This window comes from Jaculus jaculus, chromosome 2, assembly GCF_020740685.1.
Source record: "Jaculus jaculus isolate mJacJac1 chromosome 2, mJacJac1.mat.Y.cur, whole genome shotgun sequence".
NCBI classification, from domain to species: domain Eukaryota; kingdom Metazoa; phylum Chordata; class Mammalia; order Rodentia; family Dipodidae; genus Jaculus; species Jaculus jaculus.
The window spans coordinates 97,744,742-97,978,529 of record NC_059103.1 but is presented as its reverse complement, the minus strand read 5'-3'; the positions used below and the strand labels follow the sequence as shown (position 1 = coordinate 97,978,529).

At 38.7% G+C, this 233,788-nt stretch overlaps 3 protein-coding genes and 3 pseudogenes across 5 annotated transcripts; 2 read left to right on the top strand and 4 right to left on the bottom strand.

Moving 5' to 3' along the window:
• Positions 1-8,269: 8,269 nt before the first annotated feature.
• Positions 8,270-9,994, bottom strand: LOC123458719 (CYFIP-related Rac1 interactor B). The gene is made up of 2 exons (XM_045143569.1): positions 9,959-9,994; positions 8,270-9,919 (listed from the first exon to the last, which is right to left on the bottom strand). Exon 2 carries the CDS (start codon positions 9,907-9,909, stop codon positions 8,935-8,937), a length of 975 nt encoding a protein of 324 aa, XP_044999504.1. The 5' UTR covers positions 9,910-9,919; positions 9,959-9,994; the 3' UTR covers positions 8,270-8,934.
• Positions 9,995-25,061: 15,067 nt separating this feature from the next.
• Ints12 (integrator complex subunit 12) lies at positions 25,062-47,464 on the bottom strand. Of its 2 annotated transcripts, none has more exons than XM_045143648.1 (7): positions 47,318-47,464; positions 42,066-42,230; positions 39,698-39,850; positions 36,733-36,920; positions 34,352-34,511; positions 30,237-30,383; positions 25,062-25,733 (listed from the first exon to the last, which is right to left on the bottom strand). In XM_045143648.1, exons 2-7 carry the CDS (start codon positions 42,219-42,221, stop codon positions 25,149-25,151), a joined length of 1,389 nt encoding a protein of 462 aa, XP_044999583.1. In that variant the 5' UTR covers positions 42,222-42,230; positions 47,318-47,464; the 3' UTR covers positions 25,062-25,148. The 2 variants fall into 2 exon arrangements, with proteins under 2 accessions (XP_044999583.1, XP_044999584.1); XM_045143649.1 differs by lacking the exon at positions 47,318-47,464 and adding an exon at positions 46,858-47,262.
• Gstcd (glutathione S-transferase C-terminal domain containing) lies at positions 47,389-186,540 on the top strand. 2 transcript variants are annotated; one of them, XM_045143647.1, is made up of 12 exons: positions 47,389-47,514; positions 53,625-54,064; positions 55,310-55,777; positions 81,856-82,107; positions 84,165-84,258; positions 160,180-160,295; positions 160,394-160,438; positions 162,286-162,414; positions 171,224-171,357; positions 177,288-177,318; positions 181,086-181,155; positions 185,850-186,540. In XM_045143647.1, exons 2-12 carry the CDS (start codon positions 53,645-53,647, stop codon positions 185,984-185,986), a joined length of 1,896 nt encoding a protein of 631 aa, XP_044999582.1. In that variant the 5' UTR covers positions 47,389-47,514; positions 53,625-53,644; the 3' UTR covers positions 185,987-186,540. The 2 variants fall into 2 exon arrangements, with proteins under 2 accessions (XP_044999582.1, XP_004663052.1); XM_004662995.2 differs by lacking the exon at positions 47,389-47,514 and adding an exon at positions 47,532-47,781.
• On the top strand, positions 117,577-117,843 carry LOC123458553 (annotated as a pseudogene).
• On the bottom strand, positions 166,829-167,251 carry LOC123458552 (annotated as a pseudogene).
• Positions 186,541-194,300: 7,760 nt separating the features above from the next.
• LOC101600556 lies at positions 194,301-231,786 on the bottom strand (annotated as a pseudogene).
• Positions 231,787-233,788: the final 2,002 nt, after the last annotated feature.

Below are 233,788 nucleotides of genomic sequence, written 5' to 3'. Positions count from 1 at the left end.
TTTTTCTTTTTTTTTTTTTTTTTTCCGAGGTAGGGTCTCACTCTAGCCCAGGCTGACCTGGAACTCACTATGTTGTCTCAGGCTGGCCTTGAACTCATGGCAATCCTCCTACCTCTGCCCTCAAGTGCTGGGATTAAAGGTGTGGGCCACTAGGCCCAGTGGAGCCATTTTTTTTTTTAAGTTTTAAACTGAAAGGAAAAACCAGGAATAATAAATCACAGATATGCGATATTTAGTGAATGTGTACTACATGATATTGTTTTAAATGATTTATATGTAATTAATCCATTTATTTAATCCATCAGTAAGAGGAAATCATATTCCAAAGAGGGGAAGTAATTAAGCAATAGTAAAGTTGCCAGCAAGTGGTAGAGGTGGGACTCAAAGGTAGGCAGTTGTTTCCAGGGTCCCTGTTCCTCACAGTTACAATGAATTCCTCCTGGAGTGAACACATTTCTTATTTGAAAAACACTTATTTATGCAAATAACCAACACTGTGGAGATCATTCTTCTCTCCTACCCATACTTTGTAAATTTTATTTTTTTAGAATGGTCTTATATCCCTTCTCCCCCACCCCCATTCCAGTGAGGACCCTTCTCAATGGGGTTATTGGCATTCACTCATACACAGAATTAAATATTTAGAAAATTTTCAAAATTAAGGGCTTATAAGGACTTCCACGTTAGTCTGGAAATAAAGGAGTATCTAGGTTTATTATTTCTATATTTATTACTTGGCTGAACCACTTTCAAAGTATAATTATTTTAAAATCATCTGACATAGTTACATATGATACTTTAATGAGGAAATATTTTTGGATGATGAATGGGAATGTGTGATCCACATTCTGAGCCAAGACATAAATATTTTTAGTTGCCAATTTTTACTTAAGGAATTGAGGATAACATCGCTATATTACAATGTTCTAGGACACTGAACTAGAATTTGGGTAATCCTCAGAAAACTGTCCTTCAAAATTTCAGGATTATTTTAAGACAGTTTGTTGAAAGGGATGAGATAAGCTAGGAAAAGTAGATAGAAACAGAAGAGGAAAACTGAAAAAGTCAAGTATAACAGAGCTCAAAGAAGAGGAATGTTCTGTGAAGTATGTGGCATGTGGTCTACCTGCTGTTTACCCTGAACTCTTGGGGGGTTTAGCAGTGTTAAAACCAACCCAGTGCCTGAATTCACATTCTAGCGAAAAACAAAAGGACTAGTTATCTAATTAACACCTTGGTGAACATCACTAAGCAATATAGAATGTTTAGGACCATGTAACAGTATGACTTTTCATTGTGTTTGACTGTAGTTGTTCCCTCTTAAAATCAAAGTAAGGTAGCTACTCTTCCAAGGGCAGCTGACTCCACTACCCACCCCAACATGATTAACTAGAGAATTAATAAGATACATGAAATAAACACTTGCATTTATGGTTTCACTATTAAAATCGTTATTCTAAAATGGCTTTGCAAAGTTTACACCATTTTATATAAATTATTTCTTTTTAAACTGAAATACCAAATGACTTTTTTTTTTGAGGTAGGGTCTTGCCCTAGCCCAGGCTGACATGGAATGCATTATGTAGTCTCAGGCTGGCCTTGACTTCACAATGATCCTCCTACCTCTGCCTCCTGAGTGCTGGGATTAAAGGAATGTGCCACCATGCCCAACCTAAATGACTATTTTTTATATATGCAGTTTTTAATGCTTCTAATTACCCTTTGTACTCAAGTTTAAAAATAAAAGTAAATTTGTGTGTCTAAGGTAAAGAAGAAATAAGTCCATCATGCTACTTGAGGAGACTATGAACATACCCTAAGGTATATAATACTGAGGTGTGTGAGTATCTATGTAAAATACTATGCTTTAATACTGCTCACAAAAATGAATAATTACAGAAACAATGCATGTATACTTTTTCTGGCTGAACAGAGTGACTAGAGATACATAAGAAGCTTTGCCTACTGGTATGGTCATAGGATTGATGCTTCCTGCCTGGCCTTTGAAAAATCCATGCCACGAAACTTAAAGCTTTGGTTATCTCTGGACCAAGAACTGTAATGAAGCCACCTACGGCAACTTCCCCCCTATAGCACAGGACATATACTACTATAAATAAGATTTGTTTTAAAATAAAATCACACAATAGCATCTTTTTCTAAGTATTTTGCTTAAAAGCAAGTAAATTATAAGTGTGAGATCAGACATTATTTTATTGAACTTAAGAGAAATAAATTTCCAAGATTGTTAGATATATGTCTGTAACAAGTTTTGGAGATAAAACTAGTGATTGCATCAGTATAATTATTATATTTTAAAGTTAATATTAGTGAATGGAATAGGAACCTCTGGAGGAGGTTTATTTTTTTAAAAAATCAAGAATGAAAGTGGGGGCTGCAGAGATTGCTCAATGGTTAAGGCACTTGCCTGCAAAGCCTATGGACCCAGGTTTGGCTCCCAGTTCCCACGTAAAGCCAGGTAACTGATTGGTGCACCCATTCCCTCTCTATCTGCCTCTTTCCTCCCTTTCTTCCTTTCTTCCTTCCTTCCTTCTCTCTCAAATAAATAAATAAAATATTATTTAAAAGAATGGGAACTTTTATAGTTGTATTCCTGACGTATATATGCACATTTGATTTTATTGTTAAATGCATATGTTCTAAATTAATACTGTATGTAATAAAGTTTAGGAAGTAAAAAATATTAGCTTGGTAAATTTAGTAATGCAAAATAACCATGGGAGCAAAAATTATGAAAAGTCACAAAACCACTATTTGAATAATCCTGATATTTTATAAAAATATCTTGAGTTTGAAAGTTGAGTAGCACAGGAGAGATATGATGCTCACTTTTAATCTGAGCAATGAAGCAACGCATGACAGACTTTAACTGCTAGAGTATTTCATATCAGTCTGAAACATAATTTAGGCTTTCAGAGATAGCTCTTAAATGCCTGCCACTATTTGGGATGAATATAGTTTGAGTGATTTACAAAAATTACTGTTTATATTACTGAGACATGGAATTAAAAATTCTTCAATATTACCATAGCTCCTTGGATATTTGTTCATTGAAAAACCTCACAAAGTCATATGAGCAAAAAGAGAAAATCTATATCTTAAGATAGCAAAACCCCCATCTTATTTAAATTCTGTTTAAAGTAACTATGATTTCTTAATGTATTCAGTGCACTGCTAAACAATTAAATCATTTAGACCCCTCAAAAATCAAGGGAAATGGGACATAATTTTATATTATAGATAATGAGGAAGCAATTAAATTTCACTGACAAGAATGACATTGGACTTTTTCTCTAGAAATAGATCACTATTTAAAGAATGAAGCTCACAAAAGTTTGATTTTTAGTTGATTCTCTTTCTACATATATAGTACTATATGAAAAATACCACTAATTTTCTGTGATCTAAAAAATTTCTCCAGTAAAATCTGTCTTTACTCCAGGGCTGCTGAATGTCACACTGATGCTCTTTAGACCAGCTGCAGTTTTAACAATTGTATACTGTAGCTAAATAGACAAGGTTTGCTTATGTTGTTTAGAAAAATAACAAATACTTTAGAAAAGATTGGAATGAGGTGCTTCTGTCTAGAAATATAGGGGATATTTCTTAGTAAATTAAACTTATTTTACTTAAAAACACTATGTATGCAAATATATTTATCACATTCTCTGACTTGTATGATTTGTATAATTATTATATTAATAAATTTTTATTTTGGTAAAATGATGCATTTCCTATGCAATCAATAAATGGTCAGCAAAATTTGCTTATTTTTTCTTCTTTTATTTAAATTTGTGTGTGTGTGTGTGTGTGTGTGTGTGTGTGTGTGTGTGTGTGTGTATAAGGATAGAGAACAACCTCAGGTGTCATCCTCAAGAAGAGCATCCACCTCCTTTGAGAGAGTGTCTCTCATTGCTCTGGAGCTCACCAACTAGGCTAGACTATGTGGCTAGCAAGGCCCAAGGACTCTCCTGTTTCCACCTCTCCAGTGTTGGGGTTACAGGTATTGCACTACCATGCCCAGTATTTTTACATGAATATGAGTGATCAAACTCAGGTCCTCATGTTTGTGCAGCAAGCACTTTATCAACTGGGATGTCTCTCCTAACTACAATTTAAAAGTCTGTTACTAAAGGCAGTATTACCACCTTCTTTTTGTAAAAAAAAAATATTTTTTGTTTATTTTTATTTATTTATTTGAGAGTGTCAGACAGAGAGAGAAAGAGGAAGAAAGAGAGAGAGAGAGGGAGAGAGAATGGGCACTCCTGGGCCTCCAGCCACTGTAAACAAACTCCAGACACATGCACCACCTTGTGCATCTGGCTAATGTGGGTTCTGGGAAATCAAGCCTTGAGCCAGGGTCCTTCAGCTTCACAGGCAAGTGCTTTACCACTAAACCATCTCTCCAGCCCATTATCACCTTCTTTTTATTTATTTATTTATTTATTTATTTATTTATTTATTTATTTATTTGAGAGCGACAGACACAGAGAGAAAGACAGATAGAGGGAGAGAGAGAGAGAATGGGTGCACCAGGGCTTCCAGCCTCTGCAAACGAACTCCAGACACGTGCGCCCCCTTGTGCATCTAGCTAACGTGGGACATGGGGAACCAAGCCTCGAACCAGGGTCCTTAGGCTTCACAGGCAAGTGCTTAACCGCTAAGCCATCTCTCCAGCCTGCATTACCACCTTCTTGATCAGGATTAAAATCATATAACTTTTTTTTATCTTTTTGGTTTTTTGAGGTAAGGTCTCACTCTAGCCCAGGCTGACCTGGAATTCGCTGTGTATGCTCAGGGTGGCCTCAAACTCATGGTGATCCTCCTACCTTTGCCTCCCGAGTACTGCGATTAAAGGTGTGTGCCACCACACCCAGCTGTTCATCTAACTTTTAAATACAGAGGTGTCTCAATTTCTGTCAGACTTATATCCTGATACATTCACTATACACTGAAAATATTGCAAATTGAGGGCCGAAGAGATTTCTTAGTGGTTTGAAGCACTTGTTTGCAAAGCCTGAAGGCCTGAATTTGATTCCTTAGTACCCACATAAAGCCAGATGCACAAAGTGACACACATATCTGGAGTATGTTTACAGTGGCAGGAGGCCCTAGTGCACCCATTCTCTCCCTCCTTCTCTCTCTGTCTCTCTCTCAAATAAAGAAATATTTTTTAAAAGAGAACAAAATAGGATGATATTTATATAGATAGATAGATAGATGATAGATAGATAGATAGATAGATAGATAGATAGATAGATAGATAGATAGATAGATAGATATGAATAGATTAATGGGGGTCAAAATGTCCAAAGTGAGGTCAGAGGAAGACAGTGAGTAAAGGAAAGGTGGAGGGAGGGCTAATCAAAATCTAAGAGGGGGGCTGGAGAGATGGCTTAGCAATTAAGCGCTTGCCTGAGAAGCCTAAGGACCCCGGTTCAAGGCTCAATTCCCCAGGACCCACGTTAGCCAGATGCACAAGGGGGCGCATGCGTCTGGAGTTCGTTTGCAGTGGCTGGAGGCCCTGGCGTACCCATTCTCTCTCTCTCTCCCTATCTGCCTCTTTCTCTCTCTGTCTGTCACTCTCAAATAAATGAATAAAAATATTTAAAAAAAATCTAAGAGGGTATAAATAACTCATATGGAATCCTACTTGTTTTGACAATGGAACACTCAGGAGCCATAGATTGTTGCTAGAAAATATTCAGTGCCAGGGATGGGATATCTTCCAGTGAGTTGTTGGCCAGGGAGATCCCTGATGCCACCAAAACATTATAGGCCATTGCCAAGGCCCTTGGTTTCCCACCAGGAATAGATGGCAAGACTTTGCTGAAGACTCCACATACTTGGGCTACAAGGCCACTGATAAATCCTGCTGGAACTGAGCTGATAACCTCTTCCATGTAAACCAGCTGACAGAAAGCTGGAAGAAGCCATTCTGCATGCAATTCAATGGGAGAGAGAGAAATCACCAGTGAAGATACTCAACAGTGGACACTGCAAGCCTGATATTTGGCCAATCATACCAAATGAGCCAATGGGTGCAATAGTGGCACATCTGTCATGGTGGAAACCAACTGCCCTCTAATTGGACTGGAGGCCCACTCCATGGGAGGAAATACATCCCAGATAATGAAAACTTAACACAGGGCTAGTCATGAGCCCTAGGGGTGTAACATCTGCTGCTGTCTGGCTAAATGTATATACTATGCTTATCGAACTCACCAGTAAGCACTTCTCTTAATGTTCATACCCTTACATTAATGCTACTCTCACTTTGGATAGACAATCTCTTTTCAGATGGAAGTGACCTTGGGATGACTCAGAAGACATCATGGTCCTGGAAAGAAGTGACTGGAGTGCTCAGCACTGCAATATCTCTATGACACCTTCCAAGGCTTGGGGTCTAATGCAGAAGAGGTGGCAGAAAAAATGTAAGAGCCAAAGGAAGAGTAGGACACCTTACAACATGCTCCCCCCAGATACAAAATGGCCTGGATATCCATGACCTCACAGTGTCTGACACTACCTACACAAGACCATCATAAGAAGAGGAAAAGATCATGACATCAAAATAAAAGAGAGACTGATGAGATGGGGAGGGGATATGATGGAGAATGGAGTTTCAAAGGGGAAAGTGGGGGAAGGGAGGGTATTACCATGGGATATTTTTTATAATAATGGAAGTTGTTAATAAAAAGTTGAAAAAAATACCAAAAAACCAGAAAATATTCCAAGTTGAAAACATTGTTAACATACCCAACCTTTTTTAAATTAATTATTTACTTATTTTTTAAATTTAATAAATTAATTTATTTATTTTGGCTGTTTGAGGTAGAGTCTCACTCTAGCTCAGGCTGACCTAGAATTCACTATGTAGCCTCAGAGTGGCTTTGAACTATGGCAATCCTCCCACCTCTTTGCCTTCTGAGTGCTGGGATTAAAGGTATGCGCCACCATGCCCAGCTTTTCTTCTTTTTTTAAAAGTCACTGAAAATTATGGTTAATCTTACAGAGGGCAAAATATGAAAAACAGCCAAGAAATACTGACTAAAATGGGATTTGAATCTTCAATCCTAAAAGCTTACTTAAGCACCAGTTTATCTAATTCACTGAACCAAAGAGTATGGAGAGCTGTAGATTGTAATTAATTTAAATTTTATTTGTTATACATAACAAAATAAATAAGTATTGTCTCTACTTTCAGTACTACGTAGTTAAGTCCACTATGTGTCTTAGTGAGTCTAGTGATGTAGAAAACTAAGTCTAAGAGCTATTGGAGACAAACTCTAACATCAAATAAATGCCTCTATAAAATACCAAAATGAGGCTGGGTATGGTAGCACACACCTTTAATCCTAACACTTGGAAGGATCACCGTGAGTTTGAGGCCACCCTGAGACTACATAGTGAATTCCAGGTCAGCCTGGGCTAGTGTGAGACCCTACCTCGAGAAAACAAACAAAAAAAGAGTTTTACCTATTTCTAGATGTGTATGTACTCACACATATGTGCATATACTAAGTACACACATGTATCTGTACAAAAAGCTGTACATTTAATTTACTTCCTAAACCAGTTGAAGTGCCACAGAAGTGAAGGTAATTGATTTTTTTTTTCCCCAATGGTAGTACATTTTCTATGACGGGGTGTGGTAGTTTGAACAGATGGACCCCAGTGCATTTAATATTTTATTAGGTTGTAGTTTGGATCTACAGCTACCTGGCTGGAGGAAGTGTGGTGGTAGGTTGGAAATGCCAATCTAAAGATATACGAAGTGCCTAGTTCTGCCTGGAGTTCCTGAAGTGTGCTGTGTAGTGTGGCTTTTTGGCTTGGGACTTCTTTCTCTGCTTGGACCTGTGAAGGCAGTTCAGCTTCTTCTGCCATTATGGAACTTCCCCTCATCTATAAACTTTAATAAATCTCTTCATCCATAACTGTGCCTGGTTTGGAAGTTCATCTCAGCAAACTTGAAGCTGTCTACCACAGGGGGTAAAATTTTTTCACTTCAAGTGCTAATGTACAAACTGTACTGAGCACTATTGCATTGTCTGTGGTGGGCTGAGGCTATGCCATCACAGTGTTAAGATAGCTCATGTCAGGTTAAATTCAAAGTGGCTCTAAACTATAAATAAACAATAATGACTGTTTTCCTTTTAACATCTTCTTGACCTAAGAGGATTTAGAGTTTATGCCAAATAGATATTTTTTATGAACAGAAAGATTTTTTTTTTTTTTTTTTTTTTTTTTTTAGAAAAAGGAAAGCTGATTTTTTATTTTATCAACAGCCATTCTTTAAACATGAACATGCATACGTAATATTCTACGCACACATCACAGTTTTTAACGTTAGTTAATAAAGGTTAAACACACAACATACATCCTTACAAAAAAGTCAAAATGCAAACTTAAAACAAAAGTATTACTAATTAAAAAAAAGTTTGTGTTGGGTACCATTTGTACAACACAGTTAATTTAAACATTTTCATTTTGGCTGCACATGAAAAAAGCGGCAGTAGAAAATAAAGTCACTGAGGGTGTTTAAATAGCAGAAGAGGCAGTTGTGCCATGCAGGAGAAGCAATATTAAATATTAGTTTTCAAAAAAAATCCACATTTAAAAATATTTAGTTCAAGTCACAGAACTTTTCTCAGTAGAGACCCCAATGCGATGCATAATTAGCTGCCTTCGATGGCCTGTGGGAAAGGGCAACACCCCTTCAGAGAGTAACTGTACTGGTTTTGGCACAGAAAAGAAGTCTTAAGAACAAGAACATGATTAAAAAAGTGGGAAGTGGAACAGAGGAAAGAAAAGCAGGAATAATTGAGATAGGAGTTGCAATCACTAAAAAACTGTGCATTCTCAGTCATTGCAGAATACTGTCTGTCTGCAGCAGGGCTGACTCCGGAAGTGTCATTGCAGCATGGATTTAATTTGCTTGGAGGTAGTCTCATCGTTCAAATGTTTAGTCGTGTACCTGAGAGCGTTTAGAAGACCTTCTACACTATTAGGAGGTTGCTCCTTAAGAACTTTGATACAACCTTTCATATCAATTTTGGACGTTTTAGCAAATGCTCCCACTGGATGTACATGGTCATAGAGTATTATGACGCCAACCATTACTCTTAAACAGAATGACACTGTCTCTTCATTTGTAAATCTGCTTCTGTATTCCGGTGTTTCCAGCATGACTCTGCATACACTAGCCATGGTACTTAAACAATCTGTAGTATTTTCTATTGGTAAATTTTTATTCTCTGATACAAACTTGGTTGTAGCATCACTTAAGGTCTTGAGCATTGGGGTTGCCTCAGCATAAAACAAAGACATTCGATTTGCCAGTTCATTATTTACTTCATTCTCCCCTTCTGCTGGAACATTATTGATCCTCATACGACTCAATGTTCTTCTGTAGTAGCTGAAGTCATTCTGTATGGCAGGATTGGTCATCTTGAGTTCATCAAACCGCAGAGTGAAATGAAGAATTTCTGCAAACTGCTTGGCAAGAGCCTGCTCTCGCTCTAGATGCTGGGTGGGGGAGTACGGGGTGCTCGTCAAGGCTCCCAGAAGTCCTCTTAGTGCTGCTTCTAACCTCTGAGAAAATTCATAAAATTTCTTTAATTTCCCTACTAGTGGCACGACAGCACCCCATGCCTTCTCTTGCAACTTCTCATCTGCTGGATGCTGGATTGCCTCTCGGATTTCATGGCCAGCTCCTCTGTATGACTGCAAGTCCTCCAAGATGCCTTCTGCATCTTTTAATACTACATCCACCTGATTGTAAATCTCCTTCTCAGATTCTGTAGGCTGGGCATTTTCAAAATCAAGGAAAAAATTTGGCCCCTGCTCAAGGTCTGTGCATGTCAAAACTTTAAGAAGATTCCCCATGTTAAGGTACCTTCAGCCAGTGCTGGTGATTCTGATTTTGTCCTTCTATCCTCCCTCGAGCCTGCGGGCTCTCAGCCCCGCTCCTCCGCCCTCGTCCAGCCGCGGCGGCGGCGGTGGTGGCGGCGGCTCCTCGGCGGCGCTAGGGGGAGCCCCGGGCCCGGAGCGGGGGAGCGGCGGCGGCGGCCGGACCGGGAGCCCCTCCGCACCTGCCCCTGTGGCGGAGCCGCGACGAGCCAAGCGGCGGCAGCGGCGGCGGCGACGGCTCGGAGCGGGAACAGAAAGATTTTTATCTAAACAAAAACATCTGCAGGCAGAGTTAAGCATGTAAATAGATGCTTATTTAATCTATAAGTAATGGTATTATTTCAATCTTTGATTCTAAATTATTGTGAATAATTAGTACCTTTATTTAACACAACAGTTTTAAATAATCTTTCTGTAGAAAAAGATCAAGCTTTAATTTTTTTTTCAAGCTTAAAATTTTATCTTCACAAAGATACTTATCAATGTATTTTATTATAATGATGGCAGAAAAACCCAGGGAGAAAAGATAAGGACTTGAGATGATTGGTTCAAAGACTGAAAACTCTGTGGTATAATTAATGTTGATAAACAATTCTACAGAGTCTTGGGAGTATGGGAATTTGTTGGATTTGGTTTCTGGAAGAAATAAATTTTTATGTAAAATTGTAAATTGGATACTGTAAATTTTGCTGTAATAACAATTTTTTCTGATCTAGAAAGCTTCTTATGTTCTGTCAGAATATGTTTGCAAAATGATGGCCAACAGATTTGTTCACTTACAAGGCCATAAATCAGAACCTTCATATTTTTGATACTAACTTTTCTGTTGCTATAGTGAGCTACCTGAGACCAGGTAACTTAACAAAGGTTCTTTTGCTGACATTTTTGGAGGTGAAGTCCAAATAGCATGATACTGGCTCCAAGAGTACTTCACTGCATTACCTCTCTGAGCATAACATAGCTGGAGTTTACAGAGGAAACATGTCCTCATAACAGAGAGCCAGAGATCAATACAGGGTTCAGGGTTAGGCTTTTATAATACCCCACTCTTATGAGAAACAATCAGGGGACACATGAGGCAGACAAGGGCAGACCTCCCACTGCCTTTACATAGTCCAAGTTATTACATCAATATTGCCACACTGGGAACCGAACTTCCTACACATGAAGCCTTAGGAGGCAAACCACATGCATTTACATATGCATCTCCAAGATAAACTTCCTAATGTGTAGAACAATCATAAGAATTGATTGATAGATAAATCCTCCTTTTATACAAAATTAAGTAATTTTAATGTTATAATTCTATGACATTTTTAAGGCATAAAAATAACCTTTTGTTTCATGGTAAAGGAAGATGTGAGTAAGCATGTCATGAATTCCCATCTGCAAAGACACTTTGAAATAAAAAGTGTTCTCAGGAATTTTCAGGAATGTGACTAACACAGATGAGTCAAATGTGTACATATAATGTTATTTTTGATGTAGGGAAATAATTTGTAAAAAGTGCTATATTGTAAAGGCATGCATGTTCACAATCTACTAGAAGAAACAACTTCCTAAATAAATGAAATTGACACAATATGGAGATAAGGGAAATCAATTACCAAAAATTAATTTCTTTTGCTTGTGTGTATGAGTGCAATGTGGTGTTTGTAGTGTGTGTGGCATGCATGTATATGTGGCTGTGTGGCACTCTATTCTTTTATCTGCAGTGGGCTGTGTGAGTCTCTTACTAATATCAGAACTCTACACCTCTTTTTTTGGTGATTCTCAGCTCTCTGCTCTTGTATGGGATGTGTGGCTATTTATTTGGGTGAACAGAATATGAGGGAACAGTGGGATACCCTAAAATGACCAAACATCCAGATCATGGTTATAGCACAGGGGGAAGAAATCCAGGCCAGAGGCATAGAGAACATATACAACAAAATTATTGAAGAAAAATTTCCCAATCTCTCAAAAGAGAGGCCCATCAAGATACAAGAAGCTCACAGAACACCAAACAGACAGAACCAAATAAGAAACTCTCCAAAACACATCATAATTAAAACTCTAAACAATGACAACAAAGGAAGAGTGCTAAAAGCAGTGAGAGAAACAACTCATCATATACAAAGGCAATTCTATCAGAGTTACCTCACATTTTTCAATGGAAACCAAGAAAGTCAGAAAGAAATGTAATAGAACACTTCAAAGCCTAAAAAGCTAAGACTTTGAACCCAAAATATTGTATCTAGCAAAAGTATCCCTCACAATAGATGGAGAAAGGAAAACTTTCCATGGCCAAATCTAGCACTATGAGTATATATGATTATATGAACAGAGAATACGTCAGAAAATATTCCACACAGAAGGGTCAACCAACCAACCTCAAGAGCCTATAGAAGGATGAACACAATATCAAAAACTAGAGCATGCATGAAAAAGTTCAGAGCAATAAACCTTCCAGCATGGCAGGGATTAAATCAAACCTCACATTATAACTTTAAGTATTAATGAACTTACCAATAAAAAGACACAAGTTAGTAGGGTGGATTAAAAAAATAAACCCTTCAATATGCCTTCAAGAAACTCACCTCAACATTAAAGGTAGACACTTTGGGCTGGAGAGATGGCTTAGCAGTTAAGGCACATGCCTTCAGAGCCTAGTGAACCAAGTTCAATTCCCCAGTACCCACATAAAGCCAGATGCACAAAGTGGCAAGTGCTTCTGGAATTTGTTTTCAGTGGATGGAGGCCTGGCATGCCCATTCTCTCTCTCTTTCTCTCTCTCCTATTTCTCTATGGTCGTAAATTAATAAATAATTTTTTTAAAGGTAGATACTGGGCTGGAGAGATGGCTTAGCAGTTAAGTGCTTGCCTGTGAAGCTTAAGGACCCTGGCTCGAGGCTTGATTCCCCAGGACCCATGTAAGCCAGATGCACAGGGTGGCGCATGCATCTGGAGTTCGCTTGCAGTGGCTGGAGGCCCTGGCTCACCCATTCTCTCTCTCTCTTTCTGCCTCTTTCTCTCTGTGTCTGTTACTTTCAAATAAATAAGGAAAAATAAACAATTTTTTTTTAAAAAAAAAGAAAGAAAAAAAAGGTAGATACCTCCTCAGAGTAAAAGGATGGAAAATGATTTTCCAAACCAATGTAAATAAGAAACAAGTGGTATGGCTATACCAATATCTGACACAATACACATCAAACAAAAAGTAATTGAAAAGTACAAAGAAGGCCAGTTTTTACTCATCAATGAAAAGATCAAACAAGAGGACATGACAACCCCAAATCTATATGCACCAAACACAAGTGTACCACATTTTATAAAGCAAAACCTACTTGACATCAAGTCAGAAAAAAAATCCCAATACCATGATAGTAGAGGACCTCAATACCCCACTATCATCATTAGACAGATCATCTAAGCAGAAAATCAACAGGGAAGTAACAGAGCTCAACACCACCATAGATCAATTAGACCTAATAGACATCTACAAAACATTCCACCCCAATTCTACAGAACACACATTCTTCTGAGCAGCCCACAGAACTTTCTCCAAAATAGATTATATATTAGGGCCTAAAGCATGCCTCCACAAATTCAGTAAAATTGACATAACTTTCTATATCATATCAGATCACAATGCTTGAAAGCTAGAATTAATGACAGGAGAACCAACAGAAATTGTACCAGCTCCTGGAGACTGAAAAACATGCTACTAAACAATGAATGGTCATAGAAGGAATCAAAAAGTCAATTGTAAAATTTCTTGAACTGAATGACAATGATAATACAACTTAGAAAAATTTATAAGAAACATGAAGGCAGTTATAAGGGGAAACTTTATAGCACTAAATGCCTTCATAACAAAGACAGAGAGATCTCAAATAATCTAATCATCCACCTAAAAGCATTGGGAAAACAACAAAAATCCATCCATAAGAGGTCCAGATGGAAAGAAATAATTAAGATCAGAGCAGAAATTAATAAGTTGGAAACTAAGAAAATAATTAAGAAAATTGTTGAAACAAAGAGCTGGTTCTTTGAAAAAATAAACAAGATTGATAAACCTGTGGCCAAGTGAAAAACATACATAGTATATTTCATATTAACAAAATTAGATATGAAAATGGGGAGGTCACAATAGACATCAATGAAATTGAAAGAATCATGAGGGCATATTTCCACAACCTACAAAATTGGAGAACCTGGAGAAAAAGGACTAATTCCTAGACACATACCACCTATCAAACTAAACTCGAAGTAGGTTAATCTCCAGAACAAGCCCACTATATCCATCGTTTGAAAACAAACAAACAAAAAACCTTCCCAAAAGAAAAAATCCAGGCCCTAATGAATTCTCAGCTGAATTCTACCAAACATTCATTAAAGAATTGATTCCTCTTTTTCTCAAGATATTTCACCTATCAGAGAACAGGGAATCTCCTCAACTCCTTCTATGAAGCTAGCATCACCCTAATACTAAAACCAGACAGAGAAACGAAGAAAACTACACCCCTATATCCCTGATAAACTTGGTACAAAAATCCTCACAAATGAATTCAACAGCACATCAAAAGCATTATCCACCTTGATCATGCAGGCTTTATCCCAGGGAGGCAGAGATGGTTCAGCATACGGAAATCAATTAACATAATAACCACATAAGTAAACTGAAACACAAGAACCACATGATCATCTCAATACATGCAGAGAAGGCCTTTGACAAAATCCAACATCACTTTATGATTGAAACACTAGAAAGGACTAGGCATGGTTGGTTCATATCTCAACATAATAAAGGCTATATACAAATCACCTAAAGCCTAAATCATACTTAATGGGGAAAGACTCAAAGAGTTCCTACTAAGATCAGGAACAAGAAAGGGGTGTCCACTCTCACCACTTCTCTTCAACATACTATTGGAAATCCTAGTCCAAGTAATAAGGCAGGAGAAAGATAAAAAGGGATACAAATTAGAAAGAAAGAAGTCAAACTAGCCCTGTTTGCAGATGACATTATCCTATATATAAGTGACACAAAAGACTCTACCATAAAACTTCTAAAAGGGATAAATTCCTTCAGCAAAGATACAAAATCAATACACAAAAAAACCAGTAGCCTTCTGCCAGGTGTGGTGGTGCACACCTTTAATCCCAGCACTTGGGAAGCAGCGGTAGGAGGATTGCCTTGAGTTCAAGGCCACCCTGAGACTACATAGTGAATTCCAGGTCAGCCTGAGCTAGAATGAGATTATACTTCAAAAAAACAAAAAATAAAAATAAAAATAAAATAAAAAATAAAAATCAGTAGCCTTCTATAGGCAAAAGACAAATATACAGAGAAATGAATCACTGAGGCTGTCCCATTTTCAATAGCAACCAAAAAATGCCTTGGAATAGTGCTAACCAAGGATGTGAAAGACCTATATATTGAAAACATAAAAATCTCTCAAGAAAGAAATTGAGGAAGACAGGAAAAGATGGAAAGACCTTATATGTTCCTGGATTGGTACAATTAATATTTTGAAAATGGCAATCCTACCAAAAGCAATATACAGATTCAACACAACATCAATAAAATACCAGCATCATTCTTCATGAAGATAGGAAAAATAATCTCAAAATTTATATATAGGGCTGGAGAGATGGCTTAGCGGTTAAGCGCTTGCCTGTGAAGCCTAAGGACCCCGGTTCGAGGCTTGGTTCCCCAGGTCCCACGTTAGCCAGATGCACAAGGGGGCCCACGCGTCTGGAGTTCGTTTGCAGAGGCTGGAAGCCCTGGCGTGCCCATTCTCTCTCTCTCCCTCTATCTGTCTTTCTCTCTGTCTCTGTTGCTCTCAAATAAATAAGTAAATAATTTAAAAAAAAATTTATATATAATAGCCTAAGTCCTCAGATATATACACATATCCTCAGAAAGAGAAACACCTCTGAAGGTGCCATCATACCCTATCTAAAGCTATACTGCAAAGCCATAGTCACAAAAACAGCATGGCAATGGCACAGAACAGACATATAGACCAGTGGAACAGAATAGAAGAGCCAGCCCTTAATTCAAGTAACCACAGCTACTTGATCTGTGACAAAGGAGCCAACACTGTTCACAGGAGAGAGGACAGCATCTTCGATAAATGGTGCTGGTCAAATTGGATATCACATGTAGACAAATGAGACTAGACCCACTCCTCTCACCATGCACAAAAATAAACTCCAAATCAATTAGAGACCTTAACATAAGACCTGAAACTCTTAATGTGCCTGGAAGAAAAAATAAGGGGAATACTCCATGATGTAGGAATGGGGAAAGACGTCCTGAATAACACTCTAGTAGCCCAGGAAACTAAATAATCACTAAATCAGTAGGATCTCATGAAGCTTAAAAGCATCCCTACAGACAAACACCATAAACAGAGTAAACAGAGTACCCAGAGTTTGGGAGAAAATCTTCACCAGCTCTACCACTGACAGAAGCCTAATATCTAAAATCTACAAAGAGCCCCCCGCCCCCAAATACAATAAAAAAATCAAACAATCCACTGAAAAAATGGGGCAGAGAACTGAGTAGGGAATTCTCAATGGAAGAAATACAAATAGCTAATACTCACTTAAGAAAATGTACAACATCCTTATCCTTAGGACAATGCAAATTAAAACAACTATGCAATTCCATCTTACTCCAGTCAAAATGGCAATTGTTAAAAACAACAACAACAAAATATCAGCTAACAATATGTGTTGGCGAGGGTGTGGGGAAAGAGGAACCCACATTCACCGCTGGTGGGAGTGAAAACTTGTGCAACTACTGTGGAAATCAATATGCAGACTCCTGAAATACATGAAAACTTAGCTACCAACTGACACAGCTATTCTTCTATTAGGCATCTACTCTAAAGTCTCCATGTTTCACTGCAGAGATATTTACTAAACCATGTTCATAGCTGCTCAATTCACAGCAGCTTAGAATTGGAATCAACCCATCATTCAATGATTGAAAAATGAAGATGTGGGGGCTGGAGAGATGGGTTAACAATTAAGGCATTTGGCTGCAAAGCCAAAGGATCTTGGTTTGAATCTCCAGGACAGATGCACAAAGGGGCACATGCGTCTGGAGTTCATTTGCAGTGGCTGCAGACCCTGGAATGCCCATTCTCTCTCTCTCTCTCTCTCTCTCTCTCTCTCTCTCTCTCTCTCTCTCTCTCTCTCTTTCTCTTGCAATTAAATGGATAAATAAAAAATATTTTAAAAAGATAAAAGTGAAGATGTGGTATATATATATACACATACATACAGTGGAATTCTACACAGCACTAAGGAAACATGATCCAGTGAAATTTGTAGGAAAATGGATGACTTGAAACAGTTGATAGTAAATGAACTCACACAATCACAGAAAAACATCATATGTTCTCCCTCATCTGTGGTTCTTAACCTGGAATAATTTTGAGTTTCAGGCATACTTGACAGGTAACTCAAGGATCAGATAATAGGGATGGAAGTTTGTCAGGGACGGAAAACAGGAGGGAGGAATACACAAACCAGCTAAATCCAAAATGAATTTGTTCCATAGAAATCTTTCTCCTGAATAGCAGACTAAATGATGAAAACTTCAACAGGAGCAGACAGGGATTGTCAGGTAAGAAGAGTCCTGAAGAGGGTGGTGTGGTGGTTTGATTCAGGTGACCCCATGAACTTAGATTTTCTGAATGCTAGGTTTCCAGATAATAGAGATTTTGGAATTAAGTCCTCCTGGAGGGAGTGTATTTTTGGAGGCAGGCTTATAGGTATTATAGCCAGTTTCCCCTTGCCAGTGTTTGGCATAATCTCCTGCTGCTGTTTTATGCCTGATCTTGGCCAGGAGGTGATGTCCACCCTCTGCTCATGCCATCATTTTCCCTTGCCATAATGGAGCTCCCCCTCAAGGCTGTCAGCCAAAATAAACCCCCTTTTTTTCCCCCACAAGCTGACTTTTGTTGGTGACTTCTGCCAGCAATGTGAACCTGACTGCAAAAATAAGTTGGTACCAAGAGTGGAGTCACTGCTACTTGAAACCTGACTGTGTGGCCTCAGCCTTTTGGAGCTGATTTTCAAGAGGAATGTGGAAGGATTTGAAACCTTTGCCTAAGAGGTGCCTTGCAGTGCTGTAAGTATAGCTTGATGGACTATTCTGGTCAGAGTTGAAAGACCGTAATGCAGTAATAAGTAAGGACTGTGAGGTTTGGCTTATGAGGGTAAGAAAGATCTTTTCCTGGACTAGGCTAGAAGCAGTTTGTGTGAGAGGTTTGGTGTTATGCCTGTGTCCTGAGAATTTGTGCAGGGTTGCATAGCATAGAAATGGACTTGTTTGAGGAGAATAATATGGCACAGAAAAAAATGAAACTGCTACCTGTTCAGCTGCAATTAAGAGATTACAACCATTGAGATTGGCCCAATTGACCTGTACTGGAATGACAGAAAGAATGTAGTCTTTTGAAGGGGCCTGAATGCTGAAGGAGTGTCCTGTTCTTCAAAGTCTGTTTTATTCCCTCCTCCCTGGGATTAACAAATTGGCACCCTACTTGGTATTTTTGAGTATGAAAAAATGCAGGAAAGAGCGGGTCATTGAATTTGCAACACAGTCTTGTGTTTTGCAAATGGCCATGGGTAGTGCAAAGGAGGTTTACTGGGTTGCCTGCATGGAGACCTGATGGAGCCTTGAGGATGGACCATGGATTGCAGTGGAAACACAGTGGAAATACTGGGAGCATGAGATAGCTGCTCAGTAGAGCTGCTGGGCCTACTGCTGAAGAAACCACATGCTGCCAACACAGAATACATAGAGAATTAGACAGAATCAGGAAAGAAGCCAATCCTCAAATTGTCTTCCCATATGCTGCTGGAAAGCACTATATGAGCTATGCAAAAGCAACCAGCCTTACAAGATGGGCATGCCTGTTCAATAGTGGCACCCATCGATGGCTCTCTGACTGGCTGAGATCACTCATTTGAAAGGAACACTTAGCTGGAACTGGGAACCTAGTCAGAATCCTATGGAGACCACAATAATGAACTCTAAAAAGAAGCTCACACAAGTCTTTAGCCAAAAGAGAGGCTGCACCCACCTAAATCTCTCTTAATTATTAATGTATATTCCACTCAACCTATGCTGACCTGCAAAGCCTAATGATATATGTTTGACTCTCCAGGTACCACATAAGCACAAGGTAATGCAAGCGCACAGGTTGCCATGTGCACATTGTGTCTGAAATTCAATTGCAGTGGCTGGAGGCTCTGGTGCACCAATTCTCTCTCTCATAAAAAATAAAAATCAGCTGGGTGTAGTGGTGCATGCTTTTAATCCCAGAACTCAGAAGGCAGAGGTAGGAGGATTTCCATGAGCTCAAGGCCACCCTGAGACTACATAGTGAATTCCAGGTAAGCCTGGGCTAGCTGCAATAAACCTAGAAACCTCCTCCCACAAGACTAGCTGTCATAGTGCTGGAAGGGGCTACTACTGTTGGATGCCTAAAAGGATATGTTGTTCCCATCAAATTGTCTTCTAAATATTTGTTAATTCCCATAAATTAGGTTAGTGCAGATCACACCTTTGTGCAAAGAAGTTTCATTTGCAAATAGCAATGACTACTGGGGAGACTAAAATCTCATCAAGGATCTGACAATAAGTGGTGTTTGCATGTTCAGTGTGAAACAAGACAACTTTATCAAACCCTCCAAGGACTATTAGAGAAGACAGAGAGGTAAAAATGTTAGATCCAAGATAGGGAGGAAGAATTTTGGAAACTCTCTTCCAACTTCATGTTAGTTGCTTCATGTGAGGGCATTGAATGGAAAAGAGTGGGATCCTGTGACTTGGGATGGTGATATGTGGGAAAACCCTGAAGAATCTGGGGACATTGAAGTGTCAGATTCTGAAGAAGTTGTTTTGGATGAAAATATGACCTTCTCTCCCTTAGCAACAGTTGTAACCCACCTCCACCCCCTGAAGTATTACCCTTCCTACCCTTGCCTGAGGGAATTAATCCCTTTTTGTCTGAGGAATCAGCAGGAGGTGCTGGTGCTTCTCAGTGCCCACCCATCTTTGCCTGTAGGCCTATAACCAGATCAAAGACTAGACAGGCCCCAAACCATGAGATAGAAAGTGTGACACAAGAGGAGGTGAGGTATACCCCTAAAGAACTTCAGGACTTTTCTAACTTGTACAGGCAGAAGCATGGGGACTATGTGTGGGAATGGATTTTAAGGGTGTGGGATGATGGAGGAAGGAACATAAGATTAGATCAGGCTGAATTTACTGAAAGGGGTCCATTGAGCAGAGATTTTAGAAGTTTTGGCAAATGTTAGGCTGACAGTGGGTCCAATGGTTCCCTGAACTCACCCTGTGGTTATTTCCCCAGTCCCAGAATGCATAATAGGGATAGATATACTTAGGAGTTAGTCAAACCCCCACATTGGTTCCCTGACTTGTGAAGTGAGGGCCATTGAGGCTCCCACCACCAGGGAAAATAGGGAATCCAAAACAGTATCATATCCCTGGAGGAATTTTCAGAAATTGATGCCACTACAAAGGACTTGAAGGATGCAGGGGTGGTGGTACTGACCAAATCTCCCTTTAGCTCACCTATTTGGCCTTTTCAGAAGACAGATGGTTCCTGGAGAATGACAGTGGATTACTGGAAACTAAATCAGGAGCTGACTCCAATTGCAGCTGCTGTACCAGATATGGTTTCTTTACTTGAGCAGATTAACACATCTCCTAAAGCTATTGATCTTGCAAATGCTTTCTTTTCCATACCTGTCCATAAGGATCACCAGAATCAATTTGCCTTCAGTTGGCAAGGTCAGCAGTACACCTTTACTGTTTTACCTCAAGATTATATTAACTGTCCAGCCCTGTGTCATGACATACTTCACAGGGATCTTGATCCCCAGTCCCATCCACAAGGTGTCACAATGACTCATTATATCAATGACATTATATTTATTGAATCAAATGAGCAGGAGGTGGCAATCACTCTGGAGTTTCTGGTACAGCATATGTGCATCAGGGGATGGGAAATAAATCCATCCAAAATTCAAGGACCTTCCACCTCAGTGAAATTTCTAGTTCAGTGGTGTGGGGCATGCAGGGATATTCCTTCGAAGGTGAGGGATAAGTTGTTGCATTTGGCACCTCCTACCACTAAAAAGAAGCACAATGTTGTCTAGTGGGCCTATTTGGAGTTTGGAGACAGCACATTCCTCACTTGGGTGCCTTACTCCATCCATATACCGAGTGACTTGGAAAGCTACTAGTTTTCAGTGGGGCCCAGGACAAGTGAAAGCTCTTAAACAGGTCCAGGCTGCTGTGCAGGCTGCTCTACCACTTGGCCCATATGATCCAGCAGATCTGATGGTACTTGAGGTGTCAGTGGCAGATAGGGATGCTGTTTGGAGCCTTTGGCAGGCCACCATAGGTAAATCACAATGGAGGCCCTTGGATTTTGGAGCAAGACCCTGCCATCATGTGCAGACAATTATTCTACCTTTTGAGAGACAGCTCTTGGCCTGCTATTGGGCCTTACTGGAAACTGAACATTTGACAATGGGCCATCAAGTTACTATGCGACCTGAGCTGTCCATTTTCAGCTGGGTGTTATGTGACCTACCAGGCTATAAAGTTGGATGTGCACAGCAGCAGTTCCATCATCAAGAGGAAGTGGTATATATGTGATTGGGCTTGAGCAGACCCTGGAGGCACAAGTAAGTTACTTGAGGAAGTTGCCCAAATGCCTATGGTTTCTACTCCTGTAACAATGCCTTCTGTCCCCAAACATGCACCTATGGCATCATGGTGTGGGCTATGATCAGTTGATGGAGATGGAGAGGATGAGGGCATGGTTTACAAATGGTTCAGCATGTTATGTGGGCACCTCCAAGAAGTGGACAGTTGCAGCATTACAGCCCCTTTCTGGGGTAACTCTGAAGGACTGTGGTAAAGGGAAGTCTTCATAATTGGCAGAAATTTGGTCAATGCACATGGTTGTGCATTTTATTTACAACGAAAAAATGGCCAGATGTGTGTTTATACACTGATTCATGGGCTGTGACCAATGGTTTGGCTGGATAGTCTGGGACTTGGAGGGAGCACAAATAGAAAATTGGTGAGAAGGACATTTGGGAAGGTGTATGTAGACTGAATTCTCTGAATGGGCAAAGGATATAAAGATACTTGTGTCCCATGTTAATGCTCATCAGAAGGTGAGCTCATCAGAGGCTGACTAATAATCAAGTAGATAAGCTGACCTCTTCTGTGGATAGTTGTCAACCTCTTTCCTCAGCCATCCCTGTCATTACCCAATGGGCCCATGAACACAGTGGCCATGGTAGTGGAGTTGCAGGCTATGCATGGGCCCAACAACATGGACTTTCACTAATTAAGGCTGACCTGGCTATGGCTATTGCTGAGTGCCAAATTTGCAGCAGCAGAGACCAACTCTGAGCCCTTGGTATGGTAGTATTCCTTGGGGTGACCAGCCAGCAATCTGGTGGCAGGTTGACCACACTGGACCACTTCCATCATGGAAACAGCAGCATTTTGTCCTTACTGGAATAGACACTTATTCTGGGAATGAATTTGCCTTTCCTGCATGTAGTGCTTTTGCCAAAACTACTATCCCTGGGCTTATAGAATACATTATCCACCATCATGGTATTCCACACAGCATTGCTTCTGGTCAAGGAACTCACTTCACAGTCAAGGACAAGTAAAGTACAGCAGTGGGCTCATGATCATGGAATTCACTGGTCTTACCATGTGGCCCACCACTCTGAAGCAGTTGGCTTGATAGAACGGTGGAATGGGCTTTAAAAAAAAAAACAGCGATAGTGCCAACTAGGTGGCAGTTACTTGGAGGGCTGGGGGAGTGTCTTCTAGCAGGCTGTATATGCTCTGAATCAGCATCCTATATATGGTGCTGTTTCTCCTATACTCTGGATTCATAGGTCCAGGAATCAAGGGGTGGCAATGGGAATGGGCCCACTTACCATCACCCCAAGTGATCCATAAGCTAAATTTTTGCTTCCTGTTCCTGAAACTTTATGCTCTGCTGGCCTACAGGTCTTGGTACCAGAGGGGGGAGTGTTTTTGCCAGGAGGCACAAAGAACATTACATTGAACTGGAAGCTAATGGAACTGGCCACTTTGGGCTCCTGATACCCTCCAGTCAGCAGGCTAAGAAAGGAGTTACAGTGACAGCAGGGGTGATTGATTCAGACTACCAGGGGGAAATCAGACTGCTGCTCCACAACAAAGGTAAGGAAGAGTATGTCTAGAGTGTAGGAGATCCTTTAGGGCATCTCTTAGCGTTAGCATGCCCTGTTATCACAGTCAATGGACAACTGCAACAACCCAATTGAGGTACTATGATAAATGGCCCAGATCCTTCAGGAATGAAGGTTTGGGTCACCCCTCAAGTAAAGAACCAAGACCTGCTGAGGTGCTTGCTGAAGGTGGGGAAAATACAGAATGGGTAGAAGGCAGTTACAAATACCAGCTAAGGCCCTATGACAAGTTATAGAAACGAGGACTATGTTTCTGTCCTACATTGATGTGGTGTTTGTACATATCTACACCAATATTAAGATTATATCATTAGCTAACTTGAATTTATATTAGACCTATTATATTAGAGGCTAAGCATTGTGCAAGGAACCCTGCTTTGTGTTGGGGGGAAGATTTTGCATTTCCAGTTGTACATAGGTTATACCACGTTAGACAGAATTATGAGCTTGTTACTATTTTCATGTAGAAATTAAGTATGATATAAGGAGATATGGTTTGGTGTCAAGTTGAAAAGGGTGGACTTGTGATAGTTAAGGTGTTGTCAACTTGATCTGTTTAGTAATCCACAGAAATCCCTTTTGGGTGGGTCTCAGAGGTTGCTTCCAGGAAGGATTAAATGAAGACAGAAGTCCTTCCCCAAGAGCTGGGGGCCCCTCTCAGAGGAGGATTTTATATAAGGAAGCATTGGATGAAAAGAGCCATTTCCTACTTCCCACTTGGCTGCTAGAGCTGCTTGCTGCCTTCCAGCTGGACTGAAGACCAGCATCAACTGAAGACCCGTATGGATTGAAACCCACTGGCTCCTCAGGAAGCCTCCAGGCATTCAGTGCAGGATTGGGACTGCTGAGGTATCTGGCCATGCAAACTGAGCAGCTACTGGGTTCCTTGATTCTTGGGCCTGCAACTGCTAGTGCACTACTGTAAACTAATCCAATAAATTCCTTTTTAAATATAATTCCTTCTAGCAGCTCTGTTCTTCTAGGAACCTTGACTAATACACTTCATGATCACACAGCAGCTGTCATTACTTCCACAAGACCTACAAAATATTGAGCTCATCAACATTTTGACATGGATGATGGAAGCAAACAAAACAGACGTCGTCATGAAAACAAAAAAGGCTAGTTGGAAAGGATTTTATTGGACAGGAAGAGGTGAAGGGAGGGACAGAAGAAAGTTTTCGGAGAGGAATATGGTCAACTACATTATGTCTAGATATGAAAGTTGTTAATTCAGAAAAATAAAATTGATAAGTGGGTAAGCAAGCAAGAGTGCTGTTTTTGTGGTGAACCTGGTACCAGCACAAGGGTGAAGGAGATGGAAACAAAGAACAATCAATTCCTAACAAACCAGATATCCAGAGACACAGACGCTCCCAAGACCTCATCTCTGAAGCAGACCTAAAATCAGCTCAACATGGCTCAGGGAAATTTGTGGAAGAGGGGGTGGAAAGAATGTCAGAGTCACACGTTGGGTCATGATAAACAGAGACACTTCCTCCTACCCATAATGATGGCTAACCCCACAATTCATGATCCATATACCTCAACAAGGAGGGGCCAAGGGGAAGGGGAGGATAGGGAGGAGGCTAACAATGGTACCAATTTGACTGTATTCACTGAGTACAAAACTAATAAAAACAAAAAACAAGTTTAGTCTCAGAAAAAAAAAAAAGAAAAAGAAATTTGGAAGAAAAGAAAAAAACTTTATATTGAATCATCCCCTCCACTTGTAAGGTATTCAGCAGGTTCAACTCCTGGGACATTTTGCTAGATGAATCATTTCTTTAAATAGCATGTACAGACAGCAAGCAACAGAAAATTATCAAGATTTTTATTAAATTATAGTATGTTACAAGCTATGTCCTATAAGGAATGTTTTAATCTCTAGAGTAATAGCCTATAACTCACTTCTTGAGTTTCTTCTGGGCAGCTTTCTTCTTGACCATCTGCAATCGCTTCATAGCATTAAGCTGTGACTCTTGTGAAGTTGGACCTTTGAGAGATGCTGAGGGAGTGCTGCTGGATTCTGAAGTGGTTTTGCTGGTGGCACTTCCACTGGGCCCTGAGGTAGCACTATTTCCATTCCCACTCAGTTGGCTGCTATTTCCTGGAACCAAACTACTGGGACTTGGAAGACCTACTTTGCTGACATTGTCACAACTAACTGAGCGACTAAGGCCTGTTTTCCCCAGGGTTAGAGGTGGAAGTGGCTTCAGTGGTACAGTGGGAGAGGTGCTGGTACCGGAACCTATTTTGGAACTGATTCCACCTTTGGTTGATGTTGCCAGACTAGTCAAACCCACAGGCTTCTGGGTAGCTGATGAGGTAGTAGGTTTCCCACTATTATTTTGTGCTGTTGAACTCAATTTAGCTGTTGATGGACCAGCAGAGGAAGTTTTGGCTGCAAAAGCTGCCCACCCAGTTAGGCCACTAGTTACTGAAGAGGAAACATTGTTACTAGAAGAATTTCCTGAAATAACTGTGGATGTCTAAAAAAAAAAAAAAAAAGATAACCATTACATTAGAGCCAAGTATAATCAAATAATCAATACCTATATAATATAATTATGAGACTTCTTATACAGAAGTAATGACTTCACAAAGTTAAATACAATTAAATTAGATACAAGTGAAGCTGATCTGGAAGAAAAAAAATCACAACACATAGAACAAGGCTTATTTATCTGACATTAGTGAGTATGCTGTCCCACTTGCAAAGCAGAAAATTTTGATGCCACTTTTTTGTTTCAATTCCAAAAGAAATCAAATGACTTTTTTTTTGTATTTTAGACTCAGTTATAACCCATAGCAGAAAATCAGATTTAGTGCTGCAAGTTATTTTTAACCAAAAAGACAATGAACAGCTCAGAAAAACAACATTTCATTGTTTAGATTCTGTTCCAAAAGACTTATAGGATAATTTCAAAGTTGAACCTGCTCCTAACAACTTACACTGAAATTCAGAAGATGACTGAGAGAAAGATTCAATTAGTATTGGCTGTGTGAATGTGATCAAGGAAACGTCTGCACATAAATCCGAAATTCATTTTTTAAAAATAGACTGCTAACACATTTTGAACACCTACCACTATGCTCAGTTGTGCAAAGCTAGATACTTTAGTTTTACAATTTGCACATCCACTGAGGTTGTCACTAGAGATTCCTGTTTCCACACAGATTACCACCCAGCTCACAGGCTGCACAGTGGCATCTTAGGCAGGTCTCATTTTATTTCTTTCTAGATGATTCAGCTTCCCTGATCAACATCTGAACTTGGCATATAAAAAGTTCACAGTATGCCAATGTCACAAAATTCTGTTCTTAAAACACTTAAGAATAACAGTTTTCACTTTTACATGAAGTGAAAATGAGCTTTGTTCAAGTAACTTTTAACTGAATTTTTTACTGACATTCCACCTTCATACCAAGAAGATCTCACCAAAGTGTCCAAGTGCAAAGTCATGAAGTAACTTCCTACTTTATTACAGTAATATCATGCTTCAAATATATCCAGTTATATTTTAAAACCAGACTCTGAAAGTTGGTAAAACATTCCTATTTTTTATACATTTACCTTCAGTATTGTTTGCAAGTAAACATTTAAACCAATAGAAAAGTAATCAAGTTAAAAGTGCTATGAGACCACTGTCTTATAACGAGTCCAGATTTTCATTCACATGTTTTAAAATATGACATTAAAAATAATAGCAGCATATCATAATTATATGAGGCTCCCCTGATAAGGAAAACATAAAACACATCCCTACATTGTCCTACAAATAAGAAGGTAAGAAAGCAAAAGAACACAGGTGTGGCAAACCTTTAATTTCTGCTTTGAAAAGTTTATTTTTCCCTTTTCCTATTAAACATAAAACTGTTTATTATATGGCTAAATGTTCTTCAACATACCTCAACAAAGAAAATTCATTTGAAGTAGTAACTAAAAAGATCAACACTTATGAAGAATATAACAAAAAAGGCAAGTACTGGGCTGGAGAGATGGCGTAGCGGTTAAGCGCTTGCCTGTGAAGCTAAGGACCCCGGTTCGAGGCTTGGTTCCCCAGGTCCCACGTTAGCCAGATGCACAAGGGGGCACACGCATCTGGAGTTTGTTTGCAGAGGCTGGAAGCCCTGGCTCGCCCATTCTCTCTCTCTCCCTCTATCTGTCTTTCTCTCTGTGTCTGTCGCTCTCAAGTAAAATAAATAAAATTAAAAAAAAAAAAAAAAGGCAAGTACTAAGAGCTTAGCATTTTATCAGTGGCTGCCTGACATTGATTCTTAACAGAATGTACCACCATCTGTAAGGTGTTCAGCAGGTTCAACTCCTGGGACAATTTGTTAGATGAATCATTTCTTTAAATAGCATTTTAATGCAGCAAACAACAGAAAATGGTTCATGATACAATCAGGACACAGAAGTAAACCACCACAAACTGGAAGACCAAGTGAATTCATATTACAATGTAAAAAATAATTTTTTTAAATGTTAGATCTTTTTATTCCCCTGGACCATTTTCATTACTTGTGTGGCCATGTGTGTGTATATGTATGATATGTGTGGGGATGTGCACGTGCACACGGGTGTCAGAGAACAATCTAAGGGTGTTTCTCCTGCCCTTCTACCTTCCCCTTTAAGTCAACATCTCTCTCCTTGCTTTGTCACTACTGCTTGTGAGATTCTGTCATCTACTGGTTCTGCCTTCCATTGCTGAAGGCATGCTGGGATTACAGATGCATGCACCATTTTGCATCTTGCTGAACATTAAGGAGGATCAAACTTGGGTCAGTAGGCACCTCTTATCAATGAACCATCTCCCCCGCCCATAAACAAGTTAAGTATTTTTTAATGTTTTTTTAAGATTTATTTTAATTATTTATTAGAGATAGACAGAGGAAGAAAGACAGAGATAGAGAAAGAATGGGCATGCCAGGGCCTCTATCCACTGCAAACAAACTCCAGATGCACACACCACCATGTTCATCTGGCTTATGTGGGACCTGGAGAATTGAACCTGGGTCCTAAGGCTTCTCAGGCATGTGCCTTAACTGCTAAGCCATCTCTCCAGCCCACAAGTATTTTTAACTACAAAGACTTTTTTTGGCCATTATTCTAGTTAGATGGTCATTTATTTATTTATTTATTTTTTGTTGTTGTTTGTTTGTAGCCCAGGCTGACCTGGAATTCACTATGTAGTATTGGGCTGCCCTCCAATTCACAGCGATTCTCCTTCCTCTGCCTCCAGAGTGCTGGGATTAAAGACATATGCAACCACACCTGGCTCATTTGCTTTTTATATATAAGTGGAAACTAATTTTTCTAGTAAAAGTTTATTTATTTTAATCATGAAACAAAAACTTCTGTGATAAAAATTATAGCTAAGATCTTTACTTATTTGCCATAAAATGATTTCATACTGGATTTCCTAAAAATAAGCTTGGTGGTGCATGCCTTTAATTAATCCCAGCACTTGGGATGCAGAAGTAGGAATACTGCCATGAGTTTATGGTTATCCTAAAACTACATAGTAAATTCCAGGTCACCCTGGGCTAGATCAAGACGGTACCTCAAAATAAGTTTAAAAAAAGAAAAAAGCTTCAGTAACGAAAGGTTAATATAAACATCTGCCAAAAATGACTAAAAAATGACAGTAACTCTTTATTATTTTTACTAAGGTAGTAGTTCTTAATCCTATACCAATTCTCCAAATTTCATTATTTGTGTATCAACTCTTTTCCAGTAAATTTAAAATAAAAAAATGATCTGAAGCTGGGCATGGTGGCACATGCCTTTAATCCCAGCACTCGGGAGGCAGAGGTAGGAGAATCGCTGTGAATTCGAGGCCAGCCTGAGACTTCCTAGTGAATTCCAGGTCAGCCTGAACTAGAGTGAGATCCTACCTCAAAAAACCAAAAATAAATAAATAAATAAAGATCTGAAATTTAAATTACTAGTTTTTTTAGTCAAATACTTTTTTTTTTAAAACCATTATCATCATTCTTAAACTTGCTAATGCCCACAAGATTTTATAGACTTTCAAGATTCTGAGAATTTGGGCTAATATTTTTTTTTATACTTATAAATGGAATATACAATTTGGTGAAAGTATTTTGACATGCAATTAATTAGGAAAATATTTCACTATATAATAATACAATGTCAGGAGACTAATAATGTAGTATGATTTGAAAGATCCAATCTGGGGATAAAAGTGATATTCTCACTAGGTTGTGTGGTTCCTTCATATGAAAGGCAGGTACCATGATAATAAAGAAAAAAAAAGACAAAGCAGTACTTAATGGCCATTGGGATGGAAGAAAATATTAAGAGAACAATCAGTATAAGGAACAAAATTGTTCCCAATTCAAGCTGGGCATGGTGGCACACACCTTTAATCCCAGCACTTCAGAGGCAGAGGTAGGACTGCCTTGAGTTCAAAGCCAGCATGAGACTACACAGTGAGTTCTAGATCAGCCTGGGCTACAGAGAGACCCTACCTTGAAAAACCAAATTGTTCCCAACTTTTGACTGGAAATAAGTAACTATTACACAAGAATGAGAAGAAATGTCATCTTGAATTAATCATAGACAGTTCCTATGGCTGATAAAATGACAAACAGAAAATTGGGCTGGAGGAGATGGCTTAGCAGTTAAGGCATTTGCCTGCAAAGCCAAAGAACACTGGTTCAATACCCTAACACCCATGTAAGCCAGATACACAAGGAGGCCTATGCTGGAGTTCATTTGCAGTGGGTGGAGGCCCTGGTGTGTCCATTCTTCTCTTTTTCTACCTCTCAAATAAATAAAATATATTAAAAAAATTAAAGATTAATAATAAAAATTCTCCTTTCCTAACTTACTAATAGAAAGATAGCCTGCATTTCTAATATAGTAGTAATTCAGTAACGATTCTTATTACATTTTTTACCAAACAGCTACTGCCTAATCAACTAGCTACAGCTATTATTGTTGATAAAAATGGAAGGTACTATACCTTGACTTCTGTTCTTTTGAATGCTAGGAAAGTCGTCTCTTGTTTGAGTTTAGTTTCTGGTTTCTTAACTAACGGATCCTTGATAGCTGGAACTACTGAAACAACGGTAGGGGCTGGTTTCTGTGGTGGTTTTTGAGTTTTTTGAGCCTACAAAACAAAAAGTAAAAGTAGATTAAATCAGATATAAAAATCTTTGTTAAAATGACAGAAATATGTTAAAATTTTATCAGACTAATCACTGATGGAAACAGTTGATTTTTTTTTTAAGTACAAAGGTAGGAGATCACTATGAGCTCAAGGCAACCCTGAGACTACATAATGAAATCCCCCAAATTATACATATTGTTAATGATACTGAAAATATAAAATGCTGCAAAAATTTTTATCATATCAAAAATTTAACAGAGTCCAATAGTTTCTAAACAGTAATGACAATATTAAGTATTACAAATCATGAAGGTTATGACTAATATTTAACATGTTAACAAGATAAACTTGTCTTAAGAAAGTAAAAGTAAAAAATACAATAACAACAACAAAGAAAATCTAAGAGTTGGCAATGTAGGTCAGTGACATAGCACTGGCCTACCATGTATAAGGCCCTGGGATTTTATGCAGAACATTGGGGGTGGGAACCCCAAAGTATTTACATACAACTGTGGGTTACCAATCACGATGTAAATGTCATATAAATAGTTGTTACATTTTACTGCTATAGAAATAAGGACAAACCATATAAGTTCAGTACTGATGCAATCACACCCTTTCCCCAACCCTGAATATTTTAAATTCATTGTTGGTTGTATCCATTGATGTTGAATTTATGGACAAGGCAGGCCAATTGTTTGTGCAATCAATTAATCATATTCACCATAAAGTGTGTTTATTTCTTAAAGACTTAGGAGTTTTCTTCTTGGGGCTCATGTATAAGTTTTTGAGTTATTTAGAATGAGTTTAAACACAACTTTGACAAATAATAAACATTTTGAAGTTTTTCCATAGTGTACAACTACTGAACTAAATCCTTAGAGAAAATCCATAAATCCAAATTTTTGTTGTAAAAAATTTCATTCATTTTTCTTTCTAAGTAGTTTTATTTTGACCAATAATTGGCTCTTTATTTATTTTACAACTGAACGTGCTAATAATTCTTTTGTAAACTATTCATTTTTCTTTTCAGTGTTTTACTTATAAATCATCCTAGTTATATATGAATTAGGAAGCAGTAATTGAAAGTGCAGCTTTTACCATCAAACAGAATCAGGATTGAAATCCAGTTCATTAGTTCCTTAGCAATGTTATTTAAGGTAAAACATGCAAATATCTAAAAGTCTCATTCTTTTAATATGCAAAATGATAGCAGCACCACTGGTTTCAAATCTGGATTAGGATTGTGTAAGATTTTAGCTAACATGAGATCTTGTATATGTTGAGTGCTGAGTGGTAACAATAATAATTACTATTACTTAGCATAAACAAGGTTTGATTTCTAGTATTGCAAAAAACAACCTACAAAGATTAATTAACTGTAAAGAAAAAAAATGACTCAGTGGTTAAAGCACTTGTCTGCAAAGCCTAAGGACCTGGGTTCAATTCCCTTGTACCCACATAAAGCCAGATAGATGCATGCACAAGGTGGTACATGAGTCTGGAGTTCATCCTGTAGTGGCTAGAGGACCTGGTGTGCCCATCCTCCCTCTCTCTCAAAATAAACAAATTAACAGTCACTCAATGCAGAATGCATAAAATCTCTACACACAGCAATATACCAGTAAGCGAGCAATTAAAAAAAAACAATTCTACATATTTCTAAATGCTACCAAATAGGTGTACAATATTACCTCAGAGTACGAACCACTGCAGTAGTGTTAAGACTGGCTTACTTTGTGCTGAGGCAAAATTTTTCAGTGGATAGAGAGAAAATAACAGAACCAAAGAATGACAGTTGCTGCCATACACAACTGTAACAATCTTAACTAAGTCTTCCTATAGCAAAGTACACTGTAGAACCTCCCTCAAATTAAATCATACAAGAGTTTATTTTTGTGAGAACATGAAGCAATAACTAATGCATGTATGAGCAGCTCAGTAAAAGCAATGACTAAAATTGTATTCCCATTGCTTCCACATTCCCTTCCTTCATTAAACTTTCTTTTTATTTTATTTTAGGCTCTCTTAACATAATGACTTTTGGCTCCCCCCCATCTACTCTTGATGTAGTCTAGTAATATTCTAATAGCAATTACAGGTTTTCATTCAGTAGACTCTTGAACTAGATTGACTTCTGATTTCTCACCGTAATCTACATTTCATCCATATTACTTATCTTATAACAGTACAACATAATGTAGCATGTATTGACACTTGTTCTGATACTATACCAATGAATGAGACTGAGTTGAAAAATAAGCAATGAGCAGAGCAGGTTACAAGTACAAACTCATAAACAAAAAGGAGGTACAGAAGCATAGCATATGGAACACAATAAATTCATGCAACCAGGAAATGCTACACTAACAGTATGCCATGGCTGAGGTGTACAGATGTATGGTAAAGTGTTAGAAAAGACAGCTTCAAAGGTAGGTATGGGGCAAAAACAGAGACCTCATGTGTGCCTTGATGTAACCTGCACCTAATTATATGCAACATGACCTCATTATTATGTAATTGAGAACCATTGCAAATATTTAAGCACATAAAGTTGTAATAAGTATTTTCAATAAAAATTCTGAATATTGTAATTATCGCAAGCAAAGACGATTGAAGGGAAACAGAAAGACCTCTTATAGAGCTATTATGACAGATCTGTAGAACAGAGGAATAGGACTAAAATGAACAGATGTAAGACATATATGAAATAAAAATAATAAATTTAGCAAACAAAGATATATAGAATTAAATGCAAAAAACCATTTCCTAGCTCAGGTAATTATGGGAACACAACTGGAGAAGACAATTTTAAGGATACTTACTTTAAAAGACCAGTAGGAAATTCAGTCAGCTTAACCAGAAGGAGGTTTTAAAACTATTAACTAACTTTGATGTAACTAACTTAAAAAAATGGGAGGAAAAAAAAAACTTGAGGGAGAATAGTGATCACTTTAGCTATTAAGACCATGACAGTGAAGTAGTAATTTTGAAATTTTTGGAGCTATACTAAAGATAAGAGGATATTCACAAGTTATTTCTTTTGAAAATTATCAATTCTTAGTAGCTTGTCAATGATCCAGAATGTACTACATTGCCCACTTGTAATAAGCCTACTTGTGGTCTTGAAGGGCTAATTTAAATGAAAAATTAAATAAAATTATGCACAGATATTTCCTGTTACAAACAAAAGGTAAATATACTGATAAACTTACTACTTCTCACAGGAATCAAAACTTTTCCTATTTCTGTTTTATCTGATTAAAAACAAATGGATATCTTGAATTTTACTTTGAGCTGAAAAAGAATTTTGGCTATTAAAAAGATATATGTGGCCAAACTTGTATAGAAATTCACCAGATTAGCAAACACGAAAACTCTTCTACTAAGATTTTTTAATTTAAAAAGACAGACTGGGGAAAAGATAAATAAATCATTGACATGGATGGTAATTTCCTGATTTCCTTAAAAGGAAAATTATGAAATAAAAGTAATTTATCTACTTTTAAATTAGTAAGAGTTGGGAAATTATTGAATATGACCACTTAGTTAATGAACAATACATGAGGAGACAATGCATTAAAAGAAGGAAGTAAATACCCATTCAAGATAATGAGAAGCCTCTGCATATTTGCAAGGTTATTCAGCCAGGAACAGGCATTTTCTATATTTTCTTAGCAGACTCAACACAGACAGGCTTTGTATCTCACCACTTCCACTAGTGTTTTACAGCAGTCTACAATGTTGTAAATGCACTGTCATTTCTATTTTGTGGGTCTTCAATCCTGTTTAAACATGCTAAAGTAAGCTCAAAGGTGAGTATAGGAAAACACATACTTAATTCTTTCCACACAGAAACACAAATATATGTATACATATAAAATAAACTCAAAAATTTTTTTGGTATTTTAAATGTCCTTAAAAAGCATCCGAAATTGGTTACAACATAGAAACAGCATGATTCATACCATTCTTTTCATTTGTCTGGTACATCGCGCACAATACCACACCAGGCGAGGATCATTCACTTCCTTGTCTGTCACTTGGGGTTTATGGCATTCTTGGTGGTAGAGATTATGGCACTCCTGACATTCTACTAATTGATTACCAGATGCCACCGTCATTTGCCTAAAAAATATACATATAGCATTAATGATTATAGTTTCTTGACTATACAATAAACAGTTATTTCCTGATTGCTCTGTTAATACCTGGTATGTTAAAGAGAAAGATATCCAGAAAAAAAAAATCAGATTGCTAATAATCTGAAAAATAACATCAACACATGGCTTATACAGATCTTCAGTTCTTTTGAAGGTCATGCTCAGTAAAAAAAAAAAAAAAAAAAAAAATCAGGTGCCTAATTAAGTTTGGTTATACTTTCTAAGTCATTTCTCATTGTAATTTTTTTTCCCTAGAAGACCACAGACTGATCAGTCCTACAACAGTCACACAATATTTTCTTAGTATCTCTATTAAATTCCTTTCTGTTTGGTGTTATGTTTGGCATTCTGTAGTTATATCTTTTTAAATTTATTTTTACTTTTATTTATTTATTTATTTGACAGAGAAAGAGGAAGAAAGAGTAAGAGAATGGGTGCGCCAGGGCCTCCAGCTATTGCAAATGAACTCCAGATGTGTGTGCCCCCTTGCACATGTGGCTAATGTGGGTCCTGGGGAATTGAACCTGGGCCCTTCAGCTTTGCAGGCAAATGCCTTAACCACAGCCATCCCTCCAGCCCTGTAGTTATAACTTTATCATTAATGTGTAACCTCAGCTGGGCATGGGGGCTCACACTCAAGTCCGCATATGGGAGGCTGAGACAGAAGGAGCACCATGCATTGGGGCTGCATAGTGAGTTCCAGCCAGCCTAAACTATAGGATGAGATCTGATCTCATAAAACATAAAATTTACCTAGAGATGAGGACTGAACCTAATTATTGACAGCACTTAAGCCTACAACTATGATAGGTGTTTGATAACCATCTAATAACTGAATAGAACATACCAGCATGTGTACCAAAGTCTCAGTTCCAATCATGCAAAAGGAAATCACCATAAGCTTAGAGTAGTATACTGTTTCTTGATGAGTTACTAGTTCTCTCCTCACTCATACTTTATTGATTTATAACATGCCAATTTTCTAATAAAGGATCCTATTCTTAAGCCCATCAACTCATATTACACGAGGCTCACAAAGGCTTAGAGATATTTACTTGGTTCCAATATTACCCGAATCTAACATTTGTATTAAGAAAATAGCAACAAAGATGCTAATCACTTTTATTGTGTTAGGCAATGAAAATCATCAATCAAAAATTAGCTCTGGACATGGACACTCCAAAATCTAGTTAACTTCTGGAAAAAAAGTGTCTTCTAAACAGAATAATGCATTCCAGTTTACTACTCAGAATAACTGTATTCCTTTATTTCTACTATTCTTAGGAAAATATTTAGTAGTGTTTTTAGAAAATGACATAATTCCATGTTTTTTTTGTGCATGTTTGTGTATGTGGTGGCCAGAGGTGGTATAGTGTTTTTCTTGATTGTTTGCTACCTTATTCATGGAGGCAGACTCTCACTTGAGCCTCAAGTGCACTTACTAAGCTGCACACATAAGTTAGCATGCCTTGCCAATCCTGTCTCCACCTCCCAAGTACTGGGATTACAGATATACCACCACGTTAGTTAGCATGGCATTTATATGTGAGGCTGGGGGGTCTGAGCTCAGGTACTCACATTTGTGTGGCAATTGTTTTATCCACTGAGCCACTTCTTCAGCCTCTCACTTCATTTATTTTCACTTGTGAGGCAGGGTCTCATTTCATTCCAGGTTGATCTGGAACTCACTATGTAGCACAAACTGGCTTCACCACTCACAGTGCCCTACCTTGGCCTCCCTGGTGTGGGATTATAGGCATGAATTACTATGCCCAATTCTCTCTCTCTCTCTTTTTTTCCCCCCCCAGAGGAAGAACTTATTTTTGGTCTTTTTTTTTTTTTTTTTAAAAATATTATCCAACTCTCATTTATTTTATTTTTATTTTTTTGAGGCTATGTATCACTCTAGCCCAGGCTGACCTGGAACTTACCCTATAATCCCAGGCTGACATTGAACTCATGGTGATCCTCCTACCTCTGCCTCCCAAGTGCTGGGATTAAAGGTGTGTACCGTAGCACCTGGTTTCATGTTATTTTTTTAAGTCCTATAAACTATTCAGGAAAAAAAAAGCTATTTTTAATATGACAGAAAACTAGAAAATGTCTATTTGGGGGGGGGCAAGAAAGCATAAGTAGTAGGAGGGGATTATTTGTTCCTTTTAAAGAAATATAAGAATACAGCTTACCTACAAACAACACAAGCCAATCCCATCTCCATGGCAAAATCATCAGCACTTGTCTCTTCAAAACTGGAAAGGTCAGCCATAGCTAGATCCTTGCTGGTTTGGACAGTAATGGGAGAGGATCGTGTCTCAGGTTTCTCCAATCTTGGTTTCTTTGGAATATCAACTCCTTCAGTGACTTCTAATTTCAGCTGCAAAAAGGACCCAGTGAGGAATGATCATCGAAATAACACAGCAGAATAAACTATGCATTAATGAGCAGTAAGATAGACCATGTATAACTATCAAATCTATCTTACACAGATTTTCACATAGCCAGGGACAGAGATGAACCTTAATAGTCTATAGAAGAATTATAACTAATTTATAATCAGTATGCTAAAAGAAACTAGCAATATAGAAGTAATAAATCAGATGTTTAGTAAATATCTGTTTATCTTTGTATTTTCTGCCTATTAAAAATTAAATGTGGGCTGGAGAGATGGCATAGCAGTTAAGTGCTTGCCTGTGAAGCCTAAGGACCCCGGTTCGAGGCTCAATTCCCCAGGACCCACGTTAGCCAGATGCACAAGGGGGCGCACGCATCTGGAATTCGTCTGCAGTGGTTGGAAGCCCTGGCACGCCCATTCTCTCTCTCTCTCTGCCTCTTTCTCTGTCTGTCGCTCTCAAATAAATAAATAAAAATAAACCAAAAAAAATTAAATGTAGGGCTGGAGAGATGGCTTAGCGGTTAAGCGCTTGCCTGTGAAGCCTAAGGACCCTGGTTCGAGGCTCGGTTCCCCAGGTCCCACGTTAGCCAGATGCACAAGGGGGCGCACGCGTCTGGAGTTCGTTTGCAGAGGCTGGAAGCCCTGGTGCGCCCATTCTCTCTCTCTCCCTCTATCTGTCTTTCTCTCTGTGTCTGTTGCTCTCAAATAAATAAATAAAAAAATTAAAAAAAAAATTAAATGTAATGGATTTACTTACCTTGCCTCCCTCCTCTCAACACAATACATGTTTATACTTAAGAAACTGCATTCTAACATGGCTATTTTTTTTTTTTCAATTCTACAGCTACTACTGTTTAACTACAGTGAAAAAGTAGATAATGAGCTACCTTTCTATGTGTATTTAACATATTGCCATATTTGCTTCAAAAAGCTAATCCTAACTCTTCTAAGACAATGACATTATAGTTATGGTGGTAACCAACTGTTTTATGATTGGATCTGGAGCTCACTCCAAGGGACAAAATTCATGTTTAGTATTGAAAACCAGTACAAAAGTTTGTGTCTGGGAAGGTCAATAGCACTAGGAGGAAAGCCATTACTGTTCTTAGCTAAATGAAAATGCTAAGTCCATTAAATTGTCTTCTAAATATTTATGTTTATATCCATAGACTAATACTGTCCTAACTTTGGTCAGAGAAGTTTCTTTTTGCAGTTGGCACCAACTACTGGGAAAAGTGGTGACAATAAGGGACTGTTAAAAGCTCAACACTAAGTGGGATCCTGTATCACCCTCTCCAAGGTTCTGGGAACATTGCAGAAGAGAGGGCAGAAAGAATGTAAGAGCTGGAGGATGGAATACTGTCTCTGGACATAGCATGGCTGTTGCATTCATGAGCTCATGGTGGTCGTGGTTACCTGCACAAGACTGGCCCATCAACATTCTGCAAGGGATGGTGGAGGAGCTCATGAGACACCCTACTCCTCCTCAAGGAATTATTGGCAGTTAGTGGCTGCTGGGGCAAGGGAAGACATTTTCTTCAGTGTTGTAGCCACTGGTAAGCTGCCCATGCTTCAGTAAATACTTCCTCATACCCTGCACCCAGCCATGTTCACAAAAGCAATCCTAACTAAGTAGGACACACACACACACACCAACGTAGAAATGGGAATAATGGGGAATACAGAAAGGGAAAAGGGGCTCAGCAGCAGGGGGTAAACGGGAATCAGAAGAGGTAATGTACAGTAAATATGACCAAAATACTTATCAATAAATTAAAAAGACACACACACACACACACATACACACACACACACACACACTGCCATCATCATCATCAATAAGCCTATTGAATTAACAGCGTAGTAAGATATAAAGAAGTTGGAAATTTACAGGTTTCTGGCAAGAGTATAAACCAGCACAGCAATTTGGTTTTATATCTAGTAATGTTGAATACATAAATGTTTCTCATGTGTATTTACAAAAATTATAAACATGCTTACAGAAATACATAAAAATAGCTAAATGATGCTTCAATGTACTAACTAGTACATACTAGTAGAGTAACTGGTAAATTGGTTTATTTATAAACTGAATATTATAAGGTAACTAAAAAAATACCTAGGTCTACAGACTATATGCATCAACATAAATTATTTCAAAAGCATACTGTTGTGAGAACAAAGTCACTAAAGCACATATATATATACAGTATGATACCATTTGTGTAAATTTAAAAGGACAAAAATGAAATACAGAGTTGATGAATAGCCACTATGTAGTAAAAGCATACATAATGAGTAATAACCTTACCTTAAGGGCAAGAACTGTTTGAAACATATTTTTAGTGCACTTTTTTACTACTTGCTAAAATTTTAATTAATATTTACAAAAATTATCCAAAATATACACTCCAGGAATTATCAGTGGCCCTCTTAAGATGCTTGCCATCAGGTAACAGCGTTCATGCTTAGTCACCTTGATTTTTTTTCTTTCCTCTCTATTTTAGACTCCTCACCAACCACTCCACAAAGGGTTATGGAATTTTATATTACTATATCCCAAGGCTTAAATTTGTGGCCAGTAATCTCAAAGGCTAAAGAATTAGTTTCAAATTTTTCACAGTTTTTAGAAATTCAACATATATTTACTGACTGATCATTATGACTACTACTATATGAAAGTAGAGATAAAACATTTCTTTTTACCTATGGAATAACTGATTTATTTTCACATAAACTTAGCTAAAACAGAATCTTACTTTATCAGCAGGTCTCTTCTCAGCTTCCTTCTTTATCTTTTCAGTTGTGAGGACTTTGCCATTATTATTGCCAGAAGGAAGGCCAGCTGATGTTTTGGGTTCTTGTTTAATAGAAATAGATTTTACACTTGAAATTTTGGGTTGTTCCACATCCTAAAGAGTAAAATAGAAAGATAAGAAATCTTAATTATTCAGAGTAAGATCATGCAAAAACACTGAAAAGAGCAGAATAGATCAGTGATAAAGTAATTACCTAGCATGTACAAGACTCTAGGTTCAATCTCCAGTAGCCTAAATAATAAGTAAATAAATAAAATAAGGCTAACAATTTTGTTGAAAACTAAAATGTTATGTTATGACCAATGTAACATCCTTCCCTAATCTGGCTTTACTGAGAAATAACTGATACAAACCACAGACATTTACTAGGTTCTGGATGTGTATGCATCACTACAATACCACCACTGCAATGAAGAGTGAACATGTCCATCATCCTTCAACTTTTCTTCGTGGCTCTTGGTAGTTATGCTCCTGCAGGTATATATGCTAGAAAACGTTGGGTACTGAGCCTAGATTGTAGGTGTGCCTTGAGCTTCAGATTCTGATTGGAATGAGCTAGTCATATAGTTCCATCATCTTCTCAGTTTAGTATTTCAGCTCCAGGCCTGAGAGACTTGGAGTCTCAGGACTAGAACATTAGAAGAGTTTGAAAGAATGTCTTAGTAGGTATTAGAACCGTGATAAGCAATGCCATTCATGGATAGTCCATTATATATCAGATATGTTACTCCAGGTGGTTTAAAGACTTTAATTTCTAAAAACCTTGCAAAATAGTTCTTATTCACTTTATTTTGCCAACAAACTCACACAAGCTGGGCAAAATGAAGTTACTATGCATGTCAGTTGCCTTATTTTAAAATGAGAAAAATAACAATATTAATCTCAATGGATCATCATCATGATTTAAATTTATTAACTCATAGTTAATGTTCAAGATATGTTATCCAATATCAAGAGGTATACTGGAATTTCAAAAAGGTTTTTCTGGCTCCAAAACACACTTTATCATCACTAAAGCTGTCACTCAGTGCTTTGTTATTATTAAAAGTGGCATTACATGGTTCTGACTTCATCTATATCCCTCTTCCTTTAAATCATCCTATCCATAATTAATTTAGCTTCTTGAAAGATTAATCTTGTTTCTTACTTTTTGTCCTTAAAATATTAGAGAATAATTAGAAGTTGTAGTCTATTCAGCAGGTTAAAAAAATAAAAGAACTGGAAATTTGAGACTCAAAACTCATCAGTGCTGAGAATAAGTAACTATTGTGGGCTCTGCACTCAATGAGACATCTCTCATGTCCTTCAAGGCTCAGGAAGTCAGAAAGAATGCAGGAGCCAGAGGATGGGGAGTGTTTGGGAATGTTGTCTTCTAGATATGAAGTGACCAATGCATATATGACCTCACAGTAGCTGTCATTACCTATATGAGATTGGCACAATATCAGGCTCCATCAGCATCCCATTATGGATAATAGAGGAGGGTGAAAAAAACCCACACCCCCAAAACAAAAGAGGGATTAGTTCAAGAGAAGACAAGGTTCAATGTAAGTGTGATAGGAAAAGGAGAACAAGAGAAGGTAACAGTAAAAAATTATGGCCAAGATATATTTTATACATGTAAGAGACTGCTCAGTGGTTAAGGTGCTTGTCTGCAAAGCCTAATGTCATGGGCTTGATTCCCCAGTACCTATGTCAAGCCATATGCACAGTGGTGCGTGCATCTGGAGTTTGTTTGCAGTGGCTGGAGGCCCTGGTATGCCTATCCTGTCTGTAAATCTTCTATTTCTGCTTTCAAATAAATAAAAATATTGTCAGTAAAGAAAAAAAGAATTGGAAATTAAATTGCAAACTTCAGCCAGACATGGTGGCACATTCCCTTAATCCTAGCCCTTGGGAGGCGGAGGTAGGAGACTTCCATGAGCTTGAGGCCACCCTGAGACTACATAGTGAATTCTAGGTCAGCGTGAACAAGAGTTAAACAATATCTAGAAAAACCAAACAATAAAATAAAATGACAATCTCAATGTTCCCACAAGATAGAATAAAACTTTGTTTTTTTTAATCGCAAACTTCAACTAGAACAGTACACCTTTCAGACCAAACAAACTTTTATGGGTGGTTCTAAGAAAGCTTGAGTAAAGCAAAAAAATAAATAAATAAATACATAAATAAAAATAAAAAATATACTCTTTTGTTGTATTACAGGGAACGATTATTTTTACAGAGACTTGTGTGGTCAAATTTTAATACTCTAATACTACACATAATGTAAAACTCTTTCTAAGCTTTTTATTCATGTAGATACCTTCTGAGTTGGACGATAACTTGAATCAATGCCCCGAGCCAAAGACTCATCAAGCAGTGCTTTTAGCTTTTCTGCAGAATCTTTACTCTTTGAATGTAAGAAGCCTAGTGCCTTCAAAAAAATGGGATCAAGTTCTAAGTTCACAGCGGCAGCCATTGCAAACACCTAAAGGAAAAAAGATAAGAGGGAAGAATTAATTTACAGATAATGTATAATTATATATACCAAAGTTTTCTCTATTTCATTCTCTGTAATGGATCTACTTTGTGCAATGACACAAATTTAAAATATCTATGGACTGGAGAGATGGCTTAGTGATCAAGGTGCTTGCCTGTGAAGCCTAAGAACTTATATTCAAATCTCCAGGTCTCACATAGCCAGACACACAGTGACGCAGCATGCAATGTTACACATGCACACAAGGGGTTGCACAAGTCTGGAATTCATTTGCAGCAGGCTGAAGGTCGTGGCATGTCCATTCTCATCACACACACACACACACACACACACACACACATACACACACACACACACAGTCTAAAATGATAATGACTTATCTAGCCCTCCTCTCCTTGAGACCAGTGTTACCCTATCCACATCATCGTGATTTTTTTTTTTTTTTTGAGACATGGTCTTCCTATGTAGCTTAGGCTATTCTCCAAGTAATGATCATTTTGTCTCGTCAGTGCTGGATTTGCTGGTGTCTACCACCACACTCAATGGTAAAGCTTTAAATACATACAGAATCCTCCCAACTACAGTCCCTTTCTTTAGTTGTTTCTAGCAATACACAGTTTTTATCACAGAGGAACTTGACTATCTATGTTTAGGTCAAGTTTACTACATAACAAACCTTATTTCCAACATATGTTTCTTTTGCATGCATGTGGGTGGGGAGGGGCAAGGTCACAGGAGAATGGCTAAGGGGTGCATTGTCACCACTGAAGCTTTTATGATTCTTTTTTCAAAGTCTCCTTAGTCCTCTGCTCCAATTTTTAAAATCCCAGAAAACTCAGTAATAGCTTTATTACATCACATTTAAAGCTCATGTATTAACCTATTCTAAAAATGTCTCTGACCGATAAATCCATATCTACTCCACAGATTCTAGTGGGCTTATTATGGTCTCTGTACTAAGGAGTTCAAAAAATAGACAACTAACACTATATATCAAAGTTTATGCAAGTTTATTTTTAAGCATTAAAAAGCTATGATTTCAGTTAACACTGTTATCAGGTGGTTCTAGTCCTGATTGTCACATTTTCACATTCTTCTCCAGGCAAGGAATTATTAAAATAAAAATGTATTTTCTGTGTTCAATCTTTTGATCAATATACTGCAGCTTGAAATCCTTTTATTTCTGAGGTTGATGTCATAATAACACAATACACTTACATGGCTATATTTAAGGATCTAGCTGCAATTCCACAGTAATCTCTCATTCTTAGGGGCTTATAATGCCATTAAAACTTGCTGTAGGTTGAATTTTGGCATATGAAAGTACGGGCTGAAAATGTATTCCTTCTATCTCTACTCTCTGCCTCATACCTCACCAAGTTTGACAGGAGACACACACACACACACACACACACACACACACACACACACACTCATTCCTCTAGGATATTTTTCCATTCTCAAGAAGGTATCCCCTATCTATTTATTCAAAATCCTACTATCAGTTCTGTACTCTAGTAAAAGATACTCTGAATCACCTATGCAAAGGAGTCCAAAGACCAACTCTAGAATGAAAAATTAACCATATCTCCAACAGGTTTAGTAGTAAGAGTTTAACAAAATGCAGAAGTTGGCTCTATCACTGCTTTAAATTATGTAACACATATTTATAGAAAATAATAGATTTCTGAAGGTTTAAAATTTACTCATGAAGTTGCACATCATATATTAATAACTAGCAAAAAATGATTCATCAATACAATTTCCACTATTGATCTAATTTTATATACATTTGTTCATTTCTGCAGAGCAATCAATCCTTTTATTGGTTCATGATCAAAAACCAGAACCTAGACCAATCTTTATAATGCATCAATAAAAGCATGATTTTAAATTCCTATGCTAAAAAAATGTAAGCAAAGTATTGCTACATATTTCTGAAACTTCAAGTGAAATGTATATAGACAAAGTACCCTAGGTTACAGAAACTGACAATACTATTAAAATGGAGACCTTGAAGTGAGTTGTGGGCTAGTGAGAGACCCTACCTTGAAAGAACAAAAACAGGATTCTCAGAGTTAGGCTTGGGGATCTTCTTATTGCATTTAACCCCCCCCCCCAAGTATGTTTACTTTGGATGTCCAAACATTTTCTGGAAACATGATAGAAATGCAAACTCTTCCACTTCTAAACCTACAGAAAGAAAAACTTTAACTCTTTCTTAAACCATTCAGGAAATTCCCATTCATTCTATGGGTTGAGAACTACTGCCCTGGACAATTTGATGAACAGTTTTTCACCTTGCCTGTCTTCTAGTGATGCCTTTCTTCCAAGATTCCATTTTAAGTTTAACTTAGCTATCTTCCTAAAGGACCCTATGAACATGCACATAATGGAGCTACTGGGATTCTTATTTTCTCCCAACCAGTTTTAAATGTTTTATATATTTATTTATTTATTTATTTGAGAGCGACAGACACAGAAAGACAGATAGAGGAAGAGAGAGAGAATGGGCGCGCCAGGGCTTCCGGCCTCTGCAAACGAACTCCAGACGCGTGCGCCCCCTTGTGCATCTGGCTAACATGGGACCTGGGGAACCGAGCTTCGAACCGGGGTCCTTAGGCTTCACAGGCAAGCACTTAACTGCTAAGCCATCTCTCCAGTCCTAAATGTTATATTTTATCTCAGGCTACACTCCTTATTTCAAGTCTTCCAACATATCATACCCTTTCTTACAGCAGCATTTTAATGTTTATTTGAGTGAGTGAGTGAGTGAGTGAGAGAGAGAGAGAGAGAGAGAGAGAGAGAGAGGTGGGAGGGAGGGAGGGGAAGTGGCACAAAGAGATAAAGAGGGAGAGAAAATGGGTGTGCCAGGGCCTCTAGCCACTGCAAAAGAACTCTAGATACATGCGCTACCTTGTGCATGTAGCTTATGTGGTTACTGGGGAATTGAACCTAGGTCCTTAGGCTTCACAGGCAAGTTCCTTAACTGCTAAGTCATCTTTCCAGCCCACAGCACTGTTTTAATATAAAATGTGCCTTCCCCCTTCTTAGTCTTCCTGCAAATCTGTTTTCTCTGCACATCTCCTCCACAAAAAATTTTACCATCACATGGTCCTAAAGCATTCTGTGTTATTGGCAATATTTCCCACAATGATTATTCATATGTCTTTCTTTCTCACAGAAATGTAAAATTTCCTGATAGGCACTGAATTGGTTTTTTTTTATATTGCTATATCTCTAGGTCTACCAGAATTCCTGGAAAGCAATATGCATTAAGTAATGCTGACAAAGTAAGTGCAGGGTAGGTATTTTGACTTTCAAAAAACTTTCTCCTCCTTTGAGTTTTGTTGCATGCAACCTTTTCCATTTTCTTCTATCGCTATTCTTTCCTTAGTGCATCTCATTGCTTTGCTCACATCTGTCCTGAGCGACTTTAGTTCTGCTACCACCTTGTTCTTTTGTAATCCATTTTATGTTTTCAACTCTGATATCTAGGCAGACACTTTTTATTTCTTCCAACTATTTTAACCTCAAATGCACGTTTTTGCCTACTTCTTTGCTAGTCTGCAAAGTAATAAAATAATGACTACAGAATTAATAGATTAAGTGATTAGATCAAAATGCAATGTTTTTGCTGGGCATGGTGGCACACACCTTTCATCCCAGCACTGGCAGAGGAAGGAGGATCCCTGTTGAGTTCGAGGCCAGCCTGGAACTAGAGAGTGAATTCTAGGTCATCCTGGGCTAGAGTGAGACACTGCCCTGGGGGGTGGGGGGAGGAAAAAAAAAGCAGTGTTCTTTCTTTCTTTCTACACAATTATAATTAGTACCTAGGTCTCTTCACTAAAAGGGATAAAAAACATTTAACCTTCACTCTTCTCAATAAAAATATCAAAAATCAAAACAAAAAAAATTCACCCATTCCATGGCCAGGAACTTAAACAATGTTCTTATTTGCAATATTCTCTCCCTAATCTTTCAGACGTCTTCATTAATCCCACTAGAGTATAATCTCTATGAGAACAGAACTTTTTTGGTACACTGTTATTTCCTTAATGCTTGCAGTTTAAAAGGTCCTTATAAATATATATTGAATGCCTGAACTAGATTTTTGCTAAAATGTCTCTTTTCAGGGCTTCTGAGATCTCCCCAGTCTGATGGGCATTCCTGTATAAATATATGCTTTCAGGGCTGGAGAGATGGTTTAGTGGGTAAAGCACTCGCCTGCAAAGTCAAAGGATCCAGGTTTGATTCCCCAGGACCCACCTAAGCTTAGATGTACAAGGTGGAGCATGTGTCTAGAGTTCGTTTGCAATGGCTGGAGGCCCTGGCGCCCCTATTCTCTTTCTCACAAAGGTAAAAATAAATAATATTAAGTATATGCTTTCCTTTGGATTTCATTTTCCACCCTAGTCGCCAATCTCAAGTGTACAAGATATTAAAGAATACTAGTCATGCAGAATGCAACACTAGGGTCACCATCTCTTAACAGGTCTGAAAAACCTCCCCGTTTGTGTCTTTGCAACCTTTTGCATTCGTTTCCAATGAACACCCTTCTAAAGTTGCTGCCTTTTTCATCCTTCCAAAGTTCTAGGCCCTGGATGACAAATACCTTAGGGGACACGTCTGCAAACGCAGGTCAGGCGACAAAAACCCAGCTTCCAAAACAAATCAGGAGACAGAACAGTGACAGGAGACACTTATATTAAAAAGTGTGAGTCCTTTGATTAAAACAAAACACATCGACAGGATCGATTAGGGCAAAGTCCTGGGAAGGACGCTAGAAGATGAGCGGTGCCACAGGGTCTGTACAGGGAGGTCGCCGGGACCCTGTGTCGCAGGCCGTGGGCTCCGTTCCCGGGACCCAGTCCCCGGAGCGGTGTCCTTAGTCCACCGACATGCTGGGGGGAGGCACAGCCCACCCTCCCTGGGCCGGGAGCGGTCAGCCTGGGCTACGCAACCGCCCGCAAATTATGAGGTCCGCCCTCATGGAGCGAGGAAACCAAGCCCCCGTGCAGCCCCGGCGGGGTCGCGAGGCTCCATGGGCGCCGGGGTCACTCGTCACCACTCACCGCTCCGCCCCGCCGCTCCGTCCGCTGGCCCCTTCCGAACCGGTCCCCGCGAGAGCCAGATTCTCAAGACGCGAAACAAAGGTTCCCGCCATGGGTCCGTCGGGAACGTTTGAGAGGGAGACCACCGGACGTGACGTCACCACGCCCTTCCGGTCCGCCGGATTATGAATGACTGACTGCCCACTGGTCTATCGGAGGTGAGCGTTCGGCCGGCGGCGCCCAACAAGTGTCGGGGAAGCGGAGCTCGGGCGGGGCGGAAGGCGCAGGCCACGACCCCGAGCCGCTCCCGTGCCCGCCCCGCCTGTCCAGGGCCCTGCGACCAGTAAAGGAGGGCGCTCGGGCCGCCACCCCCAGGACCGCCCTGTACGCGGGGCGCCGCGGGCCTGAGCGTGGGGCTTGAAGTCGCTTCTCTGGTCCTTCCCGCCCCGAGTTCGGCCCTCACTTTGTGGCCTCAGCTTCTGCAGGTGAGGGCTTCGCGCCCCTTCACAGGTTGACTCCTTTCTCCGTTTTCCGCGCTCCAAACTTGTGCTGTTCCCCTGGGGTTGCAGGAGCCCAGCAGCTTTATGCGCGGGTTTGCTAGGGACTTTGCTGTTTAGTGTATTTAGAGCACCTCCAGGGAACGTGCTTTAACTTTTAATCATTTTAAAAAGCTTCACGTCTCCTTTTCTTTGTGGTCCTTCCTGATTGGACACTATGTAGATAGATAATTTAAAGGACTCGCTGCATTGCGGGTCATTTACTTAGTTCCCCCCCCCCCACCAAAGCAGCGTTTCTCTAGGGTTATTAACTTCTGTAGAAATTGTGAGTTTAGCATGAAAATTTCTTTGACTTCAAAAGTGTTTACACCTACTTCCCATCTCAACTTTACCTGGCTTAGAAATTAGATGACCTTCACCCTCACCTCTAAATTATAAAATGTTTTGTGCTAAATTACTGGTAAAGAAAATAGAGCACTTCTGTTTTTTCTCCATGCTTATCTATGGAAAGGGGATGCTTACAAGAGAAATGCAAAAAGTTAGCAAGAACTAGTAATCTGACAGTTTTGAACATGTGAGTATTGTCATTTAAATACGAAAATAAATCCTGTTACAACAACTGAATGAATTGCTGTCGTGATTTCATCAGAACTTAAAGCTATATGGACTTTTAAACTACCTTTTAGGGAGCATACACAAAAGGAAAGAAAAATAACAATTAAAAAAAATGAGATTTATCCCATGTTGTTAGGATAAGTATTTCTTCATGCTATTTCAAGTTTTGTTGTTTCCACTGGGATTAAAAATACTAGGCCAGCAATCTATCACTTTGCACATCCTATCCTAGCCCTGTTGATTATGCGACAGGGTTTCTAGCCCAGACTGACCTTGAACTCATTATATAGCTCAAACTGGCTTTAAACTTAGCCTCCTGACCCCTAAGAAACAAGGATTTGAGGTGTGGGTCACTAAGAGATGTGAGGTGTATCTAGTAAAAGGAATCAGGAGGGAATCCCTAGAGAATTTGACCCAGGGTTAAGAATTGTCAAATAAATCACCAGTGAAATGGAGATTTTTATTAAGAATTAATGAGAACAATATCCTTGCTTAAAAATGCCATAATTTCTCCTCCTTTCCTCCCCTCCCCTCCCCTCCCTTCTTTCCTTCCTTCCTTTCTTTTTTCAAGGTCTGACTCTTGCCCAGGCTGACCTGGAACTCACTCTGTAGCATCATGCTGGCCTCAAACTCACATCAGTCATCCTGCCTCAGCCTCCCAAGTGCTGGGATTAAAACGTGCACTATCACACCTGGCCAAAATGACATGATTTCTGATGCTTTTTGCTTTGATGAAATTGTGCAACCAAATTGCACTTATAAAATTGTAAGTTTATAAGATGGCACTTTTTTGGTTCATTTTTTGAGATAGGGTCTTATGAGACTTAGGTCGGCCTCACACTTACAGGGTAGTTAATGGAAGATGACCTTCAACTCCTGATCTTTCTGCTTCTACCTTCCAAGTGTAAAGCCGTGCTATTTATACTAGAAAAATAAATATCTTTGAATATTTGCAAAAATCCCTATAAATTTAGTTAATGCTTTGTTTTAATGAAAAAATAATCACTAATATTTTGCTGCATAACATTCTTTAGACTCTATTATGTAGAATATATTTTATCATGTAATATTGAGTTGCCAAAAATCTTGACTTGAATTTTGAGCACAAAACTAAGCTGTTTTTTGTTTGTTTGTTTGTTTTTGCCTTGTGAGAAATGTTTATTTTCAATGGGGCTTTTATTTGTTGTTTCTTCCCCTTCTCTCCTTCCTCTTTCTCTCCACACACACGTATATATTCACACAAAACTGCACGGAGTGAATTAGTAAAAAGGGTTTTAATTGATTTCCCTTTTTGTATGTAAAGTGTTTTATCAAACCCAATATATGTTAGTTAAAATAAGGATGCAATAAAGTCTTAAATACATATCAAACATGTGATTAAATCAGCCATTTAAGCATAGTTTAGGCAATTCCTAAGTAACAAACATAAAGCTTTACTATTAACTTTTTCTTGCTTTATATATTCTCAGTTCTCCATTCAGATATTCGTCAGTATTTTCATTTTTTTCTCTTCTGCAAGATTCCCAAGCACAGTGATATACTTAGGGAAGGGGTGCACACTCAATTGACTCTGCTCATGGTTTTCTTTTGTCTGCCACTTTGTCCCTGTCTGTAACTGCATCATGGAACCTGCCCAAACCAGAAAGAGCAAATGACACTTAAGTACTTGGCAAGAATGTAATGTGGGGCAATGGGCTGTACCCCAGAAGCCCTGGAAACAGAAGTTGACTCTGTATTATTGTTCTTAAAACTCAGGACATAAAGTGAACTAAGTAATTGTCATGGTAGAGGTAGAAGGAAATGAATTTCTTTTTCTATATTTATGAACTGTATTTTCTTAAAGCAAGTCCCTCTCCCCCCCCCAAAAAAAAAAAATTCAAGGGCTGGAGAGATGGCTTAGCAGTTAAGGCGCATGCCTGCAAAGCCTTAGGACCCAGGTTCAATTCTCCAGGTTCCACAGAAGCCAGATGCACATGATGACGCATGTGTCTGGAGTTCATTTGCAGTGGCTAGAGGCCCTAGTGTGCTCATTCTCATTTTCTCTCTATCTCTAATAAATAAAAACAAATCTTTTTAAAAAACAATCAAATTTGTACAGGTTTGCTAAGTGATATTTATTTTTAAAATTACATTAGCAAGTAATGGGAGAAAATTATCCAGGGAGAGTTATCTTTTTGTAACTCTTCAATCATTAAGCAACATTTGTAATCTCCATACAAGAAGCCATTAGGAGGAGTGTTTATTTTTATTTTTTTGAGGTAGGGTCTCAGTCTAGTTCAGGCTGATGTGGAATTCACTATGGAGTCTCAGGGTGGCCTTGAACTCATGGTGAGCCTCCTACCTCTGCCTCTTGGGTGCTGGGATTAAAGGCATAAGCCACCATGCCTGGCTTTAAAAAAATTGGGCTGGAGGGATGGCTTAGTGGTTAAGGTGTTTTCCTGCAAAGCTAAAGGACTCAGGTTCGATTCCCCAGGACCCATGTTAGCCAGATGCACAAGGGAGTTTGCATCTGGAGTTTGCAGTGGCTGGAGGCACTGGCGTACCCATTCTCTCCCTCCCTCCCTCTCTGTCTCTCTCAAATAAATAAATAAAATGGAAAAAAAATTTAAAAATCAACAGTAGTTGGCCTTTTCTCTTGGGCATCTCATTAGTTTCTAGATTTCACCAGAGGCATCTCATTAGTTTCTAGATTTCACCAGAGGCAGGCATTTTTGTTGTCATTAACACTTACTGGGTGATTACAGAAGAGTTTAGAGAGTGTGCAAATCCCATGTTCTTGCTTCCTGATGTGCCTTGGAAAGTGGTGAATATTCCTGTGCCCTCATGTATGTTTATTCATATACATCCATATCTTCCAGTCAGAAGGTATAAAATAGCATGGAATTGTATTTTTTAAGATAGTATTAGCAGGACTAGTCTCAATTATTATTTCCAAAACACATGAAGTAATCATTGCTGCCATTCAAATTGTCCTTCTAGCATTTGAGGATATTGTTTATAGTGTTCTACTGTGAGGAGAGTCCAGAGAATTGGTTAAACAATGGTAGGTTTCTAAAGGAAAACCCTTCACTGTACTTCCAATTCCTAGACAGCATGGTTGATTCTTTTTGTCTGTTAAGTTTAACGATTTGTTTCAAAAACCAGCACTTGGTCTCAAGCTAAAAATTTAAGTAACCTCAGAGGGAAAAATGGATCCCATTGGTCCAAAAGTTACTGCTTTTAAATTATATGAAGTGGGCTAGAGAGAGGGCTTAGTGGTTAAGGCACTTGCCTTCAAAGCCAAAGGACCTTGGTTCAATTCCCCAGGATCAATACAAGCCAGATGCACAAGGTGGCACATAGCATCTGAAATTCATAAGATATAAATTGTACAAAGGGATAGGCTCAGGTAATCTTTGTGAAAACAAAAATACAACAGATTATGTCATCATGAAGTTTTCTCATAATGGTATTTTACTGGCTTTGTTATAACCTTCTGTAAACTCTGAAATTTAAAAAAAAAAAAAAAAAAGCAAAAACAAAACCAAGAAGCTCAAACAGGGATAATTCTCGGTTTAGATTAAAACAAGCCAAAAGGATATTTCCTATACTGCAAATTTTCCAAAGTAAGGACACACTGACATTTCAAAGGTACTTTAAAAACAAAGTTGCATGAATACCTTCTAAAGATTTTTGAAATCTGTCTACCTATCATCTTTTTTCCCTTTCTTGATAGTCTTCCTGTTACTTATTCAATCGTGAATGCTTTTAAACAGTGCCATCTAGTGTCTGTTTAGGAACTGTAATTTATGCATTAGAATATGGGGAATTTGGGACTAAGAACAAATTGTAAAATGGAACAATTGACAAGTGCCAGGCAGGGCTCAGCTGTCTTCAAGAGAGCCTGTGTACATCTTTGAATAATGTGTACTTATCTATGCATTCATTCAACAAATACTTTTTTAAAAAAATTTTTTATTTATTTATTTGAGAGCGACAGACACAGAGAGAAAGACAGATAGAGGGAGAGAGAGAATGGGCACGCCAGGGCTTCCAGCCTCTGCAAACGAACTCCAGACGCGTGCGCCCCCTTGTGCATCTGGCTAACGTGGGACCTGGAGAACCGAGCCTCGAACCGGGGTCCTTAGGCTTCACAGGCAAGCGCTTAACCGCTAAGCCATCTCTCCAGCCCAACAAATACTTTTTTTGTTTGTTTGTTTTTCAACGTAGGGTCTCACTGTGGTCCAGGCTGACCTAGAATTCACTGTGTAGTCTCAGGGTGCCCTTGAACTCACAATGATCCTCCTCCTACCTGTGCCTCCCCAGTGCTGGGATTAAAGGTGTGCGCCACCACGCCTGGCTGACAAATACTTTTTATATATGAGTTTGTACTAAGCTTTTCCTTAGATATAGCAATGAACAAAATAATACTCCCAGAATATTCTAGTTGCTGGAGACAACAAGAGAAATAGATAATAGTGTCAAGTTTTCTGCAGAAAAATAGAGAAGCCAGGTAAAGTGTTTAGGGAAGGTGTGGATGGGGGTTTGAAGTAGATAAATTAACCAGGGAAGTTCTGTAAATACCTGAAAGAGATGAGGCAGTATACTGGGTTCTGGAAACACCAAGTGCAGAGGTCCTGAAGTTGGGCTGTATCTAGAGTTCTAGAGAATAGCAGTTCACTTTGAGGAATCAGGGAGTAATGAGGAAAGTTGAGGTGAACTCAAGAGCTAAGATTGGTGATTAGATCAAGGCCTTTGTAGGCCATTGTAGCATCTTTGGCTTCTCTATGAGTAGGTTGGAAAGATACTGCAGGGTTTGATCTGAATATTATTTCATTTTTAACAGAATTGACTAGGTAGTATGCAGGTTGGAGTTGAGATGGAAAGCAGGCAATTTATATATTCAAAGGAGAAGTGATAGTGGCTCAAAAGCAATGGAAATGATGTGGGATAATCAGATTCCAGATTCATACTGAAGTTGAAGGGCGGGTAAATGGCTAATGGATAGGCTATGGGGGTGTAAAAGAGTGTTTAAGAATACTTTCTATTACAAAATACCAAGCTATGCTCATTTGAAAGGAGCTAGGTATAAAGCCATATTTTTTTTTTTATTTGGAAGCCATTTATTTAGTCTTGAGGGACAAATTCTTACTGATTTCTGGAACAGTTTTTAAATTTTCGTCTTTTGTTTCTAAATTACACGTAAAGGCATGTGACTACTTTAATTTATGTTTTAGGTGGCCAATGAAAGAAGAAAATGAAAGGCATTAAGAAAAGTCTTAAAGAAGAGCATCTATACCTGGATTTTTCTCACCAAACAGAAGGATTCGTTTTTCCTCTTCACACCTCTGTAACTTTGTTCTTATTGTCATACTGTGACAGCAAAATCTTTAAAGTTTACTTCGTTCTCAAAAACAGAAGTCCAGATAGTTCACCGCTAAGAGATGTGCTGCTCCAGGATGTGGAAGTACAAGTCATTTCACAGCAAGAGCTCCCACCCATAGTGCAGGAGTGCTGCTTGCCTGCAGTCGTGGAACAACCCCACAGCTTTTGTAGAGCGGGGCTTGCTGTTGTATTAAGACACATAATCCAGAAATCACATGAAGCTGACCCCTCAAAAAAGGACATTCTGGAACTTCTGGGTTTTAAAAAGACTTGTTTGAAAGCCTGTGCTGAGGTAAGTATATGATATTTTTCTGTTATTTAAAGATATAAAGTAATAACATGTTCACTTACATACCTTTTAACTTCCTGTTAGAAATAAATGTTTTATTTAAAAAGTGCAGTGACCCTAGGCATATATCCAAAGGACTCATCTCATTTCCTTAGAAGTACGTGCTCAACCATGTTTATTGCTGCTCAATCTATAATAGCTGGGAAATGGAACCAGCCTAGATGTCCCTCAACAGATGAGTGGATAATGAAGATGTGGCACATTTATACAATGGAGTTCTACTCAGCGGTAAAGAAAAATGAAGTTATGAAATTTGCAGAAAAATGGATGGACCTGGAAAGGATTATACTAAGTGAGGTAACCCAGGCCCAGAAAGCCAAGCGCCACATGTTCTCTCTCATATGTGGATCCTAGCTACAGATGATTGGGCTTCTGCGTGAGAAGGAAAATACTTAGTAGCAGAGGCCAGTAAGGTAAAAAGGAGACATAAAGGGTAGAGAATGGAAGGGAGGAAGATACTTAATAGGTTGATATTATATATATGTAATTACAATGATTGTAATGGGGAGGTAATATGATGGAGAATGGAATTTCAAATGGGAAAGTGTGGGGGTGGGGAGGGAGGGAATTACCATGGGATATATTTTATAATCATGGAAAATGTTAATAAAAATTTTAAAAAAAATGTAAAAAAAAAGTGCAGTGACTATTGGAGTAGTTGAAGTAGTCTTTCAGATGTGTCAGTATTTCAGTGCAGTACAGAAAATTAGAATTTAATATTTAGTTTATGAAGATTGTTACATTGTTTTGAGAGAACAACTTTTTCATCCTTTTTATTGATTACCTTGAGGGTTTTTGAAGATATGTTTACACATAGATATATGTACATATATTTTATATATATATATACATATATGTAATATGTATATATTATTATATATATAACATGTGTGTAATATGTATACATTATATATATGTAACATATATATAATATATATGTGTATATATATTATATATATGTAATTTCAAGTAGCCCAGGCCCTGTAAGCCCTTTTTTTGGGGAGGCAGTGATTGTTCAGTAGAATGGTAAAGGACTGAAATATGTCTGCTGTTTAAGGTTTCATTCTTAAAGTACTGTAATAGGCCCTGATCCAAGTCATGACTTAAATTCCCTAAGTCAGTTTTGTTTCCCAATCTGTTATTTTTCTGCAGCCTATGTTGACCTTCATTTCTTGTTTTGTTGTATAGGTTAGTCAGTGGACCAGACTGTGTGAACTCACCATCCCGTTGGCTATTGAGAATTTTCTCAGAGAGTCATCTGACCAGCCCCTAACTATCCCTGCGGAAATAGTGCAGCTCGAGAGAAAACTCAGCGAGCCTGTGCGAGTGCACAACGACGACAAGCTCCGCCGGCGGAAGTTGAAGCAGCAGAAGGCGGCTGGGGCGGGGCTCCCCTGTGCTCAGGGAAAAGCTAAGAGCAAGGTCCCTCAGAAGGAATCACCCAAAGAGCCGGCCTCTGTGTCCAAGAGTCTGGAACTGGAAGTGGCGTTCTCAAAGCTCACCGTGCAGCAAGAGCCAGGTTCTGCCAGCCGGGAACCTTCTCACATCAGAAAAGCAAAAGCCTCCGACCTCCCACCTTTGGAGCATGTGTTTGCAGAAGGACTTTACTTCACTTTGGCAGATATTGTGCTCTTGCCTTGCATCCATCATTTTTTGGTAAGGTCTTATCTTGAGTATTGTATGTTACTGTATGTATGTTATCAGAAGTTTCAGTCTGTGAAATTGCTTAGGTTTCAGTTCCTGTTCTAATTCTATCATTATGTTCCTGGTAAAAGGATTAATATCTGTGACTATTTTCTGTACAATAGAGGTAATGCTACTTTGGCTGTTGAATTATTATTTTTTAAATTTTTATTTATTTGAGAGTGACAGAGAAAGAGGCAGAGAGAGAGAGAGAGAGAGAACAAGAGAGACTGTGAGAGAATGGATGTGCCAGGGCTTCTAGCCACTGCAGACGAACTCCAGATATATGTGCCCCTTGTGCATCTGGCTAACATGGGTCCTGGGGAATAGAGCCTCTAATTAGGGTCCTTAGGCTTCACGCTTCACAGGCAAGTGCTTAACCACTAAGCCATCTCTCCAGCCCTGGCTGTTGGGATCTTAAAGGACCCCCCAAAGGGCCATATATTGAAGGTTTGGTCCTGTGCCTGTGACATTATTGGGATGTGGTAGAACCTTTAGGACGTAGTTCCTAATAGAAGGAAATTAGGTCTTTGAGTATATGCTTTTGAAAATAGTATTAGGATCCTGGCCCCTTCCTTTTTCTTTTACCTTCTGAAATGCTATGAGGTGACTAGGTCTCCACTGTACATTCCTGCCCTGGTATACTTTGCCACCATAAGCCCAAATCAGTAAGGTCAGGTGACCTTGGACTGGAGTCACTGCAAATGTAAGCCAAAATGAATCTTTTCCCTTATTATATTGATTATCTCAGTTATTTTGATATAGTGAGGCAAAGCTGATTAACATACTCTATAAAGTGATCAGTGTAAGGGTGAAATAATTATTGTGACATTTAATTTTCAATTAATAAAATATTATTAATTATTATTATTTTAAATTGCTAGTATGATTATCTTTTAACATTAGGGGTGTCCAATAACGAAAAACTTGTCAGCTCTATTTTATATTTCATAATTAAGTAGTCACATAAAATATTAATCTCATTATGCTAAGAACTATCAAATTAGAACATTTTTCTTTTCCTACGCTGGGGAGATGGTTCAGCAGTTAAAGGAGCTTGATTGGAAAGCCTGTTGACCCAAATTCTATGGCCATGCATAGAAAGCTGGACGGACATTCATTTGCAAAAACAGGGGACTCTGGTATATGCATACATACACATACATTCATATAGATATGTACAAATAAATAATTAAAAAATTCTGAATACTTCTTGTTCTCTGCAGATGGAAATTTGTCTTGCCAGTAGAGGTTATCATCTATATCTATCTGTCATCTAGTTCTTTGTGGAGGAAACAAAAGACCCAGGTTAAAATGCCAATGTGAACATGAGAAGCTAGCATTCTACAGCCTTCCAGAGGGTTCATAAGAGTTACATTTTCTAACATTTTACTCTATCCCCCTAAGAAGGAACCTGAAAGGAAATTTCATGTTCATCTTACATCATCACTATTTTAGGTACCTTTACTGAAAGGTGAGAAAAGATGTGTAATGCAAATCTACATATTGGGAACTAGTGCTTCACTAGTAAATTGGGAAATATGGGGAAATTATCTTTTTTTTTTTTTTCAAGCAGAGAGAGAGAAGAGAGACAGATAGAGAACTCTAGCCATTGTAAATGAAGTCCAGATGCATGGGCCACTTTGTGCATCTGGCTTTATATGGGTACTGAGGAATGGAACCCAGGTCATTAGACTTTGCAGGCAAGTGCCTTAATGGCTGAGCTATCTCTCCAGACCCCAAATTGTCATTTTCTAAAAGTACATTTTTTTTGTGTGTGTGAAAACTGAAACAATGCAAGAATCAACCTACTTCAGAATTAAACAGTGTGACAAAAGAGAGATTCAGGAACTTCTCTGATACTGATTGGTTTTTAAAAAATATTTTTTATTTATTTACTTATTTTTTTGAGATTGATAATGGGCATGACAGGGCCTCTAGTTACTGCAAACAAATTCCAGACTTATGCACCACCATGTGCACCTGGCTTGATGTGGGTATTGGCGAATCAAATCAGGGTCTGTAGGTTTCACAGGCAAGTGCCTTAGGCACTTAGTCATCTCTCCAGCTCTGGTTGGCTATCTTTTTTTTTTTTTAAATTTATTTATTTATTTGAGAGTGACAGACACAGAGAGAAAGACAGATAGAGGGAGAGAGAGAGAATGGGCGCGCCAGGGCTTCCAGCCTCTGCAAACGAACTCCAGACGCGTGCGCCCCCTTGTGCATCTGGCTAACGTGGGACCTGGGGAACCGAGCCTTGAACCGGGGTCCTTAGGCTTCACAGGCAAGCGCTTAACTGCTAAGCCATCTCTCCAGCCCCTGATTGGCTATCTTAAATGTCAAATGTCCTAACATTTTTTCCTAGTCAAATGAGTGTTTTCTAGATTAGCTTAACCCTTTATTTATCAACTTCGATCTTTAGAATAGCCATTTGATACATAATGAAATGCTTGATATTTGTGACTTCTCTGAATAACTCTTTCATTTCACAAGAGTTGAATATAAGTAGCACATTAATTCATTGTTTGTTAACGTTTACTGGAAGCTCATTATATATGTCAGGAACTGTTATTAGCAGTAGGAAGACAATGCTGAACAAGATAAGCAAGACCCTGGACCTTATGGATTTAGTATTCTAGTTAGGGAAGGAATAAATAAATAAACAGTACTTATATAAAATAATACTAAGTGTTACAAAGAAAGTAAATAAGGTGATAGAAAAGACCTGAATATTTGATTTTAACTTCAAGAAAACAGCTGGCGGGATGGCTTAGTGGTTAAGGCATTTGCTTGCAAAGCCAAAGGACCCTGGTTTGATTACACAGGACGTAAGCCAGATGCAGGTGGGTACATGCATCTGGAATTCATTTGCAGGGGCTGGAGGCCCTGGCATGCCAATTCTCAATCTCTCTCTCTCAAATAAAAATAAAATGTTTTGATTTTTTTAAAATTATTTATTTGTTTATTAGAGAGCGACAGACACAGAAAGAAAGACAGATAGAGGGAGAGAGAGAGAATGGGCGCGCCAGGGCTTCCAGCCACTGCAAACGAACTCCAGATGCGTGCGCCCCCTTGTGCATCTGGCTAACGTGGGACCTGGGGAACCGAGCCTCGAACCGGGGTCCTTAGGCTTCACAGGCAAGCGCTTAACCGCTAAGCCATCTCTCCAGCCCAAATGTTTTGATTTTTGAGGTAGGGTCTCACTCTAGCTCAGGCTGACCTGGAATTCACTGGGTAGTCTCAGGGTGGCCTTGAACTAACAGTTACCCTCTTACCTCTGCCTCCCAAGTGCTGGGGTTAAAGGTGTATGCCACCATGCCTGGCTAAAAATAAAATATTTTAAATTCAAGAAAACACAAAACAAATGGGATTCACCTGCATAAAAGTGACTTTGTGGTCCTCCAAATGGCCTGATTTCAGCTTAGTTGTGTTTCACTTGAGCTAAACTTAAATGTTCCTTAAGGAATAATCAGAACCTAAGTATTTCAGATTGACAGACTTTTTTTTTTTTTCTTTGTCAAAATCAGGTAGGATATCTAAGTAAAGTCTCTTATACTACAAAAGAATTTGTTCTTACATCTTACCTTAAAACAGGGCAAAATACTATGTACTTTGCCTTTTCTACTACACATATATTATTTTTACATATTAAATATGTTACTTAATTTTTTTCTTTATCACTGTATTTTTCCTGAATCTGTACATTTTCTTTCAGAAATTTAGAAATTCATCTTTCTTTACAAAAGTCTTGATATTGTTTCTGTTGTAATTTCCTCTTTTAAGCCTTTTTGGGTAATGTAGTCATGATTTTAATTTTTTGTTTTTGGTTTTTCAAGGTAGGGTCTTACTCTAGCTCAGGCTAACCTGGAATTCACTATGTAGCCTCAGGGTGGCCTCAGATTCATGGTGATCCTCCTGCCTCTGCCTCCCGAGTGCTGGGATTAAAGGTATGTGCCACTACGCCTGGCTGATTTTAATTTTTATAGTGGAAATGTTGCCAAAATTTGTGCCTGTGTTAACACATGTGGAGGTGATGTGTAGCAGCCCACATGATCCAAGTTGGGATCAACTTCATGATGAGTAATGAAGGAACTAAGTCTGAATCAAAAATGTAGAACTAGTGTCTGTTACCCTGTCTCAGGTTCCATTTCCCACCTATTGTGAATTGAGTGGCAATAAACATGGTTGTACAAGTATTTCTAAGGTAACGAGATGAGTACTTAGTATATAGGCCTAGGAGTGTATATCTGGGTCATATATGAGATCTATTTTTAGCTGTCTTAGGAACCTCCACACTGATTTCCACAATGGCTGGACCAGATTGCATTCCCACTAACAGTGTAGAAGCATTCCTCTTTTTCCACATCTGCATCTAATGAGATTATCATGTGATTTTTGTCCCTTAGTCCATTTATATAATGTATTACATTTATCGATTTGCATATGTTGAACCATCCCTCCGTCACTACTGGGCCAGGGTGAAAGATCTTTCAGATAATATTGTTGTATTCTGTTTGCCAATATTTTGTTGAGAATTTTTACATCTATGTTCATGAAGGAGATTGGTCTGTAATTTTCTTTTTTTGTTCTATCTTTGCCTGGTTTTGGTATCAGGGTAATGCTGGCTTTGTAGAAGGAGTTTTGTAGGATTCCTTCTTTTTCTATTTTATGGAAAAACGTAAGAAGCAATGGTATTCGTTCTTCCCTGAAGGTCTGGTAAAATTCACCAGTGAATCCATCTGGGCCTGGACTTTTTTTAGTTGGTAGATTTTTTTGATGAGTGCTTTGATCTCCATACTTGTTATAGGTCTATTTAAGTGGTTAATCTCATCTTGATTTAATTTAGATAGGCCATATAAATCAAGGAAATCATCATTTCTTTCATATTTTCATACTTAGTGGAGTATATGTTTTTATAGTATGTCCCTATGTTTTTTTGTATTTCTCTGGTATCTGTTGTGATGGTGCCTTTTTCATTTCTAATTTTATTGTGTCTTCTCTCTCTCTTTCTTTCTTTCTTTTTTTTTGGTCAGATTTGCTAAGGGTTTGTAATCTTGTTTATCTTTTCAAAGAACCAACTCTTTGTTTCACTGATTCTTTGGATTTTTTTTTTTTTTTTTGGTTTCTATTTCATTAATTTCTGCCCTAATCTTTATTATTTCTTCCCGTCTACTGATTTTTGTTTTGCCTTGTTATTTTTCCAAGGCTTTAAGGTGAAGCATTAGGTTGTTTACTTGTGACCCTTCTAATTTCTTAATATGGCACCTAAAGCTATAAATTTACCTCTTCATGGTAAATTTCTTCATGGTGTCCCAGAGGGTTTGGTGTGTTGTGTTCTCATTCTCATTTGTCTCTATGAATTTTTTGATTGCCTTTTTCATTTCTTCATTGACCCACTCATCATTTAGTAATGTATTTTTTAGTTTCCGTGATTTTGTGTATGTTGTATAGCTTTTCTTGCTGTTGATTTGTAGTTTGATTCCACTGTGGTCAGATGGAATGCAAGGAATTATTTTCCTGTATTTGTTAATATTTGCTTTTGTGCCCTACTATATGGTCTGTTTTAGAGAATGTTCTATATGTTGCTAAAAAGAATGTGTATTCTACAGCATTTGGATGAAACGTCCTGTATATATCTGTTAAGTCCATTTGTTCTATGACTTCGTTTAATCCAGATGCCTCTCTGTTTTTATTTTGCTGGGATGACCTGTCAATTGATGATCATAGGGTGTTGAAGTCACCCACTACAACTGTGCTTGGTGTTATCTGTGACCTTAGTTTTAATAGTGTTTGTTTGATGAAATTGGGATCCCCCATGTTAGGTTCATATATGTTTAGGATTGTAATGTCCTCCAGTTGGAGTGTGCCTTAAATCAACATATAGTGACCTTCCTTATCTTTTCTAACTAATGTTGGACTGAAGTCTACCTTGTCAGATATTAGGATAGCAACCCCTGCTTATTTTCTAGCTCCATGTGCTTGAAACACCGTTTTCCAACCTTTCATCCTAAGATACTGTCCATGCGTTGTAGAAAGTTGAGTTTCTTGGAGGCATAAATTGAAGGAACCTGCTGTTTAACCCAGTCTGCAAACCTATGTCTTTGTTGGGGCATTGAGGTCATTGATATTAAAAGATATTATTGAAAGGTGTGTATTTATTTTTGCCTTTTTTTTTTTTTGTAGCTCTTCCTGTTTTACCTTTGCTCTCTTGTATTAACTAGTATTTGAGTTTGGTTTGCTTTTTTCAGGTTCCTTATATGTGTGCTTTTGTTTCTCTTCAGCATGGAGGTGCTAGGTGTGGCTCCCACGACTCCCAGAGTATGTACAAAAGTGACCCTTGATGTTGGGTTTGCCTGGTATGAGAGCATTCAGATAGGCTGAGTGGAACAAAATAGAGGCAGATTCTAAAATTTAAACAATGTATACATTCTATGAAAAACAGCACACAGTATTTATGCAAGAGTAGGTATTATGACAACCAGATCCTCTAACAAAGTCACAGACCCTTAGGGTGTGTGTTGCCCCACGCTCTTAATCCTGTCAACTAGGAGATTATGATTTCTGGTCTGTTGAGGGTTCCAAGTCATTTTGTGACCAAGTGAGACCCTTCCCTAATGAACATAAAAGAGGAAACAAAGCCACTATTAATCAGGAAGCAACAAATAACAAGCCCAAAATATAGCTTATCTGACCGTCTATCAGATTTAACATATAATTTATCCTGATATGGAAGGTGCAATTAGCCCTTCCAATTCAAGTCTATATACCAGGCTTATTTGGTGGGTACTGACCTGCTGCAATCCTAGTTACCTTTTGGGATGATTTTGGTCTCAGTTATGCTGTGCTCCTGCTTGTGTTCCTCTTTGGTGCACTGTGGGTTCAAGTAGGCTGTCTGGGTCATTGGATCGCTGCTGTGGTTGCTGGTGCTGGGTGCTGTGAGTTCCCTTTCCCTGGTCTCTGGTGCTTGCTGGCACTTGCACTGACAGTAGGGGAGGGGAGGCTGTGGATGGTGGTTCTAGTTCTCCCACTGGTCCACGTGATACTTTGTCTTTTGCTCTGCTCCTCTGTTCACTGCGATTCTATCTTCACATTTCTTGAGTTTGCAAGGAGCTCCGGTGTGAGTGGAAAATCCCCTCACCCAGCTTTTCCTGAGGCTCAAGCAGAGCCATGCAGCTGTGTGGCCCAGTGGACCTGGTGCCACTGCTGCTGGAGATGCTTCTGTCTGTCTATGTGGGCTCTAGATGTTTTGGATCTCTTACTTCTCTGCTGCCATTGGTAGTTTCTTGTACACTTCACTTTTTAGTAGAAGAGTGTATTTTGCTGGGGGTTTTTTTTTTGTTTGTTTTTTGGCTTTTTCTCCCTACGCTACTTTGGCATGGTTCCTATGCTACCATCTTAACCTAAAGTAATTTTCACTTTTTACTTATTTATTTGAGAGAGAAAGAGGCAGATAGAGAATGGGTGAGCCAGGGTCTCCAGCCAATGCAAACAAACTCCAGACACATGCATCACCTTGTGTATCTGGCTAACTTGGGTACTAGAGAATCAAACCTAGGTTTTTAGGCTTCACAGGCAATTGCCTTAACTGCTAAGCCATCTCTCCAGCCCCAACTTTCACTTTTAATCACTGCTTCATTGTTATTGAATGTTATTCTGATTGTCTGATTATATTATGTATATATTTCAGATTTAATTTTAGTTATCAAAAGAAAGTTATCCTTGTTTTTCCTGTGTTTGGAATATTGCATTTTAAAAATAGTCACTTGTGACTTTTTGGTTTCCACTGGAGACTATTGTAACAACTGCCTTTTCATCTCTAGTTTTAGTAATTTAGGATTTTGGTTAGTTTTCCTTGAGATTTGTTAATCTTGCCAATCTTTTTAAATAACGAAGTCATGCTTTGATTCTATTTGTTCTTTTGTCTTTATTTCATTAAATTTTCTTTTAATTTTATTTCTTCCTACCATCTGTTGAGCTTAAATACTGCTGTTTTCTAGACCTTTTGGTATAGCATCTTTATAAGACTGCCTGATTTTTACCATATTGCTGTCTACTGTCTTCTTAGGGCTATCTTGGCTCTTTTCCAAAGGCTTCTGTAGATTGTCTTAGGATTTGCATTTGATTCTGGATTTATTTATTTGAGAGAAAAAGAAAGAAGCAGAGAGAAAGAGAGAGACAGAGAGAGAGAGACAGAGAGAGAATGGGTGTGTCAGGGCCTCTAAGCACTGCAAATGAACATTAGATGTACATGCCACCTTGTACATCTGGCTTTATTTGGATAGTGAGGAATTGAATCTGGGTCCTTTGGGTTTGCAGACAAGTGCCTTACTGCTAAGCTATCTCTCCAGCTCTAGATTTTTTTTTGATTTTCCTCCCTGATATCTTCAATGACCCATTTTTCACTGAAAAGTGTATTGTGCAGTCTCCAACCACTTGTGTAGTCTCTTAGGTTTCTTTTCATATTAATTTTTAATTTTATTTCACAGTAATTTGGTAACAACAAGGACTTCATTGTTTTTATATTTGAAAGTTCATGACTTGTAGTTTATAATGTAATCTGTTTTAGGCAACAGTGTCTATTTTCTATCTGTTGGATGGAATATTTTGTATATATCTGTTAAGTCTAATTGATCAGTGGTATAATTTAACTTTGAAATTTTTTTTGCTGATTTTTAGTTTTGAAGAGTGTGGTGGCTAATATTCTAACAATCTAGTATCACCTAACACCTAAGAGAAAAAACATCTCTGGTATGTCTTTGAGTGATTTTCTCCATTAGGTTGTGTTGTAAGGGACTACCCTAACTGTTCTATGAGCTCGGATCCTGTACTGAATAAAAAGAGCAAGTGAAAGCTGGGTGTGGTGGTGTACACATTTAATCCTAACACTTGGGAGGCAGAGGCTTGCTGTGAGTTGAAGGCCACCCTGGGACTACATATTGAATTCCAGGACACTCTGGGCTAGAGCAAAACCCTACCTTGGGTGAAATAAAAGAGCAAGTGAATGAGCTACAGGTCGTCAGGTTCCTGAGTACAGATTGCATGTGACCAGCAGTTTCATGTTCCTACCACCATACATTAGGGTGGGGAACAAGTACTCTTGGTTACTGGCTACATTCTGGCCCTGTCCTGAGGACCTGAATGAAGCTGAATTTAAAAGTCATGGTCTGACTACCTACATAGGACCATCATAATAGGAGGAAAAGATCATAACATCAAAATAAGAGAGAGACTGATTGAGAAGGGGGAGGGGATATGATGGAGAATGGAGTTTCAAAGGGGAAAGTGGGGGGAGGGAGGGCATTACCATGGGATATTGTTTGTAATCATGGAAGTTGTTAATAAAAAATAAATTTTAAAAAGTCATGGTCTAATTTGTCTAGTGGAGGAAAGTTCAAAACAGCTTAGTATTCAAGTTGTATCGTTTCCCTCTGTTCTGATCCAGGTCTACAGTGAGAAAGCAATAAGTAGACTAGAAAGATACAATAAATATGTAGTTAGGCAAGGAAAAGATCGTGAGTATGTTTGAATTTACAGACTAGGCATGTTGGAAAACAGGCGTAATTTTTAAATAAATTTATGCTCTTCAAGAGAAATTGGTACTCTGTACTGGAACAATAGGAAAGGTGCCTCCAGGACAAGACACCACTCTTTTTTTGTTTGTTTGTTTTTTATTTATTTATTTGAGAGCGATAGATGGAGAGAAAAAGAGGCAGATAGATAGAGAATGGGCACACCAGGGCCTCTAGCCACTGCAAAGGAACTCTAGACACGTGTGCCCCTTGTGCATCTGGCTAACGTGGGTCCTGGGGAATTGAGCCTCGAACTGGGGGCCTTAGGCTTGACAGGCAAGCACTTAACCACCAAGCCATCTCTCCAGCCCAAGACACCACCCTTGAAAGACTCTATGTTGTGAAGATGAAAATTTGCATTAAAGGGAGAGAGCCTATACGGAGAATGTTTCTGAAGAGGTTACCAGGTCATAAGCAGTTGCCTAGGAAGTGTTTCCCCAGGATCAGCCCAGAAAGCATATAGAAATTGATGTAACTGTGGTTTGCGTGTGCCAGGCTCCATCCCATACTGGCAGCATAACTTGGCAACAGCATCCATGTAGTGCTAATTTTGCATGCATGAAAGATGAAGGGTTGGGAGGGTCATGAATTCTTGAACCATGAACCATGAACCAGCCAGTTAGGCCAGCTAGTATGTGGCAGGGTTAGAGGCCCTGCAAGGAGGTCATTTGAGGTCACTGCATGAAGCTGCAAAGGTGAAGCCCAAATTGCGGTGGCAGCACCAGGACATTGGAGATGCCATTACCATGGGACCTCTGCTGAGGAAAGCTTCAGACAAAGACTAGAAGTGGCCAGAGGGAAGCCACATGTACTACAGGCAGCAGACTTACATGTGAGGTTATCCAAGCCCTTTGGAGCCCAGGTGATTCCATTATAAGTCTAACATGCCACACATGGAGCTGCATGATTAAGTATTTACTCTGCTGTGTTTTGGGCCAGTCTTTCCTTGCTGTGGTTCCTTTCCTGCCTTTTGGATTGTTATGGTGGCTTACAGTTAAGAGTTTGCCTGAGTCTCAGAAGACACTCTGCACTTAACACTTTTGGACATAGTTGGAACTATTAAAGAATATGGAGACTTTTGAATTGCTCCGTGAAATGGTCATGAGCCTATGAGGACAAGGAGTGGAAGGTAATGACTTAAAAATGCTGTTTGGAGATCAGTGAGACAAGGAATGAACTTGTGATAGTAATTATTATTAACAGGATCTAGAAACAGATCCTTGGGTATGTCTTAAATGATGTTCTAGATTAGGTTAGTTGAGGAGGAGGAACCATCGTAAATATGTGTGGTACCATTCTATGGTCATGGATTCTGGAAAAGAGAAAGTGAGCTTAGTATCTGCAGTTATCACTCTGCTTCCTGCTTGTTAATTGAATGCAACCAATTTCTTGTTCCTATTGCCATGTCCTTTCTTAGAACTGTAAGCCATGATAAATCCTCCCTGAAGTTTCGTTTGTCAGGTATTTTGTCACACCAGTCAGAAAAATAACTAATACAATTACTTATCTGAATATCAATGTGGGGTATTGAAGTCTCCCACTATGTTTCTGTTTCAGGCCCTATGTGGCCTTTTATTGTTTTGTTTTATGATTTAGGGCCCCTAAGATATATATAATTGACAACTTCTCTACTTAATAATAAATAAACCATGATATTCCCTCCCCTCTCCCACTTTCCCCTTCACAACTTTGCTCTCCATCATATTCCCCTCCCTCTCTCCATTCGTCTCTCTTTTAATTTGATGTCATCATTTCTTTCTCCTATTATGAGGGTCTTGTGTAGGTATTGCTAGGCCCTGTGAGGTCATGGATATCAAAGCTAGTTTATGTCTGGACAGTTGCATTGTAAGGAGTGGTACTCTTCTTTGGCTCTTACATTGTTTCTGCCACATCTTCTGCAAGGGACCCTGAGCCCTGGAGGATATGATAGAGATGTTTCCATACTGGACACTCCTCCATCCCTTCTTCTTAGCACTGTGTTGCCTTTTGGGTCATCCCAGTGGTCATCACCATCTAAAAAGAGAAGCTTCTCTAACCAGAAGTGAGAGTAGCTTTAATATATGAATATGAACATTAAGTATAGTGCTTTCAGGGAAGTTTGGTGAGAATAATATATATGTTTATCCAGACAAAAGCAGGCTTTATACCCCTAACGCTCATGACCTCCCCTGCCATAGTCTTTTGATTAGGTTTTCAGTACCAGGCATGTATTCCCTCCCATAGAGCAGGCCTTCAGTCCAATTAGAAAGCAGTTGGTTTCCCCCAGAGCAGACATACCACTGTTGCACTCATTCAGTCACTGGGCCTGTCTGGGTAAACTTGAGGCTTCCAGTGTCCACTGTTTTCACTGCTGATGACTTCTGTCCCCCATAGGGCTGCATACAGTACAGCTTTTTCCAGCTTTCTGGCCTGACTGGTCTACAGGGAGAAGTTTTTCTGCTCATCATCAGCTTGATTTCTCGGTGACTTTGCTGCTCAGGCATGAGAAGTCTTCAGCAGTAGGGTCTTACCATCTGTTTCTCAAGGGAAACCAAGGGCCTTGGCAATAGCCTGTATAATGTTTTGGAGGCAACAGGGACCTCCCTGGCCAACAATTCACTGGAAGGTATCCCATCTCTGGCACTAAAATTTTTCTAGCAACAATCTATGGCTTCTGTATGTGCCATTACTTAAGCAAGTAGATTTTCATATGTCTTATTCAGAATATCTTAAATTTTGATTGACCCCCCCCCACCACCGCCCTTGTTTTATACAATCTCTTCACCTGATCTTGCTTAGGCCTTTCCCCTACTTATAATCTGTTCTTCTACTTACATATATACAATGCCATCTCCTTCAATCCTTCCGTCTCCTGCCTCCCTAAAGGCCTTTTTCTAGCTTACTGACCTCTGCTACTCATTTTTGGTTCCAGCTCACACACAAATCTATACATTGGTAGCTAGGATCCACATGAGAGAGAACATGTGACATTTGGTTTTCTGGGCCAGAGTCACCTCACTTAGTATAAGCCTTTCCAGACCCACCCATTTTCCTGAAAATTTCATAATTTTATTTTTCTTTACCACTGAATAGAACTCCATTGTGTAAATGTACAACATCTTTATTATCCATTCATCTGTGGAGGGACATGTAGGCTGGTTCTATTTCCTAGCTGTTGTGAATAGAGCAGCAATAAGCATGGTTGTATAAATATCTCTTAGGTAGTGAGAAGAGTCATTAGTATCATATGGTAAATCTATTTTTAGCTTTCTCAAGAACCTCCACACTGATTTCCACAATGGCTGTACCAAATTACATTTTTACCAACAGTGTAAAAGGGTTCCTCTTTTTCTGCATCCTCACCAACATTTATTGTCATTTGTTTTCTTTATGGTATTCATTCTGACAGGAGTGAGATGAAATCTCAAAGTAGTTTTAATTTGCATTTCCATGATGGCTAAGATCGAAGAACACTTTTTTAGGTGTTTAAATGCCATCTGTATTTCTTCTGATGAGAACGCTCTATTTAGTTCCATAGCTCATTTACAATTGGGTTGTTTGTTTTCTTATTATTTTGATTTTTGAGTTCTTGGTATATTCTAGATATTAATCTTCTGCCAGATGGCAAAGATTTTCTCCCATTTTGTAGGTTGCCTCTTTGCTCTATTCATATGTCCTTTGCTATACAAAAGCTTTGTAATTTCATGAGATCCCAGTGGTTGATCAGTGGTTTTTTATCCTGAGCAATTGGGGTTATATTCAAAAAGTCATTGCCTATGCCAATATGTTGAAGGGTTTCCCCTACCTTTTACTCTAGCAAATTCAGAATTTCAGGTCTGATATTAAGGTCCCTGATCCACTTGGATTTGATTCTTTGCATGGAGAAAAATAAGGATCTATTTTCATCCTTCTACATATATATATATATTCAGTTTTCCCAGCACCACTTGTTGAAGAGGCTGTCTTTTCTCCAATGAATATTTTTGGCATTTTTGTCAAAAATTAGATGGGTGTAGCTTTCTGGATTAACATCTGGGTCTACTATTCTGTTCCATTGATCTACTTGTCTGTCTTTGTGCCAATACCATGCTGTTATTGTAACCATGGCTTTGTAATGTAGCTTTAAAACAGGTGTGGTGATAACACCAGCCTTTTTTTGTTGCTCAAAATTGTTTTGGCTATTCGAGGGTTTTTTGTGTTTCCAGATGAATTTTAGGGCTTTTTTTTTTTTTTTTTTTTCTGTGAAGAACGCCATTGCAATTTAAATGGGGATTTCTTTAAATGTGCAGATTGCTTTTGGTACGATTGACATTTTTACAATATTGATTGTTTCGATCCAAGAACATGGGATGTCTTTCTATTTCCTGTGTCTTCTGCAAATTCTCACTTGAGTGTTTTAAATTTATCCACTGTAGAGATCCTTCACTTCCTTGGTTAAGTTTATTCCATGGTTCTTTATTTATTTATCTATTATTTGAGGCAGTTATGAATGGGAGAGATTCCCTGATTTCGTCCTCTGCATTTTTGTTGTTAGTATATAGGAGAGCTACTGATTTCTGTGTGTTTATTTTGTATCCTGCTAGATTGCTAAAAATGTTAGTCAGCGCTAACACTTTACTGGTACAGTCTTTAGGGTCCTTTATGCATAGAATTATATCATCTGCAAATAATGATAATTTGATCTTTTCCTTTCCAGTTTGTCACTCTTTTATCAGTGGCTCTTCCTTTATTGCTACAGCTAAGACTTCCAGTACTATATCAAGTAAAAGTGGGGACAATGGACACCCTTGTTTTGTTCCTGAATTTAGTAGAAAAACTTCAAGTTTTCCCCCATTTAGTATTATGTTGGCTGCAGGTTTTCATAAATAGCTTTTATTATGTTGAGATATGTTTCTTCTATTCCCAGTTTCTGTAATACTTTTACCATGAAGGGATGTTGGATTTTGTCGAATGCCTTTGCTGTATCTATTGAGATGATCATGTGATTTTTGTCCTCCAGGCCACTTATATGATGCATTACATTTACTGATTTGTTTATGTTGAACCATCCCTGCATCCCTGGGATAAAGCCTACTTGGTCAGAGTGAATAATCTTTTTGATATATTCTTGTATTTTGTTTGCCAATATTTTGTTCAGAATTTTTGCATCTATGTTCATGAGGGAGGATGGTCTGTAATAATCTTTTTTTTTGTTCTGTATTTTCTGATTTTGGAACGAGGATGATGCTGGCTTCATAGAAGGAGTTCAGTAGAATTAATTCCTTTTCTTTTTATGGAAAAGTTTGAGAAACAGTGGTGTTAATTCTTCCATGAAGGTCTGATAAAATTCACTAATGACTTCATCTGGGGCTGGACTTTTCATAGTTGGGAGATTTTTTTTTTTTATAATTGCTTGGATCTCCATACTTGTTATAGGTCTATTTAAATGGTTTATTTCATCTTGATTCACTTTCGGTAGATCATATGAATCAAGGAAATCATCCATTTCTTTCAGATTTTCAAATTTAGTAGCATATATATTCTTAAAGTATGTCCTTATGATTTTCTGAATTTCTTTGGTATCTGTTGTAATGGTGCTTTTTTAATCTCTAATTTTATTAATTTTTATCTCTTCTCTCTTTCTTCTGGTCAGATTTGTTAAGGGTTTATCAATCTTGTTTAATCTTTCTAAGAACCAGTTCTTTGTTTCATTGATTCTTTGGATTGTTTTGGTTTCTATCTCATTAATTTCTACCCTTATTTATATTATTTTTTCCCATCTGCTGATTTTTGGTTTGCCTTGTTCTTCTTTTTCCAAGACCTTATGGTGAAGCATTATATTGTTTATGTGTGAACTCTCTAATTTCTTATTACAGGCACTTAGAGCTGTAAATTTCCCTCTTAGGACTGCCTTCATTGTATCTCATAGGTTTTGGTGTGTTGAATTCTCATCATCACTTGCTTCTATGAATTTATTGATTTCCTTTTTGATTTCTTCAATAGCCCATTCATCATTTAATAGTGTACTGTTTAGTGCCCATGAATTTGTGTGTGCTCTGTAGTTTTTGATTTGCACTTTAATCCCATTGTAGTCAGATAGAATACAAGGGATTATTTCAGTTTTCCTGTATTTGTTGAGATTTGCTTTGTGTCCTAATATGTGGTCTATTTTAGAGAGTGTTCCATGTACTGCTGAGAAAAATGTGTAGTCTGCAGCATTTGGATGAAATGTTCTGTAGATATCTGTTAGATTCATTTGTTCCATGACGTCATTTAATCCAGATGTCTATTTATTTTTTGCTGGGATGATCTTTCTATTGATGAGTGTGGGGTATTGAAGTCACCCACTACAATTGTGTTTGGTGTTATCTGTGACCATAGTCTAATTGTATTTCTTTGGAGTCCCCATGTTAGGTGCATATATGTTTAGAATTGTAATGTCCTCCTGTTGTAGTATTCCTTTAATCAGTATAAAATAACCTCCTCTATCTTTCCTCACTAATGTTGGTTTGAAGTCTATCCTGTCAGTTATTAGGATAGCAACCCCTGCTTGTTTCTTAGGTCCATCTGCTTGAAATACTGTTTTTCCATCCTTTCACCCTAAGACAGTATCTATCTTTTATTGAGAGATGAGTTTCCTGGAGGCAACAAATGGCAAGATCCTGCCTTTTAATGCAGTCTGCAAGCCTGTGTTTTTTGGTTGGGGCATTGACACCATTGATATTAAGAATTATTATTGAAAGGTATGTATTTATTCTTACCATTCTTCTTATTTTGTAGTGCTTCCTGTTTTCCCTTTACTCGCTTTTTAAAACTGTTATTTGAATATGGTTTATTTTTTCCTATTTCCTCCTGTGTGTTTTGCATTCTCTTTAGTGTGAAGGATTCCTTCAAGTATTTTTTGCAGAGCTAGTTTACTTGTCATAAATTGCTTTAGCCTGGTTTTGTTGTGGAATGTCCTTATTTCTCCATCAATTTGGATAAATAACTTAGCAGGATAAAGTAATCTTGGCTGATACTTGTTATCTTTCAGAACTTGGAATACAAAATTTCAAACCCTCTGGCTTTTAAACTTTGTGTGGAGTAATCTGGTATGATTCTTATGTCCTTGCCTTTGTAGGTGAATTGCTTTTTCTGGCTAACTACTTCCAATATATATATATATATATATATATATATATATATATATATATATATATATATATGTGTGTGTGTGTGTGTGTGTGTGTGTGTGTGTGTGTGTGTGTGTGTGTGTGTGTATTGTTGTTGTTGTTTGTTTGCATGTTTAGTAGTTTAAATATAACATGGCAAGGAGAGGGTCTTTCCAGGTTTTGTCAGTTTGGTGTTCTAAAAGCTTCTTTTATCTGCATTGACATTTCTTTTCCAATATTGGGGAAATTTTTCTTCTGTGATTTTTGCTGATAATACCTACCAAGCCTCAGGATTGAAATTCTTCTCCTTCTACTATACCCTGAATTCTTATATTTGAACTCTGTAGTATCTTGGATAACTTGAAGTTCCCATTCATACCTTCCTATTAGCTTATCTTTCTCTTTGTGGGACTGTATTAGGTCTGCCACCTGGTCTTAGATATTCTATTCTCTCCTTCATCCATTCTACTGGTGAGACTTTCCAGAGTTTTTTATATGACTGAATGTGTTCTTCAGATCTATAATTTCAGCCTGGTTTTTCTTCAGTATTTCTATTTCCTTACTCATGTCTTGTAATGACCTCCTTATTTCATTAAGCTGGTTTCCCGTGTTCTCTTTCAAAAGTTTGTTTTCTTTAATTCCCTTTTTTTTTTCTTTGATTCCTTTCATTTCTCCTTTGATTTCTTTGAGTATAGATACAATCATTTATTTGAAAATCTTTGTCAGGTGTTTCATCTAAAACAGTCTCATTAGTGATCATTTCTGATGGATTCATCATTTTTGGTGGGATTGTACTGTCTTGATTCTTTGTTTTTCTAATATTATAATGTAGCAACTTTTGCATCTTGAATTGATTTGATGTTTAGGTTTTCTACTTTTATGCAATGTTCTTAGGTGTGGCAATCCACCTTTTTATATTTTCAGGATATGAGTTTAAGGTGCCAAATGTAGCTCTTGTACCCCCCATTCAACCACAGAAGTAATCCTAGGTGTAGAGTTTGCTTGCTAAGCAAGTATTCTAGTGGTCTGGGAGGAATAATTTACTGGCAAATTCTAAAATTCAACTGTGCAATATACATATTCAATAAAAAGCACAGAATATGCAATTGTGGGGATTAAAACAAACAGATAGTCTTATAAAGCCAAAATCCCTAAGAACGTGTATTGCTCTACACCCTTAATCTTGTCAGCTGGGAGGTAGAGATATCTGTTCAGAATTAGATTACATTTTGGGGTGGCTTCCAATCTCATCAATGCTGAACGCCCACCTTGATTCCCCCATGTTATGTTGTGGAGCCGGGCTTCTGATCAGTTGTGCTGAATGTGCTGCCTACAGGGGTCTGAATGCTGGAGGTTTGTTGGGAGTTGCTTATGCAGTCCTGCCTGTATCCCTTTAAGTGTCTTTCCTTTAGGTTTCTTGATTTTGCAAGGAGGCTGATGAGATTGGAAAATCTCCTTGTTGGGTCTCTGCTGCTGCTGCCACTTGGTATTCCTGATGGGGCGGCGCTGGGGCGGGTGCACAGATTGGCAGGCCGTAATCGCCTCAGTGGGATTCTGGTCATTTTCCTCCTTTCCTTTTAAGAAGAAGATTGTATTTTGCTGTGGTTTTGCTTAAATCCCTCCCTAGGCTGGTTTGGCGTGGCTCCTATGCAGCCATCTTACCCTGAAGTCCTAGTCCCAAGATTTAATACATGAATATTTATCATTTGTTATATGTTCTGAATGATTTCTTTTTTTAATTTAATTTTTGTTTTGTAAGTAAGGTCTCACTCTAGCTAGCCTAGGCCGACACCTGTAACTCACTCTTTTCTCCCAGGCTGGCCTGGAACTCACTGCAATTCTCTTGTCTCTACCTCCTGAATGCTGGGATTAAAGACTCATGCCACCACGCCCAGTTTGATGATTTATTTTCTTTGTTCTCTTTATTAACATATTTTGGTTTGAAGTCTACTTCATTAGCTAATAGAAGAATTACCAGCCTATGGTCTCTAGTCACTTGATAACATAATTTTCCATCTTTTGGATCTCAATTTGTGGATATCTTTACAGTAAGGTTTTTTTCTTGGAAATAACTGAAAATTGAATCTTGTTTTTTGATAAATTCAGTGAGCCTGTGTCTTTTCATTGAGAAGTTGATGCAGTTTACATTTAACATTATTAGTAATTAATACAATTTTGTTTGCTGATTTTCTAATTGGTTGGGTTGTTGATTGTTCTTTTTACTCTCCCCTGTTAGAATCAGGGGTTTGTTGGTCTAGTGTTGGACATGTGGGGTTCCTTCCTAGCTCTCCTTTGTTCAGGTATTTGTTTCATGGAATTTATCTTTGTCTTGTACTCCCATGATTGGTGCTCTTCCTTGTCAGTTACTGTGCTGGCTTGGTAGTCATGAACTGTCTGACTCTGTGATTGTCTTGATACATTCTTATTTCTCTGCCAATTCTAAAAGATAGTCTTGCTGGATATAGCCCTCTTTGTTGGCAGTTACCTACTTTCAGGGCTAAAATATATCATTCTACGCTTTTCTGACTTGGAGAGTTGCTCGTGAGAGATTTGATGTTATTCTGATATTTCTGCCTTTTTAGCAATTTCTCTTTTTGTATTGTTTCTTTACTTTAGATGTTTGACATCTTAACTATGCTTTGTGGTTGAGATGTTCTTTGTTCATAACTATTTGTGATTCTAACTACTTCTTATGTTTGTATGTCTATTTCTGTAAGGTTAGGATATTGTCACTGTCATTTCATTGAACTTATGTCAGTTCTTCCTTCTACCCCATGTTTTCTTAGGTTTGATCTCTTGAATGTGACTGAGAGTTCTTAGAAACTTTGGTCATGTTTATCATTTTTTTCTTTATGTATGTCTGATTATATTATTGTCTCATGCACCCTCTCTGAAATTCATCCTTCTGCTTGGTCTTGTTTGTTGATGCTTTCCACTGTGCTTTTCATTGAATAGAGTGATTCTTTCATTTTTAAAATTGCTGTTAGGTTCCTTTGCAGAGTCTCAATTTCCTTGCTGAATTTTTCCACTATGTTTTTTCATTTCTTCCTCAAGTTACTGTTTTACTTACTTTGCTTACTTTCTTGTCTAGTCTCTGAATTGACTTCCTTACTTCATTCATATGCTTGAGTTTTCTATGTAGTCATGGATTCTTTTTAATACTACTCTGAAATTTTTCTGTGACATTTCAGCTATATTACTATCTTTTCATTTACTGGGGAGTTACGAGTTTGTAGTGATATAATTTATCTTGTCTCCAGCTCAGTTCCCCTTGTACCTAATCTATTTTCAAGATTAATAAATTTGAAAAGTGCTGTAAACTTTTTTCTCCCAGAATTCCATGTAGAATGTTGTACAAACAATTTAATTTAATTCACCATAAATAATACATTTTATCAGGTGACTAAGTATACAAGTAAATGCACATCCTTTTTTCTCTCATGTTGAGGAATGAACTCAAACTCTTATGCATGCTAACCTAATGCTGTTATGACTTGTACCTCAGTTCTATTTATAAAATAACTTACTACTTAATGTTACTCTGAAATTTTCTTTTTCACTTAAAAAAATAAAACCTACTACGTGGTGTTGTAATTTGGAGCAGATGTTCCCCCATAAGCTCATGTGGTTTGAATGCTTGGTCTCCAGTTGACGACAATTTGGGAGGAAAATAGGACTTGCTGGAGGAGGTAGGTTGCTAGGGGCAGACCTTGAGGTTATTAGCCCAAGTTTACCTGTGTTAGGTCATTTGTTGTGGCAAGGAGGTGATGTCCAGCTTCTTTTCTATCATCTTTTCCTCTGCTATCATGAAGCTTGCCCTCAAGGCTATAAGCCTGTTGCTCCTGTCTGCTCCTTTTGGTCATGTGTTTTGTCCCAGCAACTTGAAGGGTGAAGGATATAGTTAGTGATAGATGCTTGTCTTGCACACTAGATAACAGGTTCAGTCCAGCATTGCAAAGTAAATACACACATACCTACTAGGACTTCACAGTCATCAATGAGTCATAAGCAGTAGTTGATAAATACCAATTTTAGGGTTTATGTGAAGGTAACAGTTTATTCCTGAGCATTTGTGCATTCACCCAAAAGAATATTAATTGCAAAGGAACGTTTTTCAATGCTTGGAACATTGAAAAAGTGTTAGATATAGTCTCTATATTTATAATCAACTGTTTCTGCTTATTTAAAATTTAGTAAAATTACAGGAAAAACTATACATAGTTGTGATTTTTTTTCTCTTTTCTTTTTTTTGTTCTTTCTATTTTTTTAAAATTTTTTTTATTTATTTTTATTTATTTATTTGAGAATGAAAGAGAGAGAAAGAGGCAGATAGAGAGAAAGAGAATGGGCGCACCAGGGCCTCCAGCCACTACAAACGAACTCCAGACGCGTGCGCCCCCTTGTGCATCTGGTTAACGTGGGTCCTGGGGAATCAAGCCTCGAACCGGTGTCCTCAGGCTTCACAGGCAAGCGCTTAACCGCTGAGCCATCTCTCCAGCCCCTTTTTTGTTCTTTCTAGATCATGCATTTAGTACCAATTTCTAGGTATAGTTATAATGATTTTCTATAACTTGACCTTTTTTTACTTTACTGTTTATAAGTCATATAGTTTTATGACATTAAAATGGTTTCATTAGTAACAAATTCAGTGCCTCTCAAAGTAGCAAGAATACTCTAATTTTGAAAGGAGCAGTGTGGGAATGAACTATGAGAATGGACTGTGAAAATGATATGGAAATGAGCTATGGGAATAAGTATGGTAATGAGGCCATGCGCGGTGATGCACACCTTTAATCTTAGCACTAGGATCACCATGAGTAACAAGGCCACGCTGAGACTGTGTAGTAAATTCCAGGTCACCCTGGGCCACATTGAGACCCTACCTCGAAAAACAAAACAAAACAAAAGAGTGGTAATGTTTCTTATGGACCTTACAAATAGCTTTTTTTAATTAATTTTTTTTATTAGTTATGGATATACTTAGTTTGGAAACAACATATGTTGGTATCATCCTCTCCCTCATCCCTGTCCCTTTTCTGAAGGGGCCCTCCTCACTGGGGATGTGGGTTGTCCCTGTGGGGATTGTTGTACATTGTGGGAGCAGCAGTCACTTACTGGGGAGAAGCAATGCCTCTGCACGTAATGTCCCAACTTGTGGCTCTAACAATCTCTCCATCCCACAAAATTGCCTGAGTGATATTGGGTGTGTTTCAAGTCTATGTCAGAGATGGGCTCTTAGGAGCTCTGGATCTTGGCTTTGGTAGGTGTTGAGTGTCCTCAGTGCTTGTCTCCTTCACCCTTGTGCTGATTATCAGGATCACCGAGAAAGCAGCACTTGCTCTTCTCCAATTTCTCTGTGGTTTCAGGTGGGGCCAGCCTGAAGATGGGTCGTTTATCTCCCCAGGTCTGCTCCTGTCTGAAAAAGAGAAGCAGATTCTCCAATGGAGAGTAAAGTCAGCATAGATTAAGTGGGATAAGCATGATTAATTTAGACAGAATTTAATGTAGTCCACCTTTTATCCCAAGGTTAGTGGGAACTTGATATCAGAGAGCAAAATCATTATCTGAATATGATTCTGATTTGTTTCCCAGTTCCAGATATCGTTTCATCTCCATTGAGCAGATCTCTTAGGCAATCAGAAAGCAACTGGGTTACCCACCTTGGCTGTGTACCACTATTGCACTTATGTGTGCATCACGTTAGGTTGTTTGCTTCTGAGTAGCTTAGACCCCTGGTTGCTCAGACAGATGTTGGCCACTTTCCCCTGTTAGCTCATGTAGTACCTTCCAGCACTAGACAGGCTAGCTGTCTGGGGTCTGGCTCTCTTCTGGGTTCTGGCCAGGTTTCCATGTTCTGTGCAGACAGCATATGGTGTCTTCAGCAGTAGGGTCTTACCATTGACCTCAGGTGAGTAATCAAATGTTTTAACAGAAGTCTATCTTGTTTCAGGGGACCTTGGAGGTCTCTCTGATCAACAGTTCATTGTGGGTTTAACTGTATCCTAGTACTGGGAGATATAGGATAGAGCCAAGGGAAAAGGGGGGGAAAAAAAAGTAACAAGAAAAATTTAAGAATAGGCTTCATCCCATCGTGTCCAGCGCCCTTCTTTTCAGGTGCTCCTCCTAAGCTACTGTTAAGGGCTTAATTAAAAAAAAACAAAAAAAAACTTTATTATTAGAGAGACAGAGAGAGGGAAAAGGAGAGAATGGACATGACAGGACCTCTAAACACTGTAAATGAACTCCAGATGCATGTGCCTCCATGTGCATCTGGCTTACATGGGTTCTGGGGAGTTGAACCTGGGTCCTTAGGCTTCACAGTCAAGTGCTTTAACTGCTAAACCATCTCTCCAGCTCCCAAATGATGATTTTTACATCAGGAATATGGTTTTTTTTTTATTGACAACATCCATACATACAGACAATAAACAATGATAATTCCCTTCCCTCTCCCACTTTCCCCTTCACAAATCCACTTTCCTTCATATCCCCTCCCTCTCTCCATTAGTCTCTTTTATTTTGATGGCATCATCTTTTCTTCCTGTTATGAGGGTCTTGTGAAGGTAGTAATAGGCACTGTGAGGTCATGTTTATCACCGCCAGTTTCTGTGTGGATAGTTGCATTGTAAGCAGTTCTACCCTTCCTTTGGCTGTTACATTCTTTCTGCCACTTTTTCCACAGTGGACCCTGAGCCTTGGAGGGTATGATGAGATGTTTCAGTGTGCACACTCTTCCATCACATCTCTGCACTATGGTGACTTTTGGGTCATCCCAGTTGTCACAGCCATCTGAAAAGAGAAGCTTCTATAACTAAAAGTTACGGAAGCATTATTATGGGCAAGAATGCTAAGTAAAGTGCTTACAGGGCAGTTTATTGAGCATAATATATGCATTTAGCCAGACAAGAGCAGGCATTACCCTTTCAATGCTTTTGGTTAGGTTTTCGGTACCAGGCATGTATTCCTTTCCATCGAGCTGACATCCAGGCTGATAAGAGAACAGAAATGCCACTATTGCACCTGTTTGTTCATTTGGCATAGCTGGCCCAACCTGAGGCTTACAGTGTCCACTGGTTTCATCACTGATGACTTCTGTCTCCAATAGGGCTACATGCTATGCAGCTTTTTCCAGCTTTATGTCAGCTGGTCTACAGGGAGGATGTTTTAATTTTTTTTAATTTTACTATTAATTTATGTTGAAGGCTATTTTATAAAAATGCCCTCTGTACCAGGCGTGGTGGCGCACACCTTTAATCCCAGCACTCAGGAGGCAGAGGTAGGAGGATCGCCGTGAATTTGAGGCCACCCTGAGACTCCATAGAGAATTCCAGGTCAGCCTGGGCTAGAGTGAGACCCTACCTTGAAAAACAAAACAAAACAAAACAAAATAAAAATTGTCCATTTTATCTGTGGGAGATAAATGTTCCATTACCACTAACATAGGTCTAAAACCATGTATAGCACAAACCCTATACTAATTTTTTCATATATGTACATATGATATATTATAGTGTATACATATACACACATATTTAGTGTGTTCTCTATCTTAAATAAGTATCACATCTTTTGGCCATAACCTTTGCAATTTGAGGTAGAACAGCAAAGTTAGCACAAATTTCTTTTTTCTTCTTCATGATTTCCCAAATGGAAGATTTGTTCTTATCTTAGATTTAAAATCCTCAGTTTTAATTTTTGATTTTTTGATTTTTCAAGGTAGGTTCTCATTCTAGTGCAAGCTGACCTGGAATTCACTATGGAGTCTCAGGGTGGCCTCAAACTCACAGCGATCCTCCTACCTATGCCTCCCGAGTGCTGGGATTAAAGGTGTGTGCCACCACACCTGGCTTATAATATTTTTTTTTAAAATTTATTTATTTGAGAGCGACAGACACAGAGAGAAAGACAGATAGAGGGAGAGAGAGAGAATGGGCGCGCCAGGGCTTCCAGCCTCTGCAAACGAACTCCAGACGCGTGCGCCCCCTTGTGCATCTGGCTAACGTGGGACCTGGGTAACCGAGCCTCGAACCGGGGTCCTTAGGCTTCACAGGCAAGCGCTTAACCGCTAAGCCATCTCTCCAGCCCTAGAATATTTTTATTCTCTACTTGATGTTCAGCCTTATTAGTCATAGAAAAATTAAAATGAAAGTCACAATGCAATTTTACTGCATACTTACAGGAATAGCTGAAACAAACATAAGTGATAATATCAAATGTTGGCAAGATGTAGAGCATCTAGATTCTCTTTAAAATTTCTAGTAGGTGTATATAAAATGATCTGGCCACAATGGAGAATAATTCAGCAGATTTTTTATTAATTTTATTTATTTATCAATTTTTTGAGAGAGGGAAAGAGAGGGGGAGAGAAAGAGTATGGGTGTGCAGGGCTTCCAGCTGCTGCAAACCAACTCCAGACACATGCACCACCTTGTACATCTGGCTTATGTGGGTCCAGGGGAATCAAACCAATGTCCTTTGGCTTTGCAGGCAAATGCCTTAACCACTAAGCCATCTCTCCAGCCCCCAGAACTTTCTTTTAAAGTTAAACATGCAGTTCCTATATAACTTACCAGTTTGGCTCCTAAATATCTATATCTAAAAAAGGAAAAATATTTTGCAGTTACACTTCCATGATAATATGCTTACTAGCATTAGTCATAATGGCCAAACTATTCATAATAGCCAAAAATCTGGAAGTGTACAAATGTCCTTCATCTATTGAATGGATGGACAGAATACACTATGTCTATACAATGACCACTATTCACAATAAAAAGCCAGTGACTGGTAAGCATACATACAGAGTGAATTGTAGGTATGTATGAAACTCACAAACATGAAATTAAATGAGAAAAGACAGTTACTTTGTATGAGTCCATTAGTATGGAATTCTGGAAGAGTCAAAATTATAATCATGGAAAGCAAACCACTGGTTACCTACAACTGATTACCTACAACTGACCATGGGAACAGAGATTGACTGCAAATGGTATAGAGCCCACAGTACTCTAGAACTGGATTGTAATAGTAGTTGCACAGTTGTTTGAGTTTATTAAAATTCACTGCTTGCATTGTCCCCATAAGGTATGTGGATTTTATGACATGTATTTATCTTATTTCAACTGTTAAAAATAATCAAAAATGCATATTAGGAGCTGGAGAGATGGCTCAGTGGCTAAAGGCACTTGCTTGTAAAGCGTGATGGCCCAGGTTCAGTTCTCTGGTACCACAAAATCATGCATGTATCTGGAGTTCATTTGCAGTGACAAGAGGCTCTGCCATGCCTATTTTTACCTCCCCACTCACTTCTTGTAAATACATAAATTTAAAAAATTTTAATTATAATAATGTATTTCATCCTTATTTTCCCTAGGTAATTATCTGCAAGAAATTTTCTGAGAAGTTGATTCAATTTCCACTGTTAGTTTCATGGTATCAGAGGATCCAAAAAGTGCCAAGAATTCAAACAGCAGCTTCCAAGTGTGGAATCCAATTTCTTGACTTACCAGAGTTGTTGACTACTTCAAAGGAACAGTGTCCGAACTTAAGTGAAGTCACATGTGTGGAGGAACAAAATGATTCTTTATTTATTGGAGGACCAAGACCAACTATGACCAAGTTAATGGTAATTGTTTTATTAAAATTTCTTTCAAATTTTTTTTGTAGTATTGTTGTTCAACTGATATTTCTTTCTTGAGGTAATCTGTTATAAATTTTTATTCATAGCTATCTCATATCACTTTTTTTTTTGTGGGTTTTCGAGGTAGGTTGTCACTCTAGCCCAGGCTGACCTGGAATTCACTCTGTATTCTCAGGGTGCCCTCAAATTCACAGCAATCCTCCTACCTCTGCCTCCCACGTGCTGGGATTAAAGGCATGTGCCACAATGCCCAGCTTCATATCACTTTTTAACGGTTAATATTTAATATTTATCTAATCTTATAGTTGAGTGAAGAGGAAAAATTTTAATATTATGAATTTTTGGAGCTCTATCACTATATCTACTTAAAAAAGCATTTTTCTTAAAACTTTGTTTTAATACTCATGAGAAGGTCCAATTTAACATCAAATTTTGTCAGGTGTATCATTTTAACCTGAAATTTTTATGTTGCAAAGCTTTGATCACAGTCTTTAAGTTTGAGATGATGATTTAAACTTAAAGAAATAGAATAATAACTGTCTCAATTAACTTAACCAAAGTTTATATACTTTAAAAGGATAAATTTTGTAAATACAAGTATATTATCTCAATATAGTTTTTTTTTTTTTTTTTTTTTGGTTTTTCGAGGTAGGGTCTCACTCTGGTCCAGGCTGACCTGGAATTAACTCTGTAGTCTCAGGGTGGCCTTGAACTCACTGCGATCCTCCTACCTCTGCCTCCCGAGTGCTGGGATTAAAGGCGTGCGCCACCACGCCCGGCTAATATAGTTATATTTTTAAAAAGACCCTAAGGTAAGAATGAGTTTGGAAATGATCATAGTAAAGTCATTCTGTCTAAACTAAAGCAAAGGAAATAAAGGGGTACAAATAATGTCAGAAAGATGTGTTTACCTTTCGGGGGACAAGTGAGTACTCTAGCCCTGGACCTAGATCCGTATACCTAATAAAAGATTTTTTCCCCCCATTTGGGCCCCAATTCACTTAGTTTTCATAGTGGAAAGCAATTCCCAAATAACAGATACAAAAGAGTTAAGGCTAAATTCTCAGCAGGTTTTTATTTTTAAATAAAATATATATATATTGCTTTTGAGATAGGAGTTCTCATCTTGTTCACTTTTTTATCCTCAAATTCATGAGCTCAAGTGATTCTACTGCCTCAGACTTTTTAGCATTTCTATGTGTGTATACCACCAGCCTTGGCTTCAAGGTTGCTTTTAAATAGGTTCTTCATACTGATAATAACATTTGAATTATCTCTGCTGTGAGGTGTGGACCCAGAATGTGATTAAAGTGGTATACGAATCCATGTGTTTGCCAGTCCACTCACTGTCTGTAAATCAAATAAATTTGCAACGTTTTTGTTGTTTGTTTTGAGACTGGGTTAAATCTTGCTACTGCCAAGACTAACCTTGAATTCCTCAACCTCTGCATCTACTTCCTAAGTAATAAATACACTACTTCTACCATAGGAAAAAAAATAGTATATTGAAAAGTGGAGCTCTGTCTTCACAGTGTTAGAATCCATTTTGTCAAGCCATAGAAATCCTTCTCTTGAAACTATATTCTCTTTAAGTGAGACGGTTGATGTTTTAGGCTGTTGGTTACATTGGTAGTTTTTGGTGCAATCAGTGTAGCTTATATAGCTGTTGTGGCAGTTTTTATACATGCAAAAATCAACTTTGGACATATGCAATGTCAGCTTTTTATGATTCTGTGTGACTTATGAAACTTTATCCTCACATGACTATTTCTGTAATAGTATATTTCTAGGTGGCTTGTTACTCATGTGTATTTTCAGCTTTACATTTTATTACCTCAGTGCAAAAAGAAAAAGCAAAGCAATTGTGATGTCAAGACAAAAACAAAAACAAAAAACATTTTATGTCTTTTCTAAATATTTTGCTAATTATCTGATGATGATTATTGTCGATTCTTCTTACCAGTATAAACAAATTTAGCCTTTAACATAAAATAGGAATTTTTAAACTTATTAATTTGGAAAGGTCTCATTTCATTTTCTAGGAAAAGGGTATTGAAGTGATGTTTTCTCCCCACCCTTCCCCTACTTGGACCCTTGACTGGAATGGTCTTCCTGCAGCAGTAAGCCCAAAAGAAGGTGAGTTTTGTTTTTAACGTTTTCTTTTTTTTTTTTTGGTTTTTCGAGGTAGGGTCTCACTCTGGCTCAGGCTGACCTGGAATTCACTATGTAGTCTCAGGGTGGCCTCGAACTCATGGCGATCCTCCTACCTCTGCCTCCCGAGTGCTGGGATTAAAGGCGTGCGCCACCACGCCCGGCTTTAACGTTTTCTTTACAATCTGTATACTTTCTTCAGATCCAGCTTTCTATTCTTTGATTCCCCCTTGTCTGTATTAAACATTCTGATAATATGTCTAATATCTATTAATGCTTTATTTTTATTATGAAAATACTTATAGGTGCACATGATGAGATTTAGTGCTTTCCACATTTGCTATTCCTTTTTGTCTTTGTTGTCATTTTAAAATTTTTTTATTGTTGTTTGAGAGAGAGAATTGGCACACCAAGACCTCCAGCCACTGAAGTCAATCTTCAGACACTTGCATGACCTTGTATGCATGTGTGACCTCGTGTGTTTGTGTCACCTTGTGCATCTGGCTTGCATGAGATTTGGAAAGTTGAACATGGGTTCTTATTCTTCACAGGCAAGTGTTTTAACCGCTAAGCCATCTCTCCAGCCTTTTTACAAATCCCAGGTAATATATTTTAAAACATACAGTAAAAAAATAAATAACATTATGGGACTGGAGAGGTGACTCAGTAAGAATGAGCTGTTAATACACAAGCATGAGGGCCTGAGGGAGCTGTTGTTCACATGACTTCAATTCCACAGCACCCGTATACACAGCTGGCCATAGCCACACATATCTGTGACCCTAATTCTATGTGGAGCAGAGACTGGAGAATTGCTGAGGGTCACAAAAAACAAGCAAGTGCTGGAATCATATACTCTTGCTCAAGGAAACAAGTAGAGGAAAAAACATCAACCTTTTGTGGCCTCCACTCACAAATATATGAGGTGTGCACACATGCACACACACATAAACATGACCATAGGTGAAAACTTATATGTGTGCTATTGTGGGAGAGAGTGTGTAAATGCCAGGCAACTAGAAAGAAGCCATGTGAGGAAGAACATGAGTCATGAGTGAAAGGCAGGGAAAGTAGCAGGTCTTATGTGAAAGAAAGTCATGGGTACTGGAAGTGAGAAGATAAAAGTAGGGTAGGGTCAAGGAGATGGTGCAGAGGGGGAGTGCAAGTGTAGAATTTTAAGAAAAAAGTAAAAAGAAAAAAAAAAACAACTAATCACTATGTCATTTATCATACCTAATAAAACTTAATATATATATTTGTTATTTGATAGTTCATAATTCATTTTTCTCAACCGTTTAAAATCTTGTTTAAAACATGTTTTTACTGCTAGTTATTTATTTAAAAGCTATATTCTTTATTACTATATTGCATATGGTGTGTATGGGTGTGCACATACATATGTGATGTGTGGTTAAGTGCATGTGGAGGCAGAGGTTGTTGGATGTCTTCTTGATTGCTATCCACATTATTTGCTGTGGCAGCATCTCTTGCTTGAACCCAGCTTGCCAACTGGGGTAACCTAACTAGCTGGTTTGTCCTGAGGATCCCCTTTCTGCTTCCTGAGCACTGGGGCTACAGGCAGGCTGCCATGTCCACCATGCAGTTAACAAGGGTTAGTGAGCCAGCCATGTCTGCATGGTTGCCTGACAACCATCTGCTGAGCCATCTCTTTAGCCCTTGACTTGTTTAGTAACCCCCTTTCTTACCCATAATTCAGTTTCCCAGTGTTTATGTTCCATACTTTTTTCCAGCATTTGGTATTGACAGAGGTCTAATACTGCTATTGCCCTGGTCACTCCTCCTGTTACTTAGGTCCCTATGAATATTATAATTATAATATTATAATAATATTATATTTATATATAATAATATTATAATTATAAAATGTGAATTCAGTTTTTTGTTTCCTCACTCTGTGAGCATCGTGTTTGGTTTGGGTTAAAGGTAAATCCCACAAAAAAGTACTGATATTTCCTTATGACAGGCATTGCAAAGTGTTAGAACTTAAGACCATTATCATTAGCTTTTCAGCTTCAGATCCTTCCCATCTTTCCTTATTTGGAGCTGAGCTTTAAACAGGTAATTATCTTTTATCATCTTCTTTTGTTTTTGGATAGCATTTTTTAATGCATCTCTTCAAAAGTGAAGGTTTTTTCATTAAGGTAGTGACAGTAGTTCCAAGACTACCATGACATCAAGGACTGCTATCTTCACTTTTGTGTTCAAGTGCAGGTCCCTAATTAGTAGATATTTTCCTTAGGCTATCTCGGTTATTATGCCAGTTTTCAATTCTTCTCCCAATTTTGGACTCTTTTATCTCTCTCTCTCTCTCTCTCTCTCTCTCTCTCTCTCTCTCTCTTATCTCTCTCTCTCTCTCTCTCTCTCTCTCTCTGTTTTAACTCTGGGTTTTCCTCATTTTCAGGAAAGCTGCTAAACATGTAAAGGATACTTGTTGGATTTTAGATACCATGTAATGTGATTTTTAGGCAGAGAGTTAATTTTAAACTGAGTAAAATTACATTGTGTATATGTGCCACACTTTTATTATTCATGGGCTTATTGGTGTCTTGGCTGGTTCAATTTCCTTGCTAGTATGCATACAGTGGCAATAAACATGTATGTGGGTATGTGCACAGGAGTGGTGTAACTCAGTCATATGGTAGTTCAATTTTTAGCTTCTTTTAAATTTTTTTATGTTTATTTATTTATTTGAAAGTGACATACAGAGAAAGAGGCAGAGAGACAGACAGAGAGAGAGAGAGAGAGAGAGAGAGAGAGAGAGAGAGAGAGAGAGGGAGAGAATGGGCACGCCAGGGCCTCCAGCCACTGCAAACGAACTCCAGACACATGTGCCCCCTTGTGCATCTGGCTAATGTGGGTCTTGGGGAATTGAGCCTTGAACCGGGGTCCTTAGGCTTCACAGGCAAGTGCTTAACCAATAAGCCATCTCTCCAGCCCCAATTTTTAGCTTTTTAGAGGCATCCAAATTGATTTCTATACGGGCTGTATTCATTAGTTTTCACTTCATAGCAGTGAATATGGGTCCCTCCTTCCCCACACCTTTATCGGCATTTGTTACCATCAGTTTTCCTAATGGTAGCTATTCTTACTGGGGTGAGATGGAATCTTAAGGTAGTTTTAATAAACCTTACAGGCCATTTGTTTCTCATTTAGAGGACTATTCATTTCAATAGCCCATATATTGATTGTGTTTGTTATTTTATCTAGGGTATTTAGGTAGAGAGTACTGTTATTTCTTGCCCTGAACCATTGGCTTTCAATCTGTGACATCCATATGAATTATTTGGAAGGCTCATTAAAGCAGATTGCTACACCCTGCCCCAGTGTTTCTTGCACAGGTCTGTGATTGATCCTGAGCAGTGGGTTTCTAAGAAGTATCCAGGTGCTACTACTTCTGCTACTTTGGGGACCTCACTGTGAAGTACTATCCTCGGAAGCCAACACAGTGCAAGGCTGCTTCCCTCAGATCTTGCAACCAAAATTACATGGACAGCATCAAAGCTGCTGAAATGCTTTACAGTGTAACTCTTTTCTTTTTTCATCGTGGAGAAGTCAGACATAAGCTTTCAGATGCCACTGGACCATTTGCTGGCGATGAAAGTTTACTTTTGGCCAGTTATACTACAAATAAAAGTGGGAACAAGAGGCTAGGAAGATGCCTCAGTGGTTAACAGTACTTGCTTACAAAGCCTGTTGCCCTGAGTTCAATTCCCCAGTACCCACGTAAAGCCAGGTGCGCAAAGGGGCACTTGTACCTGGGGTTCCTTTTCAGTGGCAAGAAGCCCTGTTGTGCCTGTACTCATCTTCCCTTTCTCCCTCCCCCTCTTTCTCTGCTAATAAATAAATATTTTTTTTTAAGTGGGAAGAGTTTTCCTGCTGCCAGTATGGGGTGGCAGGGACCCTGTGTGTTTGTGGCATGATAGAGAAAATGGAGGAGAGCCTAGATCCATCAATAAGATAAGAAGATAGCTGATTGCCCACCATGAGACTTTTCACCTCTACCTCTGCCAGGACTCAGGAGAAATTGCAAAGGAAGCAACATCATGAATATTGCTGTTATTGGTAGCCCAACAACCAGCCTCAGGGTGATGGTGACAGACACTTAGAATAATCAAAACTTGATGCTGGAGAGATGGCCCGGCAGTTAAGGCACTTGCCTGCAAAGCTCAATGACCTGGGTTTAGTTCCCCTGTACCAATGTAAAGCCAGATGCACAAAATGGCACATGCATTTGGAGCTTGTTTGCAGTGGCTAGAGGCCCTGGGGCTCCAATTCTCTGCATCCCCCCACCCCCCGTGTGTGTCACTTTCTCTCTCTGCTTGCATATAAATTAGGTATATTAAAAACAAACAAACAACAAACCCTATTCAAGCAGAAATCCAGGGCTTACAAAGAACTCACCTCTAAAACACACTCTCAACAGGCCTACCATGGCTCAGGAAACTTTACAGAAGAGGGGACGGAAAGATTGTGAAGAGCCACTGTGTGGGTGGGAATACCCTAAGGCATGGTTCTCTGCTACCCTGTAGGGACCGACTGAGGTCTTCATGACCCCATAATGACTACCATAACCCCAGTAAGGAGGGCACCCAGGGTAATGGGAGTTGGGGTGAGGGGACAAGTGGGAATAAAGGTAACCTAGTAACAAAATAAAGCTAATTGTTTCAACAATATATTTTTTCTGAAACATGAGCCTATTTTATCCATTTTAACACAGTAGATAAGACTCACCATTAGCAAAATCCTTTCTTTTAAAATACCCTCTAATGAGATGATGTAACAATCTATTCTGACAGTTTTTGTTTAGAATAAGGTCAAAGGAGGTTTTCTATATTTTTCTTGAAAACATCTTATTTCTCTTACTTATACATAGTAGTGAAATTCAAAACCAGACTGTATTTTCAGAACTCTACATAATTGTAACTACTTTCTTTTTCCAGAAATAAGTTCTCAATAAGCATTTTGGTGTTTTACCAAAATATTATTTCAAATATTTACTTAAGCTGTTTTATAAAGTTAAATGCTTCTAAAAGATTATGCATATCTAAACATAGAATTAACATTAATTGATTTACAGAATATTGAGATAGCAGAGAAGGGGATCATTATTTGTCTAGCTATATTCCTTGACTCAGTGCCAAGACACTAAGACATTACTGACAGGAATGTGAAATGGTATAGCCACTCTAGAAATAGATAGGCAATTTCTTAGAAGATTAAATATGCAACTACCAGAAGAATCTTGTGTATTTATTCCAAAAACCTAAAAATAATATCCACATGAAAACGTGCCTTTAATCCCAGCACTTAGAAGGTGGAGGTAGGAGGACTGCCATGAGTTCAAGGCTGCCCTGAGACTACATAATGAATTCCAGGTTAGCCTGGGCTAGAGCAAGGCCCTACCTCGAGAAGAAGAAGAGGAAGAGGAGGAAAATCTGAAAACGAATTTCTATAGCAACTGGAAACAACTCAATTTTTCTTCAGTGGGTGAATGATTAAACAAATTCAGTTATATCAATCCAGTGAAATATTACTCAGCAATAAAAAGGAATGAGCTATTAATACTTGCAACAGCTTGGATGAATCTTGAAAACATTATGCTTTTTGTGTGTTCAAGATGAGTAAATATATTTTATTTGGTTCATTCACTTCAGGACTCATTCCAAATCTTCATGCCATCACCCTGCCATTGGCAAAATAAATCACATATAACAACAAGGGCCAGAGACAATGGTCTGTATCACTTCCCCACTATATAGAACACTGGATACTTGTACTGACTGAAAGGTTGTAGGTTGCAAATATTTTTAGAGGTACAAATCTCTAAGGAAACCATAGCCACTAAGTAGAAAAGGCTGTTGGGAAATTCCCATAAATACAGTAAGTATTTCCTTGGACCTCAAGGGAGACTGAACAGTATTTTGTTTTGAATTTCAAATTGGTTAAGGGAATGGGTTTGTTTGGAATGGTAAATTCAGTTTCTGTGTATAAAGCACATAGTTATAAAACATTATACTAACTAAATCCTCTCCACCCATATTACTGTAAATAAGACCTGGAAAAGTAGCAAGATTAAGTTCAACTTCTGTGCCTTGCAAAGTCCTCAACAAGTGTAAGTGCAGGAGGGCTGAAGGGATGGCTTAATGGTTAAGGCATTTGCTGGCAAAGCCAAAGGACCCAGGTTCAACTCCCCAGGACCCACGTAAGCCAGATGCACAAGGAAGCACATGCATCTGGAGTTTGTTTGCAGTGGCTAGAAGCCCTTAGGCACCCATTCTCTATCTGCCTCTTTCTGTTTCCTTCTCTCTCTCAAATAGATTAAAAAAAAATTTCAAAAGAGTAAGTGCAGAAGCAGCAGCTGTATGAGAGGCAGTAATTCTTCAATGAGGGTAACATGGGAAGATGGGCACAAGACTTTCATCTTAAATCCATTTACTGGATGGCTCATTTGCTTATTAATATTTTTAAAATTTTCTGTTTGTAAGATATGAAACTAAATTTTCTTTCCTCAGGAAAATAACATCAATTTTCTTTTAAGATGTATTAACTGTTAACTGTGACATATGATCAAAGAAAAAAAGTCGAGTGTTTTTATTCCCCTCTTGAAGGTAGAAGTGCTTCGATTCTTTCCAAGAGCATTGTTATTCTTTCTCCTAGACGTCAAGAACCCTATTTATAGTTTCTGTTTTTATGTACTTTGAAACAGAGACCATGGAAACTGATTTCCCAGAAAGGTTTTAAAAGCTATTATCTAGGTGGATTACATGGGATCCTCTAAGACTATTATTTATTTAATTATTTATTAGAAGCAGACAGGAGAGAAAGAGAGAGGGAGTGGGCATGCCAGGGCCTCTAGCCACTGCAAACAAACTCTATATGCCTGTGCCACCATATGCATCTGGCTTATGTGGGGCCTGGAGAATTGAACCTGGGTCTTTAGACTTTGCAGGCAAGTCTCTTAACTGCTAAGCCATCTCTCCAGCCCTATTATTGGTTTTAAAACAAAAGTATTTAATGTATGCAAATATCTATGTGATTTTGTCTAAAATTTATTTTACGATTCATAAATTACTTGGAATTGTTTTGTATTGTGAATAGTCAAGGAGGCTTGTCTCTTTCTCTGCCTTTACTGACTCATTTGTTGTTGTACTAGGCAAGTGCAAAGATCATCACGATTGTTTTACAATGATTATAAACCCATGGGTAAGGAACTTCAGATTACCCATTCAACAGTGAATATTGTTAAGTGTTAGTATTTTAAAAAATATTTTATTTTTATTTATTTGAGAAAGAGAGGCAGAAAGAATGAGAGTATGGGAGAATGGACATGCCAGGGCTTCTAACCACTGAAAACGAACTCCAAATGCATGTGCCACTTTGTGTATCTGGCTTATATGGATCCTGGTGAATTGAACCATGGTCTTTTTGGCTTTGCAGGCAAGTGTCTTAAATGCTAAGCCATCTTTCCAGCCCATGTTCAGATTTTTTGAGAGGTTACATTGCTTTCAAAGGCTAGGACTTGTATGGGTCAGAAAGTATTTCCTGCTGAGATGTGACACAAGTAAGTCAAGAAGTCAAGGCTCTACTCCTTCAGTTGATGCCACCATGCAAGTGGGTCACATCTTTGCCATCAGCAACACTTTTCTGGTGAGCCAGACTGGAGCACTCTCCCGCTTCCTTCCCTCTTTTCCTCTCTCTGTGTGTCTCCTTCAATAAATATAAGTAAAATAAAATTAATTAGGCTAGCCCATATTTCAGAGAAAACTTATGCAAAGAATTTTCTCTAATAGCTGTGCAATAACAAGTGCTGAAATAATAGTTGTTCGAGGTTGAATCATCAGAAGGGGAACAAAACATCCTTAACTAGCCAGGTGTGGTGGCACTCTCCTTTAATCCCAGCCAACACTCAGGAAGGCAAGGTAGGAACATCACTATGAGTTCAAGGCCAGTCTGAGACTACATAGTGAATCCCAGGTCAGCCTGTACTAGAGCAAGACTGTACCTCAAATGACCCCACAGTGACTCCCATAACCCTACTGTGGAGGGCCCTAGAGGTGAGGGAATATAAGACTATCTGTTATTTTATATATGTATGTATATGTGTGTGTGTGTGTGTGTGTGTGTGTGTAAATATTTGAAAAAATCATTAACCGTAAGGCAAAAGAATGTACTTAGAAATAAATAGAAGACTGTTTATTACAATATAATATATAGTACTAGTAATCAACAATATCATGTATACAGATGTGATTTTATATGCTTACTTATTAAAAAAGTAGTTTTTAGCTTGAAACTTGTAATGTCATTCAAGAGTTAATCATTCTGTATGCATAGATGTAAAAGAGGTAGGAGGATTGCTGTGAGTTCGAGGTCACCCTGAGACTCCATAGTGAATTCCAGGTCAGCCTGGGCTAGAGTGAGACCCTACCTCGAAAAATAAAAAAACAAATTGCGTGGTGGTACACGCCTTTAATCCAAGCACTGAGGAGGCAGAAGTAGAAGGATCACTGTGAGTTCAAGGCCACCCTGAGACTACACAGTGAATTCCAGGTCAGCCTGATCTATAGTGAGAACCTACCTCAAAAAAAAAAAAATTCTTTTTGCTTATTCATTGTTGTAGACTAAGTACAGTTATTCTCTCTGTATAAATGTGCATGTTAATTTAACATTATAATTAACCACTTTATGTCCTAGGAACATTTTAATTTTCAGCAAAATGAGGACAGTACAGAAAACCCAGCCATGAAAGTTAATATTAAGGAAAATGAGATCAAAACTTATTTTGTCTGCTTTCTTGTAATACAAATATTTTATTACAAAATAAGGTTATTGTTGAATTAAACAGACTGATATATCTAAAAAGCTGACTTAAATAAATTTATTTTTTTTAATTTTAATTTTTTTTTAATTTTTATTTTTTATTTTTTATTTATTTATTTGAGAGTGACAGACAGAGAGAGAAAGACAAATAGAGGGAGAGAGAGAGAATGGGCGCGCCAGGGCTTCCAGCCTCTGCAAACGAACTCCAGACACGTGCACCCCCTTGTGCATCTGGCTAACGTGGGACCTGGGGAACTGAGCCTCGAACCGGGGTCCTTAGGCTTCACAGGCAAGCGCTTAACCGCTAAGCCATCTCTCCAGCCCAAATTTATTTTTTATAAAATAAGTATTTTTGTTAAGTTTCTTTAAAGTGAATAGTATAGCTATTATTTGAGAGAGAGTAGATTTTGATTTACACCCTTGAATAAACTTTTTGTTTTGTTTTGTTTTTGTTTTTTTGAGATAGGGTCTCGCTCTAGCCCAGGCTGACCTAGAATTCACTCTGTAGTCTCAGGCTTGCCTCAAACTCACAGTGATCCTCCTACCTCTGCCTCCTGAGTGCTGGGATTAAAATGCATGTGCCACCATGCCCAGCTTTGAATAAACTGTGTGTGTGTGTGTGTGTGTGTGTGTGTGTGTGTGTGTGTGCATGTGTGTGTGTACGCCCACACATGTGTAAGTCAAGGGTCAATATTATATGTCTTCCTGCATCACTCTCCACCTTATTTTTTGAGACAAGGTTTCACTGAAGCTAGAGCTCACCAATTCAGCTAACCAGCAAGCCATAGGGATTCTCTTATTTCCACGGCTCCAGTGTTGGGTATAGGCATGTGTCCTCATGCCTGCTTTTATATGGGTGCTGTGGATCCTACCTCAGGTCCTCATGCTTGTGTGGTAAGCACTTTACCAACTGAGCCATCCTCTTGGCTTCTTAAACTGTGATTGTTTCAGTTAGGTTCTAAGTAGGAAAAGAAGGAACATTCAAGTTGGGTTCAGTTGTGGGTTGAATGTCTGAACTACAAGGGGATAGTGCAAGAACCATGGATTAGCTATTGTACAGTTTTCTCTCTGTTTCGGACAGGGCTCTTGAAAGGGAAAGGAGAATAGGTCAGGCTTCTTTGAGAGAGGGCAGTACCTTAAGACAAGACAGAGGCAGCTCCAGGTGACCTGAGTGAATGACACTGAGAAAAATGAATGCCCAGATATCAGCCTGAATCATTTTGTCTCCTTCTGGGGCTTCTGGGAGATACTGCAAACACACTTTGGTTTCTCCCACTCTTTACTCAACATAACACTCCTACTACCAGAGCCTGTTCCCCACTTATCAAGCAACTCCATGGAAGGCACCAGTAGTTCAATTCTGATACTACCTGGAGGTTGTAGATCCACAGGTTGAATGGTCAGGACCACAATACCATGACTTGCTTCCTTTTTCAAACTCAAGTTATGCATTGTGTCCTGTACTTCTGTCCAACTGACTCTAAATTGGGGTCCACATTTTGATCATCTTGGGTTCTATTAATTTTCAGAGAATCTCATAGATCTCAAGGAAGCACTTTATTTTTGCATTTGCCAGTTTATTAATGAAGACTTAGCTAACACAAATGAACAGCCAGCTGAAGAGCTGTACAGAACGAGTTCTAGAAAGGTTGTGTGTATGTAGCTTCTGTTCTGAGGTGCTGGAGTGACACCCTACCTACATGCAAATGTGTTCACCAGTCTAGAAGCTCTCAGAACCCACAGTGCAGAGCAGTTTTTAGGTAGACTTTATCACATGGGAATAGGTAACTCCATTTGGAGCCTCTCCCCTAGAGTGTCCTGACATATAATCCTGGCTTGGCCTTTTGATAATAAGCTCCATCCAGAAGTCCAATAAGAATCTCCTAATGAGAATAAAATATATCCACTATTTCCTGTGATATCCTAAGAGATTTAATAATTGTGTGTCAGACGCTCCTGTCACTAGAATATTACACAACTCTTCACTAACTAAACTCATTCATATGCCAGAGGATAAGGACACCTTATTTAGGAAGCCATGTAGTTAACCTTCAAAGCAGGAAGTGCCTTGAATTGGAGGGGCAAACCAAAGGCAGCTGGCAGGGAAATTACAGAAATTCAGAGCTAGGAAATACACAAAAGATCACTTAACATGACTTGAGGGGGAAATGATGGCATGTGAAGAGGGTGAACATCACCTCCTGACACTAGCAGCAGGATAGCGTGCCAAACACTGGCAAGGGGAAGCTGGCTATAACACCCATAAGCCCACCCCCAACAATATACTGCTTCCAGGAGGCTCCATTTCCCAAATTGCCACTAGCTTGGGACCTAGCATTCAAAACGCCTTAAGTTTGTGGAAGACACCTCAATCAAACCATCATACAACCCAAGCTCTACAAGACAGCTGAGAATGCTAAGATCAAACTTCTAAGAATTTGGGAGTAGGGATACATGTTATTTATTTTATCTGTACTGAGTTCCTATTTGTTTTCTTTTTGAAGTGGGAATTCTGGGGTTCCTTACCAATACATCAAAGCACTGACAAATTTATGGTATCCTGGATTCTTGTCTTATGAATTTAAATATTTAAATTCCATTGACCAAAGGGTAAGGTTTAGAGAGACTTTATTAGATTAAGAGAAGGGAAAAGAAGAAAATGCAGAGAGCTCTTGCCATGTGGAGGGCAGGAGGGAGTAGAGAACCCATGTGGAAGGAAGATTGAGGTCTCCTCTCCTCCCAGCCTGGCCATGCTGAGACGATGGAAGCTTACCAGCACCTGGAAGTTCAGAAGCTAGCCAAGAGTTTGTCCCCTGGTGTTTATAACCTTATAGTATAGTGGTGGGCTTCAACTTCTGGCTCAGGTGAGGCTGAAGGTCAGCTGATTGGTCTGAACCAGAGGCTAGCTCAGGAAGAGGCCAGCCATGATGCCAAGTTCTGGGGGCTGAAATTGATCAACCACAATGTTGGGATTAGATTTAAACTCTAGGAAAGGGGACCTCCTTCCCAGGAGGGGCTCAGGTTGTTTGCAGCAAAATAGATCCAGGGAACTCTTTTAGGCAAGAGATAGAAGTCAGATCATCCTTTGATCTCTAGCAAAGTAGAGATTGCAAGGATAGACTTAAGGACAATCCTACCTTTACTTTCCAGGGTCCAGTAGCCCTTACTGCCTCATTTTAGCGATTTGGCAAAGTCTTTTAAAATCCCAGCCTATTTTGAAGATGCTATGGAAGACAATGACTTTTTATTCCCCCAATTGCTGAGGAAGAATAATGAACCTCCAGGAAAGTGGTGTTGGTAATTCAAGTGAACCTACTTGAAAGATGAAACTCAAAAGGACAAAATAGAGGCTGCTTGACCCAGTTGCTCTTTATCCTGGTGTGTGGTCTGGTTAGTTATGTTTACTTTCAGTTAAGAATGTCACTTTGGGGCTGCAGAGATAGTTTAGCAGTTAAGGCACTTGCTGACAAAGCCAAAGGACCCACGTTTGATTCTCCAGAACCCATGTAAAAAAACCCAGATACAGAAGGTGGTGCATGCATCTGGAGTTTGTAGTGGCTGGAGGCCCTGGTGTACTGATTCTCTTGCTTTCTATCTGTGTCTCTCTCTTTCTTCTCTCTCTAGTAAATAAAATATAAAAATAAAAAAAATAAAGAATGTCATTCTCTGGCTGGATAGATGGCTCAGTAGTAAAGAGAACTTAGCACTTAAGCAGGAGGAACTCTCAGGCTAGAAACCATGAAGTTCCAATCCCTACAATCCATGTAGAAAGCTAGGCATGAGCCCGGCATGGTGGTGCTTGCCTTTAATCCCAGCTTTCAGGAGGCAGAGGTAGGAGGACTACCACGAGTTCAAGGCCAACCTGAGACTACATACATACCTTGAATAAACAAAAAATAAAAATAAAAAGTGAGTCTCCATTAAAAAGAAAAAATCTAGGCATGACCATGCACATCTGTAATGCCCTCTGGCCGGGGAGGGCTTTGAGACTGGAGAATTGCTGGGGCTCAATGACTGATACTACCTCTGGATGAAGGGAGAGACCTTATCTTATGAATGACCCTTAAGAGAAGGACACTTGACTTTCTCCCATAGCCTCTGCACACGTGTGCATAGGGTACACAATCTCCACACACAATACATGCATATACCACACCAAACACATACTCCACACACACACACATGCAAAAAAAAAAAAAAAAAGTTTTTTTCTTCCAGATTGAGCTCTGGCTGGGCACTGGCCCAATATTCACACTTAGCTCTAACACCTACCTAAGTGACCAGCATAGTCGGTCATTTAGTGAAAGCTAGAATGAAATAGTGGAAGAATTGTAGGGAGAGATAGTGTGAGAGATAATTGGAATTATAAGTAAGTACTGGTGGCTGGAGAGATGGCTTAGCAGGTAAGATACATGCCTGCAAAGCCTAAGGACCCAGTTTGTATTCCCTAGAACCCATGTAAATCAGATGCACATGCATCTGGAGTTTGTTTGCAATGGTTAGAGGTCTGGTTATGGCCATTCTCTCACTCACACATAGTCTCTCTCATAATTAAATATATAAATAAATAAGTTAAAATAAACTATCCTGAATCTGACCATTCTGGCCTTCAGAGGAGAAAATAGTAAAGATGTTCAAGATCTCTGGGATCTGGCATGTAAAAGTACTGAAAATGATAACAATTCATAGGGTATCTTTATCTATATGGATGCAACAAAAATGTTTTTTTTTCAGTGGTGAGGTGTTGGGGGCCTCTGAGGCTCTGGCTCTCTGATTTGGTAGGAGTTGATTTTTCTCTGCATTGGTCTCCTTCCCCTTTGTGCTGGTATCTGGTTCACATGAAAACATCACCCTTGCTTGTTTCACCAATTGTCCTTAGTTTCAGTTGGGCCCCTTTTGAGGTATGTGGGGGCAGCTCTCTCCATAGGATCTGCATCTATCTGAAAAAGAGAAGCAGATTCTCCAACGGAGAGTAAGTTAGCACCAAGAAAATTGAAACAACACTTACTATTTTGATAGACAGATTGATAGGTGTAGGCCCTCTTGTTCCCCATGATTGATGATAGCTTAATATTGTAGAGTGGGCTTGTGTTTGGGTATGGTTCTGACTTGTTTCCCAGCTCCAGCTATGGGTCTAGTACCACTGAGTGGATCAGTTAGCCAAATCAAGAGTAGTTAGTTCCTTACCATGGCTGTGTGCCACTATTGCACAGAGGGGGCGGAAAGAATGTCAGAGTCACATGTTGGGTCATGATTTGCAGAGACATTTAGCATACCAATAACTGGGGACTAACCCCACAGTGCACGACCCATTTACATCAACAAGGAGGGTCTAATGGGAGGGGTAGATCATAGATGAGCCTAAACAATGGTACCAAACTGCCTGTATTTGATGAAAAGAAAACTAATAAATCAAATTTTAAAAAAATGGTTTTTTTTATTTCTATAATGAAGTTGTGTTTTTTATGGATGAGTCATTGAAATGGCATATGTGAATTTCTCAAAACCAGTGTTTTGAAACAACTCATTCTAGTCAATTATTTCCACATAGTGAGATAGTAGAGTGAGGCCATCATTGTCATGTCACCTTTATTTAGTAAGACAGCTCTGGGCCTGAGAAACAGTACCAAATATGTTCTTTACCTTCTGCTTGTCCAGAAAACTCATGTGTGTGTGTGTGTGTGTGTGTGTGTGTGTGTTCAGAGAGATAGAGAGAGAGCAGGGATGAGGAATGAATATAAATGAGAATGGAAAAGAGAACAGTGAATGAGACCAAATGCACAAGGGAGAATTCAGGTGTGAAAATGCAGTGAATTCTAAGTTAGTAAGGTGTGCAGTAGGGTTTCCAATTTGGAAATTCATGAGAGCAAGCAACTCTATTATTGCTTTGGTGTCTTTTAGAAGTTTTCTGGGTTTTTAAAATATTTTTATTTATTTATGAGAGAGATTTGACACTGCAGAGCTTCTTGCCAGTGTAGATGAACTCCAGATGCATGTGCCACTTTGCATCTGGCTTTACTTGGGTATTGGGGAATCTATTCTGAGCCAGCAGGCTTTGCAAGCTAGTGCTTTTAACTACTGAGCTATCTCCCCAGCCCAGAGAACTTTTCATTTTAAGGAAACATTTTAAACTATTTTTTGTAATCCTTTATTTTCTGTGACACTTTGATCTTACCAGCTTTTGTAGAGCTACATTGCCTTTTAAGAATATATTTTCACAGGGCATGGTGGCTCATGCCTTTAATCCCAGCACTTGGGAGGCAAAGGTAGGAGGATTGCAGTGAGTTCGAGGCCACCCTGAGACTACATAGTGAATGCCAGGTCAGCCTGGGCTAGGGCAAGACTCCACCCCGAAAAACAAAAAGAGAATATTTTTCCATCTATTTAGGGATTATTGATCTGGAAGGAAAGACTATTAATGGCCAAAATGCATTTGGGGAGGGATACCTTCTTGGTTGCAAAAGTTCCCCAGCATGTCTTGACTTTGTCCATGGAACAAAGTAAACTGGATTAAGATTAAAAAAAAAAAAAAAAAAAAAAAAAGGCTTGTGAAGTACTTGAGTTAGAGAATAGCATGAACACTAGTGTGCTAGAGAGAATGCCTCTGGGAAGGGAATTTCAAATGAATGTCAAAATTGGGTTTATGTCAGCTATAGTGGACTGGTAAAGTTGGGATCAGCTCATTGTGAGACCTTATATTATAATCTATACTTTCCCCCATATAATTAAAATCTTAACATTTTTTTCTTTTCAATGGGAAGAGCTACCTTTTTCTTTTGATTTCAGAATCATTTTACATTGTTTTAAAATTCTAGGACCAAGAATACAATTTCCTATATCTCTCGTACTTTCACATACTACTTACTGAAAAACTTTAAGTGAATAGAGATATCTGTACAGATATAATCTAATAATTTTCTGGTTTATATGCCTTATGAAGATTGAAGCAGGTCATTTTGGAGGATGACTACCAGAGGCCATGGCTTGTCTGTTAAATGGGAGAATTGGTTAATATTCCTTAGGAAAAGGCTCTGAATCAGCATACTAGGTTTATTTATTGAGTATAAAGCAGTGTTTCTCTGGCTTCATTTTTATAAACTTTTATTTGACTGTTATACTTCACCTAAAGACTACAACTTTTTTTGTGTGATTACTCTCTGACCATCATTGTTGTTCATGATATAATAATAATAATAAAATTAAAATCTGATATTTCCATGATGCTGATTGGTACCTGGTTTGCTTTGTCATTTGCTTCTTGAAATAATAGCAATGTAGGGATATACCATGCAAAGAAACTCAACTCAAAGCACCCTAAATGAGTGCCATTGTTTGTTATCCTCCCATCTGAGCCTTAAATCTAAGATGGTTTTGTTGTGTCTGAGTGGCTGTCACCCTCAATTAAATCTGGGTGAATTTGAAAATTCTGTTTCTAGAGTTGCTTGTTTCTTGGTCACTCATGGCAGGCATTTATTCGATACCCAGAGCCTAAGTAATGTAGGGTCTCCCCACCTCATTGTCCTAAGAGAGAGAGAGAAAGTGTGTCTTACTCTTACTCGACACTTCCAGGTATTGAGTAAGCCATAAATCTGCTTTACTGTCGGGCTGGACATGGCTTCATCGTCATTCCCTGAGGCCACATTCCACTGTTTTCCCAGAGGAACTCTCTTGGAAAGTAGTCAGTCATTTCCTGCATATTTTTATCATCTAATGAATAATTCACAATGGGGCTGTCAGCCCCTGACAACTGGGCACATGAGTGGCATACTGTAGCTAGGTTATGTATTTTGGTCTTAAGTCTGCACTCCAAGATGAATATGTTGTAAGTAATTTTTTCAAGGACAGTAACATTTGTTTATATCAAGGCAAGCTACAGTTTATTTGTAGTTGGCTGTTTGTTGCTAGCCAATTAACACATCTAATCTAGAAGTGATACACACTGGAAAACATGGGAAATTATTTCTGAGTGGGTAAGTCCCAATTGGATATAGTTTTGTGCCTGACCGGGCTAACATGCCTGCCCTATTACTTCAAAGAATGCAGTAGCAGGTGATGATATTTCCCAACTATAGTCTGATCATATTTGGTAGGATAAGCTTAGTATAGTGTGAAATTGACATTTCAGAACTCCCTGCTGCCATTTCCAGTCCCTAGTTTTTACAGATGGACCTTTGGCTTTTTTACTCACAGAGCCACTTCCATTTTGTAAATGATCAATTCGTAATTTTCATTGATTCATGCTTTTGCTCCAGCATAGATTCCTCCATATAGTGTCATTCTTATGTGTGGTATCTTTTGGGAAGTGGTGATCATTTTACTGCAGTATGTTGCCTGAATGAAAATATAGGTTAGATTTTGAAAGCTTAAATAACCAATCTGTTTTCAGTTAAGAACAGGCTTAATTCACCCAAGATAAGCATAATTTGTCCCACTTAAAAATATATCCTAAAAGTAAGTAAGGTTAGGAATACCTGTTTCTTCTGAATACCTAGCATATTATCCTTGTTTACAAAGTAAGCAAGACAAACATACAAAATAATATCAAAATATTTTGGTACCATATGAAACTTATCATATGTCAAAAATTAAATGACTTTCAGTATATTTAAAACATTTTGTTACTGTTTCATACTCAACTCATTTCTAAAATATAGTCTTATGTTACTAGTAACTTGAACTACTATACATCTCTCCAGTTGGCAATACTTATTTTAGACTCTTAACAACTTATTAATGAGTGGCCATAACAGGCTTAGTTGTGGCATATTAGTATATAGTCTTATGCTGTCATAACTAAATACTAGACCAGATAGGTTTTTAAATTTTATTCTCTCTCTTTACGTACATACATGGTTTCATATATGTGTGTGTGTGTGTGTGTGTGTGTGTGTGTGTGTATGGTTATGAACATTCTCAATGTGTAAATAGCACATGTTGGTACAATCCTTATCTTCATCCCTGCCCCCCCACGGGACCCTCCTCCTTGGGGATGCCAGTTATCCCCATGAGGATTGTAGGTCATGCATTGTGGGAGTAGCCATCAGTTATGGGGAAGAGGCAATGTCTCTGTTTGTAATGTCCCAACTTGTAGCTCTAACAATCTTTCTGCCCCCTCTTCTGTGAATTTCCCTGAGCCAAGTTGGGTTCATCTTAGGTCTTCTTCAGTGTTGGGCTCTTGGGAGCCTTAGACCAGATAGTTTTGTTTTTTTTTTTTTTTTTTCAAGGTAGGGTTTCACTCTGCCCAGGTTGACCTGGAATTCACTCTGTAGTCTCAGGGTGGCCTCGACCTCATGGTGAATCTCCTACCTCTGCCTCCCAAGTGCTAGGATTAAAGGCGTGCGCCACCACGCCCAGCTAGACCAGATAGTTTTAACAACACTATTTCCTCATAGTTTTAGAGGGTAGAAGTCAAAAGGTAGCAGCAGGCTGTTTTCTGGTGAGGCATCTCTTCCTGGCTTGAACATGGCTTTGGTCTTGCTGTGTCCTCACATCGTCTTTTCTCTATATACATGTACTCTTTTGACAGAGATAGATAGATAGATGATTGATAGATAGATAGATAGATAGATAGATAGATAGATAGATAGATAGATAGATAGATAGATGCCAGTCCTATTGTCCTAGGGCTAAGCCTTCATGATGTCGTTTATCTGCAATTACCTCACTAAAGACCTTGTCTTCAAAGGTCCACTTATGTTGAGGGTTAAACCTTTAGCATATGAATTCAAGAATACTGACACAATTAGTCCAAATAATTTTTATCAGTAATTATGGATGATATGCCAGGTTCTGTGAATCATACTTTGTTAATGTTCAACAAATAAGTGTTGTGCAACAAATAAAGGTGTTTTAGTTTTTGAAATTACTCACTGAGAAAAAAGTTGTTTGGTAATTGCATCATATAATTTCTGTTTAGGTAAGGGAGTGTACTAGTGTGATGTTTTTCAAAAGCTGTTCTTTCTTGATCTCTGTGTAGAATACTTGAGGCAAAAGAGATGATTTATTTTGTTATAGTTGTGGAGTTTATAGTTTGCTATTGAACATTACAATTGCTTGAAGCCTCTGACTAGAGTCACGCATCATGGTGAGAGTCCATGCTAACAAACTGCTTTCCTGAGCCAGGAACTAGTAGAAAAACCAGGGTGCTTCAGTGATCTGAGGACTTCCACCTAGACTCTACAATGGTCCACGATCTTATACCATCCTAGGACCAAGCCTTTAATACTGGACTTTTGGGAGAGACTAGTCATATTCAAACCATGGCAGATTGCTACATTGTTGGGGCTGGATTTGAAAACTAATATTCTATATAACTTTAGAATATCATCGTGAAATAAAGCATTAATTCCTCAATGCATGCGTTATCAGCAGCCATCTTTGTTCCTTTTACATTAGTTGGAGATACTCTAACTAGTTAGGGTCTTTTGTGAAAACAGTACTCTTAAGTACTATAATCAGGATTAACTTGGTGATAAATATAGGAATGGTCAAATCCTAAAAACCAAACTTGAAAAAAAACCAAACATTTCCCTACATAGTACCTAAGAATAACTTGTTTGACAAAAATTAACCACTAATTATCTTCTTAAAAGTTCTGACATATCTTAGCCTAGTTTTGCATCTCCTGGGTGAGAAACTTGTGTGGAATGATCTTTAGAGGGTCATTTATTCACGACATGCTACTATAGGCTTTGGAGAGTCATAATGCTTTATTTGCTCCCCTAAACTCCATTCTCCACTTCCTTCAAGCCTTCTCAAAGATTGTTGCCAGATTAATCATTATTGTGTTTAACTCTGATCACATCTTGCCACTGCTGTGGAATGAAAAAGCCTCAAATGTTCATAACTTTCTTCATGTAATGGGATTTTTATGTGTTACCATTTATTAGAACTTTATTAGAATTTTTCTTATTAAATAATATTATTGATAAAATTTATGTCAGGTACATTCTGATAGCTAAAGATAGTGAATTGGTTTAGTAATTATGTATCTCACAGTCTTTGTATTTAACTTTAGCATGTATATATGCATATATATGCATATATATAAATGTATTTATTCTGATATGAATTTCCTTTTATGCAGAGTATGAAGTTTTAAGCATAACTACTTTCTTTTTTTATAACTAGTTTCTGTTCCCTTCGTACTATTGTAGAATTCTCAATACTTCTGTAGCACTGCCAATAAAAAAAAAAAAAAGGTCTTTTTTCCTCTTTATCACATATCTAGCTTTCAGTGTGCAGCTTAGATGTTACCTGGCACTGCTATCTTGATCTCAGAATACTCGAGGCAGAAGAGATGAAAGCTTATTTTGTCTTCTAGTTGTGGAGTTTGTGGTCCAATATTGGATTACTTTCTCTTTATTGGAATATTACTTTTTAATATTACACTGTGGTTATTAGCATAGGTAGCTGCTCTCTCCTCAGTTAGACTATGGACTCTTGAGGAAAGGAAGCAGTATAAGATATAGGTTCAGTTTATAATCAGATCATACTAAAATTTACCATCTCTACTCATTTAGACAAGTTTACTTATTTTTTCTAAAACCTAGTTTCCTCATCTACAAAATGACTTACTAATAGTAACCTTTTTAATATAGTACTAGATGAGGCTAAATGACATATTTGTAACATGTTCACTTACCTGCCCGACAGATTGATGTGTCCGGTTAATTCAAGGGACTCATCATAACACCATTGTTTTATTATAGAATTAAAATGATATTAGTAAGCTTTTATCCTGTGACCTCTTGCAGATCTCACTCTTAGACATATTGATTTTTATTCATTTTTGTTTGTTTCTTTCTATTTTTTGAGATAAGGTTTTAAACTTGCAATGTAGGTGAAGATGTCCTTGAACTCCTGATTCTTCTGTCTCAGCCTTTGGTGTGCTGGGATTACAGGCATGCACTGCTACACCTGGTTTAGATATCATGTTTAATGTATATATTTATGAAACCTTTTATAAATTTTGTTTAATAAAGGCTAATCGGCAACCAGAGAGAGGGTGATTGGTTCTGATTATAGTAGGATGGAAGATGATATAGTTCGCATTTGAAGTTCATATTTTGCTATAATGTTGACAGGTAACATGGAAAATGGGTACTTGATGCCAAAAGAATAACATGAAATTTTAGAGAAAAGTGCTAGATATCCTTTACATTAATAATAAAACCTAATCTGTCTGATTGTTTTGTAGAATAAATATATCTAAAGTATAAGTAGAAATTTGCTTTAGTAGCCCTTGTACAAACTATATTAAATAATAACAAAGCTTCCTTATATCTGTAAATGCTTACATATATGCACACATGATCTTTATCTTATATTGAAAGATTTCTAGCAATATTTCCATAATATGTTTTGTTTACAATGCCTGTTTGAAAGTCATAGGAACATTTAGAGTATTTCAGCTGTATATTATTCTTTTAAAAAAATATTTTATTTATTTGCAAGTAGAGAGAAAAAAGAGAAACAGAGAGGTAGAGAGAATGGGGACACCGGGGCCTCCAGCACCACAAATGAACTCCAGATGCATGTACCACTGTGCATCTGGTTTTATGTGGGAGCTGTGGAATCAAACTTGTGTCATCAGGCTTTGCAGGCAAATGCCTTAGCCACTGAGCCATCTTTCTAGCCCCTCTGTGTTATTCTTCTATTTGAAATAGTGAGGCAACACTGTAAATGGTTTTTGAATTTTCAGCTGTTAAAGACTATAATAGCATAGTTCTCCATTCACATAGCTAAATTTAGGAAAACTATTTAAATGAAATTTATACCAGCTGTGATTTCTTGATAAGTGAAAACAGTGGTAGAGTATATATTCCATGAAGTCAAGGTCATTTTCACTAAACATATATCTTGAATTATAGTATGTTTTATATCAAAGTGGCTGGTTTGTTGTTGTATTTTTTAAACTTTTTATTTCATTTATTTATTTATCTTGATTCTTTTGAGGTAAAGTCTCACTGTAGCTCAGGCTCACTTGTACTCACAGTGATACCTCTGCCTCCTAAATTCTGGGATTAAAGGCGTGTACCACCACTCCTGGCTAAACTTTTTATTTTATATTTTCCAGATTATACAAAAAACGTTGAAAGAATAGTACAGAGAAGTTTAGTATAACTTTTCCCCAGATTTCTTGGCAGTAGCTATTGGCCTCTTTCTCTATCTCTGTGTTTCTGTATCTTTTGCCTTTCTCTTCTCTTTCATTCACCTTTCCCTTTTTTTGCCTCCCTGTCTCTCACTTTCAGCAGTTTGAGATAGTTGCAGACACAGTACTTACTATTTGGTCTTGACATTTCCTAAACATACATACAAAAGTGCTCAGTGATAGAGCACTTATGTAGCATGCATGAGCCCCTAATTTCCACTACTAAAAACTAAAAGGAAGCCAGGCATAGTGGTGCACACCTTTAATCCCAGCACTTACGAGGCAGAGGTAGGAGGATCACTGTGAGTTCAAGGCCATCCTTAGACTACATAGTAAATTCCAGGTTATTATATTTTCTAAAAAGCCAAAGACAGACAAGTATTAAAGTTAGTAAATTAATGTGTATGCTATACTATTTTCTAATCCATAGGCCTTCTTCAGATTCTGCCATTTGCCCAATGATATCCTGTACAACATCAGAAAGTCATGCATATCTCTGACTTTCCCTTAATCTGGCACATACTTTTGTTCTTTGTCTTTCTTGATCTTGATAATTTGTAAGATAAAGGACTTTGAAGAATGTCCTTCACTTGAATTTGCCTGATGTTTTTTCATGATGATATACCTATGATAGGCCTATTGGGCCAGAGAAGCATAGAGGTACAGCATGTGTGTTATGACTAGAGGACAACAGAAGCTGAGAAGATGCATTTTTTTAAAATTTTATTTGTTTATAAGTGTCTCTTGTACTGAAAGTCAACTTTTTAAAAAAAATTTATTTATTTATTTATTTATTTATTTATTTATTTATTTGAGAGCAACAGACACAGAAAGACAGAGGGAGAGAGAGAGAGAATGGGTGCGCCAGGGCTTCCAGCCTCTGCAAACGAACTCCAGATGCGTGCGCCCCCTTGTGCATCTGGCTAATGTGGGACCTGGGGAACCGAGCCTCGAACCGGGGTCCTTAGGCTTCACAGGCAAGCGGTTAACCACTAAGCCATCTCTCCAGCCCAAGATGCATTTTTATTTGGAAAAGAAATTACTGTAATTCCCTAGAATGCTGGATACATACCTTGATTCTTTACTTTTTGTTTCATGTTTTCATTTTTAGCCCTTACTACAGTGAAGTATTAACTGTGGAATAACACTTTCTAAACAATGGTTCTTTGTCAAATTATTGCAGTTTCACATTTATTGTTAAGTAAATGTTAATATAGAAGGAGACTCTTTGGTAGGAAATTTCGTACATACTATCATTTAAAAAGTGAAAACGTAAGTTTAATGTGAAATACAGAATTGTACAAGAACTCTTTTCGACAGAAACAAAGAACTAGAAGTGCAGCGATTTGAGAGAGAAACTTTTGCCTTTTGTTTGTTTGTTTGTTTGTTTTGTTTTTTCTGAGGCAGGGTCTCGCTCTAGCCCAGGCTGACCTGGAATTCACTATGTAGTCTCAGGGTGGCCTTGAACTCAAGGCAGTCCTCCTACCTCTGCCTCCCAAGTGCTGTAATTAAAGGCGTGCACCACCACGCCTGGCATCCAGATACTTCTTGATCACTGATGTTGGCATCTCCTGTTAGTGTTTGTGGTGGTTTGATTCAGCTGACCCCCATAAACTTAGGAGTTCTGAGTGCTAGGTTCCCAGCTGATGGAATTTGGAAATTGAAGCCTGCTGGAGGCTGTGTATTGTTGGGGGCAGGCTTATGGGTGTTATAGCCAGTGTCCCCTTGCTAGTGTTTGGCACACTCTCCTGTTGCTATGGTCCACCTAATGTTGGCCAGGGGGTGATGTCCAACTTCTGCTCATGCCATCATTTCCCCTGCCGTCATGGAGCTTCCCCCTCAAGCCTGTAAGCCAAAATAAACCTCTTTTCTCCACAAGCTGCTCTAGGTTGGTGACATCTACCAGCAATACGAACCTGACTGCAACTGTGATTAGCAACCGTGATTAATTAGTGTTTTTTAGCTTCTAAGACATTTTCAGGACAGATCTTTTGTTAGGTCAGAATTATTTTTAATTCCACAGTTCTCTTTACATGGACAAATATATAATACTTGGTTTTAGCCTATAAACCTGATCTTTCCTTTTTTAATTACTTTCCCCTACTGAGAGAAGACAGTACTGCCTGCTTACAAAAACCTGCTGTGCATATGTTGGGTGTAATTAAATGTTCCATATTGTTATTTTCTAACAAATGCATATTAATAGTAATGAATAAATTAACTTTACTTACCCAGACCAGCATAAAATATGTTTCTGCACATACCCCAGGATGCTCCGAAGATGGTGTCCTCACCATTTTAGTCACCCATGGTTTATTAGCAGCAACCTGCTCTGCATCATGAAGTGTGAAATTGATGAGGCCTACAGGGAATTTGGTCAGAGCTTTTCAGGGGAGGGAAAGGCAGCCTTAAGATATTCAGCTACTATGCTCATTGGCTCAGTGCTTTCCCCTAAGGCCTGTATCTATGATGTTCTGGGTTCTTTCCCTTGCTGGATTGACATATGTGCTACTATATCTGGCTAGCAACCTGCAAAGATGAAGCTTCTAAGAACTTGTATTATATCCTGCACCTCTGCTGATAAGAAGTCTGGGCCATCAGTTTTGTGATGGGACAAAGAAAGAATGGAGGAAACATTTGAATAGTTCATTTAAGAATATATACTATATTTGTATTTATTATATACTATATATAATATTAATATATACTATATATTTTATTTATAGTATATAAATATATACTATATTTGACTTATGAAATAGGTTTAATAATAAAATATATAGATTATCTCAGTAGAGCATCTTGCAGTACTATACATAGTATTCTTACAATTTATTTCCAAAATTTTAATTAATTTTTTGGCATTATTTGCCTCCTGCTTTGTATGAAGGATCAAGATAATCTTTTTTTTAAACTTGTCAGAGTGCTGAGAACAAGTGACTACTTAGTATTAAGCAATTTATTTTATTTATTTGACAGAGAAAGAGAGAGAATGGGTGTGCTAGGCCCTTCAGCCACTGCAAACTCCAGATACGTGTGCCCCCTTGTGCATTTTGCTAATGTATGTCCTGGGGAATTGAACCTGGTTCATTTGGCTTTGCAGGCTAACACCTTAGCCATTAAGCCATCCCTCCAGCCCCAAGATATTCTTATATTACTTTTTTTTTTTTTTTTTTTTGCGGGGGTGGGGGGGTTTCGAGGTAGGGTCTCACTCTAGCTCAGGCTGACTTGGAATTCACTATGGAGTCTCAGGGTGGTCTCGAACTCAAGGCGATCCTCCTACCTCTGCCTCCCGGAGTGCTGGGATTAAAGGCGTGCACCACCACGCCCGGCATTACGTTACTTTTAATAAAAGAAAATTTCTAGGAAAGCAGTAGAGAAGATATGTAGGTGAAACTTAGTTTTCAAGAAGTAGCTGCATTTAAAACCATGTCCTAGGGCTGGAGAGATGGCTTAGTGGTTAAGCACTTGCCTGTGAAGCCTAAGGACCCCGGTTCGAGGCTCAGTTCCCCAGGTCCCACGTTAGCCAAATGCACAAGGGGGCGCACGCGTCTGGAGTTCGTTTGCAGAGGCTGGAAGCCCTGGCGCGCCCATTCTGTCTCTCTCCCTCTATCTGTCTTTCTCTCTGTGTCTGTCGCTCTCAAATAAATAAATAAACAAAAAATATTTTAAAAAAATTAAAAATAAATAAAAAATAAAACCATGTCCTAGCTATATAATCTCATGCAAATCACCTAACTTCTCTGTGCCTTGTATTTCTTAGGAGAAATCATAATAAGTAATAATGTACAGCTCATATATTTAAGTAAAATGATATGTAAAGTACCGTGTACACTGCCAAGCTTTACTTTTCTCTTTCACTCAGCACTTTATACTTTTCTTGAGACATGAAGAATGTAATATACATGTTATTTACTTCTAGTAATTTACTTTTGATTTCCCCTTGAATTTTTTATGGAAAAAAAATGAATCTAATAACATTCTTACAGTATTCAAGTACAGATCAGAAGTTAAACAGAGAATTGTAAAAATTTTTCTGCTAAGGGGAAGTAAAACTATAACATCAATATGGGTTTGGTGAGATTGTTGAACATGAAATCTAAGTTTTCAGTTATTTATTCGTTTTTGTTTTTGTTTTTGTTTTTTGTATGGCATTTGTAACCCTGTGTCTCACTTCATTAAACAGTGTGATAAAACAGGTTTGGGTGAAACAGCTTTAAATTAAAGGAAAATTTTCCCTCTGCTGTCAGAGATTGCCTCTAAGGGGTATGGCCTCTCTGTGGTTCTCTAAGGAGTATAGAATCTCAGTGGGGGATAGTTTATATTCTGAAACCCAGAGACGTTTCCCAGCAGGAAATGTTTTTCAGTGAGATGCTTTCAAAGATGTTTTGCTTCATTGAAGTCCCCATGGCAGAATACATATGCCAATTCTTGCACACTTCTTGTATAAGGTCAGCAATTTATGTAGCTCTGAAGCCAAAGGCAAAATTAAGCATTGTTTATGGTTTTCAGGGAAGTTGAGAGAAAAAAAGAAATGAGGAGTATCTGAAGAACAGAACTAAAGAAACAAAGTAAAAGGAAAAAGACAGATAATCACCCGTGGCATCATGATACACAGGAATTGTCATTACTTCAGAATCTTAATTACATCCGATTTTTGTTTTATTTTTTAAAATATACAGTTTCAGGCTTTTTATTATTTTTATGAACAGAATTAGTATGGTTTTTGCATATGTTGTATATAAAAATAACTTCTAAATTGCCCAACCTCAAGTAAGTTTTTTTCTGTAATGTTAAAGTAGTGTCCTTAATAACAACTGTGCTTGTACATTCGTTCACCTTATTTATACAGAGCATATCTCACATTCTTCCATCTGCTAGAGATGGACAATTTGCTGAAATACTGACCTTTCTTGCTCTTAGAAGAATATATTTGGACTGATTTATATGGATAAGATTGGATATTGCACCTGGTGTGGGTAATACTAGATTACATCTTCAGGAAATTGAACATTTTCTGTTTATCCTTTAAAACAAACTGTTCGGAAATAGGTCTGTTGGAGATTGGTAGCATTTTAATTTTTTATGTATTTTTTTATTTCATTTTGCTACATAGGATCTATCAGTTTTATGACAACAACAATGATGATAATGGAACAAGAACTTTTCTGGGGCTTTATACACTTCCCAAAACTACATTTTATAGTTTCTTCTTGACAGAAATTCAGGATTTCTTTTGTTCTTCGGGTTAAATGGAGCAAAAATATTCAGGTACACCATTTACTTAAATTTTTATTTTGACCTTTTGTTTTGTTTTGGCTTTGGTTTTTTTGAGGTAGGGTCTCACTCTAGCCCAGGCTGACCTGAAATTCACTATGGAGTCTCGTGGTGATCCTCCTACTTCTGCATCCCAAGTGCTGGGATTGAAGGCGTGCCACCACACCCAGCTTACCTATTTTGTTTTTAATGCTCCTTCCCTTCCTTCTGTATTGGTAATCATGCATATATGTATCTTTTTTTGAAATGGTTGGAAATGAGTTATAAGCATAGCCACTGTATAGTGATCAAAATCAGGAGTTTTAATATTTTTTTTATTTTTACTTATTTATTTGAGAGTGACACAGAGAGAGAGAATGGGCGCCAGGACCTCTAGCCACTGCAAATGAACTCCAGGTTCATGTGCCCCCTTGTGCATCTGGCTAACATGGGTCCTGCGGAATTGAGCCTCGAACCAAAGTCCTTAGGCTTCACAGGCAAGTGCTTAACCGCTAAGCCATCTCTCCAGCCCAGGACTTTTAATATTGATAGAATACTGTTATCTCCATAGTGTATAACCAAATTTCATCAGTTATCTCAATAATTGTTTCTATATTTATTTTATCTGATTTATATCCAGTCAAAGCTCAAATATTATATTTTTTTAGTTTCTTTTAATCTAGTTATTATTATTATTATTTTATTTTTATTTTTATTTTTTAGGTTTTTGAGGTAGGTTCTCACTCTAGTTCAAGCTGACCTGGAATTCGCTAAGTAGTCTCAGGGTGATCCTCCTACCTCTGCCTCCCAAGTGCTGGGATTAAAGGTGTATGCCACCATGCCCAGCTGGTTTCTTTTACTCTAGAAACTCAGCTTTTCTATGTCATTTTTGAAGGGAACAGGCAGTTTTGTAGAGGATTGTCAATCAGTTTGAGTTTATTCAATATTTCCATACATTTGGATTATCTGATTAGATCTAGATTATAGAATTGGAATAGAAATACCACAGAAATAACATGCTGCTAAAGAGGCATATGCTCTTGAGTTTTTTCCTGTACTCCTAAAAGTGGGACCTTTTACAACCAATAAGTGAAATCCTTTTTCCTCCTCAACTTTCAACTTAATAATTATTATTATTAATTTATTTTAATTGATTTTTTTACCTGAATATGTTACTGTTAACTTCTATAATGTTTTCAGAAAGATAATTTTCTAGCATCCATAATTCCTCTATATTCATTAATTGGTAAACTAAAACAAATTTTCCCCCCTCCTATAGATACTAGTTTATTTGCTCTCTATATAATCATAGATTTTTGGATTCTTACTTTTTCAGTGATTTACATTCTGTTATTTTATTATCATTTTTAATATTAAAAGTATTCAGGGTTGGCCAGTAGGAGCTCTTTCAAACTGAATCCTATATACTTTTGAAGTACCCTATTATTTTATAAATATTTCCATAATTTTTGGCATTCTAAAATAGTCTAAGATATTTTTGTCATTTTCCTATCCAAGTCCTAGATATATCCTCTGTTGCAAAATCTGTGTGCAATGTGTAATGATAGCTATTCAGATGCTACTGTTTCTAGACCATCTGAGTACACAGCGAAGGCCTTTGCATGTTGGTTTGTGTATCATGTGCAACCAGGTCAGTTACAAGCAAGCCAACAGCAGAGACTATTCTCATCCTCCCAGGTTGGTACTCCTTTCCTGGTTTTGCATTTATGTTCTCTAATAACTAAGCATCCTGAGAATTCTAGTATACATAATATATTTGTTTTGAGGCTGGTAGAGTATCTAGCCAGTATTTTCAAAATTTTTAACCCATAAGGCTTTTTAAACAGACCTACTATAAAATTATACTAAAAAGAAACCAGAAAAATATCTCTTGTGAGTACAAATTTTTCACAAAATATTACTTAGCCAGATCCAATGACAGATTTTATTTTTATTCATTTGAGAGAGAGAAAGAGGCAGATATATATATGGAGAGAGAGAGATAGAGAGAGAGAGAGAGAGAGAGAGAGGGAGAATATGGGCATGCCAGGATCTCCAGCTGCTGCAAATGAACTCCAGACATATGTGCCACCTTGTGCATCTGGCTTATGTGTTCCCGGGGACTTGAACCTGAGGACTTTGGCTTTGTAGGCAAGTACTTTAATTGCTAAGCCATCTCTCAAGCCCCAATGGTAGATTTGTTTTAAACATTTTATTGTAAGCTAATTTAAAAATAATCAAAAAGGAATTCAATAAAAGTAAATAAGTTAAACAAAAATGGAAAAAAAAGAAAGAAAAGAATTATATACCATAATCAAATGAGAGTCACTCTAGGAAAACAAGGTCAATTTATCATTCCAAAAATTGGTTACTGTAATATATTCTATGAATAGAATGCAACTCAATAACCAAATCCATTTATGGTATAGACTCATGAGTCCTTATTTTATATTTATTATTTTGATTCTTTTTATTTTGGAACTTAAATTTTCAATCTAACACTTACATGATAAAACTTTCAAAACTAGGAAAAGAAGAATACTTACTCTGCCTCTTAAAACACATATTCAAAAACAGCCACAGTTAACATGAAGTCTAATAGTACAAAGTTGACTGATCCCTAAAATCTGGAACAGATAAGAATGTCTTTGATTACCAGAATAGTTAAGAAGAAAGACACATAAAAAAGCATCCAGATTAGACAGGAAAAAGGAAACATTTCTAGGTGACATGACTTTGCTAGGGAAATAATTAAGAAATTCAATAAAAATTAGAACTACTAAACAAGTTCTCCAATATTTTAGGATATGAAAATAATATTAAAAAGTTAGTTGTAGATATACTTGCATTATCAATTTGAAAATAAAATGATGAAATGGATTCTATTAATTCTATTAATCCTTTAAAGAAGAGCTAACACTAATGCTTCTCACACTGTCCCATAAAATAAAAAGAGAAAACACTACCAAACTTATTCTACAAAGCCAGTGTTACTTTGATATCAAAACTAGATAAAAACACAACAGAGAAAGAAAATTTACAGACCAGTTTCCCTGATGAACATAGATACCAAAAGTCTCAATAAAATTCTTGCAACAAATTCAGGAACACATCAAGAAGGCAGATGCCATGATTAAAGTGGTTTCATTCCAGAGTCATGTTTTAGTTACCTTCTTGTTGCTGGGACAGAGTACTCAACCAAAAGCAGCTGATGAGAAGAAGTGGTTTTTTGTTTGTTTGTTTGTTTTGTTTTTCAAGGTAAGGTCTCACTCTAGCTTCTACCTCAGGCTGACCTGGAATTCACTGTGTAGTCTCAGAGTGGCCTCAGATTTTCAGAGATCCTCCTACCTATGCCTCCCAAGTGCTGGGATTAAAGGTGTGTGCCATCACGTCCAGCTAAGTTTTTGTTTTAGTTTACAGTCCCAAGAGGAAGTTGCATGATTCCAGGGAAAAGAATGGCATGAGCAGAGGCTGGACATCACCTCTTTGCCTATACCAAGCATAAAACAGCAGCAAAAGGATGAACCACATTCTGGTGAGGGGGAGCTGGCTATAACACCTGTAACCCTGTCCTCAAAACACATCTCTTCCAACACAGCTCTACCTCCCAAATTGCCATTAGATGGGGTCCAAATATTCAAAACACATAAGTTTATGGGGGACATCTGACTCAAACCACCACATTCTGCCCCTAGACCCATAAACTCATGACCATCTATGATGTAAAATGAAATGCATTTAATCCAACTTCAATGATCCCATAGTTTTTAATCAGTCTTAACACTGCAGACATCCCCATAGGGCTAGGTCTCTTAACTGTGAGCCTATAAAATCAAAACCACATAATGACATAAATATTCAGATTACAAAATATGTCATTGGTCATAGCAAGGAAAGATTAAACAAGTGCAAGAACTAAGACAGGGAAAACATCAAATCCTGCAGTTCTGTGTCCACCTGACATCCACAAAGAAGTCTCTGGGGTTCCAATTCTGTTTCTCCAGCTGAGCTGCCCACAGGCTGGGGAACAATCCATTCTAAGCCTACAACTGTCCTTTAGCCATTCTATAGGCCTGGTAACTCAGAAAAATTCTGGGGTCTCTACTGCAACCCACAGTTCATCCTCATGGCTCCATTGGAATCCTTTCAGGGATGCCAGCAGCCCTGCCTCCCATCACATAGTAGCCATTTCCAAAAACCAAACCACATTGGAAATCTAGTGTGGTGGTTTGATTCAGGTGTCCCCCATAAACTTAGGTGTTCTGAATGCTAGGTTCCTAGCTGATGGATATTTGGGAATTAATGCCTCCTGGAGGGAGTGTATTGTTGGGGGCGGGCTTATGGGCTTTATAACCAGTGTCCCCATGCCAGTGTTTGGCACACCCTCCTGTTGCTGTGGTCCACCTTATGTTGGCCAGGGAGTGATGTCCACCCTCTGCTCATGCCATCCTTTTCCCCTGCCATCGTGGAGCTTCCCCTCGAGCCTGTGAGCCAGAATAAATCTCTTTTTCCCAGAATCTGCTCTTTTTTGGGTGATTTCTACCAGCAATGCGAACCGGACTACAATATCCAGTGACCCTTTCTTTCCTACAATTGTTATATCCCCATAGTAACAGGTGGCCTACCACATTTGTTAATCCAGAGGGGAATGAAGCTGACTTTGAAGAGCAGGACACTACATCATTTAGGCCCTCTATTTTCAACAGTCATCAGTCTTCCTGCTGTTCTATGCAGAACAGTAAGCTATCAACCAATTGCAGCTGGATGGGACAGCTATTCCTGCTCAGCTTTAATTTCTATGCCATATCATTCTGCTCATGCCAGTCAATTTCTTTTTTCTAAACTCAGTCCTGCTCAAGTTTTGACACAGGCAGAATACAGAAAGCCTCTCATACAAGCTACTTCTCACCCAATGCTAATAAAAGCTCTCTCTCTCTCTTTTTTTTTTTTTCCATCATAACCAAGCCTACACGATACTTTCTAAATTTAGGTCTTTCAAACCCTGACCAAAGTGGTCTATCAAACCTTGCATACATCACTGCAAGGCATCTCTCAGGCAAAGGGCTCAAGTCTTCCACATTGCTCCCACAAATCAGTTCCAAAAGGCCAAAAACAGTCCAGTTTCTAGAAGCATCAACCCAATACTTCTGGCACTAGTTTTCTGTAGTAGTTACCTTCACATCACTGACACAAAGCACCCAATGGGAGGAAAGTATTTATTTAGGATTTCAGCTTACAGTCTTCAGGGCAAGCTTCATGATGGCAGGAGAAAGCAGGGCATGAGCAGAGGCTGGTCATCACTTCTGCCACATCAGGTGGAAAACAGCAGGAGGAGAATGAGCCAAACTCTCGCAATGGGAAGCTGGCTATAACACCCCTAAGCATGCCCCCACCAATACATCTCCTTCAGCAAGGCTCCACCTTCCAACTTGCCATCAGCTGGGGACCAAGCATTCACAATATTTGAGTTTATGAGCCACATCTGATTCAAACCACCACAAGATGTAAGATTGGTTCAACTCTATGCAAGTCCGTAAGTATAATTCAGCACATTAATAGACATAAAGAAACTGCCTGATTATTGCAAATGTTGCAGAAAGGGCCTTTAACAAATATAATATCCCTTCATGGAAAAAAAAAGCTTTAAAGAAACTACAAAGGAAAAATATACCTCCACATAATAAAGGCTATATATAACAATCCTATAACATTATACTAAATAAGGAATAACTGAGGACATTTTCTCTAAAGCCTGGCCTACTCTCTTCATCATAGTGCTTAAAGTCTTAGCTAGAGCAATGAGACAAGTGAAATAAATAAAAGTGATACAAATAGAAAGTAAACTAATCCCTATTTTCAGATAACAATTTCTATACTTAAAAGATCCTATATATATGCCACCAGAAAGCATTTAGATTGAATAAAAACTTTCGTGGTTCTCCCACTGCCCCGCTGCCGGTTTTAGCAGTTCAGGCGGCGGGAGGCGGAGTTGCGGCGGGCAGGCGGCTTAGCAGCTTCCGCCTCGGCCCGCAGCATCCGCTCGCGCGCCGAAGATGCCCAAGAGGAAGGTGAGCTCGGCCTATGGCGCGGCGAAGGACGAGCCCAAGCGCAGGTCGGCCAGGCTGTCCTAAAAACTGGCTCCTGCGAAAGTGGAAGTGAAGCCAAAAAAGCAGCGGGAAAGGATAAACCTTCAGACAAAAAAGTGCAAGCAAAAGGGAAGAGGGGAGCAGGGCAAGCAGGCTGAAGTGACTAAGGCAGAGACTAAAGAAGACCTAACTGCCGGGAGAGGCAAAGAGCGAGGAGAGTCCAGCCTCCGATGAAGCGGGAGAGGAAGACCCAAGGCTGAGTCGTCATCCACCGTGTCCATCAGCATCCCTGTGTCCTTGTACAATCCAGAGGAATATTTTTTATCAACTATTTTGTAAATGCAAGGTTTTTAGTATCTCTAGAAACATTTTTTAAAAGGAGGGAATCCCACTTCCTCCCATTTTTTAAGTGTAAATTATTTTTTTAAATTTTATTTATTTATTTATTTGAGAGCGACAGACACAGAGAGAAAGACAGAGGGAGAGAAAGAGAATGGGCGCGCCAGGGCTTCCAGCCTCTGCAGACGAACTCCAGACGCGTGCGTCCCCTTGTGCATCTGGCTAACATGGGACCTGGGGAACCGGGCCTCGAACCGGGGTCCTTAGGCTTCACAGGCAAGTGCTTAACCGCTAAGCCATCTCTCCAGCCCTGATTTTTTTTTTTTTAAGAGGTGAAATCATTTGCTGGTTGTTTATTTTTTGGCACAACCAGAAAATAGTGGGATATTGAATTATGGGAAGCTTTGACTGTCTTGGGTGTCAGCTTACCATTCCATAGGTGAGGGGTTTGTTTTATATCCTACAATACAAAGCATACTAAATGGCAATTTGGAGTCACATTTGTGCATTTAATATGTCTTGAATATTTTCAATTACTCCTAGTCTGTGTTTTTAGTAGAGCCATTTCCTAAGGAAAAAAAAAACAAAAAACCACTCCTTGGTCACTGCCCTGTTGTCAGCACTGTGTGCCTCTGTGACATCTCTAGTCATGGTAGTCCAGTGTTCTTAGTAATTTTGATAACGTACTGTGAAAGATGAAAAATTTGCATTTGCAGTGTATATGATACTAAAATTGTGAACCACTGGGAGTTGAGTAGAGATTGTGAGCATTTGAAGATGTTTGTACACGAGAGCCTAATAAGGAAAAATGCCTCTAAGATTGAAGCTGGGTGTCACTGGAATAACTTCTAAAGAAACAATACATGGTCTTTAGATTTTTGGTTCGTGTGTTAAGACTTGTGTACAATTGAAATGTTTGTGTACTGTTCCTCAGCACCAATAAAAGTATGAAAATTAAAAAAAAAAAAACTTTCGGTAAAATTGCTGGAAACAGGGCTGGAGAGATGGCTTAGTGGTTAAGCGCTTGCCTGTGAAGCCTAAGGACCCTGGTTCGAGGCTTGGTTCCCCAGGTCCCACGTTAGCCAGATGCACAAGGGGGTGCACGCGTCTGGAGTTCGTTTGCAGAGGCTGGAAGCCCTGGCGCGCCCATTCTCTCTCCCTCTATCTGTCTTTCTCTCTGTGTCTGTCGCTCTCAAATAAATAAATAATAATAATAAAAATTTTAAATTGCTGGAAACAAAATCAATAGCTTTTCTACATACCAGTAATGAGCTTGCCAAAAAATTAGCAAAAATAACTCATTTACAATACCTTAAGTATTTTCAGAGAACAATTTTTCATTCTTCTGTACCTCACATGCAAGGGTATTTGTTAAAACACACTCAGATAATGCTCCATTGTTTCATGTTCAGTAAGTCTACGACAGGGACTGGAAGTTTTCTTTCTGCCCAACTTAAAGATGATGTTAGCGCTGCTGTTCAAGGTGCATGAGAACATGCATCTCTTTCTGGTTATATAGGCTGCCCAAGAAAGTACATATTTTTTGCCTGTAAGTTTAAAGTCTTAGCTAGAGCAATAAGACAAAGGAAAAAAATAAAAGGGATACAAATAGAAAGAAAGTAAATTGATTGATTTTCCATATTTTGCCTGTAAGTTTAAAGCCAGGGATTGGCTTTAAATTTTGCAATAACTGATTTGACAGGCCTGAAGACCACATTTTGTGAACTTCTACTTTGAGACCCACAAGGTAAAATGATAAGATTCAAGAGTCAAAGTGAAGCAAGCAACATTATTCCCTTTGCAGATCGGAAAACAGTTCTTTATTTACTCTGAGACTCTGTAAATAGATTGAGAATCAGGAAAATTCTTGCTTTAAAGGACAGTGATAACAAAAGGTGAGCTAGTGAGAATGATTCTGTGAAACAAAAATGTGTGATGGTTTTCCTTCTACTCAGGAGCTGGTTTATACTTTGAGTGCAAACACATTTCTAGGAATATGGAAATTATGCAAAGTATCATTTTGTACATTTTTATTACTTTGAAGAAAACTACATACTTTATAAATGTTCTTATTGGTATAGCATAACATTACATATATTTTGATTAAAAAATTGACAAAGTAAGAGAAAGAATATTCAGTTCTTACTATAACATGTTTAAATTTCTCCATAGCACTTTTTAGCATACTTGGTTTATTGGTTTCTTTGAATTAGAATAACATATGACATTTTGTTTTTGAAATATTTGTCATATTTTTTCTAAAGTTTTGAAAATACTTTATAAGCTTAGCCCATGAAATACTGTTTCCTTTATGACTTACAATTATATCCCATTTGTTTTACATTTTTAGGTATTTTGGATATTTGTATTATTAGTTACATAGAATTTTTAAGATAGGGTCTCACTATAGCCCAGGCTGACCTGGAACTCACTCTGTAGTTTCAGGCTGGCTTTGAACTTACAGAAATATTCCTACTTCAGCCTCTCAAGTGCTGCGATTAAAGGTTGTGCCACCACATCCAGCTTAGATATGTAGGATTTTATAACTGGAAGTTACAGACATTGATTTCAGTTTTCCCACTTTAGAGATACTAAACAAGGCTTCCCAAAACCACAGAGTTAAAAAGTGGCAAAATAGGGCCAGATCCCATGTTCTTCACACGTTGTGGGATTCTTCTCCACTAGTGTGGCATTTTCTCTATTAGTTTAGAATTCACTGTAAAAATCACTTGGCTTGAAATCAACTACTTTGTTTTCACTTCATCCCATCTGCTCTTCCCCTTTGCACTTTTCTTCCCCTTTCTGGCTGCTCTTGAGTATTCTGAGTATGTTTTATGATTCTCTTTTATCTCTGTGATTGACTTGTTGGTTATTTCCCATTTTAAAAACAGCAGTTTCCCTAGGATTTAAAACATGCATCTTTAGTTCATCACATTGTGCCTGCAGGTGCCATTTTCATTGCTTTAGTATGAAATAAATCCAGGCACATAATTTGAAGGAAATATATTGTGTTGGTTTAGCCTAAACATAAGATATTTTGTACTTTATTGAGTCCTGTAGTAATATAATAAATACTTTAAAAATATTTTAATATTTATTTGCAAGCAGAGAGAGATAGAAAGAAGTGAACAGAAAGAATGAGCACAACAAGACCTCCAAACAACAACAACAAAACCTTCAGATGCATACATCCCATTGTGCATCGGGGAATCAAACCTGGGTTGTTAAGCTTTGCCGGCAAGTGCCTTAATCATTAAGCCATCTCACCAATCCCTAAACACATTTATTATACTAATCCAGACTTGTCATTAATTAATAAAAAGGGGACCAAACATCTTATATTCCTTAGGCCAAGCATGTCAAGTTCTTTATGTTGACAAATGTTAGTTTAGAACATTGATTAGTCTTTCTGGGCAACCTTATTAACAGCACATCAGGGCTAGCAAGATGGCTCACCAGTAAAAAGCACTTGCTTGCAAAGCCTACTGGCCTGCATTCATTTCCCTAGTACCTACACAAAGCCAGATGCACTAAATAGTACATGCAATCTGGAGTTTATTTGCAGTGGCAAGAGGCCCTGGCTTATGCATGCATTCCTTCTTTCTCTTAATTTTTTTTTTTGTGGAGGTAGGGTTTCACTCCATCCCAGGCTGACCTGGAATTCACTATGGAGTCTCAGGGTGGCCTTGAACTCGCAGCAATCCTCCTCCTTCTGCCTCCTGAGTGCTGGGATTAAAGGCATGCGCCACCATGCCCAGCTTAAATAAATATTTTTTAAAACACATACTCATTAGAAAAAGTTTGTATTTTTTTCTTGGGGTAGATAATTGGGAAATGGACACACATGGTCTGGTGTGCACGTAAAGGTCTTGAATGTTCATCCTTGCTTTCCACCTTATTTGAGACAAGAACTCTCTCTTACTCTCTTGTTTACTGCTGCATTTGTCAGGCTTGCTTGCCCATGGGTTTCTAGGAATTTTCCTGTCTTCACCTATCATCTTGCTGTAGGCAAACTGGCATAACAGATGCATCCATCTTTCTGTCTGTTCTGTGGATCTGAACTTATGTGCTCACACTTGCAGGACAAGTGCTTATCCGCAGAGCCATCTCCCCATCTCAGGTGTGCTTTTTTATTATAATTAGTATTATTTATTTGTTTGGTGTGTGTGTGTGTGCGTGTGCGTGCGTGCGTGTACACACCAAGGTCTCTTGTCAGTGCAAATGATCTCCACAACACTTTGTGTTGTGGGTGCTGGACTGGCAGGCTTTGCAAGCAAGTACTTTTTACCACTAAACCATCTCCCCAGCCCTCAGGGTTTTTTTCTTAATTACAGTGAAGGTAATGAGGCAGACTTGGGGCCATTGTACATCCCAAAGATGACCAAAGCTTGAACCTTTTTTCCAAACTTATAATTTTACTATAAGAACACTTTCCTACCAATGGAAAAAACTCAAAAGTTCACTTAATCCATATACTTTTATTGAGCATAGAAGGATACAGAGATAACACTAACCTTCTATTGCTGCATAATACATCATCTCAGAATTTCATTACTTAAAATAGCTACTAGTGGAGTCTAGTTTCTGTATTCAGGAAGCACTTTGTGGCTGAGGCGAATGCTGTGGGTCAGTGCCTGGCTGAGGTGGGCTTTCTGGCTTAGTACTTCTTTCCATGCTACATTCAGTGTTTCCAGGGGGTTGTGCCATATCCTCTAGACTCAGAAAGGATATACCTTCAAGCCAATCTCCATGTCTGTTGTCAGTACTTGGTTCTTCAAGAGCTGCTGAGATAATGAACTCAGACCCTCCCCAGGCTGTTTGCCTGAAACATTAGTTCCAAGAACCTCTCAGAATAGTTCATAGCATGACATCTGGCTTCCTTCAGTGTGCCAGGGAGAAGTAAAGCAGAGAGGGAAATTAGTGCATAATTATACCTTTAATTTAGTAGTAACTCCATCATCCTTGTTTTATCCTTTCCAGTGGAAACTCATTACTAGAGTGAGCCATAAGTCAAGAAGGGTATTACACAAAGGTGTCAATGCCCTAGAGGGTACCATTGGAAGCCATCTTAGAAGCTGCATACCAAAGTGGCCCAGGTGAGCTAAATATTCAAGGTCATCCTTACTGTCTTTGTTGATGGCAAAGTAAGGGCAGTCTTCAATCTCTCAATTTCCAAACCACTATTCATCAATTTTAATTTCTTACAACCTATGAGATTACTTACAATATTGCAATTAGGGAAAGATGCAGACAGGGAAGATTAACATAGTAATATTACTGGTTTTGCTTTCCTATGCAACAAAAGTCTATACCAAGTTTAGAAGAAAATTTGTAAGAGAGAATTGGAGATGTTAATAGTAATTGATTTACAGATCATCCAGTTAAGACTGTAAAGTCTGCAAGTATACTTGGATTTCTTAGAAAGATCCTATAATCACATATTTTAAAGAAAATGGTAGGTAAGTTGGTATGCCCCACAAGTCCTTATAAACTAGATTATGGTACAAAGGAAATAGGCTGAGGTTTATTAGGAAATCAATATGATTTTAATCATAAAAGTAGCAACAATAGTGAGCTTAATACCATACAGTGTTGGGAAATAAACCTTACAGAGTGGTGGAACTAAGATGGGAAAGGAGATAAAGTCAAAGTGTGATTTTTTAAAAAAAGAAGAAAATTTACATATGGAAATAAGCAACACAAATCCCCACTGTGTCTAAGGTTGTTAGCTCAAAGGCACTGGACAGAAGTGACATCCACTGATGCTTTGTTTTCATCACAGCACTGAAGATGGCAGTATACACCTAGCAATGTCTTGTTTGTATTTCTTTTTTTAAATTTTTTAAATTCATTTATTAGAGAAAGAGAGAATATGGGCATGCCAGAGCCTCTAGCTACAAACAAACTCCAGACACATGCACCACCTTGTGCATCTGGCTTACATGGGTTCTGGGGATTTAAACTTGGGTCCTTTGACTTTGCCAACAAACACCTTAATTGCTAAGCCATCCCTCCAGCCTGACTTTTTGTTGTTGTTATTGTTGGGAGATTTTTTTTTTTCTTTTTCTGCTCTGCCTTTAATGTATGGATGTATCAATTTAAAATATTCCCCAGTGCCACAGGAAATTATAACCCAGCTGGTTTAAATTTACCTTCTTTTTTTATATAGTAAATTTAAAACTGAATGTCCTGGGAGGAGGCTAAAAGGTACAGAGAACATCTAGAGTCAGGATCATGTTATCAGAATAGCAGCTAGGAAATAAATTACAGTTACTACTTAAGAGGGTGGACACTATCCAACATATCAAGAGCCTTAAATTTAACACACTTGGCTTCCATGACTTTATTTTTAGTTCAGCACTGGAGTGTTAAGCTTAAAGTACTGTGCTGAACATGGCTTCTCTGCATTGAAAATGAGACTGGAATCCATGACCTATATGATCCCTTCTACCTCTCTTATATAATTTTCCACATAGAATGGCAATATTGTTTGGACTTGGGAAACTTTACTGCCAGTTAAAAAAAAAAAAAGATCTTTATATTTTAGAGATAATGCCAGTCATGGTGGGACATGCATTTAAGCCCACCACTTGGGAGGCAGAGGTAGAAGGATCCTCATGAGTTTGAGGCCAACCTGAGACTACATAGTGAATTCCAGGTCAGCCTGAGCTAGAGTAAGATCCTACCTCAAAAAACTAAAAAAAGGGCTGGAGAGATGGTTTAGCGGTTAAGCGCTTGCCTGTGAAGCCTAAGGACCCCGGTTCAAGGCTCGGTTCCCCAGGTCCCACGTTAGCCAGATGCACAAGGGGGCGCACGTGTCTGGAGTTCGTTTGCAGAGGCTGGAAGCCCTGGCGCGCCCATTCTCTCCCTCTCCCTCTGTCTTTCTCTCTGTGTCTGTCGCTCTCAAATTTATTAAAAAAAAAAACTAAAAAGAGAGAGAGAGAGAGAGAGAGAGAGATACATTATCTTATGCTTTATCGGATTTTTCTAGATATAATGAAAAATTAGTTTATGTTAAAAAGTGAAATAATTATTTTGGAACTTAATGATTTTCCTTTTAGTAAACAAGAAAAGCTTGTGATTTATTATAACATAAAGCTTATACTTTTTATTGATTTATTTTCAAGGAGAGAGACAGAGAAAATGGGCACGCCAGGGCCTCCAGCCACTGTAAACCAACTCCAGATGCACACACCACTTTGTGCAGCTGGCTGTACAGGACTACTGGGAAATTGAGCATGTGTCATTAGGCTTTGTTGGCAAGTGCCTTAACCATTTGGCCATCTCTCCAGCCAGCCTACATAAAGCTTTTTAATGTGTTCAACAAAGGAATCAAATCTGTACAGTTGATATGTACATAAGTTTAAATGAGAGTGTTAAGGTAGCCAACCTTATGGTGAATATTTAAAAGCTGTGAAAGTAATATCTCTCTCATAAATATATATATGCATAATATAAAATTTATACCACACACTTGTCTTCATAATTGTTATCCAACTCTTAACCTTCCTAAAATCAGACACTACCAATTAGTTGGAAGTGAAATGTCCCTTACCTAAGATAATTGTTAACAGCAAATAATTCTAGATTCTACAGTTTTAGCAAAGTTTTTGTGAGAGTTTCTTGAATTCTGTTAGCTTATTTGCAAAGCCCTAGTAAAGTGTATTTGAGCATGCAAATAATAAACTACTAATCTTGTTGTAGTAATATCCTGAATTAGGTATTAGAACAAAGAAAGCCCTTATCCACTAGAGATCCATACTAAAATATTGACAGGGAAATTGATTGTTTGGGATTTTCTTTAAGATTGGAACAAAATCCGTCCTAACAATGCCCTATTATGGCATAAATTCAATTTAACTGAATTGCAAATAAATTTTACCACGATTCTAAATTTATCTTTTACTTCATATTTGCTTTCCTACCACATTACCTACATCTAGCCCTGTATAATTGAAAGGGTGCCTGATTTAGTGCATAGTTACTTCCACAGCACTTACCATATCACACAGTCTTGCTTGTGTCCCCTATCTACCCTGGTCAAAATCTAAGTCTCTTTTCTATAAGCCAGTAAAAGGGAGTGCTGGGTGTCTACATACTTTTATCTGTGCAAATCATGTGAGCAAAGCCTGAAGCCCACCCTGACAGAGCTATGCTGTGTCTTTTGAAGTTGGATTAAGGACTCACTAAGCAGGGTGTGCCCATTAATTATAAAGTTTTAAAACTTCTGGCAATACACAGTCCTGATATTTTGAGTTTTAATAGGATTAGGTGTACAAAAGAATTTGAAAACTCATGTTAAATGCCTGTGAAAGTGTGTTTGTGAGTTAATTTGATATGAAACTAAATGAGCTGTGTTTCCTTCTATGTCCAAAATAGAAATGAAAAGGAAAAAAGATATTTACTTGTTTATACTCTGGAGATCTTGAGAAACACACCAAAACTAGTATTTTTTTAAGTATTTTAATGTCTATTGATCTATGTAACAATGTTTTGTTATCCATGAACTTGAAACATTCCATTATAAACATATCTTGACTATATAACATTATGGAAAAGGCAAAACAGTGAAAGGTTTAGGGGTTACCATGGGTTAGTGGAGAAGAGAGAGACAAACAGAGCTTTGAGACATGATCTCACTCTGTAGGCTAGACTGTCCTTAACTCACCATGTAGGCCAAACTGGCCTTGAACTCATGGTAATCTACCTGGTTGATGTATGATACTGTAAAGGTAGCTATTTTATTATGCATTTATCCAAGTCCACAGAATATATATACTGTAAAGAATGAACGCTGACTTAAACTGTGAAATTTGGGTAATTCGTATACCTCTGTAGTTTGAGATATTGATCATGGGAGAATCTTGGAGCAGGGAGTAGGTAAGAAGATCACAAATCTTTATGCTTCTTCTTAATTTTTCTATGAATTTAAAGCTGCTTCAAACCATAAAATCTATAGCATATACATAGCTTAATATCTTTAGTGTGCTAAGTCCTGAGTTACCCAAATATTTAGCAACTCTTCTATGAAATGTCTTCCACAAACATACCTCTGCCAACAAAGTGTACTCACATATAAAAACAATTTATGGCAGTCTTACATTTGAGTTGGATTTTTTTTCTGGTTATTTCCATTGTGTTTGTTTTTCATTTGCTTGTTTCTGCTTTTATGCTTTTTTCATGCTTATATATTAATGGATATTTATTTGACTTATTAGACAGACTGTTTTAAACCATTTATTTTTCTATCCATATTGTCTTCTAATGAATTTATTTCTAATAAAGGCTTAAGACTTTTCTTAAATCATATGTGGTTCAGTTTTGGTTACTGTATTCATCCAAAAGTTACATATGGGTGTTTTTAATTTCCAGGTATATAGTGTTTTCTCTTTCATTGTTGTAATAACTTTATGAATTTTTAATGTATATGATCAAAATCTGTTATTCAGTATGTGTTCAATATTGTAAATAAATATTCATGTGCATTTAAGGATATATATTTTGCCTCTGATAGAACATTCATTTTGTTGTATGTTTATGTAAATAAATAAAATATATCAGATATTTGAATCATCTAGAGACATTAGGCATGTAATCCCTCTGGAAACCTGGCTAGAACTGCTTAGGAATCTTTTCCCACATATCCTTAATGATGTTGTTCCTTGTTCAGCTCTAGTCACTTGCTTACATGTGTAGATACACACACACATGTACACAGACATACACACCTATAGGTCACTGTATTACATATTTAAATACTCGGTCCTTTTGCATTTTCTTGATGGAATCGTAAAATTTATTTCACAGCTTACCACTTGGGTAATGGCTGTCAGTATTCTCCATTTTGCTTACATTGTTTCATATATGTTAATACTCTTATTTTCTGTTTTTCCTATACTATTTTATCTTAGCTGATTGTTATCTTTATGTTTATTAACCTAAGTATCTATACCAAATGTAGCAAAAGCCAAATATAGTATTTACCATGGTTGGTCTCATATAGACTGTTCCATTTATCATGTTTTCTCATTGTTTAATTCTTTCTTTTCTTGAACTTTGCTATAGATTGGTCTCATTTTCTTGCTCTTTTTTTAAAAAAAATTCATTTTTAACAATCTTATACATGTATATAATGTATTTTGATCACATTAAGCCTCAATTACTTTCTGTTGTTCCTCTTTGATGTCTTGGTTTGTATGTGTGCAAGTGTGTGTATGTGTGTGGGGGGGTGTCTCAGTTTAATTTATGTTGCTAACATGAGTATGGTAAGGGGTTATTTACTAGACAATGGGTAAATTATCAATGGCTATACCACTGAAGAAAGTGCCTCACCTACTTAGGCACCCATTTCTTGCACTTACTTTTAGTTCTGGTGTAAAGGTCACAGACAGATCATTTTTTGAGCTAGGTAACTACAGACTTACTTGTGTGATAGCTCATACACTGCCAAAACTTCTTTTAAAATTAATTTATGAAATTTTTTTTTTTGGGTTTTCAAGGTAGGGTCTCACTCTAAACCCAGGCTGACCTGGAATTCACTCTGCAGTCTCAGGCTGGCTTTAGATTCATGGCAATCCTCCTACCTCTCCCTCCTAAGTGCTGGGGTTAAAGATGTGCGCCAACACATCTGGCTAGTTTATGAAAGGCTACATATTTATACATAAGGTTTTGTGGAATTGGCAATGGGTAAGTTTGGTTAGAAAGACACTTAGTGTGAACTTGGGGGTTTTATTGTGTAGTTAGTAATCATTTGGGGATATTAGCTGGCTTCCATGAAGTTCCTATTGAATACTATGCGGACTTCCTTCCTGTGTAGGTTCACAGTCCCAGCATATCTCATAGAAGTTTACCACACGTACTTACCATGTTATGTACTTACTCTCATGCATTTTTCCCACTACCTCGATTTGTTGCTAGCCTTTAACTTTTTAAACGCTTTCCTATCTTTCTTCCCTTTTGAAATGTGTCAGTGATTGGAGTAAGTTCAGATAATTTTATTCATGTAGTGGTCTTTTTTTTTTTTTTTTTTTTTTTTTTTGGTTGGTGGCTTGGTTTGGGTAGAGTTTCTTAAGGTAAGGTCTCACTCTAGCCCAAGCTGACCTACAACTCATTCAGTAGCCCCAGGCTTGTGTCAAACTCAGGACAATCCTAGCTCTGCCTCCCAAGGGCTGGTATTGAAGACATGCACCACCACACCTAGCTTGATGTACTGTTTAGAAGTAACAAAAAACTATTTGTAGCCGGGTGTGGTGGTGCACCCTTTAATCCCAGCACTTGTGAAGCAGAGGTAGGAGGATTGCTGGAGTTTGAGGCTACCCTGAGACTACATAGTGAATTCCAGGTCTGCCTGGGATAGAAGGAGAGCCTACCTGGGGGTTAGGAGGCCACTATTTCTAAAGAAAGTCTGCTGTCAGCACAGAGCAAGAGAGCAATGTGTTAAACAGAAATTGTCTTGACCTCCTATTTTTATCTCAAAAAGAAATCTTTCCTGCTCCAATTTAATCCCATCAAATAAACTCATACTCTCATCCCTATCATTAGTCTTAGAGTTTTTACTATAAGTCTCTTTCCTCCAATATCTCCCATTCTCCCTGGGCTACAAACCTTGGCTTCTTAAAAATAAAATCTCCCCTTCATGTTTTCTTTCTCTATTTTCATGTTCTCATAAACTGTAAACTGCATGCTACATCACCCACTAAAACTAAGCTTCCCAGAATCGTTACTCTGCATGACTGTCTCCCTCACCCCATCAAATTCTTTGAGCATGTCTCGGTCCTTACCTACATACACCTCTCTGTAATGTACACCTCTGTTCTACAGTCTCTTTGGTTATATACTGTGCCCTTGATACTGAGTCAACCAAGTACTTTTACTTGTGACTTAACCTTCATCAACTTTGATAGTTCCCGTTTCTCTCCTTGCTCTTTGTTGGTATTTCCTATGATTTGTTATAGTGTTCTTTGAAATCCCACATTCTCTGTGGGTCACTGGGGTTTGTTTCCACTAGCTTCCATCACCACATATGTCCTGAAAATTTACAAGTTCATTTCTCTCTTGAGTTCTTTATTTCCAAGAGTATTTTGATATTTCTAGTTAGAGCCTCACTATAACAAAAAAATTTAGTAAGCTCAATATGTGGAAATAATCCATTACCCTGCCTAGATGTTGTTGTGCTTAACTATTCCTTCTGAATAAGACTGAAATTCAGTTTGTAGGATGGGGTGGATGCATAAGTGCAAACCGTTTCTTTTTGTTAATTTTGCCATAGCAAATGAGTTTTAAAATATTTATTTATTGTATTTATTTGAGAGAAAGATGCAGAGAGAGAGAGAGAGAAAGAGAATGGGTGCACCAGGGCTTCCAGCCACTGCAAATGAACTCCAGATGCATGCACCACCTCATGCATCTGGCTTATGTGGGTCCTGGGGAATTGAACCAAGGTCCTCTGGCTTTGCAGGCAAGTGCCTTAAATGCTAAGCTGCCTCTCTAGCCTGCAAATAAGTTTTTTCAATATAACTTATATTGATTTTCCATTTAGTAATGTTTCCTTTCTTCTAAACAGTATGTGTTTGATTTCATTCCATTTATGCTGGTCTTCAGGAACACCACTGTTCAGCAGCAGACACTTCACTGTTTCTCTCTCAGATTCTACATTTTTCTCTCCTCTTCAATCAGGAAGTTTCTTAAGTCATTGCCCAGTTTTTCTGCCATGTCAATTTTCTTTCTTTCTTTCTTTTTTTTTTTTAACTTTCTGCCGGGCGTGGTGGCGCACACCTTTTTTTTTTTTTTAAATATTTTATTTATTTATTTGAGAGCGACATAGACAGAGAGAAAGACAGATAGAGGGAGAGAGAGAGAATGGGCGCGCCAGGGCTTCCAGCCTCTGCAAACGAACTCCAGACGCGTGCGCCCCCTTGTGCATCTGGCTAACGTGGGACCTGGGGAACCGAGCCTCGAACCGGGGTCCTTAGGCTTCACAGGCGAGCGCTTAACGGCTAAACCATCTCTCCAGCCCCAATTTTATTTCTTAATATTTCTAAGAAGATATTTGCTATAATTTTGATCACTACCATGATACTTCACCTTTGTGAAGGTTGCCATATAGCTAGGGCTGTATCTAATGTGTACAGTCTCTGAAAGCACTTGGGCAAATACTGCCCTCTAGTGGAAAGTGAGTACATATGAAAGGTAACTTACCTACATTTTCTGAAGGTCACTGGTATGCCTGGGAATATTTGATTCCTAATAGTGTTCTTAGTATTTTATTTACATTTTACAGATGGGAAAGCAAACAGTTGTCAGGGTGAGTGCCTGTACCAGACATGACATGAAATGAAAAACATTTGTGCCTTCAGTAGTAGCATTGTATCTCAATGGCAGCATACATTTCTATAAGAAAATCTTTCAGGAATAATCTGTTTTTCATTTTCTTGATATGTCTCTTAAATTTCATTGGCTGGCTTCCAGTTTTATGAGGAGGAAATTGAAAATAGAGAATGTTAGATACTGAAAGTATTAAAAAGAAAATGCTCTTGCCTTCAGTGGGGGAAGGGAGAATATAGAACTATAAAATTAGGTTTAATACACTAATTCTTGTGTGTGTGAAGTGCTTTTGTTGTGGTGTTTTATGTGTGCTATATGCATGTGGGGGCTCAGATGCATGTTATGAGTGTGCATGTGGATGCCAGAGAAGAACTAAAGGTGTCCTTCTCTATTGCTCATCCATCTATTTCCTTGAGAGCTGAGTTCTCTCGTGCAACTTTCAGTCAGCAAGCCCCAGCAATTCTCTGATCTCCAGCCCTCCCCCACATACACATACTATAGAGATACAGATGTGCATGGCCATCCCCAACTTTTTATTGTGTGTTATGGGAGAATTTAACTTCAGCGATCTGGGGCCCTGTGCTTAAGCAGCATGCAGTGTTAAGCCAAAGTCATCACCCAGACCCCAACTATACTAATTCTAATACTAATTAACATGTATACCTCTGAGAACATTGTTATAATTATATGTATATGTATGTATGTATGTATGAATATATATATATATGTTTATATATATATATATATTTGGTATCCATAAATATGATATGGAATCATTAACAATTATATTAACATTTTCCCAAGAGGTCTAAGAAATATTTAACTAACTAGAGAAATTTCAAAACTGTAAAAAATGTTTTAGGTTGTATGTAATAGAAAAAATAAAGAAACATCTCAGATGACTATCCACAAGAGTCTGAATAAGTTATGTTATAGTTCTGCAATAGAATATTTCCAGTGAAAACAGTCATGTTTCATGGGTTAACATGGAAGGAACTTGTGAGCCTAATAATGAGAATTCTAAGTTGCACAAAAGTATTTAAAGTTTTGAAATAATCAAAACTAAATAATGATGAGAAATGGTTACCCATATGAGAAAACTAGAAAGCAAGTCAGTATATTGGTAAACACAGATTCAGGATGGTATTTATCTCAAGGAAGGGAAGGGGAAGGAGGGACATTTGGTTAGGAACATAGACATTTGTTCTTAAGCTGATTACTGGATACCTCAGTATTGTGGTTTGAATGTAAAGTGTCCACCAGAGGTTCATGTGTTTGAACACTTGATCTTCAGCTAGAGGTACTGGTTTGGGAAGTTGTAGTACCTCTAAGAGGTGTAGTTTAGCTGGAAGAAATGGGTCACTGGGGGTGGATCTTGAGGATTTTTAGTCTAGCCCCACTTCCTGATTATCCTCTGCTTCCTTTCTGCTACTGTGAAGAGCTGGCTTGCTCCACCCACCATTCCTTCCCCTCCAAGAAGCTTTCTTTTGAAACGGTAAAATTAAATCCCCCTTTCCTTAAGTTGCTTCTTGTCTAGTATATGTCCACAGCAAGAAGAAAATAACTAATATGCTTAATGTTATTTTTTTTCATTCCAACATTATTACATAGAGCTCACATCTATTTAAAGTATACTTGAATGGATAAAATATTTTTTAAAAATTTTGCTTCTTTTTGTGTTTTTGTTTGTATTATCTTAGTAATTAGAAGTTTTCCTAAGATATCAAATGATTTATCTTTGTCATTACAAAATAAAAAATAAAAATAACTGGATAGCTACATTGGTATGTTCATTTAAAAACAATATTCATGTTCTAAAACTTTTATATTAAGAATTTTGAGTAATAGTCTATGTATATATACATATTTATTTTTTTGAGGTAGGGTCTTACTCTGGTCCAGGCTGACCTGGGATTCAATATGTAGTCTCAGGGTGGCCTTGAACTAATGGTGATCCTCCTACCTCTGCCTTCCGAGTGCTGGGATTAAAGGTGTGTACCACCACGCCCGTCTTATTATATATTTTTTAATAATGGGGAAATACTCAAAATAGAAGTCTAATTGCCTCAATTATGACATGCTCTATATAAATCTATCTTCTAAACTTTATGATGCTTTGGATTTGTGAAAAATAAAATTAAAATAATGTTCCATTAATTCTTAGAAATAACATCATATAAGTCAAATATTTACATGTCATAATGATAACTGACTGTTAAAACCTAGGAAATTTTTAGAAATATGTAGAAGCAGCCAGGCGTGGTAGCACATGCCTTTAATCCCAGCACTCACTTGGGAGACAGAGGGAGACAGAGGTAGGAGGATCACTGTGAGTTCAAGGCCGCCTTGAGACTACACAGTGAATTTCAGGTCAGCCTGGGCTAGAGTGAGACCCTGCCTCAACAAACCAAAAAAAAGGAAAAAAAAAAAAAGGAAAGAATTATGTAGAACCATTTAATTTTTTTTTAATTGACAACTTCCATAATTATAGGCAGTAAACCATGATAATACCCTCACCTCCTTCTCTTTCCCCTTCACAAATCCACCCTTCTCCCCCTCTCAATTAGTCTCTCTTTTGTTTTGATGTTGTCATCTTTTCCTCCTATTTTGAGGGTCGTGTAGGCAGTGCCAGGCATAACATTTTTCTCACCACCCCTTCTGCAATGGACCCTGAGCCTTAGAGGGTGTGACAGAGATATTTCAGTGCTGATTACTTCTCTGTCACTTCTTCTCAGCACTGTGGTACCTTTTGAGTCATCCGAGAGGTCACCACCATGTGAAAAGAGAAGCTTCTCTAACCAAAGTGAGAGTAGCAGTAATATATGGGTATGAACATTAAGAAAACTGCTTGCTAGGCATTTTGGTGGGCATAATGTATGCATTTAGCCAGATACCAAGTAGGCCTTATACCCCTAGGGCTCATGACTTCCCATCACAGGCTTTTGACTAGGTTTTCATTACCAGGCATGTATTCCCTCCCATGAAATGGGCCTCCAGTCCAATTAGTGAGTGGTTGGTTTCCCCCATAACAGGCATGCCACTCTTGCACCTGTTGGTTCATTTGGCCTGGCTGGCCAAAATTAAGGCTTGCAGTGTCCACTCTTGTTTATCTCCATTGATGACTTCTCTCTTCCATAGGGCTGCATGCAGTGTAACTTTTTCCAGCTTTCAGTCAGCTGGTCCACAGGAAAGAGGTTGTCAGCTCATCTCTAGCTTGATTTCATAGTGATCTGGAGCGTAAGTATGTGGCATCTTCAGCAATAGGGGCTTATCATCTAGGCCTACTGGGCCTGTCATGTTTTGGTGGCACCAGGGACTTCCTTAGCCAACAACTCACTTTTAGGACTCCCATTCCTGTCACTGAAATTTTTCTAGTTACAATTTATGACCTCAGGGTACACTACTGTCCAAAAAGTAGATTTCCATATGGCTTATTCATAACTTCTTAAATTTTGATTATCCCTCCTCCTCACCCATCCTTTACTCAGTCTCTTCCCTGACCTCATTTAGGCCATTCCACCCCCATTAACCTGTTCATCTACTTGCATATATACAATACCATCCTTTTAAGTCTTTTCCTCTCCTCCCTCCCTTAAAGCCCCTTTCTAGCTTACTGGCCTCTGCCACCAATTTTCACTCCAACGTAAATACAAACTTAAACATTTGTAGCTAGGATCCACATATAAGAGAGAACATGCAGAGTTTGGATTTCTGGGCCTGGATTATTGCACTTGGTATAATTCTTTCCAGATCCATCCATTTCCCTGAAAATTGCACATATTCATAACTCTTTACTGCTGAATGAAACTCCATTGTATAAATAGCACATTTTTTTATCCATTCATCAGTTGATACACATCTAGGATAGTTCCATTTCCTAGCTATTGTGAGTAGAGTGGTTTTAAACATGGATATACAAGTGTCTCTAAGGCAGTAAGATGAGTCCTTAGGATATATGCCTATGAGTGGTATAGCTGGATTATATGGTAAATCTATTTTTAGCTGTCTCAGGAACATCTACACTGATTTCCACAATGGATGCACCAGTTTATATTCCCAACAGTGTAGAAGGGGTTCCTCCTTTTCCTCATCCTCGCTAGCATCTATTGTCATTTATTTTCTTGATGATAGCCATTCTGATGGGAGTGAGGTGGAATCTCAAAGTAGTTTTAGTTTGCATTTCCCTGATGACTGAGGACAGAACTTCTTTTAGATGTTTATATGCCATCTGTATTCTTCTTTTAAGAACTCTCTATTTAGATTCATAGCCTGTTTGGGGTTTTTTGGGGGGGGGTATTTATTTATTTATTTATTTATTGGTCTTTGAGGTAGAGTTTCACTCTAGCCCAGGCAGGCTGACCTCAAACTCACAGTGGTCCTCCTACTTATGCCTCCCAAGTCCTGGGATTAAAGGCATGCACTACCATTCCTAGCCCCATAGCTCATTTTTTGTTGCATTATTGATCTCTTATCATTTAGGGGTTTTTTTTTTAGTTATTTTATATCCTGGATGTTATTCCTCTGTCAGATACATAGTTGACAAAAATTTTCTCCCATTCTGTGGGTTGCCTCTTTGCTCTACTCACAGTGCCCTTTGCTGTACAAAAGCTTTTTAATTTCATGAGTCCCAGTGTTTGATTAATCATTTTATTTCCTGGGCAACTGGGGTTATATGCAGAAAGTCATTGTCTATGCCAGTATATTGAAGTAATTTCCCTACTTTTTCCTCTGGCAACTTTAGAGTTTCAGATATGGTATTAAGGTCTTTAATCCATTTGGACTTGATTCTTATATGTGGAGTGAAATAAGGATCTATTTTCATCCTTCTACATATAGATATCTAGTTTTCCCAGCACCATTTGTTGAAGAAGCTGTCTTTTCTCCAATGAATATTTTTGGCATTTTTGTTGAAAATCAGGATGGCACTAGCTGCCTGGACTTACATCTGGGTCCTTTATTCTGTCCCATTGATCTACATGTCTGTTTTGTGCCAGTGCCATGCTGTTTTTGTTACTGTGGCTCTGTAATATAGGTTAAAAATCAGGTATGGTGGTACCACCAGCTTTACTTTGTTGCTCAAAATTGTTTTGGTTGAGGTTTCTTTGTGGTTCCAAATGAATTTTAGGTGTTTTTTTTTTAATTTCTATGAAGAATGCCATTGAGATTTTGATGGGGATTATATTAAATGTGTGAGGTACTTTTGTTAAGGTTGACATTTTCACAATATTGATTCCTCCTATCCAAGAACATGGGATGTCTTTTCATTTCATCATGTCTTGTATTGCCCTCTTTATTTCTTGAGAGCTTGTTTGGAGGTTCTAGCAGGGGAGCGCAGCTACTCGTATACCCTTGACCGAAGACTGGTCCTCCTCTATTCGGGGAAGGTCATCCTCTTCGACCGAGCGCGCAGCTTCGGGAGGGATGCACAAGGAGCGGTGAGGGAGGAAGGGGACACCTGCCTAGCCAGCCAGATCAGCCGAATCAACCCTGGCGATCAACGGGGTGACAGATGTCGCAGCCAGATTGCCCTCACATCCTTGCCCTCTTTATTTCTTTAAGTTGGTTTCCTGTGTTCTCTTGGGATTCCTTCAGGAGTTTGTTTTCTTTGATTCCAAGGAATCAAAGATATAATCATTTTTCTCAGGCATTTCATCTAAATCAGTCTCACTGGAAGTCATTTCTCATAGATTTATAATTTTTGGTGAAATTGTATTATCCTGGTTTTTTGTGTTTCTTGTATTATAATATAGAGACTGTTACATTTTGAGTTAATTTCATGCTTAGGTTTTCTAATTATCTGCAGTTCTTAGATGTGTAAATCTGATATTATATATCTTCAGGGTAGGAGTTTAAGGTGCCAGGTGTGGATCTTATATTACTCCCAGAATAACAGCTGAAGTGGCCCTAGGTGTTATATTTGCCTGCTATTCAAGTATGCTAGTAGGCTGGATGGAGCAAATTACTGGCAAATTCTAAAATTCAGCTGAACAATATGTACAATCAAAACTAGCACAGTGTATTTATGCAAGAGTATGGATTAAAACAAACATAATATAATAATGTCAAAGTCCTTAAGGGTGTGTGCTGTCCCACACCCTTAATCCTGAGATTTCTGGTCTGAAATGGCTTCCAGGTCTTCCTGGGGCTCAGTGAAACCCTGTCCCCAATAATGACAGAAGAAAAAGACAGGCCCTACAAAGAAGGAAATTTCAAAGGCAATAATATTTAACATGAAAATACATCTTATTTGAGAATGGTAAGGATGACCAAGAATACAACTATTAAAGTTAAAACATAACCTTCCCTTACAAGGAAAGTGAGATTAGCACTTCCAGTGCAGGCCTAGTTACCTGGCTTTGTATAAGTAGGCCCTCTTACCTTTTTAGATGGCTTCCAGTTTCACCTATGCTGAGTGCTCATCTCCATCCCTCTCTGTTGGGCTGTGGATTTGGTTAGACTACTTGGGTTGCTGTATCTGGTGTTCTGATTGGCTGTGCTAAATGTCATTTGGCTAGAGGGTAGATATGTTCTCAGGTGGTTCAAGGCACCAGCAGTTGAGGGAAGAGGGGCTTTGTAGGGTGTCTGGAAATTTTTCTGGAGCTGCTCATCTGGTCCTTGCTGTCTTCCCCTTCAGGTTTTTTGATTTTGCGGGGAGGCTGGTGTGAGTATAAAATTCCTTCACATGCCTTCTGCTCCTATAGCTCTGCACCACACTAAGTGACGTGCAGACCAGGGCAGCCAGAGCCCAGGTGGGACTCTGGTTGGTTTCTTGCTTGCTTGAAGTTCTGGGTCTCTCCTGCTTCTCTGCTGTTGTTGATAATTCCTTATACACCTTTACTTTTTGGTAGAAGAGTGATTTTTGTGTTTTTCTACTTACTTATCCCTCTTACTATTTTGGTATGGCTGCTATGCCACCATCTTATCTGGAAGGCCTTGTAGGAGCATGTTTACTCTCTAGTAATTATGACTGAGCAATATTATAAACTATTAACTTCATTTTGTCCCGGCCAGTGGGGAGTTGAAGAAGGACCCGAGGGGAAGTTAACCTGAATGATAAAAGGCAAACAGACACAAGAAGGAGACCATGCTAGATGTTTCTCAAAGCCTCAGGGTCTTTATTTTTTACACAGTGGTTATATAGGGGAAGAAAAAGGGGGGTAATAAGCTGGCTGACGTGATTTAGGGCTTTGGAATTGTCAGGAAACCTAGAGGGGATGTAATTAGGTGTTCATCTAATCTTGTCTCAATGGCTTAACATTCCGACTGCACCAGGCTTCACATCCTGACCATAAACTGGCCTTTTGCAAAAGATAAGATTCTGTAAGCAGTCTGCTGACTGATGTTCCAGAAGTACCTAACAGAAAGCTGGATGGACCAGCTTTCTGAGTAATGAGTCAGCTTATGAGCAGGCCCAGGCAAAATGGAGAGACTTTTGCTCTATGACTCCTGACATTATTTCTCCTTTATATTGTTACTTTTATGACAAAATTATTTATTATTTCAGGCAGTGTATCCAAAAAGACTAAATTATCACAGAAAATTAATTACTTAACTCTGTTCCCATGTTACAGTCTCACACTACAAATAATTGTTTATTTCCTTAGGGGCAAGGCAAATTGTCCCTAGGAGAGTCTGGTGTTCTATTCATTTATTTACTCAATTTTTATTGGCTTAACAAAAATCAAAAATATAAATAATAATTTATTTATTTATAGAGATTTAGCTATCATTCATTATGCCATTTTTCAAATATAAGTTTTTGGGAGGTTGGGTTTCTGTAGTCCAGGCTGATCTGGAATTAGTGTCAGACTCATATATGCATATATATGGCTACTAAAACTCACGGATATCCTCCTACTTCAGACTTCCAAGTGCTGGGATTAAAGGCATGTGTCACCACACCGAGCAGAGACAGAGAATGGACACATCAGGGACTCCAACCATTCCAAAGGAACTCCACATGCATGGGCCACCATGCATCTGGCTTTACATGGGTACTGGGGAATCATACTCTACTTGTTAGGCTTTCTGGACAAGTGCCTTAACTGCTGAGCCATATCTCCAACCCCTCAAATATAATTTACTTTAGTTGGTTCTGCTATCCCTTTCCCAGCCTTACCTGTCCCATCCCTCTTTTTGTTTACATGTCACACGTTTCCTTTGCCCTTCTTTCTCATCTCTCTATACTCACAGTTACCAGTCTGCCTTTATACATTTGGCCCACATTTTCCCTCCTTTAGATATATAGGTAGAGGACTTCCGGTTAAGATGGCGGCGTAGGTACCACGCCAAAGCAGCCTGGGGGGAAAAAAGGCCAAAAAACCTCAGCAAAATACACACTTTTACTAAAAAAAGTGAGGTGTATAGGAAACTGAAGCGGCAGCGGAGAAGTAGGAGAGATCCAGAGCCTGCACAGGCCGGCAAAAGCGGCCCCGGCAGCTCCGCCAACCACCGCGGAAGCGGGGCGCACCAGAAAGCCGCCAGACTCGGCTCGAGCCTCAGGAAAAGCCAGGTGCGTGATTTTCCCCTCACATCGCGCTCTCCGCAACTCAGGAAATGTGAAGGGAGAGCCGCAGTGAGCAGTGGATGAGCAGACCGCGAGGTAGAAGAACACGTGGAGCAGCGAGAGAACCAGAGCAGCTGCAGCTCCCTCTCCTCCCCCACTGCCTGAGCCCAGATCCAGCAAACAGAGCAGCGTCCCCGGGACCAGCCACGCCAACTTGAGCCGACAGTGGGACCCAAGCAGGAGCAGAGTTCGGCAGCAACATCAGCGGCTCCGGAACCGGTACCAGCAGCCTCAGCAGCAGCAGACCCAGGAGCGGCAACAACAGCAGACCCAGAAGCAGCAGCAGTTCCAGCAGCGGGGGTGCTGATCTGCAGGACCACAGTTGCCAGGCTTAGTTTGCCCCACAGGAAAAGCCAGTGCCCAGCCCCAGAAATCAGAACAGCAGCCCAACGACCCAGGCAGCAACTTGACTGAGACCAAACTCATCCAAGGTAACTGGGTTTGCACCAGGGAAGGGTCTCACTTGGTCACAACCTGACATGGATCCCTCAACAGACCAGAAATCTTAACCTCTGTGTTGATAGACGATCTGGTTGTTATAATAACTACTCTGGCATAGATACTTGGGGCTGTTTTTGACTGAATGGGTACAGTGTTTAGTTAACTTTTAGAATCTACCGGTGTTTTATTCCACTCAGCCTACTTGAATACTCCCATAGCAGGGAAACTCAACCCCTAGGAGCACCTTTGTAGATACTCTCAGAGTCTTAAGAGCCACACCTAACACCTTAAGCTCCTACCCTGAAAATATATAACATCAAATCAATTGATACAGCTAAGAATACCCAGATAGCTAGAAAATCCAAGCATTAACTTAATCCAAGATGCAAAAATATGTACATTATAACACAAGAAACACTAAAAAGCAAGACGATATAAATCCACCTAAAAGTATTAATGCATCAGAAATGACCTCCAGTGAGAACGAGTTAGAGGAAATGCCTGAAAAAGATTTCAAAAGAATGATTGTAAATATGTTCAAAGAAGTCAGAGAACAAATCAAAGGAGTCAAAGAGGAACTTAAAGAGGAAATCAAAGGAATCAAAGAAGATGCATGACACCAATTTCATGAAACAAAGAAGGCAATACAAGACATAAATAAGGAAATAGAAATAATAAAGAAAAACCAGTCAGAATTACTAGCAATGAATAACACAGTTAATGAAATTAAAAACTCTGTAGAAAATCTCACCAGTAGAATGGATGAAGGAGAGGACAGAATATCTAAGCTAGAAGACCAAGTGGCAGATCTAATACAGGCCAACAAAGAGAAAGACAAACTAATAGAAAAGTATGAGTGGGAATTTCAAGATATTCGGGACACTATGAAAAGATCAAATATTAGAATTCAGGGCATAGTAGAAGGAGAAGAATTTCACTCAAAAGGCATAGTAGGTGCCTTCAACAAAATCATAGAAGAAAATTTCCCCCAAATTGGGAAAGAGGTGCCAATACAGATACAGGAAGCCTTTAGAACCCCAGCCAGACAAAACCTGGAAAGAACCTCTCCTCGCCATATTATAATCAAACTTCTAAATACACAACCAAAGAAAAAATATTGAAAGCAGTTAGAGAGAAAAATCAAGTTACCTACAAAAGTAAGCCCATCAGGATTACAGCAAATTATTCAACACAAACTTTTAAAGCCAGAAGGGCTTGGGGTGATATATTCCAAGTTCTGAAAGATAACAACTGTCAACCAAGGTTACTTTATCCTGCAAAACTATCCATTCAAATAGACGGAGAAATAAGGACATTCCATGACAAAAGCAGGTTAAAGGAGTATTTGAAGACAAAACCAGCTCTACAGAAAATACTTGATAGAATCCTCCATGCTGAAGAAAAGGAAAAGCACACATATAAGGAACCTAGAAAAAACAAGCAATACTCAAATACTAGTTAACAGAAGAGAGCACAGGTAGAACCAGAACCACAAAAAAAAAAAAAAAAAAAAAAGGCAAACATAAATACACACCTTTCAATAATATCTCTTAATATCAACGGCCTCAATGCCCCAATGAAAAGACATAGATTCACAGACTGGGTTAAAAAGCAGGATCCTACAATTTGTTGTCTCCAAGAAACTCACCTGTCTACAAAGGATAGACATTACCTTAGGGTGAAAGGTTGGAAAACGGTGTTTCAAGCAAATGGGCCTAGATATATAGGTAGGTGGGTAAGTAGACAGAGGTAGCCATATATATGTATATATAATAAGCTAGGATTCACATATCAGAAAGAGGATGTGGTTCCGGTCTTTGTGAGTTTGGGTTACTTTGCTTGAGAAAATGTTTATAGGGTCATTCATTTTCCTGTAAATTTCATAATTTTATTTTTCTATGCTGCTAGCTAGAATTCTGTCTCCTTTATATTATAATAGCTAAATTATTATACTTATTTTTACTTACATAGGTAGATAAGGTAAATTTTCTTTTAATTTCATTTCAATATAGCTAAGAGAAATTTTGCAATTTTTTGTTAAGAAAAGGGTGTTAGAAGCTATAAGGCTAATAAAAATAAATTTGTACCTTTGTGGAGTTTAGGAAAGATTTTTATAAAATCAAAAATCTCTAAGATAAACCATGTGAAACTTTGGGATACTCTGTGTTTCCCACTGTGTTTGTATTTCAGTTGCATATACTCCATGATAATTTTGAAAAAAAAGTCTATTTTCAGTTCTTACATCTGGCATATGAATACAAGGACTTGGCTTCCTTTGGCTAAAACTAAGGCACATATGTATTTCTCAAGGTTTTCAAGTGGTCTTCACTGAGAAGAACTTTTTTCTCACAGTGACTTTCAATTTAATGTATAATCTTACAGGAAATAGAATACTGGACAGGGAGGTGAGGATCTTTTTAAACAGGTGGTTTGAAAACAGAACACAATCCAATGCCTTGTATCAGGGTGGCTCTTTTTATGCAAAATACTTTACTTTTCCTGGAAACTAATCTCCTTAAAAACTAAGACCCCCAATCAAACAATGTACCCTTTTCAGTGCCAAATAAAAGTGGGTCAGGAAGGGATTAGAGGACTGGCACTGCACTCAAGTGAAGCAGCAAAAGTTACTTCTTTAGGCTTCTTTTTGCTCTGTGAAAATTCAGAAATTGCTAGTTAATTCAAACCTCTTCTTTCTGACCCCTTGTCTTGCCTCACAGTTTGGAAGACTGTTGTTTATATATGCATACCACATTTTCTTAGCAATTTTTCCATTATATCTGTTAGAAATTTTTTGAATGTCTGTCAACATTGAGACCAGTTTGCTTCATCTACATGTGTAATCAATGAACAGACTACCTCGGGTTCTGCCTGTGTTCCTCTTTATTCAACTCTCCTTTTTCTTAGTCTCTACTGTTATTGGCACCATGCCCTTAATGGCCTTCTTATTAGACCTAAAGTTAGCTGAAGGGTTTGAATCAATAAATATACTTAGAAACTTACTGGACACAAGAAAGTATAGATTGAGTATTTAGTTGGATAATAGATAATAGTTTGCAGTCTCATTGAGAATAAGAATTAGTTGGTCTTTAAAATAAGACCAACTGATAAGTATAAACGTAATGTCCACTCATTTATGGAAATAACTGTGCTACTGTGATGAAAGTATCTAAACTTTGAGTCTCATTTATTCAACAAATGTTCAAGGAATACTTCTTACAGAGTTTTATATAGGTAATTTCCTGTATTGAAGATATTATATACAAATGCCTAGCATAGTACTAACATGTTGGAGGGTTCTAATATATGATTGATGTCCTTAGTACTGTTTTTATATTTGATCACTTGAACACATTCATTTTCTTCTTTCCTACTCTCAACCCACCAATTGTAAGTGGTATTCATGTTTAGTTTTATTTCCTATAAAGTAAATGGACTTGACTAGATGAGTTCTATGGCTTGTTCCATTTTGATTAAGTAAATCTTTGTCTAAGTAAATGAGTTCATAGTACTGGTTATTTTATATGACTTACCATGTCAGGTCAGTGCATACAATTATTTCACATCATCTCCTCTTTTCAAACTTGTCATATTCCTCTTCTCCATTTACAGAGAGAAATACAAACAATTAGAAAGAGTTCCTCTATCTACCAGCAACCAAGTGTGCACTGCAGGCCTTCTAGGTTGTATTCTAACCTCAAATCTTTCACTGTGCACTGCATCCTATCCTCTTAGGCCCTGTATAGATTTTCATTTTCTCCTCAACAATGCCCTTGGAATAATAATTATAGTGGCATATCTTCCAGCATACAATTCTTTCTTACCCCACTTAGCCACATACCTCCCATCCCATTTACACACTTCCCTTAAAAATGACTATTTAAAGTAGGTGTGTCCATCCTCTCTTCCTGCAATCTCTTCTTCCAGTCTTTGGTTATGAATTAGACACCATTGGCCTGGGGAGGTGGCTCAGTGGAAAGAGCACTTTCTACTCGAACATGAAGGTCTGACATGGCCTGAGACCACTTGATTTGAATTCCCCAGCACATGCATAGCCCAAAATGTCTATAATCCCTATCCTGCAGGTGGCAGAGACTGAAGAATCACTGGGGCTTGCTGATCCAAAATGGCAGGGCTAGATAGAGAGAGACTTTGTCTAAAAGAAATATATGGATGAACAATAGAGGGCACCCAGCACTCTGCTCTGGCCCATGCATGCATGAGTGTGTGCGCGTGCGCGCGCGCGCGCGCACACACACACACAAAGTCAGAAAAGGGCTAGAGAGATGGCTCTTCTCTCTTCTTACAAATAAATAAATTAAAATATAAAAAGATAAAAGTCACAAAAATAATATAATGAATACTACTTGAGCTTTCTGTAGATTCACCAATTTTTACAACTTTGTCCTTTTTTTTTTTTTGGTCTAACACAGTTTTCCTGAACTATGTAGGTCTGTTTATACATGGTCACATCTCACCCCAAATACTATATATCTCCTCAGAATAAGAGCATTCTCCAGTTCTACAATCCCACTATCATTTGCAGGAAATTTAACATTAACACAATGCTAATATGGAGTGCACTGCCCATATTTGAGTTCTTCTAATTGTCCAGTGGCACTCCGTCTTTTAGTATCTAGGAGCCAACCAAGGATGATATACTGCTTTTATTCACATATATCTCTCTTACTTTGTACCTTGACCTTTAATTATTTTTTTTTTTGTAAATTTGACACATTGACATTTCTTTGTTTAAAAAGTTACTTATTTATTTTTGGTAATTATATAATGTTTATTTTTTATTATTGAAAATTTCCATAATTATAAACAAGAAATCATGATAATTCCCTTCCCAATTCTACTCTCAATCGTATCCCCTCCCCATCTTGATCAATCTCCCTTTTATTTTTATTTTTTTTATTAGTTTTTTTATTCTGCAAGTACAGGCAATTTGGTACCATTATTAGGCTCATCAATGACCTACCCCCTCCCCACTGGCCCCTCCTTGTTGAGGTACATGGGTCGTGCATCGTAGAGTTAGCCCACAGTTATTGGTACGATAAATGTCTCTGTATATCATGACCCAACATGTGGCTCTGATGTTCTTTCCACCCCCTCTTCCACAAAATTTCCCTGAACCATGTTGGGTTCATTTTTGGTCTGCTTCAGTGATGAGGTGTTGGGGGCCTCTGGGGCTCTGGCTCTCTGATTTGGTAGTCGTTGATTTTTCTCTGTGTTGGTCTCCTTCCCCCTTGTGCTGGTATCCGGTTCATCAGGAAAACAGCACCCTTGTTTGTTTTGCCAATTTTCCTTAGTTTCAGTCAGAGCCCTTTTGAAATCTTTCTTTTATTTTTATGTCATCATTTCTTCTTCTGATTATACTGGTCTTGTGTAGGTAGTGCCAGGCACTGGGAAGCTATGGATATCCAGGCCATTTTTTTTGTCTGGCATTGACATTTTATAAAGAATCTATACCAGTTATTTTGCAGAATGCCCTGAACTTGGATTTATATGTGTCCGTTAGTATATAAAGATTAAACTGTGGACAAGCCTGCAGTAGAGTGGCTCTTAATCATTTATCCAGTATACTGTAGATGTACCCTTCCATGCGCTGTAGCAGGAGGCACATGACACTCATATGACACTTGATTGTGATTGCTTATCAATTGTTCACAATGAGCCTGTGAGGTTTCTTCATTGTAAAGACAGTAGTTTCTTTTTGTAGTAAATAGGTAACCTCTGGGAGCGACTTTGAAACCATCTGGTTTTTCAGTAGTCTTTTACCAACAGTTTATGTTCCATTAGTGATTCTTAGCCAAATCAGTTAGTTATTACAGTAGACATTGTTTGATTCTATTATCTATTATCTTACCATTCTATTCTATTGTGCCTTGTATCTTTGTTTTTTTTGTTGTTGTTGTTTGTTTTGTTTTTTTCTTTTCATGAGCCTATTAAAATCAGGCTCCTGTGCTGTCACTTAACAAAACTGCTATTGTCAAGATCGCCCATGACTTCCATGTACTGAATCAAATGCATAGCAGTTAGTGTGGATAACTTACTTGGAATATCAGTTGTATTTGATGAAGTTAAAAAATGCTCTTTTATTGTTTTCTTTAGATTGCTTCTAAGGAACTGTTTGAATCACTCCTTGTCAGTCACCTGTCCTGGTTTCTCTTGAGCTTCAAAACCTCTCAAAGTTATACTGGGTAGATGGCTTAGTGATTAAGGAGCTTGCCTGTGAAGCCTGAGGACCCATGTTCAATCTCTCTCCAGATCCCATGTAAGTCAGATGCACAAAGGTGAGGCAAGCCCAAGGTCACATATGCCCATTAGGTATCCCAAGTGTCTGGAATTTGACTTCACTGGCTGAGGCCCTGACATTCCAATTCTCTCTCTCTCTCTCTGAAAGAAAGAAAGAAAGAAAGAAAGAAAGAAAGAAAGAAAGAAAGAAAGAAAGAAAGAAAGAAAGAAAGAAAGAAAGAAAAGAGAATAGCTGGAGGGATGGATGGCCCAGCAGTTAAGACATCCTTCAAAGCCAAAGGACCCAGGTTCAGTTCCCCAGGACCCACATAAGCCTGATGCACAAGGTGATGCATGCATCTGGAGTTTATTTGCAGTGGCTAGAGGCCCTGGCATGCCCATTCTCTCTCTCTCTTTCTCTCTCTCTCTCTCTCTGCCTCTGTCTCTAATAAATGAATAAAAATAAATAAAATTAAAAAATAAACATTAAGGAAAAAGAAAAAATACCTCTCAAAATTGAAAATATTCATAACTTCTTCCCTCTACTACAACTTCAGGGTGTGGCAGCTTGGACCTTCTCATTGGACAGGCCCCAAACTAGAGTCCTCCTTGAGTTTTTGTCTTCCTGTATCCTCAATATCTATCAAGCCAAATCATTTTTCATGCCTTTTCTTGTGCCATCCTTAGTCTAAGAAGCTACCCTGTGTAGACCTTGCTGTTGCTGTTGCATCTGTTTTAGACTCCTTGCTTCTTAGAGAGATCTTTTTAAAAATGCACATCAAATGCGTCTTCAAATCCACCTAGTTCGAAGCAAAACCCTAACGTTTCCACATACATTGTACTCTGGCCCTTGGATTTTCATTGCCTCCTTTTCTGCTAGTCTGTTTGTCACTCCCTCTGTCTAGGCCAGACTTCCCCTGGGTGTCCATGTTCCTCACTCTGTCACTCATGGATACCCCAGGTGCCACCTTGCCAGGTAGACTCATTCATGTCAAGTGTTCTCCTTCTTAGTCTCTGTCCTCCTGAGATTGTTCTCCCTGGTGTCTTCCTGATATACTTGCTTGTTGTTGTATTTCATCTGTACTCATCAGAGTATGTGATCTGTGGTTGCAAGAACTGTAATTCCAGCCTTTCAATGGTACTTGGCTTAATGTTTCTTGAATTAACTGTTGGAATTCCTCTTACTTATCTGTTAATGATGTCAAGAAATGTGGTTTTCTTCTCTTATGAAATTTCTCTTAATTTTGTAGTTGTTCTTCTTTCCTCTTGAAACATGGCTTATATATATTTTTTTTTTCAAAGTGTAAATTAGCAGAGCAATTGTGCTTTGGGGTTGTATAAATTAATAAGTTATTTATAGTTCACTTCTTAGTATAATCCAATACATTTTTTCTCACTGCTGGTATGATTCCTTAAAAGGCAACCAAAACTTTCATTCGCTAACCTAGCATTATAAATGAAAGCACATAGTCTTTTGCTAAATTGTTCACTTATGAATGTTAAAAGCCATCAGTATAACAACTCATCTTGCTATCCCACTTAACCCTCTGGGAAGTCTGCTTGTGTTGTGTTAACTAATGAAAGAATGCTCGGCTTCTCCTTTTGTTAATATTGAAAGTAAAAACTAATCACGGAAAATTTTTACTAAAACTATCTTATGTTTTATGTTGTATTTATATGGTTTATCTGTGTTGTATATGTGGACTTTTTATGAACAGGAATGTATAAGATTTCATTTCTGGTTTTAGCAATTATTAGAAGTCATCAGATATGTATCCATGTTGAGGAATAAGGAAATTCCTATTTGTTCTGTGATATGCACATGTCTGAGTATTTCTTATAAATGTCCTGATGCTATTGTGCCTGTATACCTAACATCAGATGATAAATTTTAGGAAAAATAATATCTAAAATATACTTTTCATTGGCTAACCAGAAATGTTAAATATGAAACCTTTTTCTTAAGAGCTTTGTGAGCTGTTAACCATTTTTTAAGAAGTATGTTGAATTTGGAGAACAGAACTTAAGATTCTATATGTTCAAAGTATTTCAAAATTTTACCTTAAACCCACAATGTCATTTAAAAAATTAGTTATTTCTTTATTTTAGAAAGAGGTGGATAGAGAAAGTGAGAATGGGTGTGCTAGGGCCCCTAGCCACTGCAGATGAACTCCATATTCATATACCATGGGTACTGGAAAATCAAACCTGGGTCATTAGGCTTCATAGGCAAGTTCCTTAACTGCTACACCATCTCTCCAGCCCAAAAATGTCATGTTGTTGAGAGCTTGTTTGGAAGGTCTTCACTAGAGAATAGTCCTCTATTCAGGGTTGGTTACCCCCTTCAACCCAAAGCACAGCTTGAGAAGGAGACACATATGGTGTGGTAAGGGAGCAAGGAAACACCTGCCTAGCCAACCAGATCACCTGAATCAACCCTAGTAATAAATGACATGACAGATGTCACAGCTGGATCACCCTTACATGAGTAATGTCATTTTCTTAATCAGTATTTAAGGAGAAATATTAAAGTAATGAATATATTTGAGTGTTTTTTTAACTTTGATAGAAAGAAAGAGAATGAGTATGGGCATGTCAGGGCATCTTGTCAGTGCAAATGAACCCTGGATATGTACCACTACTGCATTTGGCTTTACATGGGTACTGGATAATCAAACCCATGTCCACACACTTTCCAAGCAAGCTCCTTTAACTGTGGAGCCGTCTGTCCAGCCCATATTTGAATTTTTACTGTGGCTTTATAGCTCTCAGTTTTAAAGAAGTGATTTTGATGCCATTTATTCTATTTTATTGCTGATTCAGTGTTATGAGCCTTATTAGCATGTGATTTGGTTTTGAATATAGTAATTTCTGAAAGTCCCTGGTCACTATAGTTGTCTGAGGATGCAAGGGGTTGTAAACTAACATCTTGGAATTTTGTCTTTGTTGACTCATTGCATTCATTGAAATTGGATTTTGAAGGGCAAATAGGGTACAAGGAAATAAAACAAAGCCAGGTATGGCATGGGATTTTAGCATCCCAACCGCATCCATCCTCCACCCCTGCCTTAATTATTCCTAGCCCTTTATATAATTTCTTCCTTTTTTTAAGCCCTGCTGGCTAGACCCTGCTAAATAATACTGCTTCTGTATTTCACCAACCAAATTATTAGACCTAGATGCATACCAGTGTTGCTTATATTGAGTCCTGTTTGAATACTAATTTCTACTACTCTTCCCATCCCTACCCGTGCCCATACCTACATTGATTCTTTGAGCCTTTTCTTTCTACCATTCCTGCTTCTAAGAACACAACACTCTTTATATTCTGAATATTGGTAATAACATGGACCCACATTGTTTGATAATGTTAATACTAAATTTACAAATTGTAATGTCATTAAGAGATTGTATTCATGGGCTGGAGAAATGGCTTAGCAGTTAAGGCACCTGCCTGTAAAGCCAAAGAACTCAGGTTCAATTCCCTAGGATCCACGTAAGCCATATGTACAAGGTGGCACATGCATCTTGAGTTCATTTGCAGCTGCTAGAGGCCCTGGCATGTCCATATTCTCTCTCTTTCTGTGTCTGTCTTTCTCACTCTCTCTGCTTCTTTGTCTATCTTACTCCCATAAATAAAAATAAAGCACTTAAAAAAAGAGATAGTATTCAATCATTTTTGAACAAAATGAAAATTGAAAAAAAAATAAACAAGAAAACCTGCAAAGGATGTAATAATCGAAATTAGGATAGTGTGCCAATAGAAGCTATATTGGAAAAAAACATCATTGGACTCTAGGAAAGTTAGCACTTCCTATTTGAGATGGCAAGAATATTATTTGATCTAAGTAGTACGAATCACACTAAAGTGGAAGCCAAGAAAGGATTATTTGAATAGCCTTAAAAAGTTAATGAAAGAATTAAAATACCTTACTATCGTTAATGTGAGCTTTTGGAAGATAAAATTTTCTTTCAAATTAACTCTTTAGTTCTAAAAGCATTTCACTTTGGTCTTGTGGGCAACTTGGAAAATATGGTGGTCTTTACCAAAAAAAAAAAAAACACCAGAAAAGTAATATTTACTTTGTGTGATAAAAGTAGTGTTGGAGTGCAATGAATATATATGTGTTCGGTTAGCTTTAGGTTCTTCTGATCTGAAATCAAAATGTTTTATTCATTTATCAATCTTAGAAAAGAAAACACTAGAAATAAAAAGGTTTTAAATATTCCATTATTCACTATATCTAAGCTCTTTCATAAACAAAGTAGAAGCTTTGACTTTGTAAATAATATGACTATCCTTTCAACTTTTCTTCCTCTCAGCCTCTTGCCTAAACAGTTTAGCTGTCAACTCCTTAGAGTGTTTCAGAGTTGGGTATGGAAAGAAGAGGGTGCATGCTATTTTTAGTCACATCAGCAGTACTATACCATTAAAGAGCTTCCCAATCTATTTCCATTTCTTTTCTCTTAGGTAATCCAATTTTGCAACAAATTGATTTGCTCAACTCCCCATGTCACTTTTCTATAAAATTAAAAAGGTTACTGAATTCCCAGGGTGGGAACTGGTCTCTTTCTGGAAAGCATGACACTCAAAGGTCAGTACATTAAACAGAGTGACTACAAGACCTTTGGTGCCTTTTTCCAAAGCCTGATATTCAACACTAAAATTGGTTCTTCTTACTGTAAGCCTACTCTTTGAAATTTTATTTAAAGGAAAACAAATAAAAATACATTTTATGTCTGATTGTAAATAATTAAATTTTCCCTAAAATGTAATTACTAGAGAAACTGCCCACTTCCCTTACTAAAAACACCTAATTTCCTTGAATTCTTATATAAAACCAATGGTAACATCACTGAAATGAGACATCTATTTAAGACATAACAAATCATGTTGGAAAGAAGATTGAGGGGCTGGAGAGATGAGTCATTGGTTAATGAGCTTGCCTCTAATGCTTGAGGACCCAGGTTTGATTCCCTGATACCCTCAGAAAGTCAAATGCACAATGGTGCATATATATGGAGTTATTTGCCATTGCTGGAGGCCTTGATGCACTCTTGTGCACATTCTCTCTCTCTCTCTCTCTCTCTCTCTCTCTCTCTCTCTCTCTCTCTCTTTCTCTCTCTCTCTGTCTCCTATCTCTTTCTGCTTACAAATAAGTTTAAAAAAATTTAAAGAAGAAAGAAAATTGAACTTTATCTGAGAAATCCTTCATTACAGAATTGGGGTGATGGCTCAATAGGTAAAGTGCTTGCCATGTAAGCATGAAGTACTGGGCTTAGATCCCCAGTACCCAGGGAAAAACTGGGCATGTTGACATGTGTCCGTAATCCCAGTTTTGGGAAAGTGGAGACAAGCAAATCTCTGAGGCATGTTGACTAGCACAGTTAGTGGTCTCTAAATTGAGTGTGAGATCCTGTCTCAGAAAATAAGGTGCTTGTAAATCCTGATGTGCTGGATTCAATTCTGTAACTACCCACTTAAAGCCAGAAGCAGAAAGTGACACATGCATCTGGCATTCTGTTTGCAGGGGCAAGTGACCCTGCCATGCCTACACACACACACGTGCAAATAAGTAAACAAATAGTTTTAAGGTGAAGAGTAACTGAAGAAGATAACTGACATTGACTTCTGACTTCCACACACACATATGTGCATACATGTATAACACAAAATTTAAAAAAAATAAATTAATGAAAGATAGAACCCCTTTGTTAGAACCCCAGCCTCACACCACTTCACCAGCTTTGTTTATGAGCCAGGGCTCATTGTCCACATGAGTAAGATGAAGAGAAAGTCCTCACACAGAGTGTTATTAGACTGCACAGCATGGTACAAGCAGCAAGTATTACAAATAATTTCAGAGCTTTAATGAAACGTGCTTGGAGCCACAGTGGTAGAAACACACACTGAGCACATTCAAAATCCAGAAGCTGCTGAGGGCTCAACACTAAAGTAGACTTAAAGCACACCCACAAGGCTCAGGGAGTTTTGCAAAAGAGGGTATGGAAAGCATGTAAGAGCCACAGGGCGGGAGGCAATAGCCAGAGGCATTGCCCCCGAACCCCCTTTACACAATGACTAACTGTTGCTCTCATAACTCACAACTCCAAACTCCATAGTGAATACCAGCAGTCCCACTAAGGCAGGGAGGTGGGGAGCTTAGTGTAGTGGGGACAGGGAGAAGGGTAATGATGGTATCGACACTGATGTTTGCATACAAAGTTTCAACTCAATTAAAAAAAGTTTTAAAAACCTATAAATATATTGTACAATATAGCTAATAAAATGCATTTTATAAGCTTTCATATATTTTATCCTAAGGAAATGAGGTATAAATTTATTAAAGCTCAAAACCAAGCATTGTATAGGCTTTTGTTCCTTATAATTCTAGAACTGTTGTACTCAGGTCAGGTTGGTTGGCAGACTTGTGTTTTGGGGTTTTTTTTTGGGGGGGGAGGTTAAGGTCGGGTTTCACTCTAGTCTAGGCTGACCTGGAATTCACTGTGAATTCTCAGGGTGGCCTTGAATTCATGGCGATCCTCCTACTCTGCCTCCTGAGTGCTGGGATTAAAGGCATGCACCACCACACCTGGCTGGCAGACTTATTTTTGGAATGATGGCCAAGACATATGTCTATGAAGGCATTGTTCATTTAGGAAGTATAAGTTGACCAATTTTAGCATAAGTCCCCACTGAATTTCACTGTCTTGCCAGTTAATAATTATTGAATGCTCTAATAGTATATGTATTAAAATTACTTGAGTGAAGAATATCATATTATTATACTAGTACTGATTTCATAGGACGTCATAGATAAATTACATAAAGATACTAGCTTGGTTAGTACTGTGTGGTGAGGCTGAAACATGGGTATATATGAAGTAGCAGAAGGTAGATTGACAAATCAATCCATATTCCAGCCATTAAAGACTTTGTTTTGCTTTGCTTTGTATTTTGCTTTGATTTAGCCCAATAAGTACTTGTTCTCTCTCTCTCTAAAGGCATAGAGGAGTGGGATGGTTACGTTTTGTTGTCAGCTAGATCTGTTTAGGAATCCACAAACACTCCTCATAAGTGGGTCTCTGAGGTTGCTTCCAGACAGGATTAACTAGAGGAGGAAGCCCTTCGCCCCTGTGTGGGTGGCCCCTCTCAGAGGGGGACGTTATCTAAAGAAGCTCTGGGAAGGAAAGTGTTCCCTCCCCCTACATGGCTGCCAGTACTGCTTGCTGCTTTCCAGTATGGACCTTCTATGCGGAATTGGGACTGCTGAGGCATCCAGCCCCATGGACTGAGCAGCTGCCAAGCTCCTTGACTCTCAGGCTTGCAGACTTCTATTGTTGGACTGCCATAAGCTAATCCAATAAATTCCCTTTTAATACAATTCAATCTATCAGTTCTGTTCCTTTAGAGAACCCTAATACAGGAAACCTTGAAGATATTTAAGCAAAGGACAGCTGTTTTAATGGGCAGCTTTAAAGAGACTTTAGCAATACATCCAGGTAAAGTCCCTGTGGCCCATTGTGACACAGAGTAAGAGATAGTGAGTACAACACCTCAGTAATGTTCAGACGCTAACAGCTTTGGCAGGAGGAGAGGAAGATCCAGTAGGGAAGCCAAGAAATTCTACTACCTTGCACTACAACACCTGGGTTCAAAATGACTGAGTTCAACTGATCCTTTGAGGCCAAATACTCCAGAGAATTTATTAAATTCTAAGTAGAGGATGTTGCAATTATCTTTTTGCTCCTAGGACAAAACACCTGACCAAAGGGAGCTTATGGGAGAAAGGATTCATTTCAGGCTTACGGTTGCTTTTTTTTAATTTTTTATTTATGTATTTGAGAGCGACAGACACAGAGAGAAAGACAGATAGAGGAAGAGAGAGAGAATGGGTGCGCCAGGGCTTCCAGCCTCTGCAAACGAACTCCAGACGCGTGCGCCTCCTTGTGCATCTGGCTAACGTGGGACCTGGGGAACCGAGCCTCGAACCGGGGTCCTTAGTCTTCACAGGCAAGCGCTTAACCGCTACAGGCTTACGGTTTTAAATGGAAGCTTCTTCGTGGCAAAGGCACTGGCTCACTTCCTCACATATTCACATAGAGAACAAGCTCCAGCTGGCTCTGAACATACAAGGCTGCACTCAAGATCCATCACCAGCAATATCCTTGTAAAACAAGGCTTTCCTTTCCAAAGATTCCACCAGCTGGGGACTAAGTATGAAGCTTACTCAAATATAGCTGAGGCTATAGGGGGACATTACACTGAAACCACCACAGAGCGTATCCATTATCCATAATAAAGGTTATTTGGGTCAATATTATAAAAGAACATCTTGACTATGTGGTAATGTAAGAAAAATAGTTTTGTTTATTCAGAGAGAATGAGTCCTTAAGAAGGACATTACATATTCAAGCCAGGTTATATTTTCTTGAGGATGCAGAGAGAAAAATATCACAAACAGTGCCTTTCCCACCTGCCCTGTGTAATTATCAGAGCTACTTGTTGTTTTAGCACTTCTCTGTTGATCTGTCATTTTCAAACACAGATGGGCTAATTGTTGTCTTCTTTTCAATGAGTTAGAGTGTTCTTAGCATGCCTTTTCTAGTATAGGCTGAAACACTCGAAGTCTCTACGAAGATTCCTCTATTTTCTCAAGCACTAATATTTCATTTTTAGCATGCATATTTTCTTCCTAGGTACCCTAGTAACACCTTCAGCACAGGAGTTACGGACCCACACTAGGCATGCAGTAGGTACCTTAGTGACTGTTCCAGGCAGGGAAATCACAGCTGCACTGAGGATGAAACCTGGGCTTCACTCTCCGTTGCTCTTACAGTATGATAAAAGACATGCTCAATGCTGCACACCAGACCTTGCTTATTGAACATTAAAATTTGTGTCTATCTCCTTCTGTCTCACCTAAGGTCCTAAGAAATGCCACCTGGTCTGCTCCAAAGTCTTTAAAAGAGTATAGTGAAGCAATCACTATTGAAGAAATATGGCTTTTACTCTTTTCATTTTATAGTTTTCCTAACAGGACATATGATTAAAAGTGACTAAAACACAATTTATTTTTTAAAAAATTTTTATTTTTATTTATTTATTTATTTGAGATAAAGAGGCACATAGAATAGAGGGAGAGAGGGAGAATGGGTGCACCAGGGCCTCTAGTCACTACAAATGAATTCCAGACACTGCACCACCTGGCTTTACTAGGGAATCGAACATGGGTCCCTTGGGTTTGCAGGCAAATGCCTTAATTGCTAAGCCATCTCTCCAGCCCCATACCATTATTTTTAAACACTTTCCTTTGTCTCCATATTAAGGATAGATGCTTCAATTCACAAAATTAATTTAAATGCTTTTTGAAAACAAAACAGCAAAGAATCTAAAGAGTAAAGTCTAGTGTATATATAAGTCAACATTTTCTTTTTTTAATACAAGCAAGTTATGAAAAGTATTTTATCACTTCAGGCTAAGAAACAAAAATAAGAACTGCCTGGTTTGGGACACAAATTATTAGACCCATTATATGTCTTTTGCATCATTTGTTGTTTGGACTAACTGAAAGTCCTGGTGTTTTAACACAGCTGCTCCTTGGCTTATAAACTTGACTTCAATATTCTGTACTGATGAAGAAAGCACTAACATGATCTAATTGATCAAATGTGTCCTAATGTGAACCAGACAAATAGCCCATTGCAGAAACATTATGACATCATTTGTATTAAACCATTCTAGTCTTGCACTTCTTTTTCCACTGTGCCTAAGGAGCAGCCATCATTTTTCATCAAGCTAAAAGTGGATTATAGTTTTCTGTTTGTAAATGATGTTTCAGAGCGCTGGAGAAAAATAGAAAGTAGAATTGATTGTTAAACTAATACCATATTCTAAAACACTACTCCTTTACCTTGTTGACTATATTTGAGATTTGCTTGTGTTTCCAGGAGCTCCCTAATATTTATAAAACTGGGATGAAAGAGAGAATGTTTTATTAAAGGCAGCTTCTCTTTAAAGTATCTGGACATCTGGCTGCTGTAATTTTAGCTCAACTTCTGTGAATATTACATGCTACTAATAGTCTCTCCATATAACACAAGTGTAAAACATCCTGTGTGCCTTTACGCTTAATTCAGCATGGATGTCTTCTGTACATACATGTGGGCTTAGCAAGAAAAGTGTGCCTTTATCAGCATTTACTTTTGAAACACAAAAGTTATGTATTATAAATTTCTAATATAATATAGGATTTGCTATTAGACATTGAATTTGATAAATTTCCTTTTCTGTTTCTTTGTTCTTTTTTTAATTTTTTTTGTTTTTTTTTTATTTATTTATTTGAGAGCAACAGACAGAGAAAGAGGCAGACAAGAGAGAGAGAGAGAGAGAGAGAGAGAATGGGCGTGCCAGGGCCTTCAGCCACTGCAAACAAACTCCAGATGCGTGCGCCCCCTTGTGCATCTGGTTAACATGGGTCCTGGGGAGTAGAGCCTTGAACCAGAGTCTTTAAGCTTCATAGGCAAGCACTTAACCGGTAAGCCATCCCTCCAGCCCTGTTTCTTTGTTCTTAAAACAGTGATTCCTTTTGATTTTCTTTTATTCAAATCCCTTGGCTGAGAACTGTTAAGAAATCCACAACAGGGTGAAGTCAGACATATGTGAGTTTGTTCCTCGCTGCATTGCGGCTCCATGGAGCATGAGCACTATGACTCAGGCTCTTGAAAGGACCTCAAGTGTTTCCACCAGCCTCCACTTCCAAATTCATTGTAGTTTTCAAAAAGAGAATGCATTGGAGTGAATTGAGGGCTAGATAGCAGAAGTGTAATGTGTCAAGCAAGTAGTGAGTCAATGGAAGTAGCTAGATGGGAATAGAAGCTACCATATCTGGATGATAAAGATTCTTGTGTTGGTGGCTTGGGTCCTAGGGAGTCAGTACTGGAAGGTGGAGTGGAACCTTTACAAGGTATTCCTACAGAGAAGTCACTTGCTCATTAAGGTCACTGCTTTAAGAGGGACATGCTGGTCTACTGGCATGAAAGAGGAAAAGCTATTATAAAAGTCTGAGGCTGATACCCAAGTTTCAGGAGCTTCCTGCTACACTCCATTTGTTTTCTCTCCTGTCCTCTGCTGTGAGCCCTCCTAAAAGCCAGTGCTATGTTGATTGTGCTATGACCTAAATAAACTGCTTTTTCTTCATAAATAACCTTCCTTGGGTATTTTGTTACAGTAGTGAAAAATGAACATGGAGGTGTTTGCTATAGGATTATGTCAGTTGTACAATACATTTCAAAATTGTCATATATTTAGTGGCTGTCCACAAAGAGGGACTTTCACTTATTCTGTGTTTAAATATTTTATGATTATATTAGTAGGAGAAAATGAGCTCTATTTTTTTTTTTTTTTTTAGGGACATAAGAAAGGAAGGGAGGGGTAAAGAGAAGGTGGGGAAAAGAAATAAAGAGAAAGGAAGGAAAGCAGGTAGGTAGGTGGTGACACACGCCTTTAATCCCAGCACTAGGGAATATCACTATGAGTTCAAGGCCACCCTGAGACTACATAGTGAATTCCAGGTCAGTCTGGGCTACAGTGAGACCCTACCTCGAAAAACCAAAATAAATAAATACATAAAAAGAGCAGGGGACCCTGACACAGGACTGAACATCCTTCACTGATGGCCTCCAGATGTGAATCATATTTCGTCAGAACACAGATTGTGACAGGCAGTATCTTCTAGGATGTGGGATGCAGCACTTTGTTTTTAAGAAATTATTAAGCAAAAATGTAATGCTCTTGAACAGGTTAATGCAAGATGACTTTTTTGCCAGCAGCACTGAGCGGGGTGGGCAGCTGAGACCTGGACTAGAGGCTCACAATAACCTCCTGAGATGTTTTAGAAAACTACTCCTATGATGCTCATAGCACACATTTTCTAAGCTGGGTGTGATGGTCAATACCTGTAATCTCAGCACATAGGAGATGAGACAGGAGGATCCGAAGTTCAAGGCCAGCTTGAGCTGCATGAGAGACCCTGCCTCAAAACAAAACAAACAAACAAGCAAACAAACAAAAAGCCAACATTATTACTTACCTTCTTGTTGCTGAGTTAAAATACCTGACAAAAGTCAGTTTAAGGAAAAAAAGGTTTATTTTAGCTTGCAAAGTCAAAGTCATAATGTGTTTCTCCCAGAATCCTTAGGGAACGGTAGTCAAAATCTGTAGGATGCTATACTCAGAAAGGTGGTTATTATTATTATTTTGGCTTTTCAACATAGCATTTTACTCTTGAAAAATGAACTCTTTTAAAAGCCACATTAAACTGTGTTCACAAAAGAACAAACTATTGATTTTCAAACTCTATAAAGATTTAATTGTGTGATGACTACATTATCACAATAGGGAAAATGGTACAGAAATTATGGTGTATTCATAATGAATGGAATACTATGCACCTATTAAATTATATTGTTAGAGACAAATACACTGAAATAAAAATATATATTATTTTGTATGCTGGCTATGAACTAAGAACTTTGGACATGATATGTACATATAAACGTTAACTGTGAATTAGATTATAATTTTCTCTTCCTAAAATAAAATTTTCCTAACTTAATTTAGTAACATAAGAAAGACTATAGAAAAATAAGAAAAAATATTCTATTTTTCTGTTAAAATGGAGTGAGGGAATCTTAATATCTTTTCATATTTTTTAACACTGCTCTCTTCAGGAATGTACTTGATATGTGACAACAAATAATGTCATTCATTCATTTGTCAGAAGGCATTTTTTGTGGATACCACTAGTGGCTTTTGAAAGAGAACTCAAGATGTTTTTGTGCTATTGGACCTTAAACATTTCATTCTGAAAAATGTCCAATCGTTAATCTCTAATTGCATTAAATATTTGACTGACTCATGAGGAAAGGAGACTTCAAAGTGGCAAAGGGAAAATTTTGTTCCTCTGTAAACACAGAAACCGTTGAGATAGTCTGACAGTGTGACAACCTATATTCCCAAAGATTCAGAGTTCAAAGAAATGAAGTGGGTAATAAGCATGTTTCTATTGCAGATATTTCTGTAAGATATACATAATATGCTAAAAGCAGCACTATAATATGTCTCTATCCAGAGTTAAATAAATAAAACCCTTATGATTCAGAACTTAATGTTTCAATTTTTATTTGCTCTTTAATTTTTTTTATTTATTTGCAGGCAGAGCGAGAGATAGAGAGAGAGATAATGGGCACGCAAGGGCCTGTAGCCACTGCAAATGAACTCTCCAGATGCAGGTGCCCCTTATGCATCTAGCATACGTGGGTCATGGGGAAGTGAACCTGGGCCCTTTGCTTCGCAGGCAAGCACCTTAACCACTAAGCTATCTCTCTAGCCCTTGTTTGCTCTCTTAGAAAGCATTCTGTTCGTTGGAAGAAAAGTTGAGTAGTAAGAGTAAAATCAGCAAAAAGAGAGTTAATGTCTCTGTTCTAATGCCACACAGTTAGCGATAGGAAATGTATAATCCAGTTGATGCCTGTATGCAGGTGTGCATGACGATTATTTGCATATATTCACCCTTTCTCCTGTATCCCAGCAATCCATTCTAATGGTGTCTGTTTGGTTTCTTGCAGTGTGTAATGTTTTCTTCATATCTTGTCTTCTCTAGGCAAAATGTCCAGTGAACGAGCGTTGAGGAAGCAGCAACAGTTAAACAACCTTGTTTATGTGGTGATGAATCAGGCCAAACCTGGTGACAGAATTGTGGATTTCTGCAGTGGTGGGGTATGGTGTCTCCTTTCATCTTTTTTAGCCTCTCCATGATAATGAGGATTTTCATACTACATCAAGGTCATGTTTTTCTTGCTTCTTTGTCATTGCAGGGTCATGTTGGAATTGTGCTTGCGCACATGCTGCCATCTTGCCAGGTAAAGAAGGAATGTAGACAAAGCAGGGCATTGTGGCTAAGCACAGTTCAGCTAGCCAAGCCTTAACTCTTAACTCTTTACACTGCTAGTTATTTACTCCCCCAAGTCAAGTATGTGATCTAGGCATTTTCTTATTACTTTAGAGTAAGCTTCTAAGACCTACCTAGTACCTTAGGAGGGATTTTTAAAAAAAAGAAAAGTGGGACCCCAGTACAGTTGTCAGTTTTTTTAAACTTATGTATCTTTAAGAAATTTTAGAAAATAACTAGACCATTATCTAATAAGTGTGGCTAAACAGATTTAATCTTCAGTATAATTGCAACTAGAAATGCCGACTTCTAAAGCTTGCTGAACATGTTCTTTTAATATCATCCCTCTTTGGATCAAATGCATCAAAATTATAATAGCAAAGTATTTTTAAAAGAAGAAAATCCTACCATATTGATCTATCAAATGTTTGTCTTCCCTTGTAATCCATTAAGTCATCATTCACATTTACTAATGTACATTTTCACAGTGCAAATACAATAAGCCCCTAACTTTCACTCAATATTGTTTCCCAAGAATGGTCCTACTATTAGCATTTATACCTCTTCACATTTTGGTGACTGGTTCATAAGCAAATGTACATCATCTATTCAGTTGCTGCCACTGCATATTAGAAGTTTCTGTGGTTTTCAGTCTTTAGCCGTATTCAGCCAATTCTTCACAAAGACCAGTTTTTTAAGAAAAAAAAAGACTTGGTGAGAAAAGTAATTTTTTAAAAAAATACAAATTTACTTTGACAGAGGGCTCCCTAGATGGCATGAATACTTTGAGATGAAAGCTGTAAAACTGACAAGGCTGCTTACAATGATATAACAGAATGATTAGAGAAAGATTTGTTGTCTTTTCTTAGAGAATAAAGAGCAAAATAAAGCTACAAAGAGAGGCATGCTTCTGTTTTATATTAAGAACAATTTCATGATTGGATGAGAGGAAGGAAGCTCATAGAGGAAAATCCTGAAGAAGCAGGATCAGGACATAGCATGGCTTTTTTCTTTCTAGTACTTTGTCTGGAAGCTTAGGTTCAACATGGAAAAGGGCTTTGCTGGGTAGAAAGCTGCTAATATCAAGTATATGCTAATAGAATTTTTATAAAAGGCATAACAGGATTTTTCTATATAGCATACATGATGAAAAAGTCAAAACTACTAATGGAAGTGATAAATATGTCTTAATTCTACCCATGATTACTATTGGAAGTTCTCTTTCCCCCACTCTCACCCATCCATGCTATTTATTGTAACTGGAGGTACCTTCTTTTATCATAAATGTATGATCTGCCTTCCATCACCCCTTCATCCTCATTTCCATCCTCCATACCCTGTCCCTCAATCCCCTTTATCATTATCACACACTGTCCCCACCTGCTCTTTAGACATACCATACTCTTTCTTAGATAGGCCCTCTATGTGTTTCTCTGCTCCTAAAAGACTCTTCACTCCCCTGGATACTTTCTCTACATCCTCCATGCCTCCATTGATGAGCTACCTGCTATGAAAACCTTCCTTGATCATCGTCTCAGTGTTCCCATTATACATCTCATATCTAATTAAATAATTATCACACTGTACTATTTTTTCTTATTTTTATAACAAGTGTCAAAAGTTCAAGGACCTTGTTCATTTTTGTACCAAGTCAACTGTCACACTTTCTGACATAGGAAAAAGAATAAATGCAATATCTGCTAAGACTATGAAAAGCAGTGATAATGCTTTGCCCTAATACCTGAATTATGTTACTGAATGTACTCCGTTTTGTTTTTCTTTTTGCTTTGTAACCTAATGTGATCTAATGTAATTTAGGTTACATTAATAGAAAACAAGGAATTATCATTAATTCGTGCAAAGAAGAGAAGTGATGAACTGGGCTTAAGCAACATTTGGTTCATTCAAGCAAACATGGAGTATTTTATAGGAATTTTCAACATTGGGGTAAGTAATCAAGCAATTTAGCTAATCTTAGCTAAATAAGAATTATGTACCTCAGGTAAGAGACAGACCCTGAGGATACTCAACACCTACAAAGCAGAGATCCAGAAGATCTTGAGAGCTCGTCACTGAAGTAGACTTAATACTCACCCATCATGGCTCATGGGAATTTTGTGGAAGAGGGAGTGGAAAGATTATAAGAGCCACAGGTTGAGACATCACGTCCACAGGCATTCTCTCCCCCCAAACTGACTGCTGCTCCCACAACACAGAAACCACAACCCCATGGGAAATACCTGCAAAACCCCACTGAGGAGCATCCCCAACTGCATGGGGACAGGAACAAGGGAAAGGAGGGTATAAACACATGATAGATCCATACAAAACATGTTGTTAATAATAATAATAATAAGCTGGGCATGGTGGCATACACCATCCCAGCACTTAGGAGGCAGAGGTAGGAGGATTGTCGTGAGTTCAAGGCCACCCTGAGACTACATAGTGAATTCCAGGTCAGCATGAGTTAAGAGTGAGACCCTACCTCAAAAAAATAAATATATTATTTAGAGCCCTGGATTCTCACAGCTATTTTTATGTAGGCTACTATCCTTCCCCAACTCCTGCAAAAGACTAGGAGTTCATTCTATGGAGATACTAAGCCAGAGAGGCTCCACATATACTAATATCAGAACACAAAGACTATGGCAATGTGCCACCTAGACAAGAATAGCTGGGTGAGACTCTACACTCGGCTCCCAATTCCAGAACTTCAGAAACTGGATTTCTGATGTCATACTACAAAATCCCTTGGTTAGGCAGAGCTGTCCCCCAGAGAAAAGAGCTGCGGATATGAGAGCCATAATTACAAAACCAAACAAAGAAAAGAAGCTGACTACTGATCACCTAGTCACTGATAATCTAGCCTTACCCTTTAATTCAGAATTCCCAACTAACATTTTGGTAGTTCTCTTTTTGACATGAACTGACATCCCAAAATACCACAGAAGGGGCTGAAGAGATGGCTCAGTGGTTAAGGGGGTTGTCCACAATGCCTAACAACCCAAGTTTGATTCACCAGTACCCACAGAAAGCCAGATGCACAAGGTGGTGCATGCATCAGTTCATTTGCAGTGGCTACTTATATATGATGAAAACCTTCTGAAGAACCACTTTACCCAGTGTGAATGTACTTAATATGCCAGACCACTGCACTTAAACGTGGTCAAGATAACAAATGTGTTAGGTGCTCTTGCCATGTAAAAAGGGCATATATAGTACTTTATAAAGTCAAGATAAGTGCTAATACATTGAAAGCTCTTAGCACAGTACCTTACTAAATGCTAATTTTTACATTATTACAGTTATTGTCTCTTCCCTTTTTATGCCATCTTCTTTCTTAACTCTGTTTTTTTTTTTTATTAGTTTTCTATTCAGCAAATACAGACAGTTTTGTACCAATATTAGGCTCATCCATGACCTACCCCCTCCCCACTGGCCCCTCCTTGTTGGGGTATATGGGTCATGCATTATGGAGTTAGCCCACAGTTATTGGTATGATAAATGTCTCTGCATATCCTGACCCAACATGTGGCTCTGACGTTCTTTCCGCCCCCACTTCCGCAAAATTTCCCTGAGCTATGTTGGGTTCATTTTTGGTCTGCTTCAGTGCTGAGGTGTTGGGGGCCTCTGAGGCTCTGGCTCTCTGATTTGGTAGGAGTTGATTTTTCTCTGTGTTGGTCTTCTTCCCCCTTGTGCTGGTATCCGGTTCATCAGGAAAACATCACCCTTGCTTGTTTTGCCAGTTTTCCTTAGTTTCAGCCGGGGCCCTTTTGAGGCATGATGGGGTGGCTCTCTCCTTAGGATCTGCATCTATCTGAAAAAGAGAAGCAGATTCTCCAACAGAGAGTAAGTAAGCTCCAGGACAAATGAAATAACCCTTACTTTTTTTAATAGAGAGTTTAATAGGTATAGGCCCTCTTGTACCCCATGATTGATGGTAGCTTGATATTGATTATGTTTGGATATGATTTTGACTTGTTTCCCAGCTCCAGCTATGGGTCCCGTACCACTGAGGGGATCAGTTATCCAAATCAAGAGTGGTTGGTTCCCCACCATGGCTGTGTGCCACTATTGCACTTGTGTGGGCATCACATCCGGTTATTTGTTGCTAAGTAGGTTAGAACATGAGTTGCTTGGAAAGATATTGGTCATTTACCCCAGTCACCCATGTAGCACCTTCTGGCACTAGATACGCTGACTGTCTAGGGACTGACTCTCTCCTGGCTTCCAGCCATGCTGTTCCATTTTACATGTCAGCTGCATATGGTGTCTTCAGCAATAGGGTCTTACCACTAACCTTTGGTGGGTCATCAAGTACTCTGACAGAAATCTGTCATTCTTTTAGGAAACCTTTTAGGTTTCTCTGATCAAAAGCTCATTGGGGACGATAATTAGAAAAATAGTTTGAGAATTATTAACTCCTCATTTGACAGTATTTCCTGCAGAAGATTGCTACATGATTGTAGAGTAGTGTGTCCCATTCCTGTGTAGCAGACAGAGGGCTATGTTTATTTTACTAGTACTTTCATGTGAAAAGTTGTTTCAATTTGTTGTGGTTTCAAATATTTCCTCAGTAAATATTTTTACATTTTTCCAGCATATCCCTTGAATATATTTCTACCAGTCATGGCCTCTTATTCTAAAACCTTGGTAGGTGGAGGAAGGAAATTCAAGCTATCCTCTGCTGCATAGCTATTTTGAGATCAGTCTGTCTATAAGAGACCCTGGTTCAAAAGAAATTGTAGAAGATTGTTATTTACATAATTTTGCTAGAGATTGTTAAGTTCTCCTCATTAAAGTTGTGACTTTTCTTACTCCCATCAGCAATATATGACAGTATCTGTTTCCCTGAAGCCAAACCAGTAGATTGTCATCAATGTTGGGATTTTGCCACTTAGTAGGTGACAAATAGTATTTTAATGTCTTATAAGTACTAATTTTTCTTATTTTGAGCAACTCTGACAAGTTTTTAAGGACTGTTTTCATGTTTGAGTCTGTGAACTGGCTTGTTCAAATATCTCGATTACTTTACTATCAGGTTATTAAGCTTCCTACTTATTTTTAGAAGCTTGTTATACATTAGGAATATTGACTCTTTATGCTATAAGTTTATCCTTTTTCTACTTTGTCTTTGGTCTCTTGACTTTTTTGTCTTTCAAATGTTTTCTTTATTTTTTTAAATAGCAGTTATTTACCCTGCAGTGTATGTGGATTTACAGGGTCTTGAGAAATTTTTTTCCCCATTCCTGTAGGTTCTGTTGAAATTTCACCTGTGTTTTATTGTAATCCATTTGAAATTTGTTTCCTTTGTGTGGAGAGAGGAAAAGCACCTGTGTATTCTTGATGGCTCACAGATTACCCTAGCTCTCTTCATTGAAAAGTCCACTCTTTCTTTCCTTGTTTGAAATGTAGTGCTAAATTTCCCAATTCAAATAGTTATGTTGGTTTGTATCTCTTTTATTTGTGTTATTCTGACTTGCATTTGATAGCAGTGGAAAATAGGAGTACATAATTGGCAAAATCTTGTAGATCCCAAATCTTCTAGTTCAATTTAATACTTCTGTTTAAGTGACAGAAACTTTTTTCATGTAGTAAAAAGAAGGTTAACCTGGGTAGAAACATGAAACCAGAATTGTCTAAACTTTTTTTTCTTGTTCAAAGCCGTAAGAGGGTTTTGTGGAGAAGTAACCTGATGTAATTAGTAGATAAGTCATGCTTTTAGGTCGGAGTCCTGCCCCTCAATAGCTGTAATGTTGTGAGCAAGGTCTTGATGTCTCCAAGCTTTATGGGCTGTCTGTCAATTCTGTTCTGTGCCTCCAAGGAAAATGCTTCCATAGTTTTCTCTCCAGCTACTCATGAGAATAGTGATTAGTTTGATTTTCACTCTGCAAAGATGACTAAAAGGGACAGATGGGAAAGCAAAATTCTTTATTCTTCATTACCCACAAGTTACTTTTGCTCACACTGGTTGGTCACCTTCCTATACTGTGTTTCCTGAGTGCAACAGAAAAAGTTGATTGACAGCCATGAGGATTATTGGCTTCCAAGCAGCCTCTGTAGGTCTTGGAAGGGAGAGGTCAGCAGGGTTGAGAGATCTCCCTTTCCTCTTTCCAACATAGTATCATTTTTAGCTTTTGGGTTCAAAGGGGAAATCAAGCAATAATACATGATATATAGAAATTTCCAGAAAACTCTTCAGCCCGAAAACTCATTCCTATCCTAAAATTAATGAACTCAATTCCTAGAAAAGAAAAATACAATCTAATACAATTTGTCTTTGTCTAGAGTAAAATGGACATATGAAATTTTTTATGGCAGAAATATGTAATCTCTCTTTTTTTCCACTGAGACATTTTATTCATGTGTCTGCTTTCTTTACACCCCTAGCAAAAGAAGCCCACTGTTTCCCTCCTATGTGTTCTCATCTTGTTTCCTCCTGGTCCATGGTGCCAGCTGAAGTTGTCAGTACAATGAAACTAAACTGATGGGATGGGATAGATTATTCTGTCACTTTTTCAAGTCTTTGAGCCACATACCAAATCTGGGGCTAATCCCTCCACATTTGTTTAACCTGCCTGTGAGGTTCACAACAATATTCCCAGCTCTGTGATCATCAGTGATTTCAGACTTGCCACTGTAACCATGTTTCAGCATCGCCATTAGAAACCAGACATAATAGTGACTTTGGAGCATGGCCTAATAAGGAAGGACTTGACATTTGCCTTTTTTCATCATTGTTGATGCTCTTAAGAGCATCCACCAGGACATTCGTGTGCACCATGATGGTGGCATGGAAAGAGCAATATTTTTTTCTTTCAGAATCCCCACATCTCATTGAGAGTGTAATGACTATGTATATATCTAAAGATATGTGTTTTCAAAACATTTTAAAACAGTTATGTCTTTTTACTTTCATGAATTATTAAAGCCCTATTCACTATTCTTAAAATTTCAGTTCTTGCTTTAAAGTAAATTCACTGAAGGTATTTAATGCAATTCATTAGTCAGTCTAAAAGATTGTTATGTGAAAATACATAAAAAGGTGTTAAATATGATTTGATTAGTTTTTACTTAGTTAACAAAAAAATGTGTTGCTGAATGGCCTTTTTATAGCATCTTTAGTTTTGGTTGGGCCTCCCACCGCTTCCTTTTCTCCATCCCCTCCCCTGACCATACTTAACCATTTCATCCACAGTATTTTACCCCTCTGCTAACATATCTACTATTCCCTTCTCTTAATTAATTAATAAATTCCCTCCCCCTTCCTTCTCATTGCCCCTTTTCTAGTGCTTACTGGCCTCTACTGACTCTTACACCAACTTACATACAAATCTAAAAATGTGAACCTACAAACCCCATATAAGGGCAAACATGTGGCATTTGTCTTTCTGAGCCTTAGTTACCTCACTTAATGTAATGTATTCCAGATATATCATTTTTCTGCAGATTTCATTATTTCATATTTCTTTGCAGTGTAATAAAACTCCATTGTGTATATGTGCCACATCTTCATTCATAAGTTGGTGGGTGTAGCAGACAGATTCGGGTCCACTGAGATAAACTTCCAGACCAGGCACAGTTATGGAGGAAGGGATTTATTGAAGCTTACGGATCCACAGGAAGTTCCATCATGGCAGAAGAAGCTGGCCTGCCTTCACAGGCCTAAGCACAGAGAGAGAAGCACAAGCTAAAAGGTCAAAAGCCACAGCACACTTCAGGAACTCCTGCTAGACACACTTTGCATTTCTTTAGATTGTAATCTGAAACCCAGCACCACACTTTAAGATCCACCCAGTGATACTGCCTCCAGCCAGGTAGCCAGCAGATGTAAACTACAAACAATAAAGAACTGAATATATTGGGGGCCATCTATTCAAACCATCACAGTGGGCATCTAAGCTGGTTCCATTTCCTTGTGAATAGAGCATCCATAAACATGGGTGATCAAGTATCTCTATAGTAGAGTGTAGATTTCTTGGGATATATTTCTAGGAGTGGTATAGCTGAGTCACATGGTAGATCTATTTTTAGCATATTAAGAAACTTCCACACTGATTTCCATAATGCTGTACCAGTTTACATTCACTGTCATTGGGCTTTTTGATGAAAGCCATTCTGACTGGAATGAGAAGGAATCTCAAGGGCATTTAAATTTGCATTTCTCTGGTGGCTAAAGATGTTGAACACTTTTTAATATATTTATTGAGCATTTATATTTCTTCTTTTGAGAAATCTGTGTCATTCCATAGACTATTTTTGATTAGGTTGTTTGACTTCTTCTTGCTTTTTTTTTTTAAGTTCTTTGTATAGCCTAGATGTTAATTCTCTTTCAGATATTTAACTAGCAAAGATTTTATCCCATTTTTTAAGCTGCCTTTTTGCTTGATTACCAGTTTGCTTTGCTATGCAAGCTTTTCTAATTTCAGTCTCATTTATTGATTAGTAGCCTTGCTTCCTGAGCCACTGAAATTCTATTCAGAAAATTCTTACCTATATCTTGAAGTGTTTCCTTCTCCTCCAGCAGTTTCAGAGTTTCATGTTGGATATTAAAGTTATGGGTTCATTTGAAGTTGACTTTTGCATCTGGAGAGAGATGATTTATTTTCATTCTTCTTTTTGACATATTTATTAAAAATCAGATAGCTATAGCTGTCTCGGATTTTATCTGGATCTGCTGTTCTGTTCCATCAGTTTACATATCTGTTTTTATTCCTATAGCTTTAATAATACTCCTTGAGATCTGGTATGGTGAAACCTCGGTCATTATTTTGTTTTTCCAAAATTTATTTGATTCCTTAGAAGTACGTGCTCAACCATGTTTATTGCTGCTCAATTTATAATAGCTGGGAAATGGAACCAGCCTAGATGTCCCTCAACTGATGAGTGGATAATGAAGATGTGGCACATTTATACAATGGAGTTCTACTCAGAGGTAAAGAAAAATGAAGTTATGAAATTTGCAGAAAAATGGATGGACCTGGAAAGTATTATACTAAGTGAGGTAACCCAGGCCCAGAAAGCCAAGCGCCACATGTTCTTTCTCATATGTGGATCCTAGCTACAGATGACTGGGCTTGAAATGAAAATACTTAGTAGCAGAGGCCAGTAAGTTAAAAAGGAGACAAAATTTATTTGACCATATGAGGTCTTTTATGTTTCCAGATGAATTTTAGAATTTTTTTTCTATTTCAGAGAAGAATAATGAAATTTTGGTGAGGATTGCATTAAATTATTAAATTGCTGTTGGTAAAGTAAGCATTTTCACAATTTATTTTTCCAATCCATGAGCATGAGCGGGCTGTCCTAGGGTCTTCTTTGATTTGTCCCTAAGTGTTTTGAAGCGTTCATTATAAAGGTCATTCACTTCCTTAGTTAGGTTTATTCCAGGGTCTTTTCCATTTTTTTGTTTGTTTGTTTATTTTTCAAGGTAGGATCTCACTCTGGTCCAGGGTCTTTTCCTTTTTTAAGGCAATTGTGAATGAGAGTATTTCTTTGATTTCATCCTGAGCACATTTGTTATTAGTATATAGGAAGGTTAATGATGTCTGTGTGTTAATTTTGCATCCTACTACTTTCCTGAAAGTGTTTATCAGCTGTAATGATTTTTTGGTGGTGGCTTTTAGGGTTTCTTACATATGGAATCATATCTGCAAATTTTTAATTTACCTTCTTCCTTTCCTATCTATATCCCTTTTATTTGCATCTCTTGTCTTACTGTTGTAGCTCAGACTTCCAGTACTACATTGAGTAAGAGTAGAAAAAGTGGGCCCCCTTGTCTTGTTTCCTGATTTTGAGTATTTGCGTGTTTAGTATAATTTTGGCTGTAGCTTTGTCATGAATAACTTTTATTATATTGAGATATGTTTCTTCTAGTCCAAGCTTCTTCAGGACTTTTATCATGAAGTGTGTTGGATTTTATCAAGTGCCTTTTCTCTATCTATTGGGATTTTGACTAATTTTTATATAGCACTCACTACATTATTTTTATATGGCATTTGAAAATGTGTCTTAAAATACTTTCTTAATTTTTTGTTCATTTTTATTTATTTATTTGAGAACAACAGACAAAGAGAGAAAGGCAAATAGAGAGAGAGAAAGAATAGGTGCGCCAGGGCCTCCAGCCACTGCAAATGAACTACAGACACATGCACCCCCTTGTGGGTCCTGGGGAATCGAGCCTCAGACCGGGAGTCCTTAGGCTTCACAGGCAAGCACCCAACTGCTAAGCCATCTCTCCAGCCCACTTTTTTTTAACTTTTATGACTGCTTTGTGATATGTTTGCATTGTTAACCATAGATAACAACTAATGAGATAAAAATCCAAAGGCATTTTAAGGGGCCAAGGGTCTCACAACTAACCAAAAGTTCTAAACTAAAAATCATTATTATAATGTAAGACTCTTGCCACATGCTACACTGATCTAAATTCATATTCAGCAAGAGTACTAGTTTAGTTTTCCATATATTTACTTTTCCACATTCAGTAGTGTTTCATATTCCCATTGAGTGAATCATTTGCCTCATTTTTAATGTTCCTTCATAATCTTTTAACCCTGCAAAGTCTTCTGAATTAATATAAATAGCTAAGTAGCTTTTTGGTAAGTGCAAATGAGAACCATTTAAACTATTATAGAACAATACTTTGGAAACTTTAAATCTCTTGAAGATTAGGCAGAAATATTTTTTTAAAGCACAAAAGCTGTACCGTTAGTTGAGAAGGAACAAAATGCTATAGTCTGGTTTTCCTTTCCAGGTGGCACTACATGCTTGTGGAGTGGCAACAGACATGGTGATTGAGCACTGCATCCAAGTGCGAGCTTCCTTCGTCACATGCCCTTGCTGTTACGGTTTCATTCAGAACACTTCAAAATTCAATTTTCCAAAAAGGTAAAGTTTAGTAGTTTACCAGTATGGTGTAAATCAGCACACAAGATTTGTTTGATATAAAATTGCAACAAGATTTGATTTTGAGGTTATGTATTCTTTCCATAATAGCATGTGTTGTTTATAAAGGATTAGAAAGAAAGACTCTCTCTGAGTCTGTCCCTGCCTTTTCCGCTGGACCCAGCTATTCCTGAGAGTTAGAAGCAAGGATATGTAGGAGCCAGCCAAGCAGAAGTTGAATGGCTGCGTTCCAGACTTGGAAGTATACTTCCCGTGTGCAAATACTAGCTATTTGGCATTTTATAAGTTGTTTCATCTCAGGCAAATTATATTTAAAGTTAAAATTATTTGCTTGTGTTATCTCTTGTACATAATAATAAACTATTACAAGGTTTTTATAAAACCTTAATGATATATGTAATAGAAGTGGCATAGAGGACTGGCATGTTGATTAACTCCTGTAATCTCTGAACTTGGGAGGTTGAAGCAGGAGGATTGCTACAAGTTTGAAGCCAGCCTGGAATACAGAATAAGAATCTGTCTCCAAAGACCAAAAAAAGAAAAATAAAAAGAAAGGAAAGGAAAGGAAAAGGAAAAGAAATGAACAAAGGAAAGAAAAAGGAGAGGAGAAGAAAAAGGAAGTGGCATAGAATCAGTCCTCAATAAATGTGACTTGTCACTAAAAATAGTATATAAACAAAAGCTAAGTACATGTAGAGAAAAATTAAAATAAGGAGTATTTAAATAGTACCCATTTCCAAGTCGTTTTATAGTCCTTTATATCCTATAGAGAGAGGGAAAGATTTAATTATTCCTACTTTCACCCAACTTCTTGGAGGATCACTCTTGACATTCCTGATATTTTAACTCTCATTCATAGTTAATGAGGATTACGATGGCCATTTTAATTAGGAGATGGCTAAACACATTAGTTTAGAATGTCCTAGGTCAAAAAATGTTTTTTTTTTGAGGGGGGGCATATGGAGAGATGGCTCAAGAGTTGCAGGTGCTAGCTTGCGAGGTCTGTTGCTACAGTTTCAGTTCCCCAAAATCCATATAAAGCTAGACACACAAAGTGGTACATGTGCCTGGAGTTCATTTGCAGTGGCAGGAGACACATAGTTTTTCTCTTTCTCAAAAAAATATTTTTAAATTGCCTTTTGGATTACAAAATAAATTGTATCATCATTTGTAGAAACCTTAGAAAATTTTCATTACAATTTACATAAAGTTGGGGCTGGGGAGATGCCTCAGTGATTAACGATACTGACACAAAGTTTGCCAGCCCAGGTTCAGTGCCTCAGTACCCACATAAAGCCAGATGGACAAAGTCACCTGTGCATCTAGAGTTCATTTGCAGTGGCAGGAGGCTCTGTCATTCCCTTACTTCTTTGTCTTTTTTTTCTTTCTTCTTTCTTTGTCTATTTCTCTTATCTTCCTCCCCCCCAATGCAAATAAATAAAAATCTATTTTGAAAAGAATTACTTAAAGTTATCTATATTAGTATAAAATCCAAAAAAAAAAAAAAAAGCAGCTATCTTTGTCTTTCATTGTTTTATTCTTGCCACAATTCCAGTAAGGTTCACATTACTGGCAGAAATTACCCTACAAAGAGAAGCTTTTGGGAAACAAAAGGGTTTTGTTTTTTTTTTTTCAGTTTTTTTTTTTTTATTAGTTTTGTATTCAGCAAATACAGGCAGTTTGGTACCATTATTAGGCTCATCCATGGCCTATCCACTCCCTATTAGCCCCCCTTGTTGAGGTATATGGGTCGTGCATTGTGGGGTTAGCCCACAGTTATTGGTATGATAAATGTCTCTGTATATCATGACCCAACATGTGGCTCTGACATTCTTTCCGCCCCCTCTTCCGCAAAATTTCCCTGAGCCATGTTGGGTTCATTTTTGGTCTGCTTCAGTGATGAGGTGTTGGGCTGTGGCTGTCTGAGTTGGTAGGAGTTGCTTTTTCTCTGTATTGGTCTCCTTCCCCCTTGTATTGTTATCCAGTTCATCAGGAAAACAGCACCCTTGCTTGTTTCGCCAATTTTCCTTAGTTTCAGCCGGGGCCCAAAAAGGGTTTATTTTGGCTTATAGACTCCAAGGGACACTCCATGATAACAGGGAAAATGATTGCATGAGCAGAGGGTCGACATCACCCGCTGGCCAACATAAGATGGACAGTAGCAACAGGAGAGTGTGCCAAACACCGACAAGGGGGAGCTGGCTATAATATCAATAAGCCTGCCCTCAACAATGCACTGACTTCAAGAGGCATTCATTCCCAAATCTCCATCAACTGGGAACCTAGCATTCAGAACGCCTAAGTTTATGAGGGACACCTCAATCAAACCACCACATTCCACCCCTGGTCCCCATAAACTAATAACCGTCCAGGATATAAAATGCAATGCATTTTTCCAAATTTAAAAGTCCCCATAATTTTTATCAATCCTAATGATGTTCAAACATTCCCATAGTCCAAGATCTTTTAATTGAACCACAATGCGAAAAATATCGCCCCAAAAACCCATAATGGTACAGAATAAACACACTGTAAAAGATAGCATTGGGCATAGCAAAGAAATATTATACCAATACAAGATTTAAATGGGGCAAACATCAAACTCTATTAGTCCAAGTCCAACACCTCTAGTCAGTGACAAGTCTCCAAGTTTGATAATTCTAACCAGCAACAAATCTCTGGAGTTCCAATTCTGCCCCTCCAGCTAGGCTACTCACAGTACTGGGAAACTTCATCTGGGACCATCAGCTTTCCTCAGCAGCTGTCTCATGGTCCTGGTGTCTCCATTGGGTCTCCACTGCAATCCACAGTTCATCATGAGTCTCCATGCAGGTATCCAGCAAACCTGCTTCACACTGCCCATAACTGTTTTCAAAACACAAGACCATGTAGAAATTCACTGACCCTCTCTTTCCTGCATTTCTTATAGTCCATAATACCAGGTGAAGTGCCAATTTGTTAATGTAGTGGGGAGTAAAGCAGACTTTGAAGAACAGGACACTCTTTTAGCATTCAGGCCCCTTAAAAAGACTGCATTGTTTCTGCTATTCCAATGCAGGTCAGCAGGCCCAATCTCAATGGTTGTAATATCTTTGTAATTGATGCTGAATATACAGGAGTTTCAGCCCAAAGATTTCATTTTTTCTGTGCCATACCCCTTTGCTCACACCAGTCTGTTTCTACACAAAGCAACCCTGGACAAGTTCTCAGGACATGGGTATAACAGCAAGCCTCATACACAAACTGCTTCTTTCTGGTCCAGTCCAGGCAAAGCTCTTTCTCACCCTCACAAGCCAAACCTCATAGTCCATAGTTCTTACTGCATTCAGGTCTTTCAACTCTGACCAGAATAGTCCAACAAAGTGGACTTAACAGCACTGCAAGGTGTCTCTTAGGCCAAGGTTTCAAATCCTTCCACATTCCTTTTAAAACTCAGCTCCAAAAGGCCAGAGTCACACAGTCAGGTGTCTAGAAGCAAATGACACCTCTCCTCAGTACTAACTTTACTGTTGCAGTCAGGTTTGTATTGCTGGCAGAAATCACCGCATCAAGAGCAGCTTTTGGGGAAAGGGTTTATTTTGACTTACACACTTGAGGGGCTACTCCACAATGGCATGGAAAATGATGGCACAAGCAGAGGGTGGACATCACCCCCTGGCCAACATAAGGTGGACAATAGCAAGAGGAGAGTGTACCAAACATGTGCAAGGGGAAGCTGGCTATAACACCCATAAGCTCACCCCCAACTATACAATGACTCCAAGAGGCTTTAATTCTCAAATCTCCATCAGCTGGGAACCTAGCATTCAGAACACCTAAGTTTATGGGGGACACTTGAATCAAACCACCACAGTATGTGTAGGTATACATAAAATATAAAGCTTATTCAAGCTAAAATCTCATTTTCTTTTAATCTATATTGATCAAATGTATATGTTTACAACTCATTGAAATAGTTGGTAGTCTAGCAATATAAGATTTTTTAAGAATGTTAATTTGAGGGGCTAGAAAGATGGCTGAGCAGTTAAGCTGCTTGCCTGCAAAACCAAAGGACCCAGTTCAATTCCCCAGTACCCACGTAAACCCAGATAGATGCACAAGGTGTCACATGCAGCTGGAGTTCATTTGCAGTAGCTAGAAACCCTGGCATGTCCATTCTATCCCTCTCTCTCTCTCTCTCTTAAATAAATAAATAAATAAATAACTGTGGAATAGGATCCCTGACTTAAATACTTCTGCAGAGTCCTTCTCATATATATACATATGTGTGTGTGTTATGCTAATTTGAAAGCCAGAGATAGTGTCTTGCATCTATAACTACAGATCTCTGGAGGCTGATATAGGAAGAATCAGTTCAAGGCTAGCCTGGGCTACAAAGTTAGTTCCATATCAAGTGAGACTCTGCCTTAAAAATATAAAAAAGGGGCTGGAGAGATGGCTTAGTGGTTAAGCGCTTGCCTGTGAAGCCCAAGGACCCCGGTTCGAGGCTCGGTTCCCCAGGTCCCACGTTAGCCAGATGCACAAGGGGGCGCATGCGTCTGGAGTTCATTTGCAGAGGCTGGAAGCCCTGGCACGCCCATTCTCTCTCTCTCCCTCTGTCTTTCTCTCTGTGTCTGTCGCTCTCAAATAAATAAATAAAAAATGAACAACAACAAAAATTTTTTAAAAAAGCCCTGCATATACCCTTCCTTCAAAAGAGGTATTTGACTTGTTCAGTTTATATTCTAACTTAACTGATTTCAAAGTTTCACTGTAGTGTTAACTTTGTCACAAGCCTGTAGGTTTATTGTTACTTTACTTCCCTGTTTATAGAACTGATATATTTAGGAAGTTTGTTTGTTTGTGTATATGACCTACCAGATAATCAAAAGTAGAATTGAAATTTTATAAATAGTTTAGTGTTTCTGAAATAGGTGAAAACAAAACAGTGACACTCATAAAGTTAACATAAAATATACAAGTATGGTTTTGAATGACTTAATTAAGAGTAAGGATTATAACATTAATAAACGATTGTTCAGTAGCCAGGTGTAGTAGTACACACCTTTAATCCCAGCTCTCGGGAGGCAGAGCTAGGAGGATGGCCATGAGTTCAAGGCCACCATGAGACTACATAGTGAATTTCAGGTCAGCCTGGGCTCAAGTGAGACCCTACATCTAAATAAATAAACAAACAAACAAACAAATAAAAGGCTGTTCATAGGATATACATTTGCCACTAATAGCTTGATAACATTGGGGTTTTGGTGTATTTAACATGCCTGATGTTTTGACAATTGGACCAATAACTTGTGTATATCTGTTATATACAGTCTAACCAAACACAGAATCCTTATCCATAATCACATTCTTTGTCAAGCTCCTGTATTTCCAGAGTACTTTCTACTCTGTTCGAACACCCTAGAGTTTAGTACCAGGTAATTAGGAGCAGCCCTACATTCCAGAGCATGCTAAAATTATTCAGACTAGTCAATCTTCTATCTGTTTACCACAGAAACCATAGTAGACTATACTTACTCTATTCCCTCTGCCTCCTAATTGACAGGTACTGCCCCACCTGGACCAACGTGGCATGGTGTGCCCCTTTCTGAACAACTGTGAAAAACAAAGTATCTTTTCAGTAATGAATATACCTTTATCTGCTGGTCTAGCTACACTTGAATAGTAATAAAACTCACATAGACACACATACTTCCAGGTGTTATACTATGAGAAGAGAAAAAAAAATGTCATGCTTCTTTAACAGTACATACAATCTGTAAAAGAAACTCCTTCCTTCCTGTTGATGACCTGCCTTTATCTTTTCATTAAACCATTTTAAATGCATAAGACATAGTTTTATTTATAATTTAGATTACTTGATACTCTTTACATTTAAATATAGCTAATTTCTAATTCTCTTTTTATTTCAGTGAACAATTCAAGAAAACCTTATCATACAAGGTAACCTTTAAAAAGATTTAGATGTTTTTCCTAACATACTTTCTCTAATATATTTTCTCTTCATTCTTTATTATTTTTGTATTATTACTATAATTTTGATTTTGGTTTTTCTGAGGCAGAATCTCAACTGTATCCTTCCCGAACTCACTATGTTGTTCAAGCTGACATAAAACTTGTGGGAATCCTCTTGCATCACCCTACTGAGTGCTGGAATTACCACTCCTGACTACTACTGTTTTTGTTTGTTTGTTTTTGAGTGAGGGATTCAAAGTAAGGTCTCACTCTAACTTAGGCTAGAGAATTAGAACTCACTCTGTAGTCCCAGACTGGCCTCAAACTCACAACCATCTTCCTACCTCTGCCTCCTAAGTATTGTAATTAAAGGTGTATACCACTATGCCTGACCATCCATTTCTACCGACTTCTTAATACAACTTTTTATCCTTCATACCTTTCCATACCAAATTTATATTGGAATATATAATCTATAGCTATATTGAATTACTCATGAATATATATGGCTTTTTTGTTTGGTTGTTTTTTTTTTTTTTTCAAGGTAGGGTCTTCCTCTAGCCTGAGAGAAATTGAGTGCATGAGGGCCTGTAGCCACAGCAAACAAACTCCAGATGCATACAAGAGTCCATGTGGGTTTATATGGGTCCTGGGGAATTGAACCTGTGTCCTTAGGCTTAACAGGCAAGTGCCTTAATACCAAGCCATCTCCAGCCTTAACATGGCTTGTTAATTAAAATTCAAATCCAGGTAGAAGTTGATGAGATTTGTGTAGGGCCTGAGACCTTACCCTACTTTCAAGTTAAGGTGTTACCAGGCATGATGGATGGTGACAGAGCTGTGAGAGTCCTGTCAGAGGCAGGAGACAGTTTGTTGCTCATAGCAGTGGCAGTAGCCAGAGTACCAAAATTCTCACAGACTCCCTGAAGCCCTGTTCCTAGAAAGGGGTCAGCTCAGTCCTCTCCTTTACTCCAGAGGGAGAATGTGTCAAGGCTGTTCATTGTAAAGAAATGCTTACCCATATAGCCTGGAATCACAGGAAATGTTCCATTAAAGGTTAGTAATGTTTAAGAGGGAAATAGTATTTGAGACACATGATTAAATAATCATATTAATACTTAATAAATTAATTTGGATTTTCAATTTAGTATTTAAGCCACTTTTTACATAGACCCACAAAATCCCTATATTTTATAGAATAGCCTCTACTACTGTTTTAGGAATATTACTAGCCTAGTATAGTCCCTCAAACCGTGATGATCTTATCTCTCTTTTAAAAGAACTGGCTTATTGGTATGTGTGTAGGTACACATGCCATGGTGTATGGGTAGAGGTCAGAGGACAACTTCCAGGTCATTCTCTAGCTTTGCACCTCATTTGAGGCAGTTGCTCACTTGGGATTCTCACTCTGTCTGCTCTTGTTCTTTGTGCTCAGCACAAGCCTCTGGCAGCTGTATGAGTTTTCAGCTCTTCTTTGTGTCTCTTTTTTTTTTTTTTGGTTTTTCAAGGTAGGGTCTCACTCTGGCTCAGGCTGACCTGGAATTCACTATGTAGTCTCAGGGTGGCCTCGAACTCAGGGCGATCCTCCTACCTCTGCCTCCCGAGTGCTGGGATTAAAGGCGTGCGCCACCACACCCGGCTCTTCTTTGTGTCTCTTAAGTGCCCACCTCCAGCTCTGTCTCCACATAACCAAAAGGTCTCTCTGTCATCCCCTTCCTTTACCAAGTACAAACATGCATAGATCCCTGTGGTCAGGTAAGGGCTTCAGTGTTTCTGCTTTCATCCAGAACCAGAACTCTGCAGGCCTTCTGTGAGCACAATGAAAGCTTCCATGTCCTTGGGAGCCATAAGATTTGGGAGGAACATCAAGACCCAGAGTCATGAGAGGAGCTATGGACTCATAGTCTTGCTGCCAGAAAAGAGTGCGCAATTTTACAGCATAGGGAGAACATGCAGACAGACCCTCTCAGAGCAGAAACCCTCAGCAACTTTGTTAGTAGTTTTCTCTTCTTACTCCAAATCCTGCAAATGCTGCTGTACCAAGAGGCCTTTGAAAGTGTCATGTGTGAATACTTTAGGAGAAGTGGTCACTTATCGGATACTGTGGCAAAATCATTTTCTTAGTACTTCTTAGGGCTTCATTACTTACTGCCCACATATTCTGAGAGCTACTTAGTAGTCCTCCACAGTTAAACCAGCCAGACAGTGTGTACCAAGTGCATGCATGGGCCTTGTTCTTTCAGCCCCTAATTTTAATTATGAGGAACAAAAAACATTCTGAAAAAAATATGGCAAAACATATCAGCATATGAGCACTTACTCCATCTGAAGTGGAGTACATTACCTTCGCTTACATACTGTGTTTTATGTACGTGTGTGTGTGTGTGTGTGTGTGTGAGAGAGAGAGAGAGAGAGAGAGAGAGAGAGAGAGAGAGAGAGAGAGATTGAGATCTGTTTAGTAGCACTAGGAAGACAAAGGGCATGCTTTTCCTTGTTCTTTCTTTAGATCATATATTCTAAATTCTTCACTCCCTTTGTTGATGCCAGTTAGGGTAGCCTAATAAAAGTTACTAATTCAAACCACTTTATTAGTGTATTAGTTTCCTAACCTTTGTCATTGAATTTATTTATTTTCTTCCCTCCTTCCTTACCTTCCTCCCTTCTTCCCTTCCTCATTTCCTTTCTTCCTTTCTTTCTTAGGTAGGGTCTCACTTTTACGCCCAAGCTGATTTGGTGATCATGGTGATCCTCCTACCTCTGCATCCCGAGTGCTGGGATTAAAGGCGTGCACCACCATACTCACTGTCATTAAATTTCATAGTGAGCATTAATGTTTTTAGTACATAAAAGTTGAGACAAATATATCCCTATTTAAGGAGAAATGCCACATTCCATTTACCTGATTGAAAAGATAGAGGTTTCACATTCAGCAGGGAGGGGATCACAAGTTCAAGATGCATGGGCTTATCTCAAAACAAATAGCAACAACAAAAGCCCAAAGCCTTCAAATTTAATGTACAAATAGTCAGAGGACAGCAGATGAATCTGAGTTCTGTTTACTGAGCTATCAGGTAGATCATTTGCTTGCCTGGGAATTGTAGCTGTTCTGAATGACCAGGTGTCATAGAAGCATTCTCACCTTTGGCTCCTTGCAGATTGAAGAGTTCTGTATAGAACCCTCCACGCTGGCCTTTGAAGCCTTCTTTTTCTTCATTATTGCAGTCTCACAAAATTGTTATACAGGTGTTCCAATCCCCCTCCCTTTCCCTCAGGTCTTCTTTATGGAAACAGGGACTGCCAGTCTGTTTCCCCCTAAAGGGACTGAGTGAGGGGAACAGTAAAAAAAAACTGTCTGGCAGAAGCCAGTTGGTAATCTGCATGACTTCGCTTTCATCAGGTAGTAGAGACACCACATCACATGTCATGTTAATGTCATGGAAGTGATTCACATAAGCTATGCAAAGGGAAAATAGAAGAGAATTGTAGTTCTTCTCATTTAACACAGTACAGATACCAAAATGAAACCATCTTGCTGAAGCAATCGGGCAAATGGCCCTGTGGTTTTTCTGAGCATGTTTTTTTAAGGACTGTCTTTGAAGAACAGTATACTTGAAGCTAATGAGTACCATTGTATCAAAGTACTACTTAAGGCAGTACTTTTGTTAAGTTCAGCATTATCAAGCTACAGAAAATAAAATGCCAGTTTTTCTGGGTTTTTATTTGTTTTAAACTCACATTCTGTTACTTTTTCTTAGGAACACATGATTCTGTGCAGATTTGCAGATCAGACAGCTGCGCAGCTTCCACCCCAGCGAAGACTCATAGGTATGTGTTTCATACTGTAGCTGTTGTGTAGATTATGCATAATATGCCTAGGAATAAATAGATCAACATGGTTTGAAAAAAAAACTTGTCCATTTATCAATAAGAAATGAAAGTTTTTCTCCCCCAAGAAACTTAAATTGAAAAAGACTTTGTAACTGTAACATTTTTGGTTAACAGTAATTCCTTCAAGTACATTTTCAGTATATTTTGTATACTGGACAGAATTTCATGTTGAATCTTTATTATAACAAATTACAAGATCTATCCAAAATCACAAGAGAAAAATAGTACAGATGGATAAGTCAACTCTGTATGCCAAATTGATGCATTAAAAAAAGGGGAGCTGGAGAGACTGTTCAGTGGTTAAGGCACTTGCCTGCAGAGCCTAACGACCTGGGTTCCATTCCCTGGTACCCACAAAAGCCAGATAGATGTACAAGGTGGTGCACACATCTGGAGTTTCTTTGCAGTGGCTGGAGGCCCTGGCACACCCATACTTTCTCTCTTTGTTTTCCCCTCTCTCTCCCTAATAAATAAATAAAAATTTTTTTTTAGAAATATGTGGGGCTGGGGGGATAGATCAGTTGGTAAAGTGCTTACTTTGCAAGCATAAGGACCCTTGTTCAATTCTCAGCACCAACAAAATGCAGAAGTAGCAGCATGCACCTGTAAAATCCCAGTAATGGGGAGGTGTAGATAGTTGGATCTGGGGCTCCCTGGCCAACCACTCTAACCCAACTGGTGAGTTCCTGAACAGTCAGAGAACTTGTCTTAAAGTAGTTGATGGTGAAAAAAGAAACAGCATCTGAGACTGTCCTCTGGCATCCACATGTACATGTGCATATATGCATGAGTTCCTGTCCACACACATGCATGCAAGCGCATGCATCCACACACAACACCCACACAAACTAGAAACTACAACATTTATTTTGTCAGAAGAAAACAAAGTAAATTTATGTATTATTCATCATGGATCAGCTTAGTCAACATTTGCAGTATTGAAGCATTTCAAGTTTATTAAGTAATTGATTTATCAAAAATTTTACTTTAAGCCAGGCATGGTGATGCACGCCTTTAATCCCAGCACTTGGAAGGCAAAGGTAGGCAGATGGCTGTGTGTTCAAGGTCACCCTGAGACTGCATAGTGAATTCCAGGTCAGCCTAGCCTAGAGTGAGACCCTACCTCGAAAAAAAAAAAAAATTTGGAAAAAAACAAATCACATTTAAAATAACAATAGTAAGGGATGGAGATTGCTTAGTGGTTAAAGGCACTTGCTTGCAAAGCCTAATAGCCTGGGTTCAATGCCCATGTATCCACACAAAGCCAGATACACAAAGTGGCACATATGTCTGGAGTTTATTTGCAGCAGCACTAGGCCCTGGCACACCCATGTGCATTCATTCCACCCCCCCCCCATCTTGCCATGCAAATAAAATATAGAAAAATATTTTTTTAATTATAATGACTATTCTTTTGCACAGTTAGACACTAAGTCAGATACCCTCATTTATTACCTTGGTGATCTCAGTAAATTCTTACAAAAATACTCTCAGGATAGGTACTGTTATTTACATTTTAATGATGAGAGACAAAAGTTTACCTGTGGTTTTTCATCAGATAGGCGATACAGCCAAACTATAAACCCAAATTATTTAATTGCAGGCATGTAACTCTTGTTCACTTCTATATTTTGTTTACCAGGGCCTTTCATATCAAGACAGATGGGTGGAATGAAACTCAGCTTGAAAATTGCTTAGAGAAGGCCCATATTAAACACACCCATTCTCTTCTGTGGCATCCTGGAAATAATTGTTTCTTGGACTGAGCAATAGATGAGCTGTTTAGTTTATATGGAGGAACTGTATTGTATGAGAAATAATTATTTGTAGATTCTGAAATCAAACTCAACATAGCAAGATACTCAAACTTAGAGAGGCAAACAAGGTCTGAGAACAAGGGATTTCCTTTCTCTTTCTCACACTGTGAGGCATAAACATGTAGAAGGAATTTGCTGTTCCCTGCCTAAAGCCTCTCATTTTCTTTCCATATCTCCCTGTCCTTCCTTCTGGCTTCTCTCCCCAAGATTCTGAGTCAGTGAAGCATACAAGTAGAATTTCATCTGACCCATATCTTAGTCTTTTTTGTACTTACATATCACAGTAACACACACTGAATTGGGGTTTTTGTTGTTGTTTTTGTTTTATATATTTTTTAAGACAATTTTATTTGGAACCTTAATATATGGACATACTACAAATTGACCGTATTCTCATCAGGTTTTCCTCTTTAGCCCCTTCTCCTCTACCCCTCTTCATATAGGGCCAACCTCAGTGCAGTTTTCTTTGAGCCTTGGTGGGTTAGAAGTCTCCTTTTGTGTTGAGTTCTTGGTGGCTGTTTTCTTCCCTGATTAGTTATGAGTCTCCTTAGTGTCTACCACCATCTCCATGGAAAAGTCTTTCTGGCTAGCCTTAAGAGCAATACACATTATTGCCACTTCTGTAATGTTTCCTGGTGTGATAGAGATTGACTCATAGCACACAAGGCAGTCGGCTTTCTAGAAGTTATTTTTATAATGAACATAAAATTAATTTGGCTCACTGTTCTCTAGTTTATGATGAAGGGCTAATATGATGGGGTCTTCTTGCTGAATCACAACATTCTAAAAGGTATCACAAAAGGTAAACAGAGATAGGAGGGAAATCTTGCTTGAGATTGGGCCAAATGTTGCCCGTTTATAAGAAATTAAAACTTGAAATAATAAACCCAACCTATAATAACAGAATTGACTTGTTTATTTACTCTCACTACACTGTAGAGTAAGCTTCAAAAACAGGCTTCTGGGGGAAACTTATTCAAACCATAGTAGCTCAGTGAATTCATGAGTAGTATTGTGGAGCATGTGTTCATGGTAGATCTGAGCTTTAAGCATCAAAGAGAGGCCAGGAGGGAGATTACTAGAGTTGAAAGGAAAGAGCATTGGCAAGATTGCTAAGGAGTTCATATGAAGCCATAGACTGTGTCGCATGTCTGCACCTCTGCTTTGCACAGATCGTTTACTTTCTGTGAACACTTTTAGAAACTTTACCAGGTCCCCACAAGGTGGACTGCTAACAACTGGTTTTCACTTCCAATGACAATCAGCCATGGAAAATTGGAGAATCTGCTATATAATGAAAAAAGGAGAAATTAACTGGACTGGGATAAAAGCCAAGGATACTTTAGCTGCTATGTAAATCCAGGGTGGGTACTGAAGGAATGCAGAGAATCCCATTCTGACAAGGAATGTTTCATTTTAAACTGAAAAGTAGATGGGGGAAACATTTACAAATGTTCTAAGGAGAAAAAGAATGTCAGCCTTATAGCTGTTGATGAGGAGGTATGATTTTACACAAATGAAATTCTAGACCTTTCTTTTTATACCATGGTTTCTAAAACAGTTCATTCTTTATGGCATGAGCCCTTTTAAGAAAGTGTCTAACATCAGCCTTCTAAATCTGAGTCTCTTGTCACTTCTTACCTACTAATTTCACCTTCTATTGTTTTTGTCTTGGTCTCTGAGGAGCCTGTCTTTTACACAGGAAATTTTCTGTTTTCATCATCTATCGTCACTTCTGAAGCCGTTTAACTTAATAGTTTCCAAGCAAATTACTATATTTAAAAATAATATGTAGACACTATTCTAATTATTGAAAAATATAGAAGGAATGAGATCATACATAACCCATAACCTTTTCCAAGAATGAAGAAGCTTACACATTGAATTTAGAACAATCAAAATTATTAATGTGATATCTTTAACATAAGTCCCAAATAACTTTTCCTAATCTACATTTGAGATTTGATATTTGTATTTATTTATCAAAGGAAACCAGAGTAACTCTGGCTTGCCAGTTAGGTTTCTGCATTGGTTTCTCAAAGATAACAAAGGAAATAGAATACTGCTGTGTAAGAAGGTAGGGGCATCAGAAGTACTAGCATTACATATCTACCTAAAATAGCTAACAAACACTTGACACTTTTCTCAATCCATTCCATTTCTTATTTCTTCACAGTCCTGTAAAACTACAGGTTGGGAACTGTAGTATGATACTCAGATGGTCCTTTGTTAGCATGTTAGATATTCTCAAAGACAGATTTCTTTACAATGTCATAGGTAATACAGTTCTAAAGGACTGAAGAACAGTGATCTTCAAATTGATCTAAATTCAAGCAAGAACTGAAGTCTATAGTTGCAAGTTGAGGTTCATTTATACATACACTTGTAAGTTAGTGTCTTTAAATTATTAGCAGAAGTAAATCTGCAAGAGTCTTATATTTGTAACTATCTTCTCTCCACACTGATCAAGAATTAAACTGAAAGAAGGCTGGAGAGATGGGTTAGCACTTAAGGTACTTGCCTGCAAAGTCAAAGGTCCCATATTCGATTCTCCAGGACCAATGTAAGCTAGATGCACAAGGTGGCACATGGGTGTGGAGTTCATTTACAGCAGCTGGAGGCCATAGTCCACCCATTCTCTCTATCTGCCCCCCCAATACATAAAAATAAAATGTATTTTTTGAAAGAACTAAATTAAAAGAAAGTAAACAGGACTTAAAGGTAAACAGGATGTTTATAAAATTGTGAATCTTTTTAACTGTAAAGACTCCTGCATGTGAACTGAACCTGTGGTGCCATGTGACTGTGTTTCAGGGAAGCAGTGCATGTGCCTGGTGGACCTAGACCGAGCTCGAGCTGCAGAAGAGCGAGGCTACTCTGTTCAAGTGATATCCATGGAGCCAGAGAGCTGCTCACCCAAAAACAACATGATTGTGGGAGTGCCTGTTTAGTAATTCACATCTCATGCTTTTGCTGATGGCGTTGTGATGAAAGTCCAGTGGCATTCAGGGGGTGGGGGGGCTGGCATAACTAGAAAATAGCATTTGCCATCTTCAACCTGTTGTGTTCAGGAAGGAAAGCAGTGGAAAAAGCTTAGGAGAAATGCTGCTTGCAAAGCCTCACAAATGTTCTTGCACTGTGTGGTGAAGGACTACTGGCTTTCGTGGAGAGACTCTCACCTGCCAAAGGAATACGCCCATCAAGCTTCCTTCAGTAGAGAGATGCCTTGCTTCTTAGGTCACAAGCTTTTCTGATCTTATCAACATGACATTCACCTCAAACAGTGTCCTCCCAGCCTTCATTTTATAATCATGTAACTATTCATACTGGTGATCAAAACTAAACTCATTGAAGGGGCATTTTTTTAAAATATATTTTTAACAATGCACCTTTTCTATAATTTTTTAAACTTGAAAATTATGATGTTTTTAAACTGGGCAATTTAAATTTGTATGTCATGTAGAAATCCCTTTTAAGTGTATTTTCAATAAATTATCAAATGAGATTGTTGATGCAAACATTTCATGTGAACAAAATAATAAAATACTTGCATTAATGTTCACACTATGGAAGTATGGAACTTGGACATAAACTCTAACTAAATGGCAAATACATTGATGATATAATTCAAGCATGTATATGACGATAGGATTCATTATTTTCAAGACGACAAATTTTTCTGAAAATACAAAGCCAAATTGCTTTGCCTACCAAGGAAGATCATCTAGAAGGGAAAGTAAAAATTGAGTAAAGATCTCTGTGTCATACTATGTATGTTCTTATTTTTGGGGTTTTTTTTTTTTGTGTGTGTGTTGTTGTTGTTGTTGTTTTGGTTTTGGTTTTTCAAGGCAAGGTCTCACTCTAGCTCAGGCTGACCTGAAATTCACTGTATTTTCAGGGTGGCCATGCATTCATGGTGATCCTCCTACCTCTGCCTCCTGAGTGCTGGGATTAAAGGTGTGTGCAACCACGCCTGGCTGTAAGTTCTTATTTTTTTTTTTATTAACAACTTCCATGATTATAAAAATTACCCCATGGTAATACCCTCCCTCCCCCCACTTACCCCTTTGAAACTCCACTGTCCATCATACCCCTTCTCCATCTCAATCAGTCTCTCTTTTAATTTTGATGTCATGATCTTTTCCTCCTCTTATGATGGTCTTGTGCAGGTAGTGTCAGTCACTCTGAGGCCATGGATATCCAGGCCATTTTGTGTCTAGAGGGAAAATGTTGTATGGAGTCCTGACCTGCCTTTAGCTCTTATGTTCTTTCTGCCACCTCTTCTGCATTAGACCCTAAGCCTTGGAAGGTGTGATAGAGATATTGCAATATTGAGCACTGTGGTCATTTCTTTCCATCACCATGATACCTTCTGAGTAGTCCCAAGGTCACTGCCACCTGAAAAGACAAGATTCTCAACCAAAAGTGAGAGTGGCATTAATACAAGGGTGTGAACATTAACAGAAGTGCTTACTGGGCAGTTTGATAAGTATAGTATATACATTTGGCCAGACAACAGCAGAAATTACATCCCTAGGGCTCATGACTACCCCTGTTTTAAGTTTTCAGTATTAGAGATATATCCCCTTCCCATGGAGCGGGCCTCTAATACAATTAGAGGGCAGTTGGTTTCCCCCATAACAGATGTGCCACTATTGCACCTGTTGGCTCATTTGGCCTGGCTGGCCAAATATAAGGCTTGTAGTGTCCACTGATGAGTATCTTCACTGATGATTTCTCTTTCTCCCATCGAACTGCATGCAGAATGGCTTCTTCCAGCTTTCTGTCAGCTGGTCTACATGGAGGAGGTAATCAGCTCAGATCCAGCAAGATTTCTCAGTGGTCTTCCAGCCCAAGTATATGGATCTTTCAGCAATACAGTCTTACCATCTACTCCTGGTGGGAAACCAAGGGCCTCAGCAATGCCCTATAATGTTTTGGGGGCATTAGGGACCTCCCTTGCCAAAAACTCAATGGAAGATATCCGATCCCTGGCACTGAAAATTTTCTAGCAACAACCTATGGATCCTGACTGTTCCATTGTCCAAAAAAGTAGGATTACATATATTTTTTTTATATCCTCTTAGATTTTGATTAGCTGTCCCTCCACCTTTCCTTTACTCAATGTCTTCCCCAGACTTCATTTTGGGCCTTTTCACCCCCAATAATCTATTCTTCTACTTATATATATACAATACCATCCTATTAAGTACCCCTCTTCCTTCCTTTCTCTTCCCTTTCTATCTCTTTTTTAGCTTACTGGGCTCTGCTACTGAGTTTTTTTCTTTCTCACACAGAAGCCCAGTCATCTGTAGCTAGGATCCACATATGAGAGAGAGCTTTCTGGGTCTGGGTTACCTCCTTAGTATAATCCTTTCCAGATCCATCCATTTTTCTGCAAATTTCATAACTTCATTTTTCTTTACTGCTGAGTAGAACTCCATTGTATAAATGTGCCATATCTTCATTATCCATTCATCAGTTGAGGGATATCTAGGCTGCTTCCATTTCCCACCTATTGGGAATTGAGCAGCAATAAACACGGTAGAGCAAGTACTTCTAAGGAAATGAGATGAGTCCTTAGATTTATGCCTAGGAGTGCTATAGCTTGGTCATATGGTAGATCAATTTTTAGCTGTCTTAGGAACCTCCACACTGATTTCCACAATGGCTGGACCAGATTGCATTCCCACCAACAGTGTAGGAGGGTTCCTTTTTTTCCACATCCTCACCGGATTTATGGTCATTTGTTTTCATGATGGTAGCCAATCTGATAGGAGTGAGATGGAATCTCAATGTAGTTTAAATCTGCATTTCCCTGATGACTAGGGATGTAGAACATTTTTTAGATGCTTATATTCCATTTCTATTTCTTCTTTTGAAAATTCTCTATTTAGTTCCATACCCCATTTTTAATTGGCTTGTTTGATTTCTTATTATTTAATTTTTGAGTTCTTTGTATATCCTAGATATTAATCCTCTATCAGATATATAGCTGGGAAATATTTTTTCCCATTCAGTAGGTTGCCTCTTTGCTTTGTAATTTCATGAGATCCCAGCAGTTAATCTCTGGCTTTATTGCCTGAGCAATTGGGGTTATATTCAGAAAGTCTTTGCCAAGACCAATATGTTGAAGGGTTTCCCCTTCTTTTTTCTCTATCAGTTTCAGAGTTTCAGGTCTGATGTTAAGGTCTTTTATCCATTTGGACTTAATTCTTGTGGATTGAGAGAGAGAAGCAGCTATTTTTATCTTTCTACAGAAAAATATCCAGTTTTCCCGGCACCATTTGCTGAAGAGACTGTCTTTTCTCCAATGAGTATTTTTGGTATTTTTATCGAATATAAGGTGGTTATTCTGGACTTGCATCTGGGCCCTCTATTCTGTTCCATTGATCTACATGTCTGCTTTTGTGCCAGTACCATGCTGTTTTTGTTACTATGGCTCTGTAGTATAGGTTAAAATCAGGTATGGTGATACCACCAGCCTCACTTTGTTGGTCAGTATTATTTTAGATATTCGAGGTTTTTGGTGATTCCAAATGAATTTTTGGATTGTTTTCTTTATTTCCATGAAGAATGCCATTGGAATTTTGATAGGGATTGCATTAAATGTGTAGATTGCTTTTAGTAAGATTGCCATTTTCACAATATTGATTCTTCCTATCCAGGAACAAGGGATGTTTTTCCATTTCCTAGTGTCCTCTGAAATTTCTCACTTGAGTGTTTTATAGTTTTCATTGTACAGATCCTTTACTTTCTTAGTTAGGTTTATTCCAAGGTACTTTACTTTTTTTTTGATGAAATTGTGAATGGGAGTGATTCTCTGATTTCATTCTCTGTGTGTTTGTGGTTAGCATATAGGAATGCTGCTGATTTTTGTGTATTTATTTTATATCCTGCTTCATGGCTGTAGGTGTTTATCAGCTCTAACAGTTTGCTGGTAGTCTTTAGGGTCCTTTATATATAGAATCATGCTATTTGCAAGTAATGATAACTTGATCTCTTCCTTCCCAATTTGTACCCCTTTTATGTGTGTCTCTTGCCTTATTGCTATGGCTAGACTTCCAGTACTATATTAAATAAAAGTGGGTACCCTGAGACTACAGAGTTAATTCCAGGTCAGCCTGGACCAGAGTGAGACCCTACCTCGAAAAACAAAAAAACAAACAAACAAAAAAAGTGGGGACAGTAGATAACCATGTCTTGTTCCTGATTTTAGTGGAAAAGCTTCCAGTTTTTCCAATTTAGTAATATGTTTGCTGTAGGCTTGTGGTAAATAGCCTTTATTATATTGAGATATGATCCTTCTATTCCCAGTTTCTGTAGGACTTTTATCATGAAGGGATGTTGGACTTTGTCAAATGCTTTTTCTGCATCTAATGAGATGAGCATATGATTTTTGTCCTTTGGTCCATTTATATAATGTATTACATTTATCAATTTGCGTATGTTGAACCCTCCCTGCATCGCTGGTGTAAAGCCTACTTGGTCTGGGTGAATGATCTTTCTGATATATTCTTGTATTCTGTTTGCCAATATTTTGTTGAGAATTTTTGCATGTATGTTCATGAGGGACATTGGTCTGTAATTTTCTTTTTTTATTCTGTCTTTGCCTGGTTTTGGTATCAGGGTTATGCTGCCTTCGTAGAAGGAGTTTTGTAGGATTCCTTCTTTTTCTATTTTATGGGAAAGCTCAAGAAGCAATGGTGTTAATTCTTCCCTGAAGGTCAGGTAAAATTTACCAGTGAATCCATCTGGGCCTGAACTTTTTTTAGTTGGGAAATTTTTGATAAGTGCTCAGATCTCCATACTTGTTATAGTTCTAGTTAAGTTACTAATCTCATCTTGATTTAATTTAGGTAGGTCATATAAATCAAGGAAATCATCCATTTCTTTCATATTCTCATACTTAGTGGAGTATATGTTTTTATAGTATGTCCCTATGACTTTTTTTTTAATTTCTCTGGTATCTCTTTTGATGTTGCCTTTTTCATCTCTAATTTTATTAATTTGTGTCTCTTCTCTCTTTCTTTTAGTCAGATTTGCTAAGAGTTTATCAATCTTGTTTATCCTTTCAAAGAACCAATTCTTTGTTTCATTAATTCTTTGGACTGTTTTTGTTGTTGTTGTTGTTGTTGTTTCTATTTCATTAATTTCTGCCCTAATCTTTATTATTTCTTCCCATCTACAGATTTTTGGTTTGCCTTGTTCTTCTTTTTCCAAGGCTTTAAGGTGAAGCATTAGGTCATTTAATTGTGACCTTTCTAATTTCTTAATATAGGCACTTGAAGCTATAAATTTACCTCTTAGAACTGCCTTCATTGTGTCCCAGAGATTTGGATATGTTGTGTTCTCATTATCCTTTGACTCTATAAATTTTTTTGATTAGCCTCTTGATTTCTTCATTTAGTAGAGTATTGTTTAGTTTCCACGATTTTGTGTATACTCTATAGCTTTTCTTGCTATTGATTTGTAGTTTGATTCCATTGTAGTCAGATAGAATGCAAGGGATTATTTCAATTTTCCTGTAGTTGTTAAGATTTGCTTTGTGAACTAATATATGGTCTATTTTAGAGAATGTTCTATGTGCTCCTGAAAAGAATGTATATTCTGCAGCATTTGGATGAAATGTCCTATATATATCTGTTAGGCCTATTCCTTCTATGACCTCACTTAGTCCAGATGTCTCTCTGTTTATTTTTTCCCAGGATGACCTGTCAATTGATGAGAGTGGGGTGTTGAAGTCCCCCACTACCACTGTGTTTGGTGTTATCTGTGACCTTAGTTCTAATAGTGTTTGTTTGATGAATTTGGGAGCCCCCATGTTGGGTGCATATATGTTTAGGATTGTAATGTCCTCCTGTTGGAGTGTGCCCTTAATCAATATAACGTGACCTTCCTTATCTTTCTTTCCTAACGTTGGACTGCAGTCTACTTTGTCAAATATTAGGATAGCATCCCTGCTTGTTTTCTAGGCCCATTTGCATGAAACACCATTTTCCAACCTTTCACCCTATGATTAATGTCCATCCTTTGTAGAAAGGTGAGTTTCTTGGAGACAACAAATTGTAGGATCCTGCTTTTTAACCCAGTCTGCAAACCTATGTCTTTTGGTTGGGACATTGTGGCCATTGATATTAAGAGATAGTATTGAATGGTATTTATTTATGTTTGCCTTTGTTTGTACTTCTGGTTCTACCTTTGCTCTCTTGGGTTAACTAGTATTTGAGTATTGTTTGTTTTTTCCAGGTTATGTATGTGCTTTTCCTTGTCTTTGGCACGGAGGATTCTTTCAAGTATTTTCTGTAGAGCTGGTTTTGTCTTCAAATACTCCTTTAGCCTGCTTTTGTTGTGGAATGCCCTTATTTCTCCATCTATTTGAATGGATAGCTTTGCAGGATAAAGTAACCTTTGTTGACAGTTGTTACCTTTCAGAACTTGGAATACATCACTCCAAGCCCTTCTGGCTTTTAAAGTTTGTGTTGAGTAATCTGCTGTAATCCTGATAGGCTTGCCTTTGTAAGTAACTTGATTTTTCTCTCCAACTGCTTTCAATGTTTTTTCTTTGAATTGTGTGTTTGGTAATTTGATTATAATACGGTGAGGAGAGGTTCTTTCCAGGTTTTGTCTGGCTGGTGTTCTAAAGGATTCCTGTATCTGCATTGGCACCTCTTTCCCAATTTGGGGGAAGTTTTCTTCTATGATTTTTTTGAAGACGCCTACTATGTCTTTGGTGTGAAATTCTTCTCCTTCTACTATGCCCTGAATTCCTGTGTTTGATCTTTTTATAGTGTCCCAAATATCTTGAAATTCCCATTCATACTTTTCTATTAGCTCTAACAAATAGACTGTATTAGATCTGTCACCTGGTCTTCTAGCGTAGATATTTTGTCTTCTCCTTCCTCCATTCTACTGGTGAGATTTTCTACAAAAGTTTTTTATTTCATTAATTTTGTTCTTCATTGCTAGCAATTCTGGCTGCTTTTTCTTTGTCATTTCTTTTTCCTTATTTATGTTGTGTATTGACTTCTTTATTTCATTAAATTGGTGTCCTTTGTCTTCTTTAATTCCTTTGATTTCCTCTTTGATTCCTTTGATTTCTTTAAACATACTTACAATCATTCTTTTGAAATCTTTCTCAGGCATTTCCTCTAACTCGTTCTCTCTGGAGGTCATTTCTGATGCATCAATACTTTTTGGTGGATTTATATTGTTGTTATTTTTGGTGTTTCTTGTGTTATAATGTATATATTTTTGCATCTTAGATTAAGTTAATGCTTGGATTTTCTAGTTAGCTGGGTATTCTTTGTTATATCAATTGATCTGATGTTATATATCTTCAGGGTAGGAGTTTAATGTGTAAGGTGTGGCTCTTAACACTCTCAGAGTATCTATAAAGGTGTTCCTAGGGATTGGGTTTGCCTGCTATGGGAGTATTCATTAGGCCGAGTGGAACAAAATACACATTCAATGAAAAACAGCACCGAGTATTTATGCAAGAGTAGGTATTATACCAGCCAGATCCTCTATCAACAATGAGGTTAAGATTTCTTGTCTGTTGAGGGTTCCAAGTCAACCTGTGACCAATGAGACCCTTCCCTGGTGCAATCCCAGTTACCTTTTTGGATGATTTTGTTCTCAGTTACACTGCGCTCTGCTTGCATCCCTCTTTGTGCCCTGTGGATTCAAGTAGGCTGGCTGGGTCGCTGGACCACTGGTCTGTGTTCTGGAGCTGGGAACTGGCTTTTCCTGTGGGGCAAGCTTCACCTGGCAGCTTTAGCCCCACAGAACTGGCACCGCTGCTGCTGGAGCTGCCGCTGCTGGAGCCCCTGCTACCGCTGCTGAAGCTGCCACTGCTGGATCTGCCACTGCTGCTGCTAGAGCTGCCGCTTCTCCTGGAGCTTCTGCTGCCACTGCTGGAGCGGCTGCTGCCTCTGCTACTGCCAGAGCAGCCACCGCTGCTGGAGCTGCTTCAGCCTGCCTGTGTGGGCTCTAGATGCTCTGGATCTCTCCTACTCTGCTGCCATTTTAATTTCTTATACACCTCACTTTTTAGTAAAAGTGTGTATTTTGCTGGGTATTCTTTGGCTTTTTCTCTCCTTGGCTGCTTTGACATGGCTCCTAAACCACTATCTTTACAGGAAGTCTAATGTTTTTTTTGTTTTTTTTGTTTTTTTTGAGGGGATATGAGATGTATGGAGTGTAATTGTGAGTGTAGAGTGTGAGGTGTGTGGTATTAGAGCTTAGTTGAATATTTCTCTTTGCCTAAATTTCAGAGGAAAGGGACTTCACTTGGTAATCACTGTTTTTGTTTGTTTTTGAAGGACAGTGTTTATTATTATCTGTATGTACAGAAAGCTCAATGGTGTACACATAGCCCAGCTTGGTGGCCAATTCTTTGGCCTTTGCCTTTTCCAGCTTGGCAATGCAATCCACAGATTTTGGTCATTGCCTTCCACCCCCAGGGGCGACGAATCTCATCATATCTGTCATTGCCATTGGTCCTGATAGCTTCCACCAGTTTAGCCAAGGCTCCTTTGTCTTCCCAGTTGACCTGTGTAAAGGCAACAGTTGTGCATGGCTTCCTGTGGATGAGCCGCCCTAGCCTGGCCTTCCCTGTGACAATGCAGCATAGGACCCACATCTTGCGACCCAAGGCAGACAGGAACATGACCAGCTCAATGGGATCCTCGTCATGTGGAGTCACCAACTGCTGAGCCTTCTTGTTCTCCACCAAAGTCGTGACGGTGTTGACCCCCCCCCACCTGCTCGAAGTTGGGACGCCCCCTTTGCCAGCAGCTTTTTCTCAGCCCCGGCCAACAGCCTCTGCTGCTTCTCCTGCTTAGCCTCTGGCCTGTGCTTGTGGTCACACTTCATCAGCTGGGTAGCTGTTTGCACTGCAAAGCCTGGGTGAACCTGTTGATCACAGGAGTCACTTTCAGCAGCTTATAGAGCATAGCCCTTTGCTGCTGCAGCCGGGTGTAACGAGGCCATTTGACAAAGCGGGTGAGGTCCTTTTTGGGTTGAATGTCCTGTCCAATGCCAAAATTCTGGGGCCTTTTCTCAAACAGAGGATTTCTGACCTTTTTGGCTTCCTGCTTCTTTGACAGCAGGTGCCAGGGCCACCTTCTTCCCCTCGGCTTTCTGTCCTTTCTTCCTTGCTTGGCAGGAGGAGAGTAGTAATCACTGTGCTTTAACACACAGTAATAAGTTATGGTACCATGAAAGAAGGGAGTTTTAGCGGTTAACCGCTTGCCTGTGAAGCCTAAGGACCCCGGTTCGAGGCTCGGTTCCCCAGGTCCCACGTTAGCCAGATGCACAAGGGGGCGCACGCGTCTGGAGTTCGTTTGCAGAGGCTGGAAGCCCTGGCACACCCATTCTCTCTCTCTCCCTCTATCTGCCTTTCTCTCTGTGTCTGTCGTTCTCAAATAAGAAAAAAAAAAAAATTTTAAAGGAGAAGCTGGACATAGTGGCACATGCCTTTAATCCCAGCATTTGAGAATCCAAGTTAGAAGGACTCAACTTGAGTTTGAGTCCAGCCTGAACTAGAATGAACTCTTAAAAATAAAAAAAATTAAAAAATGAATAAAATTTAAAAACCAGGGCATGGTGGCACATACCTTTAATCCCAGGAGGATCACCATGAGTTCGTGGCCACTCTGAGATTACATAGTGAATTCCAGATCAACCTGAACTACACTTAAGCCCTAGCTCGAAAAAAAAAAAAAAAAAAAAGCAATAATAATAATAATAGAAGAAGAAGAAAAAGAAGAGGAGGAGAAAGAAGAGAGGGAGTGGCTGAAATGCATGCCACTCAAATGTGAGTTCATGAGTTTGGAGTCCTATAACCCACAGAAAGCCAGATGCTGTGTGTAGCAAGAGCTTCAGTAATCTCAGTGCGCCTGTTGTAAGATGGTGGAGACTGGAGAATCCCTTACAAGCTTGCCAGCCAGCGACCCTGATGAGTGCAGCAGTGAGCAACCTGTTTTACAAGGTGGAAGGTGAGGACTGACACTCAGAGGTGTCCTTTGACCTCCACACCTGCACTGTGACACATATGCTCCCACACACACACACAAATAAAGAACATTAAATACAGAATTTGCCACAGCCCTAAGTATTTTATTGATTGGTACCCATAACTGCAAGGTACTCTTTATTGTGGACTTTCTTTTTTAAAATTTGGATATAGCTTACATATAATACAACTGTAGATTTTAAAGTGTTCCATTTAAAAAGTTTTGACAGGGCTGGGGAGATGGCTTAGTGATTAAGGCACTTGCCTGCAAAGCCAATGGACCCAGATTTGATTCCTCAGGACCCATGTTAGCTTGATGCACAACATGGCACATGTGTCTGGAATTCATTTGCAGCGGCTGGAGGCGCTGGAGCACAGCACCCATTCTCTCTTTCCCTCTCTCCCTCTCTTTCTCAAATAAATAGATAAAAAATTTAAATAAGGTGGGGCTTGGGCTGGAGAGATGGTTAGCAGTTAAGCACTTGCCTGTGAAGCCTAGGGACCCCAGTTTGAGGCTCAGTTTCCCAGCACCCACATTAGCCAGATGCACAAGGGAGCACACACGTCTGGAGTTCATTTGCAGTGACTGGAGCATCCATTCTCATTCTCTCTCTCCCTCTCTCTCTCCCTCTTTTTCTCTCTCTATCCCTCTTTCTCTGTCACTCTCAAATAAATAAAAATGAACAAAAAAAAATTTTTTTAAAGGTGGGGCAAGAGAGATGGCTTAGCGGTTAAGCGCTTTCCTGTGAAGCCTAAGGACCCCGGTTCAAGGCTCAATTCCCCAGGACCCACGTAAGCCAGATGCACAAGGGGGCATATGCATCTAGAGTTCTTTTGCAGTGCCTGAAGGCACTGGAGCATATCTATCTGCCTCTTTCTCCCTTTGTCACTGTCAATTTTTTTTTTTATTTGACAACTGTCAAACTTTTGGTACTCATACAGTCACCACCAAAATAAAATACTCAATGTTTTCATTAGATATTGTCAGGTATATTATTGAAAATATTTTTGCCAGTTGGTGATTGGGAAATATTCATAATGAATATTTATTTAATCTTTATTGAGCTTTACTTACTTTTTTCTGTGGCTAATATTTTCTTTGTCTACTGAATAAGTACTCATCTATCTATGTTAATTTTATGTTGTTGTTACAGATTATTTGACAACAAAAGAAGGAAAGATCTGTTTTGGCTCATAGTATCAAAAGTTTCAATTCATGGTCTCTGACTCCATTGTTTGTGGGCCTGTGGTAAGATAGTGCTTGATTGTGTATGGGTTTGATCAGCAAGGATCCTTACCTTGTAACAACCAGGAATCAGAGAAGAGGAGATAGAGGAAAGGGCTAAGGAAAATTCGCCTTTCAAAGGCATGCTCCCAGTGATCTATATCCATGCACTATGTCCCATTTTCTGAAGTTTCCACTCTCAGTGCATCAGATAATGAATCCAGCAGTGGATTGATCTGATAATTAGATCAGAGCCCCAGGATCCAATTTCAAAGTCCCATCTCAAAATTCTATTACCTACCAACCAAGATGTTAACACATGAGCCTCTAGGTAGTTATTTCATGTCCAAACTGTAATGCCATGAAGTTATGAGGAGTTCTCCTATATGCAGGTAGAAACTTTATGGCCCTAGCTTTCTAAATTTAGGTCATTATCTATCACAAACCATTATTTGCATATAGAAACAGGTATGTTTGGAGGCTTACATCATAAGTCTGAAAAGTGGGTTGTCTGCCCATTAAGTTTTTCATTACTTTGGCTGTTTTTGACTCATGGTATTGGTACATAAAACTTAAAATTAGCTTATCAATTTCTTTCTAAGTTTTATACCCCCAAAAGCCTGCTGGGGTTTTTAGTATTATACATTAGGATCAATTTATGGAAAATAAACAGAGTGATGATGCTGGATCTTTAAAGGATGAACGTAAAGTATCTACATATTTTTGACTTTCATTACTCTCAGTGTATAAGGGAATTGTTATATGTATTATTTGACGGTTTTTATTTATTTGCAAAGGAGAATGAGTGCACCAGCACCTCTGGCTACTGAAAACAAACCCCAGGCACATCTGCATCTGGATTTACATGTATACTGGGGAATCAAACCTCAGATTTCATGCTTTTCAAGCAAGTGCCTTTAACTGCTGAGCCATCTCCCTAGTCTTATTATTTGATGGTTTTGATGCTGGTAGCCCTGAACTTTCTCATGCTGTTCTCAGTACAAGAGAAGAGTAAATCCGTTCATCCTTCCACTCTTAAGAGTCTTTTCAGTCATATGCAGTTAACTCAAGGCATATCTCCTGTCAGAAAGAAAAACCAGTATCACAGCATGGCCTTTTCTCACTGTGGTGGCTGTGGCTGGTAACAGATGTGGGTGTTGTGATTGCTCTTGGATCATGTTTTTTTAGTGTAACACCTGGCCAAGGCTCCTCAGCCAGAGCAAATAAACAGCATTGGAAGCAGGCAACAGGAAGATTGTTGCAGTGACAACAATCTCAACAACTGACCTGGTCTCAACCCTACCCTTGAACATACAAAAGCAAGGCTGCTTCTTTGGCTGGTGTCTTTCAAGGTTGGAGTAATATTAGAGCTAGAGCTCATCTTTCATTGACACGAGACTGACTCAAAGAAACAGGTATAGACAAGGGTCAGTCATGTGAGAAATCAAAACATTTTAGGGCACACATGCAAAATCAAACAAACATAACAGTAATTAAATATTTAGTCTCGTTCTAAAGATTAGTCTGCAAGTATAGGCCATGGTTCAAGAAAATTACAGTTAATAACCTGCACATACTGAAACTTGTTTTTCAATTAACTTTCTTTTTTATTTTTCTCAATTTTTATTAACATTTTCCATGATTATAAAAAATATCCCATGGTAATACCCTCCTTCCTCCCTCAATTAACTTTCATAAGAGAAATGATTATAATAAATCATGACAAAGTAATGCATTATAAAGCTACAATTTTTAAACAGTTTATATACAAAATCATTCAAAGCTTTTGAATAGAATTTGTAATTATACAGAAATATGTTGAACAGCTAAAAGGTGTGACTAAAGAAAGTTTAAATTCACTGTAAATACTCTTGTTGTATACCTTCATCTACTTTTCTTATATACACACTTTATCAGGAACACAATTTAATATTGCCTCAGTATTATTCTACTCCATTCACGAGTTAAATTTTAATCATCATAATGACCCACAGGCCATCACTAATCCCATTGTACAGAAACTAAAGTTGCACATTAAAGCAGACCTGACTTTGAACTAGGCCAGTGAGGAGCAGAGCTGATATTCAGTTCGTCTTTACCAGAACATACTGGCAGGACTGCCTGACAGAAACTAAAACAAAAACAAATAGAAGATCTAGTTTTCATTCACACTATTTATCCATCCAAATTGCTATGACATTCCATATTATTTCTATACCAAGGTTCAGCCTGACCAAACCGCTTCTATTTAAAACATAGCTGGTCTTCTGGGAAGGGAAAATAAGCTGGGGAAGGGCAGAAGCTAGCCAGCTACCAAAGATAATGTTATGCATCACTTCCTTCACTGTGTTGATGTGGCTCTTTCTTGAGTTTGGCCACAGGTCCTCAGAAAAACTACAAGGGGTTGCCTAGGCCATGGTCCTACTAGGGTATGCTTGACCACCATAGAATTTCTAGGGGAAACTACAAGTACTGTGTGAGGGAGATGACCACTGAGACCCATGTGTATGACTCAGTCCTCAACCTAGAAGCTTTCTGATGTTGGCCATGGTTTGGCATGCAATTTGCATTTGTAGGGACTCCCTCTGAAATGGATTCCTCAAAGGCCAGTGAGAGTCCAGCAGTTGTTAAGTCAGAATTTTGATTGAAGGTCTCACCACATTCTTTACATTTCTAGGGTTTCTCACTAGCATGAATTTCTTATGTTGAGTACAACTTGAGCAAACAACTAAAGGCTCTGGCATACTATGTTTATATGGTTTTTCACCAATCTCACTTAATGGGAACTGGCATAACTCAGTTATGTTCTCACAGGCTAGATGCTCTTGATCTCTTGACAGTGAAGTGTTTGTTGTACACAGTTGTCAGCCATTGGTTGTATCCATTATAGCATGCTTTCTGACCTTCACACTCATCAATAGTTTCTTTCCCTTTGTGTAAACTGTCAAGGTTATAATTGACATATCTTCTCTTTAGAGTGAAATCACTTATTAGAGTGAATATTTCTCCCTCCCCCACCCTGGTGAAAATCCCTAGGTGTAACAAGGAGCTATAGCTACATAGGTGGTATTGGTCTTGTGTGTTTTCACTTTACAAGGCTCTTTCCTCCAAAAAAATGGGATCAGAGAAGGATAAAAGACAAGAAGATCCAGGGTGTCTGTTTCTATGACTGTCAACACCACAGGCCTATACAAACTCCATTTTGCCGGAGCCAGGCATTCGTACTCTTTTGGAGAGAAGCCGGTGCCCACATCTTTGAATGATAACCGTTCTCTGTTGTTCTTTGTTACCTCGGTCAGCTGCCAGACTTGCTGTCCCTAGGAAGGAGAACAAAGCCTTTGCTCACTCGTACCTCAGATCCTGATGGACATAAAGGAACCACAAATGACAAATTCTGCAAATATATGGAAATATGCAGAGTCCTTGAAGAGTTGACAATGTACTGGATATCATTAACTGATGTAGAGAGAAAGAAATGACCAATATCATTAAATGAGATTCATCATGTTTGGGGTAGTGTGGCTATAGACACAGATATCAGAATATTGCACACGACTTTTATCTTCAAAGTGATATAAATGTGTTATGTATCCAAATATACTAAGTTTCCTCTCTGCTTAAAAAAAAACATGCAGGGGCTGGAGAGATGGCTTAGCAGTTAAGCGCTTGCCTGTGAAGCCTAAAGATGCTGGTTCGAGGCTCAATTCCCCAGGACCCACGTTAACCAGATGCACAAGGGCGCACACGCATCTGAAGTTTGTTTGCAGTGGCTGGAAACCCTAGAGCACCCCTTCTCTCACACCCTCTCCCTCTCTCTCTCTCTCTCTCTCTCTCTCTCTCTCTCTCTCTCTCTCCCTCTCCCTCTCCCTCTTTCTCTCTGTCTGTCACTCTCAAATAAATAAAACCAAAAAATAAATTTTTAAATAAACTTAAAAAAAAAACATGCAGAAGCCGAAGGTGGTAGTGAATGCCTTTAATCCCAGCATTTGGGAAGCAGAGGTAGGAGAATCACCATGAGTTCGAGGCCACCCTGCTACTACAGAGTGAATTTCAGGTCAGCCTGGGCTAGAGTGAGACCATACCTATAAAAAAAAAAAAAAAAAAAAAACTGCAGGGAACTCAAGACTCATGATTATATTAGACAATAGTTTTTCCAGAGCATAGTTAGTCTTTTTCCAGGAATCATACAGTGAATCTTGAAGTTACTATGTTTAGAGCATAAGCTCAGGGAATATTGAAGTAGAGAAAGAATATAAGAGCCAGAATATTGGGAAGAAGGACTTGGGAATACTGTCTTTTAGATGTGAAGTGGCCATTGCATTCATACCTCACAGCAACCGTCATTACCTACACAAGATCTGCAAAATATTGGGTCCATCAACATCTCATCATGGATGATGCAGGAGGGCATAACGCCCTCATCCCTTCCTGAGGAGTTATTGGAAGTTAATAGTGGATGGGAAATATTTTGTGAGAGACATTTTCTACAGTGGTGTAGTAACTAGGAGGACCCATGTTCTCTGGTAAATAATTCCCTACCCATGCTCTTTCAGGCAATTCAAACTCAGTGGGTCACACACACACATACAAAATGAATAAATAAAAGACATTAAAGTAGAAGTAATTGGGAAAAAGAAATGATTCAGTAGAAGAGAAAGGGAAGACAACAAGGGAATGGGGTGGGGTCATGATTAAGATAACCTTATATACACAAATAAGTGTCAGGCATGGCCTTTAATCCCAACACTCGGGAGGCAGAGGTCAGAGGATCACTGTTAGTTCAAGGCCAGCCTGAGACTATATAGTAAATGCTAGGTCAGCCTAGGATAGAGTGATACCCTACCAAGAAAAAGAAAAAGAAAAAATTGCTTTAAAGTTCGAGTTTATACTCCTGGAGATAAATGAGTATTTCCCTACAACCATAATCAACACAGTCATTGGATTGTTTTTAAATTTGGCCAATATGACTGGCAAAAATGCTATTTTTGTTTTGATTTTTTTATATTATATACATGATTGTATAATTTTTTGTATGCTTGTAGGTTGTTTGTAATCAGTGACTTGCCTCTTCAATCATCAGATTTTTCTTTTTTTAAAAAAACTTTCAGGTCAGACATTATGTTTATATTCTTTGCTTATTTTTCATCTGATACTTTCATAATTTACATAAATTAATTTTTATATAAATTAATTAAGGTTTGCTTAAAGACTTGTCAATCACATTTTTTAGAATATGTTGTTTGATTTTGTTTTGCTATTATAAATTTTAAAGTACATGTTATATATATCACACTTTCTTGTGTTTACAAATGTTTTCCTTGACCACTTATGAAAAAATCATGTATACTTTTTTTTTTTCAAGTTAGCGTCTCACTCTAGCCCAGGCTGACCTGGAATTCACTATGGAGTCTCAGAGTAGCCTCGAACTCAGTGATCCTCCTACCTCTGCCTCCCGAGTGTTGGGATTAAAGGAAAATCATGTATACTTTTGATATCCTAAAGTTTTCACATTTAAGTGTTTAAGTCTGCAAGATTTTACATTTAGAAATACTAGATTACTACTTCAAATTACCCATTGGAAAAATTATTGATTTTATTAAAAATTGTTATTTAAAGCCAGGCATGGTGGCGCACGCCTTTAATCCCAGCACTCGGGAGGCAGAGGTAGGAGGATCGCCATGAGTTCAAGGCCACCCTGAGATGAGTTAATTCCAGGTCAGCCTGGACCAGAGTGAGACCCTACCTCGAAAAAACCAAAAAAAACAAAAAAAATTGTTTTTAAATTGTATTAAAAATTAACATTAATAATATTAGCTACAGAGCTGGGAAGATGGATCAGTGGATAAAACAGCTTTCCATACGAATATGACAACTTGAATTCAAATCCTTAGGTCCCACATAAGGTCAGACACTCATTAGTATCATTTATCTATAATCCCAATTTGTCTATAGTAAGTTGGAGGTGGAGTCAGGAAAATCCTCCAAAACTCACAGGCCAGGTATCCTGGCATACACATAGAGGCAAAAAAGAGACTCTGTCTCAAACAACATGGAAAGCAAGGATGTCCAAAGTTGTCCTCTCACCTCTACACATGGTGCATGTGTGGAGGTGACAGGTCACACACAGAGAGACAGGGAGAGACATACTAATATCTACATTTGTTGTTTTTCACACCATTTTAAAATCCAAATTTTTCCCATTGATTGAGACAATTCATCATGTACTAAGTATATACTTAGAACTGTTCTTCATTTTTACTCTGTTCTTATAGGAGAACAATACTCACCAAATTAAAATGGTCTTAAATTATATTAAATATATTAATTACATACTTCTTTATAAAATTAAAATTTTTGTATTAAGGGCTGGAGAGATGGCTTAGCAGTTAAGGCACTTTCCCAAGAAGCCTAAGGACCCAGGTTCAATTCTCCAATATCCTTGTAAACCAAATGCACAAAGTTATACTTGCTTGTGGAGTTCCTTTATAGTGGCTAGAGGCTCTTGCACACCTATTTCCTCTGTCTCTCTTCTCTTCTCTTCTCTCTCTCTCTCTCGCTCTCCCTCTCTCTGCTTGCAAATAAATAAAATATGTTTAATTTTTGAGCTGGGTATGGTGGCGCACACCTTTAATCCCAGCACTCGGGAGGCAGAGGTAGGAGGATCGCCATGAGTTCAAGGCTACCCTGAGACTACATAGTGAATTCCAGGTCAGCCTGGGCTAGAGTGAAACCCTACCTCAAAAAAAAAAAAAAAAAAAGTTTAATTTTTGTATTACATTTTCATAGCTTTTTAATGTTTGGTTATCACAAAAAAAGTTCTTGAGCTAAGAGACAGGGTGTGAGCCTCTCTAAAATTGTATTGTTTTTCAAGTACACATGCATTTTGTTGGAAAGTGGGACTATAATTTTGATTGAGTTCTCAAAAGTACTTGACCAAAAATAATACCAAATTTCATTAATCTAAAGAAAGGGAAAAATGTGTATGTTAGCCAGCTTGCTATTACTGTTTTACTATAATGAACAGCTGACCTAATTGACACATAAAAAGAAAAGGTTTGATTTGGCTCAGTGTTAGGTTACAGGGCATGCTATTGGCTCTCTAGCTTTAAGCCTATGGGAGCACATCATGGCAGGATTAGTGGCCGAGCAAACTCACTAAGCACATGCTAGAACACAAAGAGAAGAGAATGGAAACCTGCAGTATATTTTGTATGCATACCCCTCGTGACCAAAAGTCTACTAGAGACCCCCACCTCTTAAAGTTTCCACCATCTCCCAGTAGTGCCCAGCTGGAGACAAAATTTTAAATACATGGATCTTTGGAGTATATTTCACAGCAGGGCTGGAATAAAACTCAATGCCATGCATTAAAAAGTTAGACAAATATTAAAATCCCCTTTCCAATAGCTATAATAAAAGGATCATTTCTTGTTCTATAAGATTCCTTTTCATAGCACTATATTAAAAGGCCAGGCTTTGTTCATTTGTTTTTTCTTTGCTTGCATGTTTTTAGACCTGGTTTATCTGATGTGAATAATAAAAGTATATAATTTCTATAGGCTGAATGTGAAATGTCTCCCATAGGCTCATGTGTTTAAACACTTGGTCCCCAGCTTGTGGTGATATTTTGAAGCACTGAGGAATCTTTGGAATATAAGACCTAACTAGAGTGCTTAAGCCACTACAGGCAGGCTTTTGAGGGTTATAAGGTAGCCTCTCTTCTGGCCCAAGTGCTCTGCTTCCTGGTTGGTGCCCTGTAACAGCATCTACCTCAAACTCCCACTACCACAGAGTCTGTCTACTCCAACTACCATGCCCTCTCAGCCTAACAGACTGGGGCCCCTGGACCATAAGCCAAAATAACCCTTTTGGCCTTAGTTGCTTCTGTCAGATGTTTTGTCTCAGCAACTAGAAAAGCCTCTGATACAACAGGCAAGGAAACAAAGTTGGCAGCCAAACAGAACAAACTGGATGAGTCATCGAACGGGTCTGGAAATTTCCAAGGTGTGAGGCAGATACCATGTTCATTGCTGCCACCTATCAGAAACGTTTCTGCCTACTGTCATAAATACCACCAGTTACTGTGTATTACCCCACGATGATTTATGTTTCTATTGAGAGCTTCCTCAATAAGCTTTAAGCTGTCTTCTTTTATCCAGTATAGCTTCCATACTGCAGCATTCAGCCTCATGTTGTTGGGATGAACTTCCAAACCAGGCACAGTTATGGAGGAAGGTAATTTATTTGAAGTTTGCAGATCCAGGGGAAATTCCATAATGGCAAAATAAGTTGGCCCCTTTTACAGGACCAAACAGAGAAAAATCATCACCAAAACACAAGCACACTTCAGGAACCACAGGCAGAAACTTTGCATATCTTAGGCTGGAAGTCAGATCTAACCCCACCCCCCACCCACCAGTAACACTTCCTCCAGACAGGTAGCTGGAAATCCAAGAAGCTTTAATGAAACTCCTGAATCCATTGGGGGACATCTATTCAAACTACTGCACCAACTTAGTAAGACATTTTCAAACATATAGTAGGAACTCAAAAATATAAAATGAGGAATATATTCTAACCCTTTCTGCAGGGAGTGGAGTAAAATATACTTGAGGATTAACATACATACACATATGTGTGTATAAATAGATAAATGATAAATAGATCATGATGGGAAAGAAGAAAAGAAAGAAGGGAAAGAAAGATTATGTTTTGATTTGCATTTTTTTTTGTCTTTAGTATCTTTAAGATATATTTTCATGCTGGAGAGGTGACTCAGCAGTTAAGGAACTTGCTTGCAAAGCCTGATGGCCTGGGTTCTATTCCTTAGTGCCCATACGGGGCCAGATGCATAAAGTGGCACATGTGTCTGGAGTTCATTTCCAGTGGCAGAAGGCCCTGGTATGTTCAGTCAGTCAGTCTCTCTCTCTTCTTGCAAATAAATAAATTTAAAAATGTAAAAGATATATTTGTCCAGACTAAGGAGTGATGGCAGCTCATCAGTTGCTGTGAAAGGATTCTGGTCAGTTCAAGGGGAATAAGCTTTAGCTAAAGTGAGAAGTTTTTCAATGGGTGTTAGTTTGATATTTGCATTGTAAACCTGTCCTAGCATAGAGCATGGCTCAACCTAGTTACTCATGAGTATCTGTTGTAGGAGACACTGAATCATCAAGATAATAAAACATGTGCTGGAGAGATAGCTTAGCATTTAAGGCATTTGCCTGCAAAGCCAAAGGACCTAGGTTCGATTCCCCAGGTCCCATGTAAGCCAGATACACGTGGTGGTGCATGTGTCTAGAGTTCATTTGTGGAGGCTGAAGGCCCTGGCACACCCATTCATTCTCATTCTCTCTGTCTCTCTCCCCCCCCCCTCAAATAAATAAATAAAAATTTAAAACAAGAAAACATAGGGGATATATACAGTGAAGGGAGATGCCCTCATTCTGCCACCAGGGCACCTCCCAAGAGAAAAAAGAAAAAGCTCCTCGTTTCTCAAGCATGGGACCCAGGCATAGCCATGGAGCACAGCAGACAGATGGCTCTCCTGCTGAAGGGGTTCTCTTCTGCCTTCAACAGCCAGATCTTTCTCTCTCAAATTTTTCTTAGTAATAAGGAAAAACATGCTAGAACTCATTGAATATACAAGAATAGTTCAGCCTAAAGATAAAAATATACTGTATATAATTAAAAATAAATTGATATGTATAAACAACTGGGAATTTACCATATATAATTATTTGCAATAAAACAAATTTTGTTCATAATCAAGTTTACATCACTAAAAATAAAAGTGATCACCTTACTTACTTCCTTGATTCAATTCTGTTATTTCTATTCAATCTTTCATAAAGCATCCCACAGTTTAAGTTTAATGGGACTAAAAATACATAAGTAAGGCCAGGCATGGTGGTGCACACCTTTAATCCCAGCACTTGGGAGGCAGAGGTAGAAGGATTTCCGTGAGTTTGAGGTCACCTTGAGACTACATAGTGAATTCCAGGTCAGCCTGGCTTAGAGTGAAACCCTACCTCAAAATACAATAAAAAAAAGTAAGTCCATTCTAAAAGTCCATCAAATGGCCCTGTTTTATTATGTCTGGAGCTCAGTAGTGCTGAAATGCAGGTTGGTGAGTATGGTATTTGTTGCAGTCAGGTCCACACTGCTGGTAGAAATCACCCAACCAAGAGCAGCTTGTGGGGGAAAAAAAAGATTTATTTTGGCTTACAGGCTCGAGGGGGAAGCTCCACAATGGCAGGGAAAATGACAATGTGAGCAGAGGGTGGACATCACCCCCTGGTCAATATCAGGTGGACCATAGCAACAGGAGAGTGCCAAACACTGGCAAGGGGAAACTGGCTATAACACCCATAAGCCCACCCCCAACAATAAACGCCCTCCAGGAAGCATTAATTCCCAAATCTCTATCAGCTGGGAACCTAGCATTCAGAAAAACTAAGTTTATGGCGGACACCTGAATCAAACCACCACATTTCACCCCAACCCCCATAAGCTGATTTTCATACATGATGCAAAATGCAATGCATTCAGTCCAACTTTAAAATTTCCTGTAGTTCTTATCAATCCCAATGATGTTCAAACATCCCCATAGTCAAAGATCTTTTAACTGAGCCATAATACCAAAAAGTCCCCCAAAAAACCCCATAATGGCACAGAATAAACATTCATACTACAAAAAATGGCATTGAGCATAGCAAAGAAATATTCAACGAATAAAAGATTTAAAACAAACAGGGCAAACATCAAACTCTGTAGCTTCAAGTCCAACAAATCTAGCTAGTGCCAAATCTGCAAGTCTGATAATTCTAACCAGCAACAAGTCTCTGGAATTCCAATTCCACCCCTCCAGCTAGGCTACTCACAGTCCTGGTAAACTTCATCCGGCCAGCAGCCATCTTGTGGTCCCAGCATCTCCACTGGGTCTCCATTGCATGGCTCCATGGGGTCTTCATGCAGGTATCCAGCAAACTGGCTTCATACTGCCCATGTCCATTTCTAAATCACAAGACTGTGTTGCAAACTCAATGATCCCCTCTTTCCTGAATTTCTCATACTCCACAATACCAGGTAGGGGGCCAATTGGTTAATCCGGGGGGGATATCGCCTCCTGGTCAACATAAGGTGGACCATAGTAACAGAAGAGTGTGCCAAACACTAGAAAGGAGAAACTAGCTATAATACCCATAAGCCTTCCCCCAGTAATACACTGCCTTCAGAAAGCATTAATTCCCAAATCTCCATCAGCTGGGTACCTAGAATTCAGAACACCTAAGTTTATGGGGGACATCTGAATCAAACCACCACAATAGTCTTCAAAGCAAGTTTTTAACCTACTACTTGGAGGCACGTTTGTTGCTGAATCAAGAGTAGCCAGTTGGGCTGGAGAGATGGCTTAAAGGTTAAGCGCTTGCCTGTGAAGCCTAAGGACCCTGGTTCGAGGCTTGGTTCCCCAGGTCCCACGTTAGCCAGATGCACAAGGGGGTGCATGCGTCTGAAGTTCGTTTGCAGTGGCTGGAAGCCCTGGTGCGCCCATTCTCTCTCTCTCCCTCTATCTGTCTTTCTCTCTATGTCTGTCGCTCTCAAATAAATAAAAATAAAAATAAAAAATAAAAAAAGAGTAGCCAGTTACTTTGGGAAAGCATCTGTGTGGGGTGGGGGATGAAATGACATGGGGGAAGAAATCCTGAGCTATTCTTCCCTATTTGCTCTCTATCTAAAATTAGGATTGACTAGTCATGTCCTATGAAAAACCTTTTGTCAGCTTTTACTGGAATGGTGCCGAATCTGGGACAACGTGTCACCATAACAATGTTCAGTCTTCTTATTACTGCACATTGTATACATTAACAACTCAGTCCCTTCTAATTCCAACTTTACATAAATAAACTGACAATTATAGCAAACATTTTACTATATCCCTCAAAATGATCATGTCCTTTTGTTTTTTTTTCTGCAGCTAAATTCCATTAATAGATGTTTTCAACATTAAATTGCTATATTTTTAAATTGCTCAAGAAAGTTTTTCCTCACTACTAGTATTTTAATGTTAATTTCATTTTTTAATGAGTGTGATTGGACTTCCTGTGTTGTTTTGACATGTTTGTAGTGGGTAGATCATGGTCATTCTAGCATCATTACCTGATCTGAAAAATATTTTTCTTAAGATAGGGATTATCTTTATTAAATTTGATATTCACTGGCCTATAAAACCATTTCATATGTTTAAGGATGACAGAATAGGTGTTATGTTTATGTGTCTTATTAAATTTCTTTGATGGCTGTTAGTGTATTAAGATTTTTCATATCATCTTGAATCACTTTTCTATGTTACATTTTTCTAACAAGTTGTTTTGGTTGGTTCCTTATCTAAGATAGTGATAATTTTTTTGTTTTTAAGTCTAGGCTGCTAGCTGACTTTGAAAAACACCTTGTATTATTTTTCACCCTCTAGCCATTTGTGTTCTCACCTAGTAGTTATGCTGTCTGAACCATATTTTCTAAATTTATTGCCTCATGCAAGCGAATCACCTACCCTTCCTAGAGCCAAAATAAATTAGAACTCTCTCTTTTACTTATCTACCTTTTATTTATCTCTTTTACTTATCCTCATAGATCAGGTTAGAGTGACAGTGTTTATTCTTTATAAAGACTTGCTGGCAGCTATCAGCAAATTACTTGCAAGTTTCTTCTTTCAGTGATTGTTAAATGTACAGACATTAGCTGTATAGAATTCATACTTATATTAAAATGGTTCTTGGAGGATTTTTCTATATGATTCAAAACAGCTACTTTTCAAGAGCAAATTTTAGAAACATACTGATAGAAAATATGCAATAAGGTGAAAACCTGAACAAACTTCCTGAAGAGGGACATTATCCTTAAGAAGACATGATAAAATATAGGTATACAGAAATTTATACTCAATCCTATCTCCCGATCATAACTCAAAATGTACTGTAAATTTATATCATTGGTGGAAGCTCTGATGGATTTCTCCAATGATGTGCCAAAACAAATGAGAGGCTGCCTTCTGGGTGCCATCTGGTGCATACGGAAATGTTATCATCAAATGTGACAAGAGGTGAGGAGTATCTTAGGTGGTTCTTACGCCATCATAAACTTTCAGAAGAACAAATGCAAGGAGATCTTGTAGCTGCTGTTCTTTAGCTATGGATTTGTATAGTCCTCTCTCTCTCAATGTCTCTTTCTCGTGTGTGTGTGTGTGTGTGTGTGTGTGTGTAAGAGTTCCCCCTTCATAAAGAAATGAATGACAAAGTTAGATGTGGTGGTGCACGCCTTTAATCCCAGCACTTGGGAGGCAGAGGTAGGAGGATCACTGTGAATTCAAGGCCACCCTGAGACTACATGGTGAATTCCAGGTCAGCCTGCACTACAGTGAAACCCTACCTTGAAAAAAAAAAAGAGAGAGAGAGAGAGAGAGAGAATTGAATGACAGTCATTCTTATTTGTTCACATGTGTGCTTTATTTAGTTTTACAAAAACATATTGTATTTATTCATTTGAGAGAGAATGTATGTGTGTCAGGACCTCTTGCCCCTGCAAACAAACTCTGGATACATGCACCACTCTGTGCATTTGGCTTTATGTGGATGCTGGGGAAGTAAACCCAGACTTGAAGGCTTAAGAGCCTTTAACAACTGAGAAATCTCCCCAGCATCCCCCCTCCTTCCACACACACTTTATTTTACAGTTCTGAGGTTTGCATCCAGGGCCTCACATATGCTAGGCAAGTGCTGGACCATTATGAATATACTTAGGCCATCATTTCCTCTTCCTCTATGGTTCCTGGCCCCTGGGGCTGCTGTGCATCAGTGTCCCAGGGGCATCCAGGCTACTGTGGAGCAGGGTCTTGAGTGGCCATGAGTGTGACAGAAAGAAACACCCCAGAGACTGTGTCAGAGGATAGCTTGTTTATTTGTTAGGGGAATGGGCTTACAATTGTTCATGTAGTGGCTGGAAAAGGTATGGGGTACAGGTCACAGGGGGATTGGCTGTGTGAGGGATTCTGGCTGATACCACATTAACATATAGGGTTAGGTTCAGGGTATGGGTCACAGGGGGACTGGCTGTGTGAGGGCTGCTAGCTGATACCTCATTAACATATAGGAACCTTCTGGGTGATCTGTTAGAGGTCACAAGGCCAGGGGGAAACTGAAAACTAACTCTTATCAGGAAGTCCGGGTGCCCCAGGTGGAGGGGGGTAGGTAGGGAGCAGCCTTACTCCTGCAGGTCTCGAGGTGTGATTATCGGGATCTAGGCCTACTACAACCTCTTGTGGCCTGGGGCCCTCAGCCGTCTGTGCCCGACAGTTCAGGCCTGCTGAAACCTCCAGCGGCCTGGGGCCCTCAACTGTGCCTCACAACACCCCCTTCATTTTTATAATGGGGCAGTATCATAATATTGAGTGAGATCTTTGTAGTCTATCACAGGTCTAGATAGAGGTAGATGGTGCACAAGGACCTGATTGGTAGCAACTTTAGCAATATTAGTTTATTATTATTATTATTATTATTAGATGTTTTAAAAATTTAATGAGGCAGGGGACCATAAGGAATGGGATTCCCACAGCAAGGTGGGGACCAAGGAAGGAGAGAAGCCCAGTGACTAAGGGGTTAGAGTACCATGTGATGCGGTCATCAGGTTTGTAGCGGTTAAGTAGGTCTTTGCAGAGTTTTTTAAGAGTTTTAACATTTTTTTCAACAACATTTGATTCATTTACAAAACAACATTCTTCTCCCAAGACCATACATGTCCCCCCATATTTAGCAGTGATGAGGTCTAAGGCTCTACAGTTTTGGAGTATCACACCTGCGAGAGAGTTTAATTGTCTCTAAAGAGACTTGAGGCTGTTGGTAGTTGATATCATGGCCTGGTCAAGCTTGTCTCTGAAGTCTCTTGTGAGGTGGTTGGTTTAGACAAGAGCAGCTCCTGCAGCACTGGAGGAACCCAAGGGCAGCATCACAATGAGGCCTACCAGTAGGGGGATGAAAAATATCCCTTGGTTGATGGGCAGAGTTTGTTGCTTCTTCCTCATAGAGATACACCTGTGGAACAATCAAGACTGGTGAACTATAAGTGGCAGAGGAAACATTTATGCATGGGGTGATTAGCCTTCGCACCATAGGAGAGCGGGTGTCTTGATACAAGTGGTCCTGGTTATGGAAATATTGAGGAGACAGTCAGCTCTGGTCAGCTTAGAGCTGGACAGGCAAAGAGGCATACCTTGACTGGCATCAAAGAGGAGAAAATCAGGCTGGAGAGATGGATTAGCAGTTAAGGCATTTGCCTGCAACGCCAAAGGACCCAGGTTTGATTCCCCAGGACCCACATTAGCCAAATGTACAAGGGGTGCACATGTCTGGAGTTCATCTGCAGTGGCTGGAGGTCCTGGAGTGCCCATTCTCTCTCTCCCTCTTTCTCTGTCAAATAAATAAATAAATAAAAATGCAATATTTTTTTAAAAGGGGAATATCAGAAAGGTGGGGTTGGAAATAGTTCATTGTAGATGTGGGGTATTCAAGGGTGGCATTCATAGGGACCACAGCAGGGGGCAGGTGGTGGACACACAAAAGAAGCAGATAGAAGCACTGGGGTGGTTAGTAAAGGGGAGAAGGTTGGCCATATATTGGATGTATTGTGCCCAGGTTTTGGTGGCTTGTATATTTTCCGTGACTTGTTTTTCCTGTGAAAGAATGTGGTGGTAAGAACCAGGCAGGAAGCAGGGATAAGGTGTCTACAGATATGAAGATCACAGGAGGGAGATAGTGAGAGGCTATGAGCATAGAGTATTCCTGTCGCCCCTATCCACCAGCATTTATTGCAGGGATCTTGTATGGAGAGTGTACATTCTGAAGACAGTGTCTGAACGTCCCTTGTGTTCCATGACACAGTATTTGTATCAGCATTCTCCATAATAGTCCTGATTTTCAAGGCACTCTATTAATTTGGCGATAGACAAACCATGCCATGCCTTAATTGCAGGACACAGACTTACGCTAGACAGAAAAGCTGACAGTGTCCTGGAAGCCTTGAGTAGGGCAATATCCTGTGACAATGATTTTATTGACCCCTTGAAAGGTCTCTGGGCCTCAACCCCCCCATCCTCCCTGGGGAGGGGGTGCTGAGAGAGGCAGCAAGGGAGACATTTGCATTGGAATGTAAGATTGTAAAACCCACCAACAAAATGGCAGAGAGGGATCCGGTGGCAGGCATATGGCTTTGGTGGCATCCACAAGCTCATTAATGTCCCTCCAGGAGACTCCCTTTTTTTTTTGGCTCAGGTGATGTGTCTGCAGGGGTGGTGTTTCCTCTGTTTCCTTCTCCTTCATCTGTCAATGTCAAGCGGGCCATCTTTTTGGTCAGTGGGATTGAATCGGATGTTTCAGGCTGGTACCCAAATGGATCTGGGCTGGTCCTGTGGGAAGACACAAGCAAATCCCCTTTCGTGGTGAGGAGGTGGTCTGGTACCTTCCATGTTCCATCTAAAGGATCTCACCATTGCACCAGAATTGGAGGGGAAGTCTCTAGTGTATGCCAGTGGAAGGAGATGGGGGGTATTGGGAGTTTTTGTATATATTGAAAGTGTTTAAGGTAGTCAGGGCCATAGCCAACTGAAGATTGGGTATTGCGCTGTTGTTTTTTAAGTTGGGCATTCAAAGTTTGGTGTTTTCTTTCTGTTATACCTTGGCCTTGTGGGTTATATAGGATCCCCATATTGTGAGCAGTCTTCATTGTATGCAAAAGGCTTTAGGTGAGGTTTCAGTAAAGGCCGGGCCATTACTGGTTTTTATTTGATAGGGGAGGCCCATGACAGCAAAGGTGGAGAGCAAATGATGCATGAGTTTTTGAGCTCTCTCCTGTTTGGGCTGTGGCCCATATAAGGTGGGAGTATGTGTCTATTGTTACAGAGGCATATTTTGACAGATGAATTGGGGGATGTCAGTGACATCAATCTGCCAAAGGGCATTGGCCTTGAGGCTTTGGGGGTTAATGCCCATTATTTGAAGGGCAGGTGTTGTTCTTAGTGAAGCACAAGAGTGGCAAGTTTTTAATTTGCATTGGAGTTGATTTTTAGGGATCGGGGGAAGTATGATTATAATCCCTTAAGGTTTATGTGGGTGTTAGCATGGAATTTTTAGCTTCCTCAGACGTGGCCAGGAAGATGTCTGTTGAGCCTCTGTAGGAGGCCACCCGGTCTGCTAATGTGTTCCCCTTGGTGAGGGGGCCAGGTAAGGGGCCGTGAGACCTTATGTGTTGTACAAACAGGGGGCACCCTTCTTTTGTATTTGAGCTTAGAGACTTTTATCAGCAGTGGTGAAAGAGGGTTTTTATTTAGCTGGACATGCGAGCAGGCAGGCCAGGGGAGCACGCTGATGACATAAATACTACCTGAAAATTAAAGATTAAAGGGGCCTTGTTCCTCTAAGAGTGCCAGATAAATAGCATACAGTTCCTTGCATTGTGGGGATCTTCCAGGAGGCTCCTTAAAGTGGATGGTGGGAGGCTAATCCCCTGGATGGGAGAGGACCATAGCTGCTCTCCTTTTCCTTCTATCTGTAAAAATGGGGGGGGGGTGGGCTCTGGGGATTAGTTTTTTTATTTTTTATTTTTTGAAAAAAGGCAGGGTGGAAGCCATGTTTAAAAGGTATTGCAGGGACCCATTTTTCATTAGGGTAGAGGTTGTCAGAGGCTGATCACAAATAGGGAAAGGTTCCTCAACAGCCACTGGATATCGGAGAGGGAAAAGGGGGTTATGATAATATCAGGTTCCTTGCCTAAAGTTTGGAGGGCCTGGTCCCTCCCAGATTTGATTATGGCTGCAAGGGTATCAACTTCTGTCATTATTCTTGGGGCACCACCAGTGGAGGTATGGAGCCATTCTAGGATCCCCTGAGATTGATATAGTGCCCCCATGATGGTCAGGGAGGAATTAAATATCATAAGTTGAATTGGCCTGTCTGGTGAGAATCAGGCAAGGGCCTTATCAGAAAACATGTTATTGATTTTGGTTAATATTTGCTTCACTTCCAGGCACGAAGGAGCGGGGGGGGGGGGGGGTTGGGGGGGGCAGGGAATATGTCTTTGTTACCTTTTAACATATCACATAAGAGTTGTAAATCACTGGTGGGATAGGGAGTCATGGTCAGAGCCAGTTGAGGTTTCCCAGAAGGTTCTGAAGTGAGGCCAGTGTGAGCTTCTGGGGAAAGGGAAAGAAGAGTATGGGTTTAAGAGGCTGAGCAGAGGTGAGCGAGTGTTCCCTCCCCAGGAAAGTTAAGGGTGGGATAAATTGGACCTTACTTGGGACAATTTTGAACCATGCCTCAGTGAGGGAAGGTATTAATTGATCCCTTAATTTGAGTGGTGGAGGAGTTTTTCCATGCTAGGAAGTCATCCATATAATGATAGATATTAAGGTCCCAATCTAAGTGTGGTCTTAGTGCTGCAGTGACCACCTCTTGCCATATAGTGGGGCTATTGACCATACCTTGGGGAAGTACCATCTATTCAAAGCATTTAGCTGGCCCTGAGTTATTGACAGAGGGGATGGAGAACGCAAAGCATTGACAGTCTTGGGTATGCAGGGGGATAGAAAAGAAACAATCCTTGGTGTTGATAGCAAGGAGGGGGGATATTGGCTGTAATGGCCAATACAAGGGGCAGTCCCCTTTGAGGGTTGCCCCAGGTGAGCATAGTTTTATTTTATTTTATTTTTTCGAGGTAGGGTCTCACTCTAGCTCAGGCTGACCTGGAATTCACTATGTAGTCTCAGGGTGGCATTGAACTCATGGTGATCCTCCTACCTCTGCCTCCCAAGTGCTGGGATTAAAGGCGTGTGCCACCACACCCAGCAAGTATAGCTTTATTGATGGCCCTGAGATTTTGTAGTAACCTCCATCCTCCTGAGCCCTTTTGAATTATGAACACAGGCGTATTCCATGAGCTCCGTGAGGGGCGGAGTTCTGTTACTAACTGATTTAAGATTTCAGGTTTCTCCCTTGGCAGAGGCCACCGTTTGACCTAGGTTGGCTCATTAGAGAGCCATTCTAGGCAAGCAGTTTCATATTTAACAGTAGCTGTTAGGATTGGGGGTGACACTTGCAAAGGTATCTCTCATAGTGTTCTATCTCAATATATTCTCCCTCTATATTACTGGCAATGACTACATCTAGGGCTTCAAGGATGTCCCTCCCAGCAGGTTAGTTACATCAGCCCTTAGGGGTCTAATAAGACCTGTAGCTCCATCCAGGTCCTTCCATTTGAATGCCTTCTTGGTAACATATGCCTGTGAAGGGCCTCCTATTCCCATTAATTGGGGTCCGGGGACTAGTTCCCAGTGTTGGGAGAACTCAGATCATTTTAGGATTGTCTTGTCTGCTCTAGTATCAATCAGGTGCTTGAATATTTTGCCTCCAATCTCTAAGGCCAGCCTTGGGAGGGCCCCTTCTAGGATGCTTGTCATCCAATGTGCGTTATGAGTGTCTATCTTGTTAGCGGGCTGAGGGTCAACCCTTCTGAAGTTTAAAGGCTCCAGGTGTATGCCATCTATGTCAAAGATGGATTTCAATGAAATCCATTGTGACATCTAGGACAAACTAGTTTTTTGCAGGGGGCGGGGGCTAATGTATTTCAGCCTTTACTGGTCTGGTGTTGAGGACATTCTCCTTTCCATTGTCCTTCCTCCCCGCAATTGAAGCATTTTCATTTAATTTTCAAGGCTGCTGCAAAGGCCTGTGCTAAAGAGGTCACCTTATGTGAGGCAGTCCCAATATCCTGAGTAGCAACTACCCATTTATCATAATGTTCATCCTTGAGGCCTTGGCAAGCTAGCATATATGCCTTCCCAAATGATATTTTTGAGGAGGAGGTCCCTGGCTGTTGGGTCAGGAATTTTTCTCTCTAGGTTGGTTTTTGTTTTTTAATATAAAGTTAGATGGGGTTTCCTCTGATTATTGATGGAGGAACAGCAAGGAGGAGGTATTATCTTGGGGGCTAGAAGGGGTGGTTATTCAATCCCATGCTTGAAGACCACAGAGGCGGACTTGGTCACAGTACCCTGGGAGCGGTTGGGCCTGCTGGACTCCTGTGGAAATATTACCCTGTCTGAACAGCTCATCAAAGTCCCAGGGGATGTTTTGTTGATTTTGATTCCTTCTTATTTGTTGGAAGCATTCATCTCTATAGAGCACTTCCCATTGAAGTGATAGGGCACTAGGCAGTGAAAAGCTGCATATATCATGCCAGTCGTGGGGGGTATTAAGGGAGCCTGTAGGCTCTGAAGGAGGGACTTAGTCCATGGCACATGGATTCCATCCTCCCTGACTGCCTGTCTGAGTTCTTAAAGGTCACTGGCCTGATATGGATACCATTGTAGGGCTGAGTCTGTGTTGGTTGGACATTAACAAGAAAAGCTGTGACTTCTTGATTATATGTCTTTGTACTGTTATCTTGGGGTTTGCATAGCTGTTGTGTGACTGTAAATAAGGGAGCAAATAAAGGAGGGTCCTGGTCAGGGGAATTTATAATGTTAGGATTCTTTTGGCCCATATAACATGAGTCTGGAGGGGGGCAGCCTGGATCAGGAGGTGGGTAGGGTGGTAGGGGCAGATAAAGAGGGGTGGGCATAGGGGAGTCTGGAGTAACTTCTTTCTAATTTCTTCTATAGCCTTTTCAAGGGAACTGAGGTCTGCCACTGGTCAGTCCTTGGGACCCTCCTCATTGGAGCCATCATCCAATTTTGGCATGGTGGTGGTCTTAGAAGGACCAATACATTGTCTAATATCCGCTATCATTGGGAGGGAAGGAGGGGGTTCCTTCCTGAACTTCCTAACTACATAAGCAATGCAGGTCCACATGTTTGGGTCATATGGATCCCCAGAAGTCATCCAAGGTGTGATCTGGAGGACTTCCTCCTAAAATAAGATGGCTTCCTCTGGAAAGTTTAATGCCTCAGCCTTGAGAAGTGCTCGTAAACCCCGAATTTGTGACTCCTTTTGGTAGGAAGTGTAATTACCCATGATAGAAAAAGAGTGGAGGCCAGGCATGGTGGTGCATGCCTTTAATCCCAACCCTTGGGAGGCAGAGGTAGGAGGATCTCTGTGAGTTCAAGCCTACCCTGAGACTACATAGTTAATTCCAGGTCAGCCTGGACCAGAGTGAGACACTACCTTGAAAAACCAAAAAAAAAAAAAAAAAAAAAAAAAAAAAGGAAAGAAAAAAAGAAAAAGAAAGAAAGAAAGAAAGAAAAAAAGTGGGGATGCCAAGACCAGATGGCAATGCTCCTGAGGGCTACATAGCACCAGGGGGGATTCCCCAAGATCTGGACGCAAGTATTTCTACAAGTTTAAGAGACTGGCGATTGCCCTACAAGCTTTTAAAAGGTTTTTGCATTACCAGGTTTTTGTGTTGGAGAGAAATAGTTTGCAGTTGTTGCCAATGCCCATGTGGGCTATTGGGGTTCAAACAGGCCAAGAGACATCAGTTGCCCATTCACCATATTTGGTCCCTTGTGATGGTGTGAAACAAAAGTAAAGTAAAGGGAGAAATCCTGCCAGCCCTCAGTCATGGAGGCAAGGCCACAGGGGCCCAATGTCCCTCAGGGGAAGCATTCACCTATCCTTGCACATCTCAGAGGGACCCTGTTCAGACATAGGCTGTGGCTCCTGGCCATCTGGGGGCTGCTACACATCAGTTTCCCAGGGGTGTCCAGGCAACTGCAGAGCAGGGTCTTGAGCGGCAGTGAGTGCAATGGGAAGAAACACCTGGGAGACTGTGTCAGAGGACAGCTCATTTATTTGTTAGGGGATTGGTCTTATAAGCATTCATGTAGTGGCAGGAAAAGGTACAGGGTACGGATCACAGAAGGATTGTCTATGTGAAGGCTGCTGGCTGATACCTCATTAACATATAGGGTTATGGTGGGGGTATGGGTCACAGGGGGATTGGCTGTGTGAGGGCTGTTAGCTGAACCCGTTTAACATACAGAGACCTTCTGGGTGAGCTGTTAAAGGTCACATGGCCACAGGAGAACTGAAACCTAAGTCTTAACAGAACGTTCAGGTGCCCCAGGTGGGGGTAGGGAGTAGCCTCACTTCTGCCAGTCTCGAGGCACAATTATTGGGGTCTAGGTCTGCTTCAACCTCATGGCCTGGGGCCCTTAGCCGTGCCTTACAACTCAGGCCTGTTCAAACCTCCAGTGGCCTGGGGCCCTCAACTGTGCCCGACACTCCTCCTCCTTTTTTTCTCTCAATGTTTGAGGCAGGATCTTAAGTCTAGGCTAACCTTGAACTCTCATCTTCCTGCCTCCACCCAACAGTAGTGGGAATAAAGGCATGTACTAGTATGATCAGCTGTCTGTGGGTTTCCTGTGGCTGCTTTATGCTAAAAATGCAGAGCACAGTCCCCAAGTTTTCTATAGAAAAAGTTTGCTGGCCTCTGAATTAATTGGTGACTTGAGAGTCAGTCATTAAAGAGAGAGAGTAGTTTATTCTAGAGTTGTGTTTTGTGTGTGTGTGTGTGTGTGTGTGTGTGTGTGTGTGTGTGTGTGTGTGTGTGTTTGAGGTAGGGTCTCACTCTAGCTCAGGCTGACCTAGAAATCACTCTGTAGTCCCAGGGTGGCCTCGAACTCATGGCTATCCTCCTACCTCTGCCTCCCAAGTGCTGGGATTAGAGGCTTACACCACCACGCCCGGCTGGAGCAGTGTGCTTAAACAGTGACTTACAGGATGGTGTATGGATGTCAGTCATTTGAAGACATGATTTGTAAGATTTATGGTGTGCATGTACGCTACCAGGAAGAGGACCCTTCTATGGAGTTTGTATGACTCAGATTGTAGTTCACGATGAGTAAACATTGCTTTATTTTCAATGCACATGAAATAGAGTAACACAAAATAAAGTACACAAAACTAACCTGAAGAGTTTTATAAAGGATGGAAATGTTAGTAGGTACTGTTGGATCAAGTAATTCTTAAATTTTGTATTGTGTGTATTACGTGTCCTGTGCATGGTATATGCATATGTGTGTGTAGATGTATGCACCCATATGCACGCATGCAGAGGCCAGAGGAGAAAATTGGGTGTCCTCATCTATCACCCATTTGCTAGTTTTCATGGGATGAAGTCTCTCGCTGAGCCTGACACTGCTATTTACATAGTCAGTCTGGCTGACTGGCAAGCTGCAGCCACTCTTCTGTCTCTGCTTCTCACAGGACTGAGGTTAAAGCTATGCATGGCCACATCTAGCTGTTTACGTACATGCTGGGAAATCAACCTCAGTGAATCAAGCATCCTCAGGCCCTCATACCTTCATGCAAGCACTCTTAACCTGTTGAGCCAAGCTCTCACATAAATTTTCATATGAAGTTTTGTTGTTGTTGTTGTTTTCAGGTAGGGTTTCACTCTAGCCCAGGCTGATCTGGAATTCACTATGTAGTCTCAAGGTGACCTCGACCTCACTGCAATCCTCCTACCTCTGCCTTCTAAGTACTGGGATTAAAGGCATGAAATTTTTTACAACCCTCCAGGTAGTCTTTTTTTGTGTGTGTGATGATTATCATATATTGTACAGAATCTCTTGTCTTCACAACTTTCTCTGATGGGCAACAATCTTCTGTTAAGTAAACAGCCCCATCACCTCATTGAGTCTATGTAACTCATTCTAAGTGATAAGGCTTGTAATAGCAAACAAAATATGTGAAACTGAGTCCAGGCTTAAGATAGTTTATCACAGAGCCTACAAACCAAAGGTTCATAAATTTTAAAAAGTTGTCTATGACATCTAAAATGGACAGTATAATACCCGTTTTATAATGAAAAGAATCTTACACAGTTGCAGCCCTGGGACTTGAAATTCCTGAAATCTATTACCACCAGGCATGTCATATAGCTCTTCCTCTTCAGCCTGGATCCTCCAACATAGTGGAATACTGGGCTCTGGCCCTCAAGGACTCACTGACCTTCCTGAGTCAATTTACTTTTGCCTATGGCCTTCTCAGTCACCTCTCTGTCCACCCTCCCATCTTTCTTCAATACCTAACTTTAGCTTATCAATAGTCTCAGACTTTTCGAAAGAGAATGTCACTGTTTTTATATATGTTCATATATATATATAGATAGATAGATAGATATATGTGTGTGTGTGTGTATTTTATGTTTTTTTTTAAATATTTTGTTTATTTTTGATTTATTTATTTGAGAGCAACAGACAGAGAGAGAGGGGGAGAGAGAAAGAGAGGGTGGGGGGAGAATATGGGCGCGCCAGGGCCTCCAGCCACTGCAGACAAACTCCAGACACGTGCGCCCCCTTGTGCATCTGGCTAACGTGGGTCCTGGGGAGTCGAGCCTCGAACCGGGGTCCTTAGGCTTCCCAGGTGAGCTCTTAACCGCTAAGCCATCTCTCCAGCCCCTGTATTTTATGTTTTTATATCTGTATATATCTATATCCGTATCTAAACATATCACCAGTATTTTGTGGAGTACGGAGTGGGAGTGGGAATAATAAGTGCACATGGTTAAAGATAATCAAATCATAAATGAATTTCTAAATACTAATATTATCCTGTGACAGTCATACTTGCCGTAAGAAGCCATTCATTTCTTGGAAGAGAGTGAAAAATGAAAGTACTATTTTCAGAAATGAGGGAAGAAATCACAAGGGATGTGGTGGCCCATGTCTGTCATACCAGCTACTTAGAAAGTTGAGACAAAGAGGATCAACTAAACCTAGCAACTAGGCCAACATGGTAGGACTCTGTTTCAATCTACAAAACAAAAAAGGAAGACTGGAGAGATTGCTCACATATTAAAGGCAATTCTTTGCAAGGCCTGATGGCTTGGTATGATTCCCCAGTGCCCAAGTAAAGCCAGATGCACAAGGTGGCACATGCATCTGTAGTTTGTTGACAATTGTTGGAGGCCCTGGCAGCCCATTCTCTCTCTTAGATAGATAGATAGATAGATAGATAGATAGATAGATAGATAGATAGATAGATAGATAAATGAGGGTTGGGGAGATGGTTCAGCAGTCAAAGGTGCTTTCCTGGGTTTTGATTCCCCAGTGCCCACTTAAAGCTAGATGCACAAGGTGGTACATACATCTGCAGTTTTCAGTGGCAGAAGGCTCTGGGCACCCATGCTCACTGCGTCTTTTTGTCTACCTCATTCTCTCTCTTTCCCTCTCAAATAAATAAAAATATTTTTTAAAAAGGTAAAATAAAAAATAAAGTCCTACTTATTAACAGCAAATGTAAAATATCTCCCATAGCCTCAGATGTTTATAATTAAGCCTCTTATTCAGTTCTAACTGGTGGAGCCTTTAGGGAGAGGTTTGCTCCTGGGAGCAGAGCATGTGGTTGGAAACTCGGGCTAGCTTGCTCTTGCTGCTCTCTTTCTGTTATAGATATGTGAAGTTGGAAGCTGCCTGCAAGCTTTTCTCTGCCATAGTGATTCTTGCCCTGGAAACTGTAAGCTTGAAATAAACTCCTTCCTCCTATAAGCTGCTTCAGGTCGAGTGTTTTGTTCCAGAAACAAGAATGAAACTGCTACACTTCAACTTAAGACTTGGTCAATAAATATAAATTATCTTAAAGAAGTAATGGTTGGTGTTTCCAGAAACCTTGCTAACTGCAGCTGGAATAGATGGGCTGAGCCAAGTGAAAGGCAGAAGACTAGACCAGCCAGCAGTACACAGCAAGACCCTGTTTCAAAACAAAATAAAGATAAGCATGAAACATTGGTTCTCCCTAAATTAATAATTCTTGTCCCATTTAACCTGTGCTGACTTCACTCTCTGTTGGAGAAACTCTTCTTCTTTCTCAGAAGGTAGCGAGACCAGAGGAGATAAACTACCCCTTGTACTTCAGCCAAGACACAGCTGAAACCACAGAGGATTAGGGAGATGAGCAAGAGTGCTCCTTCCATGCTGATCCTGATAATCACCGCCAGGGTGAAGGAGACAGATCCTGAGGGTGTTCAACACAACTAAAGCAGAGATCCAGAGGCTCCTAAGAGCTCATCACTGAAGCAGACTTAAAACTCACCCACCATGGCTCAGGGAATTTTGTGGAAGAGGGGTTGGAAAGATTATAAGAGCCACAGTTTGAGACCTCATGCCCAGAGGTATTCTCTCCCTCTCAAAATAACTGACTGCTGCTGCCACAATGCATAAACCACAACCCCATGAGGAATACCTGCAACCCCACTGAAGAGCGTCCCCACTGGAATGGGGATAGGGACAAGGGAAAAGAGGGTACAAACACATGATGTATCCATATAAAATATGTTTTAATAATAATAAAATAAAATAAACATGTAATGAACAGCCTTAGACCAAAAAGGGATTTTATTAGACACCAGGGACTGGTTGTTGTGGTAGTTTAAATGGATGGTCTCCAATAGATTAAGAATTTTATTAAAGTTTGTAATTTAGATCTGTAGTCAACTAGCTGGAGGATATGTCACTGTGGGTGGATCCTAGGATCCAGCCCTAACTTGTAGGGGTGGATTGGAATTCCAGTCTAAATATATGCAGAGTATGGAAGCTTAGCTGGGAGTTGCTGAAGCGTGCTTGCTTGCTGGAAGTTGCTAGTGGCTTTTCTCTCTCTGCTTAGACCTGTGAAAGTGGGCTAGCTTCTTCTGCCATTATGAAATTTCCTCTGGATCTGTAAGCTTCAGTAAATATCCTTCTTTCCTCCATACCTGTGCCTGACTTGGAAGTTCATCCCAGCGACCTGAAGCTGACTACTACCATTGAAAAGGCAAAAGGGTTAGTGACATGATGGAAGAGCATGTTTTATATTCCAAATTACTCAAACTTGTATATATTGTACTTGATTTCAAAGCCAGATGTCCTGGGTTTGATTCCCTAGTGCCCACATAAAGCCCAATGCAAAGTGTGGCACATGAGTCTGGAGTTTGTTTGCAGTGGCAAGAAGTCCTGGTGTGGTGAATCTCAATCTCTCTCTCTCACTCAAATAAATAATTTTAAAATACTTTATTCATTTATTTGAGAGGGGGTCAGATAGAGAGAGAGAGAGAGAGAGAGAGAGAGAATGAGCATGCCAGGGCCTCCAGTCACTGCAAATTAACTCCAGACACATGTGCCATCTTATACATCTGGCTTACATGGGTACTGGAGAGTGGAATATGGGTCCTTAGGCTTCACAGGCATGCGCCTCAACTGCTAAATCATATCTCCAGCCATTTTTTTAAAAAATTATATGAACTTTTACTGCCTTATACCATTGGTGACTTTTGCACATGAGACAAATGTAAGAAGGCAAATTTAGCTCTTCTGCTATTGAATTACATATCACTCTTTAAAAACTAGTAAGCATATTTCTTTGTGATATTAGTAGTCTGATGTTATTTTTCACAATATGCTTTTCCCAAGATAATCATTTTTAGGATGCTCAATGTCTCATGGTAGATCAAATTGCCTTTGGTCTTTTTATATCACTGCTCTTGTCGAATGTGAGGTGCTGGCAACGGCATTCATGCTTCGTGACTTGGGGAGCAGCCCTTCTGGGTAACCTTTTATAAAATCACATGAAATGGCATCTAGCCTAATACTGTTGTCCTCCTTTAGGCAATGACATTTGGGATGCTGTCGTCTTCTCTTGGAGCATCCCAAAGCCAATTACTCACACAGGTTGCCTGCGGCATTAAGGAGAATGATTCTTTTTTCATGCTGAAAGTATCTTGGCATTTTAATCACCAAATTATAAAAAAAAAAAAAAAAAAAAAAAAGCCTGATGTGAGTGTGGACACAGAGCCATGCCCATGCCAGTGACAGAAGTCCTATCACTATAGAACTTATTCCTCATCATGAAATGGAATGTATGTATAAATTGCATTACTTACTAATCTTATTATGTTAATCTCCAAAGTAAAATTACAGGTTATACTAAATTAGGGAAGCAATTTAAAATTAACAAAATATCTTGAGTGTTTTGTATTAGATTTGGCTCTTTGTCATTGACTATGAACAATGGAATAAGTAAGAAAAGGCAACATTAAAAGCACACATTCTTGCAGCTGCACTTTAATGAAACTAATAAATGCAAACCTTTTATAGCCGAACGCTGGGTTTAGCTTTAGAAACAGACTCCTTTGTGTATATGCTCAGGGGTTGTATAGCTGAGTCATATAGTAGTAGTATTTTTAGCTTTTGAGAAACTGCCTCAGTGACTTCCATAGTGGCTGTGCAAGTTTATACTCCCACTAACTGGGGATAAGGGCTATCCTTTCCCTATACCCTCACCTGCCTTTGTTTTTGTTTTGTTGATATAGCCATTCTGTCAGATGCATAGCTGACAAAGATTTTCTCCAACTTTGTTTACTCTCTCTGTACTAAACAGTTTCCTTTGCTGTACATACAAAAGATCTTTAAGTTTCTAAGGTCCCATTTGTTTATTAGTGCTCTATTTTCCCGAGAAATCTGTCATTATTGGAGTCCTATTCACATAGTCCTTATTTATGTGTATATATTGATATTTACTCCCTACGTTTTCCTCAAGCAGGTTCAAAGTTTCAGGTTTTAAAGTCCTTGATCCATTTGAAAGTGTTTTTTGTATAGTGCAAATGATAAGGATCTTCTACTGTCTGCATGTAGATGTCTATTTGTTGAATATGCTATCTTTTCTCCAATATGCATTTTTGGCATTTTTCTAAGAATATCAGGTGGCTGTAAATGTATGGACTTATATCTAGGCTATCTATTCTGTTCCATTGATCTATGTCTTATGCCAGTATTATATTGTTTTTATTACTGTTGGTCTATAGTATATTTTGAAATTATGTTTGTTGATATCTCCAGCATTATTATTATTATTGTTATTATTATTAGTAGTAGTATTATTTATTTTGCTCAGGGTTGTTTTAGCTATCCAGGGTCTTTTGTGAGTCCACATGGGCTTTAAGTCTTTCTTTTATATTTCTGTGAAGAATGGCTTTGGAATGCATATTGGGATTGAACTGAATCTGTCTGTTGTTTGTGGCAGAATAGCCATTTCAACAATATTAATTCTTCCAATCCATGAGCATTGGAGGTCTTTCCATCTTCTGGTGTCTTCTTCAATTTTTTTCTTCAGTATTTTCAATTTTTTATTGTCTAGGTCTTCTACTTCTTTTGTTAAGTTTATTACACAGTATTTTTTAAGGTTATTATGAATAAGATTTTTCCCCCTGATTTCTTCTCTGTAAGTTTGTCATTGAAATATAAGGAGGATACTGATTTCTGTTTGTTTGAGATTTAGAAACACTCATATTAATCAGAATTTTCATTGCTGTGACTAAGGAGCTAACAGAATCTAATGAAGAAAGAATTTATTTGTCTTACAGTTTCAAAGGTGTTAGTCACTTATAATAGGGAAGGTTTGGTGGATTTGAATAGCTCACATCAGGAAACAGCAAAACAGGAAGGGACCCAGACACAATACAGCCTCAAGGACATGCCCCCAGGGCCAGTGCCTACTTCCTCTATTCAGTCCCCATCTTCCACTGGTCCACCACCTCCCACTAGTCTATTTGAAGTTCTCTCTCTCTTATTTCTTTATTTAGTTATTTATTTTGATTTTTCAAGGTAGGGTCTCACTCTAGCTCAGACTGACCTAGAATTCACTGGGTACTCTCAGGGTGGCCTCAAACTCAAGGCTATCCTCCTACCTCTGCCTCCCAAGTGCTGGGATTAAAGGCATATGTCACCACACCCAGTTTCTATTTCAGTTTTAATCCATTGATGGTTTAATCTATTCACTGGATCAGGGTTCTCATGACCTCTGGAAATGCACTGGTAGACTCACCTAAGGGTTTGCTTTATTACTCTCCTAGGCATTTCTCAATCCAATCAAATCGACAAGACTAAATTTGATAATCATAAGTCTACAAAGTAATCAAGAATAAGTTTTAAGCCTTCACAATAAATTGCCTTTCTGGAGAGTCTGATGGTTTAGAGAGTCAACTGAGATTCCTTAAGCTTTACACATACCCACTGTCCACTTTCTGGGCTGCTGGTTCCTCACCAAGCTGACACTGATGATGCATCAGCAGAAAACCAGAAGACAGAAAGAAAAGACAAGGGTAAGTCTATTGCTCATTGTCTCGAGCTTCAATGAAAATGTTTCAGTGCTCTGTGTGCCTTAACTATAGCTGCTATCCACAGGACTCTTCCTCCTTGACTCCTGTCTTCAGCACCTAAAATTCCTCCTTTATTCCTTTACACTCAAGATGGTTTATGACGTTTGTTAGTCTCTTAGCAGTTCACCATCCTCATTCCTACCCTTCTGCGTTCTGCCACCTGACAATACAGCAAGAGACACATGCCAGGAACAGAGAGCAGCCCTTACTAGACACAGAATGTGCTGACACCTTGTCCTTGGGCTTCCCAGATGCCAAAGCTCTGAGAAAATCAATTTTCTTTTCTTTGTAAATTATCCAGGCTCTATTTGGTCATAAAAATAGGAATGGACTGAAACAAACCACCTGATGTTTTCTATTTCTTGCAGGAATCCTGATTGGTAGAAACTACAACATAAAATAGCTATGGACTATTTGAATTTTATACTTTTTTTGCTGGATATATTGGAATGTAGGTATTTATAGGGGAAGTAACATGTGATAAAGATTCTAATTGTGGGGCTGGCAAGAAGGCTCAGCAGTTAAAGGCATTTGCTTGCAAAGCCTGATGGGTTTGATTCTCCAGTACCCATGTAAAGCCAGGAGGACCTGGTATGCCCATTCTCTCTCTCTCTCTCTCTCTCTCTCTCTCTCTCTCTCTCTCTCTCTCTCACACACACACACACACACACACACACACACATAAATTTTTTCCAAGTTTTTTATTAACAACTTCCATGATTATAAAAAATATCCCATGGCAATACCCTCCCTCCCCCCCACTTTCCCCTTTGAAACTCCATTCTCATCTCAATCACTCTCTCTTTTATTTTGATATCATGATCCTTTCCTCCTCTTATGATGGTCTTGCATAGGTAGTATCAGGCACTATGAGGTCATGGATATCCAGACCATTTTGTGTCTGGGGGGAGCATGTTGTAAGGAGTCCTACCCTTCCTTTGGCTCTTACATTCTTTCTGCCACCTCTTCTGCAATAGACCCTGATCCTTGGAAGGTGCGACAGAGATATTGCAGTACTGAGTACTCCAGTCACTTCTTTCCAGCACCATGATGCCTTCTGAGTCATCCCAAGGTCACTTCCATCTTAAAAGAGACGATTCTCTACCAAAAGTGAGAGTAGTGTTAATATAAAGGTATGAACATTAAGAGAACTGCTTACTGGGCAGTTTGATCAGCATAGTATATACATTTAGCCAGACAGCAGCAGATGTTACATCCCTAGGACTCATGACTACTCCTATTTTAAGTTTTCAGTGTCAGGGATGTATTCCTTCCCATGGAGCGGGCCTACAGTCCAACTAGAGGGCAGTTGGTTTTCACCATGACAGATGTGCCACTATTGCGCCCATTGGCTCATTTGGCCTGGCTGGCCAAATATAAGGCTTGCAGTGTCCACTGTTGAGTATCTTCACTGGTGTTTTCTCTTTCTCCCATTGGACTGCATGCAGAATGGCTTCTTCCAGCTTTCTGTCAGCTGGTTTACATGGAGGAGGTTATCAGCTCAGTTCCAACAGGATTTCTCAGTGGCCTTGCAGCCCAAGTATGTAGAGTCTTCAGCAATAGGGTCTTACCATCTATTCCTACTGGCAAACCAAGGGCCTCAGTAATGGCCTATAATGTTTTGGGGGCATCAGGGACCTCCCTGGCCAACAACTCACTGGAAATTATCCCATCCCTGGCACTGAAAATTTTCTAGCCACAATCTATGGCTCCTGAGTGTTCCATTGAAAAAAGTAAGTTTCCATATGATTTATTTATATCCTCTTAGATTTTGATTAGCCCTGCCTCTACCTTTCCTTTACTCAATCTCTTCCCCTAACCTCACTTGAGCCTTTTCACCTCCATTAATCTATTCTTCTACTTACATATATACAATACCATCCTATTAAGTACCCCCTCCCTTCCTTTCTCTTCCCTCTATATCTCTTTTCTAGCTTACTGGCCTTTGCTACTGAGTTTTCTTCCTATACACACAGAAGTCCTATCATCTGTAGCTAGGATCCACATATGAAGGAAAACATGTGATGCTTGGTTTCTGGGCTTGGGTTACCTCATTTAGTATAATCCTTTCCAGATCCATCCATTTTCATGAAAATTTCATAACTTCATTTTTCTTTACTGCTGAGTAGAACTCCATTGCATAAATGTGCCATATCTTTGTTATCCACTCATCAGTTGAAAAACATCTAGGCTGGTTCCGTTTCCCAGCTACTGTGAATTGAGCAGAAATAAACATGGTTGAGCAAGTATCTCTGAGGTAATGAGATGAGTCCTTAGGATATATGCCTAGGAGTACTATAGCTGCATTATATGGTAGATCTATTTTTAGCTGTCTTAGGAACCTCCACACTGATTTCCACAATGGCTGGACCAGGTTGCATTCCCACCAACAGTGTAGAAGGGTTCCTCTTTTTTCACATCCTCGCCAGCATTTGTGGTCATTTGTTTTCTTGATGGTAGCCAATCTGACAGGAGTGAGATGGAATCTTAATGTAGTTTTAATCTGCATTTCCCTGATGACTAGGATTGTAGAACATTTTGTCAGATACTTATAAATAAAATATTTTTAAAAGAATATTTTAGAGCTGGAGAGATGGCTTAGAGGTTAAGTGCTTGCTTATGAATCTAAGGACCTTGGTTCGAGGCTAGATTCCTCAGGACCCACGTAAGCCATATGCACAATGGGGTGCATGCATCTGGAATTCGTTTACAGGCTGGAGGCCCTGGCATGCCCATTCTCTCTTTCTTTCTTCTTTCTTTCTTTCTCTCTCTCTCTCTCTCTCTCTCTCTCTCTCTCTCTCTCTCTCTCTCTCTGCTTCTGTCTATCTGTCATTCTCAAATAAATAAATAAAAATAAACAACAACAAAAAGAATATTCTAATTGACATGCTGGGCATGAATAGAGTTAGAGATAGGTGGATCACCACAGCAAGCTGGCTAACTAAACTAATCAAATCAGTGGACTTTGGGTTCAGTGTCTCAATCATTAAGGTATATAGTAATAGAAGACATCTGATGTTGATCTCTGGCCTTCACACACATATACACTCACACAAGTGTTTGCATACATTGTAACACACCTATGCATAGGTGCACACACACATACACATGCACCCTTTTTTAAGTTAAGTAATCAAGAGCTAACTATTCATAGCTCCTTAGTTAACATTTATTTTAGATAACTCCCAGAATTAAACTTCCTGGAGTTACATCAAATTGTCTTTCTCAATGAATTTGTAATTTGGTGGTATATAATGAAAACTTTTTCACATATTTCATAGTGATATAATCAACCTAGTATTATTTAAGAAAAAATAGTTTTGTACTTCAGAAAGCCTAAAATATTTGTAAATTTCAGTACCTATAGCCATAGAATAAAATATTTTATCTTTATTCAAAGTGTTATACATTGAAACAGGTGATGTTTTATAATTCTTTAATGAGTAAAGTTAAATATAGCTAAAATTAAACATATTTGCATAAACAATTTAAAATTTCACTCTCAGGGAAGTGCCACTTTATTTTTAAAAGATTTCTTTCTTTGTATTTATTTATTTATTCATTAGGGCAGGGAGAGAATGGGTGTGCCAGGACCGACCTTTAGCCTCTGCAAACTCCAGACACATATTTCACTGTGCACATCTGGTTTACATGGATTCTGAGGAATTGAACCTGGGTCCGTAGGCTTCACAGGCAAGTACCTTAACCACTAAGACAATGCTCCAGCTCACAATTTCACTCTCATTTAAAGTCAAATATGATTTTCTTTCAACTTGTATAGATGTTTGAAGAACCAATGTTAACTTTTTAAAACCTCACCAAATACCAGCGTATGTGACCACATCTATTGTTGGCTTTCTTCTTGTTGGCATTTATATTTCTATCACACACATACACATTTTAGAGAACATATTTAAGGACCATAGTGAAAAGTAGAACGCTTTTTTTAGAGTACACAGCTGAGTTTGAATTTCTAAGAATGCCAAACTGAGGTTACCCTAAATGAAATGGGACCTTAAGAATATCTTATTGTGTGCTTTTGATCTGATGCCTTGCTACTCAGCACTGTCTAGTTTTCTGAAGTGCCTACAGTATTTTTTAAACACACAAAATACAAATGTTTTAAAAATAAATGAAACGCAGGTTACTGGGTTCAATCTGTCTTCTATTTCTATTTCTATTTCTATTTCTATTTCTGGTTCATTCATCATTGGATATTCAGAATTTAACCCAAGGTCTTCAATAACCATTAACTGAATGACTGAATCATAATAACTGCTGGTAAAGCCCATGAACTTATATTTTAAGATGTTCCACTGGATGCTTATGACGACCATCTCCTTCCAGAAACTCTGGTTGGTATTAACATTTTAGATCTGGAAGATATTTTAGTCATCATCTCATTCTCCCAACTTGTTTAGAAATTGAAGAACACAAAGTCTGAGAGATTAAATAACTTGTCGTATGCAATCATAATATTTCCATACTTAGAAATGCTTTTTTTTGGATAAATGATAACAAACAATAAGAAAAGGAGACTAAAAGATGCAGTTTTTTACCAAAAAAGGCAAACTATCTTACTACTTTTTCTTAGAGACTACTAGAGGCCAGCTCCCAGTCAGTGAGAGCTGGAGTCACTGCAGCGTCCACCCACGCCAGGTCCTCACTCAGGTCCCTGCCCCAGGAGACAAAGGGGGAAGAGGCCCCTCCTCCGCTCTCACTCTCCCACTGGCTTCTATCTCATTGTGTCCAATACAAAAAGAAAGGTGGCTTTCCTGTAGTGAAGCATTTATGTCAGACCCCTCCTCCATAAGAATTTCTCAAACCAGTCCCTTCTCCTTGTTGCAGCATAAACCAGGCAAAAAGTAGTGAATTTATTTTTTCCTCAAGAAATCTGTCAACAATTTTAGAATTCACTTGCTAACATGATATTTTGTGCAAATACACCAAAAATGTTTAAAACCCAACCTCTTACTTCTGCCTGCATATTAACATGATTAGAAAATATTTGTGGTTAGATATTCATCAGAAAGTCAACATTTATTCACCTAGCTTCTATTCCCCAAATCATTTCACCATGTTTAAATGGAATTTGCTGCAGACCATAATAATTCTTATATCTTTTTAAAGGAACTATGCAGTATTACCTTCAGGAGTGTGTTGGCATCATTTTATTTTGAAGTGTTGGTAAAGCAAAGTTTAGTGCCTGCTAGAACATAATCCTCATTTTAAAAATATTTTATTGTTCACTTATTTGACAGAGAGAAAGAGGGAGAAAGATAGATAGAGAGAGAGAGAAAGACATAGAAAGAGAGAGGATGGGCATGCCAGGGCCTTAACCACTGCAAATAAACTCCAGATGCATGTGCCAGCTTGTGCATCTGGCTTATGTAGGTCCTGGGGAATTGAACCTGCGTCCTTAGGCTTTGCAGGCAAGTACCTTAACTGCTATCTCCCCAGCTCCACAAACCCCATTTTTTTTTTGTAGAGAAAGAAGTATATATTGTTTCAAGGATTATACATAATAAGAACAAAATGTTGGGCTGGAGAGATGGCTTAGTGGTTAAGTGCTTGCCTGTGAAGCCTAAGGACCCTGGTTTGAGGCTCGATTCCCCATGTTAGCCAGATGCACAAGGGGGCGTATGCATCTAGAGTTCTTTTGCAATGGCTGAAGGCCCTGGAGCATCCATTCTCTATCTATCTGCCTCTTTCTTCCTTTGTCACTGTCAAAATTTGTTTTTTAATTTGACATCTGTCAAACTTTTGGTACTCATACAGTCACCACATACAGTGGCTGGAGGCCCTGGCATGCCTCTCTCTCTCTCTCTCTCTCTCTCAGTCTCATTCTCTCTCTGTCTGTCCCTCTCAAATAAATAAATAAAACAGAAAAAAAATTAAAAAAGAACAAAATGTAATGGTTAGCATTGGTCAAGCATTTTATAATCATACACAGAGATCCCATTCACCTGAATAGCGTGAGCTACTTCATCATTCAGAGCACCCCACTCACCCAAACAATATGAGGTTCTTAGGAGTCATGGATGAATATGCATAGATATGTTTATGAACATATGCATAAAGGCATGTGCACCCACATACTCATGAACATGCACATGCACTGCACGCACACAAATCTTTGTCATTCTTCTCTAAGACTAAGAGAAACACATTTGTGAACAAATGGGGAATTTCAAAAACCAGTCATTTGATGACAATAAAAGAATCCCGGTTTTTCCAAAGTGATGTTCCTTGACCTAAGTTTTGGTTCAATTTGTATGTGAAAATTTTAGGGATTTAGATTTTAAATCATAAGTTTGTTAAGAACACTTAGGGGGGACT

Coding starts and splice junctions, on each gene's coding strand:
- LOC123458719 (XM_045143569.1), bottom strand. CDS start 9,909: ATGGGGAATCTTCTTAAAGTTTTGACATGCACAGACCTTGAGCAGGGG.
- Ints12 (XM_045143648.1), bottom strand. CDS start 42,221: ATGGCTGCCGCTGTGAACTTAGAACTTGATCCCATTTTTTTGAAGGCA. Junction 36,921..39,697: donor AGAAGAGACCTGCTGATAAA/GTAAGATTCTGT, acceptor TCCTTTTTGCAG/CTGAAATTAGAAGTCACTGA. Junction 30,384..34,351: donor CCAGACAAATGAAAAGAATG/GTATGAATCATG, acceptor TTTGTTTTGTAG/GCTCAAAAAACTCAAAAACC.
- Gstcd (XM_045143647.1), top strand. CDS start 53,645: ATGAAAGGCATTAAGAAAAGTCTTAAAGAAGAGCATCTATACCTGGAT. Junction 82,108..84,164: donor CAACTATGACCAAGTTAATG/GTAATTGTTTTA, acceptor TTCATTTTCTAG/GAAAAGGGTATTGAAGTGAT. Junction 171,358..177,287: donor AAATTCAATTTTCCAAAAAG/GTAAAGTTTAGT, acceptor TTTTTATTTCAG/TGAACAATTCAAGAAAACCT.